At 39.6% G+C, this 288,358-nt stretch overlaps 2 protein-coding genes, 1 long non-coding RNA gene and 1 other non-coding gene across 5 annotated transcripts; 3 read left to right on the top strand and 1 right to left on the bottom strand.

The window, feature by feature from the left end:
• Window positions 1-25,064: 25,064 nt before the first annotated feature.
• Window positions 25,065-33,232, top strand: LOC122676101. 2 transcript variants are annotated; one of them, XR_006335424.1, is made up of 5 exons: window positions 25,065-25,202; window positions 25,466-25,724; window positions 26,286-26,478; window positions 30,887-31,379; window positions 32,312-33,232. It is a non-coding gene; the product is annotated as an uncharacterized LOC122676101 (long non-coding RNA). The 2 variants fall into 2 exon arrangements; XR_006335423.1 differs by having other exon boundaries at window positions 30,887-33,232.
• Window positions 33,233-63,117: 29,885 nt separating this feature from the next.
• LOC122675881 (60S ribosomal protein L35-like) lies at window positions 63,118-63,441 on the top strand. The gene has a single exon (XM_043875036.1). The coding sequence runs from the start codon at window positions 63,118-63,120 to the stop codon at window positions 63,439-63,441; it is 324 nt and encodes a 107-aa protein (XP_043730971.1).
• Window positions 63,442-63,967: 526 nt separating this feature from the next.
• LEKR1 (leucine, glutamate and lysine rich 1) lies at window positions 63,968-273,075 on the bottom strand. Its single transcript, XM_043875221.1, has 13 exons — window positions 273,004-273,075; window positions 269,964-270,053; window positions 249,664-249,878; window positions 202,160-202,279; window positions 191,585-191,760; window positions 181,611-181,796; window positions 148,770-148,851; window positions 134,920-134,997; window positions 134,376-134,579; window positions 105,257-105,350; window positions 91,965-92,129; window positions 87,012-87,311; window positions 63,968-65,386 (listed from the first exon to the last, which is right to left on the bottom strand). The coding sequence occupies exons 2-13, from the start codon at window positions 270,009-270,011 to the stop codon at window positions 64,973-64,975; spliced, it is 2,082 nt and encodes a 693-aa protein (XP_043731156.1). The 5' UTR covers window positions 270,012-270,053; window positions 273,004-273,075; the 3' UTR covers window positions 63,968-64,972.
• LOC122676201 lies at window positions 109,136-109,242 on the top strand. Its single transcript, XR_006335485.1, has one exon. It is a non-coding gene; the product is annotated as a U6 spliceosomal RNA (small nuclear RNA).
• Window positions 273,076-288,358: the final 15,283 nt, after the last annotated feature.

Below are 288,358 nucleotides of genomic sequence, written 5' to 3'. Positions count from 1 at the left end.
CCCGTGTCCATGGCGCTGCTGAAATCAGATTTCTTGGAAGCCATTTATGAGTGGCTTTGAATTTGCCAGATTGCTTGCTGAGCCTAAAATACTGCATACATGTGGCAACCTTGACTTGGCTGTTTCCATGAATCCTCTCTTCCCTCAAGCCGTGGCTGACGTCTCCAAGCCACACGGCAGGGACCGGGCTTCATCTTTGTCTTTCCGCTAACAAGTATTGTCCGGATCTGGCCCATTCTCTGTACACGTTAACTTCCTGGCCTTGACTCTGCTCTGATGGGACCAGAGGGGCCGGGGAGGTGGGGTGGGGGGAAGGGCTCAGGGGTCTTCTAGGGGCTGATACCCTCTCTTCCCTTCTTGGTTCCTTCACTGGGGCTACTTCTGAGTAAAAGAACTTTTTCTTCCACCTTCTGTCCACTTATCCATCTGTTACTTGTTTATTCATCCATTTATTTAAAATGCACGAACCATTCCCTGCGGAAGGGAAGCTCTGTGGTTGCTGTGAGGGTACACGGAGGGGAGGGGAGGTGTGGCCTTGGTCGTTGAAGAGCTGAATGTTGGCAGAGAAGAGAGACCTGGACCTAAATTGGACTACACCCCCAAATGCGGACAGTGATCACCTCCATGGGATAGATTTGAATGGCTTTCAGCCTCTTCTTTGTGGGCGTCTGTGTTTCCTTCAATGAGCATATATTAGTATTTGTGTAACGAAGTTTATTCAAAAGGCGAATATAAGGTAAACAGGTGCTAAGTGCACAGGGGGGTGCAGATGAAAACACTGGGTGAGTAGAAAGGAGGAAAGTGGTATTTCCAGCCCAGGGGGATTTGAAAAGGCGTTTGGAGAAGGTCACCACTGAGCTGGACCTTGGAGCTGGAGGGAGACCTTGCAGTGGTCGTCCGTGTGGTCAGCCCAGCACCTCCCCTTCCTTCCCCTCCCCTCCCCTCCCCTCCCCCCTCCTCTCCTCTCCTCCCTTCTCCCCTCCCCTCCCCTCTCCTCCCCTCCCCTCCCCTCCCCCCTCCTCTCCTCTCCTCCCTTCTCCCCTCCCCTCCCCTCTCCTCTCCTCCCTTCTCCCCTCCCCCCTCCTCTCCTCTCCTCCCTTGTCCCCTCCCCTCTCCTCTCCTCCCTTCTCCCCTCCCCTCTCCTCTCCTCCCTTCTCCCCTCCCTCCCCTCCCCTCTCCTCTCCTCCCTTCTCCCCTCCCCTCTCCTCTCCTCCCTTCTCCCCTCCCCTCCCCCCTCCTCTCCTCTCCTCCCTTGTCCCCTCCCCCCTCCTCTCCTCTCCTCCCTTGTCCCCTCCCCCCTCCTCTCTCCTCTCCTCCCTTGTCCCCTCCCCTCCCCTCTCCTCTCATCTCCTCCCTTCTCTCCTCCCCTCTCCTCTCTTCTGAGCAGCTCCCCCTTTCTGTGGCCTACAAGTAGCTCCCTCTTTCCTAGCCGACCTTGCCCTCCTCCCCACGGTACCATGTTGATCCTTAAGAAGGGCTCTCATCTGAAAGCTTGGGGTAGGGGGTCCATCTAGGGAGCAAATGGGAAAGCTAGAGACACAGATTCCAGAGGTGAGGGTTAGAGGCTGTGCCCTCTGCCCTCTTGGTCTATAGATTCCCTGAGTAAACCAAGGACAGGCAGCTGGTACCCAGGCCTTGGACAGTTCCAGCCATATCACATATTGACAACCACACACTGGAAACATTTCGATCCCTCAACCTCTACCCCTCACCCCACCGCAACTGCAAAACCTGCCCAGGAAGAGGATTCAGAGAGTCTAGGCTGACACCCAGGTCAGGTGCTTCTCCTCGGGGAGTGGTCCCTGACCCCAAAACACATGCTCAGCTGGAATCAATTGGCCTGACTGTGAATCTCTGGCTGAAATGGGGGCTGTTTGGACACGTGGATGGAGGCAGCAATCATGGGCTTGTTTCTGTTTCATCTCACTTGGTTACCTTAGCAACAGGAGACAGAGGAGGCAAAGTACCACCTACCGTGGCCTCATCCATCGATCCCTCGAGAGGCGTGGGGAGTAGAGTAAGCTCTTGGAAGATAGGAAGTGGGGGTCCCGCCCAGGGTCTGCTGGCCCCTGGCTGGCTGTTCCTAATGGATTGTCTCCTCCCTGGGCTGCTCTGTCTAGAGCAGGCCCAGGGCTCTCTGGACAGCTCAAGGATGCCACAGAGAAGCATGACCCTCTGGGGAAAAGGTTGTACTGTTTCTGTTCTTGATGGCTTTGGCAACTATTTATCAGCCAGTCTTCTGTGACTTATCTTGTCCCCCGCCACCTGTGATGCTGATCAAACAGATGACTGAGCTCCAAGGAGGCCAGCATTTGACAGTGCCTGGATTAAAAGGATGGATATTTCTTTAGCTGGGGAAGGAGGTAAACCTGGTTTTGGTCCCCAGGCATGAACTTGTAGAAGAAAAGAGATAAAGGTCAAAAACAATTATGAGGGACTTCCCTGGTGGTCCAGTGGCTAAGAATCCACCCACCAGTGCAGGGGACATGGGTTTGATCCCCGGTCTGGGAAGATCCCACATACCATGGAGCAACTAAGCCCATGCATGACATCTACTAAGCCTGCACACCTAGAGTCCATGCACTGCAACAAAGAGTAGCCCCCACTTGCTGCAACTAGAGAAAGCCCGGGCACAGCAATGATGACGCACTGCCACCAAAAATAATCAGTAAATAAATAAAATTTTAAAAAATAATTATGAGGAGCTCAACTCTACAATATCCGTTACAACAAAAACAATAAAAATAATACCTTGGCATGGTCTTTGAAGTTTTCAGAGAATTGCCACATCTGTCCTTGTATCATGTTCTCATAACTATCTGGGGAGGCAGGCAGAGAAGACAGGGTAACCTCCATGCTGCAGTGGAGGACCCTGAGGCCCAGGGAGGCTGAAGACCCCGGGGTTTCTCGGATAATAGCTGAGCCAGACCTGGACCTCTGCCTCCTGGCCACAGGACCTCTTCCTTGGACATGATCTATGAGAGCTATTACACAACAGAAGCATCCTACAACCTTGTCTGCTGTCATGATTCTAGATTTAACACGTGTCAGACACTTTTCTGAAGAAGAAAGAAAACGAAGATGCAGTCATCCAACAAACGATTTTATTGAGCATCTACTATGTGCCAAGCTCTGGGCTTGAACAAGATGTGGTTTGTACTTCCAAGCAGCTCCATCTACTAGGCACTTGCTCTTTCTTAATTAAACAGCCCATGTTGGTACTAGATGGAATCACCAACCATGAGAGCCTCAAAGTAAAACCTGTCACTCTGCAACCACTCTGAATTCCAGCAGGCTGCAGCTGTGATAGGAAAAGGCACATGTGTATGTGTGCATGCTCAGTCACTTAGTCATGCCAATTCTTTGAGATCCTATGGACTGTAGCCCACCAGGTTCCTCTGTGCATGGGATTCTCAGGCAAGAATACTGGAGTGGGTTTCCATTTTCTCCTGCAGGAGATCTTCCCCAAACCTGTGTCTCCTGAAATGGCGGGCAGATTCTTTACCACTGAGCCACCTGGGAAGCCCAAGAAAAGGCACCCTTCTCCTAAAATTCCTGAGAGGAAAACCAGAAACAGGGAGCAAAAAGAAAAGCCTTAAGCAGAGGTTTTAGCTGAGAACAGGGCCTGGGTTTCAGGGAGGTGAGAGAGGCCCTCTGGTGTGGGGAGGAAGCTCTTCCAGGCAACCAGTGGGGAGCAGCCCATTGGACCAAGTCTGAGGGGCAGACAGGGCATCAGAGAAGCAGCCCTGAGAACAGGTGCAAAGGAATGTTGAAGGAACCTGAAGTCCTTTCTCTGAACACACACAGCCATTAAAGGTCTGTTGCCACAGATGGGGAGCTGGGGGCCACACCCCACCTATAGGAAATCACCTTCTGACTTGACGTGTAGAATCTAAAGGGCAGAGGCCAAAAGAGTTGACTCGGCTTGGCAATGGGAGACCCATGTCCGCAGCCTGAGGAAAACTGCTCAGCATTTTACTTGTTTCCCCTACGCTGGGGCCCCTGGGCCTCATCCTGAGAACAGGAGAAGTGTTCAACAGCCTTTCAGACTCTCTGAAAGCAGCGCTTACTTGCTCAGTGGCATGGCACGCCAGGGACGTGTTTCCACATGAAGAACCCGACACTCCAGGTCTAAACAGGGTTCCAACAACACACTCTTAGCCCACAGGAAACAACCTCTAGCTGAGATTTCTGCTTTCCTCTGCAGAACTGGCAGCCCAACGGCCACGTGGGTTAACCTCAGCAGACCTAAAGACACTAGGCAAAGGGGTTCAGAAAACCCCACGGCTGACTGCGCTGCTGACACAAGCAGGAACGTCAGAGGGCAAACAAGGACCCACGTGGGGTCGGTTTTAACGTACAGTGACGTAACCCACAAAACAGGAAAAGAAATTCCTTGCTTTGCTTTGTTTTGTTTCGATTATCAGGACCACCTCTCCATTAGCCCATTTTCAAAACAGCTAAGAAAATTTTCAAAACCGCTGTAGGAGCTGGACCACTGGTGCAAGTGACAAGTGGACCTGAATTACCCTCATGTTACAATCATGGAAAATTAAACATGAAAAGTGGAAGAGGCCCCAGAGATCACTTAATTGACGGATTATTTTTCCACGAAGAATCTGAAGCCTCCATCATAAAGATAATAAGCGGGATTACCTAGCATCTCTTGGTCTCTCACTCAGAACTTGACTTACAGCGCTTGTGTAAAAAGTTTGCACTAGTTTACTAGGCTGGCTGTAACAAGGTACCGCAAACTGGGGGCCTGGAACAACAGCAGTTTGTCTCACAGTCCTGGGGGCTATGAGCTGGAGATGAAGGTGTTGGCAGAGTTGGTTCCTTCGGAGGGCCAGTGAGAAAAGCCAATCCATGCCCCTCTCCCTAGCTACCAGCGCTTTGCTGGCCATCTTGGGCTCTCCCCTGGCTTGCGGAAGCTTCGCCCTGATCTCTGCCTTCATAGTCATGTGCATTCTCCCTGAGAACATGTCTGTCTCTGTCCAAACTGCTTTGCTTATTTTTTATTTTTATTATTATTATTTTTTTTAGCCATGCTGCATGGCATTGTGGGATCTTAATTCCCCGACCAGGGATTGAACCTGTGCCTCCTGCATTGAAGGTGAAGTCACCTACTGGACTGCCAGGGAAGTCCCAAATAGCTTTTCTTTAAATAAAGACACCAGTCAGATTGAATTAGGGATCCCTCTTAAATGACTTTCATTTAGCTAATTGTTATCTGCAATGACTCTATTTCCCTATAAGATTATATTCAGAGGTATTGGAGTTAAAGTTTCAACATATGAATTTGGTGGGGGACATAATTCAGCCCACAGCAGAACTCTACCTACATTGCAGCTGGTCTTCAGAGCAAGGCTGCAAGCTGGACATGATCTGTGTTCTTCAGATGGGTCAGACCCTGAGAAGTGGGCAGCTCCGAGGGCACAGCCAGGCAGTCGTGAAGAGCATGGACTCTGGAGCCAGCCTGCCCTGTTGGCAGGCCAGTCGCACCTCCCACGAGCTAATGAATGTGGACATTATTTCACCAACCTGTGCCTCAGTGTCTTCATCTGAAGAAACAGGGAGGATATAACTTCAAAACCTTAAAAGCTCTGAAGACCAAAAATTATATTTATAACTCACTTGGCAGCAAAACCTGATCTGGAATAAACTCATCTGATAGAAAACCCTGTCTTGAGTTGACACAAGCTACTTTATTTACACACCATATACATCTCACTATAGAAATACTGGTGGCTCAGTCAGTAAAGAATCCGCCTACAATGCAGGAGACTGCCTGCAATCCAGGAGACACAGGCTCCATCACTGGGTCGGGAAGATCCCCTTGAGAAGGAAATGGTAACCCCTTCCAGTATTCTTGCCTGGAAAATCCCATGGACAGAGGAGCCTGGTCTATGGAGGCTCCAGTCTAGAGGGCTATAGTCTATGGGGTCACAAAAAGAGTAAGACACAGCTTAGCAACTAAATAACAATAAGCATTAAGTACATATATTCTTTAAAAAAAAAAATAATGACTGTCTTATTTAAATCACTCAGATGGTAACTGGAAGAGAAGCATCTGGCCTTCGAGTGCGGGCACGTCTGCCACCGGAAGCTGTGCTTCCCGTGTGGCCTGAGTCACCACTGATGCACCAGGGCTGGGACTCTGTCCTTAGGCCCTTAAGCTAGCCTTGTTCATACAGTAAGCTGAAGCAGTCTCTACCTTCTGCGAGGATTATTCAGTGAAACCAGGTCTCCTGTTTGTACTGGCGGGGCTGCCATAATCAAGTACCACAGACTGAATAGCTTAAACAACACAGATCTATTTTCCCACCATTCTGGAGGCTGGAAGTCTGAGATCAAGGTTGTCTGCAGATTTTTTCGGAGGCCCGTCTCTGGCTTGCGGATGGCTGACGGCCTCCCCTGTCCTCACGTGGTCTTACCTCTGTGTGTGCCTGGGTCCTAATCTCCTTTTCTCACCAGTCACATTGGATTAGGGCTCATTTAAAGACCTTATCTTCACTTAATTACCTCTTTAAAGTCTCTGTCTCCAAGTACATTCACATTCTGAGTAAGGTCTGGGGGGTTAGGACTTAAATACATGAATTTGGAGGGTGGATCACAGTGCAGTCCCTGCCATGGTTTTAAGACACTGGATGAATTACCTTTCACACTAGCTGTAACCCATCCACTTGCTGGCTCATTTTTGCCCTCAGTGTTTCTCCAAATGTGATCCAGGATCACCTGCAGCCCAATCACTTGGGTGCTTAATCAAAGAAAGGCTGCTCCCTAGACTTTGACTGAGAGTCTGGGGGAGGAGATTGCAGAGCACAAGTATAGTGCTTGCTTGTTTATCACATTTAGATAAAGGCTTAGCTTAATCAAAGTGATTCAGGAAAATCCAAGTAGCATGGTGGCTCCTTCCCCATCCCCACCCCCACCCCACTACAGTGTCCTTCTCCACCTCTGGCCCCTCCCCCAAAGAGTGGGTGAAAGAGGAGCCAGAGAGAGAGGAGCAGCCCTGTGGGACATCGGAAGAGGGGGCACAGTGCATCCTGATGGCCCCCACAATGTAGGGCACCCTGCTTTCCTGCTCAGAGCCTCCGGGCCCCCTTCAGTGCAGCCAGGCAGAGCTTCGCAAGGTAGGTGCCAGGAGGGCAGGCTGTACCCGCCAGGCAGCGCCTAGGTGAGCCTTGTAATGGGCTCCAGTCATTTCCTGTGGGCAGCACCTCTGCCCTTCTCCCCAGCTCCTGGAGACCTTGACACCCTCCTCTGCCCTTGGAATAACAGGAGACCTGAGCCTTGAATCATATTTAAGAGACAGCAATGGGGTATTTTCCAGAGCCACACGTTGAACCAAGGAGCAGCAGGTGAGGTGGCTCCGGCAGCTGCTGACTCTGTTCTAAAACATCCAGTGATGTCTCAGGGTTGGGGGGCGGGGTAGCGGGGGGAGTCACGCTGGCTCCCTGCGAGCTGATGTCAGGGCGTGGGTTTACCATCCCCACGAGCACAGCCCGTGAACCACGGACCAAACGACGTGAGCCTCCAGAGTGGGTGTCTGTTGCAGGCGTGAGTGCGCGCCCTGTCCCACGCTGGCGTCGGGGTGGCCACCAGCAAAACAACAGCGAGCCAGACTCCAGCTGGAAGTGGTTTTTCCAGCACCGCGAAAACCATCCAAGTGAACGGCGATAATCTAGCCGTCACCTTTCTTTGCCAGCTCTGGCTTAGAGTCCTCGTGTCTTAAAATACTTCCCTGACTGAAAATTCGGTGACTCACCTGGACTCGGGTTGAACCGAACAGGCAGAAGGCGCTTTCTTCCGAAGAACTGTCAGAAACCTGTTCAGCGTCTGAGGCCTTTCCCGTCTCACGTTGTTCCTGCCAAGCAGAAACGAGTTTCCTACTCTCTTCCTCAGGGTTGGAGGCGCCAAAGAAGGTAAAGCGGTTAGAATGTGTCAGACTTTGACACTTGTATTCAACAGAGTTTGAAGGAATCAGGCAGGTTCATCTGAGAATCTTTACCACTTCCCCTGCTCAGAGCAAGAGGGGCCCCATTTTCAAAAAGGCGCTCTCACAAATGAAAGCTCATAGGTGGAAGCCATCACCTCCTTTTAGGGTCCTCTGGTGGCACCTCAGTCAGCGTCAAGTTCTAACTGTTGGGATTCCATGAATCCCGTGCGCTTCACTATTTAAAAACTCTCTCCAAGCTGGTAATTTTGAAACGGCAATGTTTATACACTGAATTAATAAAAAGCAGGGTCAAGAGTTTTATTGTCCATTAAACTGTGTTTATTGGTCCTCTTAATTCCACCTGAATTCCACGGGCTGTAAAGTGTGGTTTATTAGAAGTCAGACCTGGATTCAAACAATAGGTTCGCCACTTGTTAGCTATGTGACTTTGGCCAAGTTACTTTACTTCTCTGAACGATTGTTTCCTGATGGAAGGTGGAACTGATGCGATCGTCCACATAACACGGTAGTGTACATGAACAGAGACCACAAATGTGAGAGTTGCCGGCCCAGAGTCTGACCCATAGGGGTGCATTTCTTTCTGTGACTCTTCCTTTTCCTCTTGCAAATGAGCATCATTTCTGGCTTACTAAGGTCCTAATATGGACACATTTCAGTATGTGGTTTTCCTTTTGGAATATCATAAATAATCCTCCAGCAGGATTGAGAAATGAGCAGGATACAGAGCCTGAGACCAGCAGCCGCTGAAGTGGGGAGAGGTGGTTTGGATGCTCAGACAGAACATCAGGAGCAAAGTGTCCATGCTCACTTGCAAAGAGTCAGGACTGAGTTGCAGTTTCCTCTTGGAAAGTCTGCAAAAATTCTCTGTGAAGTGTGACAAACGGGAGGGCAGCTCCAGGCAATGCCCCGGGAGCCCAGCCCTCTCCGCACGTGGCTTCCATCCTGCACCCACCCGCTGCTGTCCGCCACGGTCGAGTCCAGCTCCAACTCTCGCTGATTTCTCTAGCTCTTCCTGTCAGAACCTCAGGTTTTAGCATTTGCTTGGTTCCCCCCCCCCTTTTTTCATCACTTTAGTCTCAGCTTCACATCAAAAAAAGGATGAGTTTGAGTCCCACTGCACCCTGTATTAATTGGATCATTATGGATAAATTACTTAGCCTCTTTGAAACTCAGTCTTCTCACCTGTAAATGGGGATCCTACATTGCTAGGTTGTTGTAAAGACTAATATGAATAAATGCATATCAAAGCATTTTGTAAAGTGCTGAGAAAAAAAAGAATTCAAATCCCTCTTAGCATATATACCTCCCTGGCACATAGTAGGTGCTCAAAGATACACGTTAGGTTACTCTCTGATTACAAATCTTTGCCCTGAGAATGCTGTGCAACTCTCGACACACCAGGGGTCCTAAACAGTCTTCCAAGGGGCCCATGGGATCCCAGGAGGTTTCTGGGGTGAATCTGACATTTGCTGTGCATTAGCCACATCCAGGCTCGGGGCTGCGGATGGTTTGAGGGATCCCCAAGAGGTAGGTTTTACCCAAGATGCCCTCACCATGTAGGGCATGAAGTCACATCAAAACTAATAATCCAGATATTAGTTGGTTATCACCAACTCTTACATAGAACTTACTCCCAAAAAGCGCCCTGGACCCTATACTTTGGGGGAGACCCTGAGGGGAGACGTCCTACCCTTTCTCACCAACAGGTCAGTGGCTGGGAGCCAGGCCCACCCTTTGCCTGCTCTGCCATTTTGCTCCGGCAAGCCTGCACTGTGGAGAAGATGATTTTCTCCCCGTTATGTGCCTTTCCAGGGTTCCTATGACCATGAGCCTGTATTACTACCTCTGTAGACAAACTTGTTCGCTTTTAGAGATGGCTTGCCTAGGAATCAGACTTGGCTCCAGCAGGGGAGAGGGCCCAGAATAGATCAGCTGCTGTGAGCACAACGTTCTGAAACCTACTCCATTCTTGGACCTGGATGCTCGGCCCTTTTGGTGAGCTCACCGCACTGGGCTCCTGGCCGCTCCCTGCAAGCCCCAGGGTTTCCCCACTAACTGGGCAGACAGGACCAAGTCCCGGGGTGCAGGCTCCAACATGCAGGCTCCCGCTACATCAGTGAAGCAAGGAAGGCTTGGAGGGGAAAGGAACTCACCCGAGGTCACGCAGCCAGCATGGGCGAGCAGCCAAACCCAGAGCAGAAGTCCAAATCCCATGTTCTCTCTGATCCAGATCCCACGATCAAAGTGGCAACCTGACACGCTGTTCTGACCCTGGCGTCCGCACAGCGGGGCACGATGTGCCGGCCACTGTTTACTGTACGTACTTTTCTCCTCCCCAGAGGCTCCAGTCTCCTCCTGCTTGCTTTCTGTTAGGATTTATGCTTTAGGCATAAAAAATTGGGGATTCCTTGCCATTTCACCCTCCTTAGTTCCCTCCCATTAGATTTGAGATTTATTTCCGTATTATTTGGCTCATGGTTAAAAGCACCGCGGTGCTTAGACAGATGAGAGAACAAGCAGGTCTTGGCTACAGCAAAGAGACACCTTAGCCAGGGTTGGCGGATCTGAGAAAAACACTAATCCCTCGGTTCCCACAGCCGCTACAACGTGGCCACCCTACACCAACCCTCCTTGTGTCGTGCGTGCTAAGCTGCTTCAGTCGTGTCTGACTCTTTGTGACCCCATGCACTGTAGCCTGCCTGGCTCCTCTGTCCATGGGATTCTCCAGGCAAGACTACTGGTGTCGGCTGCCTTTCCTCTTCCAGGAGATCTTTCTGACCCAGGGATCCAACCTGTGTCTCTTATGTCTCCTGCATTGCCAGGCAGAATCTTTACCACTAGTGCCTCCTGGGACGGCCATGGCACCCCCCTGCTCCAGCCCATTTGACCCTGAGTTCTTCTCATTCTGCCCCCAGAGTAGCGCGGCTCTCAGAGGGCTGGGGCCTGCGTCCCCCTGTGTCACCTCAACACAGCCGTCCCTCCCCGCGCATTCCAGTGACTTGGCCTTTGTCCCCCTTCCTCACTGACACTCCAGTTCCCAGGAGGGACCCACACCCAGTCCTGGCCTCACCCTCCTGCCCAGGACCTTGTCTTTCTATCAGAGCCTTTTGCCAAAGCTTTTCTTGGGAGCTGGATGCCCTTTACCCCAAGATGCTGCCAGGAGACCTGCCTCCATCTTAACAAACCTTCTCCTGACCCCAGAAAAGATGACCTCATTTCCTCCCCAGGCATGAGCTCTCTTGACTGTCCCCAGATTGGGCTGTACCAGTTCCACTCATCAGATCTTTGGTGGACGGAGGGCATGCATAGCCTGTCTTCCCGAGCTGGCCACGTCCTGGGATCAGGTGACGCGTCACTTTCTTTGGCGGGCTCCTATTTTACCAGCAGCCGTGGTTCCTGGGTGCTCTGGTAACTCGGGGGCAGGGTGAGGGGAGGAGACTGAGTCTTCTGCTGTACTTCTCAGAGACCCTCCTCTGTATCACACAGCCCCCTCCCCATACTCCCTCTCCTCCACTCTTTCTTCTTCTCCACGGCCCTCATCGCCAGTTGGATGTCCCACGTGTCCCCCGCTCTCCCGGAGAAGTGAGCTCCCCGGGCTCCAAGTCTGCTTTGCTTGAACGCCGGGCCCACGGGGGGTGCCCCATAACACTGTCGGGTGGATGGCTGGAACGCTCAAGGCCTTGGCAGGCAGCCCCAGAGCACACACCCCGAGGTGCTGGGAAGACCAGGAGTTCTCGTTTCTCAGCTGTCACAGCGCCCAGCTGCTTCAGGGCTGCCAAAGAGAATTTCCACACCATCTCCATCTGAGTCGGGGCAATGAACCACCTTACAAGGGCTTCCCGGCACTGTCCTGGGCACCGTGGGAAATGCAATGCCTTCAGGCAGCTTCTTATCCTGACGAGCCTCTGAGCCGTCCACCCGGCTAAAAAAGGAGTGTTTCTGCAAGCCCTCAGCTGTCACCCCCCTCCACCACCATCCCTCTCCTTCCCAGACATGAGCCTACCTTGCTCATCTTCACATCCCAGTGCCCAGCACGGGGCATAGAAGTTACAAAGGGTAAGATAAATATTTGATGAATAAATGAATACTTGCGTTTCACTTGAGAAAGGCAGCCCCTTCTGAATTAATTATGTGACTCAAATGCCAGGGTGTGATGAGTTTATTTTTCCTTATTGTGATTAATGTTTTTTTCCTGAAGAGTTTTTCAATTCTGAGATTTAAGTTTTATATGTCATAAATTTTTAGATATCCTTTATGGACTAATACTCCTTCCAAAAAAGACACAGCATAAATTTTAGAGTAAAATTGATGACTATGTTTTCTCTCCCTAGACCTTAAATATCTCCTTTTACTGAGGGCTGATTTTTTTTTTTTAATAATGTGGAGTGTTTTATGATATTGAAAATAAAAGTCTGTGAAGAAAAGCTGACACTGTCTTTACTATCTCTCCTGGGATAATTAAACTTTGTATTTATTACAAAAAGCCTTTTTCTTTTTTTTTTTTAGTAAATAGGCAACAACTAATTATCTAGTTTCCCTTGGATTTAGGAGATGGGTAATTTACTTTTAAAAGAGGAAATAATACACAGAGAAGAAGTAAGACAGTTGTCACATTCCAAAGAGGAGAGACCAAACAATTTCTAAATGAAACTATTTATGGATTGTATGGGAGAAAGAAATAGCAACCCACTCCAGTATTCTTGCCTGAGAAATCCCATGGACACAGGAGCCTGGCAGGCTACAGTCTATGGGGTCACAGAGTCTGATAGGACTTAGCGATTGAACAATAACAACAGTGGATTGTATAAGCTTTAAACCATACTAGCGAGATGGCTGGATGGCATCACTGACTCGATGGACATGGGTTTGGGTAGATTCCAGGAGTTGGTGATGGACAGGGAGGCCTGGCGTGCTGCGATTCATGGGGTCACAAAGAGTCGGGCACGACTGAGCGACTGAGCTGAACTGAGACGTTCTGTTGATTATGTTCCTCAAATTCAATGATGAGAAATCAGTTATTATGGTAAGAAAATTTAAGAAGAGAAAAATTCTGCCTTAGTTTATGATTTTCTTTTTCCTTTTAATGTTTCTATTTATTGATTTGGCTGCACCGAGTCTTACCCAGGGCACTCGGGATTTTTGGTCTTTGTTGCAGCACGTGGGATCTTGTGAACTCTCAGCTGCAGCATGTGGGACCGAGTTCCCTGACCAGGGATCAGATCTGTGCCCCTGTAATGGAAGTGTGGGGTCTTACCCACTGGACCACCAGGGAAGTCCCTCGTTAGTGATTTTTTTTCGACATCAGCGATCTACACTGATAACAATCTATGGATAAGTGTACAGTGCCAGCTCATCTCATGCTGTGGAAACACTCCACCCAAAGCTGAGAGTTTTAGAAAGTTAACCTCCTCAAAGAGACGTGGTGTGCCTCTGTTGCGCCTGCCTCCATAACAACCAGTACAGCATCTCCGCTAATGGGATCCAGATTGTTTTTGAGAAAAGTCACGTCTCTCCCCATTCTCAGTTCCTGAGGTTAGGAAAAGTCCTGTGATCTGGGCTTGACCAATCAGGAATTGATTCAGAGATGGGGACACGAGTAAAGGTGGGCCAGTGGGAGCCTGGTTTGGGATTGTTGCTGGCACTGTTGAGAAAGACGTGCTTTGCCTTTTGGAATTGCTAGCGGGAGCTGCTGCCTGAGAGTGAAGCCAACACAAAAGAAAGCAGACCAAAGGTAAATTCAGCTCACACTGCAACTTGGATGTATTAACATTGTAATTTCTCTAGTTTACTCATAATCAATCTGGCCTTCCACAGGTTAGCAAGGATTAAAATGAGTTTAAATCTTGGTACAATACAATAATTTTAATATCCCCTTTGAGAACAAGCTCTGTTTATCAGATGGCCTTTCCCATCTCCTTCTCCACCGATAAAGATGATGGTGTCTGGCCAATATTCACCTGTACATTGTGACTGATCTTTTTGATAAAGATACTGAAATATACCTGGAGCAGTTGGTTAGCAAGTGCTAGCTTCAGTTCCCTAAGCACCTCCGTTTGCCCCCTCCCTGGGACTTCTCCCTAAGCATCCCACAACCCATCAGTGAAGACATTAATCTTGGCCACAGCAGGGCACTCCATTAAGACTGGTCAGGGCCTGAGCCTGATTTTTAAATGCTTTGGTCGTCATCCCTGCAGGGTGTACACGGTAGTGACAGAAGCAGGGATCGTGTTTCTGTGTCTCTCCTCCATGTTGAGAGAAAAGGAACCCGTGGCCTTGCACCCACTGTTAGGCATGGATGCATCATGTTTGGACAAGGTCCATGTTTTGCCTGGACTGGATGCGCTGCCAGCCTCTGATGTGAGGTCTGTGGATGGCGAGTTTGTGGTCCACCCTCAGCTTCCCCGATGGCTCAGTGGGCAAAGAATCAGCCTGCAATGCAGGAAACATAGAAGACATGGGCTCGATCCCCGAGTAGGGAAGATTCCCTGGAGTAGGAAATGGTAACCCACTCCAGTATTCTTGCCTGGGAAATCCCACGGACAGAGGGAGCCTGGTGGTCTACAGTCCAAGGGGTTGCAAAGAATCGGACACGATTGAGTGATAAGCACAGACTCAAGTCTGAGGAAGTGCTCCCTGGCTAACATGGGCTCTTCTCTGCTCTCCCAGGTGTTTCTGACCCCCTATCAGTACTAGTTCTGGGGTCCACCGGTAGCCAGGACCGCTGAGTCTCCTTACTGCAGTGATCATCCTGGCAAGCTGGACACAGGCTTTCTGCTACATCCAGGTGGGTTCAAAGCTACGTGGGTACCTAGCATAGCTTAAAAAGTCTTCTGTGGGCCTCCCTTTATCTGACCAACACCTGACTACCCAGGCTATCCCTCTCATAATTCTGCAAAGGGCAGGGGATAAAGTCCTCCCATGTTTGCAGGGCTAGTTGTTACTTTCCTAACCCAGTTGCTCCTCCCTCACCTCTGGTCTTGGTCTGCTGCTTCTGTCCTTCCACAATCCCCCTTTCTCCCTCTGTCTGGACCTCCCATACATAAAACCCAAAGTTCAGTCTACCAAATCCAGGCCTTCGTCTGCTAAAGAGGAAGGTTATAGGATGTAGAGGTTATTTTTCTCAAGGTAAGAGCTTAAATTACATGGCTATAGTCTTGCTACAAACTCTGTTTTTGAATGTCAGAAGCTGACTGTTTTCTTTGTCTTTGCATACCTCCTGGAAAGACTCTCCATCCCCTCCCCCACCAACAGATAAATGCCTTGAGTAGACTAAATTCACCTGCTCTGAAAGGCAAAAGAGAAAAGCACATTGAAAACTTCAAAATAATCCCTATTCCTTCTGACATCTTTCAAGCCCCCAAACCTAACCATGCCTAAAGCCAGTAGATGCAGTTTAGCAAACCAATAGCTTCCATTTTGGGTTTAGCTGGTTCGAGCTGGGTTTCAATCACCTGCTACCTGGAGACCTGACTGACGTGGGAATAACAGCATCTATCTCACAGGATTCGTGTGGCATTTGGCACAGCTCCACGTGCAAACGGGGCTGGTTATGTGCATCTGACGGTCAGATGGCTGCCATGGCTAGATCCTGACACGGACGAACCTTGCTTTGCAGAACTCCTGAGTCTGTTTCTAAACGTTCCCAATGCATTGCTTCCTCTCACATGGTAGAAAGAAAAGAACCAAGGGAGAGGACTCCTTCCTTTGGTTTACCTGGGATCAGAATCCCCTCTCCTCTCACTCACCCCTATGGAGGCTCTGCTGAGATCCCGTCCTAGTCCTGCCTGTTAACCCTTCCTGCTTCTCCTTACCCTTTAAGCACATCTCAGCTTCCCGCAATAGAAAGACAATGACAAAAGCCCAGCTGCAACTTCCCCTTCCCTGCGAGGCAGCCCTCCTGCAGCAGTGGGCTGTACCCACTCCCCCTGCTGCTCCTCGGGCCTGCCTCCATCGACTTCTACGCCCCTGGGACTCGGTTTCTGCTCTCACGTTCCCACTGAAACTGGAGTCACACGAGTCAGTAATAACTTCCTCATTGTTGAGCTCAGCAGGCACATTCCAGGGCGGGTGCCCTGGACTTCTCTGTGTCATTTCCCACTCCCTCCTGCCTCCTCACCCTGAACAGTCTCCTCATTTGCGCTGTGTGATGCCGCTTTTTGTTCTAGTTTTCTTCCCACTTGTCTGCTGCCTCCTCAAGATCCCTATTTTGTCTTTGGAAGCTGGTGTGTGTCAGGGTCTCATCCCCGCTATGATCTTCTCAGCCTTCCTGCTCTGGGTCATCTCAGCCCCACCGCAGCCTCAGGGACCACCTTGATGTCGACCCTTCCCAGTGGGCATCTTCAGGCTTCTCTCCCCTGCTTGGCACCCATATTTCTAACTGCCTCCTGGAAGTCCTCCATGGAAATTCCACAGGCACATTAAAAATATATATTCAAAACACACCATCTTTCTTAAATGGTACCACCATCCATGAAGCTGCACAAAGAACCTGGAAGTCTTGCATTCCCATTTTCCTTTCCCCTTTCCCTCCTCACTGAGGCAGACCCCTGTACCTGGCAGAATACAATGGGTCCTCAAAGCAGCGTGTGAATGGATGAATGAACTCTGGGGACACAGAAAACCGGGGCTCTAACTTGAATCTAAAATTTGATGCTGAGTTACCTTTCATAGTTTTTCACTGCTTCTTCTCTAATAGGAGGGACCATCATTGTATCAGATGATCTTCAACTCTGGACATCTGTGACTTCAGATGACTCCAATCTAATACCTTAGGTGCTTAACCACTATTCCTTCTTAGCCACTTCACTCCATTGCTGCTATTTGTGCCCTGTCCGCCTAAGAAAAACATAAACTGCACCACCTCACAGAACATATTTCACCCTGATAAGAGGTCCCAATGTATCTCTGCAGCCACCATGAGTCACAGTGAGAGTTGGGCGGGGAGGCAGAGAAGATGGAGGGGGGAGGACAGGGCAGCAGGAGGAAAGATAACCAGAGGCCATTTCCTCCTTTCCCTGTCTTGCCAGGTCACGTAACCCTGTGCGAGTCTCCCCAAGTGCTGTGCTTGGGAAAGTACCTTCCCACTGGTGCAGCCAACTTCTGTCTGGAAATGAGAACTGTGATTGTCTCAGGAACGCCTGTGAGCCTAGCACTTTTGACTTCTCAAAACATTGCATGAATATTTGTTTGAGTGACTTACAAGTGCAGGCTACACGCTAAGCAATGTGCACCTCATCTCACTTAAGCCCTGTGACCTTAGGCAGGTCCTTTTTTTTTTTTTTAAATCTTTGTTTTGCAGAGGAGAAAACTAGGGCTTAGAGAGGTTAACTGCTTCACCAGGCCATCTAGCAATCAAAGCAGCAAATCAAACCCAGGACTGTGTCGCTCTATGCCCAAGTCTCCGATGGCCACGGTTTCACTGCTTCTGATGTATTTATGGTTATCTTTCATACCATATGGGCTTCCCTGGTGGCTCAGAGGTTAAAGCATCTGCCTGCAATGCGGGAGACCTGGGTACATCCCTGGGTCGGGAACATCCCCTGGAGGAGGAAATGGCAACCCACTCCAGTATTCTTGCCTGGAGAATCCCATGGATGGAGGCGCCTGGTGGGGGTCTCAAAGAGTCGGACACGACTTAGCGACTTCACTTCACTTCATACCATACATACATTTAGGACACGGTAAATCCAGGCGCTAGATAAACGCTCAGTGAACGCGTGCCTAAACCATGACAGTGAGAGCTGGATCTGGTCCCTGCTTGCAGAACTCACAAGCGCAGCGTCAGGCGGTTCCCAACACTTCCCTGGACCTCAGTTTTCTCATCTGTAAAATGGAGGCACGAGGCAAACGGCCTTCAAAGGGCCTTGAGCCTTCTGTGACTCTTCCCCAACTGTGCCGTGTCCCCAGCACGTTGCCGGGAATCTAGACGGACAGCCGGACCAAAGGGCCTGGGTTCTCTGCCGGGACCCCGCCGCCACCACTGACGCATGCGCCCTGGCGCCGAGCCCCCGCAAGCGCCTCGGCCCCTCTCTGCGCATGCGCCAGCCTCGGTGGCCCGACCGCAGGCGCCCGGGGCCGGGTGACTCCCTCCCCCTCGGGGGGAATCAGCGTCCCAGGTAGGGATGGGGTGATCTTGCCAGGAATGAGCCGGGGCCCACTGGAGAGCCGCCTGCCCTTGTTAGGAAAGGCCATAGCCTCCCCAAGACCCCTGGAACGCTGTGCCCCTGCGGAAGAGCGTGTTCCCGCGTCCGCGCCCGCGCGTTGGACGTGCCGGGCGGCACAGAGAGGCGGTTCTTTCCTGCACAGATGGACACGCTGGTGCGCGCGTGGACAAGGGGAGGGCCCCGCCGGCTCGGAAGGCCGGGGAGGACTTTCAAAAAACCGGACTGCTGATTAAAATAAAGCCGTCTGAGGTCACCGAGGACATTTATCCAACTAGGCGCGGGGAATGGGAGGTGTGAGGCATCCCCTGATAGTCGACGCTCCGAAAGGGCAGCAGGCGCTGCAGGGAGGCCCACTCTTCACTGCTGCTTGGGGATGAGTAACAGACCCTGGACAGCTATTTATATACTGGAGGAGACATGGAGACGGAGAGGGTGTGTGTGTGTGTGTGTGTGTGTGTGTGTGTGTGTGTGTGTGTGTGTGTGTGTAACAGACCCTCGACAGCTATTTATATACTGGAGGAGACATGGAGACGGAGAGGGTGTGTGTGTGTGTGTAACAGACCCTGGACAGCTATTTATATACTGGAGGAGACATGGAGACGGAGAGGGTGTGTGTGTGTGTGTGTGTGTGTGTGTAACAGACCCTGGACAGCTATTTATATACTGGAGGAGACATGGAGACGGAGAGGGTGTGTGTGTGTGTGTGTGTGTGTGTGTGTGTGTGTGTTGGGGATGAGTAACAGACCCTGGACAGCTATTTATATACTGGAGGAGACATGGAGACGGAGAGGGTGTGTGTGTGTGTGTGTGTGTGTGTGTAACAGACCCTGGACAGCTATTTATATACTGGAGGAGACATGGAGACGGAGAGGGTGTGTGTGTGTGTGTGTGTGTGTGTGTGTGTGTGTGTGTTGGGGATGAGTAACAGACCCTGGACAGCTATTTATATACTGGAGGAGACATGGAGACGGAGAGGGTGTGTGTGTGTGTGTGTGTGTGTGTGTGTGTAACAGACCCTGGACAGCTGTTTATACACTGGAGGAGACATGGAGACGGAGAGGGGTGTGTGTGTGTGCATGCGCGTGTGTGTACATGTGTGTACACGTGTGTGTGTGACAGACCCTGTGTGTGTGTGTAACAGACCCTGGACAGCTGTTTATATACTGGAGGAGACATGGAGACGGAGAGGGGTGTGTGTGTGTGCGCGCGCGCGTGTGTGTACATGTGTGTACACGTGTGTGTGACAGACCCTGTGTGTGTGTGCACGTGTGTGTGTAAACGTGTGTGTGTGTAACAGACCCTGGACAGCTGTTTATATACTGGAGGAGACATGGAGAAGGAGAGGGGTGTGTGTGTGTGTGTGTGCGCGCGTGTGTGTACACGTGTGTGTGTAACAGACCCTGTGTGTGTGTGTACACGTGTGTGTGTGTGTGTTGGGGGAGGTGGGAGCCGTGTGTGTGTGTGTGTGTTGGAGGTGGGAGCCGTGTGTGTGTGTGTGTGTGTGTGTGTGTGTGTGTGTGTGTGTTGGGGGAGGTGGGAGCCATAGGGGAGAGGACTTAGGGAGAGAACAGGGAGCAGCCTCTTCCCTACTCATCCTGTGATCTTACTCCTCTTCCCCCTGCAGATTCTAACTCCCCAGAATTAACTTCCCAAGAGGTTAAGCATTATTTATGACTTTGAAATCAGAAAAGGAAAAAGGATGCTAATCAAAAAATTTCCTAAATGGTGAAAATAAATGAGAATCTCAATATTCTGAATTTGCCCCTGTTGGTCCCCTCAGCCCTCTCTCTCTCCTTGCTGGCCGTCTTTTGAATGTCCAAGCCCGGGGTTACGGATCTGAGTCTCCTTTCCCCACTCAGGGATCGTGGGACGGCCTCTCGGAGGTTGGGTCAGTGGTCTGGAGGAGACAAAGAGGAGCAGCCCTCCTACCAGGAGTCCGTTCAGGTCGTCACTTCTGGTGTATGACTCTGTCCTGAAAGGCCTGCTTCTTCAGAAAGGGATTTTTTAGGCCGAGGTAAGTTCTGGGAAGGCAGAAAGATGTCCACAAAGGGCGGTTGCTTTGAATGTTGGGCTGACCTGAGGCAGGCAGAGACTGTCTGTGCTGCTTCTGTCAGAGTAAATATGTGGTGAACTCACCACTCCCAGGAGACATGCTGTGGGAGACAGCCGCAAGCTGCATGGGGAACCACTGCGGACAGCAGTTCATGTCAGACCACTCCGTTTACTTTGATTCCACTGAGCTTCATTTTCTCCCCAAGCCCTAAGAAATCTGGAGAAAGAGACGTTGAATATAATGTCAAAATTTAACCAAAGCATGAAATAACCCCTAACATTAAAATCAGATTGTAAAGGGTCACCATCTTAAGGGTTTGCTTACTGGACCTTTCAGAAGTTTTTGTTTGAGAATTATGGAGACAAAAACAAAACAAAACACCTTCCCCAGGGAGGAAAGTTTACCTGGAGCTCTTTATTTCATTGGTCACTTCTAAGATTTACCAGATCACGATAAGGATAAAGGGTGGAGATATGTGGGGTGAGTGGGGGGAGACTGATCATGCTTCAGCTGTGACTACTGTCTGCAACAATAAGAAGAAAGTAGTCTTTGCCTTCTGCAAAGGGAAGTTGGAAGTCAAAGTTGTGGGGAAGCATCCACCCCTGCAGGACAACAGCCTTCTAGGTTCCAGCACAGCTGGGCTCTTAGACATTCATCCACTTCTTCCAAGGGAAGCTCAAAGAAGATGGTGTTTTAGCCTTGGTGGTCCAGTGGTTAAGACTTCACCTTCCAATGCAGGGGGTACAGGTTCAATTCCTGGTCGGGGAGCTAAGATCCCACATGCCTTGTGGCCATAAAACAGAAGCAGTATTGTAACAAACTCAATAAAAACCTTAAAAATGGTCCACATAAAAAATTCTTTAAAAAAGAAGGTGGTGTTTTATTAAGGAGATAATACATTTCAGGAGTTCTTTCATAGGAGAAAACCCCCCAAACACCCACAATATCTGTATGCCAGGTCCTTTTTAGCTGAGGTTAACAGGAGATCCCCCAAATGATCATTATTATTATTTGTTTGCATGTGTGTTTATTCTGGTTTGCTTTTAAAAACATGGTAGATTTTCTATATCCAAGTGGATGAAGATTCTGAGAGCTTTCAGATCACCAGAAAAAAAGTGGGAGCAGAACCATCCATATCCATTCCAGCCAACAGTTCTACGCTAGTCCTGTCTCTTCTGTCCCTGATAGATTTAGTGATGGTGCCACACGGGCTATTCAAGTGTGATCCTCCCCTTCTGTCATCTGTACTGGACGGTCACTGTGTGTCCATAGCAGCTTACCCTAGGTCTGAAAAATCAGAAAATCAGGCTCCTGAAGAGATTAGGTTTCACAAGAGATTAGTATCAATAATATGCCTTTGTGGGTATCCTGTCAGCTATCACATTTATTTTTAAGAAATCTAAAATATCCGAGTTCAAAATTCAGTGTCCTTTCCCTGTGATATAGTACTGGAGAAAGGGTTCCGGAAGTGGCAACTTGATTTGTATCTAATTTCAGCAAAATAATTGCAGACTGCTTCCAGCTTGAATGAGCAGTGAGGTATAGCTCCCAGTAGTTACTTATTTTAGAGCACTCCCTCAGGATGAATGCTAGCTATTTTCAGTGGCGTGTGGGAAAACCAAGGGCACTGCCAAGTTGTGGCAAGTTGGCATCATGCATATGAGCTGTCAACCTCGATGCTTAGTTCCACTCAGATTCATTTCTAATTTCCAGTTGGCGTGTAACCTTTTTCTGTATGCAATTTGGGGTCCTGATCACTTCCTTTCTCTGCCTCCCTACTTTCCCACCTATCTCTACCCACACAGGCAGCTTTTGGCTGAATCCATCTAATAATAACAGTGTGAGTGCCAAGTGGGTTGTATAAAATCCTTACGGAGAGATGTGAAATGAAGCACATTGTTCTTCAAGGCTCCTGAGGACCAGAGTGTACCCATCGACAAAAACAAACTAATGTGCAGTGAAATTATATGCCTTTCTCTATAATTTATGCAGAATGAGATAATGCTGTGATCGTGCCCAAAACAGCTATGGTGTGTGTCGTGGGCAGCCTCTAAAACAGCCCAGTGATCACCACCTACTAGTATTCACTCCCTGTGTGAACTGCCTTCTCATGTGGGCTGGACCTAGTGACCCTCTAAACAAACAGAAGATGACAAAAGTGATGAGATGCCAGTTTTTGAGATTAGATTACAAAAGATGTCTTTCCCCCGCCTCTCCTTCTCCTCCCCACCAGCCCTCTCCCTCTCTTCTCTCTCTCTCTCTCCTTCTATCTCTTTGCCAACTGCCCATGTTGGGAACTTCCCTGTGGAGAGGCCCATGTGTTAAGGAACTGATGTCTCCAGCCAGGAGACAGTGAGGACCAGCCTCCCTTGTGGAACTTTGAGAAGACCACAGCCCTGGCTGGCGCCTTGACTGCAGCCTGTGAGCCCCTGAGTGAGAGGATCACTAAGCTATGCTCAGGTTCTTCACCCACAGAAACCGTGAGATAATATGTTTGCTGTTTTATGCACCTAAGTTTTGGAGTAATTTGTTATAAAAGAGAAACACTAGTATTAATACTAATATTCCCTTAAGCAGGTAGTTAGGAGCTTCCAGTGACCCCACCAGAGGTCTGTCTCCAATGTCACCTCCAGCCGCAGCCCCTACCATCACCTCTGGGCCTGCTTTTCGGCCAAGTCTCACTCTTAGGTATTTTTGTGTCTTTATGTGAGTTGTTTCCTCTGCCTGAAATAACCTGTCACCTGTTCTCCATGTAATTTCCTGCTCATCCCTTGACACTTGGCTCAGATATGTCTTCTGGAAAACCTTCCCAACCCCTCCAGGCAGAGCGCCTGTCCCCATCCTCCACCTGTGCTGTGGCACCCACGCAGTGTGGTCCTGATTGGCACCACGTGGCGTGGTCCTGATTGGCAGGCCTGCCAGGCAGCAGCTCCTGGAGGGCAGGAGGCGTTTATTCATCTGCCAGCTCCTGGTACCTAGCGCAGCACAGGGATAAAGCACCATTCCTGGAACAGATCCACGGCTGTTTTGCAGAAGCAAGGGTCATAGGTAGAGGAGGACACGTGGTAGCTAGTTCCACCCCCAGCTAATGCAGAAATCCTACATAGCATTCTCTAAGCATGCGGTAGAAGAATACTTTAATTGGACAGTACATGAATGTTAAGTACTCAATCAGCAGACTCAATGCGGTAGCAGCATGCAGTGTTGTAAAGCTCTCTTGGTCTGCTATCAACCCCTCAGCCCTTCAGTTAAGGTCATGGGAGTTGACAGTCCTGTAATCTGAGTTGTTGTCATTTCAACCCATGACCTTTGATATGTTCCAGGCATCACAGACCTTCCTTCCCTTCATTTTTAGAGGAGGCCAGAAAGAAACCACAAAGGCATCTTTAGGGACAAATCTGAAAGAAGGGCAAGTTGTATTTTTATCTTAGATGGCAATCTAGCCCATGAAGAGAGGGCTTATTGCAGGGGAGCTTGTTGGAAGATGGTGTAGGTGTGGAATACATTGTAAGCCTATCTACTTCATCACCACATCCTGACAGTTGTGCCTCCTAATTAGGATCTTCCCCCTTTCTCTCCTCCATGGCTTTTCTCCTAGTCTTGAATTCACCTGTAACAGCTTCTTCACTGGTCTCATGACATTCACTTGTGACCCCTTCCGAAATGCTCTTCTTTCCAAGCTCTTGTAGCCAGAGCCATCTTTCTGAAATGCACATTTGACCCCATCGCCTGTCCACTTAAACACTTCAGTGGCTCCCTCTGCATGGCCTGGCTGGAGTCCAGCCTTGTCCTACATCCTGTATCCATCCGTCTCTGTGCTCTGTTCACACTCACCTCTTCCACGACCTTGAAGACACAAGTACCATCCCACCACAGAGAGGCACAGACCCTCTTGCCCTAGTTAATCCCATTCCTTCAGATTTCATGTCACTCACCAATTCCTCAGAGATTCCCCTGACATCCCTTGTTAAATCAAACCCCTTATTACTTATACAATAGAAAAGGAGATGACCTTGATCAAATAACCACACATTGCAACGTTGTGTTAATTTGTGTGATTATTTGATCAAGGTCATCCATCTCCTTTTCTATCCTACAAGTTCCATGAGGGCAGGGACCCTGTCTATTTTTGCTGACATTGTGTTCATGGTACCCAGTATGACCCAGCAAAGAGTGGGCATTCAGTCAGTATTTGTTGACCTGAAATGAATGAATTAAGGGTACATGGAAGAAAAACAGAAATGCAGGGAGTATGAGGATTTCATGGAACCCAAAGCGAGGGCATAGAAGGATAATTTGAATGTACCAGTTTCTCTGGACGAATACAAAATTTGCAGAAGTGCACCACATTTATAGCTGTGTGTAACTTCCCTTAGCCCAGGCCACGACCGCCTCAGGGAAAAGGAAGGACTTGGGGTCAGTTTCCGGAGGTCTTGGGTTCTGCCTTCTTACCTCTTCTACTCAGGCAGCCACACCAGCTCCGCCTCCATGGGGGCTCGTGCCAGCTCTCCTTTGCAGGGAGGTGGGGAGGGCTGTGCTGGGGCCAGAAATATCACGGGCTGCCCTTTCTCAGGAGCTCCACGGGTCTGTGTCCCTGCAACCCCAGCGCAGACCTGGCGCGGCCGACATGCACCTCCACCCTTCTCCGCTGGGGGCGCAGTGGCGCCTCGCTCTGCGCCTGCAGGTTGCTGCGCCCCCCGCGGGGCGGGGGGCTTGTCCCCCTACCCCCTCCTCTCCCGTAGCTGATTCCCACCCTTCCTCGATCGTCATCTCTCTCAGCAGTTTTGTAGCAGGCAAGTCATTTCCTCTTACTTGTTCACGAATCTTAAATGGAGGGGTCTAGGGCCTGCCGGTTTTATTTCTCAGTCTGTGTTTCTTCCAGGGCCTGACAGGACTGGAATGTTTCAGTAAATGTTTCATCCCACAAACATTTACTGCACCAGAGAGAGAGAGAAAGGGAAAGAGAGAGAGATGAGCACATGGGGCCCTGTCCCAGGAACGTGTCTTCTTCCGGAGTTCTTTACAGGTACCTTCTGTAAATACCTCTGGATGAGGTATTCAGCTGTCAGGCCCTGGCTGAGAATCCATCCTTGCTATACTAGTTTTTGCCAGGAGCCAGGAATTCAGAAGAATGTTAATCTGTTTTTCTTCCAGCTTTTCTTACACGGATGACAATATTATTACCCTCAGCTTTTACAGTGCAAGTCTGTACACAGATCACAGGGTCCAAGAGGGCTCCTGACTCATTTGAGATAATTACCTGTTTTTTTTCCCCCCCTTTCTTTCTAGGTCTTCCATTTCTGTGAATCAGCGACGTGGAAAACCCAGGCCTCAGAAAAATTAAGGGAGGCTTGAAGTGAGCAAAGCAGAGCAGAGTGTTGGCAAGAGCTGAGGGCTGCCACAGCGGGAAAATCAAGCAATGCGTCATCTGAGAGAACTCGTGGTGATGTCTGCCTCCTCCCAGCAGCATCCGCACCGGCTGGGACAGTCAGATCACTGTGACTTGGGCAGAGATGAAAACGCGCAGCACGGCCAGGGTATTATAGAGGTGTGTGGTGTCAGGACGGCCTGTGCCGGCCTCATTTACTTTTCTGAGTCATTTGAACAAAGCAGTTGCTGGGCTAACCTTGCTGCGATGAGAATCCACGACAAATCCGAAAGCTTCTGCCCCGACTGCCTTTGCCCCGCAGCACAGCGCAGTCGTCTTTCCAGTGGTGTGAGCCTCACCACATAGCGATTGATGGATGAACTGTCCGTTCTCTCGCCCAGAGCCCCTCCAGGCAGGAACCTTGGCCCACTTTCTCCTATGTCTCAGAGGCCCGGCACTGGGCTCGGCATCTAGTAGGCATCTGATGAATAAATGAATGGGTTTAGGGACATATGGGAGACGTAAGGGGCGCCTACAGTGGGAATGAGTTCAGTTGCGCCATTCTGTGTTAGTTCTCTGCGGTTTGCAGGACCCAAAGGAGGAGTGATTTGTCCTCTGTAGAAAAAGCATGCCTCATGTGGGGATTGCACAAGGGAAGGTGCTGGCTAGCTGGGTATCAAGGTGGGCAGGGATGGAGGAAAATGGGGGAAATGACACAGGAAATGATGGTGTTCGTCCTAGGAACACGTCATAGCATCCCACGCAGAGCCCTGATTCTCCAGGAAATTGACGGAGTGCCTGGCGGAGGCCACAGCACGGCTGGGGGAGGCCAGCTCTCGGGGAGCCGTTCCTCAGCCCCCACAAAGACCCTCAGGAGGACTCCCACGCTGTGCCACCATCGTCCACTAGGGGGCAGGCGGAGGCAGGAGAAAAGGTGAGCCGGCCATCTGCAGGCTCTTGGGTTGGGCTCATCAGGCAGCGGTGCATCCAGGCCCACATCCAACAACACCCTGGGCTGTGTGTGTTACTCAGAAGACTCGGCCCGGCCTCTCTTCCTGCCTGTCGTTGTCTCTGTGATTTTATATGGTATGACCTGCGACATGAGTTACCACGAGACCATGGTAACCAAAGTACACAGCTCGGTGTAAAGGTAGATAAACAGGAAAAAAACGAATCCCTAGTTTTCTAATTTTACTCACCATTTGTGTTTTTTCTCTCTCTGCCTCACCTATTTTTTATTATCCCGAAAAATCAAGATGTACCTGAATTCCAGGACTTTTAAAAATGAAAAGATAAATAAGGAAAATATGCTCTGGTCTCTAGCTTTGAAGATAGCGACTCATTTCCTCATGTGCAAGTTATCACTTCCTCTGGATATCCTGTCCAACACTCCTCTTGTGTACCAACATACCATTTCAAGGGAAAATTATGTTCTTGATAATTCCCACATGCCATGAAAAGTAATTTCCTGCTAAGAAACTGCTGGTGATGGGAACTCTTAATTAGTTTAAAATTTTCCTAATCCTTGAGGATTGAATATAAAAAATACAACTGCCCTCTTGTACAAATTATCCTTCTATACATATTATTTGGCCCATAGACCTGTGACTCAAATAAACTAGATTGAACATAAAGGAATAAACATTTTACCAGGCCAGATCACAGAAATGAAAGTCCTTGTGTAGCAATGAGCATTGCTTCATACAAAATCAGAGCGTTTGAAAGCTGTTTTCCTGCCTGCTGAGAATGTCCGATTAGAACCCCATCAATGCTTGATAACATTAACAGAAAACTTTGCTTTAATGAAGTTAAAGACTCTTTAATGAATTGCATCTTTAATTGGAATGAAAACAAACCAACCATATTACATGAGCCATTGGAAAATGGTAGTCATCCTAAAAGAAACCGTTTTCTAGTGGAATCAGAATTCTTATGCAAACCTTTTCAGGCTGCAGACATCTTTGAATGCTACCCTTGATTTCATTCCAACAGCAATCACAGCTGAGAAATATAAAGTATGATGTCAAGTTACTTTAATGGTTTGCAAAATTCTCAAGAATTTTCTAAAAATATGCATTTTCAATGATACCATAGAGTAGTTGGTCTAAAATTGACTTTCAATTAAAAACATAAACAAACAGGCCTGGATATATTTGGACGCAGATGTTGCTGGAGGTTCCAGATTCCATTGTTTAAAGGTATTCCATAAATATGACAAAATCTGTGGAGAAGACATCCATCTGATTGGGTATTCAGGTTTACAAAGGGAAGTAATTACAGGGCCAGAGACTGGGTGTCAGCCCTCATTTATCCAAATTCTCTTTCTCACATCAACCTAGCTTGACCTTGATTTTTTTTTTAGATGCAAGTAAAGGACATCAATGTAATTCGAATAAACCAGTGTTTTAAATTCCCTCAGGAGTCTGGAATCAGAAATGACAGACTTGATGGACATAAGCTTGAAGGAGTAACCAACTCTTAAGTAATTATGGTGGTTTTAAAAACAGTATCTTCCTTTCTTACTGAGTTAAATTTTCATTTTTCTCTCGAGGGAACGTTTATTTGTCTGATTCTTTGGAAAATACCCAAATGCTGGTTTCCACCCCTCCCCTCTCCTCCCTGACATCCCCACCAGGCGCTCACTGCCTCTGCGGTGGCCGCTGTGGTCCGTGGCCATCTCTGCTGCTAAGTGACCTCCAACCCTCCTCGCCTTTCTCTGAGGGCAGGGGCCTCTCTTCTCTTCCTGACAAAGCACTTTCAGTCAACTCTTGGATTTCTTCATGGTTGATTAAACTGTCTGTGTTTATTCAGGACCCTTCTCCTCTTTCTGTGTCCGGCTGCTGACCTTTCTCTGGGTTCACTGTAGAGGAGAAAGCTCCCAGGGCAGTCCATCTGCCTGCCTGTTTGCAGCTTTGGTAAAGATTTGGTCCTGGAAAATGTTTAGGCCATTGAAATATCAGTATATCTTCAAAGCATGTGACTTTTCGCCTGGGCAGTTTTCTGAGTTGCTGTTAGTGAATGAGATCGGAGGCACATAAGCAACAAGAGATGCCTGTGAGTCAGAGCTGCTGACATCTCCCTTGAACCTCACCGATGTTGATGGTTCTTGCCACTAGGCTCCATGGGACGTCACAGGGTTGTTTTCCTAATAAGAGCAGTTGTGGCCTTAACTGAGTCCTCCCAGCTCGCTCAGTGGTGAAAGAATCCACCCGTCAATGCAGGAGACACAGGAGACCCAGGTTCGGTCCTGGAGTCGGGAAGATACCCTGGAGAAGGGAATGGCTACCCACTCCAGTATTCTTGTCTGGAAAATTCCATGAACAGAGTAGACTGGCAGGCTACAGTCTATGGGTAGCAAAAAGTCAGACATGACTGAGAATGAACACAAGAAAACATGATGGTCTTAATTGCTTGGAAGTGGGAAGGAGAGAGAAACTGAAGCACAGAGTCTTGTTGAGTGACCAAAAGACAAGCCAGAGCAAATATCTTAGGTCAGAAATTCTTTACAGAAATTCTTGTCAGCCTGATAACTAATCCTCAGCCTGTGTCCCTGGTCTGGGGCTGGCAGGCAAGTTCAGCTTCCCCCAGAGGTACCCAGGCTCTGGGCCCAGGTCAAATGCAAGTCCTACCACATGCAGACATCACCCCCTTCTCCGAACACTATACCATCTGGGGCTGTACCTCTCAGAGTGACATTTTAAAATTTTGCGCATTTGTGTATGAATCTTAGGGGCACGGGGACTGTGCCTTCTGCATCTTTGCCTGTCTGGAAGCATGCAGTGCACACTTTCATGAAAGTGTGGATAAATGGAGGTGCTGACGGACGCTCCCCAAAGGCCTTCTCTTTCATTCCTTCAGTGCCCCCTTGCTCACTCAACTAGCTCTACCCTCCCTCACCATTCTTAGAATATACTCAGCTCCTAGCCTGCACAGTTGGCATGACCCGATTTTTCTCTTTCTCTATTTGTTCATCTCAGCTTTTTGTGTCTAGTCTTTACTCTCCAGCTCATTCTGTAAACTCTTGGAGGCCAGAGGTTTCGTGGGACTCTTTTCACCAATCACTTGACTGTAACATACTGAGAAGCTGTCTACTTAACGGAGTTCAGAAGATGATGCTTGTGATGAGAGGAGCGGCTCACCAGGGCTGACCGCTGGTCCTGTTCAAAGGGTTTGATGGCCCAGGATTTGCTGTGTCCTCTCGGTCACCATCGAGCTCTCTCTCGTTATGAATCCCTCATCGACACTGTTGGGTTTAGTGGCATGTGAGCTGGTGAGAGACCAGGAGCATCGTCCTCTGAAGGCAGGGTTTCTCAGCAGCGACTCTTCGACATTAGGGGATAATTCTTTGTGGGAGGTGGGGGTGCTGTGGTGTGTGCTGTAGGATGTTTGACAACATCCCTCATCTCTCCCTCACTGGATGCTGGTGGCATTCCCTGGATGCGGCAATTAAAACCGTCTCCAGACATTGTCGTATGTCCCTGTTAGCTGGGGAGGGAGTTGGTGGCAAACCTGCTGCTTAGGGGCTACTGCTTAAGGGATAAAGCTGAAAGAAAGAATGGTCATAACCAGAGTTACTTCCTTTCTCCAGGAATTTTTTTTGACTTTTTAGAAAAAATGTAACCAGCGTGGTGTCTTGGCCTAGTCAGTTTAGGGGAAAGTCTCCCAAAATATATTTAAATTATATAGTACTTTACCTCTTTGCCCCCTTTCCCCCTTAGAGGCCATTTTTCTCCCCATCATTATCACTGGGTTGGGCTCTGCTTTCTGTGGCCTGATCCTGTCTTGTTTTAGGAATCTCAGTGGCTTTCAGCAAACTCTTAAGAGGCACATGATGAGCCACTCAAGGAGGCGGCTGGCTGGAGGTGATGGGCAGGGCTGCCTGCTGTCCTCAGCCTGGACATGGCCCTTGTGAGGACACTGTGCTTGGGGATCTGCTCCTCCCCTCTGGACAAAAACCAGATTTTGATCTCTTCCCTGGGAGTGAACAGGCCATCGGAGCAATAATTCATACAAAACAAACACACCAGAAACTAGGCTATAAACCAGACTGCAACCATATTGCTCTAAAACGCTGATCTCCTCAGAGCTCTCCCAGGGTTTGAGCTCTGAATGTGGGCAGCATGAATGTGGTGGACCATCCAGGGTGCATGCAGGGCCCCAGGCCCTGGCCGGGTGCCTGGCCCCTTCTTCTGTCTGTCTGTCTCAGCTGCCAAGGGATGACCCTTGTGGGCTGGTTGGGGAGGGACGGAGGGAGGGAGGAGGCTGGTGTCTGGGAGGACAGTGAGAGCAGAAAGTTGTTCACAGTCTTTAGACATCATTTACAATTTCTGCTTCACTTACAGGTCAGGTCCTGAGGCTGAGTGCCAGTTACCCCTCCCGAGCAGACACCTTTCCAGTAGATGCCCATCATCAGGATGCCTAGGAAACTGCGATAGCTGTGATGGACGTGGAATCAGGACAGAGGGACTTGGAAGATCTCATGAAGTGTTCTCTCTGGGCTGTGGGAAAGCCTGATGAAATAGCCCTGCTTCTGGGGAAGGCTCACCTCCCTAGAGATGGAACAGTCCCCACTGCCCTGGGGGAGCCGTCTGCTCACTGAGCGGGGCTGATGAGCCCTGCTGCCCTGGCTCTTCTGACCCCCATCACCCTCCTTCCCTTGAGGACCACCCTCCTCTGTCATCATGTGCCTCACTCAAGGGTCTGACTGCTGTGTTTGCTAACGCCCAGTCTCTCAGGAGTGACCTTTGACGTTCTATGCACAGGTTCCGGAGCCCAGGCTTCAGCAGGGCGTTCTCCTGAATGGAGCTGCAGCCCTGAGTGGTAACCCTGGGTCAGGTGTGTCCTCCAGGCTTGTCGCTTGGTTATACCCTGTAGGATATCTTCTCCTTGACTGTGGTCTAATTTTGATAGACATTTCTGCCAAGTGGACAGGGAATGACTTTGTGAAGTTCGTATTTCTCCTAATAGAGGGGCAAGGGAAACAAAAAGAAACAAACGCTGTGGTTCCCCTGTCTTTAACCAAGGAAAGCAGAAAGTTTCCTGTTTTTCTGTGCCATCAGGGTATCTGGTGCTGTCTTTGGAGCCCTGTCCCTCAGAGGCTGTCTCCAGCTTGGGCCCTGGCAGGGGTGCAGCTCCACGGGGCTGGCAGAGGCCTCAGGGTGTGGAAATGCATCAGCTCAACCCACTTTTCTGTCACAAACCAAGGGAGACAGTAAGCAAATCATGCCGAGAGCCCTTTTAGCCACTTGAGTCATTCTTACCCCCCATGGCTGGGCCTTTGTCAGCATCCTTTGTCACTTTTGAAAATGTTATTTCTTAGGGAATAAAAGAACAGTGTGGCCATGGTTAGTGTTGCTGATAAGTTCCATTACTTGAAGCATATTTGCTGCAATAGAAAAATATGAATCTGATCAGCGTGTCACAGAGCCTGGTACTGCCACAACGATCATGTTTGTCCCCATGGCACTTGCACCTCAAAGGCATGTTCTTCAGAAACCCCTGTGCTGGGGAAACGGATGGACAGTGCTGTGTGACGCTGATTTCCGTTCAAAAGGAAAGAGAGGAGAATGAAAAAAAGCTGGTTGGTTGCAGCAAGGCTCTCTATCACTGCTGCTTCCACGCTAGTCTGGTTCATTGGTCAGGGATCTTGAAAATACAGGTATATTCTGTACTTTCTCAGTGTATCTAGTTCGCATAACTTCTTGTTCAGCCCTAAGTCAATATTCTTCATGCTCGTTTAGGTTAAATGTGCCTTTTCCTCCTTCCAGGTGTCTCTGCTTCTCAGGGGCTTTCTCCCTTGCTGTGAGCATCCTTTGTGGATTTGAAAAGATGTGGGGTCCCGGCTTCCTAGGGTCAACATGGAGCCGCTTTCTGGATGGCTGTTTTTACTCCCTTCTGGCGTTCCTCTCCCTAAACGTCGTTTTGTCAAAGAGACAGGAGCCCAGGAACCCTTGAGAGGTAATATGTTGTCCCCAGTTACACTGTGAGCTGGTGCGAGGCTGGCTATCAGACCAGGCCTCCTGACTCCACACTTTTGCCATGGTTCCCTTTGATGTTTCTGGGGGGCTCCTCAGCCCTTGTGATAAAAATTCTCTGCACGTTGTCTCCCACAGACAGTTGCAAAGTCGATAAATAGGTGAGACTCTAGGCCCTGGATGCTCTGTACCATCTAGTAAGAAGTTCCTGCAATGGGCTCTTGCACCATCCAGAAAGCTTTTCTAACAGAAGAAACACCTGCTACTTTATTGTTTACTTTGGTTTTCTTTCTACATATTCCTTAAGAAATTTTTTAAGTGCAGTTGAAAATATTATATAAGTTATAGGTGTACAGTATAGTCATCCACAATTTTTAAAGGTTATACTCCATTTGTAGTTATTATGAGATATTTCCAATATTCCCCATGTTGTACAATATATCCCTTTGGCTTAGTTTATACCCAAGAGTTTGTACCTCTTAATCCTCTACCCCTTTATTGCCCCTTCTTCCTTCCCTCTCCCCACTGACTTGTTCTGTGAGTCTGTTTCTTTTTCGTTATATTCACCAGCTTGTTGTACCTTATAGATTTCACATGTTAGTGAGATATACAGTATTTGTCTTTTTCTGTCTGACTTATTCCACTCAGCATAATGGCCTCCAAGTCTATCCATGTTGCTACAATTGGCAAAATTTTATTCTTTTTTATGGCTGAGTTCATTGGGCTTCCCTGGTAGATCTGGGTTTGACCCCTGGATTGGGAAAATCCCCTGGAGGAGGGCATGGCAACCCATTCCAGTATTCTTGCCTGGAGAATCCCCACGGACAGAGGAGCCTGGCAGGGGGTGTATGGGGTCTCACAGTGACTAAGCATAACACAATACAGTACTCCATTGTATGTATGTACCACATTTTCTTTATCCATTTGTCTGTTAATGAACATTTAGGTTGCTTACATATCTTGGCAATTATAAATAATGCTGCTATGAACATTGGGGTGCGTGTATCTTTTCAAATTAGCATTTTGCTTTTTTTTTTTTGATATATATCCAGGAGTGGAATTACTGGGTCACCTGGCAGTTTTACTTTTAGTTTTAAAGAAGCCTCCATACTGTTTTCCACAGTAGGTGCACCAATTTGCATTCCCATCAACAGTGTAGGAGAGTTTTAAACATGTAATTGTTAGCACAAAGTAATTATTGCCTCATTAAAAAGATTATATTTTGTTCAAAAGTGTTTTTCAATGTTCTTGACAGTGAGAGGGGGCTTGGGCCTTGTAAGAAGAAACCAGTTATAAAGTCTGAGGTCTGCTGAAGGTAATATCTGTGGAGGCCTGTCCTACCTATAGGAACATAGCTGGGTCCATGTTAATAAGCCATTAATAAGCGAGGGATTAAATTAGTTGGTGGTGAGTAATTCCAGATGCAAAGTGGCCTGAGTTACATCTTCCTGATGGAGGAAGGTATTGGGGAGAAATCAGTTTGCAGATTGAGGCAGGTTGCCTCATTTGTGACTCAGTATTTACACAGATCAGGGTTTGAAGTCAGGCTTGCACAGCTCATGCCCTCTCCAGGAAAGCTGGACCCCCCTCCGGAGAAAGCTACAGTCTCCTTCCCCAAAGCAGCCCAGCTCAGGGCTCCACACAGTGTTGCAGATAATTGCAGAGGGTTCAGGTTTCCCTGTTCCACTCACTCTTAGCACACCCAACCTCTGGTTAAGAGCTAGCACCTTCTCCCTTATTGGCCTCTTAAACAAAAAAGCTAAGTGCTAGGTTAAAGGGGTGTTTATTAATTCTTTTCTATTTAATGCTGGAGCTGACTTGGGAAAAAAATTACATGGCTTGGAATGAATAATACTTACTGGGATAGTAGTGCTGGTGGCAGAAACTGAAAATCAAGGTTTACTGAATGAAAAGACCAGTAGAGTGGGGAAGCCATGGCTGGGTTTCAGGCTGTATGTGTGGTCCTGTGGCTTCGGGTCAGCGGCTGAGACTCTTTCAGCTTTGGTTGCCCTGTCTGCACCCATGCAGGTAACAGTGCCAACTTCAAAGCTGCCTTGTGAGCAATGTATGGGAAGATAGCCTCAATCTTAATGCACTGTGTAAACTGCCATATAAATAGAAGGTGGTCTTAATCTGGAAAATAAAGTTAGTGATGAAAATACCTAAGCATTGATATTTTTTAGAACTTTGTATTTTTAGAATTTTGGAGACTTTTTTACACTCTAATAAAAATTACATTTCGTGAAAAAAAATGATGAGTCCTGTTCTATCCTATATTTATATTTTTCAACAACCTCAGATATGCAGATGATACCACTTTAATGGCAAAAAAGTGAAGAGGAACTAAAGAGCCTCTTGATGTGGGTAAAAGAGGAGAGTGGAATAAGCTGGCTTAAAACTCAACATTAAAAAAACTAAGATCATGGCATCTGGTTCCATCACTTTATGGCAAATAGAAGGGGAAAAAAGTAGAAGCAGTGAGAGTTTATTTTCTTGGGTTCCAAAATCACTGCTGGCAGAGATTATAGCCATGAAATTAAAAGATGCTTGCTCCTTGGAAGAAAAGCTATGACAAACCTAGACAGCGTATTAAAAAGCAGAGATATCACTTTGCCAACAAAAGTCCACGTAGTCAAAGCTGTGGTTTTTCCAGCAGTCATGTACGGGTGTGAGAGTGGGACCATAAAGAAAGCTGAGTGCCAAAGAATTGATTCTTTTGAATTGTGGTGCCGGAGAAGACTCTTAAGAGTCCCTTGGACAGCAAGGAAATCAAACTAGTCAATCCTAAAAGAAATCAGTCCTGAATATTCATTGGAAGGACTGATGCTGAAGCTGAAACTCCAATACTTTGGCCACCTGATGCGAAGAGTGACTCACTGGAAAGACCCTGATGCTGGGAAAGATTGAGGGCAGGAGGAGAAAGGGACGACAGAGGATGAGATGGTTGGATGGCATCATTGACTCAATGGGCATGAGTTTGAGCAAACTCCAGGAGACAGTGAAGGACAGGGAAGCCTGGTGTGCTGTAGTCCATGGGGTTACAAAGAACTGGACATGACTTAGCAACTGAACAACAACAACAGATCTCTTGGAAAACCTAACCTAGAAGTTGCAAAGCAGCTCCCAAATGTGTTATTTTGCTTGCAGGGGGCTAAACAAGTTTTGTTTGGTTTGTTTTTTAATCAACTGCCAACATTTAAAACTAGAAGTTTCCTTATATATACAGAAACCAGAACCTAGATTTCAGCTTCTCTTGGGGAATCAGACGCTGAATGGCCAGTGTGGCTATCTGGGATTCCCCATGACCCACGGCTCCTGCCATGAGTCGTTCACTATCTCAGGCCAGCCACACCCAAGGCACTCCCATCTTCCTGGTATCACTTTCCCAGTAGGAGGCCTAGAGTTTCAAATAGCAACTTGATTTGAAAAACCAGACCTGTAAAGAGATAGCAAGGGCTATAAGGATGCTCAAACATGGATTGGTCTTCTACCTTTAGCTGGGTCTCCTCAAACCTCAAACCAGGTGTGGGTGGATGTGGCCAGCGTGAACAGAGATCCTTTCTCGTAAACTGAGCACAGGATCTTTGTGAGGACTAAGTTAGATGACATATGGAAACACTTGGCAAGAATCCACGCTTGGTAAATGGTAGCTCTGAGCAAAGCATCGGGGCATTGGAAAGATCCTGATGCGTAATCTGCAGTTCAGACTCCAGAAGTGATGGCCATAGTCAGGCAGTCGCTGAGCCCTTGAGAGGATCAGGCTGAGGAGTAAGGTACCCTCTGACTCCACAGTTTCTGAGAACAAGGATGTAGGCCCCCGGAGTCGCACAAAAAGACCATGAACCCAAGGCGGAAGAAGACCCTTGGTGTAACACAAGTGCCCTTTGCCTTTGGCGAATCACTCCTGGGTCGCCAGGAGTGTTAGAAAGCTCAGGAGACATGAAGGGCCGCACCTAGCAGTTGTCTGCATACCTGCTTCTACTCCGAAGAAAACTTCCCCACTGACAGCTCGGCGCCTTTGTCCCAAGCACTCACTTCTTCTGCAAGTGCGCAGGTGACTTCCTGCAGACAGCCAGTGGCCAGGAGCCTCGACATCCACAGGGCAGCCTGGACTTCTCCCACATGGGATGGAAGCCGCTCCTATGGCCTTGATTCCAAGACTTAGTTATCTTGGAAGTTACCACCAATGCCTAGAAGCCAAGCCCAGGAATGATCTCACCACTTTCCCCTCCCTGTCATGGGTTCCACCAAAGCCTGTTTTATAGGGAGTTGCCTTTCTTCTATTTCTTCTGAGCTGAAGGGGACCATCCCTGGGCTGAGCAAAAGATGAGTAAGTGATTAGTGGCTGCCATAAAAGGACCTCGTAAAGCATTTATGTTGTCCCACAAAAAGGATCTGGTTTTCACACATCTCTCTTTTTAGTTCTTTTGTGGCAGGTAGGAGGCTGCCAAAGTCATTGAATGACACCAGGGTCAGGCTTGCTTTAGGAAACGGGTAGCCAAGGATCTGGTGCTTCCCGCACTGTTTCCTTCTCCATCGCATGACCTGACAAAAAAGCAACTCTGAGTCACACGCTGAGTGACCCAGTATTGAGGAAATAATCCATTTGCTATGATAAACTAGGGAGGTCCCTTAGAAAGAAAATTGGGGCTTCTCCCTGGGTGGGTCCTGCCTGGAATGAGACAAATGATGTGGTAACGATCCCCACACTGGGGATGTTGATGTGAAAAGGGGTGCCTTTTTGATAGGAAAATACAAGGTCATCTCAGTTGAAACTGTAATCAAGTCAGAGCTTCTGAACCAGGGAGGGTCCCCAGGGAGCCTGGATTCAGGGAATCTGGGCTGGAGCAAGCTTCTTGGTAGCCACAGGCACTCAAGGTCCCTGAGGAGACCCATCCCCCGCCCCTACCAAGGAAGGCTGTCTGCTCTGCCAAAAGTCTGCATTTCCTAAAATGGCTCCAGTGTGCAAGGAATCCCTGGACAGACACTGTCTGCAGATGGGCTTTGACTGCTGGCTGTTAACCGTCCTAACTCTTCCCACATCTGCTTCCAGGAGATTGCATTGGCTCTGCTCCCTTGGCCAGTAGGGATGAGGACACCTCACCCCTATAAATCTCGAGCTTGGTGGCTTCTTAATGCCCTTTAGGCCTGCATTCATACACACACACATGCAAAGATTATCTCCTTGATCTCTGGGTCATCAACTATGGGCAGAACCACTTGGACAATGGTTTCTCCTGCAAAGCTGAAGAACTATACCCCTTCACCAATGTTTCCAAGAAAAATATCCTGCCACTTAGTGTAGGCTGATTCTCTGTCTGAAATGTACAGAAATGTTAGGGTCTCACGTGTGCAGTGGGGATGACCAGAGCCTGTCTGCGTCTGGACAAAACCAAAACTGAGCGCTTCTTGAGGTTTCTTTCCTTCCTAGAACATCATGATTCTGAGATCCTTCTGGATATACACACTCAAAGCGAGTTTTTCTAAAAAACAAATTGGATCTCACAGAAAATTAGTAGCGACTGAACCAAGTACAGAATCTTTAGTTCTGACCCCAGGAGGAACTTGACCATTTATATTTTAGGCAAAATCCCTTTTCCCCCCTTTTAAATACTGCATATAATGGCAAGATTCTCAACTGCATAGTAATGTTACCATAGCAAACAAAGGGAAAGCTATGAAAATCTGAAACAGAAACACGTGGCCTGTATTCCAAAAAAAAGTAAATGCAACAAAAAGAAGGTTGGCCTCATTCTCTGTCCCGAAGTTCCACACAGTCCATGCCAGCGCCCCAGCACCCCAGCGCCCCCACGCCCCAGACTGACTTCAGGTCTTCTCACACCAGGCAGGCCTCTGTCTTTGCTCAGTTCTTCCCAAGCCTTCAGCGCTTTCCCCTCCCACTTTGAGGGCAGAGGTTTCCTTGTCCATATTTACAGTATGAATTCTCCTTTCAGAGGACCTCCAGGTCACAGGGCATTCGTCTCTCCCTCTCAGCTTCCCAGCCCTTCATGTGAGGGGCTCTCACCACCGGCAGCTTCTCTGCTGGCATCAGACCTCCGGAGGGCAGAGACGCAATCCTGTCTGCCGGCCCTTACGCAGGTAGGCTCATGTTTGATACATTTAATGACGTTTAAGTGAATTGAAGAAGGGTGACCTTTCCTCCACTCTAAGTTTGTCTGTATATGCCACAGATTACTCGGAATGTCATGTAAGAGTGGGGGCGACTTCAGTTCAGTTCAGTTGCTCAGTTGTGTCCAAACTTTGGGACCCCATGGACTGCAGCACACCAGGCTTCCCTGTCCACCACCAACTCTCAGCAGATACCATCATGGTCTCTCAGTCCTGGCACAAGGATCATTTTCTGATGTGGGGGCTGTCCTATGCATTGTAGTGGCCTCTACCCACTAGATCTCATCACTCTCCTACCTCCCCAGTTGTAGCAACCAAAAATATCTGCAGACACTGCCAGTGTTTCCTGGGGGCAGAAATGGCCCCAATTTAGAACCACTGATGTGGGAGATTCCTGAAGGAGACCGAGAGGAAGTATCAGACACCTTGCCCAGTGAGGCTCTTACCAGACCTGCTCCCCACTGCTGTAACCATCACTGTTAGAATACATCAGCAGAAGGCAGCTATTTATAGCTTCTGGCCAAATATTTCACTCTGACAGGCTGTCACAGTGCTGGCCAAACTCTGGAATTTTCTTAAATGGGGTGGAGAAGGCGTGAACAGGGTAAGGCCCATCCTCTGTGAAATTCGGCTATCTTTTTTGCGGAGGTTGTCGTCTTGGAGACAACACAACAGCTACTGAGAGGTACCTGGGTTCATGCCAAGAAGACTGAAAAGGCAAAAAATAACAACAAAAGCTGAAATGAAAGGCTTTTTTTTTTTTTTTAATCTTACCAGGTTGTGAGGAACCCTCGCTGCTTAATAAATCAACACATACTAACTCAGGGAAGGTGTGCGCCTACTTTGGCACCAACTGCAGAGTGTAGAAACGGTTGGGATATTTTGGGTGCACTGGGAGATGACCCCCACGGTCATCCCCTGGCCTCGGGGGCCGGGGGCTGTCCATCCGCCAGGAGGCAGCCCCCAGGCCAGCGGAGCTGCGACCAAGTGCATCTGCTCAAACACGGCAAACGGTGTTGAAACAAACCACCATCCTGGCTTGTTTTTGAAACTGCGGCCCTTTGTTGCGTTGAGCAGCTGAGTCTGAGTGAGGCCCCGGTGGCCACGAAAGGAGCTGTGGGATTTCTTTTCCCTTGCCGAGGCCCCGAAGGTTGTGGGGCTGTGACTGAGGCATTACCCGTTCATGACTATACAGGGACTTTCACTCCACACATCTCGAGATGACAGTGGAAGCCGGAGCTGTTGTACAGAGTGTTGGCTCGCTGCCCTTCCCTCCTCCTCACATCACTTACCTGCCGGGGCCAGAGTGGGAGGGGATGGAGGCTGGGGGCCTGTGGAGTTGGTGGGGCGGGATGGTGAGGACAGGCCTGAGGTTTGGGGCAGAGCCTCTCAGCACAAGCTGCTGCAACACTGAAAACCACATGGCCATTCTCACCTTTGATTTCGGTTGGTGACTTTCAGACTTGGGAAGCCAGCTGGAGCCCTCTGATGAGAAAATCAAAGATTCGTGGCATCAAACAGGTTGTTGATACCACACGCTCCTCTCTGACACCACGAGAGAAACCCTGACATCCTGGCAAGAGATGCAGTTGGACTTAGCAAGGCCCTGTTGCATTAGCAACAACGTGGGAACAAGGGCAAGAACGATACAGGCTATCGCTTCAGCTTTGATACACAGGTGCTGCCGGACAATTTTGCATTTCCAAGGACAAATTTGCAAAACAGATATCGACGTGAACGTGGGATTTGGGTGAGGTTGAGGTGGCCACACCTGGATGTAAGGACCCTCTGACCAGGACTGAGGGGGCCCAGAGGAGAAGGAGGCTGCAGGCACAAGTCAGTTTGGGGGTGACTGTCTGCCCTGGATGGCCCTGCAGACACCTAGCCCGCTCTCAGTCCCCCAGCCTTGCCCTCTAGAAGGGGTTGAGGGGCTCCCCGGGAGCAGCCCGGGGGAGGGCAGAGCCGGCCAGGATAGACACTCTCTTCCTTGGGAACGGTGACTCACATGCTCCAGGCAGGGAGCGCGGCACGTCTAGACTTAATTCTTGCTGTGATGCATCCAGGCTGCCTCCGCACAGTTAGCAAAGTCCCTCTGGTTGGGCCTCGTGGGACCACACCCAGCAGTCAGATACCCCAAAGCACACTAACCAGACAAAGCCCTGGGAAATGGGAGGGGAAAAATGGATACAATTTCAGAAAAAAAGGTTGAAGCGTTCCTCATGGGGAAAATCAGAACGTTGTTAACGTCCTTACACACTCTGTGGCCAGGCAGTTTCTACGTTCTGTGTGTGCCAGGGCCACTGTAACCCCTCTGGTCCCCTCGTCCTGCTCTGACCCTGGTCCCTGATGGAAAGCCCACCCACCCCAGCTCAGCAGGGGGATGGGAACAAGCAGCCGCCTCCCCACCCTTAGAGGTGCTGGAAGGGCTTACCAGGGAGGTGTTGGTGAAGGGTTTACCAGCAGCCTTGCTGACGTGAAGATCCTGTAGTTTTTTCTAGAACGTGCTCTTGAAGGCAGAAGTTGACCCTGGCAAAAAATGCAGGGCCCTTCTCCCCTCCTTGGGCCCCAACACCCACTTCCCAGGGGAGCAGTTAAAGCCCTGTTCGCCAGAGGGAATGTCTTCCTCAGCAGCACAGATTCTCCTGATAAGAACAGCAACAGGGATCTGAGACCAGGGCTGCTGCTCTTGATCCAGAGAGTGGAGCTGCTGTCTGCTGTCCACCCTCCTGTCCCGGGGGGGTACCCTTTGTGACACTGTCCCATCCTAGGAACACCTCCCTGACCCCGTGACTTTTCATGTCCCCCACCCAAGTGCAATGAATCTTTGTCGCCTTGCTTCTGTCCCTGAGACTTACCTGCCCTCTTTTCCACCTGGCTGAATGATGAGGCATCTGAGCAGGGAGGGATCTGGTCTTTTCCTTGGTGTTCCCAAGTATAGATGCTCCTTCAGGGTTGATGACCTTGTTCATCTCCGGGATGAGGAGTAACTCTCGTCAGCTGGCAGGGAAAGGCAAGGCTGGGTGATCTTGTCCTTGGGGGAGAGCTCCTGGGGAGAACCAGCCTTCTAAAGTTACTCCATGCCCTGATCCATGTTCACTATCCCCCCAACAAAGCCAGGCCACGGTATCTTTTGACTCCTCTCTTCTGCATTGGCTCACGAGACGGAGGAGGGGACTTCAGCCAAGCAGAAGGGGGTGGCGTGTGGGGCCTGACCTTGGCCCCCTGTCAAGACTCCTTCCAGTCCAATTGCTCCCTGGCTGCTTTTTTTTTTCATTTATTTATTTTTGATTGAAGGGTAATCACAATATGGTGTTAGTCTCCAGCCGTGCATCGACATGGATCAGCCATAGTTATACGTATGTCCCTCCCTACTGAGCCTCCCTCCCATCGCTCACCCTTCTCTGTTGCTCTTAATTAGAGCCTAGTGTTCCAGATGAAGAAGAGGTGGGGAGGTGAAGAGGTTAAAACCCAGCTCAAGTTGAATCAGGATTTATGTTAATTGGTTGTTTGCACTGACTTCCAGCACAGTGCCTCATATGTTGTGGCTCATATTTAACATTTCTCACTCATCTCTCATCAAAGCCTGATGGTCCCTGGGCCTCTTTTCATTTCCACAGATTCCTGATTTGGTGGGGCGTGGCAGGATGGGGAGGCGGGGCGCAGAGATTCACGGTCGTGAAGCATTAGTGTACTTCCCCTGCCGGGTAACGTGGTTTGGTGGATAGCGTTTGGTTTGGGCTGGCTGTTGCCTTGATTCACCAGTGGGAATCACTTCTCCCACCTACAGGAAGCTGTTAGTCGAGGTGCCTGCCTGTTCTGAGCCCAAGTTCAGACACTCAGATCTTTTGAGGTCAGTCAGATCTGCCTTCCCTGGAACCCCAAATTGGAGCAAAGTCATTAAAACACAGAATCCAATTCGAGCTCATTCCTTATCTGCAGCAGTGGATCCAGGAGACGCTGCTGAGGGGATCCTAGATCTTAGATCCTTGACTCTGCACTGCTTCCTGCCCATGAAGCGCCTCGGTTCTGGTCCATTTTGTCCTGGTTTCCTTGCCATTCAGAAATAAGCTGTTTTTTTTTTGTTTTTTTGTTTTTTCTTCCAGTAAATTCCCTTTTGACATAGATTAGCTAGGGTTAGCTTCTGTTGCTTACCACCCAAGGAGCCCTAATTCACACCCCAATAAACCTGGGTTTCTGAGCATCCCTTAGGTAACACTTGGTTTCAGAATGTTGCCCCAAAGCCAAAGTCAGGGAAGTCTTATGTACCTTGGCTGTGTAGTAGTCATTTCCCAGTGCCCATCTCTTTAGCTGCCAAGCCCACGCTGGTTGTTAGTTGCCTGTGGTTTCTGACTCCCCATTTGGTTCTTTTAGCGTTCTTCTGTCTCATTCAGACTGGACCAGATCTCCCCCGACTGTACCTGGGGAACAGACTTGCTTCCCATGTGTTCTGTCGCTTGATGCTCCTCAAACACCCCCTGGGGAAATGCAAACTAGTACAGTATTTTTGTAAAGCAAATTGCACAACCATAAGCAAGGGCTTTTAAAACATTGTTTCTTTCTGAAATAGTAAGTCAACTAATTGAGGCCTCTATCCTAAGAAAATTGTCAGAGAAGCAGAAAGAGGAGTAAGAATATTTATTACATTATTATTTTGTAGTAGCCAAAACTTGAAGATAACTTCAATGTCTGGCAGCAGGGAAATAAAAAATGGTCTGTTCATGGGATGATATGTGGCACAGCCATTCAAAATCACAGTTTTGTTCAATATTTAATATTATGAGGAAAATTCTCACACTATCTTGTGTATCAGATGTAAAAAACAAAAAACAAACAAACAAAAAAAAAAAACCAGGACACAAAACTGTATGTACAGAATAATCTCAATTTGTTTTATTCAAATTGGGAAAGATTACACCAACATATTAGCAGTGGTTATCCCTTTGTGCTTTAGTAGGAAACCATCTGAGGTGAGAACTGTGTTTTATTTAAAGTTATAGCTCTAATTCCTAGCTCAGATCCAGTCATATAACTTGCCTAGAGAAGTAATGAGGAAGTTTCTATTTTTCTATGAGTTTTATTTCTTGTAAATAATGAATGTGCATTTCATGTAAAATCAGAAAAAAAATTTTTGTAGGCAATAGAGCATCAGTGCATGATGTTTGAAAGTGAAAGTGTTAGTCACTTAGTCATGTCAGACTCTTTGTGACCCCATGGACTGTAGCCCACCAGGCTCCTCTGTTCATGAGATTATCCAGGCAAGAATACTGGAGTGGGTTGTCATTTCCTTCTTCAGGGGATCTTCCTGACCCAGGGATGGAACCCGGGTCTTCCGCAGCACATGCAGATTCTTTACCTTGAGCCACCAGAGAAGCCCTGAAATCCTATTCATGCTTCAGGGTCCATGTGGCTGTTTTGAAACATGGTGACAAATATTTAATCGCTTCTTCTTTAGAGAGGTGGGGGTCTGTGTTCTTCCCTTTAAATAGGACTGCTTCAACCAATGCTATAGTGGCAATGATGCTCTGTAACTTCTGAGGCTAGGTCATAAAAAGCCAACTAGTTTCTGCCTCATTCACTAAGGGTACTTGATTTATTGACACCCTGAAAGCACAGTGTAAGGGCTCAACCACCCTGAGGCTGCTGTGTTGGAGGACATCTAGGGGCACTCTGGCCAGCATTCCAGCTAAGTCCATCCTTCATCCCAGATGCCAGGCACGTGAGTGAAGAGCCACCTTGAAAGTGAATGCTTCCGGCCTGCCCCCCATCACCCGAGTCGCTCTGAGCCAACAGGGTCCAGATACTATGGAGCAGAGACAGGCTGTCCACATTGTCTCTCGTCCAAACTCCTGACCCTCAGACTCCTTGAGCATGAGGAGATGGTGAGTATCTTATGCCACTAGGTTAAGTGGTTAGAGCGCAGTAGATACCAAAACAGTTCTCCTCAGACTCCATCTTTGTGAAGCCTTTATGATCCTTTCTGTCCCAAATCCTAAATTAAAATGAGCCAGTCTTGTCTCCCGAAGCCCTTCTCTATACCTGTGTCAGAGGACTGACTCATCTCGCCTTTCTCCAGGTGATGACTTCCTTAGGGGAAGCACCTCTGGGAGTCACCTTTGCATCCTCAGAGCACAGTGTCCGGCACATGGGATCTGGCTGATCATGCTTCCGTTCCGGGAGACGGGAATTCACAGAGAAGCCAGATTTGGTGTGTGTGTCGGGCTCTCACGGAGTTCTGGCTGTCTCCACGCTTCCTGGTTGCAACCTAGCATGGCAATGGGGTGGCATTACACCCGCACGCCCTCTCAAATCTTAGTCTGCTCGGGCTGCCATAACAAATGGGTGGCTTCAACCAGAGAAGCTTATCTGCTCACAGTTCTGGAGGCTGAAATCCCAGGTCAAGGTGCTGGCAGGTTTGGCTTCTCCTGAGGCCTCCCTCCTTGGCTTACAGATGCCAAGTCTTCCCGTTGCGTCCTTGCGTGGTCTTTCCCCTGTGCATGCACATTCCTGGTGTCTCTGCCTCTTTTTTTTTTAATATTGTATTTATTTATTTCAGCTGTGTCGAGTCTTAGTTTTGGCAGGCAGCCTCTTTGGTGCCGTGCAGGGTCTTCCCTCTGGTTGCAGCACATGGACTTGGCCCACTGCATGTGGGCTCTTAATTTCCCAAACAGGTTTGAACCTGTGTGCCCTGCATCAGAAAGTGGATTCTTAGCCACTGGACCATCAGGGAAGTCCCTATCTTTTCTTTTCTTTTTTAAATTATTTTTTAATTGGAGGATAATAACTTGCTTGCCTTTTCTTATAAGAATACAGTCTTATTGAATTAGGGTCCCACCTTAATGACCCCACTTATCTTTACCTCTTTAGAGACCCTATCTCCAAATCCTGTCATAATAGAAATTGGGGCTTCTACATAGGAATTTAGGGGTGTGGGGAACACAGTGCGGTCCATAACATAGTAAGTTATTGTTTATACTCTCTGAAGTTGTAGATGTCAGTGAAAAGAAGGGAATGAACTCACTGATCCATGTTCTACCCACAGATAGTTTCTTGGCTGTTACTTCAGGCTTATGCTGCTCTTGCTCCTCTATCCCTTTAAATGATAGCCTGCTTAGGTGATAGACATCTGGGATAACATGCCCTTCTCCACAACCAATGGAAAGATCTCATTTCATGTAGCTTTTGTTTGTTTGCTTGTTTTCCATTTGGTGCCCAAGGAAACCTCAAAACAAACCTTCAGGACCAGACACAAGACGGGGCTGACTGCAAAGCGATGTACAACATGTCACTGTGTACAAGCGGGCGCTCTTCTCTTGCAACCTGGTCAGTTTACGGCAGCCGGATAAAGAGCATTCAGAAAGGGCCTCTGGTGGGGAGCTGAGGATGATAAAGGACAGGATGGAATGCCAGGAGGTAGGGTGACTAGCAGGGAGTCTTCAGAACTTCAGAAAGTAATTCCTAGTGGTGTCCTTTTTCCTCAATCTGTTTTTATTGTTTTATATCATATTCCAAAAATGAGAGAGAGAGAGAAAACACAATCTTCTACTGAAATGAACTGGACTTGGGACTATCTTATGCCTGTATCTGTGAGCTATAGGTGCTGAATAAGGCATGGAGCAAATATTCAAGGTCAGACACTTGCCCTTTGGAATTCAAATTAAAGTGTACCTACCTTGCATTTTTCACCCCTTGTTTTCAGCTGGTCTATCATACTACCTCTGTCAACCAACTAGTACTACTGTCAGCCAAGCCTCTGCCCACCCCTCCTCCCACCTTACTTTCACCACTTAAGAAATGAGAAAACATTTCTCATTCTGATTCATGCTATCGCTAACGCATGCACCACAAGAATCAATCAGCTTTCATTTTCACATAATGTAGCGTGTTTACACAATTACCAACCACCCTGACTGCATGCTGCTGCAATATCACAACACTCTTTATGTGAAAATCAGTACTGAAGTACATTTTTATCTGCCAGTTGAAACTGGTAAGAATTTTGTTACAAGCTGTAAGAAGGCTTTATCCCTGCTCAATACTATAAAGCCCTCAAGATTTTATCTTTTTTGAATTATCTAAAGGTAGGAAGAGATTCAATTTGCTAAGAGTCCTTGTTTTTGACACAAAGACAAATATCTGCTCCTGAGCTATACTTCACAAAGCAATGATTCATTTTCAAAACCTCTCAGGATCATGAATTCTCCAGATAGAGAAAATGAACCCAAGTCTTGCTCTCTTCATTAATTTTACTATGTTCTCTCTCTGCTGCTTCACTTTAGAAAGGAGGTATAATTACTATCTTTATGAGTCAGACTCATAGCCCAGCACCTGTTAGAAAATTAAAAAATATTTTCCCCACATTACATTACAAAGTGAAGCCATTGTTTTCATGCAGTTGCTGGTATTCACTCATTTGCCAAAATGACTGTATTGGAGGCTTTAAAAGCCATAGTGATAATGAAAACAATGACTGGAGACTTTCCCAAATGCCAATACATAAAGATAGTAACATGAACTTGATACACTCCGATTTTAATTCTTTTAAAACTGTTCATAGATTAATAAAGGTGAGTCAGTTTCTCCCAGGCATGATGAAGCAGCAGATTCAGACAGTTTAGAGTTGTCTTCTTAAACTATACCCCAGGTAGTTACTTAGGTATGAGGTATGGAGCCCAGTCAATGCCAGTTACAGAAGGAGATTGAATATGTGTGAATACGTTATTGAGATAAGAGATTAAGGGATAATTCTAACTAAGAAAAACTGATGTCACAACATAAAAACTATCCAGCTCAGGAAAGAGCAGAGTATGATCTTAAAAAAATCTTTACACAGTCCATTTCTTGCCTAACTGCCATATAAAGAGAGAAAGGCCAAAGTATTCCTTATTCTTCTGATAACAGATGTAGTGTTTGATCTCAATGCCTAACGAGACCAATTAGACGCCACCTCTTTCAACTCTTTAACTTTTTCATGACTTCAAAGGGTGTTTGTGTACAAGACTAACTTGAAATTTACTTTGAATGAGAAATACATGCAACACAGTCACAGATTGTTTGGAGACATGCAGGAGAGCTCTGCTAACACTTGCAACCAGCCCAAAATACACACAGCATTTGCAGGCCTTCTGTATGTGTGCTATGGGGCAGAAGAAAGTGAGATGGTGCTTGCCCATGGCCGACGGTAATAAAAAGTGAAACAGAGTTTGGAAATGGCTAAAAAGTGAGGGATGCTGAATCGAGTTTTCATCATTTTAATCTAGGCTTTTTTGATTAAAATTATTTTTTATATTCTTCTTTCCCTGAAGCCATGAATCTATACTGAATGAATTAGTGGGGAACTGATTCAACAGGCAATATGTAACTTACGTTCTTCATCTCTTAAATTTCTTTGATCCATTTCTTCGTAAATAATTACGAGTTAAATAGTTTATTAATGACATAGTGACTGGAGCTCCTGGGGTTCATTCAAAATGTGCTGGAGAATTGAAACCAGGTAACCAATGCTTTAGGGTCAAACACAGCTGTTATCTCCAGAAAAGCAGGGTTTTCATCTTCTCTAAAAGTTTTTATAGTATTTAATGCAAGAAATTAACCATCTGGTACAGATGCTTTTAACTTACCACCTCAACATAATGATTGACACAAAAAAACTTAATGTATATCGAATGAATAAAAGAATGAAGAGAAAATAATATAAAGTTTAAGAGTAAGGACAATTTTCCTTAAAAATCAGCATTTCTTTCCAGGATAATTTTAAAGAGCAATGTTGGTTCTAATATCCTACAGACTGAAAATAACCAAAAAATCAAAATAAATAAAATATATCCTGGGGTTTTTCCATACAGAAAGATATATTCTACATCATTAAGCACTGAATGGATTTGCTTTTCCCGGAAGCAGGTGACTAGAGGAAATTTCTATATTTGAATTCTTATATTACAAAAAAAGAGAATGGTGGTCATTGGAATAATGTAAGTAAGGCCACTTCTGTTTCCGTCCTTTGGTTCCCAGACCTCTGTACTCTTCTGACACAGTGCTTTTATAGAAGTCTTCAATTCAGCACATATGCTGCATCATGGATGATGTCTTTCCATCTCCACAGAGTATTTATTGCCTTTAGTATATGCTAAAAGATTTAGCCAATGAAAACAACGAGAATGCTAGACAAAATAACAAAGGAAGTACTTTTTAAAGGTATCAACAAGATGGCACAGAAGTAAGGAATCTGAAGAAATAAAAAAGCAGGACAGAAGTAGTGACTTTGGGAGAAGAGAACCAAAGTGAGTTCTTTCAGTGCTTCTGCCAAAACCTGGAAGGAAATCGTGAGCCTTTTGGAAGATGTTTGATAGGAGACGTCGGGAGATAAAGCCTCAGGCCCACACAGAATTGGAAGTTTTATAGGAGATAAAGCTGGAATCTCAAAGGGTTTTACCTTCAGTTTGAAGGGTGAGCAAAAAAAAAAAAAACAACACCAGGCTATACAGGAGACAGGTCACACATCTGATTTGATCTTTATGCTGGAGGAAAGTAGGAGGAAGTCTCGCCTGAGAATCTGTACCTGCAACCTGGCCCTCATATGACTTCTTGTTTGAATTTATATCACCTGTAATTGAAAAATTGAAAGAAGAGAATTTTAATGAAAGTGCTCCAAGAATATTTATGTAATCAACTAGGAAGAGCAAAGCAAATCTTTTATGAAAAACACAATCTCAACCCAGGTCTCAATGAAGCCCTAGAGATAAAGTCCCAAGGAACATAAGCTCACATAAAAACATACTTAGGCATGTTCTGCCCTTCCCTCCACCACACATGCACACAGAAATAAAGCACTGTGAGTGAGAATCAGCAGAAACAACAGACAGAAAAATCAGATCTATAAAGATGATCAGATACAATATAAAATAATCATGTTTGGTATGTTTAAGAAAATGAAACGTTTGTGAAAAAGGGATAAGAGAATTTTTAAGACAAATTCTGGCAGATTGAAGAAAAATTGAATGAAACTTTTAGAAATGAAAAAGTGCTTTATGCAAAAGATTATGAGGACAAATGGAGGCAGATCTGAGATGGAAGGAGGAGTGGTGAGCAAAGAAACTGACAAGCATTGATCACACATAACAGTAATAGTAATATCTAATTTGTGAGGTTAAGCAAACAAGATAGAATTCAGATATGGTCAAAATATAATATAAATTGGAATGGGGTGAAAATTGTAGTTGTAAAATTCTAAGGTACTTGTATTGTTTGGGTGAAGCATCAAGAGACTACGTGAGCATGTTAACGTGTGGGTGTGTTAGTTGCTCAGTTGTGTCCGACTCTTTGGGACCACGTGGACTGTAGCCCACCAGGTTCCTCTGTCCATGGAATTCTCTAGCCGAGAATACTGAAGTGGGTTGCCATTCCCTTCTCCAGGGGATATTCCCAACCCAGGGATCAAACCTGGATCTCCTGCATTGCAGGCAGGTTCTTTGGGTAATTCCTAAAAATAGTTGTAGAGAGGGTTATTTCCAAATGAGCAGTAGGAAATGGCAGTGGGAATAAGAAAAAGAAGAAAAGGAAAAAGAAATTCTATTCAGAAGATAGCCACAAAAGGAAAAAAAAAGAGAGAGAGGATGGAAAGCACATAATGAGACAGTAGAAATACATCAAAGGAGGAAGAGCAAAGACAAAGCCTGAAGATCCTTTGCCCCTCAGAAAAACCAATGGGAGCTCATACACCCTCTAAAATGATCATACTGTCTATGATTTCATATTGTTAACAATGAAAAGAAAGCATAAATGACTTTTGAGAACAAAGACTTTATTTCAAGTACATAGTTGTTCAGCCTATCAGAGACCATTCAGCTTATGGCCAGTGATTTCCATCTCAGGGCTTTTAATGGGGTTTTGGAAGGGGTCGAGAGGGCTTCCCTAATAGCTCAGTTGGTAAAGAATCCACCTGCAATGCGGGAGACCTGGGTTCAATCCCTGGGTTGGGAAGATCCCCTGGCGTAGGGAGAGGCTATCCACTCCAGTATTCTGGCCTGGAGAATTCCATGGACAGTATAGTCCATGGAGTCACAAAGAGTCGGACATGACTGAGCGACTTTCACTTGGAAGGGGCTGCACCAAGGCCTCCTGTTTTATGTTAACATTATTTACAGTTAAAAGCAACTTTAACTTTTGAAGATCTCTCTCTCAAAAACGGACTTCTGTAGACAATTTTTAGGAGCACTTTTATGAATACTAAATTTAGAATGTGTTTTTACCCTTATAAATTTTGGCCTTTGGCTTTATCTGGAGAGCTTTATCTTATGAGCAGCTGTATCATTTGTTATTTCCCTCTCCTTTGGTACCAGTCTTAATATACTTTTTCTATTTTGTCTGTGTTTAAGAAGAAACTGCTTTTCTAAGGCTACAGCTAGGGCTTTATATTCTGGAAATAAATCAAAAAGCACAGGACCTAAAGACTTAATATAGAAAATGACACAGTTTTTTAAAAAAAGAGCGTGAGGCCTATAATATTCTGCTTCTGTAGGATGCTAGATCATTTCCTGGAGAGGCCTCATTGGATTGTGTGGTAGATCTTTTCTGTAGGTCTGTTTGGTTATTTCCTATATACTACTTCCTTTCCATTGTTCTGTAATGCTTTTTTTTCATAGCTTCTAAACTGTTTCTTCCTTCCTTCTTTCCTCACTTCTTAATTTCTCATTCTCAGATGAAGCTAGATCTTTATTTAGAGGAACAGGGTACAGGGCTGTCTCTCAAATTTGCCCTGGGGTGAGGGTCATATCCCTCAATAGAGACACAACTGGGGAGAGGGGTGAGGTGATACTCCTGGTTCCTGGTCCAGCATTCAGCTTACAGGGCCTATTCCGCGGTCCAGGCTTTACCACTTCCTAGCTGTGTGACTTTGGGTGGTTAACCTCTCTATGCCTCAGTTTTATCATCTGTAAGAGGAAGCTAGGAAATATATCAACCTCACTGGGTTCCTGGGAGGACTAAATGAAGTACTTTTAAAGCTCTTAGTACTGTGCACTGCTCCTCATAAACAATAAATATCAGCCATTACCATTTTCTTTATTATTGCTGCTGCTACTACTAATTTGTTGCTGTTACTCCTCCTACTACCTCTCCTTCAAGTACCACTGGGTACATCTCACTACCCGGCTGCTCAGTCTGTTATGCTGGCCCACTGCTGTTTGAGAGAATCCCACTTCCCACGGTACGGTGCATCTCTACCCATCTCTCCCTCCTTGGTGCATATAGTCCATGGAATTCTCCAGGCCAGAGTACTGGAGTGGGTAGCCTTTCCCTTCTCCAGGGGACCTTCCCAACCCAGGGATCGAACCCAGGTCTCCCGCATTGCAGGCGGATTCTTTCCCAACTCCCTCTGCGACTCACACAGATTCCTCCTCTAGGAATGGCCGCCTCAGAGTGTTCCCAGCAAGGTGGCCCAGGGACCCTGAGCGGTAGCGCCACGGGGCACAGCAGCGGGGGGCCAGGCTCTTGGCGTGATTGGCTGACTGCGTGCCGTGCACATGTGACCTTTCCTTTTCCGTCACAGGGTTTTTTAATGGGCTATTGGAAGGGGCTACCCCCTGGCCTGTTAGTCAGATGCCATGCCATTTTACACTGGAAGTCTGCTTTCTGCTTTTAAACCAGGGACGCAAAGTGAGGGCGTAAGCCTGACGCCTGTGGAGACCTCCGCTTTCACTGGTCAAGGAGGGCTCCATGCCTTTTAAAATCACGCTCTTTTGGTAATGAACAAAAACCCGAGTTGACTAAAGGAGTATAATAGTCTCATTTTTACACACATTTCAGTAAGTTAGAAGATCTGAGGTAAATCATCCCCTCAGGAGTAGTAGGACTAAATCCAAAGGCAGCCAAGGGAAACTGCTGAGACAATATTCTTATCATATTTCCAGGAAAGTTCAGAACCTTTATGAGAAGAGCTGTATTGAAACTCATGGTAATACATTTAGACTAAGGTTTGTATTAAACTTTCAGTGACTGAATTTTAATACTGTGCTGTACATGTGTGCTCAGTCATGTCTGACTCTCTGTGACCCCACGAGGGTCCTCTGTTCATGTGATTCTCCAGGCGAATACTGGAATGGGTTGCCATTGCTTTCTCCAGGGACTCTCCCCGACCCAGGGATTGAACCTGTGTCTCATGCATTTGCAGGCGGATTCTTTATCCACTGAGCCACCTGGGAAGCTTTCTATGAATACACAATTTGAATACAAAATTGAATATAAAAATGTGTATTCAATATTGTATGAATATACAACTTCTTCACAAAAAGTTCAGCTGCTTTTACACTAAGGAAGGTCAGAAGAGGCACAAACAACAAAAATAAATAGTTCATAAAGATGTTATAGGTTGAAATACAGTCAGGATCACACAGTTAGATCACATCCTCAAACCCAGCCAGATGCTCACCCTTCCTAGAATCTTTCTGACTGATGTCCTGATCCCGGAGGGGTGGGGATGGTTGCAGAAACTCTGGGGATCTGGGGGCCACTGATAATTAAAGAGTGCACCTATGAAGTTAGTAGTGGAAACATTTGGGATATCAGTAACTAAAGCAGAAACAGCAATATAGATTCTATCTACATATGCTGCTGAAATGCATCATTACCAACTTAAAGCATCAAATTACAGATGATTTGACAAACATTTTCAAGGGCCCTTAATACATAAACAAAACAAACTCTCATATTGGCTGTATGACTATATTTGAGTCCTAAATAATTAAATCACAACTTGGAAAAATATCTCTTTCCATCTTTCTCTACCAACATACTATGTCTAGGGCACAAATGGTAAAAAAAACAAGTATAATCTCTTTTCCCCAAGTTATGATAATGTAGATATCAAGAATTTGATGACAGTAATATGTATTGGCTCAGAGTTCCAACCATGTAGTTACAAAGAATTTAAGCCCTCCCTGCCCCCGAACTCGATCTCTGTGACTCACATTTCTCTTCACTGCTTCTCCTACTGCTGCCAGCTGGATTTTGAGGAACTTGCTTCTTGGTGATTGCAGGTCTGCCTTATACTGGTCGATTCTGAGGTCTCTCTGGTTAAGAGTATATTGAGAAAAAAAAAAATAAGAAAAAAAAGAGTATATGAAGAGTCCGCGGGGACATGGTCACAGAGAACCATCAGGCTGCTGGTGATGCTGCCCTCAGAAATGTCCTCTTCTGTGATCTCGGCTCACGACCAGAAGAAGCAGGAGGTTGCTGTCAGTTCCTCTTCTTGACATTCTGCACTCATGGCGGGAGGGGAACACAGACTCTTGTCTTGGATCTGAGGTCTGAGAGTCCAACCTTCTGACCAGAGGTACTCTGCTCAGTTCTGCCCAGAAGTTCTAATGCTTCGAGGCAAACAAGATTCTGGTTGACTTGACTTGCTAAGTTAGAACAGTGGCCTATAACATGAAGCATGTGTACCCCAGGGATACTTGAAGGAATTGATGATCTTAAGTTCATAGACATTCCTATGTTTCCCGGATTTCCTTTGAAATAAAGTGTCATGTTAGGAGCAATATTTTAGTCCATGCTGGGGTTTTCTGAGTTCACATACAAGGTAAACTGCAGCAATGGGAGTCAGACAATTTTGGACTAATGGGTCTCTTTTTTTACGTCTTAGTTTTGTCAAAGTATGCCTTTGGAGGATAGTTCCAGGAAAGTAAGGCAAAATGAACATTAATAAGAAAGGCTGAGTGTTAAAAATGCCCCTTCTTGCAATGCATTTAAATATAAGTAGCCTTTTCAGGTCTTCTTGATATTTGTTTCCAGGATACATCCCTAGCTGGAAAGAAAAGAGACTTTAAATAGCAATGCAGTATAGGTTAGCATAGCATCACTAATTATTTTAAATGTAGTTAGAATGCTTTCTTAGACTATCGAAGTTTTTGAGATATGTTAGATAAAATTTCTATGAAATCTTTCCAGTTGGCCATTATTATTTAATGAAGTATTTAAAGCAATTTTTTATTAGATACTGTTTGAAATGTTTATTATAATACAGTAAAATCCTCATCTTAGTTCACCATAAAATGTTTAATATTTTCTTCCTCCTACTAATAAAAAATTGGCTTAAAGCTCAGCATTCAGAAAACTAAGATCATGGCATCTGGTCCCATCACTTCATGGGAAATAGATGGGGAAACAGTGGAAACAGTGGCAGACTTTATTTTTTTTGGCTCCAAAATCACTGCAGATGGTGCCTGCAGGCATGAAATTAAAAGATGCTTACCCCTTGGAAGAAAAACTGTGACCAACCTAGACAACATATTAAAAAGCAGAGACATTACTTTGCCAACAAAGGTCTGTCTAGTCAAGGCTATGGTTTTTCCAGTAGTCATGTATGTATGTGAGAGTTGGACTATAAAGTTGAGCACTGAAGAACTGATTTTGAACTGTGGTATTGGAGAAAACTCTTGAGAGTCCTTTGGACTGCAAGGAGACCCAACCAGTCCATCCTAAAGGAAATCAGTCCTGAATATTCATTGGAAGGACTGATGTTGAAGCTGAAACTCCAGTACTTTGGCCAGCTGATGTGGAGAGCTGACTCATTTGAAAAGACCCTGATGCTGGGGAAGATTGAAGGTGGGGGGAGAAGGGGACGACAGAGGATGAAATGGTTGGATGGCATCACTGACTCAATGGACATGAGTTTGAGCAAGCTCCGGGAGTTGGTGATGGACAGGGAGGCCTGGCGTGCTGCAGTCCATGGGGTCGCAAAGAGTCAGACACGACTGAGTAACAAGTGAGCTGAACTGAACTAATATAAAGTAAATGAGATCCTGTGTGTGTGTGTGCTCGGTCACTTTAGTTGTGTCTGACTCTTTGCGACACTATGGACTATAGCCCACCAGACCCGTCTGTCCACGGGATTTTCCAGGCAAGAATACTGGAGTGGGTTGCCATTCCCTTCTCTCCAAGGGATCTTCCCGACCCACGAATTGAACCTGCGTCTCCTGTGTCTCCTGCATTGCACATGGATTCTTTACTGCTGAGCCACTGGGGAAGGCCCGAGTAGGATCCTATGTATAGACTAATTATGTTTGACAGCATCTACCTGCTTTTTCATTACGTGCAGAGGGAAACATTAGGTATTGATTCTTCTTACCAAGAAATGCATTGTCAACAAAACTTAACTTTGATGCTTAATAATTATTTATCAAAATTTAGTATATATTTATGTTTTTTAACAGTAGCATATTAATAATAACTGTAGGAATGCCCTGGTGGTCTAGTAGTTAAGAGTTCACCTTTCAGGGCATGGGGTGCACGGGGTCCCTGGCTGGGGAGCTAAGATCCCACATATTGTGAGGCCAAAAAACCAAAACATAAAGCAGAAAAAATACTGTAACAAATTCAATAAAGAATTTAAAAATCTTCCACATAAAAAAATATAACTGTAGTAACAACTCAATCCAGGAGAACTTTGGAAATTTACACATGTGTTTTTGTAGTAATTTAATAGGACAGGACATGACTTGGTGACCGAACAAAAACAATAGGATAGGAGAGCAATAAAAGGTTTACAATTATAAAAATAAAGTAACAGTTTTATTTTTAAATGTCCATATTTATAATTTGCTGATTATCATGACAATGTCCTTTGCAACTATTTAAATTTATAATGAATTATTTTAGATGTCAACCTAAAAATGTTAAAGAAGTACATAGTTAAAAAAAATTCTTTTTCAGGGTACACTGGCAAAAATATTGACTAACAATTCTGGAAAGAAAGTGTAATAAGTCCTTACCTAATTACTTCTATTAAATAAGGTAGTGGATTCTTTCCCTCTAACTTCATCTCCTCTCATTAACCTCAGTTCTATACTGAGTACCATGTGCCCCTTGGAAGAACAAAAGGATTCTAATTTTGAGATACCATGAGATCCCAGCTTAAACTTCAACCATTCGAAAGTCTAGCAATAGAGAATGCAGTCCATGGGGTTGAAAAGAGTCAGACACAACTGAGTGACTAAGCAACACTAGAGAATGGAAAGCTGGCTGCCCTGGGTTTTAGAAATTCCATTTTAAATAAAAGAAGTAGGGCTTCCTAGTGGGCTAGTGGTTAAGAATCTGCCTGCCAATCCAAGGAATATGGGTTCAGTCCCTTGTCTGGAAAGATCCCACTACCACGAGGCAGCTAAACCCGAGAGCCACACTACCAAGGCCACGTGCTGCAACCACGGAAACTCAAGCGCCTAGAGCTCATCCTCCGCATCAAGAGAAGCCTGCACGCCACAACTAGAGCAGCCCTCATTTGCCGCCGATTAGAAAGCCCCAGTGGAGCAACAAAGACCCGATGCAGACAAAAATAGATAGATAAATTATAATTAAATCTTGGCAGTAAACTTTACTCCCTAGAAATTTAAGATTTCACATAGAAAATTACAACTGTAGAATTTATTCACTTTAAGAAGGCAGAGGTGTCTCTTTAATGTGTTAGACCACATCAAGCTCACTTGGGGGAGAAAGGTGGATTTTTTTTTTCCATGATGCCCAAAGTCAGATGCTCATATCTTTTCAGAAAACAAAAATATTTCCAGTGTTAAGTCATATGAAGACCTTGCCTTAAAAATGCTTCAATGTTCTAAATTATATGTCTAATTCTTGGGTTTGAACTATTATTATTTATGAGAGTTAATATTAATAACAAATAACCATACAAGTTAAATATCAGCAATAAGTATGTTAATAAAAAATATTCAAAACTTTTTACTGGCAAATGAAGTCAATTCCTTTCATTATTTTCTGAATTCAAAAAGGTTAAAGAATGTGGCCACCCTGCTGTATAATGAGATGGGTTGACGATACTCACAAGCAAGTGAACATAGGGCCTTATTGTATTAAATACAGATTTATACCTTGAGAATCTGAATCAAATTCTAATTCAGTTGCTATTAGTTCTACCTTTAAAATAAATGGATCTAGATGTAATACTGCAAATTACTGTTTTATATTTAAGTGATTGGAACTACTTTGGGGGGAATAATGATATTTTAATATTAATTAATTAACATTAAGTTCCTTCATAATTCTAAGAAGTTATCTAAGTATTCTATGTTTCAGAAGCCTCAAAAGACAAATAGCATTGTCAAATTTTCTTTTGGGAATCATATATCCAAATATATATTATTATGAGATTAAAATGTAAGGTTATTCAGTGACTTGCCAATGATCAAGGAGAAGGCAATGGCACCCCACTCCAGTACTCTTGCCCGGAAAATCCCATGGACAGAGGAGCCTGGTGGGCTGCAGTCTATGGGGTCTCGAAGAGTCGGGCACGACTGAGCAACTTCACTTTCACTTTTCACTTTCATGCATTGGAGAAGGAAATGGCAACCCACACCAGTGTTCTTGCCTGGAGAATCCCAGGGACAGAGGAGCCAGTGGGCTGCTGTCTATGGGGTCGCAGAGTCGGACACGACTGAAGCAACTTAGCAGCAGCAGCAGCAGCCAATGATCAAAATATTTCTATTGGATTTCTAAAAATAACAAATTTCTAGTTCTTTGCAGGCTCAGAAATTTGGGTGGTGACATATTTATGAATATTGGCTGAATATTGATTTCCTTTAATTCACCAGTTTTCCTGGACAGTTACAGATTCACAGTCAAGAGGCAAAGAAGTAGAATTTGAGTGCATTGGAAGCTGAGGTGCTGAATGGGACCACGTGGTGTGGGTGGTGGTGGTCTTAGGTTAGGTATAAGGGAGCTGCATATGACGAGGCAATTTCTATCCAACACTAACCCGTAGCTTGCAGAGGTGAAATATGCCTGGGCAACGGCACCCCTGTGAGCAGTGATCCTCATACTTTAATATGTATATGAATCACCTGAAAGTGTTAGCTGCTCAGTTGTATCCAACTCTGCAACCTCATGGAATGTAGCCTGCCAGGCTCCTTTGTCCATGGGATTATCCAGGCAAGAATATTGGCGTGGGTTGCCATTTTCTTCTCCAGGGGATCTTCCTGACTCAGGGGTCAAACCCAGTTCTCCTGCAGGTAGATTCTTTACTGTTTGAGCCATCGGATCTCATTAAAATCAGATTTCATTGAGAAAATTTGTGTGTGAGGCCGATGTTCTGCATTTCTAATAAGCTCCTAGGAGACTGATCCTGCTGGAGAACAGTAAGTAGCAAAAATTTAGAGCACTGATACTGTTCTTTCAGTCTAGAGGTGGCCAAGAGTTGGAGGCTCAGCCTCTCTCATCAAGTTGGCTGTCAAGCAGCTAAAAGAACGGAAAATTATTCAACTTCTAAGGGACCTATTATATCCTTCTGTAAAATTACAGATCTGGACCAAGTGATGGGTCAGGTCCCTTCAGAACTATAAAACTTAAGGATTTAAGATAATTCTTATTTTTATTTTGGCTGCTATTTTCTGTATTTCCCCTCATAAATGGTTAGCAAAAATTGGAAAAACGTTTTATTGCATTGTATCACTCCCAAAGGTCATCACTGAGTTGTGCTGTGCATTCTTTGAGCCAAGATGATATCTACTTTTCATGTCACTTTCTACATTCTTCTCTCATAATTCTTAGAACACTAATCAGATTTCTACTTTGCTTTAAGAATTCTTATGACTACTGAATCTGTCTGTGGGTTAGCTTTCTGTTGCCCAAATAAAAATGTAGTTCCTATTTTTTCACATTTTTCAGAGAAGCTGTAATATTTGTAAATAAAGGGTGTTCCTTTAATTAGAACCAATTTCATACACTGCACCACTGCTAAGCAGCAATGGCTGGTATGATTTCAAAGTACATTTAACAGTGAACAAATTCTTTCCCTTTCTGAATAGAACTTGAGTCAGCTGCTTCCTGTTTATTCCCACTATCAACATCTTTATTCAGAACTTAACATTAACTCTTGTCTGGGCTACTTTACTAATCTACCAACTGGCGTTCCACTTCCAGCCTTTTCACTTTATAATTATTGCAATTCAGCCCTGCCAGAGCAATGTTCCCAAATTTCAACAAAGTGCATGCCACTTCTAGTCAAAATTCTGTGATGAGCTCTTATTCAACACCTCGATGCTTTGGGGTCAACCTACCTTTTTCAGGTTCCCATTGCTTCCCTTAACCAAGTATTTTCTACGTATCTACAGCTCTGTTTACATATCTCCTCTACCTGGTATTCTTTCTTTTATAAAACCCTACTCCATTCTTTAAGACCTATTGAAAGTTTCAATTCTTGCCTAAAGTGTCCCCTGATTCTTCCACCAAGAAGTTGAACTCATATAGCACACTCTTCCTTACACCTGCCTCTCTATATTATAACCTCTACATACGGTTCCTCACTGCCCGCCATTATACAATTCTTGGGCTTCTGTAGTACATCTTAATTATCTTTGTAACTTCCACAATGCTTTTTTTAATTCTCCATATCTGTTGAAGAAAAGAGTGAATATATAATATGGCCTAAATATTCATTTATGGGTCAAGATATTCAGAAACTGCAGCAGTTTAAAATTAGTCATTAGTTTTATGTAGTGTTTATTTTGGACAAATTACATAATCTCTGTGATCTAGTATTCATATATATGTATATATGAAGGTAAAGGATTTTTAGTATATTTTTTGCTCACTTGATGGATATAAAGCACTATAATATATGCTAGAGAAGAGAGAGAACTTTCAACTTTCTGGATCATGAAATATTGTCATAGGATTAGTGTGTTTCAGATTGAACTAACATGTTGCTAAAAATTTCTATCTGTTAATTCAGAATATACAAAGGTGAATAATTTTTATTTCATATTCTTCAGATGTAACACAATTATACTGGCTTCACAGTTTATTATTAAACTCAGCAGTGGCCACAGGACTGGAAAAGGTCAGTTCTCATTCCAATCCCAAAGAAGGGCAATGCCAAAGAATGTTCAAACTACTGCACAATTATACTCATTTCACATGCTAGCGAGGTAATGCTCAAAATACTCCAAGCTAGGCTTCAACAGTATGTGAACTGAGAACTTCCAGATGTTCAGGCTGGATTTAGAAAAGGCAGAGGAACCAGAAATGAAAGGGTTAATATTTTCTAAAGAATAAGTAGAATTTCTTCCTTAAGGTACCACAAGCACTGCCTTAGGAATGCTCCCATTATTGTCTATCATGGTTTGAGATCATTAAAACTGTCCTGTGTAAGGTACAGTGTACATTAATTATTTTCTTAAAACATGAAAGCAAAAAAATCCATAATTATTATAGGATTTGTGAACTTTGGGCACATACCAAATTGATTTTCTGTGCTCAATAAAAGTCAACATGATGGTTAGGAATTTTCAGCTGCAGAGAATTAACCCTTTTAGGATACTAGTTTGGTCTACTAGTACAATATTATAATAATTGTAAGAACTTTAAAAAATAAAACAAGAAAATTTGTTGCATAATCAAAAGCAATGAGCTATAACTAATATATAATACTATAAAACTTTAGATTAATATAAAATTAAAAGATCTTAGTCTAACATAATTTTCAATATTAATATCTCTTCCAGTCAACCAGAACATATAACTTTTAAGTAGTTCTAACTATAAATATAGTCATTTAAATCAATAAATTTTTAAAAAATTGCTTGAGAAATCTGTTAACTATAGAAGAATTCTCCCAATCTTTGTCTACCAATCCTAGTTTAAGGAAAAAAAAACAGTATTATAATTTTCTAAGGAATATTTTTTATGATATTCTTTTCTCTAGATACCTATAAATTCTTCCATTCAGGTTATGGAAAATGTATGTTTATAGAGAAATTAAAACTGTTAGACTTAATATCCACTATATGCATATGAGACCCCTATTTTGTCATAATATTCACTATTTCTTAACGTTCCTGATATTTTTTTCATGCCAGGAGTTAATCAGTGTGAAAATCAGGGAAGGTTTGAATGCGTTCTTAACCCTTAGGTTACAGACTCTAATGCTATTCTCTTCTCTAAGTGTCTTTCTTCAAAAGATATAAGCACACAACTTAGACTGCTTTAAATGGCCTAGGTTGAAATAAATGGAAATATTGTCTCTATTTATCCATGGAATACTGACATAATCTCTGATATACTTGTGGAATATAATACAGCCTGACTGCAAGATCATGATTCTATTCTCAGAGTGCTATTTACCCAGTTACTCATTGTAAAACAAGAGTGTTAACAAACCAAGAAACCAGGTTTTTCATGCATGGTCTTTATATCACTTTAGAAAAGCTTATGGGAGGACTTCCCCAGTGGTCCAGTGGTTAAGAATCTACCCTGCAATGCAGGGGATGCAGGTCTGATCCCTGTTTGGGGAATTAAGATCCCACAATCTGCGGAGCAACCAAGCCCAAGTGCTCTAGAGCCTGCACTCAAAGATCCCCCCTGCTGCAACTAAGACCCAAGGCAGCAACCCCCCTCCCCAAATGTATCTCCATGGGCTTTCTAGGTGGCATTAGTGATAAAGAACCCACCTGTCAATGCAGGAGACATAAGAGACTTGGGTTTGAACCCTGGGAAGATTCCCTGGAGGAGAGCATGGCCACCCACTCCAATATTCTTGCCTGGAGAATCCCATGGACAGAGGAGCCTGGCAGGCTACAGTTCATGGGGTCACAAAGAGCTGAACATGACTGAAGTGACTTAGCATGCATGCACACACACATGGTTCCTGAAGAGAGAGCTGAAGTTGCAAGACTGTGGAAAAGCATGTAAAATATGATAGCAAAGACTGATGTCCAAATATTCTCTTGTGCTTTTACCAAAGGTTCCACTAGCTTTTGCCATCCACCTTATATCATGAGTATTTGTAATCTGAACATGCAAACACCAGATCAGAAACACTGAGGTCTGGTGGCGTGCTCTCCAGAGTGTGGCATGAGTACTGCTGGCATCATACAAGAAAATATTAGGGGGTATATTAACAACTGGAGAAGGCAATGGCACCCCACTCCAGTACTCTTGCCTGGAGGGTCCCATGGACGGAGGAGCCTGGTAGGCTGCAGTCCATGGGGTCACTAAGAGTCGGACACAACTGAGCTTCTTCACTTTCACTTTTCACTTTCATGCATTGGAGATGGAAATGGCAACCCATTCCAGTGTTCTTGCCTGGAGAATCCCAGGGACAGGGGGACCTGGTGGGCTGCCATCTATGGGGTCGCACAGAATCGGACACTAGCGTAGCATATTAACAACATTTTGTATTTTACTAGATACACACTTATCTTAAAGTCTATTCCGCTTATTACTTTATGATTATTCTTCCTTGGGTCAAGCTTCCTTTTCATACAAATTTAAACTTAAAAATTGAGTTCATTAGCTTCTGACAAAAGTCAGATGGAGATTTGGGATTCTCTGTGGAACAGTGATGTGGGAAGCTCAGTCACTAACTAGCTGAATCACCGTACCCAAGTCATACGTCTTTGAGCATCTGTTTCTTATTTGTAAAGAGACTGTTCTTTCGCTGCAAGAAGTCGTCTGCGGCGGCCTGTACAACCATGGCCAAGATTAAGGTCCTGAGACCCTGGCAAGGAGAAGCTGCTGAAACAACGGAGCACCTCAAGGTGGCGCTGTCTCAGCTGCACGTCGCTAAAGCGATAGGTGGTGAGGCTTCCAGACTCTCCAAGACCCGAGCGGCTAGCAAATCCACGGCCTGTGTTCCCACTGCCATTAACCAGACCCAGAAAGAGAACCTCAGGAAATTCTCTAAGGCCAAGAAGTATAAATCCCTGGATCTGTGCCATGCACCACCGCTTCAACAAGCAGGAAAGAACCTGAAGACCAAGGAGCAGCACTGGAAGGAGCAGCCGTACCCACCGTGAAAGGACACAGCCAAGGCCTGAGCGCACGATGGTCAATAAGACGTGAATAAACTAGCAAAACTAAAGATTGTTGGGGCGACCTCTAAGATCCTCTCTAAGATCCACCACCGTTAGATGATACGTTCTCTGTCTAACGCACTCTAAGTACACTAATCCTTGTAAAACAAAAGTAAGCATTCTAAACCTTTACACAAGACGTGCTCACTTAAACTAGTCAGGGAAATTCATGGACTTGATGTAGATGTTTTTGAGGTTAAAACACCATAGATTAGATCAATCCTTTGACAGGATTGATTAGAACAATCCTTTGAAAGACTGGAGATAGACTTGGTTTGGCTTAGTAACACTTTTTTTTGCACATGGGAGGGATTCCAGATATCTTTAGATTCTCTCATCTACATGGTGGCCAAAGAGCAGAGAGTTTTATGTGCCATATTTCACGTGTGTTAGTATCATCCTAATCTGAGAGTAAGAAACCTGGAAATCCATGATGCAGTCAGATGAAAGATTTGAATAAAATCAGCCATAGAAGAAAAATACATGTTTATTACATGGAGAAAAGGATAGACAAATACTAGCATAAGGTAAAGAGTTGCCTTTTACAAAACAGGAGGAGCCTAAAGCTTTATGACTATGTGAAATAGTTGGTCTGGTTTTAATTTTTCACTCTGAAAATAGAAAACATGCTAAATTAGCACTATGTGCCTCTACTAAACTGTCTTGAATTAGCTCTCTACACAATAGCTACAGAATACCAGTTAAAGCCAAAACTTGACCTGGAGTACCAGAGACCATTTAATGGAGAAAATCTCTCCCAAGTAATACTTTCATGGCTAGGCTCCTTGTCATCTAAAATCATCTCCATAGTTTTAGAAATAACCCCCCTTTTTCTTGAATAGGAGTGGCTGTCCCTTTGTCTTCCTGAAGATTACCTATCATTACATCTGACCTTGCTTAAAAAGAAATTAGATTAACCGATTGTGAGGTGAAATAGAGAAAATTTGGTGATGATGAAGTTTGCGAATATTTGAACTAATAAGCAGTTTAAAAATGATCAAATTAAGGACTAAAGTCCTTTCATTTGCTATTTAGAATGCTAATTACATCTATTTAACCTATTCAACTCAACAAACAAATGAACAAATACCAACAAAACCAATACAATCTATTTTTTTTTTTTTTGGTGTAGAAATAGATCTTCTTGTAATAGTGCAAAAAAGTAGAAAAGATGCAATGGGTGAAAATTTTTACCTATGATCTCTAAAAGGGCATATTCATAGAGCACATCGAAACACACAATACATAAATACAGAGATTGGGTCTCTGGAATACCAACAACTTCATTATCTGTTGCAGTTTCAAAGGCCTCTTAGAAAATGTGGCTTCAAAATTCATTAGCTTGTCCAATTATTAAAAATATCTTTAAGTATGCATTCTCAATCCGCGGTAATAATTTGAAGTTTGTCATTCTTAATTACAGTGGGGCTCTGGACTCCGGGAAAGATAGACACTGTGTGTGACTTCGGCTTCATTACTGCTGACTCAGTCTCCTCCTCAGAATAGCAGCCAGTCTCTGCCTGGTCTCACTGACTGAAGACGGTCGACCCCGGGGAGGATGTGGCTGGGGGACTGTGGGCAAACCTGAGCTGCTGACCCTCTTCGGCTGAGAAAAGGCTGAAGAAGTGGTGGGCTTCGACACTCCAGGCAGGCCAGGGATTTTGATTACTTTCTCAGAGTGCAGTCTGGCAAGGCTTCTCTCTCCCTGACCACTCCCAGCTGCAGCAGAGGAGGTTAGGCTGCCCTGGCCGAGGGAGCACGGTGACAGCGGCAACTGTCCGCTCAGCTTCCTGAGCCCCAGGAGCTGTTCTCTGGCTTGACTCAAAGCCTCTGTCAGTTCAAAGCGTTCTTCACACTCTCTACGCACTGTTTCCTGAAGAAAAGTGTTCTGAAATGAGAAAAAGGAAAGAAAAAGCAGCCATAGCTTTTAATAGTGTACATATGGACAGTTATTGGCGATACAAATTGATAACTGAACTGGAAATCAGAGGTCTGTGTTCTCTGACAGGGACAAATGAGTCAAAAATGCAAATGGTTTGTGAAGATGGAAAGAACTTTAAGAGAACATTTGGTTCAACCCTTGCAGTTTGCAGAAGAGGAATCAGGAGTCAGGGTCATTCAGATGTTAGTGGTGCTGGAACCCAGAATGCCTACTTCAATAGGGTTTCAACTCCTCTGTGCCTGAAAGTCTGTCCTGCACATGTGATGTCTAATAAATATCTGTAGTGTCATTATGTTATTTTATAATGAAGGGAAACTGCAGTACATAAGATAGATAAAAATTGCTTGAATTAGAAAATTGAGAGAATAAAATATATCAACTGTAGCATTTAGATAATAAAATCAGTGATTTTACGTGATCCGTTCTCAGAACTTAAATATACTGATGATTTGCTCTTTTGTGAGATATATATCAAAATGAAGAACAAAATCTGCTTTGAACTTCATTCAGCAATCACATATCAAGTTACTAGAAGCTATAGTGGATGTAGTTCCTGCTCTCAAGAAGTTTGCACCATTGTAAGTTTGAGTAGAGCTGCTTCTTACATCCCCAACAGAGGCTGGAGCCAAGGGTAGAAGCAATGGGGGTTAAAGAGAAGGAAGAATTTTTTAGTAGCCAGAGCTGTCTAAGGATACTCGGAAGAGTTGAATCTCACTTGACTGGGAAGTACTGGAGCAAATTTAAGCTTCAAATATGTGACTAGACTAGAGATTATTACAACGTCCTCAAATATCGAGACTCTACATTTCTAGTTGAAGACTGATAGCCATCTTTCATCTATGGAATTCATCAAAATTACTTCAAGCTCCGTGGTAAAAATTAGGTCTTGGATCTCCCTAATGTACTGACATTCATGTCTGCAGGATGTCAGAAAAGAGACTGAAAAGTAAACAACTGAAAATGGTATCCAGGAACTTCTCTGCTGGTCCAGTAGTTAAGAATCTGCCTTGCAATGTAGGGGATACAGGTTCCATCCCTGGTCAGGGAATGAAGATCCCACATGCTGTAAAGCATCTAAGCCTACAGGCAGCAACTACCGAGGCTGCACACTCTGGCGCCCAGGGGCCAAAACTAGAGAGTCGGTGTGCCATAAGAAACAAATAAATATTTTTTAAAAAGAAAGAAAATGATATCCAAATAGGTAACTACAGTTAAAGTGATCATGCTATAGGATTCTTCAGCTGAAAATGACTCTCTGCCTGGTTAGCTTGTTTGTGAAAAACAGCCTAGGCATTCCCAAGTCTGACGCTCGGTGGAAAGCGTCCTCCTAAGTGCTTACTGACTAATCTGCTGTTAGTAGAACTAAAAACAAAGCATCTTCCTGTATTTGAATTTCTTGTGATTACAGTCAGAACTCCATTCGACTCCAAATTTGGTAATCAAAATTGAAGACTATGGAACAATTCCAGATTAACAGTTGCACACTAATATTCTATAAAACCAGTGGCATGTCTGGGTCAAACAAACTCTCACCATTTATGTATATTAGCAGTAGACATACATGATCCACATATCCACATTTTTTTTTTAAATAATGGAGGTTAATTACTCAATTCCAGTTAATTTTTTTTTTTTTTTTTTTTTTTAGGGACAGGAGACCAAGGATGGTATTTGTGGCTTTATCATCTGGTTCTCATTAACTCTTCCTGAAATACTTGTTGAAAAGGCAGGAGAAGGAGGGCTAGAGAAGAAGCTAATAAAGTGCCTTGTTAGGTATCTTCTCATTTTCTGCTCCCAACAAGTATATTTGACCAAGAAAGACACTGAAGCCCATACTTGCTTTGTAACTTGCTGAGAGTAACCCAGCTTTGAAATGGTGGGGCCCCTGCTTGCCACTAGAGCCAGCTCCAAGCTGCTTATGCCTAAATTAAGGGTCTAATTAATTATATCAAGCATGCAGGGGCCATTTTGTTTCAGAACAATGAAGCAATAAAAAACAGTAAGACATTGCATTTGGTTTTGCCCAACTTTTCTAAATTTAAACTTTCTTTTAAAAGGAAAAACCATCAATGCATTTTGTTCTTTGTCTACTAGTAGAGTAAGCAGGCAAAATGTATTGAAGTGGTTAGATTTATGAGGCTTTAAATAAATTAGTATAGAAATTTCCTTGATTAAGAAAGCTATGGGAAAGAGTTAATTTTGTTTAAATATATAAACGAAAAAAATTATAAAAGTTAACAATGTGGTCAATAAATGCATACTAAGTCGATTCAGTCATGTCTGACTCCATGTGACCCCAAGGACAGCAGCCCTCCAGTCACCTCTTTCCACAGGATTCTCCAGGCAAGAATACTGGAGTGGGTTGCCATTTTCTTCTCCAGTCAATGAATGGGTGACGTGAATAAAAGGTGCACAAATATGGAAGGATAAAGTGATGGATGATATGACAACAAGGGCTCTTGTTAAAAAGAAAAGAAAACTCAATCCATTTACAAAATTAAATTCAAATCTCAAAGGATAGGAGTAGTACTCTGTGGAAAACATCCTGAAAGCAAGTTACTCAAAAACTGTTTCAGGCAAGTGACACTCCGTTGGAGGAGGAAACGAAAAGGTGGAGTGAACCCAAAGTTGTCCCGGTAGCAAGTACAGTGGGAGCAAAGTACCTGCCAACTCCAGACTGAATTTTGGAAGCGCTGCTGACCACCTTGGTCTGGGGCCCACTGCTCTGAAACTCATCCTTCTTCAAGGCTATTTGCTTCCAGAACAAAGGACAAATTCTCTTTCTTTTATTATTCCCCAAAGCGGGACAACCTCTAAACCGAGAAGAGTATTCAAAGATAGGTCTTCTATTTTGTCTTTGTTGTAAACACTAAGAAATCTCAGATGAATCTCACAATATCTGTATCTCCTCTGACACTTAATATTACCACCTTCTTTAACATTTGGATAATAATTCAATTTTGTAGTTCAGGTGTTAGAATTTATTCAATTGTGGAATAAATAAATGAAATAGAACACATCGAGTTTTGGAGATTGGCGTTTGAGAGCTGGAGTGTATGTGACAGGGCATGACAGGAGCACACATGGATGTGGCCAGAGTTAGTGAGACACTTCAGTGAAAAGTTCCGTCATATGTGAAAAAGAATCATTTCTCGTGGGTAGATTGCTTTCAGCAATTTAAGCAAAGTATTTGTCTTTTGGGATTGATGATCTTTTTGTAAGGTTAGGTAGTTGTAGAATTTTAATATGTGTTTTCATTGAACAACATGGGAAAATATCTAAGATGGAACATGTTCGATAAGACTGAAAATCATAGGCAAAGAGGAGAATAATCAGTGAAGCTACAGCATTCTAAAAGTTTTAGGTAAAAGCATCTTTGGCCATATGTTAATATAGCAAAATAGTGTTATCACTGGATTGCAACTAAACTGTAAGTCAAAATGGAAAAGAAGGCATGAGTCAGATGAAGAGGGGCAATGGGTTTTCCAGGCAGAGTGGGCAGTGATGCAAACGCCCGGCAGTGAGAGGGAGAGTCACATCTTGGGAAGATACATGGCTTAGTATGACTCCAGGGCAGAGTGCAGAGAACGGGAGAGACCAGGACTGAGGCAGGGAGAGTAAGCAGGATCAGGTCAAGGACGACTTTGACAACCTGCTAATAGTAGTTTTAACTCTGAGCGCCATATGCAGTCCCGAAAGATTTATTTAAGCAGGGGCTGGCATGGCCAAATTTACAATAAAGGAAGATCCCTTTGCCAGTTCTGTAGAAAGTAGCCCTGAGTGAGAAGGGATGGGAAGCAGGAAGGATAGGAAGTCAATTTTCATGCAGCAGATTCATATCCTAAGTGCCCCTTGGTTGGGGTGGTCTAGGAGAAGGGGAGCTAGCATTCCTGAGTCCTTAACCCATGCCAATTGGGTGAGAACATTATCTACAGATATGCCTACAACATTTTCAGATGATGGCCACTTTGAACAGACTTAAAATATGGCTTAATTGCACTCCTACTGGGAAAATAAATGTCAAAATGAAAATACAAATTAGCTCACCATCTGTATGAAATTTCTAGTATTAAAAAAATGGTCAATTTCCCCCACTCTTTGTAATGTAAGAATGGTTTATTTTTATGTTTGTTTTCTTTTTTGTCCTTAGAGACAGCTGGATTGCTTTCAATTCCAAAAACAGTGGAAGGAGCAAGACAAGGCTTTGCTGGATAACTTGATTATTCTGAAGGTGAGAATTCCATTTGTGATGGCAATCCGCTGTATTTGGCATAATTTTGGGGGAACATGCCAGGAAAGCAAGTTCTCAGTGAAGAAGCAGCACAGATGGGTGTCTTTGTTCATGCTTTATACCCAGTGAGGTCTGAACCAGTCATGCCGTGATCAGATTACAGTTTCCACCAACCCAAACGAGATCTCTCCCAGGGTGAGTGGGTGACTGGCCAACTGGGTGGGGAGCTGAGGTGGAAGGAGACTCTGTGGAAAAGGTGTGGAAACCAGAAAGATGAGTGGGTGTTAGCAAAGGATGTGCCCAACCTTCCATTTAAGACTTCTGTTCAACTAATCTGATCAGCCAAAACACTGCAGGAAAACAGTGGAAATGGCCCTTTGGTAAGGCAGGGAGGAGAATCTGGATAAATTTCCAGGAAGGAAGCAAAATGGATGTTAGGCAGGTTGTTCTTAAAATTGTTTTCTATGCTTGCAAACATAATGGGCACTGTGAAATAACCATGGCAGACATACCAAAACAGAAGGAGAGATGGAGGGCGATAGTCCCTTGAACTGATAGCCTTCAAGAGCAGATTTTAGAATGGAGAGGAAGAGCCCATGAAGACATAGTGTTCAGGATTTACTTTCTAAGTCAGTAAGCTAATTTTAGTTGAGACTTAATTAACATTAATTAGAGACAACAAAAACAGTTTCTCCATATTTTTCTCATTCTGTCAAATTTTTGGCATCCATACTGCATACCAGGGCTGACTCTCCAACACGTGAAAGACAGTTTTGCCTGGATCTCCCTCTCCATGACTGGAGACCCTTGGTCTGAGCCCCCTACCCCCCAGAATAGCCCCTCTTCACCCACCACCCCATCTGCCTTTGTTCCCTGTGAAGCTGGAAGGCACAGAGTCTCCATTTACCACTTTACTCTCTGGAAGACACTCCAATGTTCTCTTTATTAGGTTCAAATTGAGTAGTTCTCAAAAATGAGAACTACTAACTTTTTAATTGACTCACTTTGGTTTCTCATAAATGGAGTTACCAGAGAAATGTGTGCCATTTTCTCTACATCAAATAAATATACAAACAAATGCATATCCTAAAACTAGGCATATTCTTCTTGCAGAAAAGCTATTTATGTTTTCAAATGTATGTATTCCTAAAATTTAATCTTAAGAGTTTACATAAATCCATCCTTACCAGATGTATTAGTAACATTTCCTAAATAAATAGGCCTTCTTTTTAAAAAAAATAGGCTTTACATTTGGAGCTTCCCTGTTGGCTCAGATGGTGAAGAATCTGCCTGCAATGCAGGAGACCTGGGTTTGATCCCTGGGTTGGGAAGATCCCCTGGAGGACGGCATGGCAACCCATTCCAGTATTCTTGCCTGGAGAATTTCATGGACAGAGGAGCCTGGCAGGCTACAGTCTCATGGGATCTCAAAAGAGTCGGACATGACTGAGCGACTTTTACTTTCACTTTATATTTGGAAAATATTGACAACACCAAAAATTTTAAAACTCATCCAGGGGCTTCCCTGGTGGCTCAGTGGTTAAAAAAAAAAAAAACCCACCTGCCAATGCAGGAGACCTGGGTTTGATCCCTGGGTTAGGAAGATCCCCTGGAGAAGGAAATAGCAACCCAGTCCAGTATTCTTGCCTGGGAAATCCCACGGACAGAGGAGCCTAGTGGGCTATAGTCCATGGGGTCTCAAAAGAGTCGGGAATGACTTAGCAACTAAACAACAGCAACAACAAATGGAAGAGGCTACCCTAGATCTCCAGGAGCATATGCATTTTATTAATGTTCAATAATTCAAAACTGAATTTCAAAACCTATCTGAAATAAAAATTCTTGTACAGGAGATTGTGAGTCTAAGTTGCAGGCTCCCTTCTTTAGATACTTTCATTCCTTAGAGTCCTTGCTAGATTCTTTCTGTTTCCCTCCCACCTCACTAGATGTTCCCTCTACATCACCTTTGCCCCAGTCTCCTCATCCTCCCAGCCTCTCAGAGTTGGCACATTCTCAACCCTCCTCTATTGCCCCATGCTCTGGGTGACCTCATTTAGTTCCAAGGATTAGGATATGTGGATGCCTCTGAAATCAGTATCTCTCCTCAGTTTTCCCTGAACATATTGTCCATTCAACACCTCCATTTGGATATCTAATAGATATATTAAGGTTCAGTTCAGTTCAGTCACTCAGTCGTGTCTGACTCTTTGCGACCCCATGAATCGCAGCATGCCAGGCCTCCCTGTCCATCACCAACTCCAGGAGTTTACTCAAACTCATGTCCATTGAGTCGGTGATGCTATCCAGCCATCTCATCCTCTGTCGTCCCCTTCTCCTCCTGCCTCCAATCCCTCCCAGCATCAGGGTCTTTTCCAATGAGTCAACTCTTCACATCAGGTGGCCAAAGTATTGGAGTTTCAGCTTCAGCATCAGTCCTTCCAATGGACACCCAGGACTGATCTCCTTTAGGATGGACTGACTGGTTGGATCTCCTTGCAGTCCAAGGGACTCTCAAGAGTCTTCTCCAACACCACAGTTCAGAAGCATCAATTTTTCGGCGCTCAGTTTTCTTCACAGTCCAACTCTCACATCCATACATGACCACTGGAAAAACCATAGCCTTGACTAGATGGACCTTTGTTGGCAAAGTAACGTCTCTGCTTTTTAATATGCTGTCTAGGTTGGTCATAACTTTCCTTCCAAGCAGTAAGCGTCTTTTAATTTCATGGCTGCAATCACCATCTGCAGTGATTTTGGAGCCCCCCAAAATAAAGTCTGACACTGTTTCCACTGTTTCCCTATTTCCCATGAAGTGATGGGACCAGATGCCATGATCTTAGTTTTCTGACTGTTGAGCTTTAAGCCAACCTTTTCATTCTCCTCTTTCACTTCCATCAAGAGGCTTTTTAGTTCCTCTTCACTTTCTGCCATAAGGGTGGTGTCATCTGCATTTCTCCCGGCAATCTTGATTCCAGCTTGTGCTTATATTAAGGCTAACACGTCCCCAATCGAATTCCCGATATTCCTCCCAGTTGTATTCCTTAACTAGTGCTTTCCATCTTAGTAATGGCACTTTCGTTCACTCAGTTGTTGAGACACCAAACTTTGGCGTTATCTTTGGCCCCTCTTACCCTTCTTCATCATCCCACCCATCAGCAACTTCCATTACCTACACCTAGGAAATACATGCCAAATATATACCAAATCTGGCCAATTGTCACCTCCTTTATGATGGTGACCAACAATGCTTTTCTAGACCTTTTCAAGGACCTTGTAATAGGTTTTTCTGCTTTCATTTTGCCCTGCCCTTTCAACCTATTTTCCACTCAGTAGTCAGAGTGATTCTCTAAAAATAAGTCAAATCATGTTACTCCCTTGGTTCAACATTGCCAGGTAGCTTTTCACCACACTTAGAAAACAATCCAAAGTCTGTAAAAAAAAATTATTTATTTATTTTTGGTTGTACTGGTTCTTCACTGATGTGCATGGGCTCTCTCTAGTTGTAGAGAGCAAGGGCTACTCTCTAGTTGTGGAGTGAGGGCCTCTCATTGTGGTGCCTCCTCTTGTGGACCGCAGGTTCTAGGGTGCCTGGGCTTTAGTAGTTGCGCACACAGACTCAGTAGTTGTGGCTCCTGGGCTTAGTCACCCCACAGCATGTGGAATCTTACTGGATCATGGATTGAAGCTGTGTCCTCTGCAACGGCAGGTGGATTCTTATCCACTGTGCCACCAGGGAAGTCCAACAATCCAATGTCTTTGTTGTTTTTCAGTCGCTAAATCTTGTCTGACTCTTTGCAACTCCATGGACTGCAGCACATCAGGCTCCTCTGTCTTCCACTGTCTCCTGGAGTTTGCTCAAATTCATGTCCATTGAGTTGGTGATGCTATCTAACCATCTCACCTCTGTCACCCCCTTCTCCTTTTGCCTTCAGTCTTTCCCAGCATCAAGGTCTTTTCCAATAAGTCGGCTCTTCGCATCAGGTGGCCAAAGTATTGGAGCTTCAGTTTCAACATCAGTCTCTCCAGTGAATATTCAGAGTTGATTTCCTTTAGGTTTTACTGGTTTGATCTCCTTGCAGTCCAAGGGACTCTCAGAAGAGAAGCCAAAGTTGGAAGGTGTCCAAAGTCTTTACAGCCTTCGAAGACTCCACATGAATTGGCCCCTCCAACCTTGCTTCCTACCACGTCCTCCTTGCTCACTAAGCTCCAGCAATGCTTGCTGACTTCCTTGTGGTTTCTCAAAGGTTCCCAGGATGCTTCTTGCCACAGGGCCTTTATACTTCCTATTCACTCTGGAATGTTCTTTTTCTTACTTCAGGTCTGCTTGAATATTATCTTCTCAGAGAGACCTCTGACCATCCTGTCGAATATAACACTTCATATATGTGTGTGTGTGTGTGTGTGTGTGTATTCTACTTCAGTAGAAAAGATTAAAGAACAAAAACCACCAGCTGTATTAGGCACACAGATGTAGATTCTGTGGGTTCACTGAAGAGTACTCCTTTTGTTTGGACTTGAAGAATAAACAGAAATGTTTCAGGTACCTATTACTAAAATTTAAGCTAGAATCTGCTTTGTCTTTATTTTAAAAATTTCTCTAATCTTAAAAAATATCTCATTAAGGTTCATATTCTGTTGTTTATTTACTGTACTTAAAACTTTCCTGTTTTTTCTTCTATAACTTTGTCCCTTATCCTTTCGTCTGCTTCCCTCTCTGTTGGGTCCTCTATATCATTTACTCTTTTCTATTATTTTAAATTATTTTTTAAAATTAGTTTATTACACATAGTTAAAGATTAAAACAATACTATAACATTATAATGAAATAAAGCACTTCTTCACACTTTCAGGTTCTGCCTCCCAGGAACAACCATTTTCAGGTTTTTAAGCTGTTTCTAATGATATTTATATCCATGGTCCTAGATAATGTTATTATACAGCTACCTCATGGTTTTCAATTTTGAAGTCATTATCTACAGATTTCATAGACTCAAAGATGAGGATTTAGCTTCCTATTTCAACTCTTAACAGTTGTTTCACCTTCCATTAGGAGATGTTTCTGCTCCCCGAGGAGAGGCTTCTATCACAATTTTATTGGAAAACCTTCCCAACTTCTACCACAATTTTTAGTCAAATCTATATTCCACTTTATATGATTATAGTATATAAGTATATGTACACCAGCCGTGCAGTGTACTATGATTACATTTCCTTTCTTTCCCAGTTCCCTTCTGGAGTTTATTATTATCCCATTATTTATCTGCTTAGTTTTCTAGGTGTTGATAACCAATTTTTCACCAAACCTACTTACAGAAGTGTAAATATCCTCTCAACATGTTTAAGCACCCCATGTAGTCTATCCATTCTCTTTTTTTCCTCAGAGACATCCTTCTAAAAATCTGCCATTATTTTGCTGAACTCAGCCTGGCTATTCTCTAAGTCTGCTGCACTGCTGCCATCCGTGGATTTCTTCCCACCATCGTCCTGGTCCTGGGGATTCCCACTACCTCTCTCCTGTGTTGGAATGCTCATTTCCTGATTCCTGCGTCTTCTCCTTTCTTAGTTTACGCCCTCTTTGTGAAGCTTCCTGAGAAAGGCTACAAGGGAAGTACCAGTTTTGAGAACCCTAATGTCTGAAAATATCTCTGACACCTGCATTTAATTGATCATTTGGCAGGATATAGAATCCTAGATTGGAAATAATTTTCCTTAATGTTTTTAATTCCTTATGTTTATCCTTAAGGTAGTGACATTTCATGATGAAGTGCTTTGCTGTGTTTGCTTTGCCATCCATCATGCTGAGTGGACTTGTTCAATATAGAAATCCCCTTCAGTACTTAGAAAATTTATTGGATTAATTCCTGGATAGTTTTCTCCCTTCCATTTTCTCTGTTCTCTCTTTCTGGAACTCCTATTAATGAAGTATTAGATATCTTGGCTTGATCCTCTAACATTCTTTTCTTCTCTCCATCTTTTGACCTTTTTCTTCTACTTTCTGTGTTATTTCTTCATCTTTATCATTTAAGCCAAATATTAAATTTTTTATTTCAATTCTTATACTTTAATACTCATTCCTGTTCTCTTTTTATAGCCCTCTGTTCATGTTTCATGGATATAATATCTTTTCTTTTGTCTCTAAGGATATGAATTATACCCTTTTTTGACACTTTTGTTCCTTTTTTGCTTATTTGTTTGATCCTGATTCTGTCTTTCATATTAGAAGTGTTCCTCAAATGATTGGTTATTCTTTGCTTTTTGTGTTTAAAAAACAAGTCTTCAAAATGTTACTGGAAACTCTGTGTGTCTACTAGGTAAGGGCTTGTTTACTGGTATATGTTTCATTGGACATGCATATAACTTTTAATTAAAAGTTAGTTAGTGCCCAGAGGTACTAATAGTTGTTGGTACCCAGAGGTATTTTATTTTTTAAAACTTCTTTAATCAATTAATCAGTGTCTTAATAGTTTTTAGTGTATAAGTCTTTCAATTCATTGGTTAAGTTTATTCCTAAGCCAGAGGTATCTTCTTTTGAGCTAGCTCATTTTACCACAGAGGGCTCCTCCAATTTCCTGGGTATTGATATATAAGCTTGGTTGTCTGTTCTGGGAAGTGAGTGGGTGACAGGGACTGGGAGGTATCACCCTGAAATATACAGACCTTCACTCTAGCTCTTGCCTTATATCATCTCCTGCTTTTGTGTATCCTCAAGTCCAAAGTCTCTTGCATTCAGGTTTTCTAGAGTGTAAAACTTTAGTATCCTGCCAGGATGGTAGGTGGGGGCTGCCTGGGGTTGCAGAGGGCATCTAAGCATCTGTTTGCACCTTTAAAAAACATTCAAACAGCCCTGTTTTCAGATCTACTCTTCTCTCCCTCTTTGAGAGATATCTGGTGAGCCTTTCTAATGTGATTGGGTTTGCTCCTTTTTAGGATTCCATGCACTCCCACACTCTCCACAAGCATTAGGTTTCAATATCCATAGCCTGCTGATTATCTCTCATCCATACCTTACTTTCCATTTTCCAAATTTTGGTCAACATTTTTTTCATCAAATGTCATCTCCTTTCCTGTTCTTTTTTCCTTATGTATTTATTCACTTTTTATTAATTTACTGTCATTTTAGTGGTATTTGGGGATGGACGCAGAGATAAAAATATGCATTTAATCATTCATGTTTAACCAAGAGCATTACCTTCTATTTTTGAATATCTTTCATCCTCATTAGATAGCCACAGGAAGTGGGAGAATTTAAAACTTCTGCCCCTTATGTTTTCCTTATCTATAGTTTCAAGTCAACAAAAATATTGAACTCTCTGTACTGGCTTTACTTTGATCTGTTTTTCACATTCTCCTTATGAATCCAAGGCCCCAAACAGTGGAGTCACACTGTCTTGGTAGAGCTCATACGGAGCTAGTAAGGAAGGAAAACTGGCAGCAAAAAGCATGGGATCTATTTTAAGCTGGTTTTAAATGATAATGTCCTGTTCTCTAACATATTATGTTTCTTTTCTGGCTTCTTATTTTTTTTAAACTGTTCCAATTTTTGATGTTTGTGTCTTTTCCCTGTGAAGAATTTCAGGAGCCCCCCTTTTTACATTTACATTTCCCATATAGTTTTACTTCCTGTTTTTTCTCTTCTTATTGACCTGAACCTTTTGTTGCCTCACCTTCTTGACCCTTGTTTCTGTGGCAGCACTCCACTCACCCCTGCTCCATGGAGGAATATCCATTTTGCCCTTTTGAGGCTATGGCTTTCCTCCTATCCTTGAGAACTTTCTTTACACAATTAAAAACAAAGTCCTACCTATTTTCTGGCCTCCTGAATGAGAGTGGGGTTTTCCTCTCCTTAATTAGCTTTCTTATTAGACCATTAATTTACCTTCTTTCTAATGGGAATTTGTTCTCCACTTAAATGATGCTTTTTTTCCTCCAGAACCTGAGAAATTTCAAGTGTCTGGAATGCATGGTCACAAAAAGTAGTGCTTTTTACTTTACATGCTAACAACCTCAGTTCATTCTGGCTCATAATTCCTATCACTTGTATTAATTCATTTCCAATTTAATAAGAACATTCTGGACTTTAGCATTCTTAAACCGAGAAGCAGTCTTAATTATTTACTCTTACAGTTCAGTTGTAATTGTCTAACTTCTAATGGGAAGTCTGCTCTCAGCCATGTCCCAAGATAACTTTACTTTTGCTACAATCCCTTTCTATTTCCCAGTAATGATCTATGATCATTTATATACCAACTCAGTATCTTGTATCTTTCCAAAGTCTGCATGTAAAAAAATTTCATCTCTGAGTGGCTTCCTGTTACAACCAACAAGCAGGAAGAATTCCAAATGTAGCTGCTTTTGTGTGAAAAAGATATTCATTCTTCACTTGTAGTCTAGCTTCTCTTGCCAAAGTTACCTTCAGAGGCCCTGAGTTGGCAACCTATAAACTGGCCCCCACTTATCCCTCCCTTCTTGCTATTCACAGCCTTCTGCAACCCCTTTGAGTTGAGTGTGGCCTGGAATTGTTGTTTCATCTCTAATGAATAGAATGCAGCAAAAGCAGTGGGATGCCACTTCTGAGATTAAGTTAGAGAGATTGTGGCTTCTATCTTGGGCACCATCTCTTGCACTCTCTCTTTCTTACTTGCTTGTTTTGAGAGAGACTAGCTACCATGTTGCCAGGCTCTTCTATGGAAAAGTTCATGTTGGAAGGAAGTGAGGGGGTCTTCTCTTCCCCTTCTTCAGCCAACATTGAACTGAGGCTCTCAGCCCAACCATGAAGAAGTAAATCCTGTTGACAGCTACATAAATGAGCTTGGAAGTCAACCCGCCCCCAGTTGAGCCTTTTAATGAGACTGCAGCAGCTGACACCCTAACACCAACCTCATGAGAGGTACTGAGCAAGAGGCATCCAGCTAAGCTGCACATTCAGATCTCCGACACTCAGAAATAAATGTTCGCTGTTTGAAGCCACTGATTTTGATGACAGTTTGTTATATAACAATACATAACTAATGCAAGTCCTATGGCCAGATTCCTAACTTTTAGTCTGTGTTTTTACATGGGAAGTTTCTTTTTAGATCATTCTTGCCTCTGGATGTCACTTTAACTGCTCAACATAATATTTTCTCTAAATTCCTCTTTGAAAGCAGGGAATGGCAGTTGTCAGTCATGTTCATAATTGCATATTGATGACTAGCACAGTGCCTGGCACTTGAATACAGGCACTGGCCTATTATATATTTCCTGGATTTGACCCTTTATAGTCTTGTTCTAGTTTATAAATTCCTAGAATAAATAAATGTCCTAGTTTATAAATAACTCATTACTTTCCATATTGCCATTTCTTGGGGAGATTTGAGAGTCAGAAAACCTGCTGGTCTAGTTACTTTGGCCTTTCTCTCCTTTAACCTGCTGTCCCTACTCTAGAACTTCAACACTGCTGTCTTAGTTGAAGTATCACCTCTCTCCTGCTCCAGCAGAGCTGGGTCCATGTGTGTGCTGGCTCTTCCCACTCCTGCCTGGACTGGAGGAGCAGCCCCTTTTCCAAGGGAGGTTGTGGTGCTGTGTTCCAACGGGAGACATTCAATCACACAACACCTAGCCATCTGGTGGAGTAAGCATTAGTGTGTTTATTATTATTCTAAAAGTAAGAGAGAGGGTGTGTGTGTGTGTGTGTGTGTGTGTGAGTGTCCTGGAGATTTGAGTGCCAAGCCTTAGGTCACTTTGAAATTTAGAAGCAGAATCACTAAGATTCAGGTATCCTAAAAGAGGAAATATAGAGATTCATGGAGATGAAATTTAGAGATCCAAATCTTAGAAATTCAAATTTGAATCTTGGCTCCACCATGCTGGGTCATCTTAGAAATTATTCAAACATCTTGAGTCGGTTTCTCACCTGTAACATGGAAGTAATTTCTACTTTAATAGGGTTTTTGGGTATTATTCTTGATCCAATATTCTGTTCATTCCACATTTTAACTTAAAATTTCTTTGCAATAGGTTCACTATGTCATAATTATAATGATGGTATACACTTTGAATTTTGGTTGACAATTTACAAATAGCAAGAAAACATGGTGTATTTGTTAATAATCAATATTACTACTAGCACTTTCCTTTTATTCATCTTTAAGACACCAATAAAACCAAAAAATTTATCACTAACATTCAGAATCTTCCTCCATTTGCCTTTATCTGCTATACTGTCATAAATAGGATCAAATATTCTAATATGACAATATTCTAATTCCTGGCTATTGGAAAATTGCCCCACTGTTTTAATAAATTTGGGTTACTAAAACAAAATACCAGAGGCTGCACAGTTCAAACAACAAATATTATTTCTCAAAGTTTTGGAGACTGTGAAGTTCAAGATCAAAGTGCCAACAGATTTGGTGTCTGGTAAGGACCCTGATTCAAAATAGCCATCTTCTTACTGTGTCCTCACATGGTGAAAGGGGTGAGGAAGCTTTCTTTCATAAGCGCACTAATTCCATTCAGGAGATTAGCTCATCTCTCAAGACATAATCATCTCTGATAGACCCATCTCCACACATCATACTAGTGATTATATTTAACATATGAATCTGGGAAGACATTCAGTCCATAGCATCCACCATTTCTAAAATGGTCAGCAGTTCAGAAATAAGATTTTGTTAGGAAAAAAAAATTCAAATCAAAATAACTCTGTTGTTGTTTAGTCACTAAATCGTGTCCAACTCTTTGCAACCCCATGGACTGTATCCTGCCAGGCTCCTCTGCCCATTTCCTTCTCCAGGGGATCTTCCTGACCTAGGGATTGGACCTGCGTCTCGTGCACTGCAGGTGGATTCTTTACCACTAAGCCACCAGGGGTAAGTATGTTGTTGTTCAGTTGCCCAGTTGAGTCTGACTCTTTGCGACTCCATGGACTGCAGCATGCCAGGCCTCCCTGTCCCTCACCATCTCAGAAAGTTTGCTGATGCCATGGACATGAACTTGTCTACTCCAGTTTAAATAAAATACTGCTGAAATAATCATGCGTACACAGGAAAGAAGACCAATACATGTAGATTATCTTACAACTTTAGAATGACAGAACAATAAAACCCTAAAGAACAACTCTATTTAAAATATACAGTCTAAAATACAACTGCATAGATCGATCTCTCTCCTCTTGAGTCCCCCTTTTTCTCCTCCTACTCATCTCTATCTCCCTCCTCCCTCTCCTCTTCTTCATGTAACTCTCTGAACCTCTCTGGGTGTCCCACAGGGGGGAGAATCTTTCGCCATTAACCTAGAAGTTTTATTAACAGTGCTATATAGTAGGAGAAGTCTTGAGACTACTGGAAGAATAAAACTGAAATCCAAAGGCAGGAGACTTAAGCCCCAAACCTGAGAACACCAAAAAACTCCTGACTACATGGAACTTTAAGTAATAAGAGACTGTCCAAAAGCCTCCATACCTACACTGAAACCAACCACCACCCAAGAGCCAATAAGTTTTAGAGCAAGACATACCACGCAAATTCTCCAGCAACGCAGGAACATAGCCCTGAACGCCAATATACAGGCTGCACAAGGTCACACCTAACACATAGACACATCTCAAAACTCATCACTGGGCACCCCATTGCACTCCAGAGAGAAGAAATCAAGTTCCACTCACCAGAACACCGACGCAAGCTTCCCTAACCAGGAAACCTTGACAAGCCAATCGACCAACCCCACCCACTGGGTACAACCTCCACAATAAAAAGGAATCACAGACCTCCAGAATACAGAAAGCCCACTCCAGACACAGCAATCTAAACAAGATGAAAAGGCAGAGAAATACTCAACAGGTAAAGGAACATGAAAAATGCCCACCAAGTCAAACAAAAGAAAAAGAGATAGGTAATCTACCTGAAAAAGAATTTAGAATAATGATAATAAAAATTATCCAAAATCTTGAAAACAAAACGGAATTACAGATAAATAGCCTGGAGACAAAGATTGAAAAGATGCAAGAAATGTTTAATAAAGACCTAGAAGAAATAAAAAAGAGTCAATTAAAAATGAATAATGCAATGAATGAGATCAAAAACACTCTGGAGGGAACCAAGAGTAGAATAACGGAGACAGAAGATAGGATAAGTGAGGTAGAAGATAAAATGGTGGAAATAAATGAAGCAGAGAGGAAAAAAGAATCAAAAGAAATGAGGACAATGTCAGGGACCTCTGGGACAATGTGAAATGCCCCAACATTCGAATCAAAGGAGTCCCAGAAGAAGAAGACAAAAAGAAAGGCCATGAGAAAATACTCGAGGAGATAATAGCTGAAAACTTCCCTAAAATGGGGAAGGAAATAGCCACCCAAGTCCAAGAAACCCAGAGAGTCCCAAACAGGATAAACCCAAGGCAAAACACCCCAAGACACATATTAATCAAATTAACAAAGATCAAACACAAAGAACAAATATTAAAAGCAGCAAGGGAGAAACAACAAATAACACACAAAGGGATTCCCATAAGGATAACAGCTGATCTATCAATAGAAACCCTCCAGGCCAGAAGGGAATGGCAGGACATACTTAAGGTAATGAAAGAGAATAACCTAATAACCTACAACCTAGATTACTGTACCCAGCAAGGATCTCATTCAGATATGAAGGAGAATTCAAAAGCTTTACAGACAAGCAAAAGCTGAGAGAATTCAGCACCACCAAACCAGCTCTTCAACAAATGCTAAAGGATCTTCTCTAGACAGGAAATGCAGAAAGGTTGTATAAACGTGAACCCAAAACAACAAAGTAAATGGCAACGGGACCACACCTATCAATAATTACCTTAAATGTAAATGGGTTGAATGCCCCAACCAAAAGACAAAGATTGGCTGAATGGATACAAAAACAAGACCCCTATATATGCTGTCTACAAGAGACCCACCTCAAAACAAGAGACACATACAGACTAAAAGTGAAGGGCTGGAAAAAAATATTTCACGCAAACGGAGACCAAAAGAAAGCAGGAGTCGCAATTCTCATATCAGATAAAATAGACTTTCAAATAAAGGATGTGAAAAGAGACAAAGAAGGACACTACATAATGATCAAAGGATTAATCCAAGAAGAGGATATAACAATTATAAATATATATGCACCCAACATAGGAGCACCGTAATATGTACGGCAAACTCTAACGAGTATGAAAGAGGAAATTAATAGTAACACAATAATAGTGGGAGACTTTAATACCCCACTCACAACTATGGATAGATCAACTAAACAGAAAATTAACAAGGAAACACAAACCTTAAATGACACAATGGACCAGCTTAGACCTAATTGGTACCTATAGGACATTTCACCCCAAAACAATCAACTTCACCTTTTTCTCAAGTGCACACGGAACCTTCGCCAGAATAGATCACATCCTGGGCCACAAATCTGGTCTTGGAAAATTCAAAAAAATTGAAATCATTCCAGTCATCTTTTCTGACCACAGTGCAGTAAGATTAGATCTCAATTACAGGAAAAAAATTGTTAAAAATTCAAACATATGGAGGCTAAATAACACACTTCTGAATAACCAACAAGTCATAGAAGAAATCAAAAAAGAAATCAAAATATGCATAGAAATGAATGAAAATGAAAACACAACAACCCAAAACCTATGGGACACTGTAAAAGCAGTGCTAAGGGGAAGGTTCATAGCATTACAGGCTTACATCAAGAAACAAGAAAAAAGCCAAATAAATAACCTAACTCTACACATAAAGCAATTAGAGAAGGAAGAAATGAAGAACCCCAGGGTTAGTAGAAGGAAAGAAATCTTAAAAATTAGGGCAGAAATAAATGCAAAAGAAACTAAAGAGACCATAGCAAAAATCAACAAAGCTAAAAGCTGGTTTTTTGAAAAAATAAACAAAATTGACAAACCATTAGCAAGACTCATTAAGAAACAAAGAGAGAAGAACCAAATTAACAAATTTAGAAATGAAAATGGAGAGATCACAACAGACAACACTGAAATACAAAGGATCATAAGAGACTACCACCAGCAGCTCTATGCCAATAAAATGGATAACTTGGATGAAATGGACAAATTCTTAGAAAAGTATAACTTTCCAAAACTGAACCAGGAAGAAATAGAAGATCTTAACAGACCCATCACAAGCAAGGAAATCAAAACTGTAATCAGAAATCTTCCAGCAAACAAAAGCCCAGGACCTGATGGCCTCACAGCTGAATTCTACCAAAAATTTAGAGAAGAGCTAACACCTATCTTACTCAAACTCTTCCAGAAAATTGCAGAAGAAGGTAAACTTCCAAACTCATTCTATGAGGCCACCATCACCCTAATTCCAAAACCAGACAAAGATGCCACAAGAAAAGAAAACTACAGGCCAATATCACTGATGAACATAGATGCAAAAATCCTTAACAAAATACTAGCAAACAGAATCCAACAACATATTAAAAAAATCATACACCATGACCAAGTGGGCTTTATCCCAGGAATGCAAGTATTCTTTAATATCTGCAAATCAATCAATGTAATACACCACATTAACAAATTGAAAGATAAAAACCATATGATTATCTCAATAGATGCAGAGAAAGCCTTTGACAAAATTCAACAGTCATTTATGATTAAAACTCTCCAGAAAGCAGGAATAGAAGGAACATACCTCAACATAATAAAAGCTATATATGACAAACCCACAGCAAGCATTACCCTCAATGGTGAAAAATTGAAAGCATTTCCCCTGAAATCAGGAACAAGACAAGGGTGCCCACTCTCACCACTACTATTCAACATAGTGTTGGAAGTTTTGGCCACAGCAATCAAAGCAGAAAAAGAAGTACAAGGAATCCAGATAGGAAAAGAAGAAGTGAAACTCTCGCTGTTTGCAGACGACATGATCCTCTACATAGAAAACCCTAAAGACTCTACCAGAAAATTACTAGAGCTAATCAATGAATATAGTAAAGTTGCAGGATATAAAATTAACACACAGAAATCCCTTGCATTCCTATATACTAACAATGAAAAAACAGAAAGAGAAATTAAGGAAACAATACCATTCACCATTGCAACAAAAAGAATAAAATACTTAGGAGTACATCTACCTAAAGAAACAAAAGACCTATATATAGAAAACTATAAAACACTGATGAAAGAAATCAAAGAGGACACAAACAGATGGAGAAACATACCGTGTTCATGGATTGGAAGAATCAATATTGTCAAAATGGCTATTCTACCCAAAGCAATCTATAGATTCAATGCAATCCCTATCAAGCTACCAACAGTATTTTTCACAGAACTAGAACAAATAATTTCACAATTTGTATGGAAATACAAAAAACCTTGAATAGCCAAAGTAATCTTGAGAAAGAAGAATGGAACTGGAGGAATCAACCTACCTGACTTCAGACTCTACTACAAAGCCACAGTCATCAAGACAGTGTGGTACTGGCACAAAGACAGAAATATAGACCAATGGAACAGAATAGAAAGCCCAGAGATAAATCCACGAACCTATGGACACCTTATCTTTGACAAAGGAGGCAAGGATATACAATGGAAAAAAGACAACCTCTTCAACAAGTGGTGCTGGGAAAACTGGTCAACCACTTGTAAAAGAATGAAACTAGAACACTTTCTAACACCATACACAAAAATAAACTCAAAATGGATTAAAGATCTAAATGTAAGACCAGAAACTATAAAACTCCTAGAGAAGAACAGAGGCAAAACACTCTCCAACATGAATCACAGCAGGATCCTCTATGACCCACCTCCCAGAATATTGGAAATAAAAGCAAAAATAAACAAATGGGACCTAATGAAACTTAAAAGCTTTTGCACAACAAAGGAAACATAAGTAGGGTGAAAAGACAGCCCTCAGATTGGGAGAAAATAACAGCAAATGAAGAAACAGACAAAGGATTAATCTCAAAAATATACAAGCAACTCCTGAAGCTCAATTCCAGAAAAATAAATGACCCAATCAAAAAATGGGCCAAAGAACTAAACAGACATTTCTCCAAGGAAGACATACAGATGGCTAACAAACACATGAAAAGATGCTCAACATCACTCATTATCAGAGAAATGCAAATCAAAACCACAATGAGGTACCATTACACGCCAGTCAGGATGGCTGCTATCCAAAAGTCTACAAGCAATAAATGCTGGAGTGGGTGTGGAGAAAAGGGAACCCTCCTACACTGTTGGTGGGAATGCAAACTAGTACAGCCGCTATGGAAAACAGTGTGGAGATTTCTTAAAAAACTGGAAATAGAACTGCCATATGACCCAGCAATACCACTCCTGGGCATACACACTGAGGAAACCAGATCTGAAAGAGACACGTGCACCCCAATGTTCATCGCAGCACTGTTTATAATAGCCAGGACATGGAAGCAACCTAGATGCCCATCAGCAGACGAATGGATAAGGAAGCTGTGGTACATATACACCATGGAATATTACTCAGCCGTTAAAAAGAATTCATTTGAATCAGTTCTAATGAGATGGATGAAACTGGAGCCCATTATACAGAGTGAAGTAAGCCAGAAAGATAAAGATCATTACAGCATACTGACACATATATATGGAATTTAGAAAGATGGTAATGATAACCCTATATGCAAAACAGAAAAAGAGACACAGATGTACAGAACAGGCTTATGGTCTCTGTGGGAGAAGGTGAGGGTGGGATGTTTCGAGAGAACAGCATGTATATTATCTATAGTGAAACAGATCACCAGCCCAGGTGGGATGCATGAGACAAGTGCTTGGGCCTGGTGCACTGGGAAGACCCAGAGGAATCGGGTGGAGAGGGAGGTGGGAGGGGGGATCGGGATGGGGAACACATGTAACTCCATGGCTGATTCATGTCAATGTATGACAAAACCCACTGCAATGTTGTGAAGTAATTAGCCTCCAACTAATAAAAATAATAAATAAATAAATAAATAAAATATACAGTTTAAAATATTAAACAGCAAGTACTCTAAAGATTTCTTTGGCAAAAATGTAATGTTTCAACAAATAAGACATAAATATATAAAGATTTCTAATCTTAGAGGTTTTAAATGGTCATTTGCAACACAGTAGAACTTGCCAAGGAAACCTTAGAGATTACATAGATAAATGTATTATTTATTTTACAGAAAAGGAAGCCAGGTCCAGAGAGGTTAAATGCCTGCCTAGTTAAGGACAGAGCCAGGATATGACCCCAGGTCTCTGACTAATAGTCCAGAACTTTCTGCATGACACCAAGATACATTTCATGTCTTTGTCTGTTTGTTTATTTGTTGAAAGACCAGCACTCTTTCACCAACTGCATTGGTACCATCACCTGCTTCCTACCTCTTTCTGGGACTGGTTGAATTGCTCCATCAGTTGTGTTTGTGCCAGCATTACTCTTTCCAGTTCATCTGACTTCTTTTTCATTTCTTTCCTCAGGTCCTCTGAAACTGAACCATTACCGTCAATTTCCTTCTTCAAACGTGATTCAAATTCTACAACCAAATTTTTAAGGTTTTCAATTTCTTTCTCCTTTAACGCAGATTCTTCAGTATATTGAACATGAGATTCATGGAGTTTTTCTTCAAGAGCAGCGAGTTTCAGTCTTAGATCTTTAGTAGCACCTTCGATTAAGTCAGATATCTGTAAGATAAGCCTTGCATTAGTTTGTAGGTAATAGTCTCTAGGTAGCCACAGAATTCTCTTGGTTTTAAGAGGTTTATTCTAAATAATTGGTGTTTTCATCTGATCTGATGAAAACAAATCTTATGACATATATAGGCCTTCACGATTTTAAAAGTTAAGACTAAGATTTTATTTTTATCACCCAAAATGGAATTGCATTAATCACTTGAACATACTTTGAATTACCTAAATCTTTGTAACTGAACTGAACTGCCAAGGACAACTCAAGTCTTGATCAAGTGCCTGTCTGGACTCATTTTAGGGTGACTTTGGGACCTAGAAATACCTGACGTTTGGGGATGCATGTAGGAGAGCATCATAGCTACAGTCAGTCAGTCAGTTCAGTCGCTCAGTTGTGTCTGACTCTTTGCGACCCCATGAACCGCAGCATGCCAGGCCTCCCTGTCCATCACCAAATCCTGGAGTCCACCCAAACCCATGTCTACTGTGTTGGTGATGCCATCCAACCATCTCATCCTCTGTCATCCCCTTCTCCTCCCACCTTCAATCTTTCCCAGCATCAGGGTCTTTTCAAATGAGTTAGTTCTTCACATAAGATGGCCAAAGTATTGAAGCTTCAGCTCCAAAATCAATCCTTCCAATGAATATTCAGGACTGATTTCCTTTAGGATAGACTGATTGGATCTTCTTGCAGTCCAAGGGGCTCTCAAGAGTTTTCTCCAACACCACAGTTCAAAAGCATCAATTCTTCGGTGCTACAGTCTACTCAAATCATACTAGTAAGGTTTCCTTTGATGTATTTTTTTTTCATCCTTGTATGTGATGATTGAAGGTACCCTAGATACCACACCTTCTATAGTATCCCTGCCCAATAGAACTTTCTTCAGTGACAGAATACATGAGCAAATTTGGAAAACTCAGCAGTGGCCATAGGACTGGAAAATGTCAGTTTTCATTCCAGTCTCAAAGAAGGGCAATGCCAAAGAATGTTCAAACCACCATACAATTGCACCCTCGTTTCACATGCTAGTAAGGTTATGCTCAAAATCCTTCAAGGTAGCTGTCAGCAGTATGTGAACTGAGAACTTCCAGATGTACAAGCTGGAGTTAGAAAAGGCAGAGGAAGTAGAGATCAAATTGCCAACATTTGTTGGATCATAGAAAAAGAAAGGAAACCCCAGAAAAGTATCTACTTCTGCTTCATTGACTATGCTAAAGCCTTTGACTATGTGGATCACAACAAACTGTGGAAAATTCTTAAAAGAGATGGGAATACCAGACCACCTTACCTGCCTCCTGAGAAACCTGTATGTGGGGTCAATAAACAACATATAGAACCAGATATGGAACAATGGACTGGTTCAAAATAGGGAAAGGAGTACCTCAAGGTTGTATATTGTCACCCTGCTTATTTAACTTATATACAGAGTACATCATGTGAAAGGTGGCCAGATGAAATACAAGCTGGAATCAAGACTGCTGGAGAAATATCAACAACCCCAGATATGCAGATGATATCACTCCAGTGGCAGAAAGTGAAGAGGAACTGAAGTGTTTCTTGATGAAGGTGAAAGAGGAGAGGGAAAAGCTGGCTTGAAACTCAATATTAAAAAAACTAAGATCATGGCATCTGGTCCCATCACTTCACAGTAATAGCTGGGGTAAAAATGGAAACAATGACAGATTTTATTTTCTTGGGCTCCGAAAATCACTGCAGATGGTGACTGCAGCCATGAAATTAAAAGATGCTTGCTCCTTGGAAGAAAACCTATGACAAACCTAGGCAGCATATTAAAAAGCAGAGACATCACTTTGCTGACAAAGGTCCATGTAGTCAAAGCTACGGTTTTTCCAGTGGTCATGTACAGATGTGAGAGCTGTACCATAAAGAAGGCTGAGCACTGAAGAACCTATGCTTTCAAACTGTGGTGTTAGAGAAGACTCTTGAGGGCCCCTTGGACAGCAAGGAGATGAAACCAGTCAATCCTAAAGGAAATCAACCCTGAATATTCATTGGTGGACTGATGTTGAAGCTGAAGCTCCAATACTCTGGCTACTTGATGAGAAGAGCTGACTCATCGGAAAAGACCCGGGTGCTGGGAAAGACTGAAGGCAAAAGGAGAAGGGGACAGCAGAGAATGAGATGATTAGATAGAGTCACAGACTCAGTGGACATGAATTTGAATAGACTCCAGGAAACAGTGAAGGACTGGGAAGCCTGGTGTGCTGCAGTCCATGGGGTTGCAAGAGTCAGACACAACTTAGTGACTGAACAACAAGAAGAAATACTCTGCACTGTCTTATGTGCTAGCTACTACCCGTATGTGACTGTTGATAGTGGTGTGCTGGTAAATACTTCCCTGATAGCTCAGCTGGTAAAGAATCAGCCTGCAATGCAGGAGACCCTGGTTTGATTCCTGGGTCAGGAAGATCCGCTGATAGGGATAGGCTACCCACTGCAGTACTCCTGGGCGTCCCTTGTGGCTCAGCTGGTAAAGAATCCACCTGCAATGCGGGAGACCTGGGTTCGATCCCTGGGTTGAGAAGATCCCCCGGAGAAGGGAAAGGCTACCCACTTCAGTATTCTGGCCTGGAGAATTCCATGGACTATAAAGTCCATGGGGGTCGCAATGAGTCAGACACAACTGCACTGGTAAATATTTAACAATGGATTCACACACACACACACACACACACACACACACACAGAAGTCAAATTTGTATTCAATTTCCATGGTATAAACACTCTCACCATGACCAATTCCAAGCTATGAAGCTGAAATCACTGATCACTGAACTGAAAAGAAATGTTAATAGTAGGCTCTCACTTGCTAGTATGGGCTGTTGCACCCTTGAAATGTGGCAAACATGAGTGAGGAACTCAATTTTCAATTTTATTTAATTTTAATTAATTGAAACTTAAGTAGACACATAAGTTACTATATTAGACAATGCAGTTCTAGAGGATACCAGAATACTTTGAAAATACACTGCTTCTGAAGGTGGTACCTCCAGACAAAGAGAGGAAAGAACAACTTGAGAAACTTCTCAGTGTCACAGCATGTTTAGAAGGGAAAAGACTGCTTATTTTTCTCCTTAAAAAAAGCAAAACAAATAACACAAAACAGACCAGGAAGAGCAAAGCTGCTTCTGACAAAACATATCATTATTTATGCTACGGATATTGTCATATTATAAATATTAGTACAACAAGAAATCAGGCCATGAAGAATCTGGAAAGCATTTACAGACTAAAGTTCCAAGGATTTTGTGAACCATTACTTAAGAGTTATGTACCCAAAATTTGTTTCAAATGTTAAATTTACATTAACAATAACTTTTACAAGAAACCTATTCACCACAGTTTTTATAAATTAATATTACATTTTCTTCAGTTAACCCGGGGAAGAAGAGGGTCACTTCTGGGTCTGAGCAGTAGTTTCCTTCATCCAGAGGAGAGCTGCCACTGAACAGAGCAGGTTATCTTGGGAAGCAGAGGCTCACAGAGCCATAAACATGCTTTGATTTTATAATAAGGGAGTCAACAGTAAAAGAAAAAAAAATCAAGAGAATTCACTCACAAAATCTGGACTTAGGACTTCTCCTGAAAGACTGTAGCCCTGGCAAGTTGGGGCCTGCCTTTCAGCATTCCCCTGCTGATGGTCCTGGGCCACCTGGGAGAGTAACAGCAGTCACGGGGTGCGGGGAAAAGGGGAGTGGGGGCAGGAGCCGGGAAGTAAGGGCATGTCTAGGACAGGACTGTCCAGAAGAGGAGGAGGGGGCCTTAGGTGAGCCGAGGCTACAAGCTCCCAGGGCATGCTCCACTGTCCCATTGTCCCAAACAGGACTGCACTTATAAACACAAATTCAGAGATTAAATTATTATTAAGAATTTCAAGACAGCATTTGCATGGCATTAAACCTGCAAGGTTTGTATGGGGACCTGTGACACCACATTCACGTGGCTGGCCCTGCCTATTCATAGTGAGCTACTGAAAAAACTGTACCATATCCCCTGTACAACGAAGTGGAGGCCGTAAGTCTCATTCAATGCTAATTTACATAAGCTCTTAATGAGTTTATTCAAAATATAACTTTACCACTAGGCCTTGGTTAATATACTCACACAAAAGACACACACTCTACTTTCAGGTCTTATGAAAACAAGGGAACCTTGTCAAAACCTTGCATTTTGTTTAGTGTACATTGTTTAAGAAATTATGGAAGTCTGATATTTAAAAAATATTTCCCCTTCATTCAAAACTAGAATTGAAAATATTTGCAACTAAAGGGGATAGACTTTAGTTGTTGGTAAAATTTTAATTATGTAAAACACATCATTATCTTTTGCTGGACATTTGAGGTATTAGAATATCTAACCATGTTAATTATTAGTTACATAATTTATGCTGTTTTAAAAATACATTTATTTAGTAGGAAAAATTCCATACCTAGCTGGATTATATTCTTATATAATTTATTTCAGTCATTCATTATGGAGAATAGCCAAATCACTCTATCTAAAAATAAGCTATGATGACCACCAGGAAATCCATAGGAGTTAGAAATACAGTGTTGTCCTTAGGAGGAAATAACCAACATCTATAGTTTCAAATCCATTAAATGATGATGAAAACCATAATGACAGACCTTCATTTGTAGTTCTTCTTGTTCTTTCTTGTACTTTTGGATTATTTCTTGGTGTTTTTCCTTTTCAATATCAAGTTCCAGTTTAGCTTCTTCCTTAAAGAGAAGAGCTTGCTCCTGAAATTCAACCAAATGTTGGGCTCTTTCCTTGGCGAGTTCAGCTTCAATCTAGAAAACAGCATTTAACACACATATTATCATAAGTAAATTTAACGCCCTATTATCATAAGTAAATTAAGCTTATTTACACTCATTTTTTCTCCCAGTTTTGTTGATATAATTGATATACAGTACTATATAAGTTTAAGATGTACACTATAAAGATTTCACTTACATATATCCTGAAGTTATTATCACAAAAGTTTACAGAACATCCATTATCTCATATAGAGATAAAATTAAAGAAATAGAACTTTTCCTTGTGATGAGAACTCTTAGGGTCTAATCATTTAAAAATTCTAATTCTAACATGAATTTTTAAATTCTAATGTTAAAAAAAATCTGACTCAGAACTTGGACCAGAGAAGTTGACCTTGGGTCAAATATCTCCAGATCTTCTAAGACTTTTAAGACCTGTAAAATGAGTAGAGAAGTTAGGACAATATATTATAAGTTTTCAGAAATACTAAAAGCTTAGTCTTCTGTACATTTATAGTGTGAACTCTGTCCTTTGCCAGCAACCCTATAAGGAAAAAAAAAAAGAAGAAAAGATTTTGAGGCTCTCACACCAAGTTCTGTTGAAAACTCAGAGTGGATACAAGGTATACATGCTGATTTTTAAAAAACGGGCCTTTCTTGAAGAGACCACAGACAGTTTTGGAGTCATAGATTATCATTTTAATGAGATTGAGGCCAGAAGGGTGACTGAAAGAAAACATAGTCAGTGATGCCTGTATCCAGATTTTGACTCAGAACCACAGTGCTGGAAGGGACCTTAAAAATCCCCTAGTTCATTTTCTCAAGCTTCCATGAATTGTGGAAGGATAAACAAAGGCTTTGGACTCCGAGTTTAAATCCTGGCTCTAAATCCTGGCTCTGCCACTCTAGCTGTGTGATCCTAAATTGTGACTGTAACCTCTCCTGGTGGGGTTATAACTGATTCCCTTGGGGGTTGTTATGAGGATTATATGAGACGAAACATCTGTGTAAAGCTCTTGCAGGAGCAGGAATTCAATAGTCAGTAGAGATTACTTCTACACCCTGACTTCAATCTCTACCATGGAATCTGCACCAAATGATTATCTGCTCTATGCCTTGACACCACCAGAAACCATAACTCACTCCTTCCCCAGCGGGCACTTCCATTTTCAGACAGCGCTAAGCATTAGGAAGCTTTTCCTTTAGTTGAGCCAACATCTCTCTCCCTGTGGTTTTTAGTCATTGGTTTTGGCTCTGCCTACTCGAGTAAGAGAGAACAAATCCATGAGTACTGGAGTCATTCACGCCTGGGAGTTTATCTAGCGGATTAGAGAAGTGATCCCAGTGACAGGTTGGCTCTAGATTTACATTGTGCCATTATAAATTATTTAGATTATAAATTCTAAGACCAAGTAAATGCAGATAACTTGGGAGAAAAACTGTCAAACCTGACTTACTGTGACTGTGATTCTCAAGCCAGTAAGAGAAGGAGAGAGGTCAACTTGAATTTCTCAAGGGAACACTAAAGCTGGGAAACAGAAAGTTTGCTAAGGAACTTCGCAGGAAGCCCTTTAAATGACATAAAATGTAGATAGAAGACCAGCCTCAGTATGGGGTTAGTGGGGCTTATTGCCCTGGTCATTTGCCTCAAGGCAAAGCACTTATGCTTACACTCACTGCACGGGAGTTGTTTTGGCTCTTTCCTAGATTGTTTGGAGGAAAGAATACCGATAATCATTTAGGCACGTGACAGAATTGTTCAGATAGGTTGCTATCAGGTTGTGAAAAGCAAGGAAAGCCTCAGGGCACTTAGAGAAAAAAGCAGCTGTTCTTCTGAATTTCACCCACTTTTGTTCTTGCCTTCTGGTAGCCACAGAGATACATCATAGGCGCTCAGATAAACTTACCGGAGATCTTGACACAATCCCCTCCCACCTGTTCCTTCCTCAGTGCTCCCTATCTCAGGATGTGCACCACCACCCATGGAGTTATTCAAGTCAGTAACTGGAGCAACTGCCTTTCACACTTCTCTCTCCTTTACCCTCCACACCTAATGCACCATCAAGCCCTGCTCAGTTTGCCTCCAAAAGAGACACTGAATCTATTGCTTTCTCGGCACCTCTTACTATCACCACCCTGGTTGTGGTCACCACCACCTCATGACTGGCCTCCTTGCTTCTACTCTTGCCTCTCTCCAGCCCCTGATACACAGCAGAGTGTTCTTCACAAACTACACACTGAATTCTTTTATTCCCTCCTGATGGCTTTCCACTGCATTATAAAATCCAAACTCGCATACATTATCTTCTACTAGACCACCACCAGCCCCTATGACACCTTTGCAAGAACCAACCAAGCACATCTTCCTTAGATAAATACAGCCTTGGGCAGGGCCCAGGCCTGGTTTCGGCTCCCTTCTCTCCCCTGGCCTGTGCTGTTATTCCCGGCACAAGCAGGATGCCACGTACGGCAAGCCTGGACGTCTCCAACCTGACTTTCAAACTGTATTTCCCACTTGATTACTGTGCTCTAGCCATGCTGGAATAGATAAGAACACATGCAAGGAGGAAATCAAATACAAAACATTCAGAAAACTTTGAGTTAATAGTCCACAAGATACCTTGACACTATTTTAAGAGAGTAAATAAACATTTTTTGAGAAGCTAAAAAAAAAATTTGTGCTGAGGTACTAAAATGTCAAGTGTTCAAAAAATTTCGCTTGTGTAGTTAATTGGTAGAGCCAAATAGTTATTTCAGGATAGAAAGACATCTTTCAAAATAAGGATTCAAATTAAGAGAAGAAGAACATGCACAAACGAGGTGGGACAGGACGAATTGTAAATTAGGTGACAGAAGGACTTGAGAAGAACTTTTAAAAACAGAAGTTCTTTAAATTATGAGGAAAAGGTCATTTAGCAAATCAGCAGAGTCCCTTGAAGATGAAACAAAGGATGCATTCAAGGGAGGAAAGGGGTTGGCTGACTGGTTGAGTGAGTAGAATGTTCTCTTCTACCTGATCCGGGAAGAAAGGGCTCTTTGCCCCTGAACTGTTCCTTGGAATAAACTAGTATAGGAAAGAGGGGAAAAGGAAGGAACAGACAGAGGGTGGGAAAGAAAAAGCACTACAGATAGAAAGGAGAAGAGTGATGTACTGATTTGATTTTTAATTTGTACAACCTGAGGAACAGAAGCAAAGGGATGAACTTCAGGTGGAACCTCTAAGTGTTTAAGGAAGCTGCAATGGCGAGTCAAAAGCCATCTGAATGTGTTGACTCTGTAGCAGAGAGAGATGACACTACCGGTTCCTTCCTGACCTGAGGAGTCTGAACAAAACGATGAGCCCGCCAACAATGACTTATTTAAGCTGGTATATTGTCATTGAGAAGATGAATTCATGCAAAATTGTCATGTTTATATTTTCTACATGTTGGTAACAGCTGTTTATTTACAATATCTTAGATGGCAGGACTTATGTTTATGAAAAATAAATAAATTAGGTGATGGTGCATACATAAAATATGAACTGCTTTATATAATAGTAATTCTGATAATCTGAGGAAATTCCAATTTTAAAAAAAAGCATGAATAAAAATATGAGCTCGAGAGTTAGAGTAAAATCAATAGTTGTCTGTGTACACATTCCAGATTTTAGTTCATCCGTATCTTCCTCTAGCTCAACTGTCTCATTCCTGAAGGCCTTCTGAAAACTTCAAAGCATTCTGAGTATATTGTTTCTTTAAATCCTTTTTGTATTTGTGTTGAAATGCATAACTAGTGCTTTATAATATTTGTTTCTAATACTAATGTGCAAAATGCTGTCTTTTCACTGTTTTCCAGGTGAGATCTTTCTGGCTGATTCTGATATCACTTTCTGTTTGTAGGGAAAGAGCAAATCAGCCAGGATGGTGGTGGGCAGGCTCTCACCATGTCCTTTCACCCTTGCCCCATGTTTTGTAAATAATTATATAACAGTTGAGCTCACTTAAAGCACTGCACATGCACGTCACAAGGTACTCACTTGGACACTGGCTACCTTTGGTCTGTAAGCATATATAAGCTCCACCTGAAAAAGCCCTTGCAATTATGTTTTGGCTGCGATATGGCGGTGAGGCTGTGTTATGGCTGTGAGGGCTGGGTCCACCACATGAGGAGAGAAGACAGCCTATCTGCTGCTAGTGCTGCTGTGCCAGTCAGGGGAAAATAACTGTGTCTGCAATTCCTACGACTTCTTGAGTTTTCTTCCAGCTTCCCTGCCTGTGCCTTGCCTAGCATGGGTTCAGTGAACATTGCACACAGTGAGATACAGTGAGACACTGTTCATGGAGGCAGACACCATGTTACAACATAATCACTTATTACTTGATGATCCCTTAAAACCAAGGAAATTTCAGATGTCAAGTAGAAATCAGACCACTTGTTTATATTTGATGGACATTTATCATGAAACAAAATATTAATATACCTCCTGAAATGATTATGAGTGAGTGAAAATTGCTCAGTCATGTTGGACTCTTTGCAACCCCATGGACTGTAGCCCGCCAGGCTCCTCTGTCCATGGAATTTTCCAGGCAAGAATACTGGAGTGTGTTGCCATCCCCTTCTCCAGGGGATCTTCCTGACCCAGGGATTGAACCCAGGTTTCTGGCATTGCAGATTCTTTACTATCTGAGCCACCGGGGAAGCCCAAAAACGATTATACTATTTTCTAAAAGTTAGAAACGAATTGTAATTGAAAACTAGTATTTCAGATTATTTCTAAATTAACCACTGAATAACTATGTTATAAAAGTAGATGACTATTCAAACACTAGACTTTGTAATTAAAAATGCAAATGCTAAGGAATCAGACTAAGTATTGAAGTCCTGTCAAGAACTGAGGAAACTCATACGGGCTAGGTTGTATGGTATAGGGCTCTTTTCTCTACTAACTCATTTAATTCTTGCAACAGTTCTGAAAGAACGTATAGTAATTATTGTCCCCACAGTATAGAGTAAGAAATAGGCTCAGAGAAAGTTAGTACCTTCACCGAGATCTTAGGGCTACGCGAGGTGGGGCAGGCTGTGCGCTCAGATGTCTCTGGTGGACTCCATAGCTCAGTGTGGTGAGTTTTCCCACGCACCTTGTTCCCCCCACCACATCTACGTGGCACAGTGGTTAAGGGAATGGAGTTGGTATTTATTTAGTTTCAAAATATTGGGGGATTTTTTTTCCAGATAACTTTCTGTTAATGAATTTCTAATTTAATTCCATTGTGGTTAGAGAAAATACTTCGTATGGCCTGAATTCCTTGTTGTTGTTGTTGTTGTTCAGTCGTTCTGTCATGTCTGACTCTGCGACCCCATGGACTGCAGCATGCCAGGCTTCCCTGTCCTTCACTGTCTCTCGGAGTTTGTTCAAAGTCATGTCCAGTGAATTCTTTTAAATTTGTTAAGACATTTACTCCCAGTATATGATCTAGTTTAATAAATGTCCCATGCACACATGAGGAGAATGCATATTCTGCTGTTAAATGAAGAAATCTATAAGTATCAATTAAGTTGTATTTGTTAATATTTCTTAAGAATAAGCTATTTTACTATTTTCCATAGTATATATCCTTAATGGTTTTTCTGGGTATTTTTCCTATCAATTATTGAGAGAGAGCTATTGACATCTCTGACTCTAAGGATTTGTCTATTTCTCCTTGCAGTTCTATCACTTTTTGCTTAATTTTTAAAGTTCTGTTTCTAGGTGAAAAAAACATTTAGGGTTAAATGTCTTCTTGGTGAACCAACCCCTTTATCATTATTAAATGACTTTCTTTAGAATCTTCGGTAATATTCTAAATATTCTAATTTCTTTCTGTGAACTCTATTTTGATTATAATGTAGCAACTCTAGTTTCTTTTTCAATCCATTACTTTTAGCCTCTTTGTTAAAATATTTCTTTATATAAAAATACATTTCTTATAGGCAACATATAGTAGAATCTTGCATTTTTAGCCAACATGACCGTCTCTGTCTTTTAATAGGGATATTTAGGTAAGGGCTTGGCAAACTATCGCCCACAGACTAAACTTCAGCCATGCCCGTTCATTTGCATATCATCTGTGGCTGCTTTTAAGCTACAGGGGCAGAGTGGAGTGATTGCAACAGAGACTGTATGGTCTAGAAACCAAAAATATTTACTAATTGGACCTTTATAGGAAAAGCTTGCTGATCTCGGGTTTAGACCATTTATATTTAATTTGATTACTGATATGACTAGTTTTAAATCTGTCTTGCTACGTGCTTTCTACTTGACCCATCTCATTGTTTTCCCCTCTTTTTCTGTCTTTTGCATTATTTTAAAATTCAATGTCTAATCCTTTGCTAGTTTATTAGCTGTAACTCTTTGTTCTTCTATTTTTGTAGTTGGTTTAGAGTTTACAGAATATATTTTTAATTTTATGCAGTCTATCTTCTAGTGAAGTATCACTTTATATATTGTATAAGAACGTAAATATTCTCACTACCAAAACAACAAAGATAACTGTGTGAAGAATGTGTTAACTAATCTTATTGTAATTACTTTGCCATATATATGTGTGTATTTGTGTGTGAGACAGAGATCATCATGTTGTACATCATGAACTTACACAGTGTCACATGTCAGTTATAGCTCTATAAAGCTGGGGGAAAAGGGGGGCTGTGGTGGTTGGCTAGGGGATATAACTGGAATGAAAGGATCCCTTCCTCCTTTCCTTAGATCTTCTGCCATTGTTCCCTCCTCACCAATCCCAATCAAGAGTTAGGGGGTCCAGGAACTATTACTCTCATCCATTCAATTCAGGCTTTGGGGATAGAAAGCAGGGTTTCAAGGGTGCAGAGTGGCCCTAGCAGGGCAAAATGAAAGGAATCTGACTCAACCCATGCGGCAGGTGGAGAAATTCTCAGAGAGAAGGGTAATCCGCCAGGAAGACACCCCAGAAGGGTCCACTGTACTTCCCAGCTCATTGCAGTTTGCTCACCTGTTGCCCTATCTCTTGGCCCATCTCTTATCTGGGAACTTCAGGGGATATTTGTTATTTTCCTTTTTTGTAGTGATTCATTCTTCTCCTACTTTCAGTCAATATTATTGAGTGGGATTCTGTTCTGCAAGAATGATCATGTGACCCAGGCCTGGGTGAACCAATATACCCAGTCTTGCCAGCTGTCATGGTTGGTCCAAGACTGAGCGCATGGTTCAGTTAGAATCTGACAGCCACAGTCAGTTTCTTGTTAAGAATGTAGAAGAGTGATGGGAAGCATTGCTGCTCTCTTATTGCCATCAGGAGAGACAACCCTGAGTCTGAAAAAGAAGCCAATCTGGCAGAAAACCAGCTTGAGAGCCCTGAATCCAGCTGTGCCTGAAGGTGGCGCACCACTGAACCCTGCAGTTAAGACAGCCAATAAATTATATTTTCACTTAAAACAAAGAATCTTACAACAGCATACTTCATCTCTCCCTTCCCAGCTATTGTGGTGGTGTTGTCATATATTTTGCTTCTACATGTTATAGATGTCATAGTAGATTATTAATTTTTAAAAATAGTCAATCATAAAGAAATTTAAATGATAAAAATATCATACTTATTCACATTGCTACCATTTCTGGTGTTCTGCATTCTTTTGTATAGATCCCTATTTCCATCTGGTATAATTTTTCTTCTGAATAGAGGACTTTTAACATTTCTTATAGTGTGGGTGTACTGGTGATACATTTTTTTCAGCTTTTTCATTCTGAAAGACCTTTCTTTTACCCTCATGTTTTGAAAAATGTTTTCACTTTGTATAGAATTTCTAAGTTAGCAGCTCCCACTGCCACCTCCTCACCCCTGCCCAACCCTTCTTTCAGTATGTTCAGTCCCACTATCTTCTTGCTTACATTGTTTATGATTTTTAAAAAATCTGCTCTCATCCTTATCTTTGCTCCTCTATATGTCTTTTATTCTCTAGCTGCTTTTAAGATTTTTTAATCAACATTTTTGAGCAACTGGATTATAATGTCTCTTGGTGTGCTTGAGCTTTATTGAGCTCCTTGAATCTGTGGGTTTATAGTTCTCATTAAACTTAAAGTTTTTAACCATTATTGCTTCAAATATTTCTTCTGTCCTCTCTTTCCTGTCCCATGGGGAGTCCGATTATACATATATTAGGCCACTTGAATTTGTTTCACAGCTCACTGATGCTCTCTGTTTGTTCTGAATCTCTTTTATCTCATTGTATAGCTTCTATTGCTGTGTCTTCAGGTTCACTAAACTTTTCTTCTGGAATGTTTAATTTTCCATTAATCCCATCCAGTGTATTTTTCATTTCAGATATTATAATTTTCATCTCTATAAATTCAGTTTAGATCTTTTTTTATATCTTCTACACCTCTTTTTAACATGGTCAATTTTTCCTCTAAAGAATACAGTTATTATAACTGTTTTAATGTCCTTGTCTGATAATTCTAACATCTGTGCCTTTCTGAGTCAATTTTTATTTGTTGATTTTTCTTCTCACTATGAATTCTATTCTCCTATTCCCATACATGGCAATTTTTTGATTGGATGCATTGTGAATTTTACTTTGTTAAATGCTGGATATTTTGTATTCTCATAAATAATCTTGAATTCTTTTCTGGGAGCAGTTAAGTTTCTTGGAATCGGCCTGATATTTTTTAAGGTCTCCCTTTTAAAATTTGTTAGGCAGACCAGCTCAGCATTTAGTCTAGGGCTAATTATTCCCTACAATTCATGCAAGACCCTTCTGAGAACTTTACCCAGTCCCCTGTGAATTGTTGGCTTTCCAGCCTGGCTGGTGAGAACAGACATTATTATTGACCTCATGTAAGTATTTGGTACTCTTATCTCTAATCCTTTCAGATCCATCTCCCTGGCTCTAGGTAGTTTCCCCATATATATGCATGGGTCACATATACTTAATGGGGATTCTTTGCAGATATCCAACATTCTTTCTCTGGGCAGCTCTCTCCTGAGAACACTCAACTGTGAATTCTAGCTACATTGATCTCCCTGGACTCTTAGCAAGGTCTCCTCAACTCAGAATCTGCCAAACTCCACCTGGATTCCCATTCCACCATAGCCTTAAATCTATTTCAAGGTACTAAGTTAGAGTAATGATAGGGGTTACCTTGCTTGTCTCTTATCTCTAGGAATCACTGTCCTTCTCTGCCTGATGTCCAGAGTCTTGAAACCATTGTTTTCTATCTTTTCTCCAGTGTTTTAGTTGTTTCAGAAAGGAGGGTGAATCTGGTTCCTATTAGTCCACCTAAGTCAAATACAGACATGTTGGACTTTGTGTTTAGCTCTCAGTTTTTGAAGGTGGAGGGGTTGTATCAGTTCTCAATTCCTGGCTATATGAACTTGACAAATTATCTGACTTCTCCGAGTCTTATTTTTTTCTATGTGCAAATGGGAATAATAATGTTAGAGTGATTAAGATTACATTGATGAAAAGCATTCAGCACAAGGCTTGACATATAGTAAACATGTTAATAATGGAGACTATTTTTATTATCTAGATTAAGGGTTTAAATCAGATGATCTTTGCAGGCTATTCTGATCTAAAATTTTATGATTTTATTAATTCAATTTTGGAAATTATTAATACATAGTACAATTTAAAGAATTAAAGTGTACCCTCAATATTCATTTTAGCCATATATTTATTATACATAAAGGAAAATTGATACTTTTTAAAACAACAACTTTATTCCTGTAAAATTTTATTTTATAACTTGTTTCTTATAAATTTGATTAACAGTACACTGAAATACATTAGGAATTACTAGGTCATTTGTCTCTTCTATTTTAAAGAAGAATTTGAGATTTTCTTTGCCTCCCCCTTTAATGCTGAAATTGATTATTTCTTGAAGTAAATTTTTTCTCCCATTCACTTATTGAGGAAGTAAGGTTTTGTTTATTTTAATTATTGGTTTCTACAAGCTCTGTGTATTGTTTAAAATGAGGTCAATAGTATAATTGAAAATGTCCCATAATGTGATGTTTTAGTAATAATCCAAGAAAATATTTGATTGGAATTTGTTTAGGGCACTACAAAGTGATAGGCAGTAAGTGACTATCACTCATTGTAAGCAGTTTGGCTGTAGGAAATTTTTTAATTACAACATTTTAACTGAAAAGTACCAACACTGTATTTGGAACCAATTTAAAATGTTCAGCCTGCACATTAATTTGCTTTCTTGACATCAAAGCAATACTTGAAATAAACAAAAATCCATGACAATTAGTAAATACTCAGTTATTTTAAAATGTGCCATCCTTGTTGCGTAGCAACTATTGATTCTATTATGTGCTTTTTACATACTCTAAAATAATTAAGCACAGGAATAAATTGCTATCTACTTGTTTTTGAATGTTAAAAGCATTTAAGTTATGAAGTTTGTTCTAATATGTGTATTATATATTTGTAAAGGGAACATTTCATTCCTACGCAAAGGCACAGTGACCCAAGAAAGAGATGACAATGTCATATTAGTGATTCTTCTTTCTCATGAGAGGACTTTCAGGGAACTTTTTATTCATAGTCTCGATAACTAACACAGCCAAGGGTAATTATCATTCATTGGCTTTACTGGCCTGGATCCTGATTTACTGCTAAACTAAATGATAAAATTTATTAACAAAAAGTCATGTCCTCTCAAAAAACGAAATATCCATTTATATTATAGAAAATTATATGAGCCAAATACATCTATGATGTAATTAATTTATTAGAAAGATATCCATGATCTTAATAAGAATAAGAACCTTATATAGATTTATTTTCATCAACAAATTAACTTAGATAAAGCAAGAGCACACACTTCTATGGTCAGATGCTAACACTAACTTGGTCTGCGTGCTGTGTTACACTTTAGGCGCAGGGGGCGCTGAGCAGCAGTACTAGAGTGGATCCTAAGTGCTGAGACTTCTCCACTGGATTAATATCTGAAGGATGTTGGTGATGTGTGATCATGGAGACGAGGAACTCCTACACAAGCAAAGGCAGGAAAGCTCACTCACTCAGTCGAAGAGGAACTAAGGAGTTTGAGGGAAAGATCTGTGAATCTCTACGAACATTACTTCCATCAGTGAAATTTCTTTCTTTCTTTCTTTTAATGTCTATCTATTTATTTACTTGGCTGTGTGGAGTGTCAGCTGTGGCATGCAAACTCTTAGTTGCAGCATGTGGGATCTAGTTCCCTAACCAGAGGTCGAACCCGGGCCCCTGCATTGGGAGTGTGAAATCCTAGTTACCGGACTACCGGGGAAGTCTCTATCAGTGAAATTTCTGACTCACAAGATGGGACCAAAAAGAAAAGGATGAAATGTTTATAATATGTCTTTATACATATAGTCAGGGCTTTCCAGGTAGCTCAATGGTAAAGAATCTGCCTGCTGATGCAGGAGATACAGGTTCAATCCTTGGGTCGGGAAGATCCCCTGGAGGAGGAAATGACAACCCACTCCAGTACTATTGCCTGGAGAATCCCATGGACAGAGGAGTCTGGCGGGTTACAGTCCATGGGGTTGCAAAGAGTCAGACACGACTCAGTGACTGAGCGTGCACGCATACATATAGTCAAACTACTCTTCAAAGAGTTGTAATTTCTAGTCCCTTAAAGAGTATGAATGAAAGACTGTCTAATGACCTTCATCACATGACAAAACAGAAGCCGTAAAAAAAATCTCTCATTGCTTTAATTTGAATTTTTTGGATTTTTATTAACAGGTAGGCAGATCATCTTTTCACAATTATGAACATGGATTGGTAAGGATATGGGGAGTGAATAAGAATAGATTAGCCAAATGAGGCAAATACTGAGGCTAGTACACTGAGGCTAAAAAATATATTTAAAGAATTAAAGGGGTATGGTTTTTAGAGAATGAGGAGAAGAAAAGCCTATGCCACAAAATAAGGTAAGAATGAGATATATAGTCCATATTCTCAGATTTTCATTGTTGCCCATATGGAACTGCTATCATAGTGATCATTTCTGTTGTAGCCCGAATGTGTTACAACACATCCCCAAACAACAAGGGAAGGGAGGCTGATTTACAGAGGGCCAGACTGGATGTGACCAACTGTGTGAAGGCTGGAAACCAAAGTGACAAATTTAGAATTGACCTGAGCCAGCAACAACACCTAGAAGATTTCATTTGTGGATGGCAGAGTGGGAGATTCCAGGTGGAGATGTTAGTCTGAAAGTGGCCACTGCTTGTTGCTTAGGGTTACAAGTTACAAGGTCTAGTCACCGAGGAGAAGAATCTAATGATAACCAGTCTGTTGGGACTTCAGTCAAGTTATCTGAATTTCAGTAGCCAGCTCTAGTTCTGATGTATATGTGGGACATAATCAGAAAACTGAGACAGAAGGCTACAGCTAGAATTAGGTTCTGGTAGGGGAAGAGACACAGCTGGTTGCAGAGGTTTCAGCATAGTATGCATGATAAAGCCAAGGGATCAGTCAAAAAATATCAGTAGTTTATAACAGGGAGATGATGTCTAGCCTTAATGACTAGAGCTGTATAAGGCCTGAGAAAGCAGAGGCTAATAATTTTTAAAGTATAATTTGTATTCTTTAAAGTTATGAAAGAAATACATACTCACTGCTGAAAATTTGAAAATATAGAAAACTCTGAAGACAAAAATCAAAGAAAAAGTTTTTCATACTCTAAAAGCAAACATTTTCTTTGTAAATAGTGAGCTTAATACTTATTTTACTGCCAAAAGTTCATAACTGAATAATTTTAAGTCACTGTTCATTCTCTTTTATTATCTTCTTAAAGGCAGAGAAACTGTAAGAATCAATTAATATTCCCCTGTTTTTAAGGTAATGGTTAAATACAGATTCTGTCATTTTATGGGGAAAAAACAGTAAATAGTTAAAAGTAAAAATTATGCTTTTATAAGAGAACAAAAAGCTATCTTAAACTTACAAGGTTTCAAATTCTAATTTTACCTTTTAATTTCCTACTTGTCTAATATTTTGGAAAAAAACATATATCATAAGCATGTTTGGTCTAGGAAGTTCCAGGAATCAAAGGTGTGCATAGAAGCAAATAAACCTATTTGAAATAGTCTGGCAAATGGACAGAATTTTTAAAAAGCAAATAAGACACATACTGCTGAAAGTCACATTTTCGTTACCTTCTCCCTCCAGTTATCATCATTCAGCAGCTTCTGTCTAAGGGTTTCCTGCAGCTGCTCGATACTTTTCTGATGTGAAATCAGCATCAACTCCCTGAAAACCATAAACACGACAAATGAGTCGAGACACACCCATAACACTCTTCCTAAATTACAATTCCTGGCTCTAGAGATCATTTCACAACTCAATCTGTTTATTCTTCCCCTTAGAAAAAAACATATGATATTTCATACCATCTTAACTGTTAACAGCAATTTAAAAATATTGGCAACAAGGTCAGGGTTTATTTTTGCTTAATAAGTATTATTATTTTTATATGAAACAGCAACAACATATGTAGAGTCACAAATATAATAAAATACTATACATTGTGGTTCCAAAGTTTCTGACTAAATTTTGACACTAGACAATAGATAATATTTTGTATCTTTAAAAAAGGAAAATATGCTGGGATATGCCACAAAATCAGCACATTTTTGGTTTCTGCTAGATTTATTTTCTTTTCATTTATTTCAAGTGCTAATAGGAACAAACCGAATTAAGTAAAGGGTAATGTCTGAGATGTAGCATAGTATAAAACATCATAGAAAATAGGAGAGAAAACACAAAGAACACTTTAATCTTTTAATCCAGGTAATTGGATCTTAAAGCTAAGTTTGTGACCCTCTGAGTGGAAGCAAGTGTGAGAGATTTATGAGAACATTCACAGGGGCACTGAAATTAAGCCTTTAAATATTATACTTTAGTTCAGTCGCTCAGTAATGTCTGACTCTTTGCGACCCCATGGACTGCAGCACACCAGGCTTCCCTGTCCATCACCAGCTCCTGGAGCTTGCTCAAACTCATGTCCATTGAGTCAGTGATGCCATCCAATGGTATCATCCTCTGTCGTCCCCTTCTCCTGCCTTCAATCTTTCCCAGCATCAGGGTCTTTTCTAATGACCCAGTTCTTCATATCAGGTGGCTAAAGTATTGGAGTTTCAGCTTCAACATCAGTCCTTCCAATGAATATTCAGGACTGATTTCCTTTAGGATGGGCTGGTTGGATCTCCTTGCAGTCCAAGGGACTCTCAAGAGTCTTCTCCAACACCACAGTTCAAAAGCATCAATTCTTTGCCACTCAGCTTTCTTTATAGTCCAACTCTCAAATCCATACATAATTACTTGATAAACCATAGCTTTGACTAGACGGACCTTTGTTGGCAAAGTAATGTCCCTGCTTTTTAATATGCTGTCTAGGTTGGTCATAGCTTTTCTTCCAAGGAGAAAGCGTCCTTTTAATTTCATGGCTGCAGTCACCATCTGCAGTGATTTTGGAGCCCCGAAAAATAAAGTCTCTCACTGTTTCCATTGTTTCCACATCTATTTGCCATGAAGTGATAGGACCAGATGCCATAATCTTAGTTTTTTGAACGTTGAGTTTTAAGCCGGTTTTTTCACTTTCCTCTTTCACTTTCATCAAGGGGCTCTTTAGTTCTTCTTTGCTTTCTGCCATAAGGGTGGTGTCATCTGCATATCTGAGGTTATTGATATTTCTCCTGGCAATTTTGATTCCAGCTTGTGCTTCATCCAGTCCGGCATTTCGCATGATGTACTCTGCATATAAGTTCAATAAGCAGGGTGACAATATACAGCCTTGACATACTCCTTTCCCGATTTCAAACCAGTCTGTTGTTCCATGTCCAGTTCTATCTGTTGCTTCTTGACCTGCATACAGATTTCTCAGGAGGCAGGTCAGGTGGTCTGGTATTCCCATTTAAGAATTTTCCACAGTTTTTTGTGATCCACGCAGTCAAAGGCTTTGGCATAGTCAATAAAGCAAAATTAGATGTTTTTGTGGAACTTGCTTGTTTTTTTGATGACCCAACCTGCCTGTGGCTCAGTTGGTAAAGAATCCGCCTGCAATGCAGGAGACCTGGGTTCAATTCCTGGGTTGGGAAGATCCCCTGGAGAAGGGAAAGGCTACTCAGTCCAGTATTTAATATTATACCATAAGTTGTGGCAAAAGCATGCCTTTTGGTCAAGGAGCCCCCACCCCCTTCTATAATCACCATAACCCTTCTTATTTTCTATGTAAGTGATTCTTCTCCATTGCTTATTCCTCTTTCTAATCCCTTTGCTTTTCATCATCATCCTCTTTCTCAGATTTGTGACTTTCAATTATAACTTTCTGTTAAACATCTCCACTCTGATGAACCATCAACACTAAAGATTCCACATGTCAAAAAAGAAATTAATCATCATCTCCAACAATGTTGCCTTTCCTTTGGACTTCTGAAAGCTTCAACAATCAAAATCTTTAGCATGAAATCCCTGAGTCATCGCTGACTCTTCCTTCTTCTTGTTCTACTGCATCCATTGAGTGTGAGTGTGTGTGTGTGTGTGTGTGTGTGTGTGTTAACTGCTCAGTCACACCTGACTCTGCAACCCCATGGACTATAGCCCACCAGGCTACCCTGTCCATGGGATTCTCCAGGCAAGAACACTGGAGTGGGTAGCCATTTCCTTCTCCAGGGACCTTCCTGACCCAGGGACTGAACCCCAGTCTCCTGCACTGCAGGCAGACTCTTTACCACCTGAGCCACCAGGGAAGCCCTTCCATTCAGTAACAAGTTCTATGTATTCTGCTCCTTGGTGCACCTCAGACTATTTCCTCCCTTCCTTTATGACTACCAACAGTTAAGGTTATTGACTTCATTTCCCACCTGAGTATTGTGATAGATTGTCAATCTATTGCTTGATCTCTATTCTTGCCTCAGTCTTAGAATATTATTAAACATTTTTTAATAAAAATAGTGCCTACATTTCTAGGCTAGAAAATTTTGAGGTCACAAAGACAGCTGGACTTGGTAACCAGGATTACGAATATTATTCGAGTGACGATGATTGAAAAAGGTAAAACTCCTTAGACTTCTTTTTAGAAATGTGTCAGACTAGGTACCTTGACAACTTTTCTACTGAAAATAAGTGGTTTTTTCACTTATTAAAAAAAGAGTCTTAAAATTCATTAGTGACCTGGACAAAAAGTTAGGAAGATGAAGGACACACAAATCAAGAAAAAGAACAGGAAAAGGTTATCAGTGGAAAACCAGTGAAATGTGAATAGTCTGTAGGTTAGTTAATTGTATTATACCCATATTAATTTCTTAGTTTTTACAGATGTGCCATGGTTATAAAAAATGGGCCAAAGGAAACAAACCCTTTTACTGTCTTTGTTAACTTTTCTGTAAATACAAAATTACTCCAAACTTCATTAAAAAAAAAATGAAAGGAAAGGAATATCTCCAACAATAAGTTGAAAATTAAAGCCAACTCTCACCTTGAAGGTACTTTCCAAATATGATGCACTTGAGCATTAAATTTCATAGCCATGAAAGGCACTGGGGTCAGGAGAGAAAGGAAGAGCTTGAGAGGAAACTTATCTGCATAAACTTGTATCTCAAAGAGCAGCACATGCAGTATGTCATTTCTGTCATACTGTCTGTCAGAATATGAAATTCACACCCAGTATGTTCCAAATACAAATAACATCTCCTGCCAAGGAACAAAACCCAAATTTCCAGCTTGAATTTTGGTGCTAGGTGGAGGGGAAAATACAAACCTCCCATAAGAATTTGTAAACTCAAGCCAATACTAACGCAGATTTTTATCCTGAACTCACACTGCCTGAGTGTCCCAAAAAGCTTCATATTGAGGAGATATCATAAAATGGTGCTAGGATAACCTTGCCTCCAGATGCCTGGTAGGAAAAACACCAACATTTTGGGGAGAAACCAACTTAAATCTGAAACTCAAAGAATTCCTACAGATTAAAATTCAAGACCCATGAGATCATAATTTTAAAACTCACAAATTTACTTTTTAAAAAGCCAGTAAGAGTGCTCGCTTCGGCAGCACATATACTAGAATGGAACGATACAGAGAAGATTAGCATGGCCCCTGCGCAAGGATGACACGCAAAATTCGTGAAGCGTTCCATATTTTTTGAAAAAAAAAAAAAAAAAAAAAGCCAGTAAGAGGAAGAATGAGCAGACACAAATGATAGCATAATCAAAGTCACAAATTCTAAAGTATTTTCAGATATAGAACATAAAATAAGGATATTCAGTATGCTAGAAGAAAGATTAACTTAAATGACTAATGAAATCTGAAAAGAACCAATTGAATTTGTAGAAATAAAACATAATAATTGAGATGAAAAACACAGTAGATGATCCTATAGCAGATTCAGTTCAGTTCAGTTGCTCAGTCATGTCCAACTCTTTGAGACCCCATGAATCTCAGTACGCCAGGCCTCCCTGTCCATCACCAACTCCCGGAGTCCACCCGAACCCACATCCATTGTGTCAGTGATGCCATCCAACCATCCCATCCTCTGTTGTCCCCTTCTCCTCCTGCCCTGAATCTTTCCCAGCATCAGGGTCTTTTCAAATGAGTCAGCTCTCCACATCAGGTGGCCAAAGTATTGGAGTTTCAGCTTCAACATTAGTCCCTCCAAAGAACAGCCAGGACTGATCTCTTTTAGGATGGACTGGTTGTATCTCCTTGCAGTCCAAGGGACTCTCAAGAGTCTTCTCCATCACCACAGTTCAAAAGCATCAATTCTTCAGTGCTAAGCTTTCTTTACAGTCCAACTCTCACATCCATACATGACCACTGGAAAAACCATAGCCTTGACTAGACGGGCCTTTGTTGACAAAGTAATGTCTCATCTTTTTAATATGCTGTCTAGGTTGGTCAAAACTGTCCTTCCAAGGAGTAAGCATCTTTTAATTTCATGGCTGCAGTCACCATATGCAGTGATTTTGGAGCCCCCAAAAATAAAGTCAGCCATTATTTCCACTGTCTCCCCATCTATTTGCCATGAAGTGATGGGACCATATGCCATGATCTTAGTTTTCTGAATGTTGGAGCCAACTTTTTCACTCTCTTCTTTCACTTTCATCAAGAGGCTCTTCAGTTCTTCTTCACTTTCTGCCATAAGAGTGGTGTCATCTGCATATCTGAGGTTATTGATATTTCTCCCAGCAATCCTGATTCCAGCTTGTACTTTATCAGCCCAGCGTTTTTCATGATGTACTCTGCATATAAGTTAAATAAGCAGGGTGACAATATACAGCTTTGATGTACTCCTTTTCCTATTTGGAACCAGTCTGTTGTTCCATGTCCAGTTCTAACTGTTGCTTCCTGATCTGTATACAGGTTTCTCAAGAGGCAGGTGAGGTGGTCTGATATTCCCATGTCTTGAAGAATTTTCCACAGTTTATTGTGATCCACACAGTCAAAGGCTTTGGCATAGTCAATAAAGCAGAAATAGATGTTTTTCTGGAACTCTTTTGTTTTTTTGATGATCCAGTGGATGTTGGCAATTTGATCTCTGATTCCTCTGGCTTTTCTAAAACCAGCTTGAACATCTGGAAGTTCATGGTTCACATATTGCTGAAGCCTGGCTTGGAGAATTTTGAGCATAACTTTACTAGCATGTGAGATGAGTGCAATTGTGCAGTAGTTTGAGCATTCTTTGGCATTACCTTTCTTTGGGATTGGAATGAACACAGTTAAAAAATGAAGTAATAAGCTGAAAGGGAGATTAAAAAAAAGTATACAGGATGCAGTACAGGAAGTACATCATGAGAAACACTGGGCTAGATGAAGCACAAGCTGGAATCAAGATTGTCAGGAGAAATATCAATAACCTCAGATATGCAGATGACACAACCCTTGTGGCAGAAAGCAAAGAGGAACTGAAGAATGTCTTGATGAAAGTGAAAAGAGGAGAATGAAAAAGCTGACTTATAACTCAACATTCATAAAACTAAGATTATGGCATCTGGTCCCATCACTTCATGGCAAATAGATGTGGAAACAATGGAAACAGTGAGAGACTATTTTTCAGGGCTCCAAAATCACTACAGATGGTGACTGCAGCCATGAAATTAAAAGTACACTTTCTCCTTGGAAGAAAAGCTATGACCAACCTAGACAGCATATTAAAAAGCTGAGACATTACACTGCCAACAAAGGTCTGTCTAGTCAAAGCTATGGTTTATCCATAAGTCATGTATGGATGTGAGAGTTAGACTATAAAGAAAGCTGAGCATTGAAGAATTGATGCTTTTGAACTGTGGTGTTGGAGAAGACTCTTGAGAGTCCCTTGGACTGCAAGAAGATACAACCAGTCCAGCCTAGAGGAAATCAGTCCTGAATATTCATTGGAAGGACTGATGCTGAAGCTGAAACTCCAATACTTTGGCCACCTGATGTGAGGAACTGACTTATTAGAAAAGACCCTGATGCTGGGAAAGATTGAAGGCAGGAGGAGAAGGGGATGACAGAGGACAAGATGGTTGGATGACATCACCAACTCGATGGACGTAAGTTTGAGCAAGCTTCAGGAGCTGGTGATGGACAGGGAAGCCTGGCATGCTGCAGTCCATGGGGTCACAAAGAGTTAGACACGACTGAGTGATTGAACTCAGCTGAGTACAGGAAGTAAAAAATATGGAAAATAAAAAAGAGCTTGACATATGGAGGACAGAGTGAAAAGATCTAATATTTATCTATCTTTCATTTCAGAAGCAAAAGAAAGAGAGAGAGATGAAGGACATTAGAACAAATCTAGGGAGCCCAAAGGATTCCAAGCAAGATAAATAAAAATAAATCTCATATCTGGGACCTGGTAGTGAAAATGAAGAATATTGACATTAAAGAGACCTCAACAAAAAAAAAAAAAAAAAAAGAGAGACCTCAACAGAAGATGGAGAGGAAACAAAACAGTATCTTCAAAGGAACTCAAACATATTGAAGGCTTACTCTCCAGTAAAAACAAGGAAGGCCAAAGGCAACAACATTAAAAATTCCATGAGAAAATAACCATCAGTCTGACCCAGCAAAGCTATCTTTCAGAAAGAGGCTGAAATAAAATAAGCTCAGAAAAATAAAATCTTGTGTTTACTGACAGTTAAAGGACTGCTAAAAAATATGCTTTGCAGGAAGGAATATGACCTCAGAAGGAAAGTCAGATGATCAAGAAACAATGGTGGGCAAAGGAGCTGGCAAACACACAGGCAGGGAGGGTTCCTTGGGTGTGTGATCAGGACAGGTGTACAGGGCCTGAACTCAGAAGGAGACTGCGCTCAGGTTTAATGCTCTGTGTACAGGGCCCGTACTCGGAAGGAGACTGTGCTCAGGTTTAATGCTCTGTGGTCACCACTGGGAAGTTCTTAGTAACTTCATCTTTGAACCTGTGCTTTGTACGTGAGGTCTGATAGGACAGTCAGGCACGTACTAGGGGCTCAGAACCTTGGCTCACACATAGCCCCACCTCCTGCCATCCCCTGCTTCTAGTGAGAATGCAGGCCTGGGCCCAGCCAGGGGAGGGTTGGGTGTGCTAACTGCGTCCCATTTGCTGAGTCTGGGGCAGGTCCCTGGGTGCCTGTGAGAGCCTGCATCCACGCTGGGATTTCTCTGTGCCCAAGGGAGCACAAGATTCAATAGCAAATAAACAAAAAAAGACCATGACCAGTTGAGAGATGGTGAAGGAAAGGAAAAGCTTCTTTGTCTTTTTTTGAAGAGGCTCCACATTTTCATATTGTGCTGGACCTTGAAAATTATGCAGAGACTCTGTATGTAGGTCCTTCTAAATAAATATCACCTGTATAAAAAATTAGTTTTGACTGCATATAATTAGTGGGGCTATCAAAAAGATCAGAACTAGAACACTAGACAAAAATGTAGAATGTATGTCAGGATGGCAACTATCCGAGCTCAAGTGTTATTCAAGAGAAGTTTGAGATATTCAAGAGAAGTTTGCATTATTCAGGATATATTAATTTTGGACTTCATTAAGTATGCATGTTAAAAATCTCAAAAATAACCACTAAAAGAATAGAATATGCCACTAAAAGAAGATGCACTAAGAATATAAAAGAAACTCTAACAATACTGCCCCTGTCCAAGGCTCAAAAGGAGAAAAGAGTGCAGAAAAAGAGGGAGAAATAGAAAGCTTAGAGTAACAATCATAATAATGGCAAATAAACTAAACTCATGAGTTAAAAGAAACAGGCTTGATAAATACAAACTCTAGCAATAGGCTCTTTGTAAAAGACATTCCTAAAACATAAGGACATGAAAAGATTTCTAACAGGGAAATATTAAAGAAAAGGAAGTATGTAACTATATTAATATCAGACAAAATAGATTTTAAGACAAAAGTTCATTACTCTGGGCTGATAATACTAACAGGATAATTCACTGAATATTCTAAACTTATAGCACCTATTAAAATACCTTCAAAATATATAAAGCAAAACTTTTTGGAACTTAAAGGAAACACTGTCAAATCCACACCATAGTGGTAGAATTAAACACAGCTTCCTTAGTTATAGTAAGTCAATCTGGGACCACTGTATAAGGCATAAAAGTGTACACTGCACAGCTCTAGGCTGTTATGTGAATGGTCCTCCTGTAATATGTATTGTAGCAACCTATGGTCAACCAGACAAATAATTCAGTAAAAAATATAGAGGACTTAATGCAAATAAGATTAATTTCAGGGACATTGATTTAAGGTACCCAATTAGTGGGGAAATATATAATTATTTTTCAGTTTTCATGGAATTGACCACATATTAGGCCAGAACATAAATTTCAACAAATAAATAACTGTTAAATACTTTAAACTGTATAGTCCAAAATGGTAGCCACTAGTCATGTGTAGCTTCCAAGCAATTAAGGTATAACTTGTCCAAATTAGAATGTGCTATAAATGTAAAATGGGCTTCCCTGGTGGCTCAGATGGTAAAGCGTCTGTCTGCAATGCTGGAGACCCAGGTTCAATCCCTGGGTTGGGAAGATCCCCTGGAGAAGGAAATGGTAGCCCACTCCAGTACTCTTGCCTGGAAAATCCCATGGACAGAGGAACCTGGTAGGCTACAGTCCGTGGGGTTGCAAAGAGTCGGACATGACTGAGTGACTTTAATACTTACTTATATATATAAAATACACACCAGATTTGAAAACTCTAAAAAATCTAAAATGTCTGATAATTTTAATAAGATGATTCAGTTCAGTTCAGTTCAGTCGCTCAGTTGTGTCTGACTCTTTGCAACCCCATGAATTGCAGCACGCCAGGCCTCCCTGTCCATCACCAACTCCCACAGTTTACTCAAACTCATGCCCATCGAGTCGGTGATGCCATCCAGCCATCTCATCCTCTCTCATCCCCTTCTCCTCCTGCCCCCAATCCCTCCTAGCATCAGGGTCTTTTCCAATGAGTCAACTCTTCGCATGAGGTGGCCAAAGTATTGGAGTTTCAGCTTCAGCATCAGTCCTTCCAATGAACACTCAGGACTGATTTCCTTTAGGATGGATTGGTTGGATCTCCTTGCAGTCCAAGGGAATCTCAAGAGTCTTCTCCAACACCACAGTTCAAAAGCATCAGTAAGATGATTAGATATTTAAATAATAGTTTGGGTATATTGGGTTAACTAAAATATATGAAGATACATTTTATCTATTTTTACTCTCTTAATGTGGCAATTAAATTTGTAAAAATTACACATATGGCTCACATTATACCTCTACTGAACAGCACTGTGATAATCTATATTCTCTGAATACAAAGAAATTATCAGTAACAAAAGATAAATATCTCCATGTATTTGGAAATTTAAAAAAATGTGTTTCTGATTAACTCTTGGGTCAAATGAAAAATCATAACTGACATTTAAAATCCTTAGAATTGAATAATAATGAAATTTCTACATGCCAAAAGTTATGAAATATAGCTAAAGCAGAAAAGATAAGTAAATTGTGGTATACATTAGAACATAATGCAGATAAAGAAATGAATGATTTTCAGCTACATGTAACATCATGGACAAAAATCCCAGGGACATAATCTTGAGCACAAAGAGTAAATCACTGAGTAATGCATATAGTATAATTTTATTTCCATGAAGACAAAATATATGCAAAATCTTTTTCTTTGGAATACAAACATACTCAGCAAAATTATGTGCACACATGCTCAGCTGTGTTCGACTTTGTGACTCCATGGATTATAGCCCACCAGGGCTCTTGTTCACGGAGTTTACTAGGCAAGAATACTGGAGTGGGTTGCCATTTTGTTCTCCAGGGGATCTTCCTGACCCAGGGATTGAACCCGTGTCTCCTGCATCCCCAAATTTGCAGGCTGATTCTTTACCGCTATTGCCACCTGGGAAGCCTCAGTGAAATTATAGAGTGAAGCAAAGCATCAACAGGCGTTTTCTGTAGTTGTTTGTGGATGCCTTTAATCAATGTGAGGAATTACCCTTCTCTTCAAGGATGCCATGTGGTGGAATTAGGGGAAAGCACCAAGGGACCTCAATGCTAACAGTAAGCTTCTTTTTCCTAAACTGAGTGTTCATTGTATTGTAGTTCTTCACACTTTAAACCTATCTAAATCTTTTATGTATCTACTCAATATTTATAAAAATAACTAGTGATAAAGCCTGAGCAAGAGTAGTATGGGTATTTGGAGAAAAGAATAGTCAAGTGAAAGGCCAAGGAGAAGAAATTGGCAAGTGAGCAGCAGGGTGGACTTTACTGCCCAGTAGGCACCCTATGGACAGGACAGTGTCATCAAGCCCTGGAGTGAAAGAGGTGCATGAGGACAGGGTCCCTATCCAGACGGTGCTCTAAATCCAGCAGTATAAAAGGAAGATTTATCTTTTAAAATGTGAGGCAGCTCTAGCAGGTTCTGATGCTTGCTCAGCAGTCTCTAGGCTAGAGAAGAGGAAGTGAAGCAGAAGGAACAAAAGAATGAGGACAGCAAAAGTAGGATTACACTAAAACCTCATTTGTGGCTTTCTTCCAAATATTTGGCCATTCCTGTCTCCTTTGCAGACTCATCTTTCTCTGCCTGTCAATTACATGTCCATGTTCCTCAGCACTTCATTCTGGGGCCTCTTTTTCTCTCTCTCCCATTTCTCTAACTGATCTTATCCACGCCTATGGTTAAAATGCAATATAGTTGCTGACAACTCCCAGATTTTATCTCCACCGCACATCTGCTCTGTTAGTATCTGACTCATGTTTCCAACTCTCCACCTGACTGCTCTTTTAATTTCAGAATCATCCAAAACTCAACATGTCTGTAATCTCAGAGGCTTACAATGTCAAAGTTTATTTTTTTGCTCATATGTCATCTGCTGCTCTGCTCCACATGTTTTGTTCTAGGATTTAGCTCAAGGAGCAACTCCTACCTGGGAATGATGTTTTTGTGGCAGACAGAAAAGAAAAATTGCCAAAACATAGGATCTGTTAAAGCTTCTGCCAGAAATCAGTGCATGTCACTTCTCTCATATTTCAGTGCCAAGAACAAATCAAATGGACATGTTTGATGTGAATCAGGTGTGGACAGTATAGTCCTCTCATTGGGAGGTGCACAGTAAACCGACAGGCACCCTGTGGAGTCCATCACAACTCTGAAATCCTACTGGAAGTGACCGTGAGGATTTCTACCCTGAAGATGAAGAACAATCCTTGCTTAGACTGTGGTTCTTTCACCTGGGAGTAATTTCTCAGTCCATTTTTCACCACAGCTCCTGACTTTCCTACCTGAGATGTACTTTTTTTTCCCATTATACAGTCTTATCACATCAGAAGGGGACATTAGAGATTTTGCCCCATTGAGAGATAGCTTTTTTCCCCCACTTATTTCCTACCCATAGATTTGGAGGAGAAATGGTTTTGAGAGAATAAAAAAAAAAAAGATTTGTTTTGATATAATTGAAAACAATAAAATACATTTTAAAAGCATATACTAGAGGGATGAGTTTTAAAGGTATATATAAACATAGGTGTGCAAAACCAAAATAATGTGTGTGAAATAAAAATGACATTTCTGTTATCCCCCAAAGTTTCACCATGCCCTTTTAAAATCCTTCATTCCTGCCTTCTTACCCTCAGAAATCAAGAGTTTGCATTCTGTCTATACATTGGTTTGTATTTTCAGAATTCTATAAAAATTCTCCATATATCATATAGTATATTCATTTTTGTTTGGTATCTTTTACTTGGCATAGTTCCTTTTCAATCTATCCATGTTGTACCATTAAGTAATAGTTCATTATCTTTTTTTGCTGAGTAATATTTCATCAAATGGATAGACCACAATTTGTTTATCCATTCATCTGTTGATGGACATTTAGGTCATTTCACAGGTTTTGGCTCTTACAAACATAGCTATTAATATCTGTGTACAAGTATTTGTATGGATATTTCCCTTTATTTCTCTTGGGTAAATATCTAGGTGTGAAATGGCTAAGTAGCAAAGTAAGTAAGTGTATATTAAACTTTTTAAGAAATTTTCATAATGTTTTCCAAAGAGTTGTACTGTTTTATATTCCAGCCAGTAGAATATGAGAGGTCCAGTCTTTCCACAGTTTGCTAACAACTGGTAATGGTACCCCTTCAACTGTTAAAAGAAGCCCTCCCTCATCTACCGATTAATTGTTCCCATTTCACCACCATCACCAGGCCGACCATTGGCAACAAGAAGAACCAAGAGATATTGGGCATCAAATGCCGACTGTCACTGGAGAAGCCCAGAGTCTATGAAGCCTCTGTTGCAAGATGGTGTCTCCTCTTCTCTTTGAACAGGGAAAGTAGGCAGGAAGCCCAGTTGTGGAGAGCTCAGCTATTTTTATTCTTGGTTTTCTGTTGCCTTCCTTCTACAAGTATATTAGAGAACCACTGGAGAGAGAAAACTATGAAGTGTTGCTTTTTAGAAATGACTATGAAAGCTTTTATCACTGCTATACCCTTAAGAGCCTAAGCACTACGTTTTTTGAAATTTTAGGGAGAGCGAGCCTATAATTTCAAGATATCTTAAATAGCAAAATTTGAACGTCTTCCAAGTGCCATGCTTCATACATCTATTTAGAATCAAGCTTAAAAATCACCACCAGCAAATCATTTGCATAGCCTATATGGCAGCTGAACTTTCTTCTATTTAATTTTTCAGCACTGCTTTATTATAAGACATAGGTTGCAAAAAATAATAAGCTATTTGTATTGTAAGCTGAAAAGAATGAGAACCATAGAGTAGATGTGCAGCAGTCTCTTCTGAGGATAGCAAGAAAAATAGACATTTCCACGGTGCCTTTAGATTCGCAGTCGGGTTGATGGAAACAAATATCCCCAGGTCATTCACCTTAAAACCTAAATAAAGGAAAAAACAAGCAATCGGCCAACCAGAGGTGTAGAATCAGTATAGAATACGAAGACTCAAGAGGCAGTTTTCTATAACAGGTTAACCTGGGGTATCCTGTAATGCACATTAATGAAGTCTCCTTTATGTACAGTTGGGAAGGTCCTCTGGAGGAGGAAATGGCAACCCACTCCAGTATTTTTGCCTAAAGAATCCCATAGACAGAGGAGCCTGGCGGGCTACAGTCCATGGGATCGCAAAGAGTTGGACACGACTGAGTGACTAATACTAATACTTTTAATTTTAGCTATTCCAAAAGTGTGTGATCATGGGGCTTCCTTATAGGTCCAGGATTAAGCCCCCATGTTTCCACAGCAGGAGGCATGGATTCAACCCCTGGTCTGGGAGCTAAGATCTCACATGCCAAGAGGTGTGGCCAAAAAGGAAAAATAAAAAATATTTAAAAACAGAAGTGTGTGGTTGTATCTCACTATGGTTTTATTCTGTATTTCCCTAATGACTAATGATATAGAGTATCTTTTTTTAATGTGCTTATGGGCCATCTGTATATTTTGGTGAAGTTCAAATCTTCTGTTCCTTTTTTATTGGTTGCTTATGGTCATCTGAGTTTCTAAAGTTCTTTACATATTCAGAAAATAAGCCTACATATTCTGAAAACAAGTACTTTATGGCATATATCAATATATTGTACAAATCTATGATGATGGCTTGTCTTCATTCTCTAAACAATGCCTTTTAAAGAACAGAAGTTTTAACTTTGATGAAGTCCAACTTATCAAGTTTTTTTTCTTTATAGATTGTGCTTTCGGTTTTTTTTTTTTTTTTTTTTTTTTGCTTTTGGGTTTCAATCTTAAGAAATTTTTGCCTAATTCAAGGTCACAAAGATATGTCTCCTGTTTTCTCCTAGAAGTTTTATAATTTTATGTTCTGTATTTAGATCTATGATCTATTTTGAATTAATCTCTCTATATATATTTTCACAGTATGAAATCAAAGTTCATTTTGTTTTGCATATGGGTATACATTTGTTCCACCAATGGTCACAAAAACTGTATGTTCTCTAATGACCTGCTTTGGCACTCATGTAGAAAATCAGTTAACTATATATGTGTGCCTATTTCTGTATTCTTAATTCTGCTCCATTGACCTATTAATATTTGTCTATCTTGAGACTAATTCCACATTGTCTTGATTATTTATAGCTTTACAATAAATCTTGAAGTCAGGTAGTGACTTTAATCTTTTGGCTCAAAGTTTTTTCAATGTTGTTTTTGTTTTTCTAGGTCCTTTGCATTTCTATATGAATTTCAGAATTAGCTTGTTAATTTCTACCCGAAGTTTGCTGTAAGTTTGATTGTGATTGCATTCAATCTATAAATCCATAAATGTTAACAATATTGAGACTTCTGTTCTCTCCATTTATTTAGATCCTCTTAATTTATCTCAGCAATGTTTTGTAGTTTTTAATATACAGGTCTGGCACATTATTTGTCAGATTCATCACTAAGTATTTCATGTGTTTTGAAGTATTTTTTATACATACAGCTTTTTAATTTCAATTGCTCTGTGCAAATATAGAGAAATTAATTTGGGTTTTGGATGTTGACTTTTTTCCTTGCAACTTTTGTCAGACTCATCTATTAGTTCTAGTAACTTCTTTTGTAGATTCTATAGTTTTCATGTTAGTGGGCATATCATCTGTGAATACAAAATTTTATTTCTTCCTTTCCAGTCTGATGCCTTTTATTACTTCTTCTTGCCTGACTATACTGACTAGAAGTTTCAGCACAACGAACAGAACTGATGACAGTGGATGCTTTTTCCTTGATCTTAATCTCAGGAGGAGAGCATACAGTCTATCATTATTAAGGATGACGTTATCTGTAAGTTTTTGTAGATGCCATGTATCAATCTGAAGAAGTTCTCCTCTATTCCTACTCCTCTGAGGTTTTAAAAAAACTGAGGAATAAACATTGCATTTTGCCAACTTGTTTTGTTTCTACTGACATATTCATAGTTTTTCTTTTTAAATCTTTGAATAACAATAATTGATTTTTGAATGTTAAACCGATCTTGCCTCCTTGAGATAAACCCCACACATTCATGATTTCTTTCACTTTTCAAGTTGCTAGATTCAATTTGCTAAATTTTTGTTTAGAATTTTTGCATCTATGCTCATGGCATGGCATGTTAATTTGCTTGTAATGTTTTTGTCAGATTTTGGTATCAAGGTAATACTGGTCTCATGAAATAAGTTAATTATTCCTTCTTCTTTGTGTGGAAGAGTTTAAGTAGAATTAGTACTATTTCTTCCTTAAATGCTTGAAAACACAGTGAAAAAACTTCTGGGCCTAAAGTTTGCTTTGTGGGAAAAATTTAAACTATAAATTTAGGTTATCTCTTTCATTTTAGTGAGCTTTGGAAGTTTGTATTTCAAAAAAATGTGTCCATTTTTTCAGAGCAGTCAAAGTTAATGGCATAGTCAAGCAAATGGCTTTGTGGTGCCATTTTTTTCCAACAGCATTTGCTCACTTTGCGTCACATTTTGGTAATTCTTGCCAATATTTCAAATTTTTAATGTTTTTTATGGGCTTCCTTGGTAGCTCAGATGGTAAAGCGTCTGCCTACAATGCGGGAGACCTGGGTTCAATCCCTGGGTCGGGAAGATCCCCTGGAGAAGGAAATGGCAACTCACTCCAGTATTCATGCCTGGAAAATCCCATGGACCGGGGAGCCTGGTGGGCTACAGCCCATGGGGTTGCAAAGAGTTGGACCCAACTGAGCGACTTCACCTCACTTCACTTCAGTGTTTATTATATAATAATTTATGATGATCCATGATCAGTGATTTTTGATGCTACTACCAAGACTCACTGAAGGTTCAGGTGATGGGTAGAATTTTTTAGCAATATTTTTGAATTAAAAAAATAATGGCATAAGGTTGTTTAAAATATATTTCTCTATGAATGTATTCAAATCTGAAGAACATAATGTCACTGCTCTCATTTCTGATATTGGTAAATTTTTGTCTTCTCTCTTTTGTCCTGGTGAGTCTGACATGATGTTTATTAATGTTATTGACCTCCTTAAAGAAACTAATTTTTAAATTGATATCCTATATTGTTTTTGTTTCCTATGTCACCGACTTCTGCTCCGATCTTTATTATTTACTTTCTTATGTTTATCTTGGGTTCTGTTTGCTCTTCTTTTTCTAATTTCTTAAGGTGGAAGCTGACTTTTTTTCTTTTTTCACATAGACATGTATTGCCTATTGCCATAAATTTGACCCCTGAAGTTTTGCTTCAGTGATGTTCCATACATTTTGATGTTTTCATTTCCATTTAGTTAAAAAAATCTTCATAATTTCTCTTTTGATATTTTCCTTGACCCATATCTTATTTAGAATTGTTTCATAATTCATAAATATTTTGGGGATTTTCCAGATACTTTTCTGTAATTTATTTCTAAGTTAATTAAATTGATACCAGGGAATGCACTTTGTATGGTTTGAGTCTTTTAAAATTTCTTTGGTTTTGCTTTGTCGTTAAGTTATATGGTCTGTCTTGGTGAATATTTTGTATGCTCTTGGAGAAAAAAGGTGTACTCTGCTGTTGTTGGACAGAATAGGTGAATTTGATTGACTGTAAAGTTCATTTTCTATAGCCTGACTAATTGTGTTGTGTATGTTTTATCTATTGTTGAGAGCTATTGGCCTTTCAAAAAATAACTGAATTTGTCTACTTCTCCTTGTAGTTCTACGAGTATTTACTTAATGTACTTTGAAGCTCTCATATTAGATGCACAAACATTTAGGACTGTCGTGTCCTTCTGATGAACTGGTTCATTTATCATTAGGAAATGAATTTATTTATTCCTGGTAATAGTCTTTGTTCTAAAATCTACTTTGCTTAATATTAATAAACACATTCTAGATGCTCCTGATTAGTGTCAGCATGGTGTAGCTTTCTCCATTCTTTTATCTTACGTAATCTATTCTTGATTTATTTGGCTGTGTCAGGTCCTAGCTGCATCACGGGGAATCTTTTGTTGCGGTGCCCAGACTCTCCAGCAGTGGTGCATGGGCTCAGCAGTTGGGGTGCATGGGCTTAGTTGCTTCATAGCATGTGGGATCTTAGTTCCCTGACCAGGGATTGAACCCACATCCCTCATGTTGCAAGGAGGATTCTCAACCACTGGGCCACTAAGGAAGTCCCTACTCTTTTATTTTTTGCTTTTTGTGTCTTTACTTTTAAAATATATTTCCTGTAGGAATTATATGGCTAAATCTTACTTTCTTATACAATTTGAAAATCTCTGTCTTTTAAAGCTTAGATAATTTACATTTAATTGAATTGTGACAGAGTAGGACTTAAATCCATTATCTTGCCTATTTGTCCCATCTGTTGTTTGCTTTGCCTTCTTTGGATAGCATCACTGACTCAATGGACATGAATCTGAGCAAACTCTGGGAGACAGTGAAAGACAAGGAAGCCTGGTGTGCTGCAGTCCATGGGTTGCAAAGAGTTTTAGAGACTGAACAACAACATATGGCTTATGATTCACTTGCATCTGCTTTGTTGCCATATTAGTTATAACTCTGTTTAGCTTTATTTAATGGTTGCTCTAGGGTTGATAATAGCTATCTTTACTTGTCACAGTTGTGGTAGGCTAAATAATTGCCTTCAAAGATATTCATATTCTAATCCACAGAGTCTGTAAATATAGCGTAAGGTACTTTGCAGATGTGATTACATTAAGGATCTTCAGATGAGGAGATTATCCTAGATTATCTGGGTGTACCCTAAGTATAATTATCAAGGTCTTTATGAGAAAGAGGCAAGAAGGTTAATGTGGTGGGTGAGGGAAGGTAGTGATATGACAATGGAAACAGATTAGATTCATGAGACCAGGATCCAAGGAATGCCAGCAGCTTCTACAAGCTGGAAGAAGAAAGGAATGGGTTCTCCCTTTGGAGCCTCCAGACAGAGCCAGCCCTGCTGACATCTTGATTTTAGCCCCTTAACATTCACTCGGACTTCTGACCCCCAGAACTGTATACATTTGTGTTGTTTGAAGTTTGTGGTAATTGCTACAGCAGCAATAGAAAACTATGCTGGTTTATTTTCAAGTGTTATTATACAACTTTCAGGTATAAGTATAGAATCTTATAATAGTAAACGACAAAATAAGGAGCAGTAGTCAATGGAAATAAAGTAGTACTTCATTTGGCTTTCAAAATGCCAGTACTACTGGCACAAAGACAGAAATATAGATCAATGGAAATAGAAAGCCCAGAGATAAATCCACGAACCTATGGACACCTCATCTTTGACAAAGGAGGCAAGGATATACAATGGAAAAAAGACAACCTCTTTAACAAGTGGTGCTGGGAAAACTGGTCAACCACTTGTAAAAGAATGAAACTAGAACACTTTCTAACACCATACACAAAAATAAACTCAAAATGGATTAAAGATCTAAATGTAAGACCAGAAACTATAAAACTCCTAGAGGAGAACATAGGCAAAACACTCTCCGACATAAATCACAGCAAGATCCTCTATGACCCACCTCCCAGAATATTGGAAATAAAAGCAAAAATAAACAAATGGGACCTAATGAAACTTAAAAGCTTTTGCACTACAAAGGAAACTATAAGTAAGGTGAAAAGACAGCCCTCAGATTGGGAGAAAATAATAGCAAATGAAGAAACAGACAAAGGATTAATCTCAAAAATATACAAGCAACTCCTGAAGCTCAATTCCAGAAAAATAAATGACCCAATCAAAAAATGGGCCAAAGAACTAAACAGACATTTCTCCAAGGAAGACATACAGATGGCTAACAAACACATGAAAAGATGCTCAACATCACTCATTATCAGAGAAATGCAAATCAAAACCACAATGAGGTACCATTACACGCCAGTCAGGATGGCTGCTATCCAAAAGTCTACAAGCAATAAATGCTGGAGAGGGTGTGGAGAAAAGGGAACCCTCTTACACTGTTGGTGGGAATGCAAACTAGTACAGCCGCTATGGAAAACAGTGTGGAGATTTCTTAAAAAACTGGAAATAGAACTGCCATATGACCCAGCAATCCCACTTCTGGGCATACACACTGAGGAAACCAGATCTGAAAGAGACACGTGCACCCCAATGTTCATCACAGCACTGTTTATAATAGCCAGGACATGGAAGCAACCTAGATGCCCATCAGCAGATGAATGGATAAGGAAGCTGTGGTACATATACACCATGGAATATTACTCAGCCGTTAAAAAGAATTCATTTGAACCAGTCCTAATGAGATGGATGAAACTGGAGGCCATTATACAGAGTGAAGTAAGCCAGAAAGATAAAGAACATTACAGCATACTAACACATATATATGGAATTTAGAAAGATGGTAACGATAACCCTATATGCAAAACAGAAAAAGAGACACAGAAATACAAAACAGACTTTTGAACTCTGTGGGAGAACATGAGGGTGGGATATTTCAAAAGAACAGCATGTATACTATCTATGGTGAAACAGATCACCAGCCCAGGTGGGATGCATGAGACAAGTGCTCAGGCCTGGTGCACTGGGAAGACCCAGAGGAATCGGGTGGAGAGGGAGGTGGGAGGGGGGATCGGGATGGGGAATACGTGTAAATCTATGGCTGATTCATATCAATGTATGACAAAACCCACTGCAATGTTGTGAAGTAATTAGCCTCCAACTAATAAAAAAAAAAAAAAAAATGCCAGTACTATAGGATGGATATGACTGGCTATGTGCTTGTTAGAAGCAGAGAGGCAGGAGAATCCTGGCAATTTTATTCATTTTCTTTCTTTTTTTCTAATTCAGATTCTTTATTAAAGATTAAAAGACAAATTAAAATTAAAATGTAAATTATACTGAAGCCCTGTTCTGAAGATTAATATTGAGCAAAACAACTTTTTACTTAAGCCAGGTTTACTATTGGAAAAGAGATTTTATTGATTAGAAAATTTCAGTGAACATTTTCAGATGGGTGCCTATGAGTACATTAGAAGTTACCTTTACTATCAAATGGATGGTATTGACTATTTGAAGTGCTTGAATTTTAATCTCTTGGAGACAGTTATAATTTTGATATCAACAAAAGTAGAATCCATTTCACATACATTCCTCTAATGGACCCAGTACAATGGGTTATATGTGTATGTATCTATTTAGAATAAAAACTGTGAAAGGCTAGTAGATTATAGAAGTTAAAATATAGTAAGCCAAGGTTCAAACAATGTTAATGAAGTGATAATCATTCACAAAAATCATTCACAAAATTGACAGAGTTGTGATTTTTTCATGACGTTTCCACAAAATATAAGGTGTTTTGAGAACTGTTAGAAAATTTATGAACTTGTGTGGGGTGATAATTTTGCTTGATATTATAGCTACAGAAACTAGGACTTTCATGTCTCTTTGATTCCTGCTGAGTCTGTTCTCGACTCTTCAGCGCAATTCTCTAATGAGACAAGACAGAAAGAATGATTATATGTGATGTTGCAAACACGCTGTCCTTGATTACCATGGGCTGGGCACTGAGTAATGTATACAGAGATGATTATATGTATGAAAAAGATAATCTTGATACTAAAAATAAAAGCACACTTAAATAGTACACTCAAGAAAGAGCTTGCACATTATTCAGGAATATAAAACCATCTTAAGACACTGAAAAAGAAAAACCACTCTTGTCTTGAAAGAAACGATGAAGTTTTGACTTTTACTCTAGTGAGGCTTTCTAGGAGAAACCTAGAGGATTTCTAGAAATAAAACGTTGTTAGAGGTATATTCATATATTAAAAAGCTGAAAATGTGTAACTATTTTTGAATATCATACAGATATCCAATTTCCTCTTTAGAACCAGTTCTAGAGATATTGATGCTTTAGAATAATAAGAAACAATACAGATTCAGGTCCTATATTTGGATTTTACTAAGAATCCAATAAAGAAGATCATCCCTAGAATCCAGGAGTTTGAATTCATATTTGGCAAGTCAGAAGGTGACTCGCTAGCAGACAATGAGAGCTTCCAAGTTTTAAATTTTGTGATCAGTGGTTTGACTGGGATTATATTCATTCCCATTCATCCATATATCCAACTAGCAAATATTTATTGAGTACCCACTGTGTGCTGGGCACTGTTTCAGGCTCTAGGGATATAGTCATTCTTTCTTGCCATTTGCTGATACATTAATGCAATTCCCTAATTTTTAGAAGATCCTGAGTGGTAAATGACTATCTAAAGTGACAAGATTCACAAGAGGCAGAGCTGGTTCAAGCTTATACCAGCTTAGGGCTCTCTTCCCTGTAATTTTATCAATATATTTCAAAAACAACATTTAGAGTTTGCCTAATAGGAAAATTAGGATCTACTCACAACTGAGTATTTATTTTAAAAAACTTTTAACTTTTAAATTCTTAGACTAAAAAGAAAGTGAGAATCTAATTTCATACATATATGCGAAAAGCTAGATTCCCTTAATTGTAGTTAAAAACATAACTGCAAACAAATGTCAAACCATAATGCCAAATGACAGCTTTAAATTCTGTTTCACAAGTTGTTCTTTTAGAGATGTCTTCACATTGTCAATCAAAGAGATAATTTTGATTTTGCACAAATCCTGCCTCTGTTAAAAGTAGTGTCTGTGATATCATAAGAAGTTTGGCAAGTCTCTTGTTCTGAAAGCTATTGATAGACAGGAAATCAGAGAAAGAGGTAGGTCTGGGGGAAAATATCAGATAAGATTTGTTATTTTAGAATGATATTACTAGAACACTTCATTTCATAATGCTTTAAACTAACAGAATTGCATCCAAAATAAACCACTCCATGGACTAATCTTTACAACTTTAAGAGTAAAGCAGATAATACTGAACTCAACAGGTACTTACTGAATATCTAAATCACTAGTGCAGGGTATAAAAATTAACAGGATATGATGCTTTAAGAGTTTAACAACCTAAGGGAAGATGAAAGAGAAGGAATCAATACTTTCTGGGCACCTACAACTTACTAGGCATGATACTAGATGCTTTAATTTTTACAAGAAGGTAGCTGTTATTAATATGCCCATTTTACAGAAAATGACAATGACCCTTAAAATTATTAAGCTAGTTGTCCAAACTTGACACTGGTCAAGTTGGGATTTAAATTTATGTTTGCTTAACTTAAAAGTCCATTCTTTTTTATTCAATACTAAGTCACACTACCACGAGGTAACAGAACCCTTGAAACCTTGCTTCCACATCCTTTTTTATATTGTTATTGCTTCTAGCCTTCATGAAAGTATGACAAAGTCTCAAAAAAGTAACCAAACACCAAGTTTATCTTCTTATAGGCTATGTTGTGAAATGTTTTTATTCTACTTTTGTTTTGAAGGTATAGTTCTACTTCTGATTTTGCCAAGGCACTACAGAAAGGATGACAAAAGTCACATTATCTTTATTAAATGAATGAAAGAATCCTGGAAGAGTGAAGAGGTGGGGTAAGAAAGCAAGGGGAAGGTGAGAGGGGGTACTCTGGGATTTTCTGCTTTCTGCAGGGCTGGAAGTTCTCTGAAGATTCAGTGTTACAACATGATTGAGAAAGAGAAGCTGACAGAATGGATCCCTTCAGGACAAACGCTAAGAGAACTGTACAAACTGTAGTGGGGGGGGGAGGAACACGGGTTAAAAGCTAGATACAACAGTTTGACTTCTGTCTTTGCTAATTACGTTAACCTGAGCAAGACACGTAGCCTTGCTTAGCCTCAGTTTCCTCAAGAAGAAAACGTGGAAAATAATACCTGCTTCAAAAGAGAGGGCCACAACTCTGCTGGCCAGAGTCTTTGTGCAAATTTGAAAATGGCTTTCCCTCTGGGTTGGTGAATTAGAAGAAAAGCTCCTTCTGAGTGAGACCAGACATAGGGACACAGGGTTTGGTGAGGAGGGGATGGCACTGTTACGCAAGAAAAATAAGCTCTTTCCTCTGTGGCAAGTGGTAAGGAGGGCAGAGTTCAGGCTGGTTTTCAGATTCCTGATTGTTTCTAACGAGTACCGCACAATGATGCATCTTGCTTGGGGCTGTGTGAAAACAAAATCATGTCCACAGAAGCATTCAGAGGGCTCCCCACGACTGTGAAACCTGGGGCTGGTGAGAGAGCTTGAGAGGGAGAAACGGGGGAGGAGAGAAGAAAGAAAAGAAGGAGTAGGGGAAGAGGGAACCTGAAGCAGCAGATATGTTTAATCAAGGGGTCATGTCATATACAGGAGAACAGGAAGCTCCATGAATCGCCTGAAATAATTTGTCAGGTTTTATGTCTATTTTTCTGAGGTGAGGGTCTATAGCTCTCAAATATAAAAGAGAAAGAGAAGAGGATGAAGAAATTGTGAAAGAAGTTAATGTGTGTGTGAGAGGGGGAATAAAATTCTTCCCTATAGCCTCAAACATATGCTTTGTGGGGACAAGGAGCAATTAGGTAAATTTCAGTTAAGGTAGGTAAAGAGCTAGATAGCTTGAGATACAGACAGATATTATTTATTTCACAAAATCATTCACATGCAAGTCAGTTGCACCTAACTTTGGTCACAATGAAGCTTTTCCTCCAACAACATTCTTCACTAATCCTGTCATGTTATTGGCAAGTAAATCACAATAATTCTATATTTTTTTCTTGGAATTTACCAAGGTAGGGCCTACAAAGCTCCTGGGCATGAAGGTATATGGTGTGAGCTGTTACAAACAGCTGCGTGTCTCAGTGGTACCACTGTAGGCCACACATTACTTGTAAATGAATTTCTCAGTGTTATACGTGGGCAGTCTTCAAGTTTAAACACATATGTTCTTCTAAAATGTATTTGTAAGTTGGTTACAGGAAATTCCCAACACATTTTACTATAGCAGTAATTTTCCAAAAAGAAGGAATTCGGTCTGCAGGCCAGCCCACAAAACCCTATTTAATCCGTAATACTTTTGACGTGGTGTCACAAATTCATGTTTCCCGGTCGAGTTCTGGCCTTGGCCTAAGAGACCTTATAGCCTGGAAGCATGAGAGTTGAGGGCTCTCTTTACACAGAATTTTAAAAACAGCCACACTTTTCTCTGGCACTGTTCCTGTGCCATGCCCTGAGGAGACCCCTCTCTGCAGCCCCAGTGTGCCTGTGACCAAGCTGGCCAGACCTTCTCTACCCCGAGCATTTAGGATCTTGAGGACCTACTTCTCTTCCTTCCAGTGGAGCCTCTTCTCCTAAGGGAGCTTCCTCAGATGAGTGTGGAGGACAAAGCAATACATAATTAAATAGATTTGTACTAAGGATGAATTATTTCCTAGTCACTAACTCCTTTCCTGCTCCAAATTCAGAAATTCTGCCGATTTTTTTCTAGAGCCAGTTCTGGCTTTTCATATCTTTTTTCCTCCTCTTCTGAAGCTACATAGCTTATAAGTCTCACACTTTCCATAATGGTCCCAGTGCAACCATGGCAAATGGCTTTGCTGTGGGGAGGGGACGGGGAGGAGGGGCAGTGTGGGGAGAGTGCCTGAATTTGCAAAGCCCACCCTAGCACCCTGAGCTAGCTGGGCTCTGGCCTCTGGAGAGCACATCTTGCAGCCTGTTGGTTGCTGTCTTTCCAAGGCAGAGGTTTGGGACCTTGCTGTGTGGCAGATTCCCAGGCACCGCCTAGCCCTCTCTACAGGTCTCATCAAAAGTCTCTATTTTAAGTTTTTTTTTCCTGAGCCCAGATTCTTTTTTCTGGAAGGACTTTCACATCTCCAATTGCTTAAGGATACCTCTATTTAGAAATTCCATTGGTCCTTCAAACCAGAGCTCCAACAGCAAATTTTCTCAGTTGAGAGACAGTTTACTGGGGGAAGAAAGTGGAGAGAGGAAAGCCAAGTTCATCTATGAGCCTTAAGGAATATCTGCTGTCACATGATCATAGGAGGGGAAGACAAAGAACCAAAATAGAGACAGGAAAGGGGCAGGATAACAGCTTGCCTCTGAAGTCAAAATTTTGAGGCAGGTTTAGACAGTAATGTCAAAGCCTCTGAAAGGTCACTTGTTCTTAAGGATGTCTTTTTACCTTGGCTCTCCCATCTTCCTCTGGCTCAACATGGAGTAAGCCCTGGCTATTTGCTCTCATCCACTTGGTACAGACATTCAAACAATCCAACGGAAACTGGCAGGGGGTTAAAGATTTTCACTTTTCGAATGTCTCTTAGGCTTCAGTTCAGTTCAGTTCAGTCGCTCAGTCGTGTCCGACTCTTTGTAACCCCATGAATCGCAGCATGCCAGGCCTCCCTGTCCATCGCCAACTCCCGGAGTTTACTCAAACTCATGACACATCGAGTCAGTGATGCCATGTAGCCATCTCATCCTCTGTTGTCCCCTTCTCCTCCTGCCCTCGATCCCTCCCAGCATCAGGGTCTTTTCCAATGAGTCAACTCTTCGCATGAGGATATGCACAAAACCCTTTGATTAGAATCAAAACAGTAAATGGCCTGACTTCCTCCTATTGCCCATTGCCAATCCCTTCTTCACCCAGCAATCAGAGTGATCCTTCCACAGTGTCATTCCTCTGCTTAAATCCCTCCAGTGGTTTCTTCTCATTGCACTGGAACTAATACCTGTACTCCAACAGGTTCGTGAGGCCCTGCAGACCTGGCCTTGCCCGTGTCCCTCACATCTGCCAGGCTTCAAGTCACACTGCCACTTCTGAGAGCTCATCAAGCTCATTTATCGCTTGTAAGACTCTTCCCTGGCCCTTGGCGTGGGAACCGCTACCTGTCTTCCTTTATGCATCATTTTGGAAGTTACTTTTACAACCACCCTTGCCAAAGCAGATATCCCTTCTTGCAGTCTCTACTACAATACCCCTTTACTTACCTTCTATCTGTTATTACAATGTGTAATTATTCTGGTTAGTTCTCTACTTTATTTATTTTGTTACTGTTTGTCTTTCTCATTAGAATTTAAGCTTCACAAGGAAAGGAATGTTTCAGATTCACCACTGTATCCCCAGGGTACATAGTACCTGGCATATAGTAAATGCTCAACAAATAATTGCTAGCTAACTGAATTACCCAAAGCAAGTCATTCATCCACTCCACAGATACTTATTGAGTGGATACATGTACCAGATTCTGAGGATATAATAAATGACAAGATGGACAAAATGTGAAGCAAACCCTGGACAAGGAAAAAAAAGACAGTGCTTATATCTAAGAGTAATCCTATGATAATACAATAACTTACTGGGCTACAAGCACATATTAATTTTTATTATGTGATAGACATTATGTCAGTACATTTGGTGCCACTAAACAACTAAGGAATATCATGCCTGCTTTTTGATAGACTAAAGTATAGAGAATAAAGAAAGAAAAACAGCAAGAGGGAAAAAAGAGGGGAGGGGCAGAGAGGAGAAGAAGAGAAGAAAATAGTCCAGTGACGTCTCTATTCTCAGAAAACTTAAAGAAATTATCTTTAACACTTAAAATAGAAGATAAGGTTAGAGTCATACTAAATTTAAAAAAAAGAAAGAAAACAGCAAATTTGGTATGCTATTTCAAAGCAAACAATCCCCTAAGAAAGCTCTATATTTATTCTAATAATGTTGTTAATCCTGAAAACATTCATGAAACTGCCATCTTCAAATTGCTGCCAGAGATAGTTTATTAAGCATACAAAAAAAGAGAAAACATTTTACTTTATTTTTAATCCCCAATGATATTTCCCAGATTGATTTCCCATCATTCTCCTTGAACTTGCTTTCACTGGACCTATTGAGATTGCTTTAAAAATCAAATTCATTCCTAAAGGTCAAAGATTCATCATACTGAGGATATTCTAAAACATGCACACTTAAGCCAATCCTCAGAAAAGAGTTCCAGGAATGTTTGAACAAAGATAGAATCTTCTCAATGACCACTATGAAAGAGACAGAATTCATCTGGATAAACAGCTAAATCTAACTAATCTGACATCACTAGAAATGGGGTATTCTGTATCTTTCACATACATAGAGTATATAGCTGATTTTAATCTTTCTGATACAGTCACCCTTATGGCCATCAATTATTAACCCATACTATAAACACGGGCTTCCGCAGTGGCTCAGCAGAAAAGAATCCGCCTGCAATGGAGGAGACGCGTGTTCAATCCCTGGGGTGGGAAGATCCCCTGGAGAAGGGCATGGCAAGCCACTCCAGTGTTCTTGCCTGGAGAAGACCCCTGGACAGAGGTGCCTGGCGGGCTACAGGCCACAGGATTGCGGAGAGTTGGACGTGACTGAGGCGACCGGGCACACACAGCTATGAACAGAGGGCTCAAGACTCCCGGTATGTGTAGGGGTGCTTGTCTCTACCACATATGGGGCCAAACTGCACTGCTTTCAAAGTTTTTTGTTTGCACTTAGTTTTTCTTTCTTCTTATGCATGGTCAGTCTTTCAGCTGCCATCACTTCTTGTTACTATTAGTAAGTCTGGCTCTTGCAAATTTCCTGCTTATAAAATTGCTGCTTCTAATATGTACTGGGACTAGCAATGACAAAATTGTGAAATGGCAGAAGTGGGGGTGGGATGAAGACTCACAGAACTACAAGATGCAACACCTTAGCAAGAGGCATGTTACTGGTGTAGCAGGGCAGAGGAATAAGTGGTGGGTGGCAATAAGCTCTGCAATTGTTCATCTGACTCAACCAAAGAGAAGTAAATGAAAATTATCTCAGGGGAGACAAGAGATAATCCTTGTTTCTCTGTGAACTAGACAGACCTCTGACTAGCCTGGAGTAGACATAGATATAATCGAGGGCATAGTGTTGGTGAGAAAGTTCAGAGACAATGAACCTAATTCTAAGGTGCCTGCCATCCATTTCCATGGCCTCACTCCCAAACTCCACATCTGGGAGCAAACAGCTGCCCTCAGAAAGAATGAAAACAAGATTATAAATCTTCTAAATAGAAAGCAGTCAAATACTCATAAAATAAAATGAATAAAATGAAAAATGATAGAAAAAAATGAAAAACAAATATCTAATTATGTCTTCTGTACACAGAGAATAATACAAGACAAAAATTCTTATCCTCATGAAACTTGTACTCTTATGGAACATGTAAATGGCATAATACCTCCCATTAAAGACTCCTAGATTTAATAAAAGCCAACAAAACCCCTAGCATTATACTATATACCAATGTGAATTCAAAACAAAGGAAAACCCCTAACATTATGCTATATAACAATATGGATTTAAAACAAAAGGATTCAAATAATAAAAGATATTATCAGGCAAATGAAAATTGAAAGAAAGCATGGTTGAGTTATTAAGTACAGATAAGTAAAGACAAAGTAACTGAGCAAAAATATCTAGGATGGTTGGAGGAATATGCTTCTTAGTATCTTTGATATTAACTCATTAACAGAGGTATCTCTGCTTTGCTTTTGGACAGTCTTCAATACGAGGTGTTGACAAATAACAGAGAAGAAAAGTAGGAACTTAAAAAGGGAAAAGTGATAAAGAGATAAAGATAAACAGATCTTTCTGTTGGAAGATGATAGAATCCAACAATTACTGGCCAAAGTGAAATTCAGTAGTATAAGTACTACACATGATCTTTTTGATTCAACAAAAATCTAACACCAAATGCCATGTGGGTTCCATCCTACTTGCACTAACTCAGTGAAGTTAAGCAAGTCCTTTAACCAGTTTCGGCTTCAGTTTAATCACCTGTAAAACGGGGTGGTAGGATGAGATGACCTTTCACGTGAAACTTATCGTTAATCTTGGATTTCACTGTTATCAAAATATATAGGACCTTGATGTTTTAAATATATATGGATTACTGACTTAAACATAAAATATATTTGGAAATTATTCTTGACTGTACCTTTCACTTTTCAGTGTTACAACTTCTTCCTTTGTCTGAATCAGAAGAGTTTTGGTTATTTCCAGTTCATTTTCTGCAATATTAATTCTTCTTTTTAAATCATCTTCTTGCCTTTCTTTTGCAGTCAGTTCTTCCTGTAAAGTTTTATATATTTGTTGACAAGTCATTAAAGAGTCTTCTTTTTCTTTAAGCAATCTGGTATGCCTAAAATGGAATAAGGAAAAAAACCCAACCAATATGCATTTAATACTATATTTTTATGTTTATCAAAAATGTATAAACATCTCATTTAAAAATAAAGAGTATAACTTTAATTTTTAAAATAAGAATGCTACATAAATAGATAGTTCTGTGATTTAAAAATTTTCTTATCTAGGCAGAGGCAAAAATCATTGAAGAGCTTCAATACATTATAAACTAGGGTTAGATATTGTTTACATAAGCAATACTATAAAAAAAAGTTAAGTACATTTTAAATATTATCTAAAATATGGTTTCAAATTCAATTACTAAAAATATTAAATAAAAAATTTGCAATGTGTACCGTGAGTCAGAGATAATGGATTCAAACTTCAGTTTTCTAAGTTCTCTTTGACACTCATCAGCTTCATTAGATTTATTCCTAAAATAATACAAAATAGGTTCAAATATTTTATTTCAAAATAGTTAAAGTGAAAATGTTTCCCCTTTTGTTAAGATACATTTTTCCTTTATTACTTTTCTTATCTTTATATTCTACTTGTTACATACACAGATTTCCTTAAAATTAGAATACATACTCAAAGGGTTTCTGTTTGCCAAAAATACCTTAATTTGTTAGTCCAACTATATGTGTTTTTCTATATCATTATTTTATTTATCCATTAAAAATTTCTTAGCTTCTTTATATTACCATTTCTTTAAAGAAATAAATATTCAGTCCATTTCTATACCGGCCAAGTAATCTCCTATCAGGCAGAACTGCATTTAAATAAAATGTCTAAACGTTAGACAACATTAAAAGGGGTAAGAAAAGAAAAACCCCTATGCGCAAGTGACCAAAAGCAGGACAATTCTGGAGGAAAGCTGATACTTCCAATGAGGTGACAGACATGGGGTCAGGTTTTTGGTTTTTGTTTTTAAATGATGTTAAGCCTGAGGGCAGACCCCAAACTGCACCATACAGGAGAACCAAAATCCAAATAGAAAACTCACAGTCATTCTGGCTTGAAGAACTACAGGGCAGTGTCTGAGGACAACCACAGCTGCTGGGAGGTAAAGAGTGAACCCCTGAATGGGAGCGACCCGGAGAGAGGGAATCCCAGATACTGCATATAAACTCTGCCTATATGTCTGGCTGAGCCCTGAACTACAGGTGACCTGGTGAAGACTCCAAGCAGCCTAATTAAAGATGAAAGAACTGAACTGAGAGTTGAGCTGTTGCCATAGAAACAGAGTTGTGGTTTTAGGCCAACCAAATTAATTGCCTATTTAAAGCCACACAGCCCCTTCCCCACCACCACATCAACAGTATTTGGAGAAATAGAACCTAAAATTTCTGTAACATAACATTCACGAAGTTCAGAATATTAAAAAAAAAAAATTACTCAACATAGGAAGAAACAGAAAAGCAGGACCTATTCTAAAGAGAAAAGACTGTTAAAAGGGACTGACTCTGAGATGACCCACATATTGAAATTAGCAGACAAGGACTTTTGAAGGCACTGTTATAATTCTGCTTGAAGACATAAAGGAAAATCTAGTTCTTGAAAAGATAAAAAAATCTCAGCAGAGAAATAAAAACCATTAAAAACAACAAAATGAGTTAGGGAGTCTGAGATGGACATGTACACACTGCTATATATAAATGAATAACCAACAAGAGCCTACTGAATAGCACAGGGAACTCTGTTCTCTATTATACGGCGGCCTGGATGAGAGGGGAGTTTAGGGGAGAATAGATACATGTATATGTTTGGCTGAGTTGCTCTGCTGTGGACTTTAAACTATCATAACATTGTTAATTGACTATACTTCAATATACAACAAAAAGTTAAAAGAAATGAAAAAAAATTTTTAAAGAATGAAATGGAAATTCTAAAAAAAAATAAATATTTGTCTTGATCTTATATGACTGGGTTTGTAATAATATTCAAAAAGTTAACATATTAAGAAAGATTAATATTCTAGTTTGTTTGTATAGGCTTCTCATTAATAACATATGAATATACTTTAAAATAGCTTTATAAGCTATTTTAATAAGTTTATGAATGTACAAAGAAATATGTTAGATTATTAATGGGTTTGCCCTACTTGCAGAGTAACTTTAATTCCTAATATACAATGAACATGAACAGCATTCATTTACTTTTATTCATTTATTTTCTTTTTTACTGTAAAATATGATAAAATTGTAAGCTGCAGAAAATTATGTGAACAATTTATATAATGAATTATTATGAGGAAACTAATTACTAGCATCCAGGTAAAAAAATAAAACCTCATCAGCTAGCTTAGAAGCTTCATACCCTCGACCCAATCATAGTCAACTCCCTCTCTCCTAAATTGGTCATTCTTGAAAATTTTTTGGTAATCACTTTGATTTTCTTTGGAGTTGTATTGCCCAAATTTTATCCCTAAATACTATACTTTAATTCTTTTTCTTTTCATAAAAAATTTTTTTTAGAATATGTTTCTTTTATTATCTACTTTTTGTAAAATAGCTTGTTTAAGTATTACAGTAACATACAACTGTTGCTGTTCAGTCACTCAGCCATGTCGGACTCATTTTGACCCCATGGACTACAGCACGCCAAGTCCTTCCTGTCCTTCACCATCTTCCAGAGCTTGCTCAAACTCGTGTCCATTGAGTTGGTGATGCCATCCAATCATCATTCTCTGTCATCCTCTTCTCCTCCTGCCTTCAGTCGTTCCCAGAATCAGGGTCTCTTCCAATGAGTTGGCTCTTAGGATCAGACGGTCAAAGTACTAGAGCTTCAGCATCAGAATCAGTCCTTCCAATGAATATTCAGGATTGATTTCCTTTAAAATTGACTGGTTGGATCTCCTCGCAGTCCAAGGGACTCTCAAGAGTCTTCTCCAACACCACAGTTCAAAAGCATCAATTCTTTGGCACTCAGCCTTCTTTATGGTCCAACTCTCACATCCATACACGACTACTGGAAAAATTACAGCTTTGACTAGACAGACTTTTGTTGGCAAAGTAATGTCTCTGCTTTTTAATATGCTATCCAGGTTTGTCATAGCTTTTCTTCCAAGGAGCAAACGTCTTTTAATTTCATGGCTACAGTCACCATCTGCAGTGATTTTGGAGCCCAAGAAAATAAAGTCTCTCACTGTTTTCACTGTTTCCCTGTCTATTTGCCATGGAGTGATGGGACTGGATGCCATGATCTTAGTTTTTTGAATGTTGAGTTTTAAGCCAGCTTTTTCACTCTCCTCTTTCACTTTCATCAACAGGCTCTTTATACAGCCTTGATGTACTCCTTTCCTAATTTGGAGCCAGTCCATTGTTCCATTCCAGTTCTAACTGTTGCTTCCTGACCTGCATACATATTTCTCAGGAGATAGGTCAGGTGGTCTGGTGTTCCCAACTCTTTAAGAATTTCCCCCAGTTTGTTATGATCTACACAGTCAAAGGCTTTAGTGTAGTCCATGAAGCGGATGTTTTCCTGGAATTCTCTTGCCTTTTCTATGATCCAACAGATGTTGGCAATTTGATCCCTGGTTCCTCTGCCTTTTCTAAATCCCGCTTGATCATCTGGAAGCTCTCAGTTCACATACTGTTGAAGCCTACCTTGGAGAATTTTGAGCATTACTTTTCTAGCATGTGAAATAAGTACAATTGTGTGGTAGTTCGAACATTCTTTGGCACTGCCTTTCTTTGGGATTGGAATGAAAACTGACTTTTTCCAGCCCTGTGGCCACTGCTGAGTTTTTCAAATTTGCTAGCAAATTGAGTGCCACACTTTCACAGCATCATCTTTTAGGATTTGAAATAGCTCAGCTAGAATCCCGTCACCTCCATTAGCTTTGTTCATAGTGATGCTTCCTAAGGTCTGCTTGACTTCACGCTCCAGGACATCTGACTGTAGCTGAGTGATCACAGAACACTCAGTAACATAACACACGATGCTGTGCTTAGCTGCTCAGTCGTGTCCAACTCTCTGTGACCCCATGGGCTGTAGCCCACCAGGCTCCTCTGGCCATGGGATTCTTCAGGCAAAAATACTGGAGTTGGTTGCCATGCCCTCCTCCAGGGAATCTTCCCAACCCAAGGATCACGCTCAAGTCAACTGCATTGTGGGTGGATTCTTTACCAGCTGAATCACCAGGAAAGCCCAAGAACATTGGAGTGGGTAGCCTATCCCTTCTCCAGGAGATCTTCCCGACCCAGGAATTGAATCGGGGTCTCCTGCATTGCAGGTGGATTCTTTAACAGCTGAGCTACCAGGGAAGCCCGTAATATACAATAAACTCACACAATTTGAAAGATTTGACATATGTATAAAAACTATCACTAGAATCAAGTAGCACTTGAGCATACTTAGAGCCTAGATACTGGTCTCTAATACCATTCCCACTCAAAGGAACCAGGACTGCTCAGAGAAACAGCTGATTCCAAGGCTGGGGCACAGTAGGTATTCCTGAAACAATTTGTTATAATGAAAGTAAAGTGAAGTCACTCAGTGTCCGACTCTTTGCGACTCCATGGACTGTAGCCTACCAGGCTCCTCAGTCCATGGAATTTTCCAGGCAAGAGTACTAGATTGGGTGCCACTTCCTTCTCCAGGGGATCTTCCCAACCCAGGGATCGAACCCAGGCCAGGGATCGAACCCGGGTCTCCCGCACTGCAGGCAGACGCTTTACCGTCTGAGTCACCAGGGAAGCAATGAAACTAAGGAAGTACTTATAAAAGATGATGGGAATGTGTTCCAGCATTGTAAGAATCAGCTTGAAGGGGCCCCCACTAGCTAACTTGTGTGCCAAAGTAATTAAGTACAGTAATGATTGGTGAACCATTGAACAAAATAAAGTTCAGGAATCCATACCAATAATTGATAAATAATGGGAAGAGGGAGGTTCTTATTTAAAGTAGAATGAAGAGGGATCACTAATAAATGAGGAGGGAGATCTGGAGTTGGAAAAATCATCTAACAACAACTGGATAAGGACTGGATGAGGCAAAAATCATTTATGGATAAATGCTGATGAAAATCGGAGCATGTGTATGTATTTAAAGTGTCCCTTATAGACTGTTTACTGGTTGAAACAGAACAAAAACCCTCAGCAATAACCTTCAGTGAAAGAACTAAGTTCTACTTTGACCAGGTGATCAAAATTAACATCACCAGTGAAAAGCAGATGCTCATGTGCCTCCAGCTGTGATGCCCTGAGAAGTGCTTGTGCTCACCTATGAGGTTTGCTGGCTGAGAGTACATATCCTTAATCCAATCAAGAGGAAAATACAAAATGGAAAAAATTTTATTTAAAAAAAGTATGAAGGGTTCTACATTCTTCAAAATTGTCCATGTCATAAAAAGATATAGCCATTTGAAAACTAAGTGTATTATGCAATGACATGGGAAAATATCCAGGATATATTACTAAGTGAAAATGTTTAAAAGATGCATTACTTTGAAAAATGGACTACAAGGATATATTAAAATATAAAGATGATTTTTTTTTTGTATTTCTGTATTTCCTAAGTTTTATGCATTTACTTTGAAATCAAACAAAAATGTTCCTTTTAGAAATGCTTTGAGACTCAGCAGCCCTAACCACAGCTTTTACTCTACGTTCAGACTCATACACTTTTCTGAAACTAGAGGCAGGGACAGCAGAACTATTGTAAGTGGTTATTTTTACTATGTGGACAATTAATTTTGGCTGCAATTTGGAAAAAAGCTCCCTGGGGAGTCTACCATCCCAAGAGCTCTCTTCACTGTGGTCACCTCCCACCCCCATGCCACTCTTTGTATGGTCTGCCCTTCACTGCCCAATTGTTATCTTCACCTTCATTAGAATGGGAGGAATTGGAAGGAATAGAAAGAATGCCTACATCTCTTTAAACACACATTCCTTCTTTTACTCTCAACAAATAGTGTTAATCCTTTCTCTTCAACTGCTTTGAATAAGCCTAAGGAAAGGCCCCTGCTGCGCCTGCCAATCAAAGCAAAGGAAATAGGATAGAATAATTGGATATTTTCCTCTAATTTGAAAGGCAAGGGTCTTACGTTCCACTCGTTTATGTGAAATAGCTATTCTTAAACTGCTTTCTTGATATTTCCACTCTGTGTCCAAAAGGCATCTCAAATCTAACAGATCAAAAGCATTGTTTTCTATTTCCCTCACCCCTATATCTATTTCTTTTACAGATTCCCCCACTTAAATAAATGGCACCAACACATGATGATACTAATAGTAACACCTTACATATCTCACACTACCCTCAAACCAGCCCTTGTTCAGCCCTTGTTACAGTAGAGGAAACTGAGAACAGAGGTAAGTAATGTGCCGAAGGTGACATAACCACTAAGTAGTACTGCTAGGACATGAACCCCAGCAGTCTCCATCTGGCTTCTAGGCTGTTAGTCACTGTACTCTATTGCCTCTCACCTGTCTACCCAGAGGCTGAAAAGCCCCAAACCTCATTCTTTATTATTTCCTTTCTTTTCCAGTCCTCTTGCTCCCCAACCATATCCACTCCATCAGTAAATCCTGTTAGATTGATTCCTGGCCTCTATTTCTTTCCAATTCCATGCTAGCCCGACACTAACCCAGCCACTCCTTACTTGCATGAATGCACAACCTCATCTCCCTGATCATTCTTGCATATTCATTTCAGTCCATTTTCCATGTAATAGCCATCAACCTTATAAAACAAATCAGATCAATTCACTCTCTTGCCAACCGCCCCAATAGTTTCCCTCTGCAAAAATCCAAAATCCAAAATAGACTTTGGACACAATGGTATATTCATTTCTTATTGCTGCTATAACAAATCACCATAAATGTAGGGGTTTCAGTTCCGTTCAGACGCTCAATTGTATCCGACTCCTTGCGACCCCATGAACTGCAGCACGCCAGGCCTCCCTGTCCATCACCAGCTCCCAGAGTCCACCCAAACTCATGTCCATTGAGTTGGTGATGCCATCCAACCATCTCATCCTCTGTTGTCTCCTTCTCCCCCTGCCTTCAATCTTTCCCAGCATCAGGGTCTTTTCAAATGAGTCAGTTCTTTGCATCAGGTGACCAAAGTATTGGAGTTTCAGCTTCAACATCAGTCCTACCAATGAACACCCAGGACTGATCTCCTTTAGGATGGACTGGTTGGATCTCCTTGCAGTCCAAGGGACTCTCAAGAGTCTTCTCCAACACCACAGTTCAAAAGCATCAATTCTTTGGCACTCAGCTTTCTTTATAGTCCAACCCTCACGTCCATACATGACCACTGGAAAAATCATAGCCTTGACTAGACGGACCTTTGTTATCAAAGTAATGTCTCAGCTTTTTAATATTCTGTCTAGGTTGGTCATAACGTTCCTTCTAAGGAGCAAGCGTCTTTTAATTTCATGGCTGCAATCACCATCCACAATGATTTTGGAGCCCAGAAAAATGAAATCAGCCAGTTTCCACTGTTTCCCCATCTATTTGCCATGAAGTGATGGGACCAGATCTTAGTTTTCTGAATGTTGAGCTGTAAGCCAACTTTTTCACTCTCTTCTTTCACTTTCATGAAGAGGCTCTTTAGTTCTTATTCACTTTCTGCCAGAAGGGTGGTGTCATCTGCATATCTGAGATTATTGATATTTCTCCCGGCAATCTTGATTGCAGCTTGTGCTTCCTCCAGCCCAGCATTTCTCATGATGTGCTCTGCATATAAGTTAAATAAGCAGGGTGACAATATACAGCCTTGATGTACTCCTTTTCCTATTTGGAACCAGCCTATTGTTCCATGTCCAGTTCTAACTGTTGCTTCCTGACCTGCATACAGGTTTCTCAAGAGCCAGGTCAGGTGGTCTGGTATTCCCATCTCTTGAAGAATTTCCCACAGTTTATTGTGATCCAAACTGTCAAAGGCTTTGGCATAATCAATAAAGTAGAAATAGATGTTTTTCTGGAACTCTCTTGCTTTTTTGATGATCCAGCAGATGTTGGCAATTTGATCTCTGGTTCTTTTGCCTTTTCTAAATCCAGCTTGAACATCTGGAAGTTCACGGTTCAGGTATTGCTGAAGCCTGGCTTGGAGAATTTTGAGCATTACTTTACTAGCGTGTGAGATGAGTGCAATTGTGCGGTAGTTTGAGCATTCTCTGGCATTGCCTTTCTTTGGGACTGGGATGAAAACTGACCTTTTCCAGTTCTGTGGCCATTGCTGAGTTTTCCAAATTTGCTGACATGTTGAGTGCAGCATTTTTACAGCATCATCTTTTAGGATTTGAAATAGCTCAGCTGGAATTCCATCACCTCCATTAGCTTTGTTCGTAGTGATGCTTCCTAAGGCCCACTTGACTTCACATTCCAGGACGTCTGGCTCTAGGTGAGTGATCACAGCTTTGTGATTCTTGCCACCTCTTCTTAGTATCTTCTGCTTCTGTTAGGTCCATACCATTTCTGTCCTTTATTGAGCCCATCTTTGCATGAAATGTTCCCTTGGTATCTCTAATTTTCTTGAAGAGATCTATAGTCTTTCCCATTCTATTATTTTCCTCTATTTCTTTGCACTGATCACTGAGGAAGGCTTTCTTATCTCTCCTTGCTATTCTTTGGAACTCTGCATTCAAATGGTAATATCTTTCCTTTGCTTTTCACAGCTATTTGTAAGGCCTCCTCAGACAGCCATTTTGCTTTCTTGCCTTTCTTTTTCTTGGGGATGGTCTTGCTCCCTGTCTCCTCTACAGTGTCACGAACTTCTGCCCATAGCTCATCAGGCACTTTGTCTATCAGATCTAGTCCCTTAAATCTATTTCTCACTTCCACAATATAATCATAAGGGATTTGATTTAGGTCATACCTGAATGGTCTAGTGGTTTTCCCTAACTTTCTTCAATTCAAGTCTGAATCTGGCAATAAGGAGTTCATGATCTGAGCCATAGTCAGCTCCCAGTCTTGTTTTTGCTGACTGTATAGCTTCTCTATCTTTGGCTGCAAAGAATATAATCAGCCTGATTTCAGTGTTGTCCATCCGCTGGTGTCCATGTGTAGAGTCTTCTCTTATGTTGTTAGAAGAGGGTGTTTGCTGTGACCAGTGCATTTTCTTGGCAAAACTCTATTAGTCTTTGCCCTGCTTCATTCTGTATTCCGAGGACAATTTTGCCTGTTACTCCAGGTGTTTCTTGACTTCCTACTTTTGCATTCCAGTCCCCTAGAATGAAAAGGACATCTTTTTTGGGTGTTAGTTCTAAAAGGTCTTGTAGGTCTTCATTGAACTGTTCAACTTCAACTTCTTCAGCATTACTGGTCGGGGCATAGACTTGTATTACTGTGATATTGAATGGTTTGCCTTGGAAACGAACAGAGATCATTCTCTTGTTTTTAGGTTGCATTTAGGACCCTTTTGTTGACTATGATGGCTACTCCATTTCTTCTAAGGGATTCCTGCCCACAGTAGTAGATATAATGGTCATCTGAGTTAAATTCACCCATTCCAGTCCATTTTAGTTCCATTTAGGAAAATCAGGAGAACATTATATCTCAGAAGGCAATAATAATGTTCCTAGATCACCTCAACTGTGTGAAATGTTGCTCTTATTTGGTCAAGTAAGAGCTTTATAAATGAGAAATTCATGCTGGTCATGGCTGATTATTGCTTACAATCATTAGTTAAATGAGGAGGAGGTGGCTGCTAATAAAATTGAAGTATAAGTAGGTTACAAAGGTCCTCAAAGTAGAAAGCATATTTTATATAAGCATTTTAGACATATTCACCAGTAACTGATAAAATCATTTTAAGTGATAAATCATTTTAAGTGAATTTTGTTCTTTTCATTACATATGTGAAAACGAATACATTCACACTGCAACCTATTTAAGCAATATATAAGTATATAGAGTAAAACATATATATAGAGTACAACAAGAGTCTCTGCATACCTCTGAGTCTCACTTCCAGAAGAAGCTATTGCAATTCTACCAATCATTTATTCAATGAATTTGAATCCATATATATTTTTATGTATCTTCATATACATTTTTTAACATGAGTGGAGTCATTTTTCTAATCATATTTTTGATTTCTAAAATTCCTAATAGCTTCTTTTGTTTAACAGGCTGTTATTCTTTCATGGTTACAATCCTGGATGTACTTTGAAGGATAGTCTAACTTTAAAAATTTGTCTTAACATCTTCTGTTTGCTATTTAACAATTTCTCCTTGTGTTAAAATTTTCTTGTGTGAATTCAGAGCCATCTGCAACAAGGCTGGGGGGAGGTTTTTCTCACATACCTGGTAATCTTTGGTTGGGTGTTTACCCTAAGCCTAAATTTCTATGTCTTCTCATCTGCTTTGCTGTTTATTGTTGCCTAGACTGTTTTTAAAGGTTGTGATGAAGGGGCAGAGTATGCTGGGGGCACTGGAAGTTTGTCTTAGGATGTGGGAACCCTGGGCTCTCCTGGGGTTCAGTAGCTGCCAGGGTCCTCAGCTCCAATCCTCACACTCATTGCTTTATTCTGGGTACAGATGCCTTGCAAAAGCTGCTTCACATAGGAACTGTTGATTGGGGGAGAGGTGTCTTGGTGAGGGGCCATGGCTTAAATGTTCCAAATATGATTCCTCAGAGTAGGTTTCATTGGATCACTTAAATCAGAATCGTGTGTGTGTGTGTGTGTACGGGGTGTTTTAAATGCAGATTGCTCAGAGACATCCCAAGCCGCAAAGTAAAACCAGAATATCTGTGGGAATGGAGCCCAGACACTGATCCTAGGACTGGGTCTGTGGGGGAGGTCATACTGTAACACACAGTTTCAATAAACTCCCCAGGATTCTTCTGTAGACTGGAGTTGGAGAATCCCTGTTATGATGATTTGCGAGATCCCACTCCCTTCTGTTTGTGTTAACTGATTGCAAGTGAGTCCTGCCTATCACATGCCCACCACACAATCACTTTTCATCTAGTTTATTCCTCTGTAGAGTTGACTCTTTTTATTGTCCTTCCTATGTCTTTCCTTTTAGGAATTCCTAAAAATTTCTCACCTTTTATAACAGTCTTTCTTGTTAGTCTTATTTACCTAACTTATCCTACATACATATATATAAAACAGAAGTGTATTTCCTCATTCTCTTTATATATACATACAGTTATATATGTTAAAACTAATAAAGTTGCATTTGACAGCATCCATATTTTTTATTACTTTAGGGAGGTCTTCCCTAAATTAATCTAGATGTGACATGAGATTTGTAGAAAATGTCATTACTTTTCAGAGCATCACTAACACTCTACTTCTTTAGTAAACATTACTGGTTACCTTCTGGACATGTACTATAGCTTTCTTCACAGCCATCAGAGCCCCATTATCATCTGTTCTCAGGACAAATTCTGCTTGACCTAACTCTGGTAGTCCTGCTGCCCCTGCCAGTGATTCATTTAGGAGAGGGTTGTAAAGGGTTCCAGCCAAGAGATATAATGAGAGGGCTATTTGGCAGCTTCTGGGAAATTCTTATCTCACTTCTAAGGAGACTCTAGAAAAACAGGCCCTTCCGGCCCCTGGGGTGGTTATATTTGGATGTGGTACCTGGACCTGCAGCCATTTCATGATGTTAGGAGACTTAGCCTTGGGGTGAAGCCAGTGCTGAGGGCAGCAGAATGGAGACAGAAAGAACATCCAGATCCTTAGTGACGTTGTTGAGTCAGTGGATTGACTAAACTTGAAACCCCTCTACCTCCGTTACTCATAGCTCAAAGCATCTTAAGTGATGAAATCTCTATTTTCAAATATGTAACAAGTTCTTCTAAACCTTGGAAAATATTTCCTTATACATCTTAGGGAGAAAAGAACCTCAGCTCATCCATTTAAAAACTGCCGTTTCCCATAAATAAAAATCCACAAAATTTATATCCAAACATTTAAAAATTTTTAAACAAAAAAATTATATTAAGTTGGATAGGTGAAACTCATTCCTATACCCACCCACCACCCCACACATAAAGAGCAGGAATTTAATTTTTTTAAAAATATGATTTCATAGTGCCTTCCAATTTTTGGAAGTTCAAACATGTTTGAGTATGTAGAGCAAATCTCAAATTTATTAAGAAATTGTATGTCTGAATTTTTGAGTGTATTATTTTGACTTCAAACTGAATTTATCATAAAACAATGGCCAAGTTAAAAACTTGGTTTTAACCTTTTAATAAAATAGTTTTTAAATACTATTGGAGACTTACTGAGCTCTGAGTGCCTTAAGCTGTCCCAGACCCTGATCCCAAACACCCAACCTACTCAACTTCATCCTGTTTGTGAAGGAGCATAGACGGAGAAGAGATGGAAGAGGTAGGTATGGGCAGCACAGAGAAAGGTCTCTAGCAGTTGGGACCATTTAAGTGGCTCTATCTTTTGTAACTCAAGTTTTCTAAAAGTGGTTACTTTGCTCATTTTCTAATTTTAAGAAGTTCTCATATAGGAAGAACCAGGTTTGTTATAAACTGAAACAACAGCATCAGCATTTTTGCAGTGATTTCCTCCAGGTAATTCATTTGATAGACTTTAGTGATGTAGTATTTTCTCCCTCCAACTTCAGTCTCCTTTGACTCTCATCATTTCTCAGCACTCATATTATAAATTATATTAAAAATATAACTAACAAAAAAAATCACAAGGCATGTATTAATATTAAATGGGCTGTGGTCAGACTTGGCAGCCTTCCAAGTGGTCAGAATCCTCTTCCCTGATGTTACTAGAGGGTGGAAACTAATGCTTCTTTACTGGCAATTCCCATCTTGCTTCTCTTTTTCATGTTTCTTTCATCAGAAAGTTCCTCGCTGGGCCCAGTGAGTCATGCTAGTACCACTTGTCCTCTCATTCCTTCAACCCCAGCCATCATACACAGAGAATTGAACTATTATTTACTGCAATATTGACCACAGTGTTGTAAATCATGAATATTTGGTTTTAACTTTTGAAAATAAATTATTTTGCTGCAAATAGTCAAAGTATACATTAATTTGATAGAGTATTTTTAAAATTTGTTCTTGCTTATTAAGAATTTTGTTGAACACATTTTTCTTAGGAGTAGTTCAAGGTCAACACAACATTCAGTTGCTAAGCATTCTAAATATTTATATTTCTTATGAGGCTCATCCTTCTAAAATATAGGAACTGAAAACCAAAGCTACCAGTTCATATACCACAAAGAAAAAAATTTACTTACATTTCAAAGATTATATAAATTCTTTTTGTAATTATAGATGTTCTATATTTATACTATGGGCTTCCCTGATGGCTCAGCTGTAAAGAATCTGCCTGCAATGTAGGAGATGTAGGAGATGCAGGCTCGATCCCTAGGTTGGGAAGATTCCCTGGAGGAGGAAATTGCAACTCACTCCAGTTTTGCCTGAAAATCCCATGGACAAAGGAGCCTAGTAGGCTACAGTCTAAAGAGTTGGAAAGAGTTGGACATGACTGAGCAACCGAACACAAATATTTACACTATAATATTTGAAATTTCTGAAATAAAATCATTTTAAAAAGAAATATTGTTCTGGATATTTTACAAAGGCATTGTCTTATCATTTGTTTTCCAACATTTTCTTTCTCACTTATGTAATGCACAAGCACTCCAGAATTTCAAAGATACTCAATGGCACCCCACTCCAGTACTCTTGCCTGGAAAATCCCATGGACGGAGGAGCCTGGTAGGCTGCAGTCCATGGGGTTGCGAAGAGTCGGACACGACTGAGCGATTTCACTTTCACTTTTCACTTGCATGCATTGAAGAAGGAAATGGCAACCCACTCCAGTGTTCTTGCCTGGAGAATTCCAGGGACGGGGAAGCCTGGTGGGCTGCCATCTATGGGGTTGCACAGAGTTGGACACAACTGAAGTGACTTAGCAGCAGCAGCAACTGTCTTTTTGAATCTAAAATTGATAGTTTCAAGAAACAACTTCAATGTTGTTTCTTCCAGGCAGATAATAAATAGATGAAAAGAGAAAAATTTAGAGAATATTAAGTTACTACATTTGAATAAACAGGGAAACCTTTAATACTTTTCCCTGGATAGGTAAAGAAACATTTCATGTATTTAAAAACATGTACAGGTCCTTCAATATAAGCCAGAAAAGTGAGAAAAATAGCAGTAGACCATACCCACACAACCAAATTACTGTCCCAAGTCACAGAGAATACATGAGGGTCTTTCTAAATTCTTGTAGGTTGTTCAATATTCACCATCTTACATGAGCTTTTCTTTATATTTGTCCATCTCAGTCACTGCCTTCTGAAGTTTTAGCCCAAGTGCTTCTACTTGACACTGTAAATCTGGAATGACATAATATATTCTTCTGATTAGTACATTTTAAGTATCCAGATATTTTTATAGGAGAAAAACACATTCTTCTAGAGTTGCCACTCAGCTCCTGAAGAATAATGCAGTTGTTTATTCCATTTTACTTGGATCACCATATGTAGCTCATCTGTACTCTGAAACCCAACAGAATTACTGGGTTTTGATAGACTCCATTTATTAGCTTCTTTCTGCCCCTAACATCATGCTAATTTTCAAACAGCTAATTGGCTAAATTTTGCTAATGTTTTCAAAGGCAATTTATGTTGCAGCACACATACGAATTTTTGATCATGTGACTCACTTCTGAAACACTTGACTGCCTGAGCTTACTCATGCGATCTGGAACTGAGAAGTATTGCTGAGGCCTCTCAGTAAGAACCTAAATAGATAAACCATGTGCAAGGCTTCTGGTAAAGACTCTGTTAACTCTGGGTAGCATCTAATAGGCATTTTAATGACTTCCAAAGCCAAGAAAATACAAGCAGGAAATTGGCTTCCATAGAGTCTTGAACTGGGGAATTCAAGTAATGTTTGAAGAAGATTATTCAGGGAGCCACATCTCACATGTATGGATATAGAACTGAAACTAGAGCAGAAAGAACATATGGCTTGAATGATTTGAGTCCCACCAATAGCCTGTGTGTGTGGACTAAGGCCTGAACCCTACACTCAATAACAGCCCTCATTGGTATTCTTTTTGGATATAAGGTGGAAAACAAATTTACATGGGTGGACTAAATTATTTCTATGAAGAAAATAATTTAAAATACTGGAATTTCTAAAATTTCTGTTACATCTATTCACGTGTTTTAATCACGTATTTTAATAGTAAACTTTAAAATCTTTAAAGTTGTTTAGTCACCCAGTCATGTCCAACTCTTTGAGACCCCATGAACTGCAGCACACCAGACCTCCCTGTCCCTTACCATCTTCTGAAGTTTGCCCAAGTTCACGTCCATTGCATTGGTGATGCCATCCAGCCATCTCATCCTCTGACACCCTCTTCTCCTTCTGCTTTCAGTCTTTCCCAGCACCAGGGACTTTTCCAGTGAGTCAGCTGTTCATATCAGGTGACCAAAATACTGGAGCTTCAGCTTCAGCATCAATCCTTCCCATGAGTATTCAGGGTTTTTTTTTTTTTTTTTTCCCTTCAGATTGACTGGTGAGTCAGCTGTTCATATCAGGTGACCAAAATATGGAGCTTCAGCTTCAGCATCAATCCTTCCCATGAGTATTCAGGGTTGGTTTTTTTTTTTTTCCCCCTTCAGATTGACTGGTGATCTTGCTGTCCAAGGGACTCTCAGGAGTCTTCTCCAGTTCGAAGGCATCAATTCTTTGGTGCTCTGCCTTCTCTATGGTTCAACTCTCACAACCATATGTGACCACTGGGAAGACTATAGTCTTGACTATATGGACCTTTGTCGGCAGGGTAATGTCTCTGCTTTTCAGCACACTGTCTAGGCTTGTCATAGCTTTCCTGCCAAGATGCGATTGTCTTCTGATTTCATGGCTGCAGTCACTATCCGCACTGATTTTAGAGCCCAAGAAGAAATATCACTACTTCCTCCTTTTCCCTTATGTTTGCCATGAAGTAATGGGACAAGATACCATGATCTTAGTTGTTTTAATATTTAGTTTTAAGCTGGTTCTTTCACTCTCCTCCTTCACCTTCATCAAGAGGCTCTTCAGTTCCTCTTCACTTTCCCATTAGAGTGGTATCATCCACATATCTGAGGTTGTTGATGTTTCTCCTGCTTATCTTGAATCTAGCTTATGCATCTATACAAATATATAACATTCTATATGTATCTTTAATCTGCCTTCTTAACTTTGTTTTATGAAGATAAGCCAGTTCCTTAAATCAGAAAATAAATTCACTCTAAACAACTGTTTTAATTAGAATTCACTACATATTGGTATAAATTTTTATGTTTATTCAGCATGTTCATATATATTAATATTATCCCTCAAACTGCCACATAAATGCAAATAGCCCCACTTTTCAGGTAGTGAAAAATGAGATCTTTGATTATCTTGCCTAGTATCTTACAGTGAGTAAATGCTTTAGCCAGCAGTCAAACTGACAGGATTTTAAACTTGGGTATGGGGATCTATTTGAGTACAGCTCCTTATTTAAATAAATAATTCAACATGGACTTGATAGATAGTATTTGTGTGGTATACCTTTTCCACTTACCGAGTGATATCATTATATGAGGGAAAAGATAAAATAACATACACATAGAGAGTTTAGTTTTGAGTGTAATCTTTTGAAACAAGACAATCTCTAATGAATATGCATAATGTGTTACTTTATTATTAAAAACATGTGGGCTTACAGAGGGTTCTATTCACACAGGCACAGCTAAAACATTTCTGCCCATCCTCTGAAGAATAAGGAGGGAAGTTGACATTTGTTGATGGTATACTGTTCCAGGTGCTATGCAGGATGCTCTCTCCTACATCATGTAATTCATAGTCACAACTATCATGAAAAACAGATATACATTTTATTTTTACCAGAAATTTCTAAGAATCAGAGTAATTAACTAACTTATAAAAAGTCACAGAGCTATTTACAAGTGATCCTGTGATCCAACTGAGGTTGGCTTCATCCCAAAGTCTTGATCTTTCTCTCTTACATGGACTGTCAAAAATATAAAAACTTCAAGGTGATATGATATTTGTCCATGAAAATGTGGTCAGTATGGCCACATGTTTGTTTAGCATATCCTAGAATCTTTAAAGAGGTATATCTAAGGTAAATGAAAAACATTATCTATTACTACATAAAATAGGTACTAAATTAGTGTAATGTCCAATTCCAAGAGGTGATTTAGATTTTAATTTTTGAAAGTTTAAAAGCTAATATAATTAATGAAAGTCATTAAGACAAATACAGTATCATTGTGACTGCCTACAGTACTGATGTGTCTGACTCTTTGTGACCCCATGGACTGCAGCCCGCCAGGCTTTTCTGTCCATGGAATTCTCCAGGCAAGAATACTGGAGTGGGTTGCCATTCCCTTCTCCAGGAGATCTTCCTGACCCAGGGACTGAACGCAGGTCTCCTGCATTTCAGGCAAATTCTTTACCATCTGAGACACCAGGGAAGTCCATTAAACATCCCTTGATGCTTTTGTCAGGATATAATCCTAAATGAGATGAAGCATGGATCTGAGCCCACATGATAAATTCTGTATTATTACTTCTAAATGCAGCTGTTGTTAAGAGGAAGAACTGATTATCTTAAAAATAAACTCCAAAGAATTGGTACCTGATATATGAATTTTATGCAGTTAATTCTCAATTACTTGATAATTGGTAGATAATTTAGCAGACGGTTAAAATGATAGCTAATTCAAAACCCATTTTTATAGTATTGAAAAGTATTCTTAGGATCACATTTAAATATACTTGTGCATCAAAGTTCTAGAACTTACTAGATTTAAAGGAAAGTAAGTGACACAATCATGATTCAAATCAAGAAAGGAAAAGCTATTATGCTTTCCAATATTCTTCTCTCTACACACCCACCTACATTTCCCTTTCTCCCTATTTCAAGATAAACATAGATTATCTCAGTCTTTAAATCACAGTACCCAATGAGCAGGGAAGCCAGTTCCTTCAGATTATTCACTAGGTATTTACAGCACCTCTGAGTTAAAACAGAGAAAGCAAATAAATGTTTTATTACTTTAAAACACACAGAAACCACTAGAGGCTGTCAGGTAGAAATATAAGTAATGTCAACGAATAAATCATTTTACTTAAGGAGAGAAGATCCCACATAGAATCAAGAAAAAAAGATTCATTATGAATAATCTATAATGTAAGCAGCCACCAGTATATACTTAGGAGCTGGTTAATACATTTTCATAGCTTTTTAAAAAACTTGGTTAAATTTTCTATAATAAACAAGCAATAAGAATTATTTCAAAAATACAAAGAACATATCTTCACCGTTCTGAATGAGGTGTATGCATCCTATTGGTTTATTGTTGGTTCTGATAGATCAGTGGGGTCTTTTTGTTTCTGGAAGCAGAGTGCCCAGTCCTGTCCTTAATAAATAAAGGCACACAGTTAGGCTTAGCAGTAGAGAGATTAAGCCACCTGCCTAAGACAGCTCCTTCAGTCCTTGAGATAAGGAGTTCTTAAATAGGTGTATTGTTCTGTGTAGTTCTTCTCTATAGTCAAAATAAACTCAACTTCAATTTTCTGTCATTCAGCATGACATTGGATTATGAGGCAAAAGGCCTTGAATGCCTATAAAAAGAAAGGAAGCATTGGCTTTAAACACCATGCAGATGTAAGGCAGAACCCATGGAAACAATCCAAAATTTACAACAGCAAATTCTACTATAAGGTGACTGTGTTCTTTGCAAATATTAAATAAGAAGCAAATGATTTTAAATGAACAGGACAAAAAGGAGCTTTTAGCCTCTCTTCATACGAAGACAGCTGCTTGCTAAAGAGCATTACACAGGCATCAGATCTGGGGTAATTAGTCATTTAAGAGAATCCTGTTATTCCAAAAGGTTTCTAGAATCTACAAATACAAAAGGTATCCATAGTTAGCTATTTTATAGCAGGATATAAAACTTTATAGTCATTTGGAGAGTATATTAAGTAAGTATAATGTTTGAGAAAACAATAAACAAAACCTTTATAGTGGAGAGATATTTCAAGCTTAAAACTTTCTGGATAAAGAAAATACACACAAAAGGAATTTAAAATCTGATTCAAAGTACAATATGAAGGAAAATGATTGCAGGTTCAAGCAGCAGAATGGAAGAATAAACAGACAGGAGAGCTGGAACCCACAGATCCAGATCTAGGAGAATTTTTTTAAATGAAAATGTGAAAGCAAATATAGTTTGTTTGTTTAAGTGGTAGAGACAATTGAAAAAAAGGAAATATAAAAACTCACCACTCTGAATATACTCCTAAGACAGGATAACAGAGAGGGGGAGTGCATGAATGCTAAGGCCACCTGCCTAACTTCAAATCCTGGCTCTGCTCCTTGTAAACTAAGTGACTTCAGGTATTTTAGTTTTCTGATCTATAAAATGGTTATTACAGCATATGATTGTTCTGGGAACTATGTGACTTCATATAGGTAAAGAGGAGATGAGTGCCAGGCACATAGTGGGCACCACATAACTACTGGTTATCATCACGGGGAGTGGTGGTAAGGCCACACATTGCCCCCTACTTCTGCTCTGAATCTCATCACTTCTTAACCTGTGAACCTTGTCCTACAGTTGGACCTGGTGTCATCAATGGTTATCTTGTACAGGGAAGGGTAAATATGAAGGTTTTAACTATATACTTAAAAAATAATCTACAGAGTTAACTCTGACAAATTGTTAAAACTTGTAAAATACAGGTGATGAATTCACACACATTTGTTATATTATTCACTGTATTTGTTGGTGTTTGACATATTTTGTAGATTTATTGTTTAGAGAGAGGTCTTACTTGTACAGGTCAGGCATAGCATGTTCTGTACTAAGGAGTCCAATCAACTCAGTTCTGTGTGTCCAAGGTACAAAAGAATACAAGATGGCTAGACCTTAGTGGGGGTGTGGGATGAGGTTGAAACCAAAAGCAACTGGTTTTGTGAATAGGGAGGTTTGGTTCACTGGTTTGGTGAATCGGAAGGAGAGAAATTCAATTGCAGTTGAAGGGGATATGGTAACAAGAAAATATTTTTTATTTTGCTTTTGTTTTAAGATATTGGGACATTTATTTGCATTTAATTAGAGGGTACCTACACTTATGAATTTAACATTTGCCTTCTAATCTGTACTTAATGTGTGAAAAATAGAACTTTTTGCAGGTATTTTAAAAAACTACACTAATGATGTGAAGCTATAAATTTCATCTTAATTCTTATTGGTTTTGCTACATTTTCAGACCTATTGAGGTAGCTATACACAGATAAGATTAATTCCTTTTTGACTGATATATAACATTTAATTGTGTGCATGTACCAAATTTTACTGATCTAGTCCAATAGTGATGAAATCTAAGTTGCTTGCCCAGTACTGAAAGTTGCTCAGTCATGTCTGACTCTTTGTGATCCCATGGACTATACAGTCCATGGAATTCTCTGGGCCAGAATCCTGGAGTGGGTAGCCCTTCCCTTCCCCAAGGGATCTTCCCAACCCAGGGATCAAGCCCAGGTCTCCCACATTGCAGGTGGATTCTTTACCAGCTGAGCCACAAGGGAAGACCAGTATGTCACAACAAATAATCCTGCAACAAAAGCTTCTTACTGGAGATGGGAATGAGATGGCAGAGCACAAGGACCCTGACACTCAGGCAGGAGCAGAACCAGTTCCACAGTGGCAACTACAATCACAGCATGCCCTTGAGAACACACACTTGGGAAGAAGTAGGACCAGTTCAGTAGTGTGACTTGACCCTGCTACGCCCAACCAAGCCTCTAACCAAGGCGTGCATACCAGGGGAAAAGTGGAACCAGCTCAGAAGTGCAGGCTGAGTCCCTCAGCCATGCCCCCAACTAAACTGGAGACTGCCATCCCAGGAGGGAGAAGCTGAATACCCTTGGGGCTTGTGTTCTAGTCCATTAGGCCCTGGCCCTGCCCCCATAGGATGCTGACTTCCATGGGGCCTAGGAAGAGCCCTGGCTCACACCTGGTTCCAGTCCTATCCCCTCCAAATCCAGCATGATCTCCCACCATGGTGGAAGCTGCCAATACACCCTGGGGCAAGATCTGCACTGTGCTCATTTCAGACCTGGCCCTCCTAGCAAAGCCACTGGGCACATGTAACTGCATAGGGACACTCGCACATGAAAATATGCCTTCAAGATCAGGACAGGCAAGCGGTTCACCTAATTTCATAAAGGAAAACGGAGCAATTTAAACAGAACGAGAAGACAGAGGAATATGCTTCAAATGAAAGAACAAGATAAAAACCCCTAAAAAACCCTAATAAAACAGAGATAATTACCTGATAAAGGTTCAAAGCAATAGTAATAAGAGTGCTAACTGAACTTCAGAAAAAAATAGATGAACATAGTGAGAACTTCAACAAAGAACTAGAAAATATGACAACCTGTCAGAGCTGAAGAATATAATAACTAAAATGAAAAAATACTAGAAGGAAATAACAGCAAAATTATGGGGTATAGACTGTATAAGCAGTCTGAAAGATAGAACAGTGGAAATCATCCATTCAGAACAGCAGAAAGAAAAACACATTTTAAAAAATGAGAATAGTTTAAGAGACCTTGGACAGTATCAAGTGTACTAACATTTGCATTATAGGGGGTCACAGAAGGAGAAGAGAGAGAGAAAGGGGGACAATGTATTTATTGAAATTACAGTTGAAAACGTCTCTAAACTGAAGAAGGAAATAGATGTCCAAGTACAAAGAGCACAGAGAACCCGAACAAGATGAATCCATGTGCCAGACACTAGATTCTAAGTGTATTATACCTCATTTAATCTTCCCAATGTAAACTAACTAAAACATAAGTTCAATGAGGGCAGGAACCTTATCTTTTATACTCATAGTGTCAGAAACAAAGAAGGTGCTCAAAAAATTACTGTTGAAAGAATGAAATTTTGGAGATATTAGAAATAAGAATTTCAGCAAATAAGACTTTAAAATTATGTATCTAAGATTAAAGTGGATGGAACTGAAAGAGTCATCAGTTTTCACTGGTAATACCTAATATGTATCTTGGCACTAAAGTGTAACTTCCTTATAAATATGTTCTTTTATTTCAATAGACTCTTTCTGACTACCTATCAACAAGATATATTTCCTTGTCCTTAGAGAAATCATAATCAAGTGCCTCATTTACCTTCATGAATGATAAATTATGTTTTAAATGACAAATCAGTAACTCCTTTAAACTTGAAACTGTTTTATTTTCCTACCATTTTAAATGACTTTATTGAGTTAGATTTTCAGTTAATTATGTGGCTGAAATTGTGGGATTTCTGATCAGATGTAACTGATGTGAATGAACACAATCAGTATGCTGCATTTAGATGTCATATATATATATATATTATTGTACCACAGTTTGAGCATAGAGTGTCACAAAAGTAGTATTTCACTTAATTTTTTTTAATGAGCATTAACAAAGAAAACCTTTACAGATGTAAGAATGTATACCAATAATAAAAGAAAGTTCTTTAATGAGTATTCAACTATATCAATTGCACATTAACATCTTTTAATTTAAGCAAATATTTTATAAAGCTCAGATGGTGAATACACCCACTTGGAAAGTTCATTTTAGAGGCTATATTTCAGAGGTTTGATTCACATCTATTTTGAAACAGTATACTTGAAGTACATTAACATTTTCTGCATAATACCAGAAGGGACTGAAATAACATTTGGAGATTTTTATAAATCAGATGATAGAACAGGTGTGGCTTTTCAGCTAAAAAGTTATAATTTGGTCCAGAAGCAGTTATATTAAAATCAGAAAACTATTTATCTGGGTGTGTGTGGGGAGGAGAGAGTAGATGAAATCAAGCTTGGGAGATAATCAAATATTTAAAATTTGGAAATAATTTTAGTCTAATACTAAGGATCAAGAATTTGCTTCAGAATGAAAAAAAATGCTTATAAACCTCCACTGTACTTTTATTCTGAAGACTAGTCAAATATAAAGATAATTGTCATTAGTAGGGGCTTATAAAATATAACAAATCATGGAAGGAGTCTTAAATTCTATTTTCACCCTGGTTAAATCATTTAACCACTCTTTATCAACTGGCAATCCTCATGATTTAGGAACTTCTGAATACAACAGAACACTATTATGTTTTCTGATAAATTTGTATAAATAAATCGACAAAATTATATTTCATTATTTTATGTATTATACATCTTATATATGTCAGTTTAGTTCAGTTCAGTCACTCAGTCGTGTCTGACTCTGCAACCCTGTGAATTGCAGTATGCTAGGCCTCCCTGTCCATCACCAACTCCCGGAGTTTACTCAAACTCATGTCCATCGAGGTGGTGATGCCATCCAGCCATCTCATCCTCTGTTGGCCCCTTCTCCTCCTGCCCCCAATCCCTCCCAGCATTGGGGTCTTTTCCAATGAGTCAACTCTTCACATCAGGTGGTCAAAGTATTGGAGTTTCAGCTTCAACATCAGTCCTTCCAATGAACACCCAGGACTGATCTCCTTTAGGATGGACTGGTTGGATCTCCTTGCAGTCCAAGGGACTCTCAAGAGTCTTCTCCAACACCACAGTTCAAAAGCATCAATTCTTCAGTGCTCAGCTTTCTTCACAGTCCAACTGTCACATCCATACATGACCACTGGAAAAACCATAGCCTTGACCAGACGGACCTTTGTTGGCAAAGTAATGTCTCTGCTTTTTAATATGCTGTCTAGGTTGGTCATAACTTTCCTTCCAAGGAGTAAGCGTCTTTTAATTTCATGGCTGCAGTCACCATCTGCAGTGATTTTGGAGCCCAAAAAAATAAAAAAGTCAGCCACTGTTTACACTGTCTCCCCATCTATTTCCCATGAGGTGAAGGGACCAGACGCCATGATCTTAGTTTTCTGAATGTTAAGCTTTAAGCCAACTTTTTCACTCTCCTCTTTCACTTTCATCAAGAGGCTCTTTAGTTCCTCTTCACTTTCTGCCATAAGGGTGGTGTCATCTGCATATCTGAGATTATTGATATTTCACCTGGCAATCTTGATTCCAGCTTGTGCTTCTTCCAGCCCAGCATTTCTCATGATGTACTCTGCATATAAGTTAAATAAGCAGGGTGACAATATACAGCCTTGATGTACTCCTTTTCCTATTTGGAATCAGTCTGTGGTTCCATGTCCAGTTCTAACTGTTGCTTCCTGACCTGCATACAGGTTTCTCAAGAGCCAGGTCAGGTGGTCTGGTATTCCCATCTCTTGAAGAATTTTCCACAGTTTATTGTTATCCACACAGTCAAAGCTTTGGCATAGTCAATAAAGCAGAAATAGATGTTTTTCTGGAACTCTCTTGCTTGTTCAATGATCCAGCGGATATTGGCAATTTGATCTCTGGTTCCTCTGACTTTTCTAAAACCAGCTTGAACATCTGGAAGTTCTCGGTTCACGTATTGCTGAAGCCTGGCTTGGAGAATTTTGAGCATTACTTTACTGGCGTGTGAGATGAGTGCAATTGTGTGGTAGTTTGAGCACTCCTTGGCATTACCTTTCTTTGGGATTGGAATGAACACAGTTAAAAAACGAAGTAATAAGCTGAAAGGGAGATTCAAAAAATTATACAGGGTGCAGTACAGGAAGTGCATCATGTCAAACACTGGGCTAGATGAAGCACAAGCTGGAATCAAGACTGCCAGGAGAAATATCAATAACCTCAGATATGCAGATGATACCAGCCTTGTGGCAGAAAGCGAAGAGGAACTGTCTAGTGGTTATCCCTACTTTCTTCAGTTTAAGTCTGAATTTGGCAATAAGGAATTCATGATCTGAGCCACAGTCAGCTCCCCCAGTCTTGTTTTTGCTGACTGTATAGAGCTTCTCCATCTTTAGCTGCAAAGAATATAATCAATCTGATTTCCAAGTTGACATAAATATATATGTATTTATATATTATTTTGTATATGAGACAATGAGATTTTTCAAGACAAATATATTAGTAACAGATATGGATAGACTAGAGTGAAGTAAGCAGAAGGACAGGGACTTATATTGAACAGAATATTAGCAGAAAACATTTACGGGATAAAAAACAAGAAGACAGGGTTGTTAATAAAGTAAATGGAATCTGTGTGTGTGTGTTAGTTGCTTAGTCGTATCCAACTCTTTGCAGTCCCATAGACTGCAGCCCACCAGGCCCCTCCGTCCATGGGATTCTCCAGGCAAGAACACTGGAGTGGGTTGTCATTTCCTTCTCCAAAAGAAAGTATAGAAAGAAAGAAAGTGAAGTCGCTCAGTTGTGTCTGACTCTTTGCAACCCCATGGACTGTAGGCTACCAGGCTCTTCCATTCATGGAACTTTCCAGGCAAGAGTACTGGAGTGGGTTGCCATTTCTTTCTCCTAAATGGAATCTAGAGAAGTTAAATCTAAAAATATTTAAGAAATTTTCAAATAAAGTCACATAATCATATAAAGATCAACTTTCTTTCATCAATTGGTGTGTTTTCCAACCAGAATGCTTGGAGAGAGTCCTCTGTGCAGCACTGATTCTCTGCAAACCGGGAAGGAGATGGAACACATCCTCAGGCTCACAGGGTACTGATTCTCTTTGCTGTGCCATTTTTCCTCATGCTGGGATGGCAGGAAAATAGGCATAGGGCAAGAATTTCTTCAAGAGTCTTTCATGCTACAAAACTAATTGGTACTAATTACATTTAAAAATTCTACCCCACAATTATGTAACTTAAAGGTAAGAAGCACAAAACCAAAACATTTTATAATTTCAAGAATGAAGCAAGGGAAGGCAACACTAACGTACATGCGAAAAGACTATAGGTATGGTGTTATTTATCACAATACATTTTAACAGAAAAAAGTGAAACAACTGTCCCAAAATAAGATATGATTAAACATTATGATTCATCCCATGTCAGAATATTTTTGACATGGAAAGATTTTATAATAGAAGAAATTGAGAGCTATTTAAGGTTATAAAACTCTATTATTCCACTCATAAAAATTTATATATTTAAAACATTAAATCTAGGAAGCTATACATCAAATGCTTATGATACTATGCAAATATTGGAATTTCCTGATCAGTAGTGAATATGGATTATTTTGGTAAAAGAGAATAAAAGAATCATATTAAAGTAGCCTAGCACTGAACCACATAATACCTATACCCATCTTATAACCTATTTTATAACCTATTGATCATTTGTGTACTCCACCACCAGGTATCTACTATTCTTGGAACCTCTTCTGCCTTCCCCTTACAGAAACTTGTTTTTACTATGAGTACTGGAAGTACTGATAAAGTAGCTTTCTCTGAAGTATAAATTAATGATAACAATGTGTGGTGGAATTCAAAGGTTAAGAGTCCAAATTTTGGCAGCGTAGTTCTGGACTCGGGTCCCAATTCTGCTGATTAGTGGCTGTGTTGCCTTGGGTGAATGACTTAGTCCCTTTACGCCCTAGTAATCTCATCTGTACACTGGAGATGATAAAAAAAAGTGCTTCACCCAGGAGGACGATAATAAGAGGGTACACAGGGACTTCACTGTGTTTGACATGTAGTTAATGCTTAGTTAGTAGGAAAGAGATGCTGGTAAGATGTGAGACATTGAATACGGGCTGGGTAGGGGGCTGGATCATTTATTTTTCACTCAGATACTGTGTCAGTAATCCTCATGCTACTGGCCCATAATGTGGATGATTTGTAAATGTCTACGAGCAGCAGGTATGCTGTATACATACACCTGGGTAAAAGAGTACTGTGTGTGACAGAGTGACCGGCTGTAAGTCTTGTCATGAGTATGTCCATGTGGGTATTAGGGACAGGGCGGAGGATAGTTCCCTCCTCTCACTGCTCAGATGGAGCTTCCTTGAAAAGGCATCATGCTTAGCATAGAAGCCACGTATAACACAGAAGATCTGTTCCTAATCAAGCCTAGACTTAATGATACAGGTGCTAATTAATAATGCTGAACGACCAAATTAATAGGTGATTGGTGACTGAATGGGCAGAAGATTACTTAGGTTAGGGGGGAGAGGAAAGAGGATTCCATCACCTCATGCCACAAGTACAGAACTGAAGAAAGAATAAATGGGGGCAGGGAGTGGCTAAGATAGCAGAGTAGGACCCTGAGCTCACCTCCTACCCACGGGCACATCAAAATTACCACTGTTTGCAGCAAAACTGTCTATAAAAATGACTGGAAGACTAACAAAAGATTTTCCATAACTAAAGACATAAAGGAACTATAATAAGACAAATAGGAGGGGCAGAGACACAAAATAGTCAAGAGCCACTCCCTTAGGTAGTGATCCATAAATGAGGGGATAAAAACAATGGCAGAATTTTCCCCCAAGGAACAAGAGGTCTAAGACCCAAATCAGGCTCCCCAGAATGGGAGTGCTACACCAGGAAGACAAGTCCCCAGAACATCTGACAATGGAGGCTGGCGGGGCTTACATATGGAAATGCTAGATGGCTATAGGAAACTGAGACTCCTCTCTTAAATGGTGCATACAAAATCACACATGCCATGAGTCCGAGTACAGAGCCAGGAATTTGAAAGGAGCCTGTGTCAGACCTATTTGTTTATCGTAAAGAGCCTCCTGGAGATACGGGAGGCAAGTGAGGCTTCCCATGGAGATAGAGACATCAGAAGCAGTCATTCTGGGGAGTTTATTCTACCAGAAGGACACTGGCAAGCACCATTTTGGAGTCCTCCCTCTGGACTGTTAGTTCTGGGGGCTTAACCACATACCAGCAAACTGACACCAGCCCTGGTGTTATGGGCTCCTCATGCCTGGCGGTCAGCTGCCCTGGGACCCAGTCCTGTCTACCACAGTGCCAGTGGCCAGCCCCAACTACCAGCGCACCCACAGTAGTCAGCCCCGCCACAACAGAAGGCCCACACAGTCCGCATAAGAGTATCCATACAGAATAGAGCTTTCATGATCAGAGGAGAATGTGCTTGTTGGGCCCCACAGGACATCTTCTACATAAGGTCACTTCTCCTAGATCAGAAGATATAATCAGCCTACCTAATACATAGAAAAAAACATAGAGAATTAGGTCAAATTAGGAGACAGGGGAATATTCTCCAAACAGAGGAACAAGAAAAAAAAAATGAGGAAAAAGAACTAAACAAAATGGAGATAAGAAATTTACCCACTAAACAGTTCAAGGAAACAATTACAAAGATGCTTAAGGAACTTGGGAGAAGGATGGATGAACATGAGACAAGTTTACCAAAGAGTTAGAAAATATAAAAGAAGACCCAAACAGAGCCAAAGAATAATATAACTGACAAAAATATATTAGAAGTAAGCAACAACGTATTAGATGATACAGGGGAACAGGTCATTAATCTGAAAGTCAAAGAAATAGAAATCACCCAAGCTAAACAGAAACCAAAACAAAAATCCATCTGTTTCAATGAGGGTCATTTAAGAGACCTCTGTGATATGATAATAGCAAGTGCATGAACATTTGCAATATAGGGATCCCAAAAGGAGAAGAGAGAGAGAAAAGGGGGCAGAAAATTATTTGAAGAAATAATAGGTAAAATTTTTCATAACCTGGGAAATGAAAAAGACATCTAGGTCCAGGAAGTACAGAGAAGGCCAAATAAGATCAACCCAAAGAAGTCCATACCAAAGCACATTACAATTAAGATGTCAAAAATTAAATATAAAGAAAGACATTAAAAACAGCAAGAGAAAAACTACTAGTTACATACAAGGGAACGCCCATAAGACCATCAGCTAACTTTTTAGCATAAACTTCGTAGGCCAGAAAGGAGTGGTATAATATATTCAAAGTGCTGAAAGAAAAAAAAAAGTCAGAAACAATATTTTACCCAGCAAGGGGATAATTCAGATTTAAAGGCGATATAATTTTACAGATAAGCAAAAGCTGAATAAGCTCAGCCCAACTAAACAGCTCTTCAAGAAACAGTAAAGGGACTTTTCTGATGGAAAAGAGAAGACTGCAACTAGAAATAATAAAATTGTAAAAGAAATTTAAAAAATCTCCTTGGTAAAGTCAAGCATATAATAAAAGCAGTAGGTCCAACATTTACAAAACAAATAGATTCAAAGAAAAAAGTAGCAAAACCATCTTATCTACAATAAAAATAATTAAGGATACACAAATCAAAAAGATGTAAAACTTCAACGTCAGAAACATTAAACATGGTAGAGGGGTGAAAATGTAGACTTGTTAGAATGCATGTGAACTTAAGAGATGAGTACAATTGTGCAGTAGTTTGAGCATTCTTTGGCATTGCCTTTCTTTAGGATTGGAATGAAAACTGACCTTGTCCAGCCTGTGGCCACTGCTAAGAGTTTTCCAAATTTCCTGGCATATTGAGTGCAACACTTTGAAAGCACCAATTTTCAGTTCAGTTCAGTCACTCAGTCACGTCTAACTCTTTGCGATGCCATGAACCGCAGCACGCCAGGCCTCCCTGTCCATCACCAACTCCCGGAGTCCATCCAAACCCATGTCCATCAAGTCGGTGATGCCATCCAGCCATCTCATCCTCTGTCGTCCCCTTCTCCTCCTGCCCTCAATCTTTCCCAGCATCAAGGTCTTTTCCAATGAGTCAACTCTTTGTATCAGGTGGCTAAAGTATTGGAGTTTCAGCTTCAACATCAGTCCTACCAATGAACACCCAGAACTGATCTGCTTTAGGATGGACTGGTTGGATCTCCTTGCAGTCCAAGGGACTCAAGAGTCTTCTCCAACACCACAGTTCAAAAGCATCAATTCTTCGGCACTCTGCCTTCTTTATAGTCCAACTCTCAAATCCATACATGACCACTGGAAAAATCATAGCCTTGACTAGACGGACCTTTGTTGGCAAAGTAATGTCTCAGCTTTTTAATATGCTATCTAGGTTGGTCATAACTTTCCTTCCAAGGAGCAAGCATCTTTTAATTTCAAGGCTGCAATCACCATCTGCAGTGACTTTGGAGCCCAGAAAAATAAAGTCAGCCACGGTTTCTATTTGCCATAAAGTGATGGGACCGGATACCATGATCTTAGTTTTGTGAATGTTGAGCTTTAAGCCAACTTTTTCACTCTCCTCTTTCACTTTCATCAAGAGGCTCTTTAGTTCTTCTTCACTTTCTGCCATAAGGGTGGTGTTATTTGCATATCTGAGGTTATTGATATTTCTCCCAGCAATCTTGATTCCAGCTTGTGCTTCCTCTAGCCCAGTGTTTTTCATGACGTACTCTGCATATAAGTTAAATAAGTAGGATGACAATATACAGCCTTGATGTACTCCTTTTCCTATTTGGAACCATCATCTTTTATGACTTGAAATAGCTCAACTGGAAATCCATCACCTCCACTAGCTTTGTTCATAGTGATGCTTCCTAAGGCCCACTTGACTTCACATTCCAGGATGTCTGGCTCTAGGTGAGTGATCACACCATCGTGATTATATGGGTCATGAAGATCTTTTTTGTACAGTTCTTCTGTGTATTCTTGCCACTTCTTCTTAATATCTTCTGCTTCTGTTAGGTCCATACTACTTCTGTCCTTTATTGTGCCCATCTTTGCCTGAAATGTTCCCTTGGTATCTCTAATTTTCTTGAATAGATCTCTAGTCTTTCCCTTTCTACTGCTTCCCTCTATTTCTTTGCACTGATCGATAAGGAAGGCTTTTTTATCTCTCCTTGCTATTCTTTGGAACTCTGCATTCAAATGGGTATATCTTTCCTTTTCTCCTTTGCCTTTCATTTCTGTTCTTTTCACAGATATTTTTAAGACCTCCTCAGACAACCATTTACCCTTTTTGCATTTCTTTTTCTTGGGGATAGTCTTGATCACTGCCTCCTGTACAATGTCATGAACCTTTGCCCATAGTTCTTCAGGCACTCTGTTTATCAGATCTAATCCCTTGAATCTATTTGTCACTTCTACTGTATAATCATAAGGGATTTGATTCAGGTCATACCTGAATGGTTTAGTGGTTTTCCCTAACTTTCTTCAATTTAAGTCTGAATTTGACAATAAGGAGTTTATGGTCTGAGCCACAGTCAGCTCCCAGTCTTGTTTTTGCTGACTGTATAGAGTTTCTTCACTTTTGGCTGCAAGAATATAATCAATCTGATTTCAGTATTGCCCCTCTGCTGATGTCCATGTGTAGAGCCTTCTCTTGTGTTGCTGGAAGAGGGTGTTTGCTATGACCAATGCATTCTCTTGGCATTCTCAGGCCTTTAGCCTGCTTCATTCTGTACACCAAGGCCAAAATTGCCTTGGCAAATACCTGGAGTAACAAGTGTTTCTTGACTTCCTACTTTTGCATTCCAGTCCCGTATAATGAAAAGGACATCTTTTTTGGGTGTTATTTCTAGAAGGTCTCGTAGGTCTTCATAGAACCATTCAACTTCAGCTTTTTCAGTATTACTGGTCAGGGCATAGACTTGGATTACCATGATAATGAATGGCTTGCCTTGGAAATGAAGAGATCATTCTGTCACCACATGCTGGCAAAGTAATGCTCAATGGCTGTATATTGTCACCCTGCTTATTTAACTTAGAAGCAGAGTACATCATGCAAAATGCTGGGCTGGATGAAGTACAAGCTGGAATCAAGAGTGCTGGGAGAAATATCAATAACTTCAGACATGCAGATAACACCACACTTATGGCAGAAAGCAAAGATGAACTAAAGAGTCTCTTGATGAAAGTGAAAGAGGAGAGTGAAAAAGTTGGCTTAAAACGACATTCAGAAAACTAAGATGATGGCATCTGGCCCCATCACTATATGGCAAATAGATGGGGAAACAATGGAAAGAGAGACTTTATTTTGGGGGGCTCCAAAATCACTGCAGATGTTGACTGTAGTGAAATTAAAAGACACTTGCTCCTTGGAAGAAAAGTTATGACCAACCTAGACAGTATATTAAAAAGCAGGGACATAACTTAGCCAACAAAGGTCCATCTAGTCAAAGCTATGGTTTTTCCAGTAGTCATGTATGGATGTGAGAGTTGGACTATAAAGAAAGCTGAGTGCCAAAGAATTGATGCTTTTGAACTGTGGTGTTGGAGAAGTCTCTGAGAGTCCCTTGCAGAGCAAGGAGATCCAACCAGTACATTATAAAGGAAATCAGTCCTGAATATTCATTGGAAAGACTGATGCTGAAGGTAAAACTTCAATACTTTGGCCACCTGATGCAAAGAATTGACTCATTTGAAAAGACCCTGATGCTGGGAAAGATTGAGGGCAGGAGAAAAAGGGGATGACAGAGGATGAGATCGTTGGATGGTATCACTGACCCAATGGACATGAGTTTGAGTAAACTCTGGGAATTGGTGATGGACAGGGAAGCCTGGAGTGCTGCAGTCCATGGGGTCACAAAGAGTCGGACACGACTGAGCAACTGAATGAACTGAACTGAAGTTAAGAGATAATTAACTTGAAATACTCATTAAAATATACATATATATGTTTACATATGTATGTGTATATGTTTGAAATGAGTAAGTTCCCAGAAACATACAATATCCCAAGATTGAATCAGGAAGAAACAGAAAATATGAACAGACTGATTACCAGTAATCAAACTGAATCAGTGATTAAAAATACTGCCAGAAAACAAAATTCCAGGACCTAATGACTTCACAGGCAAATTCTACACACCATTAAAAAATATATATATATATATATATATATAACACTTATCCTTCTCAAACGATGCCAAAAATTGCAGAAGAAATGCTTCAAAACTCTTTCTAGGAGCTCAGCATCACCCTGATACCAAAACCAGAGAAAGACACTATCAATACAGTAAAATAAAAATTAAAAAGATGAAAATTAAGGCCAATATTACAGATAAACATAGAAAAAATCCTCAACAAATATAGCAAACCAAATTCAACAATATATTAAGAAGATCATACACTATAATCAATTCAGATTTATTCCAGAGGTGCAAGTATGGTTCAATATCTGCAAATAAATGGATAAAAAAGGTATGGTATGTAAACACACACACACACATACATATATACATTCCTCAGCCATAAAAATATGAAATTTTGCCATCTGCAACAATAAAGATGGTTTTAGTGGGGCTTCCTGGTGGCTCAGATGGTAAAGAATATGCCTGCAATGCAGGAGATCCCAGTTCAATCCCTGGGTCAGGAAGATCCCCTGGAGAAAGGAATGGCAACCCACTCCAGTATTCTTGCATGGAGAATTCCATGGACAGAGGATCCTGGCAGGCTACAGTCCATGGGATCGCCAAGAGTCATACACAACTGAACCAAACATGCTAAGTAAAATAAATGAGACAAAGACAAATACACATGATTTCACAGATATGTGGAATGTTAAAAATAAAATGAAAATAGATTCATAGACAATAAATGGATGGTTGCCAGAGGAAAATAGGTGAAGTGGATTAAGAGTTACAGATCTCCAGTTATATAATAAATAAGTCATGGGCTATAATATACATCATAAGGAAGATGGTACAAAATACTGTATTAACTTTGCATGGGGACAGATGGTTCCTACACATTGTGGTGATCATTTCATAATGTATGCAACTGTCAAGTCATCATTTCATACACCTGAAACTAACACAATATTATATACATCGATTATATTTCAGTAATGAAAAAAGAATGAATGGTGCTAATCTTTCTGAGAGAGGTAGATTTAGGAATTAAGGCAAAGGGCAGAGTCCACAGGATTAAATTAAAAAAAAAAAAAAAAAGATGTCTAAATTTAACTCAAGGACCTAAGGGTGATGGTACAGTCAAAAAAAAGTCAGAGAAAGTTGCAAGGCTAAGATCTAGCCTTAAAAGAGAAAAATCATGCTGGAGGGGAAGGAGGGAGAGTAAAAAGGTTGCCTTGGCACAGGTGAAATATGACTAGAGAATGAACCAGAATAACAGCTATCCCAAAGGTGAGAAAGGAATCTCAGAGAAGAGATAACCATCCTAATGAGTGGATGCCTAAGAGCAGTGAAGAAAATTCTAAGATTTGAACATCTGTAATATGAAGAAAATATGTAAAATAGAGATAATATTTCTAGGAAAGCTCAAAGTCAGGAGCAGATGACAAAGGAAACAAAAATAATCTTATAAGACTCCAGTGATCAAAGATGAAATGGCTTCTACAATAGGTCCTTTTATTGGTCTCCATATTCCAATTGTGACCTCTTTTTATACAAGAACTCTCTGGGTTCTAGTTGAGATCATCTGGTTTGCAATTTGTCTAGAGTCTGTAGGTTATCCATGTATTTTTTTGTGGGGGTGTGTGTGTGTGTGTGTGTGTGTGTGAAATCCCTGCTTTTGGGTATAGAAGCATCCCAAACAGTATCCCAATGTCAAGCTAGCCTCTTTTAAGATCTGTTGGAATATTCTATGATAAGCCAAAATGGAAAAGAATTTAAAAAAAAAAAAGAATTTAAGCGTTACCTCCTTCCCTACCTCTACTCCTACTTCCTTCTCTTTGAGAAAATCTGTTTTGAAACAAAGAATTTTTTTTTCCATTAAAGAAAAAACAGCTGTTGGATTTAGCAAAACTAAGGATTACTTTAAACCTCCCTAGCTTTCTATTTGTAAAATCAGCATTTCTTCTGTTTTGGAAGCCAAGGTTATGTTATTCCTTCTGGAGCTCAAGGCTTCAAAAGCAATCATAGGGCTGGTCAATTCACCACAGTGAACTCCCTTTGAAAATCGTGCCTTGCAGGTAAGGTCACAGTGGAACTCTGTTCAGAGAGTCTTCCATTTGCCATGCATGAGATGACTCCTGAATTAATCACAGCCACTCCCTTCTTGAGCAATGTGTTCTAAGAGCAGGCTAACTGCTGTCACAACTAGCCAATGCTGACTGAAAACAAATTAGTGGAGGCAGATTTTTTTGAGTAAATTAAAATTCATAGTTTTCATTGGTTATTAAAGGAGTATTGAAGGAAATTCTAATACTTTTATCCTAAACATAACCATTTGGTTTGCTCTCACACGAGGAAAAACCACTTTAAAACGTTGGTTTAACAGTCTCTATTTGTGCAGTTCTTTTGTGTTCCTATGTTTTGTCTTGTTGACTCTCTTAACACTACAACGTAGTTAAGGAAAGCTACAAGCTAGAATCAAGATTACTGGGAGAAGTATCAATAACCTCAAACATGCAGATGAAACCACCCCTATGGCAGGAAAGCAAAGAGGAACTAAACAGCCTCTTGATGAAAGTGAAGGAGAAGAGTGAAAAAGCTGGTTTAAAATGCAACATGCAAAAAACTAAGATCATGGCATCCAGTCCCATCACTTCATGGCAAACAGATGAGGAAACAATGGAAACAGTGAGAAACTTTATTTTCTGGGCTCCAAAATCACTGCAGATGGTGACTGCAGCCATGAAATTAAAAGACACTTGCTCCTTGGAAGAAAAACTATGATAAACCTAGTGAAAGAGAAACTGAAGTCTCTCAGTTGTGTCTGACTCTTTGCAACCCCATGGACTATACAGTCCATGGAATTCTTCAGGACAGTATACTAGAGTGGGTAGCCCCTCCCTTTTCTAGGGAATCTTCCCAACCCAAGGATTGAACTCAGGTCTCCCACATTGCAGGTGGACTCTTTACCAGCTGAACCAAACCCAGACATTATATTAAAAAACAGAGATACTACTTTGCTGACAAAGGTCCATATAGTCAGAACTATGATTTATCCAGTAGTCATGTATGGATGTGAGAGTTGGACCATAAAGAAAGCTGAGTGCCAAAGAATTGATGCTTTTGGACTGTGGTGTTGGAGAAGACTCTTGAGAGTCCCTTGGACTGCAAGGAGATCCAACCAGTCCATCCTGAAGGGAATCAATCCTGAATAGTCACTGGAAGGACTGATGCTGAAGCTGAAACTCCAATACTTTGGCCGCCTGTTGCAAAGAGCCAACTTATTAGAAAAGACCCCTGATGCTGGGAAAGATTGAAGGCAGGAGGAGAAGGGGATGATGGAGGACAAGATGGTTGAATGGCATCACAGACTTGATGAACATGAGTTTGGGCAAGCTCCAGGAGTTGGTGGTGGACAGAGAAGCCTGGTGTGCTGCAAAGAGTCAGACACGACTGAACTGAATTGATCATATTCCCACTTTATAGATGAAGTAACTGAGTCAGAGAAATTGATAACTTATTCAGAAGTCCTGTAAAAGGCATAAACTTGCCAGAAAGCAGAAGTGTTTGATTCCTGAACCAGTTACTTTTAAAAACTGAACCGTGTCACTGTTTTTTTCCCAATTTAACACAGGAGCTACTCATTAAGGGATGTAGTACTTATACATTACACAACATGCATGAAACTCAAAAACATTATGCTAAGTCAAATAAGTTAGACAAGAAAGATCACGTTAAGTGATCACGTTATATGATTCTATTTATATGAAATGTCTAGAATGGGGAAATCTACACAGAAAGAAAGTAAATGAATGACTCATGGGGGAGGGGCAGGAGGGCAAGGGAAATAAATGACCAAGAGGTTTCTTTTGGTTATAGAAGTGTTCTAAAATTAGATCATGGTGATGGTCATAAATTCTGTAAATATCCTAAAAATCACTGAGTTTGTACACTTAAAATGCATAAATTTTATGATATTTAAGATATTTCTCAGTAAGGCTATTCTTTAAAAGTTCAGCTAGGATGTTAAAACATACGTGCAAAACAATTTAAGTAAAATACTTATGTATTATTTATTACACCAAAAAGTTTCCTGAGAGAAAAAATACCCAAAAGTGTTTTCACTAGGAATAAATTTTAAAGTTGGGCAAATAAATTTTAGGAAGAACATTAATGCTAAAGTGATTTATCTGAACTCTGTCTTCCAATATTTGTGACTGCTGACAAAAAGTAAAGGACACTCTATTCTACTAGGTGGAAGGAAAATCATTTAAATGGATGGGTTTGTGGGTCACAATGACCTCTAAGAGGAGTATTATCAATTGAGATAAATTATGCATTTGGAAGTTATATTAGTGTGAGCTAAACATAAAATTACAAAAGTTGTGTAAATAAATCTCTAAAAGGGAACTGAGAATTTAGCTTCTAAAATTTCATATTATAAGCTTTCCTATGAAAAGGATGAAAGTTTGGCATTAAGAGTTAAGCTGCTAATTAGTGCTTATGATTTACTCTTACACCACTATCAAATATATGGACTAGAATTATCATATGAACTTACATTTTCAAGCATTTATGTTTCAAAAGGCAAAGGGAAAATGTGGGCCAAACAAAGAAAAGTTTTTATGTAGAAAAGTAAAGATCATAAAGACTATATACTTGGATTAAAGTTGAAATTGTTCAATAGTGATTTAAAAGAAAAAGTATCAGTGTAAAAATAAAAATATTTACATGAAATATTAGAACTTTTAAATTCTATTTATAAGTACACAGAATAATGACACAGTATACAGCACAGGTTTAAAAAATTCAGAATATAAAAAATATTTCGTGCTAGTTAAAAGTATAACATGCTAATTCATTTATTAAGAGAGAGAACCTAAGAGAGATTTAGCAACAACTAAGAGCATAAATAATAAGCCACAGTATAAAAGTGCAAGTGAGACGAAATTAGAGATTGCAAGATACAGGGGAAATTAACAGTAAAACCTTTGAATGCTCTGAAGGAAAAAACAGGGGACAGAAGGTAGGGCAGATAAATTAGGCTAGAAAACAGAAGGGGAGAAGTTTAACTAGTACTAGAAAGGAATGAGTGATGCTTATCACTCACTTAAAAGCTGGTTCTGCAACTGTGGAGAAGCCAGGAGTAGGACTTGTAAGAAGGAATATAAACAATGCAAATACTTAAAAACTGGATTTAAGATTATTAATTACAAAAAGTCATTTACAAAGCTCATATCAAAAAATGAATTTAAATACTTTCTAGTGTATTCTTTGAACAAGTAATTATGCTTCTTTAAAACAAGACACAGGGAGAGTCAAGAGATGAACAGTATCAGTCTGCCCTTATTTTCATCTGCCCCAAGAAACTCTAAAATGCTATGTTCATTATGTTAATCCAGTGATTTGTCTGGGGAGAAGATATTCACTGTGATGCATGGCTTTTCCTCTTCTCAAATAATTGACATTATTTCTGAAAAGATATTAATAAGCTGAAAAAGCTATCAGTGATGATTATTGAGATACTGGAAAATCTTAAGCACATTAATTCATTAGTAATTGAAAAATTAGGCATGTATTTAAAAGAAAGCAGACTAAGAAGTAAGATTGTTAAAGTTTATGAGAATTAGGAAAGTAAATGTAAAATAGTAGAGAAAGTAAAGGTAATTTGAATGGCTACAAAATTGGAGCTAGAGAAATTTATAGCATGTTCTTAATATAAAGGACAAAAAAAGGCTGTTAAGAAAGGCTAAAATTAAGAGTGTTGGCACATATAACCAGCGTGGGGCGAGGACTCAGACGTCCCATGAAGACCTGTGAAGAGGTGGGCAGTATCTGCACACCACAAGTCAAAGTGAAGATGAGGCCAGTTGGCTGGTGTGTGGTTAATGCCAAATAATTATTTGCTGAAAAATTGAACTTATTCCCAGGATATGGTTAGCCCAGCACCAAGCGATGGAAAAAGATGAGTTGTGGCAAGAGCCTGGCGTATAGGTCAATGGATAGTGAGCACAGGCAAAAGCAGATTACAACAAATAGAAAACAGCTACTGACAGGAGAGTAGCAGAGGGGCTGCCTTGGACCACTGGAAATGGGAGCACCTGTAAAACTCCCCCATGGACCCTAGATGGGAGAAAAAAGTGTACCAAGTATGGAAATACAATACTGCCAAGACCTGAGATGGAAATTTTGCTGTCTTTCCTGCACTTGTAGTTCTATAGCTTTCCTAAGCCACTGTACCCACTTTTGTAAAATGAACTGAAGAGAAACAATATGTTGGTGCAATCAGTTCACCCAAGGGTACTTGTGGATAAAGTAAGAGGGACATTAAAAAACATTCTAAATGTTCTGACAATTTTAACAGAGAACTTGATATGGAAATAAGATTGCTGTGGGGTAAAAAAAAAAAAAATCCAAAAAACAAAACAACAAACCTAGTTCCCTTCATGGGTAGGTTCATAGGAAGTGGTACTTGTCATCTTGAGTTAAGAAAAGCTTTAATGATCCTGTCCACTACAACCTATCGATTTCCAATGGTTTCAACCAAGAGAGCGGTAACAGATAGCCTTAATTTAAGATGGTTTCTTTCTTTCTTAACACAGTTTGAATGCTGTTACCCATGGAGTGAACCTATTTTTTACAAGCAGCAGAAACCTAATTTTGTCTTGAAATTTTGTGCTATTTTGCCCTGCAATTACACTGTCCTTTAGACAAACCTGTATTACATCTATAACTACACAACTTCTACATGAAGAACTGAACAGATCAGCTGCACCTTTGGTTTGTATATGGACTGCACTTAATGAAAGTGAGGAGTTAATGAATATAACAACTATGGCCAACCAGCATTGAATTATTTTGGTGAGGTTTTTTTTTAAATTGTAGGAGATGGAATGTGATGTGAGCTGAGTCTTGAAATATTTGTAGATTTTTCTTCTTTTTGGTAAGAAAGTTTATTCTTTATAATCAGAAAAAATTAAATAAGGGAAAAATCACCCATATTTCCATCACATTAAAATTTATTCTCATATCTTTATTGTTCTCTTCTGGTTTCTATTCATAAACACACCTATTTTGACATAATTCTAAGGTATACATAATTTTGTGATTTTTTTACTATGTAATATTATAATTACAGCCTTTCCCATGCTGATACCCAGTGTTCATATTGTTATTTTAAAAGTCTAAATAATGTTCCAAGTAATGGCATATGATAATTTATTACCCATCTCATTAGAGTTAGGGATAAATTATTCCTAACCACTCACCATTAAAAATATGATCTTTGCAAGCAAATAAACTTCTGCAGTTTTCTAAACATAAATTTAAAGAAGATTATTTGATCACAAACATCTTTATGGGTTTGTTGATCAGTCGCTGAGTCATATCCAACTCTTTGCGACTCCATGGACTGCAGCATGAGAGGCTTTCCTTTTCTTCACTATCTCCTGAAGTTTGCTCAAATTCATGTCTATTGAGTTGATGATGCTATCTAACCATCTCATCCTCTGCCACCCTGTTCTCCTTTTGTCTTCATTCTTTCCCAGCATCAGGGTCTTTTCCGAGTTGGCTCTTTGCATCAGGTGGACAAAATATTGAAGCTTCAGCTTCAGCAGCAGAACTTCCAGTGAACATTCAAAGTTTATTTCATTTAGGGTTGACTGGTTTGATCTCCTTGCAGTCCAAAGGACTCTCAAGAGTCTTCTCCAGCAACACAATTCAAAAGCATCGATTCTTTGGCACTCAGGCTTTTTTATTGTCCAGCTCTCACATCCATACATGACTACTGGAAAAACCATAGCTCTGACTATAAGAAACCTTTGTCGGCAAAGTGATGTCTTTAATACACTGTCTAGGTTTGTCATAGCTTTCCTTTCAAAGAGCAAGTATTTTTTAATTTCACGGCTGCAGTCACCGTTCTCAGTGATTTTGGAGCCCAAGAAAATAAAATCTGTTACTGCTTCCACTTTTTCCCTTTCTATTTGCCATGAAGTGATGGGACCAGATGCCATGATCTTAGTTTCTGAATGTTGAGTTTTAAGCCAGCTTTCACCCTCATCTAGAGGCTCTTTAGTTCCACTTGACTTTCTGCCATTAGAGTGGTATCATCTGCATATCTGAGGTTATTACTTTTTTCCATGCAATCTGGATTCCAGCTTGTGATTTATCCAGGCTGGCATTTTGTATAATGTTTTATGGGTTAGAAAAATATAATATTTTTCTATCACCAAAGAAAGGGAGAAGCTTTACCACTAAAGTCTTTGTACTAAAATAAAAAGAGGTGAATGTCTTTAATTTTGTTTAGTTATTAGTAATTAAATGTTTCTTGCTTGTTTACCATATTTCTGATGTTAATTTTCTGTTTCTGTTTTTTAGCAGTTGCCTTCTTGGAGTCTTCTCACATACTTGAATAAATTATTTATATGGATTGGATAGTAACCCTTTGCATACCATATATAATATAAATATTTTTTCAATCTATTTTTATGTTGTTTGGCAGGTTTTTTAATTCATATATTCTACATTTTTATAGGCAAAACCTATCAGTTTTACTCTTTGCAATTTCTAAAGTGCTGCTTTATCCTCTATAATTAGGATAAGTTCTATATCTTTTTTTGGTGCTAGTTTTTCCTGTTATTTTTTTCCTATTTAATTTGAGGTTATTTTGGTGTCTTTGGGTTATTTTGCTTCAGTTACTCCATACCACTTATTACATAATTTTGCTTTCCCCACTTGCTAATAACACTTAAAGTAAAATTGATTCTACTTCTGGATTTTCTATTCTGTTCTAAAAATATACATTGTTATTTTTACAGCTGCTATACACTCCTATAACAACCTAGTCCAAATATGCTAGAGCTAGGGAGCTAAACACCGTTCTTACTTTCCAGACTGTTTAAAAATATATTTTCCCAAGATCTGAAATGAGAGCAACCAACACAAAGTAGCAGGAGCAGTAGAGAATTTATTCCAAGATCAACTGGCATCTGGGACCAGAGGAGGTGAGTGATCATGTAGGATGTCCAGTGTTTTGAGGACATAGCAGCTGCACCCTCTCCAGATGGTTCTGGGGGGGCATGATTTTGGCTATGTTTCTAGCAGTTGTAGCTTCATGGTTTTCTAACCATTTTCTAACCACCTTCTCAAAGATTCTGAATATCTACATAATATCTTTTCAATAAAATCCTTTGATTTTAGTACAATTAATTTTTAGTAATTGCAACTAAGAAATCTCACTAATGCTTATTTTATTCTATTCTGTTTATTTTATATATATATGTTTTTTTACAAACAAAAAGACATTTTATTAACATTGTTATGGCAATGCCTCCCAGGAACTGATGGATCCTCAACATATAGCCCACTGAGCTGCAAGTGATGAATCAGAGTGAAACGATTATTGTAAACAGTGCAGACAAAGAAAACCCCAAACCTCAAAAGAAGATGGAAAATCACTTACAAAAAAAGTAGATAAAAATAATATACATTTTTCTATTTTAAAAAGTACCAATTCTCAAGTGGCAGAGGGTGGAAAGCCCCAGGACCTGGCACCCCAGTATCCTTGATGGTTGAGGGGACAGGCCTACTCTGGCTCCTAAAGTTAAATTTAAGCATCCCGGTTCTTCATCTTTTTTACTACTGCTATACAATTTTCATTCCTAATAACTTCTTCAGCACATCAGCTTCAGTTACCAGCCTTCATCAAAGTGTTAAGAGCAGAGACTCTCCCACTGTAAGGCTAAAATCTGAGTAAAGAGTGAAGAGACCAGACATAGAATCTTAAAAGGCCAAATGATAGTGGAACCAGTGACAAAACACTTCTTTTAAATTAAGCCATTTCTGTTTTTTTTTTACTATGCTAGAATGTGAACATGCTTTTTCCTATTTTCCTTATTCTTATTTTTAAACTAGTAAAAATTTTGCCTCATCACAGGAATCACCTTGAGCACTTATTAAGAGTACAACATCTAAGAATCTTGGAGATACTGAATGTGTTTGAACTGATGTGCAAGAATATACACTTTCAATAGGTCCCTTTATTATCTCCCCACACAAATTTCCACAGTACTGGATATTCTTGTGGCCAGGCAATTTTGGGAAACACTTCCTTAGCTTTAATTCTGAGAAAACTTGTTAAGCTAATGGTCCATTTTTGTAAGAGGAAAGTGGAGGGTGGAAATTCATCCCCTTCTTTTCTTTTTTTTTTAACACAGAAAAGGAGTTCAGTGTTTTCATATGCCTTTTTGGAACTGAGTGAAATGATTAAACAGCTAACAAGCTTTGGCCCAACAGAGACCTGAGTTTGAATCTTAGCAGCGTGACCATGGCCTACTTCTCTATGTCTGATAAGAATAATAAAAGCTTACAATTTAGATTGGGGCTTCCCAGGTGGCAATAGTGGTAAAGATCCCGCCTGCCAATGTAGGAGACCGAAAATACCCAGGTTTGATCCCTGGGTCAGGAAGATCCCCTGGAGAAGGAAATGGCAACCCACTCCAGTATTTTTCCCTGGAGAATCCCATGGACAAGAGGAGGCTGGCGGGCTACAGTCCATAGGGTCACAAAGAATTGGACAGGACTGCATGCACACATTAGAATACTATGAGGATTAGATGAAAGATGCTTAGTGCTAGTCAAATGACTGGCACAGAGAGGGTTCCTAGTTAGTGAAAATGTTTTCCTTTTCTTCTCTTGTCTTATGTCAGTAAATTACTTCTTTTCTTCAAATATAGAAAGGTAGTTACTTGACTTAACCCTTAACTGTCTGTTACATGCAATATAAGACACATTCTCTAGTGTTTTACTGTTCTTTTAAGAAACAAAACCATTCAAGGAAGTGGCTTATCTTAGAATCAGATTAAAATGATGAAAAAAAAGAGAGATAAGAATAATAATCTTTGATTTGAGGGGGACTGCATTTTTTAAAAAGTTATTTATAACTATGAAATGTATGTTTTAGCAAATCTGTCCTAAATTTGTCCTCCTCTATGAAGTCTGAAATAATAGAATGGCATATTAAGAGTTTTATTTTACATAATTTTATTTCATTTTATCAATGAGTAATATATTCAAGTGGTTCAAAATATTTTGAAAGTATCAAATATACAGTTGAAATTGTTACACTGATGTTTGTAACATAAATGTATCTATAAGATTACTTTTAATATATTTGTCTTGATTTTGGTAACAGGGTTACCCTGGCCTTGTAGGATGAGTTGGGAAATAATTCCAATTTTTCAGTTGTTTAGAAAATATTGTATAAAATTAGGATCCTCTCTTCCTTGAAAGTTGGTAGAAATTGCTTGTAAAATATAATCTAGCCTTTTTCTGGTGAGAAAATATTGCTTTGATTTCTTTAATAGTTATAGGAACATTTAATTTTTTGAGTAAGTCATGGTGAGATATATTTTTCTAATAATACATCCATCTCATGTAAGATTTCAAAGTTGTTGGCAGCATTCACTTTTCTTTTTACTCTTTATCTGAAGTTATTGTTCCTGTTTCATTCCCTATATTTTTCATTTGTTTCTTTTCTCTTCTTGTGATTGAATTGCTAGAGGTTTGTCTATTTTATTATTTTTTAAAAAATCAATGCTTTTTTGTTTATCTTCTTTATCATTTTTTTGTTTTCTATCTCCCTGCTGCTCTTATTTTTATTGTATTTTTCCTTTTATGTTGAGTTTATTACCTCCTTCTTATGTAAATATTTAAAGCTACACATCTCCCTCAAAGCATCACTTTGGCTGCATCCCACAAATTCTTGATACATAGTGTTTTTTAACACCATACAAGTCCAGATATTTTATATTAAATACTTTATATTTAATTTCTGCTTAAGCCTCAAAGTTTTTCAGCAGTGTGTTTTTGTAAAATTGTAAAAGATACAAGGATGCTCATTACATTAAAAACAACAGTTAAAGAAGTTAATGGACATACATATTCTTGAATGAGAAAACTTTTATAATATTAATATTAATAAGACTTAATATCACTAAAAATATTAACTCTCTAAAAATCAGTATAAATATAACACAATTCCAATTAGAATTCTTGTTGGGATTAGAGTTGAATAAAATTACTTTAAATTTTATGTGGAAGAATATCTACCTGTGAATATGTAAGAAAAGTATACAGACTGGAAGAGAAAAACTTTACTAGATCTCTATCAGAGTTTTTGAATTAGAGGTGAATAAATGATCTTAAAGTTCAAATTGAAGAAAACTTCCAAATATTTTTAAAAATATATATTTTTAAAGTATTTAAAAAGTAAGAACAAAGAAGAAAGACTTACCAGTTGTGAGGATATGCTATTAAGTCTAATGAATATGATATTAATGGTACATCCAATAAGTTAGTGGAACAGAAAAGAGAATATGGTAATAGATGTCAGCGTTTTGAAATTTTGCCATATGACAGATGGTAGTTTTATTTAGTAGGTAAAGGATAGATTACTTATTGTAATACACAATGCTGACACAAATGGCTATGCATATGGAAAGAATAAAACTGGACCCCAAATCTCATACCATATAAAAGGCAAACTGCATTTGTATTAATGGCTTAAATGAAAGAAAATCCAAGAGACTATATGTATAATCTACAAATGAAATGGACTTTCTGAACTAACTAACTGGAAACAATAAAAGACAATAATTTTATAATAGCCAAAACAAAAATGTTGATATGCTGCAATTTACTGTGAAAAATCAACAAATTATACATTAGAAAAAAATGAATATAGAAGATAAATAATTACTTTGCTATATAAAGTGCCCTTAAAATTGTTGCAAAATTCTACTAATTCAATAGAAAGTTGGGAAAATCTAATTGACAAACTAATTGACATGAGACAAATTAAAATACCTGATTTTAAAATTTGTATCCAGTTTCATATTGCTTCCACATTCATGTGACAACTTATCTTTCAAAACTAGGTTCTCTCTCTGGAGAACTCCATCATTAAATACTCCCCAGCAAGGAGGCTGAGAGCCCTCTGTGACCTTCTTCATTCCCTTGTCTATTCAGCCAGGCGCTTACTTCTCTAGACCTGGGTAGTCCTCTCAACTCTGGTTTTATTTGAGCCTTCCTAGTGTGGCCATGGAGAGGGCCAAGGAGACACAGTGTAACAAGCATGAACCTTGGAGTCCAGCTAGGTTTGCTTTGATTTCCTGTCATTTACCAGTTATGTGGGAACAGGTATGTCACCTCTCTGGGCCTTCATTCTCTCCTCTTTAAGATGGGATAATTATACCTGCTACTCATAGTCATTGTGAGGACCAACAATTCATTACTACTAATAAACTAGTAATTTATATACAGTGCTAACATAGGCTTCCCTGGTGGCTCAGCGGTAAAGAATTCGCCTGTAATGCCGAAGATGCGAGTTTGATCCCTGGGTTGAGAAGAACCCCTGGAGAAGGAAATGACTACCCACTCCACTATTCTTGCCTGGGAAATCCTATGGACAGAGGAGCCTGGCAGGCTACAGTCCATGGGGTCGCAAAATAAGACTTAGTGACTAAACAAAAACAATAACATAGAGCCTGCCAGGCTCCTCTGTCTATGGGATTTCCCAGGCAAGAATACTAGTGGGTAGCCTATCCCTTTCCCAGGAGATCTCCCTGACCCAGGGATCAAACTGGCATCACCTGCACTGCAGGCGGATTCTTTACCACTGAGCCACCTGGAAAGCCCCTAGTACATATTACCACCTAAAAAAATGTTAGTGTTCTATGTTCTACCCTATTTCAGTGTCTTATGGTAACCTAGGTTACCAGCAAACATGTTTTCTAAATGGCTATCTGAATCCAATTCTTTGATGTTCAGAACACCTCCATACAGTGCTAACAGCTTAATTTTGCTAAAACACTTCTTATGTTATATCATTCTCCTGATTACTAGTTGTCAATGATTTCTTACTGCCTTTAGGAAAAAGTACAAATCCCCACAGTCTTACTGCTGATATACTCGATGTTCTAAGGTAAAATTTTAAAACCTTGTCCAAGGCTCTCAAAACATAATTTTTAATCTTTTCATTTGGAAAAATGAAGGAACACCTAATTTGGACTTACCTTATATAACAGCATATGCTGTATATTCTTTCAGTATTCTAAACCACTATCCACTGGGGATGATGATATACAAAAGTAACTTCTACTTTGTTTTCCTGAAATCTCACTGTAATTGAAAAATCTTTACTATATTCACTTAATACTTGCCACTCTAAATGGCAGATTAGGAAAGGGTGATAGCAAACATTTATAACAGAATCAGTTATTGGCATGGTAATAATTAGGTATATTTATAACACAAACTAGTTAAAACAAGATTTTTGTTGTGATTATAAGAGAAATAAAAATTTATACATTTCCTTATTACAGCTAGTTGCTAACAACAGTAAAAAATAATTCTCTTTTACCTAGTACTTCCTTTTGCAAGTCATGGCATCTGGTTTGCAAGTTTACTTCCTGTTGTTTGGATGTCTGAATCTGCTGAGATCTCAATATGGCTGCATCTGACAACAACTTCAGATTTTTCATTTCCTCTTCAAGGCATACATTGTTTCTCTGGGACACTGTCAAACTTTTATTTAGCATCTTTATTTCTGTAAAGAAAATTCAAAGTTTACAAATAGACAACATTGGATCATAAAATATTTCTTTAAAAAAATGATTATTTTATTTTAGAAAATTGATAGTTGAAAGCCAAGATGACTTCTCTGAGAGTATAGAGAGTATAACCAAAAAGTTGAGTTTTAATTTAGCAGTTATTCTGAAAAAGAAATGAAAAAGACTGTATTGCAAATGATACATGAAACCTTTTAGTAGTTTTTTTTAAGCCTTTAAATTGTGTTAAATGACAATCCTGCCTGCTTTTTAAATACATGAATAAATAGCATAATATCTCTGTAATGTTCTGGGTTTTATTGAAATTAAGTTGTTTTCTTGGCAACATGATTCAGAAAAGTAAATTCAAATGTGCCAGCATGAGCTGGTTGGGAGGAATTTCTGGGAGATAACTAGACTATATTCTACACAAATTATGAAGAAAGGTGGTGGGTTGGAGAGAAATAAAAGGAAACAGTGATTAAAACTAATAAATTTGTGGGCAGAAAGTATTAGTTAGTATATCTTAATGATTCTAATAACACTCTGTCCCCTCAAAATGAGACTAGAATTTCATCATAGCAATCATTTCTCATCACTCTATCTACTTAGATTAAGTTTAATAAAAATATGCCTTCACAGCATTATGTAGATTTTAATGTGCTAATTTTATATAATTTTGTGAGAAATGCATAGAACATTTTATCTTTCAGAATGATAATTATCAAGCTCTCCATCAGTCTTTTCAGCACTGCTGCCTTAAACCACCATTAAAACATACAAACACACATGCAATAATAATAAAAAATACTATAAAATTTGTACAACCACAATTAACTGAATTGAAGAAGATGTGATCTAAATAAAATTCTGGACAGTCTGCTTTTCTAGAGAGTTCACGTGGCATTCCCTTCCTTGTTTAGCTCATCCTGGACTATGTGATTGGTTCAGGGTGTGATAGGGTGTCAAAGAAAGGCGGCTTGGTTTACTGGTCTTGGAGCAGAAACAGTAGCCATATGGGCCAGTGAAGAGGAGCAGTAGACTTCTGTGGGATACACGTGGCTGCAGAGGCAACATGGCCAGTAAAAGGTTACAAGAGAAATAAAGCAGGATGCTGAATGGAGCAGAGAGAAGAGAGCATGCCCTAAGGGATGGGAATGAGTAGCATCAGGAATGTAGTCTAAGCAGAGAAAAGCAAAATGTTTTTCTGTGGGAAGAAAGTACATCTGGAAGAAAAAGTGGCACTTAAGGTAGACCTAGGGCATGAACACAAGGGGTCTGGCACCTTCTTCACCTTTTATTCCTACTCAGAATAGAAAACCTAGAGAAATAATTCGGCAGAGACCAAATAAGTGGGGGTCTATTATATCCCAGGGGTTCCTTTACATGGGAATTTTTCCCCCTAAGAATAGCTATATGCTTCTGAAAATTTATGGGTATGTTACCATTTGTGTGAGGAAAACTACTAACAGTACATAGAGTTTTTAAAAGAATATAGTTGAAGAAAACAAGGAGGTTGCAATTTTTCTTCAGGCCTAAAAATATCTTCCTGGGTATTTTTGTAGCCATAAAGGTGGCTTCTTACGGCTGACTAAATTGTACCGTACCCTAACCGTATCGAAGATGAAGTCAGAATGACACCGCAGAGGAGCACACGCATGCTGTGACCTATTTATTGTTCGCCAGAATGATACTGGTTAGGTTTGCAGGCTGACTCTCTCAGTGTACACTACTATCTGTCTCCAAAATAACTACTCGTGTCAATGTGACTTTCTATTTGACATTAGAAGAATAAGAATCTGCAATAAAAATTCATTTGTGAAATATATTTTAACATGGAAAAGTACAGCAAGATTTAAAAACTAACAGGAGGCACAATGTCTCTAACATGGAATTAGGAGAGCAAACCCAATGGGGTCAATTAACTCACTCTTGGCAAACTGCACATCCCCTATATCTATGGCAATCCTGGTGTCAAATCCTCAGTCCTACTTTTGTCATTAATACAACTTCATCATTGTCAGTTATGTGTCCCAATTTGGGATTCAGAAATTGTGATTTACTTATTCTGGTCATTGTACCCACTTTATGCTTTCCCTATCTTTGCACTACCCCATGAAGAAGCTCCTCCTAGCCTCATAGGTTAGATCTACCACAGTTGTTATGCTACCTCTGCCTGGAAATGTTTCCTGACCAGATCTGTTACTCACACCAATTACACCATTTCTATGGCCCTGATCATATGTAAACATGTGGCCTCCTATTAGACTGCAAGTTATCTTAGGCCAGAGGTAATAGACTCAATGGACATGAATCTGAGCAAACTCCTGGAGTTAGCGGAGGACAGAGGAGCCTGGTGTGTTACAATCCATGAGGTCACAAGGAGTCGGACACGTCTTGGCAACTGAACAACAATATCTTATTCATTTTTTATTCCTCCTATAATTTCTACTACAATATCCTAGAATTAACAGATGCTCAATAATATCTACTTAATGAGTAAAGGCATTATTGAGCAAAGCTTCTAATAGTTTTTAATATACCACTAGTTGAAGATTCTAAATATGTGTTTATTTTACCTCTCCCTTCACTTCAGAGGCAAGCATTTTGAGTCCTACATTATTTAATGTCAGACTTGGTAAGGCAGTAAATACACACATGTAAAAGAAGGAAATATTTTAAATAGGATAAGCAAATAGGCCTATTCTATCCCTAATTTCATCAGTTTTATGAAAAGTGTGGATCACAAAAGTTACTACTGAAAAAAAGAAGTATATTATTTAAAATGTTTGTGGGGCTCCCCTCGTGACTCAGTTGTAAAGAATCCGCCTGCCAATGGAGGAGACCGAGTTTGATCGCTGGTCCAGGAAGATTCCACACACCATGGGACAATCAGGCCCACGCACCACAACTGCTCAGCCAGCAGTCTAGAGCCTGTGAGCCTCAACAACTGAAGCCCATGCACCCACAGCTTGTGCTATGCAGTAAGAAAAGCCACTGCAATTAGAAGCTCAAACACCCAGCTCACCAACAACTGGAGAAAGCCTGCGTGTAGCAACCCAGCACAGCCAAAAATGAATAGTTAAGAAAAAATAAAATAAAATGTAATATTGTCCAAGTTTATAGCCAATGGATGATTTAGCTTTAAAGTTACTTTAAAGCTTTAAAGTAGGTGTGATATAATTTGCTACCTGATGCAAGAATAATTATTAGTATCAAAATTAAGCTCATACAATCAACTTATTTGCCTTGATAAGACTTTTTTGTTGTTCTTAGTCCTGTTAGCTTAGTCAAATTAACATAAAAATATGTTAAGTCAATAAGTTTTTAGGCAGCCTCTATATATAACCTTATCACCAAGGCATACTAATATAAAATAATATTTAAAAACTCTGAAATGCTAGATTTACTATTTAATGAAGGGATCATAAAAGACTGTACAGGTTAAAAAGAAACAAACCTCTATTTTGAAGTAGAGATTTACAGGAAGTTATAAAGAACTGTGTGGGAAGGTCCAGTGTCGCTTTTTTTCCTCCTCTTCCCATGTTCACATTTTATATAACTGCAGTACTCCATCAAAACTAAGAAACTGATCTTGGTATAATCCACAGAATTAATTCAGATTTAACCAGCCATACACACCTTTATTTGTGTGTGCATGTGTGCACACATGCACGTGTGCATAGCTCTGTGCAATTTTATCACATATATAGCTTTATATAACTATTAATACCAATTCAATCAAAATACAGGATTATTCTATCACCATAAAGTTACTACCCTGCTATCACTTCATAGCCACACCTACTCCTATCCCCACCAGCTGTAATCGCTGGCAACAACTAGTTTGTTCTCTTTCTCTAGAATTTTATTTTAAGAATGCTATATAAATAGATTTATAATATGTAACCTTTTTGAGGCTAGATTTTTTTCACTCAGCCTATTCCCTTGAGCATGTATTAATAATCTATTTATTTTTTATTATTGAGTAGTATTCCATGTTATGGATAAAGGACAGTTTGTTCATTCATTGAAGGACATTTGGGCTGTTTCCAGTTTGGGCTATAATAAATAAAGCTGCTATGAAAATGTATGTACAGGTATTCTCATGAATTTAGATTTTTATTTCTTTCAGATAAAATGCCTAAAAGCGCAACTGCTGAGTCATGTGTTAAGTGTGTTTTTAGCTTTAGAGGAAACTGTAAAGTTATTTTCTAGAACAGCTATTCCATGTCACATTCTCACCAACAATATTGAGTGATTTAGTTTCTTTTATCCTTGCCAACACTTCTATACTCAATTAAAATTTTAGACATTGTAAGAGATATTTCATAGTATCTCATCATGGTTTTAATTTGCATTTCCTTAATGGCTAATGATGCTAAATATTTTTTCTGTGCTTATTTGCCACCTGTATATCTTCTTCAATGAAATTTCTGCTCATGTATTTTGCCCATTTTCTAACTGAACTATTTTCCTGATGGAGAGCTTTGAAAGTTTAAAAAAAATTAAATTGTAGATATAAGCCCTTTGCCAGATATGTATTTTCTCCAGTCTGTAACTTGCCTTTCCATCCTTTTAACAGGGTCTTTCACAGAGGAAAAGTTCTTAATTTTGCTGGGGTCCACTTTATCAGTTTTTCCTTTTATGTATATGCTTTTAAGTCTAAGATTGTGAGGTTACAAAGATTCTCTTTTTTCCCTAAAAGTTTAATAACTTTATCTTTTACAGTTAAAATTATGATTCATTTTGAGTTAATTTTTGTATAAGGTATGAGGTTCGGATCAATGTCTTTGGTATCTAGCACCATCCAGCCTTTGTTGAAAAGGCTAAGCTATCCTTCCTCTGCTGTGCACCCTTGTCAAAAACCTTGTCGCTCTTATCAAGAACCAGTTGGGCTGTACAAAACAAATAAATTACAAGGATATGCTGAAAAACACAGGGAATATAATGAATTTTTTATAATAACTATAAATGGAATATAACCTTTAAATATTGTGAATCACTATGTTATATACCTGAAACTATATATTATATTGTACATCAAGTATATCTCAAATAAAATACCTTGTTGAGCATATTTGTACGGATCTAAATAAACACATATATATTTAGTTTTAAAATTTAATTATGAAATAACTGACATACATCACTGGATAAGAAGTCTCAGGTGTACACTATGATGGTCTAATCTACACTTATTGTGAAATTATTACCACAATAGATTTGATAACATCCATAATTTCATATAGATACAATAAAAAGAACAACAATTTTCTCCTTGTGATAAGAACTCTCAGGATTTACTCTCTTAACAACTTTCCTACATATCATAGAGCAGTGTTAAATTTTAACAGTCTTACTTCAACTACTCTTCTCCCTCCCCTCGCTCCCACCTCTGATAACCACAAATCTAATCTCTTTTCTATGAGTCTGGTTAGTAGCTTTTCTTGTTTATTTTTTGTTTTTTGAGATTCTACATATAAGAAGATCATACAGTTTTTATCTTTCTCTAACTTATTTCACTTATTATAACCTCTTTAAGGTCAATTCATGTTGTTCCAAATGGCAGGATTTCAGTTTTTATGGCTGAATAATATCCAATTTTATATATATATATAATTTATAATATCATAATATATAATATTATATGATATATAATATTGTGATATATATATCTCACAATTTCTTTATCCATTCACCTATTAACAGAAACGTAGGTTGTTTGTACGTCTTGGACATGTTTGCAAGTATTGTAAATAATGCCACTATGAACAAGGGAGTACAGATGTATTTTGGAGCTAGTGTTTTCATTTTCTTTGGAGATAGGTATATATATATACATGGGCTTCCCTGGTGGCTTAGAAGTAAAGCATCCACTTGCAATGCAGGAGACCTGGGTTGGGAAGATCCCCTGGAGGAGGGCATGGCAACCCATTCCAGTATTCTTGCCTGGAGAATCCCCATGGACAGAGGAGTCTGGTGGGCTGCAGTCCATGAGGTCACAAAGAATTGGACATGACTGCACGACTAAACACAGGACACCACATATATGTACATATATTTAAACTAGAGGTGAAGAGCATTAATTTTGTTCCATTATTTAGGAGAAAATCTACAAGACAACCAAATGAACATTTCTGTAGGATAAGTGAAAATCTAATACAACAGAAGGAATGTAGACTTCAGAATAAAAAGAATAAAATAACAGAAGCTGACATATCTTGATTTTTACTGTCATAGGCATATTGTGGTGTATGTGTGCATGTGTATTTTACAGATGATGACACTGAGGTCCAGAGATTTTGTAAGTGGTAGGGTCAGTATGTGAACTTTGAATCTCTGACTCAAGAGCCCTGCTGGTAGGATTTCTGCGTGCCTGCTAAGTTGCTTCAGTCGTGTCCAGCTCTTTGCAACCCCATGGACTGTAGCCCCCTAGGCTCCTCTGTCCATGGGATTCTCCATTTACCTTTAAATATCTGGGTTTCCCTGACAGCTCAGTTGATGAAGAATCTGCCTGCAATGCAGGAGACCCTGGTTCCACTCCTGGGTCGGGAAGATCCCCTGGAGAAGGAAAAGGCTACTCACTCCAGTATTCTGGCCTGGAGAATCCATGGACTGTATATTCCATGGGATGGCAAAGAGTGGGACACAGCTGAGTGACTTTCACTTTTCTTTTTTCATACATATTAAAGTATAAACAATTATATTTTTAAAAAAGTAAAATGTTAAAAATTGTTAGCTGAAAACATGGTTGTTATAATAGTTACCTGTATTTGTCTAAATTTAATCCTCAAAATTAAGTAAAAAATTTAGGAGTACTATGTTGTCATACACAACTTACCTCTAAAGGCACATATCATATAATAAAATTTAGCTGATGTTGTTATACAGTTAGGATGCTTTCTTTTCTCTAATATTAACTAAAAAAAAATTAAAATATACAGAAAAGTTGGAAGAATTGAACCAAATATACACAACACCTAAATTCTTCAATTAATATTATACTATATTTGCTTTATCACATAGCTACTCATCTATTCACCTTACATTTTTATGCATTTCAAGATAAGTCAATATATTTGATTTCCTAAACACATTATTAATTAGCATTCAATGTAGATTTCTAATTTTTGAATCAAATTTTACCTACGAAGAAATGCACAAACCTCAAATGCATCATTAGATTAGTTTTGAAGAATGCATCCATCATGTAACTCAAACCTCTGTCAAAATGGAAAGCGTTACTGCCTTCACACCCCTTCTGAGTCAATCTTTCCCTCTGAGATAACTAGTGTTACTTCTGTCTTTTTTCCCCACTGTAGATTAGTTTTGCCTATTCTAGAACATCATATAAATGGAATCTTACAATATGCAATTATTTGTATAAGGTTACTTTCAGGCAGCGTAATATTTCTGATGCTTATCCAGTTTACTGCATTACTATAGTCCATTTTATATTCCATTGTTTGTTCAGTTGTTTATTTTTACATAATCCATTCTACTGATGTACTTTCAGGCTTTTACCAATTTAAGGCTATTTTGAATAAAGCTTGAATAAAATTGCTGAATATTTTTATGAACATATGCTTTCATTTGCAGGACATGATAAATTCCAAAGAGAAGAATTTCAGAGTCATCAGACAGATGTATCTTTAGTTTTATTAAAAAACTATCAGACCTTTTTTCAAAGTGACTATAGCATTTTATACTTTGACCAATTTGTATGAAAGTTTCCGTTGCCCTAGTCACCAAAACTTGCTGCTGTCAAGTCTTTTTCACTTAAACCTAGGGGGTTTGTACGGGTATCTCACTGGTTTCAATTTGTGTTTCCCTTATGACTCATAATGCTAAGTGCCATTTCATGTCCTTATTGGACATTGGTATATCTTTTCTTGTAAAGGGTTCTATTCAAATCTTTTAGGCATATTTGATTGGATTGTATGTCCTTTTACTATTGACTTGTAAGTGTTCTTTATGTAATCTCGATAGCAGTTCTTTGTCACAGATTTTTTGAATATTTTCTGTCTAAGACTTACCTATTCACTTTCCTAATGGCATCTATTGATAAGTGGAAGTTTTTAATTTTGATGAAGTCTAATTAATCAATTTTTTTTTGTAGTTCTTACTTCTATCCTCTCTGAGAAACCTTAATTTACTATCAATTCATGAAGATATTTTGGTGTTCCATGATTTAGCTTTTATTTTTAGCTCTGATATATCCTGAATTAATTTTTATGTACAATGTGATGTAGGAGTCAAAGTATATTTTCCCACATCAGTATTTAGTTATTCCAGCACAATTTGTTGAAAGACTTTCTTTTCCCATTGAATTGTTTGGGTGCCTTGTCAAAAGTGAAATGGTCATATCAACAGGTGATTTTTATTTTTTTTTGGCATTGCTTTGTTTTAGTGGGCTTCCCCAATGGCTCAGCAGGTAAAGAATCTGCCTGCAATGCAGAAGACGTGGGTTCGATCCTTGGGTCAGGAAGAGTCCCTGGAGGAAGGCAGGACAACCCACTCTAGTAGTCTTGCCTTGACAAGTAGTTAACTTGGCTGCACTCAAATACTTAAGACTGTTTCCCCTTAGGGGAGGTCGCAGTAATGTCAGTTTAACCTTAGATGAGCTGTTTAAAGTCTTCCTTGTGCACATGTATTTCAGGGATAAGCCAGAGATCTGGGAAGAATTTATAAGCGAAAACTGAGCTCTCTCTTTCTATCTCTTTTTGAGGGTATCCTCTCAGTTCTCAAAGCTATGGCTGCCTTGATAGCTGTCCACAAGTCTTCAAACCAAAAAGACAATAGATTTTATCAAAGTTTTAGCTTCCCTGCATGGATTAGATTGTACACTGCCCTCAATCTAACAGTCATTTAATAAACACCAAAACAAACAACAACAACAAACAAGGAATTCAACCAGTGCTATTCCCTTCTTTTAATTAAAAAAATAATATATTTTTTAGATCAGTTTTAAGTTCATAGCAAAATTAAGCAGAAAGTACAGAGAATTCCCATATACTCTCTGCCCCCGACATATGCATGGCTTCTCCACCATCAACATCCTGCCCCAGAGTGGTACATTTTTTTTTACAATTAATGAACCTGCACTGGCACATCATTATCATAAATCTATAATTTACATTAAAGGTACACTCTCAGTGATGTAGTTCTATGGGTTTTGACAAAATTTAGAAAGACACATATCCACCATTATAGTAGCATACAAAATAGTTTCACTGCCCTAAAACCCTCCATGTTCTACCTATTCATCCTTCCCTCTTATTCTGGCAACCACTGATCTCTTTATTATCTCCACAGTCTTGCCTTTTCCAGAACGTCATACAGTTGGAATCACCCAGTGTATGGCCTTTTTAGATTGGCTTTTTTCAAACAGTAGCAGACCTCCATGTGTTTAGGCTTGGTTACTCTCCAGTGTTCTCAAGTAGCTATTTTGTCCAGAATTTATAATTGTTATCTGTGGGAAATCTGATCTAATCTGATCAGTCATTAACAGAAGAAAAAATTTTAAAATACAAATTTGTACATTTAACAGGAATAACCAGATTTCCAGCCACTGTTCAAGACTGACATATCAGAGTTTATCTTAGATCAGGCCTATAATTATTGAATTTCAGGGCTGGAATAGATTTTAATGGTCATCAAAAAAAATAATAGGTTTAAAATTAATCATAATTCCCATCACATAAAATGAAATATCATTATTCCATTACTTAGATGTACAATTTACCAAAAAAGGATGGTTATATTTTAAATATACTTAACAAACCTGTCAAGGCTGTTTCACTTATTGATTTAGTTTGTAGAAAAATTTCTCTCTTCAGTGAAGTCCAGTTTTTAAAATGATCATATACTTCATTTTTAATACTGTTTAGCTCCCTTTTAGTAAAAGTAAGTAATGAAAGAGTCTTAGTCCAGAAATATTTGTATTCCGTCAATCTCTGACTGTAAAGTAGTAAAGAAAAATTAGGATTTTAAAAAAATAGCAGGCATAATAACAAATATTAAATTTTCTTTGAAAAATGGTTTTATAGTAACCATATAATCTACCGCTCAAATGGAGACAATTTTGAAAGTGAAAGGAGGTGCTATCTATATTATGCCGAGACAACATATAAACGGGATATTCCAGAAAGACTGAGGTAATATGGTCACCCCAATTCATTTCCATTGTGTTACTATTTTTAACTATAAATAAAGATAGCTAACTATCCCCATATACATTTTTTCCTATATTCTTTAAAAATTAACAGCAAACATTGGAAGAAAATTAAGTCAAAAATGACTTAGCCACTGAGCCTAAAAGAGACTCTCAAATTTGTAGACAGCATTCTTCCTGTGCTATGGCCCTATAGGCAGTATAAAACATGGGGTAATAATAAATGAAATTTTTTAAGTGACTGATCCAGTGCTCTGCTTCATCAAATGCCACAACTCAAAGTAACCACATGTGTTTTGCCATCCCAATGATTTTTATTACTTCAGATGTCCTGGCTAACATTTACGTAACAAATCAAAATGCAGACACAGATCTGAGTGTTATCAGAAAAAGAAGAGGAATGAAGCCATGGCAAGTAATTATTTTGTTAATATTTCCCTAAGTAGACTAAGACCTATTATGCAGAGAGTGTGTCTATCTCGTTCATCACAGTCTCCCTAGCACTTAGCACAGTACCTACCACATAGTATATACTCAACACATACTGATGAATGAATGAATGATTGAAAAAAAAATCACTCCGTTGAGGGATAAAGAAGTAAGAAGTACAGAGGATAAAATACTGGACAACACCAATATTTATGGGAATAAAACAGAAAAGTTATCTCTCAAAGGAGACGAGGTAGGAGCAATCAATGTGTCAGAAAAAAAAACAAAACAAAAGGATAACATCTGAAAGGCCACGGGTAAAGAAAGATTAGTGGTCAGTGTTTTAAGTCCTCAGATAAAGGCTAAACAGTCCATTATGCCTGGTATTGAGGAGGCCTTTGGTGATTTCAGAGGTATCAGGTAGGAAAAGACTGAGCAGTAAAGCAGAAATGAGGCAACAGTTACGTGGCACCAGCAATCAAGAACCTTGACTGAAGCGACAAGGAGAAAAAGAAGAAGATCCACAGTAGAATAGTTTGTTAGGATGGGAGACACCTGAGTGTGTACATAGCTGAGTAAGAGTGCAGTCACAGACACTAAAACACATGCAAGAGATGTGATCATTCCTTTTGCAAAGAGCTAGAAATTCAGTTCAGTTCAGTCGCTCAGTAGTGTCCTACTCTTTACGACCCCATGAACCACAGCATGCCAGGCCTCCCTGTCCATCACCAACACCCAGAGTCCACCCAAACCCATGTCCATTGAGTCAGTGATGCCATCCAACCATCTCATCCTCTGTTGTCCCCTTCTCCTCCTGCCCTCAATCTTTCCCAACATCAGGGTCTTTTCCAACGAGTCAGCCCTTTGCATCAGGTGGCCAAAGTATTGAAGTTTCAGCTTCAACATCAGTCCTTCCAATGAACACCCAGGACTGATATCCTTTAGGATGGACTGGTTGGATCTCCTTGCAGTCCAAGGGACTCTCAAGAGTCTTCTCCAACACCACAGTTCAAAGCATCAATTCTTCAGCACTCAGCTTTCTTTCGAGTCCAACTCTCACATCCATATATGAACACTGGAAAAACCATAGCCTTGACTAGATGAACCTTTGTTGACAAAGTAATGTCTCTACTTTTCAATATGCTGCCTAGGTTGGTTGTAACTTTCCTTCCAAGGAGTAAGCATCTTTTAATTTCATGGCTGCAATCACCATATGCAGTGATTTCGGAGCCCAGAAAAATAAAGTCAGCCACGGTTTCCACTGTTTCCCTATCTATTTGCCATGAAGTGATGGAAAGGACAGATGTAAAACAAAGGCTGAAAGATTAGCCTTTGTTAGGAAGAAGGGTAGTGTCATTTTGTGTGGTCAATTACTAAGGTCCATGTGAGTGACCAAATGCCACAGGGGATCCTCAATCAGTATGCAGACCTCGGAGCTAAGAGAGACGTTGATTTCAAAAAAAAAAAAAATCAAAGAAAGGGGTGGGGTAAGGGAGGGATGGATTGGGAGGTTGGATTAGCAGATGCAAGCTGTTACGTATAGAATAGATAAACAATAAGGTCCTACTATATAGCACAGTGAACTATATTCAATATCCTGAGATAAACCACAATGGACAAGAATACAAAAAAAGAATGTATATATACATATATAATTGAGTCATTTTCCTGTATAGCAGGAATTAACACAACACTGTAAATCACTCAAACCTCAGTTAAAAAAAAAAATCAAACAGAGTCCATATAGATCACTAAATCAAGGGACCCAATAGTGAGAATGGGGTTTTGAACACAAAGCCAGTAAGTGGTAAGAAAAAGAGACAAGAACTATGAACTAAGTAAAGATTAAGGGACTAATGGGCCCAATGTAAGGTGCTGGGAGAAAGCAATATACCTGGGGGTCAAGGCCTAGAGAGATATTTAATAAAAGAAAGACTGGATATGGATGCATGTGCTTCTGCAGGGAAAAAGGCAGGAAACAGAAAATTCAAGCTTCTTAAACAGAAAATTCAAGCTTCTTAAATAAGAGCATTTCCATCATATTTTGTAGAATCCAGATCTTATATGATTGGTGTGGACAGAAGGATGGCTTTCTTCTAAAAGATGACTACAAAGATTAGGTTTAAAAGTGTGCATTTATTTGTAGGTTGAGAAAAATCATTACAAAAATAACTGTAAAAGTTAATAAATCCCATCAAAATCACAAAATACTGAAAAACGATATAACTTTTAAGTAAGTAACAGCTCTACAATACTTTTTGCCTACAATTTTTGGCTACATGCTTCACAAGCACCTTTTCATATGAGAACTACTGGATAATAATACTTTATGCAGGGAGAATATAAAAATTATACAGCTTTTCATCTAGCATGGCCATTAGTTTTACTATCAGTGGTAATTTAGAAAGATTCTTTTGGCTTTGTAGTCCATTATTGGTATTATCATTTAAATATTAAGCATTGTCAAATTTGGAAAAATCCTTATTAAAATCTTTCATATATGATAAATTTTTGGAATTTCAAGTTTTATCAGAAAATGACATCTTAAATTATCTTTAAATGATGAAACTCATGAACCAGTTTATCTCAGATGTCCTGAAATAGTATACCATGATTCTATGCTATATTCAGTAATGTTAACAGCTTTTGTCAAATCAGCAAGAAACAAATCTTTCTCCCCAATGTATTCACATTATGAACTCCTCTTCATTGAATGGATTACAAAATAATCCAAGAAATTTCATTGAAAGTGCACCTCTTACTATGTAATCTAAAAAGAAGTTAAAATTGTTTCTTCATGACAGAATAATTTCTATTGTTTAAATTGTTCATCTTCATTGCTTTTATTTAATTAATTAAAAAAACTCATATACACCCTAATTTTTAATCTTCAGTGTCTTGCTTGTGTAATTAAAGCAGTCTAAAATGTTTTTCTAAATGGCAATTACAATGTATATTCCCAACTTGACTTTCCCTTTCAGATCCCCCAAATGGCAGTGACTATCCTAAAGTAAGATAAGGGAAATCATAACGTAGAGACATTGTTTTTATAATTTAAATTAATCCTACAATTTAAAACCATCCTACTTTTGCCAGGGGCACTACCAGAAGCTTGGAAGAGGAGGCTCTGAAACTGAAGTATCATTTGAGTCACAGGAAATATGCCTATATTGATAACTTTTAATTCTCTTCGTGAAATATATAAGTCAAGACACATAGATGCTGAGAGACAAGTAGCACAAAGAATTTTAAGCAGAATATTGAGGATTTAGAATAGTATTGGGGAAACTGAGGACCTGGTGTTTAACAACCTATATGTAGGTATAAAGATGAGGATTTTAAGGGTAAATAAGCAGCGATAAAAGTAGCTGGAATTGGTAAAGTCCTTTATAAAGAACAGTTGAACATGAAAACAAGATGAATTTAGATCCTTACTTTACATCATTCACAAAAGTTAAAACGGTTCACTGACTTAAATTTAAGAGCTAAAACTCTAAAACCTTTAGAACAAACTACTGGAAAAAATCTTTGTGAACTTTGGTTAAGCAGAGTTCTTAGATACATTACCAAAAGCACAAACCATAAAAGAGAACATTGATTACATTGTATTCCATTGAAAATAACAACTTTCATTCTTCAAAAAGACACAATTATGAAAATGAAAAGATATGCCATAGGCTAGGAGAAAATATTTGCAAATCATATTTCAAATAAAAGACTTGTACCTAGAACATACAAAGAACTCTTACAATCTGATAACAGAAAACAAACCAATGAAAAAATACAAACTATTTTAATAGATATTTCAGCAAATAACCATAAAAATGGTTAATAAACACATGAAAAGATGTCCAACACCATTACTCATTTGGAAACACATATCAAAGCACAATGAAGTACCATTTCACAGCTTCCAGAATGGCTATTATAAAAAAAAGACAATAAGAAAAGTTGACAAGAACAAAGTGAAAGTAGAATCTTCACTCCTGGTAGGAAAATAGGTACAGCCACTAGGCAAAATATTTTGGTAGTTTCTTAAAAGTTAAATATCAATTTACCATCAGTTCAGTTAAGTTCAGTCACTCAGTCGTGCCTGACACTTTGCGACCCCGTGAACCACAGTATGCCGCCTGTCCATCACCAACACCCAGAGTCCACCCAAACCCATGTCCATTGAGTCAGTGATGCCATCCAACCATCTCATCCTCTGTTGTCCCCTTCTCCTCCTGCCCTCAATCTTTCCCAACATCAGGGTCTTTTCCATTGAGTCAACTCTTCACATCAGGTGGCCAAAGTATCGGAGTTTCAGCTTCAACATCAGTTCTTCCAATGAACACCCAGGACTGAACTCCTTTAGGATGGACTGGTTGGATCTCCTTGCAGTCCAAGGGACTCTCAAGAGTCTTCTCCAACACCACAGTTCAAAGCATCAATTCTTCAGCACTCAGCTTTCTTTCGAGTCCAACTCTCACATCCATATATGAACACTGGAAAAACCATAGCCTTGACTAGATGGTCCTTTGTTGGCAAAGTAATGTCTCTGCTTTTTAATATGCTGTCTAGGTTGGTCATAACTTTCCTTCCAAGGAGTAAGCGTCTCTTAATTTCATGGCTGCAATCACCATCTGCAGTGATTTAGGAGCCCAGAAAAATAAAGTCACCCACGGTTCCCACTGTTTCCCCATCTATTTGCCATGAAGTGATGGGACCGGATGCCATGATCTTAGTTTTAAGAATCTTGAGCTTTAAGTCAACTTTTTCACTCTCCTCTTTCACTTTCATCAAGAGGCTCTTCAGTTCTTCTTCACTTTCTGCCATAAGGGTAGTGTCATCTGCATATCTGAGGTTATTGATATTTCACCTGGCAATCTTGATTCCAGCTTGTGCTTCTTCCAGCCCAGCGTTTCTCATGATGTACTCTGCATAGAAGTTAAATAAGAAGGTGATAATATACAGCCTTGACGTACTCCTTTTCCTATTTGGAACCAGTCTGTTGTTCCATGTCCAGTTCTAACTGTTGCTTCCTGACCTGCACACAGGTTTCTCAAGAGGCAGATCAGCTGGTCTGGTATTCCCATTTCTTTCAGACTTTTCCACAGTTTATTGTGATCCATACAGTCGAAGGCTTTGGCGTAGTCAATAAAGCAGAAATAGATGTTTTTCTGGAATTCTCTTGCTTTTTCGATGATCCAGTGCATGTTGGCAATTTGATCTCTCGTTCCTCTGCCTTTTCTAAAACCAGCTTGAATACCTGGAAGTTCACAGTTCACATATTGCTGAAGCCTGGCTTGGAGAATTTTGAGCATTACTTTACTAGCGTGTGAGATGAGTGCAATTGTGCGGTAGTTTGAGCATTCTTTGGCACTGCCTTTCTTTGGGATTGGAATGAAAACTGACCTTGTCCAGTCCTGTGGCCACTGCTGAGTTTTCCAAATTTGCTGACATACTGAGTGCAGTACTTTCACAGCATCATCTTTCAGGATTTGAAATAGCTCACCTGGAATTCCATCACCTCCACTAGCTTTGTTCGTAGTGATACTTCCTAAGTCCCACTTGACTTCACATTCCAGGACGTCTGGCTTTAGGTGAGTGATCACACCATTGTGATTATCTGGGTCATGAAGATCTTTTTTGTATAGTTATTCTGTGTATTCTTGCCACTTCTTCTTAATATCTTCTGCTTCTGTTAGGTCCATACCATTTCTGTCCTTTATTGAGGCCCTCTTTGCATGAAATGTTCCCTTGGTATCTCTAATTTTCTTGAAGAGATCTCTAGTCTTTCCCATTCTGTTGTTTTCCTCTATTTCTTTGCATTGATCGCTGAGGAAGGCTTTCTTATCTCTCCTTGCTATTCTTTGGAACTCTGCATTCAAATGGGAATATCCTTCCTTTTCTCCTTTGCTTTTCACTTCTCTTCTTTTCACAGCTATTTGTAAGGCCTCCTCAGACAGCCATTTTGCTTTTTGCATTTCTTTTTCTTGGGGATGGTCTTGATCCCCATCTCCTCTACAGTGTCACGAATCTCCATTCATAGTTCATCAGGGACTCTGTCTATCAGATCTAGGCCCTTGAATCTATTTCTCACTTCCACTGTATAATCATAAGGGATTTGATTTAGGTCATACCTGAATGGTCTAGTGGTTTTCCCTACTTTACTCAATTTAAGTCTGAATGTGGCAATAAGGAGCTCATGATCTGAGCCACAGTCAGCTCCCGGTCTTGTTTTTGCTGACTGTATAGAGCTTCTACATGTTTGGCTGCAAAGAATATAATCAATCTGATTTCGGTCTTGACCATCTGGTGATGTCCATGTGTAGAGTCTTCTCTTGTGTTGTTGGAAGAGGCTGTTTGCTATGACCAGTGCGTTCTCTACAACTCAGTAATTCTGAATTATTGAAACTTAGGTATTTACTCAAAAGAAATGAAACATACATCTGCACAAGGTATGTGAATGTTTATAGTAGCAGTATTCTGCCAACAATCAGAAACAATCCAAATGTCTCTCAACTAATAAATGCTAACAAATGTCTCTCAACTTATAAAAATAAAATGTGGCAAATTCATACAACGGAATACCATTTAGCAATGAAAAGGAAAAAAATACAGCATAGATGAACATAAAAAATATCAGTGAAAGATATAAGATATAAAAGAACACATATTGTAGGATTCCATGTAACTGAACTGTTCAGAAAAATACAAATCTATAAAAACAGGAAGAAGGTAAGTAATTGCCTAGGATTGGTGGTAAACACAGAGATTGACCACAAATGGCATGAGGGTCTCCTCAGGATGACTCAAATATTCTAATATTGGAAGTGGTAATGGTTGCACAACTCAGTAGGTTTACTAAAAATCATTACATTATCCACTTAAACAGTGGTGGATTTTGTAGTATGTAATTTATATCTCAAAAAGCTACTTAAAGATATAAGGTTATTAACTACAGGATCAAGGGTAGAAAGCAAAGAGAAGTCAGAAATGGTTGGGAGAATCAGAAAAAAAGTAAATACTAGAAGTCTTCATGTGGCTGAAGAGTTGTTATGAAAGTGAGAGATTTGGGGAGTTGGCTTGAAAATTTCAGAAATGACAGACTCTGGATTTATTTACAAATAAGAAAAATTAAAGGATAAGTGTATTTCTAACAACTTACAGAAGAGTCACAATAAGAATCCTTTAAAAGTAAGCATTAGTCTGAAATATTTCAAGCAGAGGTTGATCTGGAATACTGGAGTTACACACATGCGTGCTGTGTTGCTTCAGTCCTGTCCAGCTCTCTGCAACCCCATGGACCACAGCCTGCTAGGCTCCTCCTCCATGGGGGCCTCCAAGCAAGAATACTCAAGTGGGCTGCCATTCCCTCTTTACATAATTCCCTCTTTACACTGTTTTTTAGTATCTATTTTACAGGTTTTCAAAAGTTAATTTCAATTCTCAAAAGACACTTTCCTCTGAATAGCAGATGTGCTGAGCTAACTGAGGCAAACCACAGCTACTCCTCCTCATCACCCCTTTGCAAGAGACAGGTTGGAAATGATGTCAGGGAAAATACAAAGCATGAAGAACACTTCGTTGCAGGCTAGGTGATTAAACCCGATCGCGATTAAACAAATGAGAGGATAATTTAAAAAGAGCAAAGTGACTCAAAGACATAGTTCACTAATCTCTTGAAAGTTCCTTTTGGGCTCCACAGCTAAAGACGATTACATCTGAGTAGCTAAAGCTCAAGTTTCTTTTTCTTACCACCTTAAGAGAGAAGCTCATAAGCTCCTTTTCTTTATCCACAGCAAACTCAAAGTTTTATGTTCTAGTAGATACTTTTTAAATAATCAGTAAACTAGTTTAAAATGAGCCTTTAGTAAGGCAGAAAATCACTGAACTCTACAACTTTGGGTTTGATTTTATTTCCACCTAACTGCTTTTTCCCATGCAATGTACCTACTACTGAGAGCATTAATAAAACCAGTAATTACCTTTATTCATCAGTCACAAACTTATTTACATTGTGTCTAGTTATATGGTTACTTTCAAAATTTTTAGTATGCTACTTTTTAAAATAAATCAGATCCCATATTCCCAGTTTGTGATCTTTTAGCTAGAAATATAAGGAAATGGCAACCCACTCCAGTATTCTTGCCTGGAGAATTCCATGGATGAGCCTGGTGGGCTACAGTCCATGAGGTCACAAAAAGTCATACACGACTAAGTGACTAATTTTCACTTTCACATAAAAATCATAGACCTTTTGAAAACATTTGAAAAAATAAGCAGTAAAATGATGACAAAATTAGAACAGAATAAAAATAGCATTTAAAGATGTATAAGTTTCTTCAAGAATTTAAAATACTACAAATTACATGTAAAATATAAATAATAAAGACTGACTGTATCAGTCCATAATGTCCATAATATTCTGAAGAAGCATCAATTATCTAATCTAGTCCTAGTCTAACCTTTGAAACGTAGTCAATCCTGCAATCCATAATGGCATTTGTGGATTTAAAAAAATGGGTTTCCCTAGCAGACTTGGGCCAAAGCTATTGTTGGAGCCAAGATTGAATACTGATGGTCCTGACTAAAATGGAGAGTTGAGGTCACCTGGGTGGTATCCTGCTGGTTCAATATAGATTTCTAGGAAAAGGAAGAGATTTCTGATGACAAAAGTTGCCATCTGTTTTGTGAGTAGACTCATTCATTCATTCAAACATCAGTTTTGTGTAAGATATTAATGAAACATAGATGGTTAACAGGTTTTCACCAGACACTGCATATAAATTATTAGCCAGATCATTTTTTTTAATAGAACAATATTCTTAATAATAACTAGTAGCTTGGAAAAAATAAGAACATTAAAAATATTCACCCGGCATATTATTTTAGTCAACCTGAACCTGTGTCTATTTGTAATACTCATTTAACTTATTCCACTTTTCTAAGAGTTAAAAGCTACTCAATTTGAAAATTAATCATTCTTTCTTATATTCGCAATATATTTATTTTTTAAAAATACTTCCTATTTTCTTTAGAATGTTGGGTTTTACCTTTAGTTATTGTAAACCCTCCAAAGATTATATAAAAACAGATTTAACACTTTTTATGTTGGAAACTTCTAAATTTAGAAGTCTATTACTATCCAGCTAGAAAATTTCTCCAATCTATTCTTCTCGTGTCACTGAACTATCAGGAGATCACATACACCAAGAAATACTAGTCAAGAGGAAAATGAATTTGTTACTGTGCTTTCATTCTAAATGTCCCTGCAAAATAAGAACAAGGCGCTTGCCTGATTTAAAAGTTATTGGCAGGATTTCCCTGGTGGTCCAGTGGTTAAGAATCCACCTACCAACGCAGAGGGCATGGTTCTTCAATTTCTGGTCTGGGAAGACCCCACATTCTTCTGAGCAGCTAAGCCTGTGCACCACACACTACTGAGCTCACAAGCCATAGCTACTGCAGCCCACACGGCTCTAGAGCCCTCGCTCCACAGGGAGAGAAGCCGCTGCAATGAGATGCCCCCACACTGCAGCAAGCGCGCAGCACGCGCCCCTCAGCCCCCAGAAAGGTTGCTGGTGAAAATATTCAGTGGAGATAACAGCTTAAAAACAGTGTTTACATTTTTTTAACAACACTATAATATTAAGCTATATAAAAACAGAAACTATATTATTAAAATGTGTTTGAATGTTTCTAAACTTAGTATTAAATGAGTGTATCTTTTCAATACTATAACTTTCGATTTTTTAAAGATAATCTTACCTGGAGATTTGTGATTGTTTTTGTTTAATTTTTAACTCATCTTGCAACTGACTCAATTCTTTCTGTACCCTCTGAAATTCATCTTGGTAACTTTTTAACTTCATGCTTGCATCTTGAATCCTAAAAATATAAATAAATAACAACTATTATAAATCTAAATATTTTCTCATCAGTACTTTATAAAAATTTAGAACCAGTTTTTTCATTGCAGCACTATTTACAATAGCCAGGACATGGAAGCAACCTAAATGTCCATCAGCAGAGGAATGGATAAAGATGTGGTACATATATACATGGAATATTACTCAGCCATAAAAAAGAACAAAATAATGCCATTTGCACCAACATGGATGGACCTAGAAACCGTCATTCTGAGTGAAGTCAGACACAGAAAGACAAATATCATATGCTATCACTTATATGTGGAATGTAAAAAAAGGGTATAAATGAACTTAGTTACAGAACAGAAGCAGAGTCATAGACACAGAAGACAAACATACGGTTACTAGGGAATGAGGAGGTGGAGAAATAAACTGGGAGATTGGGATTGACATATACACAGTACTGTATAAAGAATATTGGGTTGGCCAAAACATTCGTTTAGGTTTTTCCATATCATCTTATGGAAAAACCTGAATGGATTTTTGGCCATCTCAGTAAATAACTAATAAGAACCTAATACGAATCTGTGTACAGCACAAGGACTTCTACTCAATACTTTTAATGGTTATACTGGAAAATAATATATAAAAATGAGTGGATATATGTATATGTACAACTGATTCATTTTGTGTACACATGAAACTAACACAAGATCATAAATCAACTATACTCCAATAGAAATTTTAAAACCTAAGTCCACTTTTAAAAAAAATAAATAAAAGGAGAAAACTATGCCTCTTATATAGGCAAAGTGAGTGTGTAGAAAAGGTATAGAGAGAAACATGCTAAATAGCCATTATCCCTGGGGAGAGAGTAGAACTGACAGGCAGGAGAAATGCAACAAATCTTGAAGGGAAGCATAACCTGCACTCTATCTTTTGTATTGTTTGAATTTTTGCAATGAAGATATATTTTTACTTGAAATACTAATTAAAATGTACCTAAACAAATAGTTTAACTTTTATCAAAGTAATACACGTACATAAGTTAAGTGTCAAATATTACTGAGTTAGAAAAAATATTAATCATTTGCTTTTACCCCACTTTTTACTACCAAAAATAACTACTTTCAACTTTTTTCTTCTTGTATTTACCTCTACATTATTAAATAACAAACTTACACTGTTATTTCTTAAATTTCATTTTAGCTATTACCTAGTGAATTACAAATCAGTTAAGATCTGGTTCTGCTACTTAACTGAGACCTGGATATGATGGCTTAAATATACAGAAGTATATTATCTTACATAAGATGAATGTATTGGTAGCCAGTCCAATGCTAATATATGATAGCTTGAGTGTATCATTACAGCCCCAGGATCCTTTCAACTCTCTGGTCTACTCAAATTGGTGTGTGTTCATTATTCTCATGGTCTATGATAATGACAAAAACACTGACCATTACTTTCCTATTTCAGACCACCAGCAGCAGAAGGCTCCTCTGTCCCTTTCAAGGAGATTTCCTGGAAGTACCTCCGTATACTTCTGCTGAACCTAGATATCTGACTGTACCTAGCTGAAAGTGAATCTGAAAAACGTAATCATTTAACTGGGAAGATTAACCCCCAGATATATCCATAGTTCTATTACAAAGGAAGAAGGAAGAATGTATGTTGGGATGGGTAGCTTGCAGTCTCTAACACAATCCTAAAAAGAATTAATCCTCCTACACATACCTACACACCTACAGAGACATATACATACACACACACACCACATACACACAGAGCCTTCCTCCCCTCATCCTCCCAATATAGTTAAAATAAACTTTCTATCTAGTGTTAATATTATTCTTCACCAGTGTGCTACATGTTATGCCATGATCACATTTTTTTCTCTACCATATGTTTATTTTTATATAATCTGGTATTTTAAAACTTTTTTTAAATTATGAAAGTATGATAACATATTTACAGGAGACTTGGAAAATACAGGACAAGCTTATATATAACCCATGTCCCTTACATCTCCTGCAATGGCAGGGGTCTAGCAGGAAAAATTTAAGATAAGCCTAGTACATTTTATGATGCCAGAAAGTAAGGAAGAGTTCAAGGGAAGACAGAGGCATGTTGAAAGGACACAGGTGACATGTGAAAGAGCTCCTAATGACTGAACTGGAATGACTGAGCAACAAAATATATAACTGTAATATTGTATTATAACCCACAAAATAAAAGTAAATAAACCCATACTGACGTTGACAAATAATTTAATAGTTAAATAGGAGAGAAGAAACAGTTGTTCCTTACAGAAAAACTCTGATTAAACAATATATAAGGAATGAGAAAAAGAAAAAGCATTAGAAGAGAACAATAATAGCTGTTGTAAGCAAAATCTATGGTAAAAAGTAGGTGAAAGTTTAAGGAGAAATAGAATATTTGAATATTCTCAAATTTTCTACCCCCAAATATTTATTAATTATAAAGGGAAAAATAATTTTTCAGTGGAGGAAGCTGGAAACACCACCTCAGCCAAGTGATCAAGTTTTAACATCATCTGTAAAAAAACATATTGAGGTTATATACACTTTGACTTGATACACTGGAAAGGGCACATCATTTCTGTAGTATTCTTGCTAAAAAATTAATAATCTCTATAAAATTGTGGGTAAACATCAGACAAACCCAAATTGAGGGGATTCTACAAAACAACTGATCAGTTCTCTTCAAAAACCTCCAGTCACAAAAGACAAAGAAAGACTGAGGAACTGTCACAGATCAAAGATTAAAAAGATATGAGGTCGAAATGCAAACAGTGACCCCAAATTGAATCGTGGACTGGAAAAAAGATGTCAGTGGAAAAACTGATAAAATCAAATAAAATCTGTAGGTTAGTTAATAGTATTATACCAATGCTAATTTCTTAGTTTTTATAATTGTACCACATTTATGGAAGGTGTTAACATTGGAGGGGCTTGGTATACGAGAAGTGCTGTACTATTTTTGCAACTTTCTATAAGTCTAAAATTATTTCAAAATAAAAAGTTATAAAATCATGTGTATATATTTAAAGAATAATTTGTACATGTGAATGTATCTGTGTTACAAACTATGTTGTAAAAAGGTGGATATACGTTAAATTTTAGAAGTTATGCTATTTTTATATAGCAAAAATGAAACACCTTCATGGTCAGCACTAGAGAAACATTAAGTAACCTATGTTCCTATGGAATACTATATTTAAAAAAAAGAATGAAGTAGATCTTTATGTCCTGTCATGGAAAGAACGCCAAGACGTAACAACAAAAAAACAAAAAGCAAGTTGTAATGTATAGATGAACAAGAGTTTCCAAATACTCCTTGTATGAATGTAAATTACACAAGTACTTTGACTAAATAGTAGGATCTATGAAGCCTGGCCATAAACGTAATGCCATGACCCAGAATTTCCACACCTGGTACACATCCAACAGAAAAATGTGCTCAAATGTTTACCAAAGACATGCATACAAATGTTCATGGCAGCACTGATTTTAATAGCCCCAAAGTGTGAATAGTCAAATGCTTATTCACAGCAGAATAGATAAATCCATCATGGTATATTTATACCATGGAAAACTGAACAGCAATAAGAATGAACGAACAGCAGTTACCCATAACAAGATGGGACGCGTCTTGCAAACATAATGCTAAGTAAAGAAAATTAGACAAAAGAATACACACCCCGTGATTCCATTTACATAAAGTTCAAAAACAGGCAAAATTAATCCATGGCGTTATAAGTCAAGGCTAGTTTCCTCTAAGTGGGTGACTGAGTACAAGAGGGCTTCTAGGGGGATGTCAGTGTTGTTTCATGATCCGGGTGCTGATTACATGAGAAATTCACTTTGTGAAATTTAGCTTTAGCTGTACTTGTATTATTTGGGTATTTTTCTCTTATATATGCTATGCTTCAATAAAAGTTTATAAAAAGAAAATAAAAGTAGAATTTAAAAAGCACCTAATCTCCTTATATGTGTTTATCTGAGGTTGATAAATAGGTTAAAAAGTCCAGAAATATTTGAAAAAAATTTAACCTCATTAGTATATTTTGGGATTAAATGCAATTTGTATAAACATTCCTAATTAAAACATGGGGAATATAGCCAATATTTTATAATAACTGTAAATGGAGTATAACCTTTAAAATTGTATAAAAAATTAAATTCTTTTAAAAAGCCCATTGCAGCTATTAAGATCTACCCAGAAAAGAATTCTAGGACTTCCCTAGTGGTTCAGGGGATGGGAGGCCCCCTGCCAATGCAGGAGACACAGGTTTGATCACTGGTCCAGGAAGAGTCCACATGCCGCAGAGCAACTCAGCCCACGAGCCACAACTACTGAGCCTGTGCGCTGCAACTACTGAAGACTGTGTGCCTGGAGACTGTGCTCCACAAGAGAAGCCACCATCACGAGAAGCCCGCACGCCACGGTGAAGAGCAGCCCCCACCCCACTCACTGCAACCAGAGAAAGCCAGTACACAGACAGACAGACAGAAAGCGACAAACACCCAGCACAGCCAAAAATAAATAAATAAATACTTTTAAAAAAAGAGCTTGAAGACTTTTATTTTTTACAAACATTTTCCTATTTGTAATTAGGAAAAAAAATACACATTAAAACTTTATAATGTCATATTCCCCAAATGAATATTACTTGTAAATCACATCTCAAGCCCTCTGACAACACTCCCTAAGAAGTTAGTTCACTGTGTTTTCTCTTTGTTAATGCTACTTTACTTCTTTCAATCAAACTGATATGGCTAAAAATGACATGCATGAAAGGTATTAATGTTCACTTTTATTGTATATATTATATTGTTTATGAAATAAATAATTCATAAAATATTGTAATCCAATATGTAGTATGCAAGCACATGGTTTTCTCTAAGAGTCATAATTCTGCATGGAATTTGAACACCATGTTGACTGATGTGAGGACATGCTGTTGTCTAGTCAGAGGGTGTTCCTGAAAACAGTAAGACTAACAGCATGTTGTAGTGGACAGAGTCCTGTACTGGGAGTTAGATGACTTGTATTATAACCCTCTTGCCAATGCAACTATGAGAACAACACAGTTATTATCCTTATCTATTTTCCAGTTTTTCCCTTAGCCAACTTGATTAAAATGGATTGTGGTAAGAATCACAGAGTTGTAAAACAAATTTGGGAAAGGTATTATTGTCTCTTCTTACATATTTTCATCTGGATCATTATCAGCATTATTCATAATGAAAATATTCTAAAGGAAAATACTTTTAAATGTCCTTTTAACTTCCCTCCATGCCGTAGTCAAACGCTTTAGAAAAGACAACAAGAAAGCCAATCACATCATCGGATAATTTACCACCTGAAAGCTAAACTCCTTTTTGTCAAGCTCCTGGCTCTAAAGATTCACTTATTTTTAGTCTTTCCATCAAACTGGTTTTGCAGCAATCTGAGATGACAGATGGAAGTTCAAGGTATGAAAAAAACAGAGCAGAGGATTTTCAGGATTGTGTCCTACCAAGATCTGACAGGCAAAGGCATTTAACTATCAAGGGGAAAATTAGAATTGCAACAGAGAAATCAATCAAAACAAGATAGTACTTCAAGAGTTCTTGGGAAATGGATTTTAGACATTGACATATGACTACCAAGAAGTGGCTGCTGTAACCACTCTATTGGAATCAATCACTATCTAAATGCATCCAGAAAATTACATTACCTTTCCAGAAAACAGACAATGAGAGTGGGAAGCCCATGTACGTAGGTAGGTAAATCACATAGGATTCAATTAAACTATAAAGAATTCTTATTTTGCAGAGAAAAGTCATAAGCACTCTGTAAAACCCCAGAGGCAGAACCCAAGCTCCTTTACCTATTATCAGGACCTATGGCAACTTCAAAAATGTCAACAAGAGATTACACAAGATCAGAAATGTCACTAACATATAGGTTCTACTGTATAGAAAAGTAGCAATATTTAAGACAAAATTATTTGTGAACACAATTTCTTCTTGCGTGGCATTCTATTGTTTTTATTTGAAAAAAGTAGTGTGATATTTATATCTTACTACAAAAGTTCTAACTTGGTTATCAAAATATATCTTCTACTAAAGTAGTTTTACTTTTATTCTGAAGAGTCATTACCCTGGTTCAGTTCAATTCAGTCGCTCAGTCATGTAAGACTCTCTGCGACCCCATGGACTGCAGCACACCAGGCTTCCCTGTCCATACCAAATCCTGGAGCCTACTCAAACTCATGTCCATCGTGCCGGTGATGCCATCCAACAATCTCATCCTCTTTCAGCCCCTTCTCCTCCCACTGCAATCTTTTCCAGCATCAAGGAGTTTTCCAATGAGTCAGTTCTTCACAACAGGTGGCCAAAGTATTGGAGTTTCAGCTTCAACATCAGTCCTTCCAATGAATATTCAGGACTGACTTCCTTTAGGATGGACTGGTTGGATCTCCTTGCAGTCCAAGGGACTCTCAAGAGTCTTCTCCAACACCACAGTTCAAAGCAACAATTCTTCGGCACTCAGCTTTCTTTATAGTCCAAGTCTCACATCCATTCATGACTACTGGAAAAACCAGAGCTTTGACTAGATGGACCTTTGTCAGCAAAGTAACGTCTCTGCTTTTTAATATGCTGTCTAGGTTGGTCACAGCTTTTCTTCCAAGGGGCAAGCGTCTTTTAATTACATGGCTGCAGTCACCATCTGCAGTGATTTTGGAGCCCAAGAAAATGAATTCTGTCACTGTTTCCACTGTTTCCCCATCTATTTGCCATGAAGTGATGGGACCAAGTGCCATGATCTTAGTTCTGTGAACGTTCAGTTTTAAGACAGTTTTTTCACTCTCTTCTTTCACTTTGATCAAGAGGCTCTTCAGTTCCTCTTCGCTTTCTGCCATAAGGGTGGTGTCATCTGCATAACTGAGGTTGTTGATATTTCTCCCAGCAATCTTGATTCCAGCTTGTGCTTCCTCCAGCCCAGCATTTCCCATGATGTACTCTGCATATAAGTTAAACAAGCAGGATGACAATATACAGCCTTGATGTACTCCTTTCCTGATTTGGAACCAGTCTGTTGTTCCATGTCCAGTCCTAATTGTTGCTTTTTGACCTGCATACAGATTTCTCAGGAGGCAGGTCAGGTGGTCTGGTATTCCCATCTCTTTAAGAATTGTCCACAGTTTATTGCGATCCATACAGTCAAAGGCTTTGGCATAGTCAATAAAGCAAAAGTAGATGTTTTTTTGGAACTCTCTTGCTTTTTCGATGATCCAGTGCATGTTGGCAATTTGATCTCTCGTTCCTCTGCCTTTTCTAAAGCCAGCTTGAATACCTGGAAGTTCTTGGTTCACATACTGTTGAAGGCTGGCTTGGAGAATTTTGAGCATTACTTTGCTAGCGTGTGAGATGAGTGCAATTGTGCAGTAGTTTGAGCATTCTTTAGCATTGCCTTTCTTTGGGATTGGAATGAAAACTGACCTTGTCCAGTCCTGTGGCCACTGCTGAGTTTTCCAGATTTGCTGGCGTATTGAGTGCACCACTTTCACAGCATCATCTTTAGGATTTGAAATAGCTCAATTGGAATTCCATCACCTCCACTAGCTTTGCTTGTAATGATGCTTTCTAAGGCCCACTTGACTTCACATCCCAGGATGTCTGGCTCTAGGTGAGTGATCACACCATCATGGTTATCTGGGTCGTTAAGATCTCTTTTGTACAGTTCTTCCATGTATTCTTGCCACCTTTCTTAATATCTTCTGCTTCTGTCAGGTCCATACCATTTCTGTCCTTTATTGTGCTCATCTTTGCATGAAATGTTCCCTTGGTATCTCTAGTTTTCTTGAAGAGATAGATCTCTAGTCTTTCCTAGGTTTTCTTATCTCTCCTTGCTATTCTTTGGAACTCTGCATTCAGATGGATATATCTTCCCTTTTCTCCTTTGCCTTTAGCTTCTCTTCTTTATCAGCTATTTGTAATGTGTCATCAGACAACCATTTTGCCTTTTTGCATTTCTTTTTCTTGGAGATGGTCTTGACACTGCCTCCTGCACAATGTCACAAACCTCTGTCCATAGTTCTTCAGGCACTCTCTCTCTCAGACCTAATCCCTTGAATCTATTTCTCACTTCCACTGTATAATCATAAGGGATTTGATTTAGGTCATACCTGAATGTTCTAGTGGTTTTCCCTACTTTCTTCAATTTAAGTCTGAATTTGGCAATAAGAAGTTTATGATCTGAGCCACAGTCAGCTCCTGGTCTTATTTTTGCTGACTGTATAGAGTTTCTCCATCTTTGGCTGCAAAGAATATAATCAATCTAATTTCAGTATTGAACATCTGGTGATGTCCATGTGTAGAGTCTTCTCTTGTGTTGTTGGAAGAGGGTGTTTGCTATGACCAGTGTGTTGCACGTTGACCCTGTACAATGCACTCCTTAATAGTTTGACTCCTTCTGAAATGTCCTTGCCTTATTGAGTTAAGGATTAGGAATATTTAGCTTTGCTAATAGGGAAGGCTCTCAAAAGTTTAATATTAAGTCTAGTATTAAAAGTCTAATGTCTAAAATCTAAGAACACATTCGTATTCATTCCCTCCTCTTTTCTTTCCTTTCTGTCTCTGTCTCTCCCCACCCTCTCCCAACATGGTGAGAGAAAGGTATCTTGCATTGTACTGAATCAACATTGCTTGCTAAATTAACCTCATGTGAGTTTTATTCAGTCTTTTTCACTTCTTTTCCCCCTGGCCTCTTTAATATGCAGAGAGTCTATTAAAACAATAGATCTTTGTTTGACTAAATATGATAAGTTTCACCAGTACAGAAAGTGAAAGTGGCTCAGTCATGTCTTTGTAACCCCGTGGACTATATACAGTCCATGGAAGTCTCCAGGCCAGATTACTGGTGTAGGTAGCCTTTCCCTTCTCCAGGGGATCTTCCCAACCCAGGGATTGAACCCAGGTCTCCCTCATTGCAGCTGGATTCTTTACCAGCTGAGCCACAAGGGAAGCCCAAGAATACTGGAGTGGGTTGCCTATCCCTCTTCCAGTGAATCTTCCCTACACAGGAATCAAATGGGGGTCTACTGCATTGCAGGTGGATTCTTTACCAACTGAGCTATCAGGGAAGACCCTAGTGAAGAAACAGACGTTAAAACTCGTGAAAGTGAAAGTGAAGTCACTCAGTCGTGTCCGACTCTTTGCGACCCCGTGGACTGTAGCCTACCAGGCTCCTTCGTCCATGGGATTTTCCAGGCAAGAATACTGGAGTGGGTTGCCATTTCCTTCTCCAGGAGATCATCCCCACTCAGGGATCGAACTCAGGTCTCCTGCATTGTAGACAGATGCTTTACCATCTGAGCCACCACAGAAGTCACTCTTAACCCTGACTTAATAAAAAGCCAGGACACATATTTTAGAGTTGATGTATACACTTCACAAGATGGAGGGAAAATGTTTTACTGTATTTTTCTTGAAAGTAAAGAAATAAAAGACAATTTAGAGAAAAACTGAAATCTCCATTGTTTTTAAAGTGTTCTTAATAAAATCACATTACTCATATAAAACTCAGTTTTACATGATGGGCTTCTCTGGTGGCTCAGACGGTAAAGACTCTGCCTGCAATACAGGAGACCTGGGTTCACTCCCTAGGTTGGGAAGATCCCCTGGAGGAGGGCATGGCAACCCATTCACAGTATTCTTCCCTGGAGAATTCCATGGACAGAGGAACCTGATGGGCTACAGTCCAGGGACTCATAAAGAGTCAGACACAAATGAGTGACTAATACTTTCACTTTCATCATCACTTAAAAGTACTCTAAATAAAAATTATCTATTTATTCTTTAATGTAAGAACTTAACATTTCTTACTCCCCTAACTGTTCTCTCCGAGAAGTTTTAGTAGCATAGTAGGCATTGATAAATATTCTTCTATTGATTAACCAACCCTAAAGGATGAACAAGCATATAAAATCCTTGGATATCCTCTTTTTTCATTTACTAATAGTAGTTACCTACTATTTTGTCCACCTAATATAATTCTTTTCTTTTGAGAATCATCAGTGCTTTATGCAAGAAATTGCTTCTTTCCACTCTGCTCTTACAGTTTCAAGCATTCATATGACTGCCACAGACGTTTCCATGCTCTCTGACCCAGCCCCATCGGCTTAGTGGAAGAAGTCTCTGCCCCAAACTGGGTCAGAACTCTTATCCAGCATTATTTTCTTGGGCTGTGTCCCATGGCTGTGTAATAGCAGGCAGTCCCTCTTAAGAATGAAAACTTAGGCACTGTGGGCAATGACTTTTCCTTTAAGTAAAAAAATACAATCTGCAGTTTTAAGAGAATAAAGGCAAAACACAAAGAAAAGCAGAAATGAAAGACCAAAAAAAGGAAAATCTTAGGGGTGGTCATGTCTTTGTTCAGGTTATTCCTGAAGCCTAGCTTCATAGATCCTTTCACTGTTCAAATTTTCCTTGAAATTTGTGATCTATTAAACACTTTCTGCCTATGTTAGTTCAAGCTAGATTTTAATCACTTACAACCAAGAGTCTTAACTAATAGTGTTTGAGGACCAAATGGTTTATACAAATCCTTAGGAATAAAAAACATATACATAAGCAAATGACAATAAATAGGCAAACCAGAGAAAATAAATATTCTGAGTAAAAACAAATTTTTTAATGTACATCACTAGAAGTCAGAGAAATGAAAATGGAAAAAATATTTTAATCTAATAAATTAACAAAGATTTAACAAAAATGAGTATATCTAATATTGGCAAGTTATAATGAAACAGCATTCTCTTACACCATTTCTGGAAGTATAAAATTTTATATATTTTTGTAACACATTTTGAAACTATTAGTAGCTTAAAATATTCATATTCTTTGACCCAGGAATTCCACTGCTGGGATCCAGCTGTAAGAAATAATTCTTGGAACTTCCCTGGTGCTACAGTGGATAGGAATCTGCCTACCAATGCTGGGGTCACAGGTTCGGTCCCTGGTCCAAGAAGATTCCACGTGCTAGAAAGCAACTAAGCCCATGTTCCATAACCACTGAGCCCATGAGCCACAACTGTGGAGCCTGTGTGCCACAACTGAAGCCCACGTGCCCTAGAGCTGCATACGGCAACTACAGAACCTGCACGCTACAATTACTGAGCCCATGCACCTAGATTCTGTGCTCTGCAACAAGAGAAGCCCCAGATGGGAAGCTGGTGCACTGCAATGAAGAGCAGCCCTTGCTCACTGTAACTAGAGAAAGCCCCTGCACAGCAAGTACAATCACAAATTAATTTCAAAAAAAGGTCTTAAAACAGAAAACGTTTTTGTTTTCTTTGGCTTTGAAGAAAGCCAATCACCACGATAATTTGCAGTAGCAAAATTTTGAGAGTAACACAAATGTTTGGTAGGAAAGTGATTTATTAATTTATTCAATGGAGTATTAGTCATTAGAAATAATTTTATAGCAGGTGTGTGTAATAACACAGAAATATGCTTAAATTTTGGTGCTGGATTTTTAAAAATCAAGATATCAGATTGCAAAATTAAATGTTTTAAAAACTATATAAACAATAAAAATAATTGAATGTGTCTTTGACTAGGAAAATTTTTACAATATAAGCTATACATCATTCAGTAGGTTAACAGGGAATATAATTTGCATTCTTAATGCTGGTATTAGTGAAAAGTTGATCTCTATTAGCACTTTGAGAGAAGGGATAAAAGCTGTTGTTCTCCAAACACAGGAACATACAGCTACTCTGGTAAGGGGATGGTTGCTCAATTGGTTGTTTTCTTTCTTTACTGTTGGTGGTTCGAACATATATAACAATTCTTAGAAATTCAAATTCAATATAGCCCTAACGTGTTGTTCAGGATGTTCTCGGTAATATTTAATTATATGTTTGTCCCTTAGCTAAACTACATTTATTAATTTTATCCTGTAATAGTAAAATATCTGTAAAAGATTATTTTTAAACTTTTATTAGAATTCTTAGAGAAAACAACAAAGAGCTTCTAAATCTCTTTTCTCATTAAAACACACTTTTTTAAATGTGACTTTTAAAGTTTTGGGGAGTAATATAATGAATATATTTTAAAAGAAGAAACTGACTTCAAAAGTTAATATCAATAATCACAGGAAGTAAAATAAACAGCAATCTTTTTCATCTATTTTTTCTTTTCTTTTCTTTTTTTTGGCCTTGCTGTGTGACTTGTCAGGTTCTTAGTCTCCTGATCAGGGATCGAATCTGTGTCCCCTGTGGTGGAAGTGCAGAGTCCAAACCACTGGACTGCCAGGGAATTTCCTACTTTTTACTTTCCAAATATTCCATAATGTGTATAGAAAAAATAAGAGAGTTAATTTTTGTTAAAGAATAGGTAATAGATCAACAAATTATCTACATATTAACATTTGGAACAATGAAAAATGAATGCAGCTGAAACGCAATAAGATAACCCATTTATTAATCTGCCCCCAAATATCATTAGATTACTTTAGTTGTTTTAACACTAGTCTAACATCTACTTTTCTTTGAAGAGGTTCAAGAGAGCTATAGGTGAGCTTCCAGAAATAGCACATACAACTATAAGATGTTCAAAGATCATTAAAATTTAAGGTTTCCTTTTCTTCCCACTCTAAGTTTGAAATAGTAATCTTGTTTCAATAAAATGAAAAGAGAATATCTGACAGAATCTCACTATTTGTATCTTCTGATAAAACTGTAATTACACTAGGGAGAAAACAGAAGGATAAAAGTAATTCACTTTAAAGTATGTATTAGTGAAAGTGAAAGTCACTCAGTCCTGTCCTACTCTTTGTGACCACATAGACTGTAGTCCATGGAAATCTCCAGGCCAGAATACTGGAGTGGGTAGCCTTCCCCTTCTCCAGGGGATCTTCCTAACCCAGGGATCGAACCCAGGTCTCCCTCATTGCAGCTGGATTCTTTACCAGCTGAGCCACAAGGGAAGCCCAAGAATACTGGAGTGGGTAGCCTATCCCTTCTCCAGTGGATCTTTGTGACCCAGGAATCAAACCAGGGTCTCCTGCATTGCAAGCAGATTCTTTACCAACTGAGCTATCAGGGAAGCAAAGTATGTACTACACTTCTACTATATGCTATATGCATTATACCACACCAGACCCATTTGTTTATTTAGATGTAAAGGTATGGTTTGAGCATTCTTTGGCATTGCCTTTCTTTGGGATTGGAATGAAAACTGACCTTGTCCAGTCCTGTGGCCACTGCTGAGTTTTCCAGATTGGCTGGCATATGAGTGCAGCACTTTCACAGCATCATCTTTCAGGATTTGAAATAGCTCAACTGGAATTCCATCACATCCACTAGCTCTGTTCGTAGTGATGCTTTCTAAGGCCCACTTGACTTCACATTCCAGGATGTCTGGCTCTAGGTGAGTGATCACACCATCATGATGATATGGGTCATGGATATCTTTTTTGTACAGTTCTTCTGTGTATTCTTGCCACTTCTTAATATCTTCTGCTTCTGTTAGGTCCATACCATTTCTGTCCTTTATCAAACCCATCTTTGCATGAAATGTTCCCTTGGTAACTCTAATTTTCTTGAAGAGATTTCTAGTCTTTCCCATTCTGTTGTTTTCCTCTATTTCTTTGCAATGATCGCTGAGGAAGGCTTTCTTATCTCTCCTTGCTATTCTTTGGAACTCTGCATTCAAGTGGGAATATCTTTCCTTTTCTCCTTTGCTTTTCACTTCTCTTCATTTCACAGCTATTTGTAAGGCCTCCTCAGACAACCACTTTGCCTTTTTGCATTTCTATTCCATGGGGATGGCCTTGATCCCTGTCTCCTGTACAATGTCACAAACCTTTGTCCACAGTTCATCAGGCACTCTATCAGATCTAGTTCCTTAAACCTATTTCTCACTTCCACTGTATAGTCATAAGGGATTTGATTTAGGTCATACCTGAATGGTCTAATGGTTTCCCCTACTTTCTTCAATTTAAGTCTGAATTTGGCAATAAGGAATTCATGGTCTGAGCCACAGTCAGCTCCCAGTCTTGTTTTTGCTGACTGTATAGAATTTCTCCATCCTTGGCTGCAAAGAATATAATAAATCTGATTTCGGTCTTGACCATCTGGTGATGTCCATGTGTAGAGTCTTCTCTTGTGTTGTTGGAAGAGGCTGTTTGCTATGACCAGTGCGTTCTCTTGGCAAAACTCTACTAGCCTTTGCCCTGCTTCATTCTGTACTCCAAGGCCAAATTTGCCTGTTACTCCAGGTGTTTCCTGACTTCCTACTTTTGCATTCCAGTCCCCTATAATGTAAAGGACATCTTTTTTGGGTGTTAGTTCTAAAAGGTCTTGTAGGTCTTCATAGAACCATTCAACGTCAGCTTCTCCAGCATTACTGGTTGGGGCATAGGATTGGAGTACCATGATATTGAATGGTTTGCCTTGGAAATGAAGTGATCATTCTGTCGTTTTGAGACTGCATCCAAGTACTGCATTTCGGACTCTTTTGTTGACCATGATGGCTACTCCATTTCTTCTAAGGGATTCCTGCCCACAGTAGTAGATATAATGGTCATCTGAGTTAAATTTACCCATTCCAGTCCATTTTAGTTCGCTGATTCCTAGAATGTTGACATTCACTCTTGCCATCTCCTGTTTGACCACTTCCAATTTGCCTTGATTCATGGACCTAACATTCCAGGTTCCTATGCAATATTGCTCTTTACAGCATCAGACCTTGCTTCTATCACCAGTCCCATCCACAACTGGGTATTGTTTTTGCTTTGGCTCCATCCCAGTTCTTTCTCCACTGATCTCCAGTAGCATATTGGGCACCTACCAACCTAGGGAATTCCTCTTTCAGTGTCCTATCATTTTGCATTTTCATACTGTTCATGGGGTTCTCAAGGCAAGAATAACGAAGTGGTTTGCCATTCCCTTCTCCAGTGGACCACATTCTGTCAGACCTCTCCACCATGAGCTGACGGTCTTGGGTGACCCCACACGGCATGGCTTAGTTTTATTGCCTTAGACAAGACTGTGGTCCTGTGATCAGATTGGCTAGTTTTCTGTGATTATGGTTTCAGTCTGTCTGCCCTCTGATGCCTTCTCGCAACACCTACCCTCTTCCTTGGGTTTCTCCTACCTTGGACGTGGGGTATCTCTTCACAGCTGCTCCAGAAAAGCGTAGCCACTGCTCCTTACCTTGGACGAGGGCCATCTTCTCACGGCCGCCCCTCCTGACCTTGAACGTTGCGTAGCTCCTCTCACCCTCCTACGCAGCACAGCCGCCACTCCTTGGACAGGGTAGCTCCTCTCGGCCGCCGCCCCTGACCTCGGACGTGGGGTGCTCCTATCAGCCGCTCCTGCGCCGTCACAGCCTTGCGCTCTCAGTTGCCGCCCCTGACCTTGGACGAGGGGTAGCTCCTCTCTGCCGTGCCTTTGCAGCGTCCATCGCTGCTGCCGCGCTTTTGCACAGTCTGTCGCAGCTGCTGCACTTCTGTGCGGCAGCAATACGTGAACCAATCAATATGTGAACCGTGAACTTCCAGATGTTCAAGCTGGTTTTAGAACAGGCAGAGGAACCAGAGATCAAATTGCCAACATGCACTGGATCATCGAAAAAGCAAGAGTTCCAGAAAAATATCTATTTCTGCTTTATTGACTATGCCAGAGCCTTTGACTGTGTGGATCACAATAAACTGGAAAATTCTGAAAGAGATGGGAATACCAGACCTCCTGACTTGTCTCTGGAGAAACTGTATGCAGGTCAGGAAGCAACAGTTAGAACTGGACATGGAACAACAGACTGGTTCCAAATAGGAAAAGGAATATGTCAAGGCTGTATATTGTCACCCTGCTTATTTAACTTACATGCAGAGTACATCATGAGAAACGCTGGGCTGGAGGAAGCACAAGCTGGAATCAAGATTGCTGGGAGAAATATCAATAACCTCAGATATGCAGATGACACTACCCTTACAGCAGAAAGTGAAGGGGAACTAAAAAGCCTCTTGATGAAAGTGAAAGAGGAGAGTGAAAAAGTTGGCTTAAAGCTCAACATTCAGAAAACTGAGATCATGTCATCTGGTCCCATCACTTCACGGCAAATAAATGGGGAAACAGTGGAAACAGTGTCAGACTTTATCTTTTTGGGCTCCAAAATCACTGCAGATGGTGATTGCAGCCATGAAATTAAAAGACGCTTATTCCTGGGAAGGAAAGTTATCACCAACCTAGATAGCATATTAAAAAGCAGAGACATTACTTTGCCAACAAAGGTCCATCTAGTCAAGGCTATGGTTTTTCCAGTGATCATGTATGGATGTGAGAGTTGGACTGTGAAGAAAGCTGAGCACTGAAGAATTGATGCTTTTGAACTGTGGTGTTGGAGAAGACTCTTGAGAGTCCCTTGGACTGCAAGGAGATCCAACCAGTCCATCCAAAAGGAGATCAGTCCTGGGTGTTCACTGGAAGGAAGGAAGCTGAAACTCCAATACTTTGGCCACCTCATGCGAAGAGTTGACTCATTGGAAAAGACCTTGATGCTGGGAGGGATTGGGGGCAGGAGGAGAAGGGGATGACAGAGGATGAGATGGCTGGATGGCATCACCGCCTCGATGGACATGAGTTTGAGTAAACTCTGGGAGTTGGTGATGGACAGTGAGGCCTGGCGTGCTGCGATTCATGGGGTTGCAAAGAGTCAGACATGACTGAGCAACTGAACTGAACTGAAAGTTATGGTACCTGTTGAGTGATTAATGATTAGATGTGGAAGAAAGTAAAAAATAAGATAGTCACATTCTAGTGCTATAAAAGTGATAAAGGAAGAAGGCAGAGGAGAGGAGGCAGAAAGAGGCAAGTACCAGCTGCTATTTGTGTGTCCTGGAAAGCATGAAGAACCTCCTGATTAAAGAAGTCCCTTTAATTGCATCTTAAATCGTGTTGTAAACAGGCAAGGAGGGAAGGGAGAGGAAAAGAGGGAGGAAGTTGGCCAAGAGTAAAGGAGGGAATAAATGAAGATTTGTTAGAAAGATTTAATTTCCTTCTCATAATATTTAATAATCAGGAGAAAAAATAAATCATTGTGGTTACTCCCAAACCAAAAAGGTCACACAAAGAACTTCATTAATACTGCAGTGACATTTTAAACCCCCCAAAATCTTTTTATCAAGATATTATATGATCTTCATTTCATCATTCAAAGAGAATAAGAAAAATAAAAACTCAGCAGTATTTATTCAAAATTTAACTTATTGCCAGCCATATTCTGAGGAAATAAAATTATAAAGTATTCTCCAATTAAAAATAATTAAATCACATAAAAATGTAACAGCCAAAATATTCTTACAGTTAAGAAGACTATTTTACTTTTGAACAGTTTTTCTGCCATCAGTGTTTCACTAAATATTTTGTAGCTCAAATCCTATCATCTTAAACTGAAAGTTTCCTAATGGGCAAAGACAATGTATGTGACTTTTTTCTGATCATCAAATAATGGTACGGTGGCCTCAAATTAATTTTAAGCAGATGTTTATAAGGTTCATAAAAGACACCTCAGTTATGGGGTTGGCTAGGAACATTGTTACACTAGTTTCTTTGTAAAGAGTTGAACCATAAGATAAAACCTAGAAGTGAGCTGATGTGATAACATGCCTGAGCTGCTGTGAACAGTCTTCAATTCAGTCACTCAGCCGTGTTCAACTCTTTACGACCTCATGGACTGCAGCACGCCAGACTTCCCTGTCCATCACCAACTCCTGGAGCTTGCTCAAACTCATGTCCATCGCGCTTGTGATGCCATCCAACCATCTCATCCTCTGTCGTCCACTTCTCCTCCTGCCTTCATCTTTCACAGCATCACGGTCTTTTCCGATGAGTCAGTTCTTCGTATCAGGTGGCCAAAGTATTGGAGTTTCAGCTTCAGCATCAGTCCTTCCAATGAATATACAGGACTGATCTCCTTTAGGATGGACTGTTTGGATCTCCTTGCAGTCCAAGGGACTCTCAAGAGTCTTCTCCAACACCACAGTTCAAAAGCATCAATTCTTCAGCACTCAGCTTTCTTTATAGTCCAAATCTAAAATCCAATCATGACTACTGGAAATACCATAGCTTTGACTAGATGGACCTTTGTCAGCAAAGTAATGTCTCTGCTTTTTAATATGCTGTCTAGGTTGGTCATAGCTTTTCTTCCAAGGAGCAAGCATCTTTTAATTACCTGGCTGCAGTCACCATCTGCAGTGATTTTGGAGCTGCCAAAAAGTGAATTTTCCACTGTTTCCCCATCTATTTGCCATGAAGTGATGGGATTGGTTACCACTATCTTAGTTTTTTGAATGTTGAGTTTTAAGCCAGTTTTTTTCACTCTCCTCTTTCACTTTCATCAAGAGGCTCTTCAGTTCTCTTCACTTTCTGCCATAAGAGTGGTGTCATCTGCATAACTGAGGTTGTTGATATTTCTCCCAGCAATCTTGATTCCAGCTTGTGCTTTATCCAGCCTGGCCCTGCATGATGTACTCTACATATAAGTTAAATAAACAGGGTGACAATATACAGCCTTGACATACTCCTTTCCCAATTTGGAACCAGTCAGTTGTTGTTCCATGTCCAGTTCTAACTGTTACTTCTTGACCATTGCTTCATAAAGATTTCTCAGGAAGCAGGTCAGGTGGTCTGGTATTCCCATCTCTTTCAGAATTTTCCACAGTTTATTCTGTCCACACAGTCAAAGGCTTTGGCATAGTCAATAAAGCAGAAATACATGTTTTTCTGGAATTCTCTTGCTTTTTTGATGATCCAGTGCATGTTGGCAATTTGATCTCTGGTTCCTCTGCCTTTTCTAAACCATCAAGAACATCTGAAATTTCTTGGTTCATGTACTGTTGAAATCTAGCTTGGAGAATTTTGAGCATTACTTTGCTAGTGTGTGAGATGAGTGCAATTGTGTGGTAGTTTGAACATTCTTTGGTCATGCCTTTCTTTGGGATTGGAATGAAAACTGACCTTGTCCAGTCCTTTGGCCACTGCTGAGTTTTCCAGATTTGCTGGCATATTGAGTGCAGCACTTTCATAGCATCATCTTTTCAGATTTGAAATAGCTCAATTGGAATTCCACCACTTCCACTAGCTTTGTTTGTAGTGATGCTTCCTAAGGCCCACTTGACTTCACTTTCCAGGATGTCTGGCTCTAGGTGAGTGATCACACCATCATGATTATCTGGGTCATGAAGATCTTTTTTGTACAGTTCTTCTCTGTATTCTTGCCACCTCGTCTTAATATCTTATGCTTCTGTTAGGTTCATACTGCTTCTGTCCTTTAGCGAGCTCATCTTTGCATGAAATGTTCCCTTGGTATCTCTAATTTTCTTGAAGAGATCTCTAGTTTTTCCCTTTCTATTGTTTCCCTCTATTTCTTTGCACTGATCACTGAGGAAGGCTTTCTTATCTCTCCTTGCTATTCTTTGGAACTCTGCATTCAGATGGATATATCTTCCCTTTTCTCCTTTGCCTTTAGCTTCGCTTCTTTCTCAGCTATTTGTAAGGCAACCTCAGACAGTCATTTTGCCTTTTTGCATTTCTTTTTCTTGGAGATGGTCTTGATCACTGGCTCCTGTACATGTCACGAACCTCTGTCCATAGTTCTTCAGGCACTCTATCAAATCTAATCCCTTGAATCTATTTCTCACTTCCACTGTATAATCATAAGGGATTTGATTTAGGTCATACCTGAATGGTCTAGTGGTGTTCCCTACTTTCTTCAACTTAAGTCTGAATTTGGCAATAAGGAGTTCATGATCTGAGCCACAGTCAGCTTTCAGTTGTTGTTTTTGCTAACTGTATAGAGTTTCTCCATCTTTGGCTGCAAAGAATATAATCAATCTGATTTCAGTATTGGCCATCTGATGATGTCCATGTGTAGAGTAGTTTCTTGTGTTGTTGGAACAGGGTATTTGCTATGACCAGTGCATTTTCTTGGCAAAGCTCTGTTAGCCTTTGGTCTGCCTCATTGTGAACAAGTTTATGTTTGCCTAATTTAGAAGCTGCAAATCAGTTCCTGAACATGTTTTATTTGACTTGCAGAGTGTTTTTTTTAAATGAGCACTACTTAAAATTTTCACGGATTTTACATAAAGATGCATATTCTCCACTTTTCCGTAAAAATCAAGCAATTCAGAAACAACAGCTCACAATTCTGTCTCCTAGAGCAGCTGCCTCATGCAATGAGTGTGTTCTTTTCTGAGCACTGTAGTTACCACCCAGCCTGTTTAATTCACATATTCTGGATACCTGTTTTACTCCACAGGAATTTGATTTGCCTTTCTACCTACTTCTAAAATGAGGCCAGGTGAATGAGGCTTTGGCTACTTCAAATATTTTCTTTCAAAATTACAAAAGATGGTTGTCCGTCAGTCACTTGAGGAATTCTGTAGAATAATTCTATTTTTACTTTGAAAAATAAAAATGTATATACCTACCTCTATCTATATATCCATCTGTCTACCTGTCTATCTACCTACCTAGAAAGAACATTAGCAACTATAGAGAAAAATCTAAATTTATACTGACAGTTACCAAGATATTAAAACTTGAAGGCAAGGAGAAACCATGACTGCTTCAGAACTGCAGTGGTTCCTTGGTTGAAAGTTTAGTTGATATCGCCACTACTGACAGCAATGTGGCTGTCACACAGCTGGCAAGAACAGGCATTTTCATCTCCTTTCCCATCGAACAACACACACAGTAATAACTGCAGAAAGGAATGACCAAGCGCCAACTATGCAAATGGCCCAGTGCAACATGCTTTACCGATGTTCTGATTTAAAGCTTTTAGGGTTTAGCTCCAGCTTCTCAATCTCCTTTTAGTACCAGTCAAGAGATTTTTGCCTGATATTTAGCGGTTTCCTCACTATATCAAATGTTTCATTAACCCTTATTTTATTGTTGTCAAGGTGTGCTCTACAGTAAGCCTCCACCACAATTAATGGTTTCATAGGAAACTATGATTGCAAAAAACAGATTTCTTTATTGTAAGACTTCTCACCGCTTTTACTATGCTAATATGTAAAAAAAAAAATCACCAAAAGAAGACAGATGTAGAGTATGTTTCAAACTTAAAATCTGACCACAGAGTACTTCTTTAGTAACATTTCTCAGGAATCCCTTTGAACATACTTTGAGTGTGTTCTATTTTCAGTATTAATTTAACAACCATTCTATGTGATAACTTTTTAAAGTAATGTTCATTTCAATAGAGTGTCAGATCATATCCACAAAAGGCAAAAAGTCGGCCAGATCAGTGGGTACTCCCAACAAGAACAAAGATTCTTCTTTCCTTACTGAGCCTTGAAAAGGACTCACATCTGGCCACATAAGTGGTCCCCTTCAGAGGGACCCCTGCCCAGGAGGTATTCTGCTTCATTAAAGATTTCCTTCTCCTACACAATATTTCAGGGATTGTCTCAGCCTCAGCTTTACAAGCTTTCTTGATAACCAAAGTGGTTTCCAATTCCAGACCCTTTGTTTCATCTCTAAGTTCACCCTTGATCCACTGCTTTCAACTCAGACTCCTTGGGCAGGCCAATGAGGCCAATCCTGTTCCCAACCTGCAGGAAACAACTGGGGCACATTCAGTACCCCAAAACCAATTTTCTACCCCAAACCTAGACAATTTATTTGATTTTGAAAGAAAAGTGATAGTACTGCACTTAAAGATGCTGTTCCTATCATCTTGGTGAAGTTGAATGTTAATATTTTGATTATTAAAGATCAGTAAGGCCAATCCAAAAGACACGTGAAGGGACCTAGTGAAGTGTATATTCTCATACCCACAACTTATCCCATAGTTAAATCCACAAAGTCTGATCTATCTGATTTTCAGATTATTTCCCAAGAGGCCCATGCCATGAACTTCAAGATTTATGAATAAAAATTGTAGCCAAAGGTTTATCCAATGCTAGTTCTTCACCATGATCTTGAAGACAGAAACTACATTATTTTAGACTTCTCTACTCTCTAAAATTTTGAACCTGAAACCTCCCCTGGCAGCAAAGGCATAGTTAGAATTCCAAAGCCCTTCTGTAACAGAGATTCTCCTATATATCTTGACCTCACAAGGCTCCAATATCCCACAAAGGGCTCTACTGAAAAACAGAAGCTGACTAAGGAAGACCTCTTGAAAGTTTTTGAATAGCTACTTTACTGCAAACAGGAAGCTATCATTAGCAGACCTGAGGCACTTCAAACAACCTGACCATCAAACCAAGCTAAATCTTAGCAATAATTCTCTCTGCTCAGTTTCTATTCATTTATTCACTTATCAAAGAACTTCAGTTAATTCAGAAGACTCGTTGGTTGGTCCAGTTCAGTTCAGTTCAGTTGCTCAGTCGTGTCTGACTCTTTGCGACTCCATGAATCACAGCACGCCAGGCCTCCCTGTCCATCACCAACTCCGGAGTTTACCCAAACTCATGTCCATCTAGCCGGTGATACCATCCAGCCATCTCACCCTCTGTCATCCCCTTCTCCTCCTGCCCCCAATCCCTCCCAGCATCAGGGTCTTTTCCAATGAGTCAACTCTTCGCATGAGGTGGCCAAAGTACTGGAGTTTCAGCTTCAGCATCACTCCTCCCAGTGAACACCCAGGACTGATCTCCTTCAGGATGGACTGGTTGGATCTCCTTGCAGTCCAAGGGACTCTCAAGAGTCTTCTCCAACACCACAGTTCAAAAGCATCAGTTCTTCGGCGCTCAGCTTTCTTCACAGTCCAGCTCTCACATCCATGCATGGCCACTGGAGACCTTTGTTGGTTGGTTAACCGGCACTAAAGGGTAACTACTGTAACAGCAGGAATGCATGGAATTTTATGTGAGCACAGGGAAGCTTTCAGTCAAGGAAATTATATTGGTAAAGGATGAGTTAGGGTTAGTGTAGGGCAGAGGAGGGACTGACAAGCGAGGAATTTCAGAAGGGCATTAGCCAAACCAGAGAAGCTTGAGAGAAGAGCAAATTCTGGTTAATTCTTGGTGGTTCCTGTGGAGTGAAAACAATTAAGAGCAAACTGAAGATCATGTGAGCCATGTCATGGAATGTGCACTTTTCCCTCAGTGCTAGGGGGCACTGGAGGATTTGCGGCAGGAATCAGATTTGCCTTTTAGAAAGACTGCTCTGTCAGAAGTCACTAAGAAACTTCCATAGAGACTTAAATTCAGGAACATTTGAAGAGAACCCTCTCCTCCTATCAGTCCTCTCCTCTAGAATCTTGTTTCTCTGATACAGTTCAACTTATAGATCCTTTCATTGACCGAGAGCATCAATCAGTGCTTACTCTACTTCACAACTATTGCTGTGTGATCCCCCCACTTAGAGACTCGAACTCCTGCCCTCAAGCCTTTTTCCTTCCTCCTCTCTCTCCTGCTCGTTAGGACACCGATTCTGACTCCAGGCATGAGTTCAATAGAATTAAAGACTTGAATGTAAAATGTGAAAACATAAAACTCCTAGAAGAAAACATAGTGGTAACCTCATCGCATTGGTCTTAGCCATGTTTTTGTGCATCTGTCTCCAAAAGCAAGGGAAACAAAACAAACATAAACAAATGGGGACTACGTTAAACTAAAAAGCTTCTGCACAGTGAAGGAAACTATCATCAAATTGAAAAAAACACACCTATGAATGAAGAGAAAATACTTGCACATCATATATCCAATAAGGGGTTAATTTCCAAACTATATAAGAAATCCATACAACTCAATCTCAGAAAACAAATAACCTGATTTATAAATGGACAAAGGACTTGAATAAACACTTTTCCAAAGAAGACACACAAATAGTCAATAGGTATATGAAAAGGAGCTCAGTATCACTAATCATCGGGGAAATGCAAATCAAAACAACAATAAGCTATCACCTCTGTTGACTGAACAAAATGCACAACATGAGAGTTGTGAGTGAAGTTTTGTTTGAGGACCACAGCCCAGGAGGCAGCATTTCAGCTTTGAGAGACTGCTCCAAAGAGGGAGCGGGGAGGTCAGTATATACGTGATTTTGGTACATGCAATCATCCTCATATTATTTTGCAGAAGATTTCTGCTAGTCTTGTGAATGTTACTGCTAGTCATGAGGAGCAGATGTCACCATGAAGGATTTGACTGCTTTTCTAGATATTTGGAGATGCAAGAATTGGGTTCATAAGATTGTCTCCTGAAAGTATCTATCTCTCTGAAGTCCTGTTCCACCAGTTTTTCCCAGAGCACAGAGTGCATCATTCCTGATCTCCAAACTGAACTCCTTTCAGGGGTATTGAAGGTCAACAGCTGCAGGGGCTCATAATTTGATTCTTGTTAAGGTAGATGGCAAGCATCAATTTGTAGGTGACACTTTATACCTGTTAGAATAGCTATTATCAAAAAGACAAGGAATAACAAATATTGGAGAGGATGTGGAGAAAGGGGAACTTCCATATTCTTTTGGTGGGACTATAAAGTGGTGCAGCCACTATGGGAAACAGAAAGGACATTCCTCAAAAAGTTAAGAATACAACTACCACATGACCCAGCTATTCCACTTCTGGGTATTTATCCAAAGGACACAAAAACACTAATTCAAAAAGATAAATGCAGCCCTGTGTTTACTGCAGTATTATTTACAATTACTAAGATACGGAAACCTACGTGTCCACCGAAGGGTAAACAGATAAAGAAGCTGGGGTATGTACATACAAGGGAATACTACTCAACAACTAAAAGAATGAAATCCTACCATTTGTGACTACATGAACGGACCTTGAGGGCATTATGCCAAGTGAAGTGAAAGCCGACCCCATGGACTATACAGTCCCTGGAATTCTCCAGGCCAGGATACTGGAGTGGGTAGCCTTTCCCTTCTCCAGGGGATATATTCCCAATCCAGGGATCGAACCCAGGTCTCCCACATTGCAAGCGAATTCTTTACCAGCTGAGCCACAAGGAAAGCCCTAAGTGAAATAAGTCAAAGACAAATGCTTATGATTCCACTCATATGTGGAATATAAAACAAACAAAACAAAAACTCACCGATACAGAGAACAGATTAGTGGTTATCAGAGGGGAAAGATGTTGACGGGTGAGCAAAACGAGTAAAGGGGGTCAATTGTATGGTGATGGATGGTTACTAGATTTGTAGTGATGATCACTTTGTAGTGTATAGACATGTCAAATCATAATTCTATTTACCTGAAACTTGTATAATTTAAAAAAGGTTCTTCTGGAGTGTCACAGTATAAACAAATATAAAGATGCTTATCTAGTTTCCCAAAAATACTGCAGTTTGCTTTGGTAAAATAGAAACATGCTTTTAGAAAATAACTGCCCATATCCAAGGTTGCTGCCTCTTTTCTTACCCAAGAAATGCTCTTTGACATCAGGGGTGAACTGATAATGCTGATCTCAATTAATAGCTTAGAGACACCTCAGAGTTGTCTGATAAATATAATGCAATATTACAACTTAACTGACTCCAAATATACTAACAAGGAATTTCTGACAGTTGGAACAAAAGAATGCACTTAGTTTGTCTGCATTATTTATGATGGAAACTTTAATCTAACAATGACTTACAACTTCAGAATAAGTACAAACTATTCACATTTAGAAATAATTAAAAAGTATAACATTAGGTTTGTGCTGCATGTGGGTGCTCAGTCATGTCTGACTCTTTGCAACCCCATGGACTCCTCTGTACATGGAATTTTCCAGGCAAGAATACTAGAGTGGGTTTCCATTTTCCATTCCAGGGGATCTTCCTGACCCAGGGATAGAACCCACGTCTTTTGCATCTCCTAAACTGGCAGGTTGATTCTTCACCACTGTTCTACCTAGAAAACCCAACATTAGATTAAGGGTTATTAAATCAAAGTGGTGAAGTATTAAAGCACATAATGCTTTGTCATCCTGGTTTTATTATTTATATATATTCAATGAATTAAAACTGAATATATATTAAAATTAGATTGCTCTTGGCAAATAATGCTGAATTTTGAGGTCAATTACAAATGGTGAGATTTCACTTCTCTTCATTTTGGCATTTAAATAAATGAGTTAGTTCAGTATGCTAGTTTATATTGCTTTATATACAATATACAATTTATATACAATACAGTTGCTCTTGTATTGATATTAAAATGTTTATTTTTCAAAATCATATTTTCCTACAGTTCAGAAAACTTTTATAACAATGACAATGATAACAACAAAAGTAATAAGGAACTCCACTGAGCATTTACCAAGGGCCAGTCACTGTGCTTAAATATTTACATGAAACATCACAATATTCCTATGAGGTTAATTCATTACCAGCCCCATTTGACAGATAAGGGAATGAAGAGGCAGAGAGGTAAGCAAGCTGAATTAGGCCACACAACCAGCAAAGATCAAGCCAGGATTTGAACCCATCTTGCTACTGACATGGAGTTGACCATACTTTACTCTGATTTTGTGCCTTTGATTATTTATTTGCATATCACTTTGGAAGATGTATTTTTATTTGCATATTGTACTGTGACTCCTGTCTTGATTAAATTGATACTTACTGGAGATTGACAGGAATTGAGGAGTGGGAAATGGCCTTATCAAGAAAGGGAAGTGAGCTATAGCTAAAAATGTTGCGCATGTAAAGGAAAGTTAAGCAGAAGATTAACTTTACACATTTTCCCAAACATACTTTTTTTTTTAATCCCCTCACAAAACCCAGGACTTCACAGAGGGAAAGAGTTCAGTGGTAATTCTCATGAAACTTTATTTTCACGGGTATAAAATGTTTTCACAATCAGCCCCAGTTAGTCTCTGTCTTTCAGCACCGTAAGAATTTGGCATACTGCTCTGTTCCTTTCCTCCTGAGAGAAAATACAAATGCTTGCCAAAGCACTTAATATTCTAGCTTCCACAGCAAATCTCTTTCATCTCCTTCTAACTCCCTCCAAACTGGCTTCGGATTTGGGCAAAAGAAAGGTACTGGGGGAGAGAGGCAAGAGCGGGACACTGGCGTTGCTCTCTTTCTACTGTGACAAACAAAACACGCTCACAATTATGTGTGACATATTTTTCTTTAGTATAATTCTTGCTATCAACGCTAGAAAGCTCTAGAGCTATGACTTCCCTCTCACAACAGTGTAAAACCCCAGGCTAATTTTATAGTGTAAATGAGGTACTAAATGGTTGGCTTCTAACTTGTTGACAATTTTAAGTTTTACTTCCATAGCTAACTGTTTTTCCTCTACAGGTGATAGGAAACAGAGAAAATTATAGCCTGTTCATCTAGATATAAAGATATGAGTAAATAAAATATCTAGCTAAAGAAAACAATATTAATAAAGAAACCTAGGATTCAACATTCACGAGAAAATAAACTTTCTATTTCAGAAAATAAGAGTTCTAAAACAGGTTACAAAAAATAATAATAATAAAATAAAATAAAACAGGTTACAATAATGTTTCTTTTCACAGAGGCATGAACATAATATGTTTTTCAGCTCATATTCTAATTAGTTTTTCATGACATTAAAAAAAGAAAAAGAAGAAGAAACAGGTTTGTGTTTGAAATATGACGCTGGTAAGAAAGACCTGAAAACACTGGATAGTCGGACACAGAAGAACAATGATGACAAATATTCCAAGAAAAGTCTGCCTTTAACAGACACAACTTAAGAGAAAAAATGACAGGTTAAAAGCAAAGATTAGAGAAAGAGAAAACAAATAAATCTAAGCAAAAGGACAGGAGCAAAGAACATAGCATACTGAGCTAGTTATCTCTTTCCTCAGATTAGCAGCCCCAAGATGACTGAATATTCTATCAATAAATAGGCATTTTTAATCATTTTATTTTTGCTACTCTCTCTGTGCCTCTCCAAAATCTTCTGACTTACTATCAAAAGAAAGCCATTAAAAAAAAAAAAAAAAAAGAAAGCCATTAATTTCATTTCACAAATTTGCTTATTTTATAAAACCAAGGTTATTAACAAAAGGATAAACAAAACATAAAGCACAGATCTACACATGGCTTAGTGAAAGCGTTGTGAATTTGGCACTAGTTTTCCTGGGCCATGTTGTATTTCCAGTCTCAGCCTAAGTCTGGGACATATTCTGCTGTTAAGATTGGCCTTGCCTCCCATTTGCACACTTGCTCTTTAACTAAGTGTTGACCAACTCTTTTGTCCCTTCTCTCCTATTCCAAACTCTCCTACCTCCTTTGACCATCTCTAAATCAACAGGATTCAGTTGGATAGTTGGATTAGATGGAGAGAAAAGCTACATAAACTTAGATCACATATTAGACAGAATCAGTTCAGTTCAGTTCAGTCGCTTGGTCGTGTCTGACTCTTTGCAACCCCATGGACGGCAGCACACCAGGCTTCCCTGTCCATCACCAATTCCCAGAGCTTATTCAAACTCAATGTCCATCAGGTTGGTGATGCCATCCAACCATCTCATCCTCATCATCCTGAATATTATTAGACATAATAACATACTGAAAATGAAGACATTCTTTCTATTCCCTCATTGTATCATTATGTTCACTGTTATCACAACTCTATCTGCCTGTTAATGACAAAACATGGACTGAACAACTCTCCTAAGTTTGTCAAAATAATTACAGAATGATATAAAATAAATACAAATGAATATTCAAATACTTTTCTTAAGATATACCACTAGGAAAAAATTAGAAAGTGATGAGACATTCATGAATAAATGAGTGAATGAGTTAACCTAAATCGTTATCTATAGGTTTTTATTCAAACGGCAGGGGGAGAGGCAGAAGGATTACCCTGATCCCAGCACCTTACCACAATAATTATATTCCACTTAAGATTTTAAAAAAATTTCTAGTAGAGAAAAATGATTCTAAATTAGACCAACATTAGGATTAAAGTGCATATAATTATATGAGTTGCTGTTTGAGTAATCTCCCCTGAGTAATAACCAGGAGATTTCTGTTAATATACCAATAAAGCAGAATATATAATCATTCAGGTTTTTCCTTTTTTCCAAGTAGTTTTCAATAGAGAATTCAGAATTCATAGGTACCATTCTGACGACCACACAAAACATCTAAAAAATAATGCATAATATTTATGAATACTGATTTTAAATATGAAGTCTTGCTCCCTGAAAAGAAAACCAATCTACTATTTTCCTAATAGATAATTTGAAAAATAATGTTTTCCATGAAAATAAGTGTGATTTTCTTTTACCTTTATCTCATGTACAATATGAGTCTGAACACAAAGGATCGTGAAGGGAAAAAAAAAGCTTTAAAAAGATGTTTGTTAAGTTCTGCATAATTACTGATACATTAAAAATATAAAATTATTACAAAGTAAAATTTTTTCTTGTTCTCTTTAGCTTTAATAAAGTAAAAGCTAATACCACATTTAAATATTCATTTTCCTTCTTCCCAGGCTCCTTGCCATACTCCATCCAGAATTTGGGTGAGGAAAATATCATAAATCATTTTCCATTTTTCCTCTCTCTGTTTCTCTGCTCCCCATTCTGAACTCAAGCACAGGTATTCAACAAGGCTCTGGCTGGCAGCAGGTAAAATACATCTCTCCTCTTCTGAGAGCAGAGGATGATAAAACCCAGGAGTAATCATATACAGGCGACAAAACTCAATATAAAAAAAATGGAATATAAATTCTACGAAATTGTTATGATTCAATATTTTAAATTATGTTTGAATGATGTGCTTTCCAATGTGTCATTGACATTCATCTGAAACATGTAGAAGCAAAGCAAGAGTATTTTCACAGCAATCTAATCATTTATCTGGGTACAAATATTAAAGGATTCAGCATGAGTGAGGCTGCCTGCTGAGACAGAAACTGAAATGCCAGGAGGCATATTAAGAGCCATTATAAATGATGCAATTCATGGCAGACAGCCATTTAGAAGCCTATATGCATTTACTGTTAACAGAAAGCAGAAGTGGCAGCAAGAGATATACAGTTCCATTTCTCCATTCTTGACATGAATATCATTTATAATACAGAACAACACATATGCCTGAGTACCTTCCAGAAGGTATATAAACATTTCTATGTTATGTACAGTGGTAAAATAAAAATGAAGTGCATTATGAAAACCATGGCTTCATGATTAATATCATACATCTCAATCACTCAGCAAATTAGCAAGTACCGCCCACACACTCAGGTGGCACAGCGGTAAAGAATCCACCTGCCAATGCAGGAGACACGAGATGTGGGTCCAATGCCTGGGTCGAGAAGATACCCTGGAGTAGGAAATGGCAACCCATCCAGAACTGTTGCCTGGACAATCCCATGGACTGCAGCCTGCCAGGCTCCTCTGTCAGAGTGAGACATGAGTGACTAAGCACACAGGCCCATGTACCCACACTAGGTACTAGGTCCTATGGGTTATTCAGAGGGAGATAAAGATAGTTACTGCCCTCAAGGATTTTGACATATTAAAAGGCAAGACTTAAGGACAACCATCAACAAAAACACAAAATAAGACTACCTACTCTACTGTTAAATGATTTGTTTGTAAATATAAGTGCTATATTATAGGCTTCTGCACAACAAAGGAAACCATAAATAAGACAAATGACAATCTTCAGAATAAGAAAAAATATTTGCAAATGAGGTAACAGACAAAGGATTAATCTCCAAAATATATAAACAGCACATGGAGCTCAATATCAAAAAAACAACCCTATCAAAAAAATGGGCAGAAGAGTTAAATAGACATCTCTCCAAAGAAGACATACAGATGGCCAAGAGGCACATGAAAAGATGCTCATCACTCATTATTAGAGAAATGCAAATAAATACTACAATGAAGTATCATCTTACATCAGTCAGGAAGGCCATCATCAAAAAGTCTACAAACAATAAATGCTGGGGAGGGTGTGGAGAAAAGGGAACCCTCCTACACTGTTGGTGGGAATGTAAATTGATACAGCCATTGTAGAGAACAGTATGGAGATTCCTTAAAAAACTAAACAAAGAACTACCATATGACCCAGCAATTCCACTACTGGGCATGTGAAAGTATTAGCCACTTAGTTGTGTCTGACTTTGCAACCCCATGGACTATAGTCCACTAAGCTCCTCTGTCCACAGAATTCTCCAGGCAAGAATACTGGAGAGGGTAGCTGTTTCCTTCTCCCGAGGATCTTCCCAACCCACGGATTGAACCTGGATCTCATGCACTGCAGGCAGACTTTAGCGTCTGAGCCAGCAGGGAAGCCCTACTGCTGGGCATATATCCTGAGAAAACATTAACTCAGAGAGATACATGTACCCCAGTGATCATCACAGCACTCTTTACAAGAGCCAGGTCATGTATGAATGAATAAAGATGTGGTACATATATGCAATGGAATATTACTCAGCCATAAAAAGGAATGAAATTGAGTCAGTTGTAGTGATATGGATAAATTAGAGCCTTGTCATAAACAGTGAAGTAAGTCAGAAAGAGAATAACCAATATTACTAATGCACATATATGGAATCTAGAAAAATGGCAGTGATGAACCTACTTTCAGGGCAAGAACAGAGATGCAGATGAAGAGAACCGACTTATGAACAAAGCAGGGGAAGAAGAGGAGGGGCAAACTGAGTGAGTAGCATTTACAGATGACATGTCATTACGTATAACATGTCATGTGAGTGAGTAGCATTTACGGACGACATGTGTACACGACCACATGTAAGATGGATGGCCAGTGCGAAGCTGCCGTGCAACACAGGGAGCTTAGCCCGGGGCTCTGTGACCACCTAGCGGGATGAGGGTGGGGTGAGAGGGAGGCTCAGGAGGGAGGGGATGTGCGTGCACTTATGGCTGAGTCACATTGTTGTATGGCGGAAACCAACACAACACTGTAAAACAATTAAACTAAGTAAAACAATTAAACTCCAATCAAAACTAAGTAAAAAAAAAAGTCGATGGGAATGTGGTGACATCTATGGTGGTGAGGAGGGGGACGAATGACCGTACACTATTAACCTTGGTTAACAAGCACAGAAATGGAAAAAAGGAAGGTGAGGGAAGTGAAACAGAACCGAATTGCGGCCGGACACAGAGCAATGTGTATATCACGCCTGTGAAGTAGCTATTTCTCTGACCATTTTATAAACGAAGAATCAAAAGCACAAAAAGAGGGAATCCTCTGGCACTCCAGTGGTTAGGACTTGGCACTTTTACTTCTGAGGGCCCAGGTTCAATACCTAGTTGGGGAACAAAGATCCCACAAGCCACACAGTGCAGCCAGAAAAAAGCTATATGCTAAAAGTATAAAAAGATTATGAGGCAGGTAAGGTCAGGGGTTAAGCGATAGCTGAGCTTCTACTGTTTATACAACATCATACACTGCTTCCCTTCATTTATTCTTGTCCCACTAGGATTTAGTTCAATAAAAACTGTATTTTGTATTATAATAATAATTAATTTTAAGTAAGGGAAATTAAAGGGAAAAGATAAATAGAAGGGATACAGAATGTCTGGGACAGAAACTCTACAGAGTTAATTAAAAAGTTTGAGGGGAAAAAAGATCTCCTTTAAAAACACAAAGCAGGAAGAAGTGTACCTTATTTTGGTAACCATGTTGCTATAGTAACAACATGATGATACATAGAAAAGCTTTCAAAGTTACACTGGTAATAAAAGATACACATGAATACATAGGTCTATTAATGTTGTTGAATAAATATCAGTCTCTATAACCTTGCCAGATCTAGTAATGAGAAACCCATGTAAACATTATTTATACCAATAGTAAAAAAGAGTTGTCAAATTCTAGTATTTACTATGTGTATGTGTCCACAGAGGACAAAGAAGAACGGAAAAGAGTGCTCTATACCTAAGTACTTTAGTCTGGAACACAATCTAGTGCTGGTAGAGGAGAAAAATGAAAAGATAATAAAAAGATTAGCTGGTCTTAGAACTACATGGTATGAAAAAAACTTGTTCAGGTTTCTCAACATTTAAGAAATCCATAATACAAATACCAGTATAATAAATTCATACCCATACATCGAGACTAAGAGAAACATGATATAGACATCCAGGTTTAAATTACTTGCTAATAACACTCTGTGTCTATTGGAGTCATTTTTCAGTAATCTGAAAAGAACCAATGCTCTTCCAAATGGTACTCAACCCTTTCTTTCCACTGCTCCCCACGCTCACATGCCCAAATACAGTCTCATCAGTAACAGCTTTTGTTTCACTGCAGAGATTCCCACTTGGCCCCAAAAGGTAAATCAGAATCCTAGGAGAGAAATGAAGATTTGAGAAGGCCGCTAGGTATTTGAAATAATTGTCTAGGTGCTGTCGCTCAGTCATGTCCAACTCTCTGTCTAAGAAGTATGCACAATGAGAGCTATAGTTCTCCATCAGTTCTGTGTTCTATAAAATCATGATTACTCAAAATCCATTGTCCCAAACATTTTTAACATGTATGAGTCTTATATTATTTCCATAAACAACAGAGAATACGGTACAAGTAGAAAAAGCTGAGCCTAGATATCTTAAAGACCTTAAAAAAAAAAAAATGGAGCTCTGGATAAGTTTCTTGAGATACTAACTTTTTGCTTCTTCAGGAATTAAAGTAAGCATGAATGTGTGATTTTCTGGAGGGAAATGTAATGCAGAGAGGGAGGCCCTGCTAGTGTCTTCTTTCTTACAACTTCTGCGGCTGTTTAGTCACTAAGTCGTGGCCGACTCTGTGAGCCCGTGGACCGTAGACCACCAAACTCTCCCTGTCCATGGGATTTCCCAGGCAAGAATACTGGAGTAGGTTGCCATGTCCTTCTCCAGGGGATCTTTCTGACTCAGGTATCAAAGCTGGGTCTCCTGCATCTCCTGCTTGGCAGGCGGATTCTTTACCACTGAGCCACCTGGGAAGCCCCTTCCTTACAACAGAACCTATTATTTCAAAAAGCAACAAGCCAACTTCCTGAAGTAGGTTCCTTAGACTACCTGCAGTTGTGGGAGAGCTTCTGACTTCCTATCACAGGCACTTCCCCTGACAGCTTCTCTCTTCATATTTCTGCCTAGAAGTATACTTTTGGCAGTGCAAAAGCCATCTTGAGATCATGAGGAGATCAGTGTGAGACTGAAGGCCTACTCAATGAGAAAGATGCAATGAGAGATGGAAAAGGCTAGATCCCTGGTGACATTCTGAGTTGCCTACACCCCTTCTTAATTCAAGAAACAAATAAATCTTTGTTCATGTAAGCCATTTGCTGCAGAAGGTGTTGCTATCTGATATAACTGGTCTATGAGGGAGACAGTTTTGGCAGAGGAAGATGATGACTCACAAAATCTGCCATGTTTGCCCTATTATCCTCTACTCCAGCCAGGTACATCTATTCCTCCAATTGTCTTCCTTTATAAACTCAGAGTCTCTACACTATATTAATTTGATCCCAAACTGTGGGCTCTGAACCCTTGGTACCTACCTTTCCTTGAGCTGACTAGTCTAGACTTGACTTCTACAGCTCACCTCATTTGTGAGAATGGCCAACTATCAACAGAACTCCTACATCTACTCCTCATAGACAGGCCTATCCTTTTTGTTGCTCAAATTTCCATGGACCATCTCAATTTGGCATAAGCAAGAGAAATTGAAAAGGAATTATTTAGCAGGCATGTAGTGATGCATATATCTAACTACTGACTTTTGTGAGCTAGCTATTAACATTGTGAAATTTTAAGTCATTACTTTAAAAAAAGTGTTCTTACTCAGAATAATATTTAATTTGACTAAAAAATCAGCCCAAGGTCAAAACCAAGATGGAGTAGCTCTTCTACAACCAAGTCCATCTCTTAACTAAAAAACCCTGATCATCACATAACGCAAGCACAGCACAACCATGAAAGGCGGAACAAAGATGGCAGATGGCCTACTGACTTCAAGATTTGAGAAACACCCAGGCAATGAGATTCCTGAGTTTTATTATTATCTCCCATATATCCCAGATGAGTGTTACAGAAATTTCCAACCCAGAACCACCAACAGCCAGAGACCAAAAAAAAAAAAAAAAAAAGAGCTCCAAAAAAGTCTGATCAACTTAGCTGATCAGGAAAAGTGTGACTAAACAATTGAAAACAATCTTGGTAATATTCACCTTCTCAAGCCAAATACCAACTGTAAAACTGTACCTCCCCAGCTCACAGTTTCAAGACAGACACAACAGAGCAGAGCTGATATTCCATACCACCACAGCCCTGCCCTGCTGATGCGGGGGGTGCACTCCAAGTCTCCTGGCTGGTGTAGTATCAGTGGGGTAAGCTAGGAGCTGACTTTTCATTCCCCTCTGTAGAAGCAAAACAGGCTCCAACACCTCCCACCAGGGTAGTGTCAGTGGGGTCAATAAGGAGCTGAGCCTCCACCCGCACCCTGCACCAATGGACCCGAACAAAGCGGTACAAGTTGTGAGTAGTAAACAGTCCATTTTGAGCTTCCCAGGTGGCGCAGTGGTAAAGAATTTGCCTGCAAACGCAAGAGATGCAGGAGATGCCAACCCCTGGGTCAGGAAGATCCCCTGGAGTAGGCAATGGCAACCCGCTCCAGTATTCTTGCCTGGAAAATTCCAAGGATAGAGGAGCCTGGCGGGCTCTAGTTTATGAGGTCATAAAGAGTTGACACAATTGAGTGACTGAGCACACAGTCCACTTTTCTTATATTCTTGGTGTCAGTGAGGCCCAGTGGGGAGTCCAACCCAATTGGCAGCAAAGAGACCAAAGGAAGCAGTGAAAAACAAGACTAGTGGCACTCTTATTTTCCCTACACATATCCTGTGTCAGAGGGTTTCGGTTAGAAGCCTCTAACCCCACCCAGCATCAGTGAGGTAGAAGAAGGTGATGTGAGACAGAGTAGTCACTTTGCTTCCCATCCTCTGGTGCCAGTGGGATGTGGAGGGAGCTGAGCCTCTACTCCCAGATGGCATCAGTAAGACAGAATGAGGGCCGGCTGGCACCTAACTTCTCCCATCCTTTGCTATCAATGGGGCACAGAAAGAAGTCAAACTTCTGTCCCTACCCTGCTATAAAAAAGTGTGAGACAGCTCTTTGGTTCTCCCCTCTGGTGACAGCGAGTTCAGTGGGGAACTGATCTTATATTCCCATGCAGAGACACAAGAACCTACAAGTTGGTGACTCACTTTTGCCAGAAAGGTGAGTGCGGCCAAGCGTGATATGTTAACTTCAACTTCACCAGTCTGATACAAGGCAGGGGGAACCTTACTTTTGCAAAGTAGTATTTGTGGACACAGCAGGAAACTGAACAAACACACCCATTTGGCTTTCATGCTTTACCACAACAAGGGGAGTGTGTGTTTAAAATATATATATATATTTACACACACACACACACACACACACACATACACACACATATATATAGAATAAGATCCAGAGTCTCATAGTATAACTTACAAAATAATTAGGACTCAATAGAAAATCACTCATCATTCCAGAACCAAGAAAATCATAACATTAATCAGTAAGATAATCAACAAACCCAGCACTGAGATGAATCAGATGTTGGAATTATTTGATAAGGATTATAAAGTAGCCATCATAAAAATTCTTTTAAAAGCAATTAAAAATTTTTTTGAAACAAAAGAAAAAAATAGAAAATCTCAGCAAAGAAATAGAAGTTAAAAAAACTAAATAGAAATGATAGAACTTAAAGATAAATTAAGTGAAAGAAAAAAAGAAAGAAACCTCATAGGACAGGCTCAACAGCAGAGTATAATGACAGAAAATAAAATCAGAGAATGTTAGGACAGATCAACAGAACTCACCCAATCTGGACAAGAATGAAAATAGAAAAAATAATTAACAGAGCCTCAGAGACCTGTGCAACAAAACAACAACAACAAAAAGCTAACATTCATATGATTAAAGTCAGAGAAGGAGAGAAGAGAGAGAAAGTATAATTAAATAATATTCAAGAATGGCTGTACAGACTCAACAAGCTGCAGGAAAGATTCTTTTCTATCCAAATAGAATAAACCCAACGAAATCCATGTTAATACCATCATAATTAAACCACAGACTATGATCAATTATGTGTATACACTGCAATAACTAGAGCAACCTCTAAGAAACCTATACAAAGCAATATATTTAAAACACTATAAGCAAGTCAAGATATAATCCTAAAAAATGCTCAGCAAACCAATCTGAAAGTAAAAAGAGAAACAGAAGTAACAGAATCAGAGGAAATAAACTGGACACAAATGAAATGGCATACATAAACCCTAACATATAAAAAATTACCTAAATATAAATGTAAATCTAAATACACCAATTAAAAGAGATAGGCAGAGTGGATTAAAAAAGAAACATTCTTCAAAAATATGTTGTCCATAAGACTGACTTCAAATTCAATGACATAAGTAGGTTGAGAGTAAAATAATGGAAAAAGTATACCATGTAATAAACAGTTTTTAAAAGCAGTAGTTGCTATATTAATATCAGATAAAGTAGACTTCAGAGCAAAGAAAATTACTAGAGACAAAGAATACTACATAATGATACAACAATCAATCCAGGAAAACAAAAATTTTAGATATGTTCATACCAAACAAAAGAGCTACAAAATACATGAAGCAAAAATATAAAACTCAAAGAGAAATAGACAAACCCACAACCAGAGTTGGGAATTTCCAATATTCTATTCTTAGCAACTGATAGACTCATTAGACAGAAAATCAGCAAGGAAATGAAAGAACTGAAAACCATCAATAACTAGGTTTTAATTGCCACTTTTAGAAAACTCCACCCAACAATAGCATTATATACTTTTTTCCCCAAGTACCCATGGAACAGTCATCAAGGCAGATGCATATCTTTGGCAATAAAACAATTTTAACAAAATTTTAAAAGTTGAAATCATACAGAGTATGTTCTCTGACCATAACGGAATCAAACTAGAAATCATTAGTAGAAATCTGACAAGAAAATCTATAAACACTTGGAAACTAAACAGCATACTTCTATATAATCCACGATGGACAGGGAGGCCTGGTGTGCTGCAATTCATGGGGTCGCAAAGAGTCGGATACGACTGAGCGACTGAACTGAACTGAAATAATCCATATGTCAAAGAAAAACTCACAAAGGATAATTTTAAGAATTATACAAAAACACACAGAACTGAATGAAAATGAAAACACAACATATCAGAGTGTACGCAGCACAACTGAAGCAGTGACGAGAGTAAATCTCTAGGTGACACTTTCTAACATCCAAAGAAAAACCTGACTGAGCTTCTGTCAGGGGAGGGGACAAGAAGACACTTTAAATATGCCTGAGCTTTCTATTACGTTTAACACGGCCTTCCCTCAGGAGAAACCATTTTAGCAGGCCTTAACCTGCTGGGATATTATCTGAGGCTAACTGACCTGACAAAGGGAAAAACCCAGCTCAGCTCATTCTAGGAATACTGTTTCACCTAAAGGCAGGGGTGGGGGATGCAAGACACAGCAACTGAGAAGTATCTGTAAAGGTCACAGTCCACAGGCAAAGGCTCACTGCAAGCCTGAGACATAATCACAGGACTGCAGAACACTTCTCCTCCCTTGACATTACCGCCACATTACTAAAGGCCTATACTGCAATTCCTTTTACACCTTTATGTCTTGTCAACCTATCAAGAAAAACTTACAGTGTATACTAAAAGGCAAAAAAAGGAGTTTGAAGAGACTGAACAAGCATCAAAAGTAGAGTGAGAGATGGCAGGAATGTTAGAATTATCAGATCAGAAATTGTTTAAAATTATGATTAATATGAAAGGGGATATAATACAAAAAGGAGACACCATGTAAAGAACAGACGGATAATATAAGCAGAGACATTGAATTTTGAAGAAAGAATTAAAAAGAAATTAGAGATTAAAAAAAAAAAAACACTGTTTAACAGAAATGAAGAATGCCTTTGACTGGCTCATTAGAATAGACATTACTGAGGAAAGAATCTCTGTGCCGGAGGATATGACAATATAATTGAAAAGCTTCTAAAACTGAAAAGCAAAGAAAAAATTAAAAACATAATAGAATATCCAAGAACTCTGGGACAACTATAAAAGATATAACATTTGCCTAATAGGAATACCAGAAGTAGAAGATATAGAGGAAGGAAAAGAAGAAATATTTGAAACAATGATTGATAATTTCCTCTAAATTATAATAATATCAGACACTAACCACAGATCCAGGAACTTCAGAGAATACCAAGCAGGATAAATGCCAACTAAGGTTTAGCATGGGGCTTTCCTGGTGCCTCAGTGGTAAAGAATCCACCTGCAGTGGAAGGAATCACAGGAGATGCAGGTTCGAGTCCTGGGTCAGGAAGATTCCCTGGAGGAGGGCATGGCAACCCAGTCCAGTATTCTTGCCTGGAGAATCCCATGGACAGAGGAGCATGGCAGGCTGTAGTCCATGGGGTCACAAAGGGTTGGACATGATTGGTGCAACTGAGCACACACACACATATATATTTATACATACATACATATTTATGTATACTTATCTATAAGTAAAATAAATGGCAGCAATGATACAAGGGATGGGAGGGGAAAATTAGGAATATTTAGCTATTATAAGGCACTTGCACTACCAATGAAGCAGTGAAATGTTACTTAAAAGTTGACTTGGATTAGTTATAAAAATATATCACAAACTCTGTGTGTTAGTCACTAGTCATGTCTGACTCTTTGGGACCCCATGGACTGCAGCCTGCCAGGCTCCTCCATTCATGAAATTTTCCAGTCAAGAATACTGGAGTGGGTTGCCATTTCCTTCTTCAGGGGATCTTCCTGACCCAGGGATTGAACCTGGGTCTCCCACATTGCAGGCAGACTCTTCACCATCTGAGCCACCAGGGAAGCCTCTAAAGCAACACCTTAAAAAGTGAGAAGAAGAAGTATAACTGATATTCTGAAAAAGATAAAATGGAACTATATTAAATGTTTGATTAAATCTGCAAAAGACAGAAAAAAGTGTGGAAGATAAAAATAAGAACAAAGAAAAAGGGCAGCAAATAGAAAACAATAACCAAAAAATGATAGATATTAATCCAACTATATCAGTCATTACTTCGATTATCAATGATTTAAATACACCAATTTAAAGACAGACTGTCAGAGTAGGTCAACTATCACACTGTCTTCAAGAAACACATTTTAAATACAAAGACACACACAGACTAAAAATAAAGGGGTATAAAAAGATACATCATGCTAACACTAAACAGAAGAAAATGAGAGTATCTACATTAATTTCAGACAGAGAAGTCTTCAAAACAAGGAACATTATCAGAAATAAAGAGGGGTATTGTATAATTATGAAGGGGTCAGTGTTCTAAGAAGAGATAACAATCCAAAAAAAAAAAAAGAATCCAAAAAAAAAAGAAGAGAAAACAATCCTTAACAAAAGAGCCTAACAACAGAGCATCAAAATATTGGGTTGACACAAAAGTTCCTTCAGAATTTTCCATAAGATATTATGGAGAAACACGAACAAACTTTTTGGCCAACTCGATGTGGATGGACTTGGAGGGCATTATGCTAAATGAAATAAGTCAGACAGAGAAAACACGAATAACATATCACTTATGTGTGGAAACTAAAACATAAAACAAGCTAATGAATATAACAAGATGAAAACAGAATCACAGAGAACAAACTAGTGGTTACCAGCAGGGAGAGAAAAGGAGACAATACAAAGGTGGGGGAGTGAGAGATATAAACTGCTATGTATAAAATAAACTAAAAGGATATACCTACCGTACAACATGGAATACAGCCAATGTTTTACGATAACTATAAGTGGAGTTGTAACCTCTAAAAAGTATAACTCACTGTGCTGTACAACTGTAACATATAATCTTATACATCAACTATACCTCAACAGAAAAAGAAAAAAAGTATAAAAAATTTTAAAAAGGAATACTATGAATAACTCTATGCCCACAAATTTGATCACCAAGATAAATCAATTCCCTGAAGAAATGCTAAAACTCACATAAGAACAGACAATCTAAACATAGCTTAACCATAAAAAAAAATTCAAAAAACTTTCATCAATAATTAATAAACTTCCAAAATAGGAAGCACCAGGCCCAGATGGAGTCACTGGTAAACTCTACCAAAATTTAAGGAAAAAATTATATCAATTCTCTCTAGAGGGTAAAGAGTCTCCCTGCAATGCGGGAGACCCGGGTTCAATCTCTGGGTCGGGAAGATCCCCTGGAGAAAGAAATGGCAACCCACTCCAGTATTCTTGCCTGGAGAATCCCATGGACAGAGGAGCCTGGTAGGCTAAAGTCCACAGGGTCGCAAAGAGTTGGACATGACTGAGTGACTTCACTTTCTTTTCTTTCACTTTCTTCCAAAAGATTGGAAATATTTCACAACTCATTTAATAAGGCCAGCATTACCCTAATACTAAACCATACAAAGGAATTACAAGAAAACTATAGATAAATATCTCTCATGAACATGGCAGTAAAAGTCCTCAACAAAATATTAAAATACGTAAAATCAACTATATACCACAACCAAATGGAATTTATTCCAGGTATCAAAGCTGGTTCAACAGTCAAAAACCAATTAGTCTATCACATTAACAGGCTAAAGAAAAATCACACAAGCGTTTCAACAGGTGCAGAAAAAACATTTGACAAAATCCAACATCCATTCAAGATAAAACTCTCAGCAAACTAGGAGAAAGAAAAAATTCCTCACTTTTATAAAAAAAAATAATTTAGGGATTCCCTGAAGGTTCAGTGGTTAGGACTCTGTGCTTCCACTGTAGGGGGCACAGGGCTGTTCCCTGGTCAGGGAACTAAGATCCCAAATGCTGTGCACCACAGACCAAAAAAAAAAAATTACAAAAAATCTACAGCTCATGTCATATTTAATAGTGAAAAACTTGAAGGCTTCCTGCTGAGAGCAAGAACAAGATGTCTCCTCTAACCACTGCTATTTAACATTGTATATGAAGTCCCAACTTGTTCAGTAAGACAAAAAAATATAGGTATACAGATTAGGAAAGAAGAAATTAAACTTTGTTCACAGATGACATGATCACCTACACAAACAAACTGAAAAAATCAACAAAGAAACTCTTGGAACTAACAAGTACTTTTAGAAAGGCTCCAATACCATGAACACATGGAGTTAAAAATCATTACCATTTACATTAGTGCCTTCCAAAAATGTAGGTATGAAGTACGAACTGATGAAATATATATAAGAACTATATGAGGAAAACTATAAAACTCATATGCACAAAAACAAAGAACTAAATAAAAGAGATAGTCCATGCCTGTGGATTATTAAGATTCAACATTTTCAAGACATCAATTCTCAACTTGATCTACAGATTTAATTCAATTTCAAGCAAAATCCCAATAAGTTATTTTGTGGATATGGACAAATTCTGAAATTTACATAGAGAGGAAAAAGATCCCAAATAGACAATATTGAAGGAAAAGAACAAAGTTGAAAGACTGACAAAATCTGCCTTTAAGACTTAGTATAAAGCTACACAATATTAAAGATAGTGTGGGTTTGGTGGAAGAATAGACAAATTGATTAATGGAACAGAATAGAGTCCAGAAATGGAACCAAATAAATATATGGTCAACTGATCTTTGACAAAGGAGCAAAGGCAATGTAATGGAGCAAAGATGGTTTTTTTAAACTGGAAACAACTAGACAACATCCTCATGCCCCCTCCTCCATCCTCAAAAAAAGGATTCTAGACACAGGTCATACACACTTCACAAACATCAACTCAAATGAATTATAGACCTAATATAACATACAAACTGTAAAACTCCTATAAGGTAACATAGAAGAAAACCTAGATGACCTTGGGTATAGCAGTGACTTTTTAAATATAACACCAAATGCAAGATTCATGAAATAAACAATAAGCAGGACTTCATTAAATTTTAAAACTTCTGGTCTACAAAAGGGAGTATCAAGAAATGGAAGATGAGCCACATACTGGGAGAAAATATTTGCAAAAGACATCTGATAAAGAACTATTATCTAAAATGTACAAAGAACTCATAACACTCAACAATAAGAAAACAAGCAATCTGATTTAAAATAGGCAAAAGACCTGAATGAACACCTCAGAAAAGGAGACATACCGATAGTAGACATAATAAAATATATTCAATCTCATATGTCTTCAAGGAAATGTAAATTAAAACACAAGATACTATTACATACCTATTAGAATGGTTAAAATCCAAAACACCAAAGACACCAAAGGTTGGTGAGAATTTGGTAACAGGAACTCTCATTGCTGCTGGGAATGCAGAATCAGAGAGCCACCCTGGAAGACAATTTGGTAGCTTCTCACAAAATTACACATACTTTTACTATATGATTCAGTAATCACACTCTTTGGTATTTACCCAAAAGAGCTGAAAATACATGTCCACACAGAAACCTACACATAGCTATTTCCAGCAGCTTTATTCATAACTGCCAAAATTTGGAAACAAGCTAGGTGTCCTTTAGTTTGGTGAATGGATAAACTGTGGTTCATCCAGAGATGGAACATTATTCAGTCCTAAAAAAAGAAATAAGTTGTCAAGCCATGAAAAGACATGGAGTAAATTTAAATGTATATTACTAACTGAAAGATGCTAATTTTTAGAAAGCTACACTCTATATTACTCTAACCATAAGACATTCTCTTTTTTCTTCAGTCATGTCTGACTCTTTACAACCCCATGGACTATAGCCCACCAGGATTCTCGTCCATGGGACTCTCCAGGCAAGACTGCTGGAGTGGGCTGCCATACTCTCCCCCAGAGGATCTTTCCAACCCAGGGATCGAACTTGTATCTCCTGCATTGGCAGGCGGGTTCTTTACCACTAGTGTCACCTGGGAAGCCCATTTTGTTCTGGGGTATAGCCAATTAACTGTGATAGTTTAAGGTGAACAGCAAAGGGACTCAGCTGCACATATATATATATATATATCCATTCTCCCCCAAACACCCCTCCCATACAGGCTGCCACATAACATTAAGCAGAGTTTCATATGCTATATAGTAGGTCTTTTTTGGTTATCTATTTTAAAAGTAGCTGTGTGTATATGTCAATCATCCCAAACTTCCTAACTGTTCCTTCCCCACCTCCTTCTGCCCAGCAAAAAGTTCATTCTCTAAGTCTGTGAGTCTGTTTCTATTTTGTAGGTAAGTTCATTGGTATCATTTCTTTTTAGATTCCACATATAAGAGATGTCATCTAGTATTTCTCCTTCTCTGACTTATTTCACTCAGTATTACACTCTCCAGGTCCATCCATGTTGTAAATGGCATTATCTCATTCTTTTTAAAGGTTGAGTAATACTCTGTTGTATGTATGTACCATATCTTCTTTATCTATTCTTCTGTCAATGGACATTTTCAACAACATGACATATTGAAAAAGGCAAAACTATGGAGACAGCAATGAAACAGTGACTGTCCATCCTTGGGGGGGGGGGGGACAAACAGGCAGAACACAGGATCTCTAGGGCGGTATTATCTATTCTGTATGATACTACAACGGTAGATACATGCTATTAAACATTTGTCAAAACCCATGGAATGGACAACATCAAAGGGGCTCTGTGACAATCTAGAAGGGTGGGGTGGGGAGGGAGATGGGAGGGAGACCCGGGAGGGAGGGGACATGGGTGTACCTATGACTGATTCTTGTTGATGTATGCCAGAAAACCACAAATTCTGTAAAGCAATTATCCTTCAATTTAAAAAATGAATAAAGTGGCAAAAAAAAAAAGTTAACCCTAATGTAAAACCATGTATTTGGGGTGATAATGATGTACCAAGACAAGCTCATTAACTATAACAAATATTTCTCTGTGACATGGGATGTATATAATGAGAGAAGTTATAGATGTGTTGTTGTTTAGTCGTTAAGACATTTTCAACTCTTTTGTGACCCTATGGACTGTAGTCCACCAGGTTCCTCTGTCCATGGAATTCTCCATGGAAGACTACTGGAGTGGGTAGCCATTTCTTTTACTAGGGGATCTTTCCAACCCAGGGATTAAACCTGCATCTCCTGCATTACTGCTGACCCACCAGGGAAGCCCTTATAGGTGTGTCGGAACAAAAAATAAATAAATATTTTTAAAAGAACAATAAAAAATATGAAATCATAAATATAACTAATAAACAGATTAAAAGACTTACCAAAACAACAATACCATAAAAGTTTTAAATATATGTTGTTTTTCAACTTGCTTGAATCTAGGTTAGCAAAAGCCAGAACAAGTTTCTGTTGTTTGCAACCAAAATAACTTGACACAGAACCCTTTCCAGAATTCGGCATATTTTTAAAAAACTGATACCAAAAAAAAAAAAAATAAACAATAAGATAAACAACCATGAGAAAATATTAGCAATGTGTAAATAAAGTATAAGTCCATATTATATTAAAAACTCCTATACATAAACAAAAATGTAGAAATAGCACCATAGAAATTTGGATAATATATATGAACAAGTAATTCATAAAAGAAGAAATATACATATCTAATAAACATATGAAAAAAAATTCAACCTCACTAGCAATAAAGAAACACAAATTAAATAATCATGAAGTAACAATTTTTTTTACCAAGAAAAAAGTGAAAATTTGAGAAAACTTAAGAAGATTCCAATACTAATAAGATCTAAGAAAATGGTCACTTTATAAACTATTGGCCAAATATAAATTAACCCTGTCTTCTCAAAGGACAGTTTGGTATAATGTCCATCAAAATCTTAAATTGGCATTTACTTTTTTTTCAGCAATTTCACTTCCAGGAATTTATCCTATGGAAAAACATATGTACACAAGAATATAAATATAAATACTATGTGTAGTCATAAATACTGGAAATAATCTAAATGTTGAAAAGAGAAATGGTTCAGTAAATTATGGCATATTCTTAGTAAGGAAGACACTGTAGCAGTTAAAAATAAGAGAGATCTATATGTATTAACATGGAGTTATTTCCAGAATATAAAATTAAGTGGTAAAAGTCACACATACTTTTAATATGTTACTTATATTAAAAACTAGTCTATTAAAAAATAGTTTTAAAACTACGTAGCTTAAATACATTACATATATTTTTTAAAAATATCTTTAATAAAGCTTAAGGAAAAATGAAGGATCTAGAAACATACCCCAAACCATTAAAAGTAGTATTTTTTATTTCCAGTGAAAGAAAGTAATCAGAAGAATAAAAAAGGACCTTCTTGCATTTTCTATATATTTCTTTTGTTTTGTATGTTTATGTATTACACATATAATTATTAAAGAAAGCAAACTGTAAGAATAAACAAAAGAATCTGACAAGCAAAAACCCTCTGTATTTAAAATTTTAAACTAAATGCTTTAATTTTTCCACTCATATATGATTAAATACTTTTTCAGACCTGAAATTCAAGAAAACAAAACTTTCCTAGTAAAAGACTAAGAACTGATATTTAATATAATTATTTAAATTTGTAATAAAATTTAAGACAAGTACTTAATCCTAAGAGATTTAAGAAAACTTCTACTTTACAAGGACACAATGTTCAATATATTCATTTGTTCATTGTTTACTACAACAACTGTCGATATTTTAAAGTGGAAAAATATTCATTCGAAGGAAAAGTCACGAAACAACAGTAAAAATCCTTTTGTATGAGTGTCTATATAAGCTCAATGAGGTGTCTTCAGGCAGAATAAATTGCTGATTGCACTTGACCAGCATTAGGAACCCAATTTCTGATTTTACCTCCAACTTTATTGACTTAGAATCATGTGCCAGTTTTAATGTTTTGGCAACCTTTTCATAACATGAAAACCTTATTCTATAAATCTAAATAGTCAAGGACATCTAAAAAAAATATTAGATATAAAAACTACCAAAATTCACCTCATTTTTTATAAATAAAACTTTCTAATGATAAAATTAAGCTATAAATCTGGAGAAAAGTAAAAATCGACCCATCTCAACTTGTAGTTACTGAATTAATTCGTTTCTAGTTATTCAGACGGACAGAAGAGGCTGGCGGGCTGCAGCCCACAGGGTCACAAGTTAGTCACGACTTAGTGATCAAACCACCACCACCAGTTATTCAGATAGAAACATAAGCCTTAAAGGAATGTTCAGATTATATCTAGGAATTATGCTTAGTAACCAGTAATAATTAATGAACAAATTCAAATGTGTCAAGGTGTAAATTATACTTGATATAGAGAAATTCTAGAAAAACAAAAGTCAAATCCATTTTCTGTACTTTTTTACCAAACTAAATAAATGATAGAAAAGAATAACATACTCTAACCTTTCTGTTTTGGACTCATTGTCAATTTTGTACCGTTCAAAATCTTGGCTAAGAGACTGTAGTTTTTCTTGAAGTCTCTTTTCACGTTCTATACTTCCTTGATAAAATTTCATCTCTTTTTCCATCGCTTTTACTTTTTCTTCCATAGCCTTAAACTCATGTAGAATTAGATAGCTGACTCCACAGTACTTACAAACTTTTTCTTCAGGAGACATCTATAAAATAGAACATACATTTACTGAAATGATATTTTTTTATTTCTAAAAAATAAAGTTCAACTGAAGATGTTATTGCGACCATCTTGGTCAAATGAAGTAAACGTATATTGTGCTCTGCCATGGAGTAATAATTACAACACTTCATAAAATTTTTAAAAGTGGCATGATATTGACTCTTGACAAAATCTTGGAATTAGAGTAGAATCTTTCAGAGTAATAATTTCTCCATAGTATCTCTAAGAAAGATTTATATCTTTATATATCTTGAAATATCTGCCATAAAATAAAACTTTTTGATGAAAATATCTTTACAATTCTTGCTTTAAGATGAGTTTTCCCTGATGTGGGAAGAAATCACTGGCCTTTCACTGCCAACTGCACTGTGATCCTGGAGATGGCTCTTAGCTTATTCAGACTTCATTTTCCTCATTTATACAATTATGGCATGGGGCCAAATGAGTTCTAGTTCCTGTTTTAACATTTTATGATTTGCACAGAATTTAATATTCTGTCATAAAACCACAAATAGAAGAAACACTTTGAACTTAATCTCTTCTCCCTAAATCAGTTCTTTTCCCCCTCAGGTAGGTATAGTTATACCTATTTTACAGATAAGAACATAGGGACTTCTGAATTTAAATAACCATCTGATAAGTGGAGAGGCTGACATTAAACCCAAGTCTATTTTAAAACCATCACTTATGCCTGTAATCATTTGTATCATATTTATCTACCATGTGAATGTCTGCTAAATTCTCTTACTTCCTTCAGATAAAATGCTCATATATCTTTGGCCAGATGCAGGGAGTGAAAAAGAATTTTAGTGAAGTCAAGAGAGACATAATTCTTTTTTCTGTATCAAGTATACAAATATTCCTCAAGCAGCCTCTACCTGTCTTGCTTTTCATAAAGATAAGAGAGATTCATTAAATATTTGCTTCAGGGCACTAAAACGAAAGCAACTCTTGGACTATACAAAGAATGCTTACTCTTAATGCAACTTTGTTAAGACTATAGAAACCGCTCCTATAACTAAGAGTAATGCCACCATACATGCCTATCAATGCCATCTACCATATGCACCTATCCATGCCATTATAAAAGAGTTACTTGAAACAAACTAATAATAACTTTTATAGTTATTTTCATTTAAACAATAAAAATTTCAAATTAAAAACTATGATATAATACTACAGGATACAGATGAATGACTACATCAGTCATCTAACTGCGACTGAGACCAAATTTATAGATTTATGAAACAAGTTTGAAAGAAATCATAAAGATAACCTGGCTCAAGCATGGATGTATTCACTGAGACACATAAGATGTTATCCAGAGTCTATCTCAGCACTCAAAAATGACGGGAAACTACTTTGTAAAACAGCCTGTTTCATCTTCTGATGGTTTTGTCTACGAGGGAGTTCTCTCTCATGTTGATCCCAAATCCGCTTCCCTGGAGCATCCACCAGTCCGAGACCACCTAGCAACCATAAGGAATAACCAGATCTTTTTCTAATATTTAAAGATGGCTACTAGGAACACGACATATCTTTTAATTCTTTAGGTCAACACTTCCAATCCCTTCAGCTATTTCGCATAATGACATGGTTTTGAATTTCTTTCTCAGTCTAGATAATTTTGTCTAAATGTGTTCCAGTGTACTATATCTATTTCAAAGTATGGAGTCCAGAATTGAATACTACTGTTGGTCTCACTAAAGCAGAGTAAGTAAGAGTGGACCTGTATTTCCCTCATTATAACATCTCATTAATAATACCATTAGTAACATCATTTAATACAATCAGATCACAATGGTCTTCTGTATTTTTACCAATTATATGTTGCTATTATATACTATAACTGGCTTTTATGTTAAATAAAACCCCTACCCAAAAACACACTGCAGTGTAAAACCATGTCCCATTATACTGAATATACCAAGCCATTCCTTCCCACTTATGTCCCCTTTTGTAGAGAATCCACCTTCCATAGTCCTGGCTACTCTGGTAATATGACTAAAACCCCCTCCAACAATCCACCCTAGCATGGCGGAATGATGAATGAAGGTTGGACATCTGACCTAGAAGAACCAAGTCCTGAGCTGGGATGAGCCAGTTGAGACTATAAGTGTTGAAGACCAGGCAATTAGGACATCTTTAGCACAGCCAGAATATATAAGGATTACATGCAAGATACAGAGTAAGCCACATTACTGGGATGAGAGAGAAGAATGAACAAACACACAGAGAGAAGATGAGAAAAAGACACTGCAGATCCAGTGTAAGAGAGAAAGAAATTGGAACCAGACACTGTCTCATACCCAGCGACCTTCCACTTCCTTACTTCAGTGCCTGCTTTTATCTTACTTACCTGACTTACCTTTTGGAATCCATACCCAATATTCTTCCGCTATTCTCACTTTTCCCCCTAAAGCTACCTATTCCTTACAACCAATAACCCTCATTCTCTTTTGTGAGCATTTAGCTTTTCAGATGCAAGTTCAGAAAAACAAATATAATTGTAAATATAAATAAATAAATAAAATTTTAATGTATATACATATACATATGTATGTATGTTTTAGACTCAAACTTTACTTAAGTGATTTTGTATCCAGAAAATTCTAAGCTTTGTATCTTCTGCAAAACTGATTCTGGCAAGTTGTTTTATCCATCTAATTTATTGATAAAGAATGTTGAATATAAGTTCTACCCTTAATATAAGGTTAAGGGTAGAACTCTATAGCATGTCATATCTGCTTGGTTTGGTCTGGGGGTGGTTTAGCTGCTAAATCATGTCCAACTCTTGCAACACCATGGACTGTAGCCCACGAGGCTCCTCTGACCATGAGATTCTCCAGGCAAGAATATTGGAATGGGTTGCCATTTCCTTCTCATATCTGCTTGGTTAATACTAATCCATTATTCAGCACATTACAATGATTCAACTGGTTACTAAACAACCCAATGACTTGTGTAACCTATCTATATTTATTCATATGGCCTTTAGGAATATTAAGACAAACTTTGTCAAATGCCTTCATAAATTCCATATATTCTATGTCAACTATAGTTCCTAAATCTAGTGACTCCGCACAAAATGGAATGGCAAAGCCTACATGCTGGTTCTGTTCAAGAACATAAAATTGGCTCAAGAGTTATTGTCTTCTCTAACATATGCTCACAAATTGCCCTTTAATATAGTCCAGAATCTTGTCTGGGAGTTCACTAGTAGTAATTTATGGTCATTCTATACATGGAATGGTATTTGTATGTTATCCTCTTATTCACTACATGTTCTCAAAGATCACCAAGAGTGGCTCTGCAATCCTATTGAAATATACTATGATAAAGGACAGAAATGGTATGGACCTAACAGAAGCAGAAGATATTAAGAAGAGGTGGCAAGAGTACACAGAAGAACTGTACAAAAAAGATCTTCACGACCCAGATAATCACAATGGTGTGATCACTCACCTAGAGCCAGACATCCTGGAATGTGAAGTCAAGTGGGCCTTAGGAAGTATCACTATGAACAAAGCTAGTGGAGGTGATGGAATTCCAGTTGAGCTATTTCAAATCCTGAAAGATGATGCTGTGAAAGTGCTGCACTCAGGATGTCAGCAAATTTGGAAAACTCAGCAGTGGCCACAGGACTGGACAAGGTCAGTTTTCATTCCAATCCCTAAGAAAGGCAATCCCAAAGAATGCTCAAACTACCGCATAATTGCACTCATCTCACACGCTAGTAAAGTAATGCTCAAAATTCTCCAAGCCAGGCTTCAGCAATACATGAACCAAGAACTTCCAGATGGTCAAGCTGGTTTTAGAAAAGGCAGAGGAACCAGAGATCAAATTGCCAATATCTGCTGGATTATCGAAAAAGCAAGAGAGTTCCAGAAAAACATCTATTTCTGCTTTATTGACTATGCAAAAGCCTTTGACTGTGTGGATCACAATAAACTGTGGAAAATTCTTCAAGACATGGGAATACCAGACCACCTGACCTGCCTCTTGAGAAACCTATATGCAGGTCAGGAAGCAACAGTTAGAACTGGACATGGAACAACAGACTGGTTCCAAATAGGAAAAGGAGTACGTCAAGGCTGTATATTGTCACCCTGCTTATTTAACTTACATGCAGAGTACATCATGAGAAACGCTGGGCTGGAAGAAGCACAAGCTGGAATCAAGACTGCCAGGAGAAAAATTAACCTCAGATATGCAGATGACATCACCCTTGTGGCAGAAAGCAAAGAGGAACTAAAAAGCCTCTTGATGAAAGTGAAAGAGGAGAGTGAAAAAGTTGGCTTAAAGCTCAACATTCAGAAAACTAAGATCATGGCATCTTGTCCCATCACCTCATGGGAAATAGATGGGGAGACAGTGGAAACAGTGTCAGACTTTATTTTTTCAGGCTCCAAAATCACTGCAGATGGTGACTGTAGCCACGAAATTAAAAGACGCTTACTCCTTGAAAGGAAAGTTATGACCAACTTAGATAGCATATTAAAAAGCAGAGACATTACTTTGCCAACAAAGGTCTATCAGGTTAAGTCTATGGTTTTTCCACTGGTCATGTATGGATGTGACAGTTGGACGGTGAAGAAAGCGGAGCACTGAAAATTGATGCTTTTGAACTATGGCGTTGGAGAAGACTCTTGAGAGTCCCTTGGACTGCAAGGAGATCCAACCAGTCCATCCTGAAGGAGATCAGTCCTGGGTGTTCATTGGAAGGACTGATGCTGAAGCTGAAACTCCAGTACTTTGGCCACCTCACATGAAGAGTTGATTCATTGGAAAAGACCCTAATGCTGGGAGGGATTGGGGGCAGGAGGAGAAGGGGACGACAGAGGATGAGATGGCTGGATGGCGTCACCGACTCGATGGGCATGAGTTTGAGTAAACTCCAGGAGTTGGTGATGGACAGGGAGGCCTGGCGTGCTGCGATTCATGGGGTTGCAAAGAGTCGGACATGACTGAGTGACTGCACTGAACTGAACTGATCAGTCCCCAGGAATATAATTCATCCAGGTCAAGAGACCTGAACTAATACAGAACATATGCATATTTTCTTACAGTCCCTCTGCCCATCATGAGTTTTGGTTCCTTCTCATCAATTTAAAAATTCTTACTCTAAAGAACTTTCATCCTTAGCCTATTAATCACAGTTCTTTCCCTGTTCCTGGGGAAATGCCGTGTCCTTATTTTAAAGAAAACTCTTGCTGGATAGAGCTTATTTGCAGCCTGATGTAAACATATCATATAAACACAAATCATATAAACTTCAAATTGTGAAAATTATTAGAATGTTATTCCACCATAGCAAGCATGGTGGGAAAAGCTGAAATAAGTGAAATATACATACTATAAAACAGGCCTCTAGATGTTCAGTATAGGAAGCCAAAATATGATATTTACTATAATCTAGGAAACAAAACAATTATAAAATAAATAATAAATCCATAAGAATAGTCTCTAGGTTTCATTTAGTACAACCTAAGTCACTGATGATCTACATGAAACAAGCATACTGAACAAAGGTTTCAGTGCTATTAAATTGTAAACAGTTTTTGGTAAGTAAAAGTGCAACAGTAAAATATAATAACACTTTCAAACTCTTTGTATAGGCTAATTACTTAGGACATTTCTGTGAAACTTGAGAAGATATGAAATACTATAATTATGTTCCCAAATGAAGTAAGTAAACCTTAGCTGTTTTTTGTGAAATATAATTTGTGCTTCATTCTTATAACTTGGTGTTGTATCATGTCGTTTTGTAAGTAAAATAACGACATGTTGTCATTCTTGAGAAAAGAGCTATCATTAGCAGGATGTTTTTGCTTTTTACAAGATGCATTTTGGAGGAGGCATCAACAAATGCAGTATATTAAACAAATGCGGAGCCATTTAAAATAAATTGTAAACTATACTTCTCAAATGCAATATTTGTACTTTTCAAATTACAGTTATTTAATATAAAATGATGCAAATTTTTTAAAAGGTTAAATTAGGCTTCAGATCCTTTCCAAAGCTCCTAACTATGCTTCAAGTGGAAAAACCACTCAGTAACCTCCTAGTGCCCAAGTGAGGCATCCTCTGCTCAAAAAAATTGTTCTCCCTTTCTTTCCCCACCCATTCCATGCTTTCTATGTTTGCATAAGGAAGAAAGAAATAGGAAAAATTTCACTGCTGCAAAAATGACAGCACATATAAAATGTTAACCTTTCTAATAAGTTTTACATTAAAAAAAGATACCTTTACTCAAAACAATGAGTGTCTAGCTAGTGAATTTCATTCAGGAGAAACATTTTGAGACAGAACAGAGGACCTTTTGAGTCATTAGTAACACAGACCGCCTGACCAGTTCATAAGGCCATCAAAACCCTTCCTTTCAATAAGTCAACTGGCAGTACTACCAACTTAAAAACCACTTTGGTAAAGACCATCTACCCAAAACCCCTATTTCCAGCAATATGCACTTTTCTAAGATACAATCAGTACTGTAATGTTCTCAAATTTATACGAAAAGGCAAAGGAACTAGAAAAGCTAAAAGAGTACTGAAAAACAAGAATAAAGTGGGAAAAGTATTTTACCTGATTTCAAGACATAGTATTGCTACAGTAATCAATACAACATGGTATTGGTCAAAGGACAGACACATAGATCAAATGGAATATAATAGAGAACCCAGAAATAGATCAACATAAATATGCCAGACTGATTTTTGGCAGAGGTATAAAAGCAATTCAGTAAAAGAAAAACAACCTTTTTAGCAAATGGTCTTGGAACAATTGGATACCCATAGGTTAAAAATAATAATAAAAATAAAAAATAAAAGGATTTCAAACTAAACCTCACACCCCATTAACTTAATTAACTTACAGTGGATCATGGACTAAAATGAACAACATAAAAATATGATTTTAGAAGAAAAAAGCCTAGGAAGAAATCCTCAGGATCTAAACTAGGCACAGTTTCTACACTTGATACCAAAAGCATGATCTATAGATGGAAAAACTGATAATCTGAATTGCAAAATTTTAAACTTTTGCTCTGTAAAACACTGTAAAGAGGGTGAAATGACAAGCTACAGATTTGGAAAAAGAGATTTGCAAGCCACATATTTGACAAAGGACAAGTACCTAGATTATATTAAGAACTCTCAGAACTCAACAGTTTAAAAAAAAATTAAATTAGAAAATGGTTAGGAGATATTTCACCTAAGAGGACACACAGATGCCAAATAAGCACATGAAAAAAGTAGTCAATATAATTAGTCATTAAGAAAATGCAAATTAAAACCACAATAAGCTACCACTGCACACCTATAAGAAAGATTTTAATAAAAATTAATGACAGTGGCACAATATATTTAAAGTGATAAAGGGGGAAAACATGCAACCAAGAATACTCTATCCAGGAAGGCTTTCATTCAGATTTGATGGAGAGATCAAACATTTTATAGACAAGCAAAAGCTAAAAGAGCTTAACACCACCAATCCAACTTTATAAGAAACGTTAATGTGATTTCTATAAGTAAAAAAGAAAAAAAGGCCACAACTAGAAATATGAATATTACAAAGGGAAAAAGCTCATTGGTAAAGGCAAATATATAGTAAAGAAAGGAAATGAACCAGAAATAAAGCTTGTAGAAAGGTTAAAAAACAAAAGTACGAAAATCATCTATACCCACAATAAGCAGTTAAGATATACACAAAACAATCAGATGTAAAATGTTGTCTTAAAAAGAGTACGAGTGAGGGGTGGAGAGTACCAATGCAAGCATGTTAAAATACATTTGAAATTAAGAGGTCAACAATTTAAGACTATATATATATATGTGCTGCTGCTGCTGCTGAGTCGATTCAGTCGCATCCAACTCTGTGCGACCTCATAGATGGCAGCCCACCAGGCTCCTCCATCCCTTGGATTCTCCAGGCCAGAATACTGGAGTGGGTTACCATTTCCTTTTCCAATGCACGCACGCATGCTAAGTCGCTTCAGTTGTGTCCGACTCTGTGCGACCCTATAGACAGTGGCCCACCAGGCTCCTCTGTCTAAGGGACTCTCTAGGCAAGAATATTGGAGTGGGTTGCCATTTCCATATATATATATATACATAAAGAATCTGCCTGCAATGCAGGAGACCCGGGTTCGATTCCTGGATCAGGAAGATCCTCTGGAGAAGGAAATGGCAACCCATTCCAGTATTCTTGCCTGGAGAATCCCATGGACAGAAGAGCCTGGCAGGCTACAGTCCATGGGGTCGCAAGAGTCGGACATGACTTAGCAACTTAACTAACTACTCTCTCTCTCTCTCTCTCTCTCTATATATATATATATATATATGTATATATATATAGTAGGGTTTCCCTGGTGGTTCAGAGGTTAAAGCGTCTGCCTCCAATGCGGGAGATCTTTCGATCCCTGGGTTGGGAAGATCCCCTGAAGAAGGAAATGGCAACCCACTCCAGTATTCTTGCCTGGAGAATCCCATGGACGGAGGAGCTTGGTAGGCTACAGTCCACATGACATATATATATAGCTATATATAAGCCTCGTGGTAAACCACAAACCAAAAATTAATAATAGATGCAAACATACACACACAAAAAGGAATCCAAACACAGCACTATAGATAGTCAACAAACCACAAGAGAAAAGAACAAAAGAAGAAGAAAGGAACAACAAAGATCTGAAAAAACTTAACAAAATGCCAATAAGAACATAGACAGCAATAATTACTTTAAATATCAGCCAGTTCAGTTTAGTTCAGTCGCTCAGTTGTGTCCGACTCTTTGCAACCCCATGAATTGCAGCACGCCAGGCCTCCCTGTCCATCACCAACTCCCAGAGTTTACTCAAACTCATGCCCATCGAGTCGGTGATGCCATCCAGCCATCTCATCCTCTGTCATCCCCTTCTCCTCCTGCCCCCAATCCCTCCCAGCATTAGGGTCTTTTCCAATGAGTCAACTCTTCATGTGAGGTGGCCAAAGTACTGGAGTTTCAGCTTCAGCATCAGTCCTACTTTAAATATAACTGGATTAAATGCTCCAATCAAAACACCTGGAGTGGCTCAGTGGAAACAAAAACCAGATCCATATATATGCTGCCTACAACAGTCTCACTTCAGACCTAAAGACACAAACAGAATGAAAATGAAGGATAGAAAAAGGTATTCATTGCAAATGGAAATCAAAAGAAAGCCAGGCTGGCAATACCTACACAAGATAAAATAGGCTTTAAAATAAAGAATGTTACAAGAGACAAAGACATTAAATGATCAAGTGCTCAATCCAAGAACATATAATAATCACAAATATACATAAGCCCTAATATAGGAGCACCTAAATATATAAAGCAAATACTAACAGATATAAAGGAAGAACTTGACAGTAATACAATAATAGTAGGGGATTTAACATCACACTTACATCAAAGGATAGATCATCCAAGCAGAAAATTAATCAGGAAACCCTGGCCTTAAATTACAATAAACCAGAAGAACTTAATAGATATACATAGAACATACCATCAAAAAGCAGTAGAATATGCTCCTTTTCAAGTGCCTGGAAACATTCTCCAGGACAGTTCACATACTAGGCTACAAAACAAACCTTGGAAAATTTAAGGAAACTGAAATCATATCAAGTGTCTTTTCCAACCACAATACTATGAGACTAGAAATCAATTACAAGGGGAAAAAATGCAAAAAAAAAAAAAAAACATGTGAAGGCTAAAGAATATGCTACTAAACAACCAATGGTTCACAGAAGAAATAAAAAAAGAAATTAAAAATTACTTGAAAAAAGAAATTAAAATTTTCTTTTAATTTTAAAAAAGATTAAAAATTACTTTGTAATTAAAAATCACAAAAATTAAATGAAAATGAAAACAAAAGGACACAGAAAAAGAGGGCAGTTTATAGAAATAAAAGTTTAACTCAGGAAACAAGAAATATCTCAAATAAACAACCTAACCTTACACCTGTCTAGGTTGGTCATAACTTTCCTTTTAAGGGGTAAGCATCTTTTAATTTCATGGCTGCAATCACCATCTGCAGTGATTTGGGAGCCCAGAAAAATAAAGTCAGCCACTGTTTCCCCATGTATTTGCCATGAAGTGATGGGACTGGATGCCATGATCTTAGTTTTCTGAATGTTGAGCTTTAAGCCAACTTTTTCACTCTCCTCTTTCACTTTCATCAAGGGGCTTTTTAGTTCTTCACTTTCTGCCATAAGGGTGGTGTCATCTGCATATCTGAGGTTATTGATATTTCTCCCAGCAGTCTTGATTCCAGCTTGTGCTTCATCCAGCCCAGCGTTTCTCATGATGTACTCTGCATTGAAGTTAAATAAGCAGGGTGACAATATACAGCCTTGATGTACTCCTTTTCCTATTTGGAACCAGTCTGTTGTTCCATGTCCAGTTCTAACTGTTGCTTCCTGACCTGCATACAGGTTTCTCAAGAGGCAGGTCAGGTGGTCTGGTATTCCCATTTCTTTAAGAATTTTCCACAGTTCATTGTGACCCAAACAGTCAAAGGCTTTGGCATAGTCAATAAAGCAGAAATAGATGTTTTTCTGGAACTCACTTGCTTTTCCAATGATCCAGCAGATGTTGGCAATTTGATCTCTGGTTCCTCTGCCTTTTCTAAAACCAGCTTGACCATCTGGAAGTTCTTGGTTCATGTATTGCTGAAGCCTGGCTTGGAGAATTTTGAGTATTACTTTACTAGCGTGTGAGATGAGTGCAATTGTGCAGTAGTTTGAGCATTCTTTGGGACTGCCTTTATTAGGGACTGGAATGAAAACTGACCTTTTCCAGTCCTGTGGCCACTGCTGAGTTTTCCAAATTTGCTGACATCCTGAGTGCAGCACTTTCACAGCATCATCTTTCAGGATTTGAAATAGCTCAACTGGAATTCCATCACCTCCACTAGCTTTGTTCGTAGTGATGCTTCCTAAGGCCCACTTGACTTCACATTCCAGGATTCTGGCTCTAGGTGAGTGATCACACCATCATGATTATCTGGGTCATGAAGATCTTTAACAGTTCTTCTGTGTACTCTTGCCACCTCTTCTTAATATCTTCTGCTTCTGTTAGGTCCCTACCATTTCTGTCCTTTATTGAGCCCATCTTTGCATGAAATGTTCCCTTGGTATCTCTAATTTTCTTGGAGAGATCTCTAGTCTTTCCCATTCTAATGTTTTCCTCTATTTCTTTGCATTGATCACCGAGGAAGGCTTTCTTATCTCTCCTTGCTATTCTTTGGAACTCTGCATTCATAATAGGTACAAAATCTTGACAAAATTCAACACCCATTTATGATAAAAACTCTCACAAAGTGGGTATAAATATAACATACCTCAACATAATAAAGGTCATGTATGACAAGCCCAAAGCTAATGTCATAGTCAACAGTGAAAGCATTCCCCTGATATTAGGAATAAGACAATGCCCATTCTTGCCAATTTTATTCAACATAGTACTGGAAGTCTTAGCCACGGCAATCAGGTAAGAAAAAGAAATTAAAGAATTCTAATTGTAAAGGAAGAAATAAAACTGTCATGGTTTGCAAATGACACAATATTATCAATAGAAAATCCTAAGGATACCACCAAAAAACTCATGAATGAATTCAGCAAAGTTGCAGAATACAAAATGAATGTATAGAAATCTATTGCATTTCTATATACTAACAATAAACTATCAGAAAGAGAAATTAAAGAAACAGTCATATCAAAATTAACAAAATTAACAAAAATTAACAAAAATTAAAAGAACAAAATTAACCCAGGAATAAACCTACCTGAGGATGTAGGGAAAACTATGAGACACTGATGAAAGAAACTGATGATGAAACAAGCAGATGAAAAGATATACCATGTTCATGGACTATAAGAATATTGTTTAAATGACAATACTACCAAAGGCAATCTTCATATTCAATGCAATTCCTACCAAAATATCACTGGCATTTTTCACAGAACTACAACAAACAGTTTTATAAATTGTGTAGAAATACAAAAGACCCTAAATAGCTAGAATAATACTGAGAAATAAGAGAACTAGAGGTATCATGTTCCCGGACTTCAAACTATAATGCAAAGCTACAGCAATCAAAACAGTATGGTTCTGGTACAGAAGCAGTGAACAAGCAGACACACAGATCACTGCAGCAGAAGAGAGGGTCCTGACACAAACTAACACACTTACAGTCAATTAATCTACTACAAAAGTGACAAGAATATACAGTAGAAAACTGGATAAAAGACAGTCTTTTCAATAAGTGCTGTTGGGAAAATAGGACAGTTACATGTTAAAACAAGAAACTTCAACATTTTCTAACACCATATACAAAAATAAACTCAAACTGGATTAAAGACCTACATGTAAGACCAGAAATCATTAAACTCCTAGAAGAAAACAGACGAAAACTCTTTGACATAAATCATAACAATATTATTTGATCTTTCTTCTAAAGCAAAGGAAACAAAAGCAAACACAAGCAGATGAGAATTAATCAAGCTGAAAAGCTTTTGCATAGCAAAGGAAACCTTCAACAACAACAAAAAGACAACCTATGGAATGGGAAAAATATTTGCAAATGATATGACTGATAAGGGGTTAATAATGAAAATACAAACAGCTCATAGAACTCAATATAAAAAGAAAATCCAATTTAAAAATAGAAAACCTGAATAAATCTTTTTCCATGGAATACATACAGATGGCAAATAGGCACTTGAAAAGATGCTCAACATTGTTAATCATCAGAGAAATGAAAATTAAAAATCACAAAGATATCATCTCACACCTATTAAGAATGGCTAACACACACACACACACACACAATTAACAGAAATGGGTGAAGATGCAGGGAAGAACAAATCCTCAGACACTGTTAGTGGAAATATAAATTGGTGCAACCACTTTTGCAAACAGAATGGAAGTTTCTCAAAAAAAAATCCCTAAAACTAGAACTACCATATGATACAGCAATTCCAGTCCTGGGTATATATCCAGATAAAAATGAAAATACTGATTCAAAAAGATACATGCACCACAGTGTTCACAGCAGCATTATTTACAATGACCAAGATATGGAAACAACTTCAGTGTCCATCAACAGATGAACAGATAAAGAAGATGTGAATGGAATATTACTCAGCCATTAAAAGAATGAAATTTTGCCATCTGCAACAACAAGCATGGACTTGAAGGGCACTATGGTGAGTGGAATAAGTCAGACAAAGATAACTATTATATGATATCACATATATGTAGAATCTAAAAAATACAAACTACTGAATATACCAAAAAGGAAACAGAATCACAGATAAAGAGAACATGCTAGTGGTTACCAGTGGGGAGGGGGAAAGGAAAAGGGGCAAGTTAGGGGTAGGGGATTAAGAGGTATAAACTACTATATATAAAATAAATAAACCACAAAGATATATTATAGAGTATAGGGAAAATAGCCAATGTTTTATAATAACTATCAGTGGAATATAACCTTTAAACTTGTGAATTACTCTGCTGTACACCTGAAACATATAATTATGTACATTAACTATACTGCAATAAAACTTTTTTTCAACCAATAACAACATCAAATACTAAAGATGCAGAGAAACTGGATCACTCATACACTGCTGGTGAGGATGTAAAATGCTATAGCCCTCTGGAAAAGTTTGGCAATGTTTAGAAAACTAAACATGCAACTACCAAACAATCTAGCAATTGTACTTGAGCATTTATCCTCTGAAAATAAAAACACAAGTTCACATAAAAACCTGTACACTAATATTTACTGTAACTTTATACATAATAGCCCCAAACAGGAAAAACTCAGATGTTCTTCAACAGGTTAAATAAATTGCAGTACATTTATACCATGGAATGCTACTCAGCAATACAAAGGAATAAACTACAAATATATGCAACAATATGCATAAAACTCCAGAAAATTACACTGATTCAAAAAAAAAAAACTAATTCCAAAGACTACATATTGCATAATCCCATTTTTATAACATTCTTGAGGTGACAAAATTATTGGGAGACCAGATCACTGGTTGCTAGAGGTCATGAATTGGGGGTAGGATAGTGGAGGCATGTGAAAGCAGAGGCTGAGATGAACGTAGCTACAAAAGGGCAACATGAGGAATCTCTGTTGTCACAGAATCCTTATCTGTGTCAATGTCAATGTCTGGTTGTGATATCTAGTAGAGTTTTGCCAGATGATACCATTGGAAAAAGTTGGGAGAAGGGTACATGAGATCTCTTGGTATCATTTCTCACAACTGCTTGTGAATTTACCCTGATCTTGAAAGAAAAGGTTTGGTTTCAAACGAACAAAATATAAAATAAATAAAGCTGGTACTAAAATGCTAGAGATTAATCCACAGAGAAATTTCAATAAGCAATTTTAAGAAGTGTTGTTTTCATATACAAATTATACATGACATGCCTATGTTTAGATTTAAATATACCTCCAAAGTATATTTACCCCAACACCTATTTTTCTAAAAAACTTCACCTTAGTAAATTCTGGGACTCTCTATGGCCAGGCAGCAAAAGTATTTTGGACTACAAATTAACAAATACAGAATTTTCAATACTCATAGTTTTTTTTTTTTTAAGTTTTCCCTAATGACCTCTCTTGGGTCACAATATTAAGTGAACAGTCTCTTCAAAAATTATACAGCTTATGTCTTTTTTCATTAGTTTCAAAACTACAATTACTTAAAAAGACAACACATATACCCCCACACACATAGACATATCACTGCTTTTCCAGGATAATAGCACTAATGTTTCAACGACGATTTTCTCTCCTTTTCCTCTACTTTAATTCAACACAAAATCTGATCCTAACCACAGTGGCCCAAAATGACCTGGAAAATTAAGTTTATTTTTTCTGGCAATGACAACCTGTGCTTGGAAATATAAAACTGTTATTCTGAATAAATCTCAAAGTTTCAAAGTACTAAAATTACTGAAACAGGACAAAATGAGCTGTTGCTGGTAGGGAAAGGGATTGTTATCCCAGAAAGAACAGTGTGCTCTCCAGCCCTTGCACTGCCACTTCTGTTTTATAAAATAAACAACTCTGGTCTCTTTATTTTACTTTGTGTCCTGTGATAATAAATATCTCCTGAGGCTAAAATCCTATTAGTAGTGCTCATTTTGTCACCATTAAAAAAAAACAAGAGACCAGTTCTACTTTTGCAAAATAACTGATTTTTCCACTGACTGTTGAGGTTGTTCTGACTTCTGTGTATATCTTCTAGCAAAAACAGCAAAAAGGAATATTACTCATTGTTCTTCTTTCTAAAAAGAGTCCATATGTTTCTGAAATAGGTGCACATTCAGGAAGGGAAGAAATATGGAATTATTATTTTGCTCATCTCTAAGTGTTTTAGTTTTAATTGTGGCAATAAAATACTAAACACGAAGTGTACTATCATTACAAGTGCATTCTGCTTTCAGTCTGCTAGATGAAAATTCCAGCAAAGCTGCTACTTATTGGAAGTCAGAAACAGGTAGGAGTCAACTTTGTTTAGAGAGTATATTTAGAGATATAATCTAAGTACACAAGGAAGTAAGCTGTAGAGTCCAGCAGCAGACAAGGGATGAGTATGGTCTTGCCTTCCAGCCCATTAGTCCGTTTGACATTTTCTGCTACTTGGGGAGATGGGAATCTGAAATGTGTTTATGCTCAGTCAGAAATTGTGATTAAAAAAACAAAAAGATCTGGGAGTGGCTGTCAAAAGATTATCTTTTTCTTTCTTCCCTAAGATTTCCTAAGAAGATGAGACTAGTGGTGAGACGATTTAACAATCTTCTCTTTCTAATAAGGTAATGGACTAACTAGAGCTTAGTATTATCCGTATTCTCCACACTTTTCCTTTGTTGGCCATCTCCCCCACCACATTTATATTCTCTCAGAACTCTTACCTATTGCTACCTATTTCACTAGTGTGTGTACAGTGTAGTACAGTCATTTCCATTTCCTTTATCATATATCTTTCGAGTAATTGATCAACCATCCTATTTCCATATTATACAGCAAAAGTACAGAGGGAAAAAGATTTCCCCCACTTCTCTTTGCTGATTTCTACACTAACCTTTCTTGCCTACACACAGCAAAAAAGGGAACACGGCAGGGGCTTCTCTAGAAAGAAGCCATTAGTGTTAGTCACTCAGTCGTGTCTGACTCTTCGCAACCCCATGGACTGTAGCCTGCCAGGCTTCTCTGTCTACGGGATTTTCCAGGCAAGAATACTGGAGTGGGTTGCCATTTCCTTCTCCAGGGGATCTTCCTGACCCAGAGATCGAACCCTGGGCTCCTGCATTGCAGGCAGATTCTTTACCATCTGAGTCACCAGGGAATCCCCTAGAAGGAAGAGCCTGCATAAAAACTAACACAAAAAGTGAACAAAAGAACAACGAAAAAAGCCTCTAAAAGTCCTCTGTGTCACTGTACACTGACCCACCCGTCCTTTCTTATCCCATAAAGAACTACAGCACAATTTCCAAGTCACTATGAAAGGCTAAGATTTGTTTTATCTTAATAATGAAATCCCTGGTGGCTCAGATGGTAAAGCGTCTGTCTACAATGTGGGAGACCCGGGTTCGATCCCTGGGTCGGGAAGATCCTCTGGAGAAGGAAATGGCTACCCACTTCAGTACTCTTGCCTAGAAAATCCCATGGACAGAGGAGTCCATGTGGTTGCAAAAAACTGGACACGACTGAGTGACTAAACTTTAATAATGAAATGGTTCTAATCTGAAGTACTCTTATTACTAGTATAAGCTTATATATCTGTTTAACATGCTTGTATATAGAATGATGTATGTAAGCTGATTAAATAAATATGCTTTAACCAGTTACAATCTGGACATTATGGACAATCTAGAGGAATCAAATATTAGGTAAGAAGTTATGGAAAACGAGTAACTGACATTCCCAAAACAAGCTCTAACAGGATGTGGGATGCATGTGCATATTTTTGGTTGCTTTATAATCAAGTAGCCAAAACAGTGTCTGCCACACTATAGGCACTTGATAAATACTTGTTGTACAAGTGTATCTAACTTCAGTCTGAAAAACTGCAAAGATGCACTTTACAGGCTAAGTATTCAGCAGACCAAGGGCTACAACTCACTTGTCCAGGGCCTTAGGCAGCTAAGCTACTCCTGGCCTCCCCACCTCTTTGCATTACACGGACAGCTCCCTGTCATTTAAGATTTGAGAATATGTCTATTTATAGAATGATTAGTTTTAGCATTTTTAAAAAATTTACTTATATAAGTGTCTTAAACAAGAAAAAAACCACATTCTTCAACTCATTCAGTTCAGTTCAGTCGCTCAGTCATGTCCGCCTCTTTGCAACCCCATGAACTGCAGCACGCCAGGCCTCCCTGTCCATCACCAACTCCTGGAGTACACCCAAACCCATGTCCATTGAGTCATGATTGGTGATGCCATCCAACCATCTCATCCTCTGCTGTCCCCTTCTCCTCCTGCCCTCAATCTTTCCCAGCATCAGGGTCTTTTTAAATGAGTCAGCTCTTCATCAGGTGGCCAAAATATTGGAGTTTCAGCTTCAACATCAGTCCTTCCAATGAACACCCAGGACTGATCTCCTTTAGGATGGACTGTTTGGATCTCCTTGCAGCCCAAGGGACTAAAACTCTGTTAAAATAAACACATACTCTTTAATGCATTTAAAACACTGACATTATTAAACATTCTCTACCCTGGCCAGTTTTTTTTCTTAATAGTGAGCTTTTGATCACTTAGCCCAGAACACCCTTTTCCCTGTCTGTCTATAGGAGTACTTTACTTTCAAGGGCCAATTCCAGTTCTATTTCCTGCAGAAAGATCTTCCCTTGACCATCATGATATTCAGGGATTACTCTCCCCACTTTCTCTATTTTCAGAGAAGATAGTATCTTACATGACATTTAAATCAACATTGTCTTTTAGGGTCTTTTTTTTTTTCATGTCATTATATATCTGCTTCCTAACAGATGACTGGTATCTGAGTATGGGTATTATTTCTTGTAGATTGTTTTGTTTTGTTTCTTTTTATCTCTACCATACCAGGCTAGTACATGAAAGGAAATCATTTGAGGGAGTGCGAGGACACTCCATGTATTCAAACACATCTAGGTACCATTTCTCAGGTAAGCATAGCAAAGCTGAGCTCTCTCTGAACTTTCTCTTATATCTAACTTTAAAGGTGAAGCAAATTAAGTGCAATGGTTTAAAAGGTCTTTAAAGGTAACTGGACTTCTCTTCCAGGTCCTGCTAGACTGCAGTTTACATAAATCTAAAGGACATGCAGTAGAAGTAAGCATCAAGTTAAATCAATGGCATGATTAATGATAACAGGCATTACATGCATAAAAGATAAAAATATACCTGAGAGCTGACTGCAGTTTTTAATTAAAAACTAATGGACTGGTGATTAATCTTAAACTGACTACAGATTTACCTTAAAAACTGAATGATAAATGACAGTTAAGGTTTGAGGTTTTAATTCATAATTTGTCAATCTGTTTCAAAGAGATATTTTTAATTACACTGTTAGCAATGTATGCATTGCCACAGTAAATATGGGAGAAATGATTTTACCTGAGGACAGATATAAATTAACAGGCAGGAAAATAGCTTAGCAATGGTGAAAAGAATTGAATGTTAACCAGATTAAATGAGTTGATATCTATAAAAGGCCTTAAAACATGGTAAAAGATAAGAATTAAGGTGAAACTGAAATAGACCCTTATAGAGAGACACCCTTAAAATTTTTGCATCACAAAAAGTTACAAACTAGGACTTCCCAGGTGGCCCAGTGGACTGTGCCAATGCAGCCTGCCAATGCAGAGGACATGGGTCTTCCTGATCCAGAAGATTCCACATGCTGCAGAGCAACTAAGCCCATGTGCCACAACTACTGAAATCTGTGTGCTCTCAGGCCTGCAACAAAGAGTAGCCCCCACTCCCTGCAAATAGAGAAAGCCCTTGCACACCAGTGAAGACCCAGCACAGCCATGAATAAATAAAAATTATTTAAAAAAAAAAAGTTACAAACTAAAATTTTTTGGTCCTTGGAAGAAAAGTTATGACCAACCTAGACAGCACATTAAAAAGCAGAGACATTCCTTCACCAACAAAGGTCTGTCTAGTCAAAGCTATGGTTTTTCCAGTAGTCATGTATGGATGTGAGAGTTGGACTGTAAAGAAAGCTGAGCATGGAAGAACTGATGCTTTTGAACTGTGGTGTTGGAGAAAACTCTTGAGAGTCCCTTGGACTGCAAGGAGATCCAACCAGTCCATCCTAAAGGAGATCAGTCCTGGGTGTTCACTGGAAGGACTGATGCTGAAGCTGAAACTCCAGTACTTTGGCCACCTGATGCAAAGAGCCAACTCATTGGAAAAGCCCAGGATGCTGGGGAAGATTGAAGGCGGGAGCAGAAGGGGATGACAGAGGATGAGATGGTTGGATGGCATCACCAACTCAATGGACATGAGTTTGAGTAAACTCCAGGAGCTGGTGATGGACAGGGAGGCCTGGCGTGCTGCAGTTCATGGGGTCACAAAGAGTCAGACACGACTGAGCAACTGAACTGAACTGAAAATTTCTGTAGTGGTTTACTACTAATTATTTGTTTTGCAAATATACAATAAGGATTACTTAACATTTGAAACGGACCCATTTATGTCATTTCTTTTTTTTTCCCTGAAAAGCTGCTAGATAAATATCTTAGTATTTGGCCGTTGCTGGAGCCCTTGTTTTACAAGGGCTCCAAAAACACCTGGTCAAATACCATGCCAGAATTATATATCCAGCTTCTTTCACAGGCTGAACATTCTTTGCACTGAATTGAATTCTACAGTTTTGACTATTACAATTACTTCCTTCCCCACTCCACCAATTCACTGCAGATTCCCTGCCTGACTAAAATAAATATAAAACCTCTGAATTCATTCTCCTATGTTTTAGAATTAACTGTTAAAATTCTCCTAATGTTGTGCTGTAATAACATAATGTCATACCTTTTGGATTTCTTCAGGTAATGCATGCATGGGAACATGACGATCCATAATTTCCAAAAATATACTGAAGGAGCTTTGAAGTAAAATAATCTAAAAACATTGATGGTGATAATTAGAATTAAAACAATATGAAGAAAATTTAAATTAAAAGATAAATTCCTACAAGTATTTGGGAATCAATGGGGATAACTATTTCCACAGACGTCTGTTTCATCAACTCAATGTTAAAAGGTACAAATGAGGTTTTCTCATGTGGTTATTAGGCCAATAGAACAGGAAGGACTAGAGAGACTACTGAATTAAAAATAACATTTTCTTTCTTTGGAACTTTATAATTGTAACTTCTGTAGTGGCATACAACTAGGTATTTGTTTTGCAAATACAGATTAAGGATCAGAAAATTTTAAACAGATCCATTTATTTCATTTAAAAGAAAAGTTTCTCCCCTGAAAAGCTGCTGGAAAAAATATCTATAGAATAGTTTAGCAGATAAAAAAAAGCAACTGTGACATGAATGCTGGTTTAAATGAAGTACAGGAAAAAATATTTAGTTACCAAGTTAAATATGATAGGCAAGCACTGAACAGAAAAGTCACTAAAGCATAAGAAGCCAAGTGCCAATTTTACCAAAAGTGGACATTTATATAATTTTTACACAGATGTTTTACTTTAAAATTTTTCATTTTATAATAAAACAATTCAATATAAAACTCTATCATTACTTTCATAAAACCACACAAGATTAATGAAGGGGCACAATGAGTTCTTATTTTTTTAATGTTTCCCAAATAAGGAGAAAGAATAGACAGTCCAGTTTCAAGAAGTGAGAGATGTTCATTCATATGTATGGGTGTATACAGATATATATATATATATATATATATATATATATATATACACACACACGTATATATGGGAAGTGAAGGGGGACAGCAGAGTAAGATAATATAGGCACAATTCCACAGCAGGAAAGGCCTGAGGGCCAGGAGCTGTAGATGAGGAACGATCTAGAAGTTCCGGGGAAAAAAATGTCTTATCTTCCTCATGGGAATGGGGAATTAGCAAAGGTGTCCTGAAGAGGTTTACTTTTGGTCAGGACAAGATTTTGACAAACAGAGACTAAAGAGGCACAGTACTCTATCAGAAAAAGTAATCCCAGCCACATAGCAAGATATCAAGCAAATTGTAATTGACAAAAGTTCCTGTGAGGCAGAATTTTTTTTTTAATTGTTTAAGTATTGGTGGAAGGGTGGATTTCCAATCCCCCTTGTTAGCAAAGTTCCATGTTTAATGAGCTGCTGTTTAAAATAAATAACTAATGGGCTGTCTTCCAACCTAAAGATAAAGGTAATACAATGTGTGTGGACAGAGAGAGTAAAGTTAACTGACATAGTGAACATTGGCCCACATAGCCAAGTACATAACAATCTGATATTTGGCAGGCTGTCACAGTGATGTGGCAAGAGCTCATTATTCACAGAAAGCTTACTATTCTCATTTCTGTCATTTTACAGTGAGCTCACCATCAGTAAAATAAGATGGCTTCATCTTAATGAAACTCTATTGTGAGCAGAATTTTTCCTAAAATTACCAACTAAATTTCCTTTTAAAAATTTCACACCTAAACGTATTTGAGAGCATGAATCTAGTGGCACAGTGGAACAGTTTCCTTATTGTAAATCTAGTCCAATTTTGTGGCCTTATTATACTGAGTGGGAAGAACTGGTAGGTCTGATTATTGAGGAAAATTTAAAAAATCCTGCCATCTAGAAAATTTCCCCACAATGAAGGAAGCAATTTTATTATCACATAAGCATTTAACTAGACTGTGATGCACAGCTAATCTGCTAATAAGATTACAAAGACGGAAAGAAATCCCACTTTTTAATACAGCCAAGCAGATACACTCCATTACATACATGTTCTCAAGATAAAAGATAATTAGTCCTCAACAGAGCTTGCTATACTCTATTTCATAGTTTGTTTTAAATTCACCTGGTAATTGAAGTAGCCACCTGCGCTAGCTAGCAGTGTTTGTTCAAACGAATACATATCTCTAGACAAAGCACTTGGTTACTAGAAGCACTAAACCCCAAAGTAATATGGAGATATGGGCCCTGTTTCCCTTGATGTCTACATTTTAAATGGCTCCCAGGTCCTCCAGAAAAATATTCTGGTTCTTCAAAAGATTTGCATACATACATGTTAAAGGAACAGAGGAAGCACACAGCCATAAGAGGTTTCCCAAGAAAGGGATGGGAGAGGTCTCTTTCCCTTTAGGCAAGAGGGAATTTTTTTTTTAACTTTTAATTTACTCTTTCATTATTTTGCTTTTTTCTTTTTAAATCAAAAGAGGTCCTTTTATTCTCAGACATTACACACTTTGTCAACTGTTCTTCGACATAAGGTGCGGTGATAACCCGCGGCAGCTGCGTAGGTATTTGCGAACCTGCTCTGACAGGATTACAAGGAAGATGTCAAAAATACAGACCCGTCCCCAGTCGTTCACTTCCGCCTCCCTTCATGACACCAGTGTCACGCTGGGCCATTAACTCACGTTCAGCTTTCAGGCCCTTCCCTAAAGAACTATTCCTTTAGTGTGTGTGAATCACCATAGATGAGGTCAGGGTCAGGTGAAGAGGGAGTTCACGTCCTGAGACCTTCTGAAGGGGCAGGATTTTCCAAATAGAAACTAACTGCAAGTGAAGCCAAAATCAGCTGCAAGGGTTTTGAAATCTGTCCCTTTATAACCCCGTCCCCTCGGGACCCGTGGAGGCGGGAAGAAGAGGAGGTGCGGGGATGAGGCCTATCCTAGCCGCGCTCTCAGGGGAGAAGAGGGCGCCCAGCCGGAAAGGCTCGCGAAGATCGACAGAGGCAGCAGCTGGGGGCAGAGGCAGGGCGCGGGGCCCATTCCCCCGGCGCAGCACCACGGCTCGGCTTTCCGGCTCTGCCCCCGGGCTGCCAGCACGCCTCTTCTTCGGAACTGCGCGCCGGGACCAGGTCATTCCCGGGCTCAAAAAAGCTTTTCCTTGTCTCTCACCTATACTTCGATTCCGCCGGGGGTGAAACGGCTTTCCTGGTCTCCCAGGAGACCGTGCTGCACGTCGGCCTGACGTCAAGGCGCGGTGACGTCACGACACACGCCACTCGCCAACGCGGAAGCAGGACACCCCTGCGCCGCCCCGGGCCAAGTTGTTGACGGAAGCCTGAAGCCTCCTGGCTGGGGTCAAAGAACTGGCTCAGCTTACCCTGGATGCTGTGAGTGGGAGGCAGGGGATGCGAAGGGCGAGGCAGAGGAGGACGGGCTGGAGGGAGACATTTCTATGTTGGAATGACGGTGGCAGAGGTGGAGAACGAAGTCGGTCTACCTCTCACCCCTGACCCCAGGGCCCTTGTGCCGGACGCGCCAGTGGGCAGTTACTGTTCTTGACCGGAAAGAAGATCCCTAGAGGTCATGGGTGTGTAAAGGGAACTTATGGTCTCAGTCACTACAGGGAGGGCAAGTTAATTGGGAAGGCGTTGGTAAAATTTTCATCCGAGTCCAAAAGTTGTCGAGATGAAGGGCTTAGTTCAAAAGATCTCTTGAGACCTCTAGTCCACAATTTATTTATAGAAGGTTGTCCACCCTTACACGTTACTTACTTCCTTTTCTTCCTTGAAAAGAGTTTATTGATGACCTACTGCCCAACTAGCAACTGCATACCAGGCTGGGGTGGTGCTCAGTGACTAAATCCATGCAGGGATCTCATTCTCAGTACAGATCTTTCCCTTTACAGGATTTTATGAGATCCAAAATGCAGCTCTTCTAAGAAATAAAACATTCACGGCTTGCTAGCCGGGGAAGAGACTTACTACTATTGAATGAAATGAGGTTGAGTGAATACAAAAAATATATAAAATGCACTTAACCTGACTGGTATTTTTGCCCCAACACCTAAGTGCCTTTTTGTTTCCATTCCCTAAAAGAGAGCATCTTTCTTCATCTGGAAAAGATAAGCAAGAATTAAGGGAAGCACAGGACAGCCAATGAAGTGGTCAAGTACAGTATGTTTATGAGTCTTGCAAAGAACTTTCAGGGGTGTTCACCCTCAGCCTATTTCTTTGAGGAACAATGAAGGCAAGATTGTTCCCGTTTTGTAACAGTGGGGGTGTAGGTAACACAAAAACTTCATCCAGATCCAACCAGTGCTTCATCCTGAATAGGAATTGCACACCTAAAGCAGGATAGCTCTTCTGAAGTCAGTTTGGCTATTGGATGATTATTAGCATTGATAATATTTGAGTACTTTGTATATATGATAAGGAAACTAAGGATGGGAGAAGATGCAGCTGCAAGACTGGAATTCATTGTGTGGTCTCATCTCACCTGTGCTTATCCATCTGTACATTGGCATTGAGACCAATTTTCCTTCCACTGTAAATGTACACTAGACCTTCACACTGTCCAATAAGATAATCACACGTGACTAGTTAATTTTGTTAAAATGAAATAAAATTTCATATTTCATCCTGTATTGCACTAGCCATAGTTCAAGTACTCAGTAGTTACATGTTGCTACCACATGAGACAGCATATAGAGAGAATATTTTCATCATCAAAGAAAGTTTTGTTGAACATTGGTAGACCCAGTAAGAATTTCAAGGATAAAATGTTGAAAAATTGTGAAGTATAGCCCTTGTTAAAAGAGTAGCAATGAAAAGTTGTATCGGCATAAGGAACCAGCCCACCCACCTCAGGGAGCAAGCAAGAGAAAGTGTTCCTTGTTTTTGCTCCGTTGTGCTGCACATGAGTCCCAGTAAAGCCTTGCTTAGGGGAAAAAAAAGAAGATAAAGAATTGTAGCAGGGAGTTACAAAACAGGTTTAAAAAAAACAGTTTTAAAAGAGTAATCAAATAAGCCTCTTCCTGTTGTTGGTGTCTGTTTTGGTGTTTTGTTTTGGGTTTTTTTTTTTTTTTTTTTTGGCTCTCAGTGGGTCTCAGTCTTTGCCTCTGTCTCTTCAGGTTTCTTTCCTTGTCCTTTTCGTTTTTCCAGTCCTTTTCCCTACCCCATTAGCCGTACTGGAACTGAAGTAGAATTTAAAGCATTTCCATCATTGGACATATTGAATAAAGTTTTGTTTTATCCTCTTTTTCAATTTTAAACTATGTAAGTTTCACTTTTTACGGCGACTTTTAAAAATAATCAGTGAAAACCAAATTGAACTCCTTTTAGCCTCTTCTATATATGGCAGAAAGCGAAGAAGAACTAAAGAGCCTCTTGATGAAAGTGAAAGAGGAGAGTGAAGAAGTTGGCTTAAAATTCAACATTCAGAAAATGAAGATCATGGCATCTGGTCCCATCACTTCATGGCAAATAGATGAGGAAGCAATGGAAACAGACTTTATTTTGGGGGTCTCCAAAATCACTGCAGGTGGTGACTGCAGCCATGAAATTAAAAGACACTTGCTCCTTTGAAGAAAAGCTATGACCAACCTAGATAGCATATTAAAAAGCAGAGACATTCCTTTGCCAACAAAGGTCCATCTAGTCAAAGCTATGATTTTTCCAGTAGTCATGTGTGGATGTGAGAGTTGGACTATAAAGAAAGCTGAGTGCTGAAGAATTGATGCTTTTGAACTGTAGTGTTGGAGAAGACTCTTGAGAGTCCCTCGAACAGTAAGGAGACCAAACCAGTCCATCCTAAAGGAAATCTGTCCTGAATATTGATTGGAAGGACTGATGCTGAAGCTGAAACTCCAATACTTTGGCCACCTGATGCAAAGAACTGACTCACTGGAAAAGACCCTGATGCTGGGAAAGATTGAAGGTGGGAGGAGAAGGTGATGACAGAGGATGACAATGGACATGAGTTTGAGCAAGCTCCATGAGTTGGTGATGGACAGGGAGGCCTGGCGTGCTGCAATCCATGGGGTCGCAAAGAGTTGGATGTGACTGAACGACTGAACTGACTGTGACCCTTTATTATAATTTTTCTTCTGTCAGTTTTTCTCAAGGGAGTGACCCCGAGATAGAAAAAAACAAATTCTTCCTAGTTTTTGAAGTAGAGTCTATATAAAGTGATAACCTAGGGCTTTCCACACGGTTCACACAACTTTGTGTTGTCATGTTAACATTTCAGTTCAGTCGCTAAGTCATGTCTGACTCTGTGACACTGTGGACTGCAGCACGCCAGGCCTCCCTGTCCATCACCGTCTCCTAGAGTTTACTCAAACTCACGTCCATTGAGTTGGTGATGCCATCCAACCATCTCATCCTCTGTCATCCCCTTCTCCTCCCACCTTCAATCTTCCCCAGCATCCTGGGCTTTTCCAATGAGTCGGCTCTTCGCATCAGGTGGCCTCCACATCAGTCCTTCCAATGAATATTCAGGACTGATTTCCTTTAGGATGGACTGGTTGGATCTCCTTGCAGTCCAAGGGACTCTCAAGAGTCTTCTCCAACACCACAGGTCAAAAGCATCAGTTCTTCCGTGCTCAGCTTTCTTTATAGTCCAACTCTCACATCCATACATGACTACTGAAAAAACCATAACTTTGACTAAATGAACCTTTGTTGGCGAACTAATGTCTCTGCTTTTTAAAATGCTGTCTAGGTAAATGTTAACATTTACGAGAACACAATGTCTATGCTTCTGTTTCTGTTATGAATTTGAATTTACTTAATTATCCAGCACAGCATTGCCATTCATGCCAGTCATTCTGGTAAGTAGTATTATGCCCCTTCCTCTCCTCTTCCTGTCCCCACATGAAAAGCATGTGGGAAAATAGGTACTTTTGTCTTCAAGTCTAATATAAAGATTAGGAATTCTATCCAAGATCACTCATTTTAAAGTGCCCTCAAAACTGTACAATGGGAGCATGGCAAAATTACAATTGTTATGTCGCTAAGTCATGTCCGACTCTTGTGACCCCATGGACTGTAGCCCTCCAGGCTCTTCTATCCATGGGATTTCCCAGGCAAGAATACTGGAGTGGGTTGCCATTTCCTTCTCCAGAGGATCTTCCCAACCCAGCGATTGAACCTGAGTCTTCTACATTGCAGGTAGATTCTTAACTGCTAAACCCCTTGGGAACCCCTAAAATCACAGTTAGCCCAACTTTATTTTTATCTGGTGAATCAGAACACAGTACAACACTACCTCCTCAAAAGTATGAATAAAAATGGTTGCAGATGAGTCCCAAACTGAAAGCAACAATGGCTTTCACTGCTATTTCTGGGTTCCATCCAATGCAAGTGCAGTTTTTAAACATCAACATTTACTAGGCTCTTTCCAGGCATTTCATATACAGTGTCTCATATACTGCAATCTTTCCAAACATAACTCAGTCAGATCTTGTTTATTGTTTGCTGCTGCTGCTGAGTCATTTCAGTCGTGTCCAACTCTGTGCGACGCCATAGACAGCAGCCCACCAGGCTCCCCTGTCCCTGGGATTCTCCAGGCAAGAACACTGGAGTGGGCTGCCATTTCCTTCTCCAATGCATGAAAGTGAAAAGTGAAAGTGAAGTCGCTCAGTCATGTCTGACTCCTAGCGACCCCATGGACTGCAGCCTACCAGGCTCCTCCATCCATGGGATTTTCCAGGCAAGAGTACTGGAGTGGGTTGTCATTGCCTTCTATTTATTGTTTACTCTCACTCAAAAAGATAGAAGTAGCCAAGGGAGTGACCCAACACACGAGCACTGAAGCACTCTTGGACTGAATGTGAATGTCAGCAGGAGCACCTGGGCCTCCTGTATTGTGTTAGCTGACCCTGCCAGCCAGCCAGTACCCACAGGGCCTCAGGCTATTTTGGATACGTCACATGTAAATACCTACAGTGGCTTCCCAGGTGGCACAGTGGTAAAGAATCTGCCTGCCAACGCAGAAGACACGGGTTTGATCCCTGGGGAGGAAAGATCTCCTGGAGTACGAAATGGCAACCCACTCTGGTATTCTTGCCTGGACAGTTTTATGGACATAAGAGCCAGCCAGGCTACAGTCTATGGGGTCGAAAAGAGTTGGACATGACTGAGCATGAGCATGTAATGCCCAAGAAGTATTTAATTCTGGAAATTAACTTTGTCTTATGCTTACCTTTTTCACAACTTTTCCCATACAGCTTCATTAAAAACAAAAAAAAAAGTCAGCTACAGGAGACCACTTGCTTTTTGTACTTCCCACCAAGATGTGGATAGGATTTCCTTTCCAAATAGGATTTTTTAAACTATTAATCAATAGTTAGACTCCTTTGTAAATCTATTTTGTCTATTTTGAACCCTAAATAACTCTGTTCTAGAGGTGGCTTGAACACAAAATACTATTTGTGAGTTTAGACTCTGTATATTTTTTTAATCCATCACATGTGCAGTGTAAACTTGAGTACCTAATAAAATGAAGGTCACATGTTTAAATAGCACTTCTCTCCAGGAGTTCAAATGTTTTGTCATCTACAGCAATAAACTGTGTACTGAATTCTTTTTAACCCTGAGAATATGATTATTGAACAGAATTTCCAATGAGACAAGTTAGGCCTCGAAGAAATAAACATCTATGTTCACATGTTCAAAGTCAAGCTCTACAATGAACCCTTTGATGACTGTAAACGTGTACTCTTGTGGCCTGTTCATTACTGATAAGAGCTTCACCCAAAAATGTACTGTGTGCCAAATAGGTTAATATTTGTCATATGAATATATTGATTTTTAATTGAGATATAACTGAAATACTTAGTTCCAGGTATCCAACAAAATGATTCAATATTTGTTTATATTGTAAAATAAAGGCAATAAGTCTAGTTAACATCCATCACCACACAGATACAATTTTTTTTTCTTATGATGACAGCTTTTAAGATATGCTCTCTTAGCTTCTTTCAAATAAACAGTACAATATTATTAACTATAGTCACAGTGCTGAAACACTATAGCCACAGGACTTATTTTCATGAATATAAAACACAAAAAGAATAAAGCTCTTAACAGTACTCACTTAATACTTTTATAATCAGTTTGATGCTCAAAATTATTGTACTGACAGTTCTTTAACCTTAGCTTCCAATATCTAGCCTATAACAAATATCAATGAAATCAAAGACTAAAAATTGATAACTGCCTTATACACTTAAAAAACTTTTTAAAGAACTTGCTTTTTAAATGAAATTATTACTTATTTCTGAGATTTCCATAGATTCTAATGAAGCATCTAAGTCTAACATTTGTTTTGATAAGTGACTGGCAGCAGTGATTTCATTTTACCTTTATAGATATGAAGTTCATATTTCTGTACCTATAATTTTAGGTAACTATGGAATTTATAAGACTCAAATTAGAGTAATTTTCCTGTCATTCTTTTTTTTTTTTAATCTCTAGTAATAGGATACTTTGATGCCATTAAATCAGGAGTTGTGAATCATCTTAAAAGTATTTTCTTATGAACTAGTGATAAAAAAAAATCAAACATTACTATCAAACAGGTGAAAAAGATTAATCATAGTAGCCCTGGTTTGCAAGGATATAGAGAAACTAGCATTTTTTTTTTATTTTTAATTTTGGCTGTGTTGAATCTTTGTTGTAACATGCAGGCTTTCTTTAGTTACAGGATGTAGGCTTGGCATATGGGATCTTAGTTCCCCAAGCAGGGGTTGAACCCACACCTCCTGCATTGGAAGGCAGTTTGTTGTTAACCACTGGACCATCAAGGAAGTCCCATGATTAGCACTCTTAAACACTGCTTTAAGGTTGAAAAATTAATACATTATGTTTTAAACACCTTGAAATGTTCAAAACTATTATAGTGGGCACCTGATTCTCCCTTCTTTCTTTTGTTCAGGAATCCAGACTTTATCATCCTCCCCTCTACGCCCTCTACCCCTAAGCACACATGAATCCTCCCAACTCCAGGAATGATTAGGTCAATTCTGCTGACCACTTTCCCTTTACCAGTGATTTAAGTCAGGAATGGGCCTATGACCCAATTCTGACCAAACAGACTCTGAAAGCTTCTGAAAAATTCTTCCTTATTAGTACAATACTTAAGGTTCATCACAGTCTTGCTTCTAATGTTTAAAAATCTGAAGTATCAAAATGAAATAAATTTATCAAACAAGAAGATTGTGCAGCTGTTAAAAATGATGATGTAGTTTATTGGTGGTGAATGTCCCAATGGATTCTATTCCTTTTATATGAAAAAAGGCAAGTTACAAATAGTTTTATAAATTTTAAAAAAGTATTCCAAATAGCATTCTAAATATATATATATCTATCTTCATTATTACTATCAATGTATATTCTACTAGGATATTAAAGGTACCTCACAGAATCAGCAGAAGAGCTAAATAACCAAGCTTCAAGAAAACAGGAAACAGGATTGCTTTGAGAACTCTGGGAAGTCTAAAAAGCCATAGAAAGTCTCAACCCTTTGAATCTACCACTTACTCAAAGTTGGTTCCTTTCTCTTTTACAGTCTCTGTCGGTGGCGGGGCAGTGGTGGCTGATAACCATTTTGAAACCAAGAGGAAATGAGACTTTTATTCCCAACCTCCAGTTAGAAAAACCCCAGGAAAAGACTGTTTAGCACACCTTGAGTTATACCCCAATCCCTTGATCAAATCACTGAAACCAGGAGGAGTCAGGTACCAGTCTCATGACCAATTGTGGTTCCCAGGGAGGCCAGGCTATACAGGATGGTACCTCCCTTTCTAATTACCCATCTCAAAGAAAAGAAACAGAAGAATCCGAGAAGGGGCGGTTCTGCCCCAGAAGAAAGGAAGAGTGCTAGGCAAATAAAATGAATGTTCTTACCTACAGAAGTGAGAATCTGAGTTAACTGGGAGAATACTTTAAACAGTGAATCTTGCTATCTTTCCACATGTGTAAGTTGAGAGGTGAACATGTGTATTCTGAAAGAGCCTTCTGGGAGTTTATGTAGGTACCCTAACCCCGGAGAAGCCCCTCTTACATGAGGGTGTGCTACTTGTGTAACAAAAGTGAGCATGAAACTAGGTACCACTGGCCCAAAGGTAATAATCGGAAAATAAACAAGAGCGTAGATCCACCAAACGAAATTTTAGATAAATAAGCTAACATGTAATTTTTTCAGCCGACCCAAGTGGTTTTATGTGTTAAGCTGTCTTGGTGTATTTTTGTTTTGCCCTTGAATCTTGACTTATCTACATATCTACAAACATTTGAAATATATAAACATATCTGAATGAAAAAAAATATTTCCCCCCACATGATCTTTATAAGGAAGTTGGATTGTGGTGTCCTGATACGTCAGTTATTTTTTCTTTTTCTTTTAAAAATATCCTTGGACCCTTGAGTCGCTGGAGAAGGTAATGGGAACCCACTCCAGTACTCTTGCCTGGAAAATTCCATGGCTGGAGGAGCCCGGTAGGCTGCAGTCCATGGGGTCTCTAAGAGTCAGACACGACTGAGCGACTTCACTTTCACTTTTCACTTTCATGTATTGGAGAAGGAAATGGCAACCCACTCCTGTATTCTTGCCTGTTGAGTCCCAGGGACGGAGAAGCCTGGTGGGCTGCCGTCTATGGGGTCGCACAGAGTCGCACACGACTGAAGCGACTTAGCAGCAGCTTGAGTCGCCATGCAAGAGGTCTCTCCCGTTTGTACGCCATTAAAACCAGGCATCTCTCACTTCTTGCAAAATAAAGCACTGGCAAGAACGCTTCTAGGAGGAATGATAGTTTGCCCAGCATCACGACTCTGTTATTAATCTTTGTGCAGAGTGCACAAAACTTGCGTCCCAAAGCCGCCGTCCTCGCTCTGGTTCCTTCCTCTGTAAGCATGTCACAAGAACGCACCTGTGTGCCGAGCCTCTAAATGTAAAGCTTTCCTTGGAAAGCTTCCCCGGAACGACTGCTTATTGATAGAGCAGCTCTGGTTCCCAGTTCGTTTAATACATCCTGTCTGAGCGGGTTTTATTACTGAATGTTACCCAGGTTCCGATAACAAGGAGACGCCGTGTCCTCCCGGGTGAACTCACTCCCTGTCCCAGAAATATAGCGTGACTCCCCTCCCCGCTGCGGTTGTAAAAGTGGAAACCCGGCACCGCCCTCCTGCACCTGCGCTCCCGCCCCGCGGCGGCGGCGACGTGCCGGGCTGGGAGGGCTGCCCGGGGCACGAAGTGCGTGCGGCCGCCGGGCGGCGGGTCACGCAACGCGCGGCCCCGCCCCCGCTGCCTGCGCTCGCCGCTTCCGCGCTAACCCGGGCTTCCTGGCGGGCCCTGCACCCGCCTCGCGTGCCGGCCCGGCCGCCTAATCCCGTGAGGAATCCCTGATTCCGCCCGGCCCCCGCCGCCAACTTGAGCCCGAGCGGCTAATGCCCTTATTTTAACGCCGAAAAGTACCCAGCTCCGCTGCTGTAAGGCAAAGAGCTCGGGCGGCGGGACGAGGGCGAAGGGGAACGCGGGCGAGGAGTCACGAATCGCCTCCGCGGGCCGTTCTCGGCTGCCTGAGCGGTCCCGACGCTTGCTCGCCACCTGCCTTGCCCGGGCAACCACAGCAGGCTGGCGGCCTTGCGCCCTCCGGGGTTGCGCCCCGGGAAGAGGGTCCCGCGCCCTCCATCCCCCGTAACCCACCGCAGCCTTTGCTGCCGGGAACTCGGGGCGCACGGGAGGCAAGAGGTGCTGCCAGGCGACTGACTCGGCGCCTTCCCCACACTGAGGGGGTTGGCAGCTGTGTGTCAGGGGGCGTTGAGGGGACAGGGCCCTCCGAGGCTGAAAAGAGCGAAGGCTACCGCCTGGAAGGTCAGGTTATTTGTTGACGTCCGGGGGCCGTCTTCCTGCAGCCGGAGAACGGCGGTGGCGTGGTGACAGGCAGGCTGGGCCTCCGAGGGGCGGTGGGGCGCGTCCGCACGCAGGCTCCGGGGTGGGCGCAGCCCCGGCGCCTCTCACGCTACGCCGCGTGCAGCCGAAGCAGCGCGTGTCGTGACGAGCGGCGATGAGCTCAGGCAGTTACCACAGGGTCGGGCTGGGAAGTGCAGCCTGTCACGCAGCCCGGCGTCGGCTGCGCGCCCGCCCTGCCCCGGCGGCCTGGCCGCACCGCCCCGCACGCCAGCTCCGGCAGAGGGAGCTGGGGGTGAATCAGCCGCTTCTAGGGGACGGGGAGCCAGAGAAGAACACCGTGCAGAATGCAGCTTGCACAATTAGGGGGCTGGATTCCTCGAGCAAGCCGGTTTGCGAGGCGCACACCGATAATGACCTCTGTGAATCACTTGTCTTATACTTTGCCCAGTAGGTAACTGTCTAAAAACCACTGTAACACGGAAACTCAAAGGTCATTAAAATGTGCCTTTAATTTGCTTACATTACTTCGTTCAACAGGCAGTGCACACGGCTTGCATATGCATGCATAGGAATACACATTTAATTTATACAGTCAAGTCTGGAGGCATGGTTTGGCAAGAGCGATAACTGTAAATTCAGTAGGAGAGTCAGTACAAACAGTATGATTACCTAAAAGGACAAATGAACTGAAAAAAAATTGAGATCATGACACGAGGAAGCCATTACATTCATCATTTCATGGTTCTGAATATCTTGTACCAACTCAGCTACAACACACAGCGGAAACTTATAATTAGACACAGAAATCGCCAAGTATTTAGTTGCACCAGGCAAACATTAAAAAAAAAAAAAGGCCTTATGTTATAGACACATGATTAACATCCATACGTAAGAAAGAAGTGATCTTTAAATTTTTTTTGTATTTCGGTCATTCCCTCAGTATACATGTGACTCACTGGTAGGTATGTCACTATGAAACAATTAGGATTAATCACCATGTGCAGGAAAATTTTAAATGTTATGACAATTTTTTTTAACAGATTGTAATGTTCATATGATGCAAGTTCAGTGAGGAAATAGGGACTTGAGCCTAAGTGCCTCCCAAAGGGCATCAAATGAATGTTTTGAATGAAGAAAGGAATGAATGAATGAATGTGTAGTCAGTCCTCCGAGGGTTAGAACCCTGAACTAGTGTCTTGAGTGAGTAATACAGCCCTGCCCTTGACTCGTGTGTAATCCTGGTTTGATGGAAATAATGCTTATAGCATACCTATTTCACCAGATGTGTGGGGAGGACTATACCTTATCAAAGGTGCTTTGAAACCTTTGGTGGAAGGTGATAACATTCAATTATAAATAATACACTGTGATTATGCAACCCCATATATAAAATTACAAAGTAAAAAGTAATATTTATAAGCATCTTTGCCACCAACTTTTTGTTTGTACTTAGTCTATCAAGCAGGCTTCCCTGCTGGTTCTGAGAGTAAAGAATCTGCTTGCATTGCTGGAGAACTGGGTTCGATCACAGGGTCCAGAAGATCCCCTAGAGAAGGGAATGGCAACCCACTCCAGTATTCTTGCCAGGAGAATTCCATAAACAGAGGAACCTGGTGGGCTTCAGTCCATGGGTTCACATGACTGGGCGACTAACACTTTCACACTTTTCACAGTCTTATCAAGCACTGAACTATATATAGGCTGCATCCTTATATAAAATGTTTGGCTTATAGATATTTTATTGTTGGTGATGTTCAAGGGATGTTTTAAATAATTGGTATTATTTGGAGTAGTATTTATGGTGATGTTATTTTATAAGAGAGTTGAGACCTCTGGCCTATGAAGTGCCTAAGAGAAAACTAATTTTGATGACTTTCTAATTTGATCTGTGGAGTCTTGAAAGCAAGATACCTCTTGCTTCCTGATTCTCAGTGACTGAATGTCTAAGATTAGAGATATATTTAATCAACATATTAAAGGACCTACTGTGTTTCAGGTATTGCTCTAGGTGTTGGGGACAGAGCAGTGACCAATTTTTAAATGTTTTTGCCTCTGTTTAAATGCAGACCACCTTAGGAATAGGAATATAGTATGTACATCTTTGTGTACAAGTAAAACCTGCTCCTCATCTCAACTTTTAGAAGAAATCTCCTGAGAGGAAAGGAGTCACCAGAAAATGGTAAATAGTTTTAAGTTGAATCAGAAGGCAGATACCATACTTAATCAGCCTCTTCTACTTAGAAAATCGTAAGACAGAACCACCCAATACTGTCTGTTTTCCATTATTCTTCATATCAAAGTTGCCTTAATCTTTCTCAGTGCTCTCATCTATGACTGGAAGGCTCTGATACCCTTTCTGCCAGACCACCATATGTGCAACCAATACATGTGCAATGTGTTGACTGCATAATGGTGCCTGGCAGAGGAGGTGGGTAGGCTTTGAACTCCAGCCTCTAACTTTACCTGCTAAGATACATGTCACCCACCTCAGGAAGTAGTGTCTTTTTTAAAAAATTTGAACAAAGTACCATAGGGCTCAGGGACTCTCTCTGTTCTTCTGAGTTCTCAGGCACCTAGCTCTCATCTGCCCTTTGAAAAGCATTTTCATGCTGTATTTAATAGCACTAGTCTGTTATGAGTCTCCAGACAGGGAACACTGGGGGATGGGAAGAAGCCAAAGCTGAAGGAGAAATGAACCAACTCCTGTCAGCTTCCGTGCGGGCTGCATGCTAGCTCGCTTCAATCATGACCGACTCTTTGCGGCGTATGGATTGTAGTCCTCGAGGCTCCCCTGTCCATGGGATTCTCCAGGCAAGAATACTGGAGTGGATTGCCATGCCCTCCTCCGGGGCATCTTCTCAACCCAGGGGTTGAACCCCTGTCTCCTGCATTGGCAAGCAGATTCTCTACCACTAGCGCCACCTAGGAAGCCCTGTCTGCTTCCAAGATGACCAATTAATATCTGGATCAATGACGATTAGCTGAGACATGAACGCTGTATGAAATGTTTTGCAGCAAAACGCAAACAGTGCTGGAGAAACAACCTGACTTTTCCATTTTAGCAAACTGAAAGAACTGTCAACGTGCAACAGTTTGCTCAGTACTGCATTGCAACCCAAGGACACAGTACCATCAGACAACGTGGCTCAACCTTTTGGCTGAGCTCAGCTGTTGGATTTGATATCAGATGATTTGACATAGGATATATGTCCTGCTGAACCCTGGGCACAGCCTTGCTGTTAGCCTTTTCATTGCCGGTTGCTAACTTCCCTGTGGTCTGTTGACACTACTTCATGTTGCAAACAATGAGTGGTAGAGACTACAGTCAAGATGTAGTGACCTGATTAGTCCAAACTCCTGCAGGGGAAGACGTGCAAATAGATAAGCCCCAACAGGACCTGAAGAACCTTGTGGTTTTGAAATCTTGGGTGGATGGGTCCCGCCCTGTATACGCCTTAAATCTTCTGGTACTTTGAAGGTATAATTATTGCTCAGCAACTCCTGGGATGAGTTAATTAGATCTTTGTATGGTTTGATTGTAAAAAACTTACTAAAATGTGCAAATGTGTGCACAATATAGATATATTTTTAAAACATGGAATTTTATGTTTTTAAAACATGTAAGAGCACAGAAATAATCCAACTGCATTAAAATCTTTTAAAATATAGTCTTTTTCTATTAATAGTTAAGCAGATAGTTTTGTATTAATAGTTTTAACATATAGAAATGTTAAAGCAAATGCAACATATTAAGGAATGTGATTACTCAGAGGTACACAATTTATCATTTCATACATCAAGTAAAAACTAGGATATTCCTTAAATTAATTAATGATTATTATACAAAACCCTTTAGAGAGTATTGCTTTCAGTTTTATATAGTTTCAAAGTGGGCAAACAGATAAAAGATTCTATAAACCTTATACCTACTGAAAATAAGAATAAAAGTAATTGTGGAACTTTACAGATAGAAGACACCTAGTAAATACAGTTTGTTATTATAAACTGATTAATATAATTCCTTACTTGAGACAATAAATGTAACATGCAATATTGTTTCCTGTTTCAGGACAGAGACTGCTTCTTGTTGATATTTGCATCACTAGTATCACCCAATAAATGGTGATGATTGAGTGAATCAATTAATGAATGAGTATGAGAGAAAACTCCTAAGAACTAAGCTCCAAGCACTTCAATCTAATCCCTAGGCCCTCCCAGTTTCTCTCTTGCTGAGTATCTTCCCAGATTATTGATGCTTTACTTGAGCAATCAGGAAAGAGGAAGCGATCCAGATGGAAGGCTAGCTGTGGTCAAATGCCTCTGAAATGAACAAAGTATTTGCAGATGTTTCAACAAGTGGAGGGGTTGGGCTGAGTCTAGGCCACAGGAAACAACTTCCACACCTTGGGGCTACTACAATAAAGGTATCATCACTCACTGGCATAGGATTTTTGTTGGAAACTTGAAAAGGCACTGGGGTTGGAATGCTGCATGAATCCAGACTTGCCTCAGGAATGCCACAAGTGATCAGAATTAAGTATAGAAATTAATGTGATTTGTAAAAATAGCAGTAAGTTTCATGGCTATCTGGGAATCAAATCCTTTAATCACTTTAGACAGAACTAATGAAACTAGAAGAAACCATCATTGATTTTGAGAGTCTCCTTCTAAATTAGTTGGCCTTTGGCTTTTGGAGAGCAAAGTTCAAATTCCAGTTCCTGTCTGACAGGAAAATAAGTCAGACACAAAGTAGATAGATAGTCTTTTAGACTCCAAACTGAAACAGCAGGGCAAAAAGGAGATCTGAGTCTTGAAGAAACTTTGTTTTTGAAGTTGCTGAATTCAGTCACCTACTGTGATATTTTTCACTGCCTTTTGAGGCAGTTCACTTTAATTAAAAAACAAATTTTTAGTGCCATCATTTTATTTTGTATCGGGGTATAGCCAGTTAACAATGTTGTGATAATTTCAGGTTTACGGCTGTTCACTTTAGACTTATGATATTTGTCCTTGTTGGCAAATCAGTTCAAATGTAAATAAGGAACTTTATATTTTCTAATGAAAAATTTCTAAATTCTACTATGTTCAGTGCGTATTCTCTTCCAGACCATGTTAAATTTCTAGCGGTATAGCGAACAATGGGACACATGATTATAAGTACCAATTGCTTGATAAGATATTAATAAGATACAAAGCCACCTTAAAAAATGCAGAACTAGATTCAGCCATTTACTGACTTTGTGCCCTGGTCATATTACTGGGGCTTCCCTGGTGGCTCAGAAGGTCAGGATTACTACCTGAGCCTGTTTTCTCATCTCTCATATGGTAACAGTTGGAGGATGGTTTTGATTTTGGTTTGGTGAGCAAGGAAGAGATTATTTTCTAAAACAATTATCTGAATGCTTGGCAACATTGGATTTGTTCCATAAAATCCTAAACTTTTAAAGTGAGAAGATTTTATAGTAGCATAGCTATGGACACTTTACTAATAAGGTTAAGCTTTTTAGTACCCCAAATGAAAGTATTTTGAAAAATTGCAAAGAAGAAAAGAAAATACTGGCACTATTACTAAAATTGGGATATTTGGAAGGTAGAGTAAAATTAATTAACC

The sequence above is a fragment of the Cervus elaphus genome, chromosome 19 (assembly GCF_910594005.1).
Source record: "Cervus elaphus chromosome 19, mCerEla1.1, whole genome shotgun sequence".
In the NCBI taxonomy this organism is placed as follows: domain Eukaryota; kingdom Metazoa; phylum Chordata; class Mammalia; order Artiodactyla; family Cervidae; genus Cervus; species Cervus elaphus.
This window is presented reverse-complemented; position numbering and strand designations above follow the sequence as displayed.

Coding starts and splice junctions, on each gene's coding strand:
- LOC122675881 (XM_043875036.1), top strand. CDS start 63,118: ATGGCCAAGATTAAGGTCCTGAGACCCTGGCAAGGAGAAGCTGCTGAA.
- LEKR1 (XM_043875221.1), bottom strand. CDS start 270,011: ATGGATCGTCATGTTCCCATGCATGCATTACCTGAAGAAATCCAAAAG. Junction 134,580..134,919: donor TCCATTATCTCTGACTCACG/GTACACATTGCA, acceptor ATTCCATTTTAG/GCATACCAGATTGCTTAAAG. Junction 65,387..87,011: donor TCAACCAGTCCCAGAAAGAG/GTAGGAAGCAGG, acceptor TTCTCATTTCAG/AACACTTTTCTTCAGGAAAC.